This window comes from Eubalaena glacialis, chromosome 15 (assembly GCF_028564815.1).
Source record: "Eubalaena glacialis isolate mEubGla1 chromosome 15, mEubGla1.1.hap2.+ XY, whole genome shotgun sequence".
Lineage (NCBI taxonomy): Eukaryota > Metazoa > Chordata > Mammalia > Artiodactyla > Balaenidae > Eubalaena > Eubalaena glacialis.
The window spans coordinates 61024200-61240197 of NC_083730.1; the positions used below are offsets into that span (position 1 = coordinate 61024200).

General features: G+C 39.0%; 1 protein-coding gene across 5 annotated transcripts; it reads left to right on the top strand.

Annotated features, from left to right (window-relative positions):
- Nucleotides 1–51603: 51603 nt before the first annotated feature.
- Nucleotides 51604–204201, top strand: ARHGAP28 (Rho GTPase activating protein 28). Of its 5 annotated transcripts, XM_061169948.1 has the most exons (20): nucleotides 52018–52107; nucleotides 103592–103683; nucleotides 136949–137151; nucleotides 141449–141666; nucleotides 147074–147166; nucleotides 152246–152338; nucleotides 157995–158084; nucleotides 165995–166079; nucleotides 168120–168262; nucleotides 170849–171014; nucleotides 171147–171238; nucleotides 173551–173628; nucleotides 178792–178954; nucleotides 183409–183491; nucleotides 186027–186224; nucleotides 186551–186664; nucleotides 193586–193642; nucleotides 196058–196182; nucleotides 200433–200497; nucleotides 202587–204201. In XM_061169948.1, exons 3-20 carry the CDS (start codon nucleotides 136983–136985, stop codon nucleotides 202679–202681), a joined length of 2127 nt encoding a protein of 708 aa, XP_061025931.1. In that variant the 5' UTR covers nucleotides 52018–52107; nucleotides 103592–103683; nucleotides 136949–136982; the 3' UTR covers nucleotides 202682–204201. The 5 variants fall into 5 exon arrangements, with proteins under 5 accessions (XP_061025928.1, XP_061025930.1, XP_061025929.1 ...); XM_061169945.1 differs by lacking the exons at nucleotides 103592–103683; nucleotides 202587–204201 and adding an exon at nucleotides 202116–202292 and having other exon boundaries at nucleotides 51604–52107; XM_061169944.1 differs by lacking the exon at nucleotides 103592–103683 and having other exon boundaries at nucleotides 51605–52107.
- Nucleotides 204202–215998: the final 11797 nt, after the last annotated feature.

A 215998-nucleotide genomic window follows, 5' to 3' on the forward strand; every position in this document is an offset into this window, starting at 1 on the left:
CTGCTGAGCCTGCGCGTCTGGAGCCTGTGCTCCGCAGCAAGAGAGGCCGCGATGGTGAGAGGCCCGCGCACTGTGATGAAGGGTGGCCCCCGCTTGCCGCAGCTAGAGAAAGCCCTCGCAAAAAAAAAAAAAAAAAAAGAAGACAAAGGATAAAGCTAGGAACTGCATATTCCCCAAAACCAAACCACCACCACCAGCAGCCACAGCAAAAGGACAGTAGAACTGTATCAAAAAGAGGCACAACCGTGGGAGCTAATGGGCAAAGAAGAACTGACAAAACCCCACTCAAAAGCAGCCAAGTTGAGCAGACTCTGCCAGGCTCCCTCCGGTGTGTGCTTGCTTATGCTTATACTCACTTCTGTACCGCGTCCTATTTCCAACCCACACAGGGAAACACAAGCACAGGTAGAATGAGAGAGGAATCACAGCCATTGATTATAGAATGGAACAAGTGTTGTGAATTAACTTTGGAGGAGTAGAAAACAGACAACAAGGAAATTCCCACTTTATAGGAAATCCCTCCTATATGGGAATTCTCCCTAAATATTTACTAACCCTAGAGAACAAATGTAGAAGTACTTGCCAAGAATGAGACAACTTGAGATTTGATCATTTGTCTTCACTAAGGTATTTGATTCAGGAAGGCCTGAACTACATTTGGTGTCGGTTTCTGGCTTATGTTTAACCTTTGGGTGTGTAAGGCAAGGAATGTCTGTTAATCACGTTTAGCCCCATAAAATCTGGCAGCTTAAAATGTTGACACTATTTTGGAGCCATGAACTCCGAAACGGTAAAGATTTTATATAAATGTAAGCAAATATCACAATAACTATTTTTATTATTGTTGTTTAAATGAATATTCCACAACATAATGTTGTAGTAATGGTCTTGCGGGATACTTCTCTTAGCTTAATTCAGCAAAATTTTGATGTATCATAGTGTCAATTTAATGTAAATTCTTGAGATTGTTTGAAAACTTCTTGAATACTTAATAATTTAGAATTTGGGACTAAATAGTACCTCTTGGTATTACAGGCATTTCCAAAGCTCTTACAAATGGACCTTGAGTACCAACTTTCTGGTTCTAAGACAGCCCAGCGACTCATCCTGTTTTAACCAAGGTGCACATTTTTAACCTAGGAAGGCTCTGCCCTTCAGCAGAGTTTGCTGCTGTGAGGGAGAAGAGGCCCAGTTCCTTACAGGCCAACGCTGTCCAGGGTTGCAGATGTCACAGCCAGATCACCCTCAGTCTGCTGAAGAGGAAAATGTATGACTAAGGCACGTGGCAGATTGATGCAAATTGGTTTCAAGGAAATTTCGCCTGCTATTCCATTCCTCTGTTCACTTATCCATTCCTTTACCCCTGCTTTCATGAGTTGTCTATTGCTTTCCATGTGTCTGTCATCTGCTCAGAGCTGAAGACACAATTCTGAAGAGTATAAAGAAGAAAAAGGGAAAGAAAGAAAGAGGCAGAACAGAAGGAGAATAATAATAAGGATAAAAAGGCAGCAGACAAATAATTATTGAGCATTTATTACATGTCAAGTCCTGTGCTGAATACATTATCTACTATCTATAGATGCATTATCTCATTGAATCCTCTCAATTCTTGAAGCAAATACTGTTATTTTCCCATGTTTCAGATGAGAAAATAGTTTCATTCAGGGCAAGAAATGACCCCAGGTCCAATAGCTAGTAAGCAGTGACTTTGTTCTAGAACCCAAGACTCTGATTTAAGAGGCAACACCTTATTACGATAAAGAGCATGGTCTCTGCAAATAACTGCCAAGGTTCAAATTGTGGATCTGCCACTTACTGGCTGCGTGACCTTGGGATAGATAACCTCTCTCTGTCCCTGTCTCCTGTGGGGTGGTTATGAAGATTAGATGTGTTAGTCTATGTAAAGCACTCAGAATAACACTTGGCACATAGTATGCATGGCAAAGCCCGTGTGCATAACTATCACTTGCCTGTCCTCATGGAGCTTAGAGTCTAGCAAAGAATCAAGATCATAGTACAGACCTAAACAGCCTGCTAAGGGCTCAGACAAGAGAAGTGAAGGGCGCTAAGGGAACGTACTGGTAGTCTCGAATCCAGACCTGGAGTTTCAGGAAATGCTTCCTTGAGCAGGTGGCATCCAAGTGGAAAGACCTGAAGAAGGAGAAGGAGGAATGAACTAGCCCAGGGAGTTGGGACCTGTGTGTCAGGAAGGCTAATTTTTTCTGGGAAATGTAAGTGTTAAAAAAATTAATTCAGGGAATTATTGCAAGTCTTTACTAACATTTTCCTGACTATTGAAGCAGGAAATAGCACACTTGACAAAGAACAGTGTAAATAAAATTTACAAATAGATGCTAATTATTGGATCTGGAATTAGCTTTTGCATCAAGAACTTTAGAAGTACTTTTGATAACCTTTGATTGATATTCAGCACCATTAATATCTGTGTAACAGAATGCACAGAAAGGTCAACTTTCTCACTCTTTGCCTGTTGCCTACTAGTCTTTTTTTGTCCTTCCCTGTCTGTCCTCTCTGGTCCCCCACAGAATTCCCCAGTGACAATATTCATATCAGGTCTAAGTGCCTGCTACAAACCTCTGCGTCCTCTCAGTGTGCTCACGGCCCCAGTGGTCCCCCGCTGGGGAGAGAAGCCTCAATGATGGAAAGCAAGAGGGAAGCAGGTATGTCAGGGAACACATGACCGCCTAGCTTCTATCTAGCGTGCTCTGAGGATGTAAGACTTTCCCAGCACTCCCGCCTGCCTGCTCTGTATGAGGGAGGATGCTCTTTGTCTCATCAATATCTTACCTTCTATAAGAACGTCTCAGTATCCAAAATGTAGTACTTTCACTCCAAAACAAAATTAATAATATGATTTCAATCAAGGCTATTATGAGGTGCAGCCTAATCCTAGATACAAAAACCCAGGCACATGAAACCCAGGTTTCTTCACCTCTTAGCAAGAGAGGGCATTGCACTTAATCACTTAATCCAGGGTCATGCAATCCATACAAAAGCAAAGTGAGAAAGATTGCTTTCATTAGCACTTGCTATAAATTCCCAACTACTTTAAGAAGAAAAACGTAGCATCCCCTCCCCTGCAGCAGAAGAAAAGCAAGTGCTAAACATTTCCATTATAAAATCTCAACCCCACAAAATGAATTTTTAACTTAAATATTTTGTTTGGTAAAAAAAAATTTGTGTTTTTTAAAAAAATCTCTCAAGAAAAGACTATCCTTTGTGAATGCTGCCTAACTTTGTATAAGCGTTACTTTGCCCGCTCGAAGGTGCCCCTGTTTCATTTTCTGTGGCTAATGCAGTGAGGGCTGAGGTGTAGAGTCACATCCCCCTGTCTGTGGGGTTTTAAGGTGTGGTGCTGGTTATAATAGTCTTTATCTCTACTTTCTGTGATTGCAAAGAAAAAACCCTCGTTTGCCAAGTCCAGACAGGATCCCTGATTCTTTTTCTTGATCTTTCTATGCTTTTGCTCATTAGAAAACAAACTCATCCAAATCATCTTTCTTTTAGTGGAACCTAATAGCACACTTGCAAAATCACCATATAATTTTGTGAGCTATATTTAAAAGCTGATTACATCCTACTTGACCAATTTTTTCCCACAAGAAACCTAGAAATGTCTCACAGTATAAATACGAAAATGCTCCAGGCCAAAATATATCATTGTTTTAGCCATATTTTCACTTGCAAGGCACTGTGCACTGAAATTGTGTTCTTTATTTCCATCCTATTAACTCATATAAATACAAGCAATGAGAATAAAACCAGGATAACCGAGGAGGGTAGATAAATGGATGATCCTTCTCTCCTCTGAATACCTAGAATTGCTGCCCATACGCTTCACAAGTGACAACTCACAGCCAATCCACAAAAGCACTGAGAGCCGTAGGTGGCCCCAATACACAAAGCACAGCTGGAGGATGTGGATTTGGGGAGCAAATAATAAATGTCATTAAGACATCCATTACTGTACTTTGCCATCAGCACTGCTCCCCTTAGAAAGTACACTGATCCAACATGAATTGGCCCCAGACTTCAATTTTCTGATCATGCTTGCTTTATAGCTTTGCTGTTTCCTCTTGGGCTATCATAATGTCAACAGTCACTACTTCATATTACTTTCAGTTTGAATTTTAAAGGTCTTTCTGAATTTGAGGTTCTTAATCTCTTGTAGAGTTCTAAGTGAGGACCATTTCTATTTTAATGCTCAGGAGCATTTATTTTTTTCGCCTTTGACTCTCATTGGTGATTTGGATAGTTGAGGTTTTTGGATACATGATGGATCCGCTGTATGAGGCTACAGTGTTTGAAACGAAAACTCTGTGCCTAAGAGTAAGCAATTCTGAATGTGAAAATATGTTTACTATTAAGATAATCTGGTTGTACATATCTTAGTCATACCAAGGCTAAAATTAATTCTAATTCTTCTTTGACATGAGTTTGACCAAAATCAAATGTTCTTACTATGAAAACATATCCCATTATAGTTTTCTTTCCACTTGATGCCAAGTGATTATTAACTTATTTCTAAGATCTTTTACAGAGCTCATGTTACAAGAATATGGCTGTGGAAATACACAGCTTTTATTTCTCAACACATGAACCTGATTTTAGCTAAAAACAAAGCACATATTTCAAACAAATGAACAAAACATTGAAGCATGTGAACAAAAGAACACAAATTATCGTGGTTATTCCATCAGTTTGTGATTAGGGCAAAACATTTCTAGTATAAAACATGTGTTGAACACATGCGTGGCAGTCTTCCAAAATATTTTCATAGAAAAATCAAGAGGGCAAAAACTCAAAGTGCTTTTCACATTTTTAATACTCAGTTTCTGCTAAAGGCTACAACAGAGAAATAATATAGAAATATCAAGTAATAATTAGCTATTTCATTATCATTTGATTTTTACATGTAGGGTAAATTTGAAAACGCCCCAAATTAAAATCTGCTATAAAATATTCCTGGGAAAACTGGAGTATAGGAATATCTCCGAGATATTGTACATAGTCCACACTGAAGGTGATTCTTTCCCTAAACCTCTATGCCTCATTTTCTAGCCAGTTGCTACTTTTGAAACAGAATGAAGAACTAAATCAATTAGCCAGATAATTATTTTCCAAAATAAAAGTAATTTCACTTTTTTTCTGATTTTAATTATAATATATACTCCTGGCTTTTTATTTTGGTGAAATCCATGTCACGGAAAAATCAGGTAATTTTAACCTTGAGGAAGTTCAAAACACTCTGAAGAAAGTAAACATTACTCCTAATCACACCACTCAGAGTTAGGCCTTCTAAACATTTAGGGGACCATCTCTCTATACACATACATACATATACATGAGTATGCAATTTCAAATAAAGTGAATTATATGTATGTTTCATAATCTGCTTTTAAATCAAGGTGTCATATGGATCTTTCCCTTCTAGGAATGTAGATATACATAATCTGTCAAAGGGTTACATAGTATTCTAATATTTAGCCAGACCATAGTTTATTTAACCAATTCTGTATTAATGAATTTTTAGATTGCTTCCAGGATTTATTATTTTAAAAATGAAATGTTGTGGTGAACATCCTTGTACCCTTGTAAATCTGGCTACTTATCTTATGGGAAACACTCAGAAAATTCCTTGTATGGGCTGGAAACCCTTGGTTATACCTGAGCAGTGATTTTTCTTTTTTCATGGAAAGGGGAACTGACACTGATCATCGTCTATCACCTTAAGCAACTACTGCAAAGATCCATGTGGCCCTTTCCAGAGCAGAGAATACATATTTACAGTGAGAAACAGAGCATCTAATGTTTCAAGTTTCCCTCTGAAAAGCCCTTTTTTTGTGTACATGGATATAATTTTCCTTTTGTATGTGGTATTATATTGACCTTGGAGAGAAGAAAAAAGATGCATTTCATCTGACATGGTTCAGCTGAATAATGATGGCTTTGAGTGTGCTTGTCTCCTAAGAAAGACAGTCTTATATTTTAAGGAATTATGTTTGAAGAGTAATGCTGTGGTCAGATAGACTTCTACCTCTCAGGAAGAAAGGGTTTTCTTTTCTCTGGGTCTTGTCAATAAAAATAAATCAAATATTTAGATTGCTTGCTTTTACTTGCTTTAAAAATAAAGAGTGAACAAAAATGTGAAGAAAACATTTCTGAGACCATTGAGTGGTTTTAAATACTAGAATGAAGGCTTTATGCTAAAGGGGTAAGTAGACACAATTATGCTGATTTGTTTTAAGAAGCTCCAAAGGGAAAAGAAAGTGATTACTCTGAGACTGATGTAGAGAAGCCAAGAATCCTTTAGAGCTTCCAGAAAACTGGGACAAAATCAATAGGAAAAGGGGTCTTTGTTTATAAGGGAATTTGAAATTTGGAAGTAAAAGTCACTAAGTCTCTGGAGCTCCCCAAAGAATTGCTAGGTGGGTGAGTGGGTGAGATCTGGGGAGGCAAAGGAGAGGAGATGAGAGGGAAGGAGGTGTAATAAATATTGGGCAGTTTCAGTGAAAGAGGAAGCCACCAGTAATTCCTTTATGTGACTAGACTTTATCATGGGAGATACTCATGGTTGTTATATAAGAATTTTTCTAGTTTTTTTCCTTTCCTTCAGGTCAGCTAAGTTTTACCTTATGCCCAGTGGAGGTCCTTGACCTCCAACTTAGGGTAGCCCCCTGCTATGACATTAGAGACCTATACAGGACATGCTGACCTCATGTTGACCTCTACTTTTGAACTGATTATTGAAAGGTAAGATGAAGAGGAGTCTCTAAAAGTCACCCAGAACTTCCATTTCTGCAAACGGCCAGCTAGATTATTTCAATCAACCCTCCTGCTGGAAACAATGAAAATGAGGCTAGTAGTTTTGGCTTCTGGGGTTCTGACAATGTTGTCTTTCTTGATTGAGGTTTCCTTGATAGTAATTACATCTCTTGACCTGGGTGGTGATTACTTGTTTTTGCATTGTTCTGTATGTAATTTATATGTCACAGTAAAAAAAAAAATGTAATTACCTAATTTGGCCTTCAACCTTCAGGCAGGTAGGTTTTGCCCACTCAAGATATATTTTCACTCTCCATGAATAGAAGTATTATCTTTCTTTAGAATCCAAAAAACCCCTTGTCAAATCCCACCTCCTAGTGGCATTAGTCATCTTATATAACAAATTGAAAGCTGCAGGACCCAAACTGAAAATACTGAAAAGACTTCCCTGAAAACTTTTGTCTAGAGCATTAAAGTTTGTGAGGTGGCCAGTTAGAATCATTTATAATGGGAATAGTCTTCAATGTTTCTACTACAACAATTTTGTTTTAGCAAAGAATTCTTATTCCTCTCATTCAATTTCTTTAAATCCTGCATTAGGAAGTTCTGGTCTCTGAAATTCTCACAAATCAAAAAGTAATGATGTGGCTTTTAATAATTGCATCGAAAGTTTGATTCTCTGCATCTAGCCAAAAATATTTGGAGTAGGAACTCTTTTTTTTTTAACATCTTTATTGGAGTATAATCGCTTTACAATGGTGTGTTAGTTTCTGCTTTATAACAAAGTGAATCAGCTATACATATACATATATCCCCATATCTCCTCCCTATCCCACCCCTCTAGGTGGTCACAAAGCACCACCAAGCTGATCTCCCTGTGCTATGCGGCTGCTTCCCACTAGCTATCTATTTTACATTTGGTAGTGTATATACGTCCATGCCACTCTCTCACTTCGTCCCAGCTTACCCTTCCCCCTCCCCGTGTCCTCAAGTCCATTCTCTACGTCTGCGTCTTTATTCCTGTCCTGCCCCTAGGTTCTTCAGAACCGTTTTTTTTTTTTTTAATTCCATATATATGTGTTAGCATACGGTATTTGTTTTTCTCTTTCTGACTTACTTCACTCTGTATGACAGACTCTAGGTCCATCCACCTCACTGCAAATAACTCAATTTCGTTTCTTTTTATGGCTGAGTAATATTCCATTATATATATGTGCCACATCTTCTTTATCCACTCATCTATCGATGGACACTTAGGCTGCTTCCATGTCCTGGCTATTGTAAAAACGCTGCAATGAACATTGTGGTATATGACTCTTTTTGAATTATGGTTTTCTCAGGGTATATGCCCAATAGTGGGATCGCTGGGTCGTATGGTAGTTCTATTTTTAGTTTTTTAAGGAACTGGAGTAGGAACTCTTAAGCTCATTATGGACAATCATTGTCATCAGAATAATTTCATCAACCACAGCTAAACTTTATTGAACACTGACTATGTACAGACATTCTGCTAAGTATATACAAGCATTATTTCATTTAGCACACACACAAATCCTGTGAGACAGGGAGTGGAATTAGTCAGTTCCAATTTTTAGACTGGAAAACTGAGAACCATAAAATTTAAGTATCTTTCCCAATATAAGACAGCTACTAAGTAGTAAAGCTGAGATTCAAATTCAGGTCTGTCTGACCCCAAAGTCATAGCTCATAATCTTTGTTCTATGTCCTACGGAAGTCATAAGCAAATTGATGTAGAATCATTAGTGATTGTATTATATCCTTAATAAAGATTTTTTTTCCCCAAAAGATAAAATTGAAAGTAAGAAAAAAAATGATTAAAGTCTGATGGGCCATTTTCTCTTCTCTGTATTTCTTATACCCCTGCATTCTCTAAGTCCACATTTTTCTTGAATATTCCATAACTCCTACTGTTTTCCTTTTCATAATTATGATATTATCTGGTTAGTCAGTCTTTCCTAGGATATAAATGAATGTTTCATTTCCAAGTTAAATTGGAAATAACTACTTTGAAGAAATGAGAAATTTCTTTTGTTTAAGTATGGAAGTGGAGTAGATTACAGTAAAGTTATCTAACTCTTATTTTCCTAGGTGATATGATGCTATCATGTCAAATTTGATTCCATTGAGACTAAGTTATTCAGTTTCCGTCTAGTCTTAAATTCAGTGGTACATCAACCAGAATTTAGTTAACAATAATTTATGTAGAGAATATGTGATAGTGATTGGCATATAAAAATTAACCAATATTTAGAGGAGGTAAAGTCAACATTGGATAAACCGAAGTGTTGCACTATTTTATAGGTGTAACCTCAAAACAAAGCAACTGCCAAGAGGGTGAATGTGGCTGAGCCTGGAGGGAATGATCTTGGGCACCCCACCCTCAGGGACCTTATCATCCCCCTCTCAAGCTCAACACACAGGATAAACTATGCATGAATGAGAAGCAATTCCTTTCAGACTGTGATCAATGCTGTGTGTCGCATCATGCACACCAGTTTGCTGAAATACACAGAGAAAATTATTGGCTCAGACTGAGAGAGAACATTGCAGTGGGAAACGATAAGCCAAGATATACAAAAGGTCCAAACTTCTCTCTGGAAGTTCCTTGATATTCATCTCAAATTCATTTCATCCTCTGTGTATTGAAACATGTCATGTTTGAGAAAACCATTCAAATTGCACGCAAATAAAAGCTGAGAAAGAAAAACTGCCGTTTCCTTATTTGGAATAAAAATCCAAACAACTCTGAGAAGTGATTTAGAAATATCTGAGATTGGCTTTAAATTCTCTCTCTGTAGTAAGATAAAAGCTACATAAAAGTAACTTCACTAATGAAGGGGAAAAGATAATTTTTCAAAACCCTTGAAATAAAATACTCAGTAACCAATCTCTATGGAGTACTATATCTTATAAATGTATGTGTGTTTGGGTAATTTTCCTTTAATAAGCAGTTGCAAAAAATTATATAAAGTAAGCGCTTTCTAGTTTAGGCAAACTTCTCTCCCTGCAGAATCAGCACATTAAACTTTAGCATTAGACCACATTATCAATTATAATAATGGACATGATAGGTCTTGTGAAAAATGGCTTTTCTTTGAGGATAGTGACAGACACACCAAATCATTGCAGTTTCTCTCGGCACAGCTAAATTAAGAGACTGTTATTAATCACGTGGCATTTGTTGAAATGCTTTTTATGTCAGGTAGGTACAGCACTGGCCTATTATAGTTACTGTCACGCTTTTCATTTTTCTTTTTTTTGAATAAACCAGATGTTCTCAGAAGAAAACAGAATAGCATTTGATGTGAAAGGAATGAGTTTATCATGCTAGTTGTGATAAATGAACCACATAGAAAGATATACACATTGGTAGAGGTTGAAGCTTAAAATATCTCCAGAAGGAAGACCAAGAATTACAAATTATGAGCACCCAAAAGAAGGAACCTTATTCATGTTAATATCCTATAGAGGAATATTATTCAACCTTAAAAAGGAAGGAAATTCTAACACAGGCTACGACATGGATGAAACTCGAGAACATTATGCTGAGTGAAATAAACCAGTCATGAAAAGACAAATATTGTATGATTCCACTTATAAGAAGTACTTAGAGTAGTCAATTCATAAAGACAGAAAGTATTGGGTTGGCCAAAAATTTCATTTGCGCTTTTCCATAAGATCTTATGAAAACCTAAACGAACTTTTTGGCCAACCCGATAGAATGGTGGTTGCCAGGAACTGAGTTGAGAGGGGGGTGGGGAGTTGTTATTTAATGGGTATAGAGTCTCGATTTTGCAAGGTGAAAAAGTTCTAGAAATTGGTTGTACCGTAGTGTGAATGTACATAACACTATAACTGTATATATACATTTAGAAATGGTGAAGATGGTGAATTTTATGTTATGTGTATTTTACCACAATTGAAAATTTAAAATGTCTTATTGATACCAATTACAAACATTGTATTTTTCAGAGGAAATCATAAACTCTTCATTCAAGTATATTTGATTCTCAAAATAATGCTGCTAGGAATTTATTATCTGTGTTCTTCAGCTGGAGAAAACAAAAGAGAAGAAGGGTTAACTAACTTGTTTAAAGTTACAGAGCTAGTTAGTGTCAGAACTGGGACTGAATCCCAGGTCACCTGTTTCTAAATACAGAGCTCTGGTTGCATATTTATATACGTTCTATTCATATATGTGTATGTTATGCATAGCCATCAATTGTGACCACAGTGAACCATTCAGTTCAATTCAAAGAATATTTATTTATTTATTTTTTAATTTTATAAAAATTTTATTGAGATATAGTTGATTTACAACGTTGTGTTAATTTCTTCTGTACAGCAAAGTGACTCAGTTATACATATACATATTCTTTTTCATATTCTTTTCCATTATGGTTTATCACAAGATACTGAATCTTGTGCTATACAGTAGGACCTTGCTGTTTATCCATCCTATATATAATAGTTTGCCTCTGCTAATCCCAAATTCCCAATCCATCCCTCCCCTATCCTCCCCTTCCCCTTGGCAACCACAAGTCTGTTCTTCATGTCTGTGAGTCTGTTTCTGTTTCGTAGATATGTTGATTTGTGTTGTATATTAGATTCCACACATAAGAGATATCATATGGTATTTGTCTTTCTCCTTTTTTTCTTTTTTGCTGTGTTGGGTCTTCGTTGCGGTGAGTGGGGCTACTCTTTGTTGCAGTGCATGGGCTTCTCACTGCGGTGGCTTCTCCTGTTGCAGAGCATGGGCTCTAGGCACGCGGCCTTCAGTAGTTGTGGCGCGTGGGCTCAGTAGTTGTGGCTCGCGGGCTCTAGAGCACAGGCTCAGTAGTTGTGGCGCACGGGCTTAGCTGCTCCGCGGCATGTGGGATCTTCCCAGACCAGGGATCGAACCCGTGTCCCCTGCATTGGCAGGCAGATTCTCAACCACTGCGCCACCAGGGAAGCCCTGTCTTTCACCTTCTGACTTACTTCACTTAGTATGATAATCTCTAGGTCCATCCATGTTGCTGCAAATGGCATTATTTCGTTCTTTTTGATGGCTGAGTAACATTCCATTGTATATATGTACCACATCTTCTTTATCCACAAAGAAAATTTAATGATCTCATACTAAACTTTAGAATTATAGCCTCTTTCCTATATCTTAAATTTGTTTTCCCCCGAAAATGCTTGCAAATCATTATCTCTATATTCTTAACAAAATGTGTTAGGCAAGCAGTCAAAAATCTATTACCTTCACGTATTGGCTGAGGAAGCAGAGAGCGTCAACGAAGTGCTTAAAATCAAATGAGCTAAAGACCTGGGGAGCTGAGAAGAGTTTAGGGCTCCTGACTCAGTGCCAGTTTCTGTGCACTATGCCCTGGGAAATCTGTGTGGTTAAGATTGTGAAAATCATGTAAAGCCAGCATTCTTTCCCTCGTAGAGTCCAAATAACCTATGACAACTTGAACTGTGTTTGGGTCTGTGTTCAAGTGAATCTTCCAGAAGTCTCTCATGCTCACCTGCTGGTGATCGTGTCGCTTCTGCTTCATTACAACCACAGTCTGTGTTGCAACAGTGCCCCTTTCATGTCTGGCCCATCACAGGGCTGAGATGAGAGTATAGTTCAATACTTGTCGATGGGCTCAGCCTAGAACTTCACTCCTGCTGGACTTCTCCTGTCACTCCATGCCAAAGACCCTCTTGACCATGCATCTCCTTATTTAATTCTTTTTTTAAAATTGAAGTACAGTTGATTTACAATGTTGTGTTAATTTCTACTGTACAGCAAAATGATTCAGTTATACATATATATACATTCTTTTTTATATTCTTTTCCACTATGGTTTATCGTAGGATATTGAATATAGTTCCTTGTGCTATACAGTAGGACCTTGTTGTTTACTCATTCTATATATTCCTTAATTCTTTATTATACCATCATTATCATCCCATTAAATAGGTTTGAAATTCATTTGCCCAATTTGTAAAGTTGTGACTTGACAAAGCCAGGATTCAAACCCAGTACTCCCGAGCCCTGATACTTAACCATCGTGTTACTTGCCTTAAGTTTCTACCTGGGAGCCATGTGATTGTCACTTTTGTCAATCTCTACATAATAAGAATGCTTCTTTTTCTTCTGGTGCACACGCTTCTCACCTTCCTCCCTCTCAATTCAGTTCTCTCCTTCTGCATCAATCATTACTGGATAATGTTTAACCTAAGAAGCAGAACCCAGTGACAGTTCTCATTTTCTAAGAAAACTTGTGGACTTGGTACAATATTTCCCTTGTGTAAACTGGTATTTGATCTCAGGCTCCTCAAGGCTCACTGCCAGCCCCTGTGCTTTGCTGACTCTGCAAAGCAGCAAGTGGTAAATTGCTTGCTTCTTTGGCTTCTGTGCTTTAGAACACAGTCATCCATCCACATCCTACAATTTCTGTGTCCTTGTCAATGATGCATGATAATGTTTGTAATCTGGTAAGGTGAACGAGTCTCCCAGATGTCAAAATATATATTGTGACACAGCTTTCTACGTCCCTTATTACATTCTCAAATACAACAGCACAGAAAATGTTGAACAGAACTGAACATAATACACAGTCTGACTTCACTCAATTCTTGTTGGGCATTGAGTGTTGGTCAACTTTTCAGGCTTGCCAAGCTTCTGAAGAGTAGTTGCCAGGATGCAGTTCTTCTAATGGTTGCCAAATCCTTTTTAGCTCTAGGAATGCATTTCAGAGATTCTTATGCTATTTTCTTCACATCTCCCGTGCATTAAAACTATGTGTATTGTAATTTGCCTTGATCTTAAACACATACATAAAGCTTTTCATTAGCTGGCTCAGGGGTTTCTAACTAGGATTTGCATTTTCAGTGTGAAGGTCATTGTTTGAAATGGGTAATATTTTTCAATGTAAAATATCCAGCAATGATTAACACTACAAGTGACCACGAATATTTGCTACATGAAAATTTGAATTTCTACCAGGGCACCTGCTTCTAAATCTGTAGCTCTGTTACCTATCCAACGATAGATAGATAGATAGGTAGACAGATAGATGGATCTCACTCTGGGGAGCCAGAAATTGAATGTATTTTAAGGTATATACATCTATCAAATAGTCCTGTTTACACAAAAATCATTAGATTTAGCAATAGAAGGATCAGAACTATAATTTGTTAATTTGCTTATTGTTCTTCTGAATTTAGTCAGCACGGTTTGTTGAGGTTACCCTACTTTGGCATCACAAATTACGTAAAAAAATTATAATGGTTAGACAGTCTAGACTGGATATTGGAAAGCCAAGTTGCAAGAAGAAAGACTTCTTTTTTAATTGGAAGACCCAGATATACATAGAAAATATCTAGTAGACAGTGTCAAGAGTGGAGATAGAGAGGCTATTATAGCCTAGTGTTTGGAGTTTGTGAGACAGAGCACCTTTTGCTCTGAGAGTTAGTGAAGGTTTCCACTCCCTTTTAAACTCAAGTTCTCAGAACCTACTGCTCAGCCCGACCCTGACTAGCTCCTGTGAACTTAAAAGTCATTCCTTGGCCTGTGATCAAATCCTCTGGGTCATGACCTTCTGGATTCAAACCCCCTTCCCCCCACCAAGAAGGAGGGGGTTTCACCACTGTTGGTCTGGGGGGTGGAGAGGGGTGTAAATCTTGAGCTGGTCCTTTAACTCTCAACCATGTCCAGGTGGTCAGGACTTTCCCTTTCACACCACCACTGCCACTGGGGTGTCCAGTGTTCCACCCATGGTGGTCCAAGGATGGAGAAAAGTCTCTAAGTGCAGACAGGAATCTTTCCTGCTGGGCCACACACTGCTCTGTGACATCTCAGGACAGGAGAAGGTGGGTGCTCACTCAGATGTTGACAGACAGTGGGCACCAGAATGGCCTCTGAAAATTGTCAGGGTTTGCTGACAGAGGCTGAGCTAAGTACAGTTGTGCCTCGGTACACACATGGGGGGTTGGTTCCAGGACCCCCTCAGATACCAAAATCCCCAGATACTCAAGTCCCTTATGTTACACGGCATAGTATGTGCACATAACCTGCATAACCTATGCATGTGCTCCCTCCCATATATTTAAAATCATCTCTAGATTACTTATAATACTAATACAAAGTAAATGCTATGCAAATAGTTGTAAGTACTATGTAAGTAGTTACCGGTGCTCCACAAATTCAAATTTTGCTTTTTGGAACTTTCTGGAATTTTTTTCCCAAATATTTTAAATCAATGGTTGGTTGACTCCTCGAATGCAAAACCGGTCTATATGATCTTAATTTCGCTCCTCTGCATCGGTGCTCTCTCTGCACAGTCCTCCTTAGGTGGGGTAGGCTGGCTCTACTCTTTCAAATTATTTATATATACTCCTTAGAGTGTTTTTAATTCTTTTTTTTAATACTATATGATTCCATTTAATTAATTTATTTATATATATTTATTTTTGGCTGTGTTGGGTTTTCGTTTCTGTGCGAGGGCTTTCTCCAGTTGCCGTGAGCGGGGGCCACTCTTCATCGCGGTGCGCGGGCCTCTCACTGTCGCGGCCTCTCCCATTGCGGAGCACAGGCTCCAGACGCGCAGGCTCAGTAGTTGTGGCTCACGGGCTTAGTTGCTCCGCGGCATGTGGGATCTTCCCAGACCAGGGCTCGAACCCGTGTCCCCTGCATTGGCAGGCAGACTCTTAACCACTGCGCCACCAGGGAAGCCCTATTTTTAATTCTTAAAACACATTTCCACCCTCTATAAACAGAAGCAAAAAAAATATACTCCCAGTTCGTATCAACCAAAGCTTATCAATGCTAGGCAAAACCCAGCCTGCTGACCCCGCCTTCTTTCGAGGCTGCCCCGCCCCTGCCTGAAGACGCCCCACCCCCTGAAGGTGCCCCGCCCCTGCTCCCAGCCGCAAGAACGGGGGTGTGTTGGAGGGCGATCGCTTGGCCTCTACTGCGCAGACTCAAGAGTCTGAGGCCCTGAGAGGCAACGCTTCCAGTGCCTCGGGGCGTCGCGTACTCCTCACCACGTTGACCCAGACGACGACGAAGACGACGACGATGACGACAGACGAGGATCTGAAGGACTTTGCCCCGAGTTTCCCGGTCTAAGGAGAGGAAAGGGCCCCAGAGAACCATGAAACTGCCCAACCCGGCGGGGCCGAATATTCCATCAGGAGTCCAAGGCGGGCGAGGGCCGGGCCTCCGACGGAGAACGGCGGCTCCTGGGACTCCCGAGACCCGAGGCCGGGAGCGGCCCGTCCGAGGGGGCGGCCCGGCCGCGGAGGGGGACCCAGGCCCCGGCCACTCCGGCCCGGTCCCCGCGCCGGCCTCCGGCCGGTCCCCCCGTGTTTCTTCCTCCCGGTTATTTGCACCGTCCCTTCCGCGAGTAAATGACACCCACGGCCCCGTGACAGTGACCGGGAGGCGTGCGCGCGCTGGACCCGAGCTGGGCCGGGCCTGCGGACCCGAGAGGCCGACGGGGCTCGAGGCGGAGAGGCTTCCAGGTGAGACCCGGGGTCGGAGAGCCAAACCCGTGGCTTTGGGAGAGAGCATCCTGAAGTTCCAGCACAGATGAGGCTTTGCCGGCCAGAGGGAGGGGATGGGGAGCCTGCCGTCCTTTGTCCCTGTTTTCAGAACCATTCTGGTGGCCTTTTAGGACAGTGCTTCTCAAACTTTGGTCCAGGATTTCTTCACACAGCTAAAATTTACTGAGGACCCCGAAGACGTTCTGTTCATTTGGGTTTTTATCTGTTAATATTTACTGTCAGAAATTAAGACGGGGAAGTTTTTAAATTTCAATTTATTTAAAACTCACAGTAATGAACCCTTTACACGTTAACATGTTCGTGTAAAATAACTGTCTACAAAACAAAGAAAGAGTGGCATTGTCTTACATTTTTGCGAATCTCTTTAATGTATTGTGTCTCTTTCAACATTCAGTCTCTTGTGATATCACATGTCATCTAGTCTCTAAATAACATCTTGGTATTATTGTGAAAATAGTTTTGGCTTTGCAGCCTGCCTGGAAGCGTCTTGGGAACCCCGGGGTCCCCACTTTGAGAACCTCTGGATCACAGAATTGGGAGGTGCCATCTGACCTCTACAGTGAAACGGATCAGGGTGCTTGAATTTGGCTGCTGCCTGTAACACACACCTGGAGAGACAGGTCCTTTGACAAATCACCCTTTTGATAATATTGTTATAGGAAAACTAGTTGCATCCGGACTTGTGTGTCCTTGAGACGTATACTCCCTAAATTTTCATCCAGTGTGAGAATTTAGGTAAGATGGGAGGCTTTGGTTTCATAATGATTTGCTAAGGAAGGAGTCGTTTATCCCATACAAATCACTATTTTCCTATCTGTTCTTTTAATTTGGGGTATCATTATAGATTGTATGAAATGAAGTTCTCCAGGTTTCCCTCAATCTCCTTAACTGCTCTTTGTCAGTCTCCTTTGCCTGCTCCTTCTTTACCCAAATCTGCAACGAGGAGTGGAAAAGAGGGAATCCCACCCATGGTACTTTGAGTGGACTGAGTGAATTTTCAAAGTACAAACAGGCATCTTCCCAGCCTGACTGTGGTCAGCTTTCTGGTTGCAATGAGGAACATTGATAAGGCTTCTCAGAACAGGAGAACTTGCAGTGCTCTGAACGCTCTTTCTTTATGCTTTCTCCCTAGATTATTATTTCATCCAGTCCCATGGCTTTGACTGTTTCTAGCTTCAAAACACATTGCTTCTAATCTGAATTCCTGGCTCAACATTTAGCTGTACATATGATGTCACCACTTTAATGCCTTGAGGACAACTCAAATATAACACAGATGAAACTGAGCTTCCAATCTTCTCCCCCACAATATACACACTCAGGCCTGATCCTTCTTCAGTTTTCCCATCTTAGAAATTGGCACCGTAGTCTTCTAAGTTGCTTAGAATATAAATCTGAAAGTCGTTCTTGAGCTCTATTCATTTGGACTCCTTATGTCCCAATCTGTCACCTAGTCTTGTTCATTTAAATTCCAAGTTATATCTCTAATACATTCTAATACATTAGCTTTTTCACTGCTACTACCCTAATCCAAGTTTACCATCATTTTTCGCCTAGTCTACCCAACAGCATTCTTCATATCTGTTCTCCTTACATTCACATAAACCATTGCTCCCACTCCAGTCTGTCACCAAATAATCTTTTAAAATCAGAAATATAAATACATTACTCCCCTGCCTACAGTTTTTCCATGGCTTCTTAGTGTTCTTAAGGTAAAGCTCAAAGTTCTTAACAAGGACTCTGAGATACCATGTGATCTGCCTCTGTCCACTTCTCCAGCCTTTTCTCACACCCTTCTCTCCAGTACCCTTTATTCTCCACCTGTAGTGGGTATCATTTATTCAGTGGTTAACATTTATGACTAAGCATGTACCTTGTGCCAGATACTGTTCAGGGACCAAGGATACAGTGGTGAACAAGGGCAGGGGTCCTCTTCTCACAAAGAATATAGTCTACAGTAGGGAATTAGGCTACAATAACTTTCAGAGATAATTTCAGATGGTAAAAATGCTACAAAGAAAATGAAACATAATGTGATAGAAAGAAAGTGATGACTAGCTACTTAGAAGTGGTCAAGGAAGACCACTCTGTGAAGTTGAGTTCAAAATGACAAGAAGGAACCAGGTCAGCCATGTTAATATGTGGGAACATAACATTCCAGGTAGTGATGACCATAAAAATAAAAGCTCTGAGGCAGAAACAGGTTTGTTCATGAAATAGGCTAGTATGTCTGGTTCATTGTGAGGTAGTATATTAGTTTGCTATTACTGTGTAAAAATTACCACAAATTTAGTGGCTTAAAACAAAACAAATTTACATTCTTTACAGTCCTGGAAGTCAGAAGTGTGAAATGGGTCTCTTTGGGCTAAAATGAAGGTATCAGCAGGACTGTAGTCCTTTCTAGAGGCTGTAGGGGAGAATACATTTCTTTGCATTTTCCAGCCTCTAGAAGCTGCCCACACCCCTTGGCTCATGACCCTCCGCCTCCATCTTCAAAGCAACGTGGATTGAGTCTTTCCCACGTTGCATCATGTTGATGACCTTGCTGCTGTAGTTATATCTTATTCTCTGACTCTGAGTCTTCTGCCTCCCTATTCTACTTTTAAGAACCCTTCTGATTACATTGGACCTCCCAGATAATCAAGGATAATCCTCCCATTTCAAGGTCAGTTGATTAGCAACCTTAATTTCATCTGCAGTCGCAGTTCCCTTTAGCCATGTAAGGTAACATATTCACAGGTTCCAGGGATTAGGATGTGGATATCTTGGGGAGGGAGGCATTATTCTGCCTACCACAGTGTGGAAGAAAGATGAAAAGTGTGGAAGGAGATGAGGTTAAAGAGGTGGGCTTGGGCCAGATTATGAAAGGCTTGTAGGCTAGCTTAAGGAGCTTGGATTTTATTCCAAGTGAAAGGGAGAGCCCCTGGAGGATTTCAAGAAAGGCAGTGAAGTGATCTGAATTGCATTTTAAAAGGAACGTTCTGTTTGCCATGGTGGACTTGGATTTAAAGAGGGAAGGAGTGGCTGTAGGGAGACTAGTTAGGGAATACGTGAACTTGTCTGGGCTTGGTTAGTCAGATTAGGATGATGGTAATAAAGGTGGAGAGAAGTGAATGATTATAGGATGTATTTTGGAGATAGAGACTTGTTAATATATTTACATAGGGGTAGGGTAAGGGGAAGAGAAGAATGAGGGATGAACCCCTCATTTACTAAGCTGGAGAAGACTAGAAGATGAGCAGGTTGGAGGGGATGGGAATCTGCCTTTTTGTTTGAGAGGCCCATTTGGTATTCAAGTGGAGACATAAGGCAATTACATATGAATCTGAATCTCAGTAGAAAGGCCAGGTCTAGAGGTATGTATTTGAGATTGACAACATAGTGGGATTAAGGCCATGGGACTGGGTGACATGTCTTAAAGATGTAGATAGAGAAAAGGAAAGTGCTTAGGATCCAACCCTATGGCTCCAATATTGAAAAGTCAAGCAGAAGAAGAAAAGCCAGCAAAGACGACTGAGACGGTGAACCCAGAGATTGTTACCAGCTTTTTAAAGAGGGAGGGGGGATGATTAGCAATTTGAATGCTAGTGAGAGATTGAATGAGATGACAGAGAAGTGCCTGTTGGATTTACAATATGGTGGTCTTTGCTGACCTTAAGAATAGTGTGAGTGGAGTGGTGGAGATGGGAACCTGGCTGAAGAGTGTTAAAGAGAGAAACAGGTGAGAAAGTAGAGGTGGCCATTATAGACAATGCTTCCATATTCTGAGATGTGCTGTGCTCTATCCCAGTTCAAGTCCGTTGCACACTCTCTTTCTTCTGCTTGCTATCCCTTTGCTCTTTACTATACCCTCCTCCACCACACCATTTGTCCTTCTTAACTCATCTACATACTTTGAATCTCAGCTCATACATCACTTCCTCAGAAAGGGCTTTCCTGATTATTCCAGTCTATCTGCTTAAAAGAGGTCTTTCTGTCACAATTTTCTTTCATAGTACACTTCACATTTTATAATTACATAGTTATGGATACTCCCCCCCACACACACACACGCACACTAGACACATGACAAACAGTAAGCTCCACGAAGGTGGGAGGATTTCACTGTGGCTCATATTGTACCCCTAGTGTGTAGCCCAATGTATAGCACATAGTAGTTGCTCAACATTCAACTCATTTGTTGAATCAATGAATAAATTAAATTATCTTTTAATACCTTGGACAAATGATATGGTCTTGTGTTTATGTTTTCTGTAGTTCATTGTTTACATGTGCTGTTTGGCAGCCATTAATGAAATAATACATAGCTCTATCAGGAACACTCTGATTAACAGCTAATAAACATTTTGGCCTGAAACAGCTAATAAACATTTGGCCTGAACATCTTTTGCAACAGATTCTCGGTGAAGAGCTTCATAAGTCAATTCAGTTTGTTTGTTTTTTTTGGTTTTGTTTTTATTTATTTATTTGGCTGCATCAGGTCTTTTTTTTTTAAATAAATTTATTTATTTTATTTATTTATTTTTGGCTGCGTTGGGTCTTCGTTGCTGTGCGCGGGCTTTTCTCTAGTTGCGGCGAGCGGGGGCTACTCTTCGTTGCGGTGTGCGGGCTTCTCACTGCTGTGGCTTCCTTTGTTGCAGAGCACGGACTCTAGGCACGTGGGCTTCAGTAGTTGTGGCACACGGGCTCAGTAGTTGTGGCTTGCGGGCTCTAGAGCACAGGCTCAGTAGTTGTGGTGCACGGGCTTAGTTGCTCCACGGCATGTGGGATCTTCCCAGACCAGGGCTTGAACCCTTGTCCCCTGCATTGGCCCATGGATTCTTAACCACTGCGCCAACAGGGAAGCCCTCAATTCAGTTTTGACGTTGAGAAGCTGCATGCTGTTCCCAAAGGGTAGTGTTCCCAAAGGCTAACAAAAAGCTGTGCTGAGGGTTTGGATACATTCTTTGTGTTTCTTATTATTTATTACTGGGTCACAGTGGGAGACCCCTTAAACTCTCTCAATGTCTTTATCTGTAAAATGGAGGTCAGTGCCCTTATTTTGCCCACCAAACAGGGTTGTTGTAGTCAAATGAAATAGAATATGTGAAAACACTTTGAAAATTCTGAAGCACTATGAAAATCTAAAGTATTATTACCAGTATGACTCCTTTTCAATACAACTCCTATTACCAAAATGGAAAGATGAAAATACCCTCTCTTGCTTTCCTCCTTTTTAAATTGAGTATCCTCTTAACGGAACTTACAGTAAGAGTAGATGGTATTAAACCTTTTATCGCTTGTTCAGGAGCCAAGCTCTCTAATATTATTATTTGGATCCTGTTTTTACTGTAATGCATTATCTGTTCCTTTTGTTCGTTTACCTCTCATGGGAAGAAAACAAGTCATTTGTGACTTGAAATCTGTAGGCATAAAATGTGCCTTTCTTGTCTGTTCAGAAACAGAGAATCTAAAAACATGAAACTTGAGATGTTTCTTCAAGGTGCTGTGGGATTTGAGGTGAAGAATTTACAAAAGACCAATATTTCACCGAACAAAAATCTGTAAATATGAAAATGCCTTTGTGCTACAAGAAATCTTTCTAATTTATCTACACAGTATGCATAGTAAATAGAGTGATTTTCACAAACCATACAGAAGAATCCATTTAATTACGTTATAGCTGTCCATTTCTAAATGTGTATATATATTAATACCATACTTAGTGCAGTGACTGGTGTCTTTATAAAAAGGAGAAATTTGAAGAATGACACATACACAGAGAAAAATAAAACATGTGAAGATGAAGGTAGAGATCAGGGTAATGATTCTATAAGCCAAAGAATGACAAGTTGGCTACCAAACCACCAGAACCTAGGCAAGAGGCGTGAACAGATTCTCCCTCACAGCCCTCAGAGGGAACCAACACTGCTAAGAACCTTGACCTAGGACTTCTGGCCTCCAGAACCTTGAGACAATAAATTTCTATTGTTTAAGTCACTCAGTTTGTCATACTTCGTTTCAGCAGCCTTAGCAAAGTAATACACTTCCCCACTGGAAAATGAGTGAGAGCAGCCAGATAGAGTCTAGGAGGCAACAACATAGGCAGGAACACCAAGGACATTCTCCTGTCCTTTCTCTCATTGTCCACTACTGAAAACCTACTTACCCTTCCAGGCTAGTCTAAAAGCCATTTTCACCACAAAGACTTTCCCAGTCTTCGGGTCAGAAACAATTGCTTCCTCTTTTGTGCTCACAACAGAGAGAGGCAAGCATATTTCCCTAGTTCATCCTTTCCCTCCAAAATTCATTATGCTGATGAAGCTAGATTATCTCACTTAAGAATCACTCTTATATCCTAGATACATTTTCACCCCTGTCCGTTACCCATTCAATTCTAAGGATTTTGAGAACAAAGGAGGTCTTATTCATTGGGGTGTGTCACTTCCATCCCCTACCAGCTAATGAAGAATGCAGTGCTAGCCTGGCACATACAATGGATGCTCAGTAAATATTTGAGAACTCGAGCTGATTTTCCCATCACTATTTCTTCATCTTAACTGCACTGTGAGAGAACCTTTCAGAGAGGGAGGAACTAAACTTAGTTGGAGGACCAAAGGTAAATACCTAAAGGTAAGTACCTAAAATATGTTTTTTTTGTTGAGGTTTGTGGAAAGGGACCTTGTGGCCAAAAAGCTGCCAGGGGATATTAGGGAGTTCAAGGCACAGAGGCAAGCAAACTAATTTTGTTCAGTTGAGGTGGAGGTTGGGATTGGATTTATAGCCTGGAGAGCATTCAGGGCTGGAAGTCTGAAGGCTGGTCAGGGTGGGAATCCTGGCTATCACAGCGAGAAGGAAGGTAAGGTTATGGAGCCAAAACAGATTGGAGCTGGGGTTGTCTGAGTGTGGTGGTGGTTGAGAGGAAAATGATAGGGGAACCAAAGGGTGTCCAGCTACTGGTCGATGGGGGGAGGAACTGGGACCACAGCAGGCGTGAACCTGAGGACTGGGTACAAGTAGGCTTGATGACGACATTTTCCAAACCGAGAGTCAGAACATGTGATAAATATGAATGAATGTATCTGAACAATAGTGCAGAATATTTGAAACTGGAATGATTCAAGAAAATGTACCACATATGGTTGCTATCATAATAAAAATGATAATTAGAGTAAATCTGAGGTGTTGGTCTTTTCTTGCTCCTAGGTTTTGTCATCTTTTCCCCTTGTCTAGCCTGAATACTGAACTGAAGTACATTTTTATTATGTTTTTGTCTTAAGAGCAGGAGAATTGATTTTCTATTCTCTTTCTTAAAATGTTGATTAAATTGTTGGTTGTCTATAGCCCTCAATGGATTTTTTCCCTCCACTGCTTAAAATTTCCCCTCTTGCTCTAAGGTCTCCTCATAAGAAAATTTAAATTCCCTTTTTTCATTTCCCAAGATCAAGAGAATTTCTCCTTCGCTTTGGGATACCCTATATCTGTCTTAATAGCTTATGGAATTTTGTTCACCTCTTCCATTATTCTTATAACATCTACATGAATAGGACTTGCAAAGACATCTTTTCATTGGGTACTTCCATCCAGCACAAGAATACTCATATCACTAATGCCTTAAGTTTAAATTAACTTTAATATATTTTTATTTTTAGGCAGTGCTAGTTATCAAGGGTAGGGAGTGCAGTTGATAGAATGAGTATAGTTCAGCTACAAAGTACAAGATATTATCCCTGTCATTGGGCCATTTTCTCAAATTAATTGTAAAATAGGCTAACCACAGAAATAAATTATATAGCAATATAACTTTGTCTCTCACATTATGTCTTCAAGTGTGTAGACCATAGGTTACATTTTACAAAATTTCTGCTATGGCGTGTTCCCTGGCTTTCACGTGTCTCCCATGGGCATCTACTGGAAGTGGGCTTATGTTTCCATCTGTGTACCTCCAAAATTCTGTCCGCAAGCAGTGCTCCTGTAATCTTCCAGGAGCCAGCTTGTGTGCTATATTGTGAATAGGTAAGCTTCTAGCACATAAAATGAGATGAACTTAACTTATTGAAAGAAAAAAGCCAATAAACTTGCAACTTTTTTTTTTAGTTGATGAATCTTTGCCATTATAATATGTAGCAGATTGAGAAAATTTTCTTTTACCCCCTATATTTTTTCAGTAAATGAACAGTTAAGGGTCCATCCGTGAACCATTAGGAATTGTATATTTAGTTCAGTTTACTTATTCTTAACTTTCCCTTGACCCTTACTCTGAAGACTGTCTTCTTTTATGTGGATTTTAAGAACATGTTCAAAGATATTTTTTAAACTGACATAAGCTTAAGTTGATTGATATGTTTAAAATATGGCATTTAGCTATAGAGAGAAAGGGAGTTTGTATTGTGAGCTGTAGCATAGCTGAAGCATCAGAGGAGTTTAATAGAGAGGTGGCAGAGTATAATAGTTAAGCAGCCCCAACCTGGGTTCAAATCCCACCTCTGCTACATACTAGCTGTGTGACCTAGGATAAACTATTTACTATCTCTGTACCTCAGTTTCTTCTTTAATAAAACTGTGGTGTTTCATTATGTGGTAGCCTATAGTAGCTACTTTATAGGTTTATGATGTTAAATTAGTATTTATAAAATAATGAGAAGAGTGCCTAGCTTACAGTAGGTTAAAATAAGTGTTAAGTAAAATTCTTCTCATAATTTAACAATACAAGTATTTTTGGTGGCATTTCAGCTGTACATTTCTTTGGATAAGTATTAAATAACTACATTCATGTGAGTTCTTATGAAGAACTCTGAATCTTGTTTTGGGGTCTGGTCAGTGAGAGATTATGAAAATAACTAAGCCCATTTATTCTGAAGAGCTCTTTACATTCCCTAGATCAGGTCTCAGACAAGGGCCAAATGCTACTGACCCTTGTTGCTTGAGGTTTCTGAATATTACTCTGAATGAGGAGGAAACTCTGAATGAGAGGCAGTAGTAGGAGAACATTTCATTTCTGCTTTTGTGACTCAAAGTGAATTGAGGCATCAAGCAGTACTTCCCCTGAAGTCCTGTGATGTTGTTGGTATGTGTGGATATGTGGTAGGAAGGTGGATGTGAGAAAAACAACTATTTCTGGAAAATAGCTGATAGCACAATACAGTACTACAGTATTATAAGGAAAATCAATCAGCAAGTTAGAGAAGCATGGTAGGTTAAACAAAGGATTAATATTAGTTTTGATGTTAAATTGGTGGTTCTAATCTGGTATAATATTAGCAAAATCCCTCACTCTGCTGAATTTAATGGGGTAATAGGGCTGACTGGGAATGTGCAGCTCCAGAATCCATGATGATCAAGAAGGGTGAAGATTGCATCAGCTACCCACGACAGTAAGATAGACCTGATTCCATAGGTTGGGTTTCAAATGCCTATGTTAATTCACTTCAGTTTATTTCCCTTAGCAAAACTCAGTTTAATATACTCATTCTAGAACATATTCTTGTAACAGTGGAGCACCTCATAAGAACACAATAATACTTACTAGACCAGCTTTGATATTTTGCCTCACTTGTAACTGCAACCTGATCAGTGGTTTCTTTTCTACAATATTGTAAGAAAATAAGGCTTATTTTGGAAATAGCACGATTAATGACTGGCTTTTAAAAAAGTTCTGTGGTATCTTTCTAAGTTTTTGATGTTTCTATTTTCAAGTTAAAAATCTAATTTCATTCTACATGTCATCTTAGTTTCATAAACAATTGTGATCTGTCATTTAAATATTATTCTTCAAATACCTGAATCTGAAAGTATGATTTGCTACTTATGACACTATTTAAAGGATTCATTCTATAAATACTAGGTATAAGATGGCTTCCTAAAAGCATTTAAAAATCATTCTCAGTTATCTTCTTTGTATTTAACTGTTAGTCTACTATATTATGATAGCAAGTATCTTTTAGCTTTTTTTTTTATTATGGGAAGTCTCAAAGATGCACTAAATAGAATAGTATAATGAAGAATTTCATCTACCTTTCAACAACTATCAATCCATAACTAATTTTGCTTCCTCTACAACTTACCTATATCCCTTTCACCTCCATATTATTTTGATGCAAATCCCAGACACCATATAAATTGGTCTATAAATATTTCTTTATGTATCTCTAAAACAAACACTATTTCTTAAGTGTTATCACAATACCATACCCCTTCAAATCAACGATAATTCCTTATATTATCATTTCCCCACTATTTCCTTTTTTTAAAATTTCTTACTTATTAAAGAAATCAGGTTTGTCCTATAGAATTTCCCTTGGTCAGTGTATCATTGATTGCATCTCCATGGTGTCATTTAACATATTCTTCTATCCATTGCATTGATAGTTAGGTCTAGATTGATCAGGTATAGGTTAGTTTTTTTTTTTTTTTTTTTTTCTTTTTTTATAAATTTATTTATTTATTTATTTATTTTTGGCTGTGTTGGGTCTTCGTTTCTGTGCGAGGGCTTTCTCCAGTTGTGGCAAGCGGGGGCCACTCTTCATCGCGGTACACGGGCCTTTCACTGTCGCGGCCTCTCTTGTTGCGGGGCACAGGCTCCAGACACGCAGGCTCAGTAGTTGTGGCTCACGGGCCCAGCCGCTCCGCGGCATGTGGGATCTTCCCAGACCAGGGCTCGAACCCGTGTCCCCTGCATTGGCAGGCAGATTCTCAACCACTGTGCCACCAGGGAAGCCCTATAGGTTAGTTTTTAGGTACCTGTAGGTTTTTACAGGTACCCATAGGCACCTGTAGGTTTTTCATAAATGCCCTTTATAGGGTTGAGGGGTTTTCCCTCTGTTTCTATTTTACTGAGAATCTTTGTCATGAATGGGAGTTGAATATTGTCAAATACTTTATATGCGTCTACTGAGACGATCATATGATTTTTCTTTTTCACTTTTTAGTATACTGAGTTACACTGAATTATTTTTAAATGTTAAGCCAACTTTACATTCCTGGAATGAACTTCATGTAGTAGGGATGTGTTATCCTTTTTATAAATTGCTGCATTTAATTTGTTAAGGATTTTTATTTCTATGTTCATGAGGGAAATCAGTATATAATTGTCTTGTAATGTCTTTTTCTGGTTTTGCTTTTATGGGAAAGCAGACCTCATAAAAAAATACTGAGAAGTTTTTCCTCTTCTTTCATTTTATGGATAAGTTTGTTTGGAGTTAGCAGTATTTTTCCTTAAATGTTTGGTAGAACTTATTTATGAAAATATCTGGGTCTGAGGTTTTCTATGTAAAGGAGTTTTTAACTATGAATTTAATATCTTTAATTGATATATGGCTAATTAGGTTATGTATTGCTTCTTGAGTGAGCTTTCATAGTTTTTTATCTTACAAGGAATGTGTCCATTTTATTATAAATTATCAAGTTTATTTACATGAAATCATTCCTGATATTCTTTTATTATCATTTCCATACTTGTAGGATCTGTAATGGTATTCCATTCCCTCATTTGTTCCTTATATCGGTATCTATATTTGATCTTTTTTATTCTGATGAATCTGGCTACAAGGTCAACTTTGTTGACCTTTTCCAAAAGAACCAGCTTTTGTTTTCATTTATTTGTCACTATTTTTCCCCTGGTTTTTTTTTTTTTTTTTTTTTAAACGATACTTTTTTTTTTTTAATTAATTTATTTACTTATTTTTGGCTGTGTTGGGTCTTCGTTTCTGTGCGAGGGCTTTCTCTAGTTGCAGCAAGCGGGGGCCACTCTTCATCGCAGTGCATGGGCCTCTCACTATCGTGGCCTCTCTTGTTGCAGAGCACAGGCTCCAGACGTGCAGACTCAGTAGTTGGCTCACGGGCCTAGTTGCTCCGCGGCATGTGGGATCTTCCCAGACCAGGGCTTGAACCCGTGTCCCCTGCATTGGCAGGCGGATTCTCAACCACTGCGCCACCAGGGAAGCCCTTCCCCTGGTTTTTATTTTTATTTATTTCTACTCTTTATTATTTTCTGTCTTCTGCTTATTTTGTATTTAATTTTCTTTTTCTAATTTTATGAGGTGAAAGTTTAGATCATGGATTCAAGATTTCCTTTTTTTTTCATTATAAGCATTTAATGCTCTAAATTTTCCTATAATTACAACTTTATATGTATACCACAAATTTGATATGTTGTGTTTTTCATTTCATTCAGTTTAAAATGTTTTCCAGTAAATTTTAAGGCTTTTGATGTATTTAATATATTGGTTTATTGTATTTATATGTAAGGATATGTAAATATACACATACTAGTTTTCAGAAATTTATTATCAATTTATACTCCCACTAGTAGTATGTGAGGATGCTAGTTCCTCTAGTTTTGATAATACCAGTATTATAAATTTTGTAATATTACTTGCTAATTCAATAGATGGAAATGGTAAAAAAAAAAAAAAATGTTTTCCATTTTCCCTTGTGATTTCTTCTTAGCCCTTTGTGTTATTTAAAAGTGTTTAATTTATAAACATCTGGTGATTTGACAGATATCTTTCTGTTACTGAGTCAATTTAATTCTGTGTGGTCAGAGGACATGTTTTGTATGAGTTTAGTCCTTTCAAATACATTGTTACTTGTTTTATAGGTCAGCATATGTTTTGTGTTGGTGACTGTTCCATGTACACTTTCAGAAAAATGTGTTTCCTCCTGTTGTTGAGGGCAGTATTCTACAAATGTCAGGTTGGTTGGCAGTGTTATTAAAGTGTTTTCCCTCCTTATTGATTTCTGTATTCTTGTTCTATCAGTTACTGAGAGAAAAGTGTTTCATTCCCCAACTATAATTGTGGACTTGTCTATTTCTCCTTTTAGTTCTTTAAGTTTGGCTTTGTGTATTTTGAAACTCTATTATTGGGTGCATACACATTTAAAATTATGTGCTGTTGATGAATCCATCTTTATATCGTTTTGAACTATTCCTTTTTATTCCTAGGAAATATTCCTTGCCCTACAGCATACTCTGTCTGACAGCCACTCTAGTTTTCTTTTGATTTGTGCTTGAACATTATGCTTTTTCCGTCTTGTAAGCTTTAAACTATCTGTGTCTTTATATTTAAAATGTGGCAACATATGTTTGCCGATCTTATAGTATCTACCTTTTAATTGTCTGTTTAGGTCATTTACATTTAATGTAATTATCTGTATGGATAGGGTTAGGTCTACTATCATACTACTTAATCACTATTTGTCTCTTCTGCTCTGTGTTATTTTTTTTTCTCCTTTCTTGCCTTCCTTTGTATTAACTAAGTTTTCTTTTTCTTAATGATTTCAATTTGTTTCTGTTATTGATTTATTAACCATGCCTCTTCTACTTTTATTTTTTAGAGATTTTACTGAGGTTCACAATAAATCATTTTTAACTTATAGTCTATCTTCAAGCAGTATTATAACTACTGAAATAGAAGAATTATACTACTATTTCATCTTTCAATACGTTGTTATTATTTTTTTGCTTTAAAGAGTCAGTTATTTATTAAAGAGTTTAAAAATGAGAAAAATACATTTTATGACTTCCTGTATATTTTGGTACTCTTCATTTTGTTGTTGTTGATTTAATTTTTTTATCTGTTGTCATTTTTTTCTTCTGCCTGAGAAAATTTATTAACATTTCATGGTATAGGTCTATTAGAGATAAATATTTTAAACTTTTATTTTTCTGGAAAAGAACTTGTTATCCTTCCATTTTTATAGATATTTTGGTAAAGAAATCTAGGTTAACAAGTTTTCTTTTTTCTTTAAATACTGTAGAGATGTCTAACTATGGTCTCATTGCTTGAATAGTGTCTCATGAAAAGTATACCATTATTATTATACTTGTTCCTCGTTATGTAATGTGCCCTTTTTCTCTGGCTGATTTTGAGATTTTTCTCCTTATTACTGGTTTTCAGAAGCTTGATTATGATGGGTGTGGATGTGGCTTTCTTTGTGTTTCTTCTGCTTTTGAGTTTCCTTGAACATATTGGATCTATAGATTCATAGCTTTCAGTAAATGTGGAATATTTTTTTCTGTCCTCCAGGCCCCTTTTCTTGAACACCAATTGCACATAATATTACTCCCAAGATCACTGATGCTGTATTAATTTTCAGTATTTTTTCTGAGTTTCATTTTGGATGACTCCTATTATTAATCACTGATCTTTTCTTCTGCAGTGTCTAATCTGCTGTTATTCTCATTCAATGTATTTTTAATTTCAGCCTGTGTAATTTTCATCTTCAGAAGTTTTATTTGGGTCATTTTTATATCTTCAAATTTCTCTTCTTTATTGTCATGTTATCCACTATCTTCTTGAACATCGGGAGTATATTTATAATGGTTGTTTTAATGGATTCATCTACTGATTCCATTATCTCTGTCGTTTCTGGCTCTGTTTGCATTGATTTATTTTTATCCTGGTTATTTTTTGTATTTTGCTGCTGCTTTTTTGTGTTTCATAATTATTGATTATATGCCAGAAATTGTGTATTTTATGCTGTTGGTTGCTGGATTTTGTTATATTCCTTTCAAGATGTTTATATTTTGCTCTGATGTTTAGCTAATTTACTTAGAACCAATTAGTCCTCTTTCGTATTTACTTTTAAGGTTTTTTTTAGGGTAGGTATAAACAACCCTTAGTTTAGGACTAATTTTGTTCCTCTAATAAAGCAATACCCTCTGTAGATTCTACCTGATTCTCCACATATTGTAAGGTTTTCCAGTTTGGCTAGTGTAAACATGAACTTTTCCTGGTCCTTTGTGAACTGCTAGAGACATTTCCTTGTTCCTTTCCAGTAATTTTTTTTTTTTTTTTTTGCGGGGGGGCTTTGGGTAAATTCTTCTTATGTATTTGCACATCAGTACTCAGCCAAGGATAGGGGTGAACCCCTCTGAAAGTCTTTGGGCTGCTTCTCTATGAAGCTACTTCTCTGGTATTCTGGCTCACAAATTCTAGCTGCCTTTGCCTCTCTAAACTCCAATGTCTATTTCTTCAATTCATCAAAATCACCAGGCTATGTTTGGATTTCCTTTGCCTGAACTGTGACCTGGAAACTGCCTCCAGTGTTTGCCTTGTTTCCTTTCCCTTAGGGATAAAACCCCTGAGCTGCCAGTTCTCCAGTGTCTGAAAAGTGTCACTTCATATTGACATATTTGCTCAGTTTTCTAGGTATGAGATTAAATTTGGTCTCCCTTACTCTGTCTTCACTTAAAATGGCTATCTCCCTTTAAAAAAAAGTATACGCAAATGTATATATTCATACCCTGTCCACATTTCTTAAAGAATACTATACACACATGCCATATGTACTTTTCTCTACTTTGCTGTTTTCAGCAAAGTATATCATGGAAATCTCTCCATAGTAGTATATACAGGTATCTCTCCTTCCTTATTAAAACTGTGTAGTTCTCCATTGTGGTCTCAATCAGTCTGCTATTGATGAACATTTGGGTTGCTCCTGTCTTTTCTATTACAAACAGTGGCATAAAGAATAGACTTCTACATATGTCTTTCAGTACTTTTGCCAGTGTTTCTTTGGTTAGATCTTTATACATGAAACTGCTGAGTTAGAAAGTAAATGCCTATGTAGTTTTGCTGGGAATTGCCAAATTCTCCTCCATAAGGGTTGTACCATTTTCAGTTCCTACCAGCAATATCCAAATCCCTTTTCCCCAAGGTTTTATGAACATATTTCAGATTTTGTATTGTTGTCAATTTATTAGGTGAGAAATATATGACTATAGCTTAATTTGCATTTTCTATTATGAGTGAGGTTGAGCCTTTTTTATATAAGAATTATTTGTATTTTTTTTTAATTTGTTAATATCTTTAGCTCATTTTTCAATAGGGCATTGGATTATTTCTTCTCTATGTTTAGAAAAATTTTTTATATTCATAATACCCCTTTTCCTGTGATAGAAATTGCAAATATTTCTCTCTCAGTTTTTCATTTTGGTTTACTTATGGTACCTTTCCTATCTATAAAGTCTTTAATTTTAAGATTTTATGTAATCACGTTTACCAATGTTTTCTCTTATTCCTTCTAAATTTTGAGTTATAGTTATGAAATTTTTTACCACTACCAAATTATAAAGGAATTCACCCAATTTTTTAAGTACTTGTGTGATTTCATTTTTTACATTTGATCTCTGATCCTTTTAGAATTTATCTTACACTGTAAGGCAGGCACTGTGCTTTGGGCCAGCTGGGAAGTGGTGGGATGTCTTGGATTGGGGATTTGGGGGCAATTAAATGCAAAGTTTAATGAGAGACTCTCTCTGCATCAAAGTGCTATTACTAGAAGAAGAATCAAAACAACTCTTAAGAAGAATTGAATAAATGGATACTATGAATGTGTATGGTAAGATAATATGGTAAAGAAATCAGTTCTCTCCAAATGAATTTATTGATTTACTTGTGGACACAAGAGTATTCTTAAAAGATAAGTTCTGACAAATGCATTTACAGAATAAGATGATACAAAATAGTTTATTTCATGGAATAGTCAAGAAAAGAATTACAAGTGAAGTGACACCAGAGATGGGGTTTTTAAGGATAAGCAGGAACACAACAAAGTTAAGGTGAAGAAGGAAGGTATTCCTAGCAAACAGAACATTTGCATGACATGAAAGTACTTGCCATGTTCATGAAAAGGTGGAATAGTTCCCTTGACTTGTTCATCCACCACATATGTGTTGTGAGGAAAAAGGTATGAGAGGACTCAGTGATCTTGCCGGAACAAAGGTCAAGAAATGTTTTCTTAAAGGGCCAGATTGTAATATTTTAGGCTTGCAGAGACCATATGATCCGTGTCACAATTACTCAGTTCTCCTGTTGTAGCAAGAGAGCAGCCATAGACAATATGGAAACAAATGAGCATGGCTGTGTTCCAAAGAATTTTATCTACAAAAACAGGTGGTGATCTGGATTTGGCCCATGTGCCATGGTTTGCCTTTCCCTGAATTAAAAGATTGGGATTGGAGAGCAAATGGGGAGATGGGGTGTTAGAAACACGAAGAATTTAGGAAGTATAGGGAAAAATTCAAAGCAACACAGTCTCTTTATTTTAGCATCCTCAAAGAGCTAAGACTTCTAGTGTGGCAATCACCACTATGTAATTTTACAAAAATAGTTTGTAAATTTTAGATCAGAATCCTTTTGACCTTTTATATTGAAAAACATGAATTGTAAAAATCAGAAAAGAATGGTGATCTCATTTTGTCTTGCCCAAGTGGGAGCAGGAAAAGCTAAGTCTTCCAGAAACTTGGGTAATCTTAATCCAGTTACAAGTAAGCACCACCCTGTGCTGGAATTCTCTGAAAGTGGGGAATTTTGACATTGGAAATCAGCCTCTTAGTGTGGTAATTGGTCACCCTTGTCATTTTGATAGTTAAACTTACAGAAAGCTTAAAGGCTTCTCAAGCATTATATAAAAGTCTGATGAATTAGATCTGAGAGCAAGAGGGAAAACCTCTTGATGAATTGATTGGGATTCCTAAATTGGGTCTGAAGGTGGATTTGACAGATTCTAAATATTCTTCAGACTTGCAGATTCTATACAAATAAAGGCAGCTTCATAACAGAACTTATCAGAATGTTTTTGACCGACTGCTAAATAATAATAGAGAAGTTCAATTGTATGGATGCATCTTCATTTTGGTAACAGTACAAATAAATATTAATTATGTATTTCACATAATCCAACAGTCTGAGTACAAATATTTTTAAGTCACAAGGGTAATGACTATAAAAAATTCTTATAATCTTAAAAAAAGTGACTCTACATCTCCAAAGAAAAAAGTCTAAGAATTATTAAAGTGAAGATGGTAACTTTCATCATGGAGCCAATGATGTTTCCATAATTATTGGTTTACATAAGTGTTTAAGTCATTTATATAATTACTTTTTAATTTTTAGAATTCACTAGACAGAACGAAGATAGTTATTGAGCAGGATACTTATTGAGAATGTTAGCCTGAAGCAAATCACCTATCAACAAGATGAAAGTTTCATGCTAATACTAAATGAAATTCTCTAAGGTAGCTCCATACATTATGGTATATGCTTTTTGAAATATAGAGATAAATAACTTGGTCCTTCACATTATTTCTTTTTTCTTGTTTGTTTAATTTTTCAGTAAAGAAGCAGGCATGAAACATGTTTTCCCTTTTTTCCCAATTATTTCTCACTTTGCTTGCTGGGCTCTTTTTTCTTTTTCTCTCTTCACTACCCTCAACAAATAAGGTTGTTCTACGCAATAACATACGTTTAAGTTCCTCAGTAATTAGTGGTTTGTGACCTGGAAAGTGATCCTTGCTTAAACTATCTATTATTTTTGGAAGCTTGTGTTTCACCTCCTGGGCTTTTACCTAATGACTTAATGATGATTCGGGGGGAGGTATGCTTGGTAGAGGCGAGATTTGAGCAAAGGGATAGAAAGTGATTATGAATACTATGTCCCAGTCACTATATTAAACTCTTTTCATACATGATTTCATTTAAGGAGGTCACAGTCCTGAGGAAATGGGAGGAATTATCATTAAGATGTGTCTGATAAAACTGTATAGATTGCTTTCCCCTCTTGTTTTAACGCATTGGCCAGGACATCCAGTTATATGTTGAATCTGTGTTTTATATTTCATTCAAAAAATTAATGAGTTTATAAATATAATAAGTGATCATTTCATACCATTGCCCAGATCTTCCTCTCCCTTCTCCTCCAACTCCCCACACACCCACCACAACCCAATACCTAACAAAATGTACATACTTAAGAATTTCTTCATATCAATTCTAATATAGCATGTAAAAGGAGATGAGACAAGTAAGCAGTGTCCAGGCCACGGGGCAGAGGGTAGGGGGTGATGGTGGTGGTGGATGTGCCATCAGTGAACACGGTAATAAGGACCAAAAGAAGGACCTTGCTCAGGAGAGTGGCGTGATCTGACAATGTAGGAGGTGGGTTTTGGGGAGCCAAGTCTGGTGGTCAGGGAGAGTGGTGTGAAGACTACTGCAATGTCCATATAAGGAATAGTGAGGACTGCACTGGTAGAAGGAATGGTGACATTGGCATAGATTTGAGAAGATTCAACCATTATTATGTATGGGATAGAGGAAGAGGGAAGAATCAACAATACTCCTTAGATTTCTGGCTTGGATGACTAGGTGGATAATAATGCGCTGAACTAAGGCAGAGAACACTTCCTGGTTTATTAAACAAAGCAATATTTTCAGCTTTCAAGTTTAGACATGAAGATTAATCTTATATAGAACTGTCCAATATAAATCTAATACAAGCCACACTTGCGAGACATATATATAATTTTAAGTTTTCTAGAAGCCACATTAAGTAAAATGGAACAGGTGAAATTATTTTTAATAATACACTTTATTTAACCCAATATATTCAAAATATTGTAATTTAAACTTTTAACCAGTGTAAAAATTATTAATGATCATTTTACATTTTATTTTCATATGAAGTCTTCAAAATCCGGTGTGTGCTTTATACTTACAGCACTTCTCAAACACCCTAGTCACACATCAAATGCTTAGTGATCACATGTGGCTACTATATTGGACAGTGCAGCTGTAAAGCATCCTAATACACTTAGATAAAAGCATTCTTTTTCATAAAGAACCATATAGCTCTTGGAAATTGACTAGTTAACTAGTTAAGGTAAATCCTCAAGTATAGCTTGTAAAGAAACCATTTAGCTTAACAAGAGAACAGATATCAGGAGATGTGGCACCTGCTTTGGGTTCTAACACTAAAAGTTGTGTGATCATTGGTAAGTCAATTTTTCTGCACCAGAGTGAATCTAAGATCAGGCACTCTTTGTACAGTTTACTTTAGTATCTGTAAGTCAATGAATTGACTACTTTGTGTTGCAGCCACAATTGTAGTAATAGTAGTGGTAATGAAAATGGCAAACCTTCTACTGTGTGCCAGGCACTGTGTCAAGTGCTTTACACATATCAATTCATCTAATTATCACAACAACCCTATGCAGTAGATTCTGTTCTAATGTTTATTGCATAGATGGAGAAACTAAAGTACAGAGAGGCTATCTAAACAGAGAGCAGAGTTAGCAGTTTGCAAATTTGGGTTTAAAATGCATGTATTCTGATTCTCAGGTCCATGCCTTTAACCACTGCACATACCATTTTCTTAAAAAGTAATAAATAAATAAGCTGTTATTTTCTTTCAAACACCACAAACTTAAATCCTTTTCAGACTCATAAAAATAATTTCAAAGCCACACTAATACTTTTTGGAATACGTTTGAATAGCACAGATAGTGTGGTGTGTACATATTCATCCTTAAAAGCCACTTTTAATTGTAAAGAAAATAGAAAGGTAATTATTGCCTTCTCTTTCCTTGTAGTAGCCCTTAAGCCAAGCTCCTTGTGACACTGTAGAAAACAGCAAAGGGCCAAAAGGTAGAGATATGAAATTGGACATTTCTCAATAAAGAGAGATAACTGTCCTCTCTAAGAGTAAAAACAAAACTGACAAAAAAAAAAAATTGAACCAATCGCTCACTTTTTCTAGATGAAAGAGAGGCACATGTAGTGGTATGCTGATAAATGTTTGACAGCTGTCTCTCTGAAAAAGAATGTACTTATTCTATATATAAGCTTATTATAAATTTTATATATAGGATGTGTACCACACAAACTCCATACAGCCACTGATTCTCATAAAATACTTTTATTGGTTTTTTTTTTTTTTGCTGAACCCATGTATCTCTTGGTAACCTTTGGTAACAACTTATGAATGAGTGTAGTTTGGACATGAATGTTGACTGATACTTGCATTTATGTTAACCAACAAGACAACAGAGAAACAATCAAGACATAGGTTGGAACGTCACTCTTTTGTAGATTACATGAGTCATTTTGCTGAATCAGAAAATAGTTTTTGAATACTGGAAGAATATTTCTTCATTTATTTGTGTTATTTACAAAGGAATGGCTATGGATACTACATAATTTTAGGATTAATCTATATCATAAACACTTCCTCCTTCATTTTTTACATTCTAGGCAATCAAGAAACAATCAAGCCCTCATTTATAGTAGTTTGCTGATTCCCTTGGTGTAAATACCCTTCACCAAGGCCACTTTCACACAGCAGACATAATGTCACTGAAAGGAGAACTGGGAAGACATTCTCAGTAGCACACCATTATATTGTATTTCCACTATACAGGAACAGTACATGTAAATAGCCTCAAAGGCATGAAAAAAAGTAAACTGTAATAAAATAATTAGAAAGTATTTCTTACCTTTGTTTTAAATATGATTTATTTAACTGTAAGTTTATGTAATTCAATTTTAATAACAGCTGTGTCTAAAAACTGAAAGGAGACAGAATTCCTCACAGAATTCTTAAAATCTTAATAATCATCTTTTATGAGCCAGTACAAATCAGCTGCAGCACATCACTGACACAAGTATGGGGACTTCATATGCTGACTTAGAAAGGAGTGCATGGAGGAAATCACATCTCCCAGCTGAGATATGCAAGAGATTCAAAACCACCACGAGACTGTACAGCTTGGAAAGATCACAGAGGATAGGAGCTGTAAAAGCATAAGTAAGCATAGCCCATTTAGCATGCTCGTCAAAAAAATAAAAGTCGTTGCCACTCCTTACCAGAATCTTGACTTTAGTAACCAGTCAGGATCCATGCAGACGGGCATATTTAACTTAGATTTTTATGGAAACATCAAAAGCATTTGTTGAGAATGACTATACCCGTACTCTGTAATAAGACCTCTTACAATTTAGAACATGTAAAAGTAACTATAAAGGAAGCAGAATGTGTTTTTATACAAGTGTCTGTTTCTTCCTTGCTAAGAAATTGATGACAGTGCTTTATCTATTGTGATTAAATGGCCTTGCTGGCTCCAGCCACCTCTTCTGCTACATGCCCCCAGTTGTTGCCATAATTCAAAACCCGTTCTGTCCTAAGATGTCTGCTGCTTCCTTCAAAATCCTGGGTACAAAGTAAAGCCATTTTTTTACCTTTTTGCCCAAACCCTACCCTAAATTGTAAGATTTCTCTTGTCTGACCTAGGAGAACAGGCAAGGCTGCAGCTCTTTGAGCCTTTCCCAAGCCTCCTCCATGTGGGCAGTGTCTCTGTGCCTGGCATTTCACTGGGGAATAAGCATTCTTCTACATCGCATCTGGGTTTTCTCAGTGTCTGATTTTAAGGTGTTTTGGAGGAAAATCCCTTCTTGACTGGGGTCTGTTCTAAAAACAGATCCTCCATAGCTGGGACATCTCCTGGGCAACACCAGTAAACATACTGTATGAACTTTGCCCACCTCCCTAGCACATAAAATACAAAGTACCTGGAATATTGTCACTTCTGATATCACGTGGGGTTTATTGGGTCAAGAAAATTGCCACTATAAATCAGACCTTCCTTGGAGCTATCTAACTCATTTTTAAATTTTTTTTGGAGTGAGATTGGATAATGGTTTATGATGGTTTCAATATTTTTTAAAAAACTGATAGACTTCATTTCTGTTCCTTCTCAGCATTTGCATTTCTTGACTAGTTTATCATATTAATATTTCTTTCCATAGAGCATCTTCCTCAACCTAGTGATCACTTAGATTGTCCTTTACCGGGCTTTCATCCAATTGTTTTTCTCAATTGGCATCATATTTCTGCAGTAGAATGTTAGCTCTTCTGGCCCTATAGCCTTTTTCTATTCTCACTTTAGCCCCCCAGGCCCAATTTATAAGCATGAAATGTATTTATTCATAAAATGTCAACATCAATCATACACAAAATTATAGGGCAGAAAACTCCTGGGTTCAGTACCTCACCTTATAAAACACCCCTAGATTATAAGGTTCTTGAGGCAGGAATTTTATCTCATTCATCTTCATACAGTGGGTTTTACATTTCAAATACAGTCACGAGTCAGAGGTACAAAAAGTCTACCTTTACTCAACTTAGTTCTATTCTATCACTTCAAAGACATTCAGTATCTTCCGATTGAAAGAAGTCTTTATTAGGAAATTACTAAATTCAGAATTAAGCTCAGTCAATTCACGTCACAGCTTCCCATCACGGTTCTTCTCTGTGGTGACAGTACCCTGGTTCTCCTTCTCCTTCTGCTTGATCCTGAGATTGTGTCTGGGTACAGGAGGCTTTATGTAACATTGTAGGGGTTTTGTGCTGTCCTCTAGACTTTGATCATCTGCTTTACTCTTCGGTAAGGGGCTGGCATGGTTGTCCATATTGCCCCCACTGCTGGTGGAACTCCTTATTCACTCTGTCCACAAAAGCAGTGCTTGTCGGGAGCTCTGACATTTCCCCATGCTCCTTAGGACCCCACCTTAGATCTCGCTGGCCCTGCGGATCTCCTGTGGCCTGGCTAGACTTACTCTTTGTTCCCCAGATTGGGCTGTCAACCCTGAGGCCCTCTGCCATAAGGTCTTTTCATCTCAGCTATAATGATTCCTCTGAGAGCTTGCTTGTCAATACTCACTGGGGAACATGGGAGATTATTGATCTCCCCCATGCCCTCCATGATAGCTTCTGGGAGGCGTGGGTCGTTTCATGTTCTCTGCAGGACTGCCTCATCCCAGACTTTCAGGTGGGGATGGCACGTAATCTTCTCCATCCTCTAGTACTCAAGCCTATCTCTCATGCTACCCTGCATCCCAGAGATTTAACCCAGGAAAGGGCAGATTAGATAGTTCCTCTTGAGTATAATTCTCTTCTCTCTTTGACATCTCTCCCAAGCCCTAGAGTTTTCAAGTCCCCTCTGTGTGGAAGCAATGCTGCCCTTCTCTTGACATCACAGTCTGTAGCTTTAAAAATCTCCACATTCAGTCTCCCAAACTTTGGTTTTTGAGATTAATGGGGAGTTTTTAGAATTTAGGAAACTCAAGTGCCAAGCTCTAGTCATGGAAGCCTAGTTCTCTTGACTAATATATCTAGAACGTCCTTCAAGAGCCAGTCTTGAAAGTCAAAGTCAAAGTAAAGCGTTAGCCGTTTCTCTCTTCCAGCTCTAACAACCTCTGTCAGTTTCTACATCTGCAAATGTAAAATGCAACTACAGGACTGTTATTTCACTGTGACTTCTAAAAAATAGGAGAACTCAAAAGCATAGGAGAGCAGTGCCATTGGGCCTCAAAAGTAGAGAATAAGATGCTGTGTAACTTATACCCCTAGAGTTGTGTGATGCAGCCCTGTTAGAATAGCTTGAAGACAGGAGTGTAAGGCTAAATTAAACAATAGTTGTAGTAATAAAACTTGTGTTGAAGGGAGAGGACAATTCTGATCTCTGTGTGTCATCCACGCGCCTTGAGACCATGTCGCACTTTTGTCTATTCAGGATTCACCTGTGGAGAATCCACACTAAAGCAGTTGAAACCTCTGGCTGTATAGGAAGAACATCATATTAGGAAATACAAAAAAGAAAACATATGAACAAATCTCATAGTGTTATTTTACTATATTTGTATCCTCAGAACCCAGAATGGTGTCTGGCATATATCCTCTCAAGAAAGGTACATATTTATAAACTTATGTTTAATTTATATTTAGGGAGATAAATCGGGGTGATTTTTCCCTTCAAAACCCACAGCCAAGTGACTGTACCCAGAAATGAGCACAGTTCTCTTCTCCAGGGGGACCTGGAGGAGCAAACCAGCCAAGAAGAGGTAAGTGTCTAGTTTGTCCTTTGCAGAAAACAGATTCAAATAAGAACGGGGAAGCTGCAGGGAGGAAAACTCATAAAAGAAGCAGACTCTAAATGACTGCAGTTACCTGAAGGTAAATTGCTACTAATCAAATTACCTTTAGAATTATATTTCATTTGGATCAGATTTGTGATCTGTAGATAACAGCACTTCATCTACTTTAGGAAATATACCCCTTTCCACCATTAACACGTTGAAATGAATTCAGAACAAAGGGATTCTAAACCTTTGAAGCACTGTGGTTAAGTGTATAATAATTCTTTCTCAAGTATCTCATCATCTTCAGCCTCTTTTCAGTCACTTTGAGAGGATTTTTAAAAAATAGCCAGGCCTCAAGTGACCATTTATTCCTACATGTGATGGCAACAGGGACAGATACAATCAAGTCATCAGGTCCAAACTGATGGTCCATTCTTTCTCTGTGGAAATGAACAAAACTGTTACTTGCTTTTAGGGAACAGACTATCATGATTCTTAGAACCCAGCTTTTTTCCCAAATCCTCAAAGCTGTTTTGTAATAAACTCGTTTATTCCCACCCACCAAGCACCACTCAGAATGAAGGAAATGGAATGAAGCAGTGAATAATTACAAGCACTGCAATCACTACTATTTACTGAGAGCCCACTCTGATAAAATGTTGTATATTTACTCCTTATGTTGGAGGCTTAGAGATGGTGAATTCCTTGCCCAAGTTCACAATATTTGTTTGGGCAATTAAGAGGCAGCATGGTGTTGTTGCTAAATTTCTAGACCCTGGTGCCAGATTACCTGGGTTGAATCCCAACTGTATCTATTTCTAGGTCTGTGACCTTGGATGAGTTAACCTCTCTGGGCTCCCATTTCCCCTCTCAAAATGGAGAGGATGATAATAATAGTGCTACCACATGAGACTGTTGTAAGCATTGAGAGTCAAGTGCCTAACATAACACGTGGCATCTACTAAATGCCACGTGAATGATGGCTGTTGTTCTTATTCTGTGGTTGCAAGTTATAAGAACCCAACTCACACTAGCTTAAGCTGTAAAAGAAAAGGCAGTAGTATTTGCTTCAGACGTGCCTTAGGAAAGAGGTTCAAAATCACCCCAGCATCTCTGCTTCTCCTTGGCTCCAAGATATATCAGATAAGCTTTGTGGTAGTAAGATGGCTGTTTGCAACTGCAGGGCTGCACTATCCTTACAGAGAACGAAAAAATTCTTGTTATGAAGATCTGGCAGAGGTCCCAGGGGAGTGAGGAAGGAGGGCTAGGTATGCTCAATCCAAACCACAAGGCCTGAGGAGAGTTCCTTGTATGAAGGCACTTAGGGTGATTCCCCAAAGGAAGGGCTCAGGAAGAAATATGAATAAGTATTGTGTATGCATATCATCTCATGGCTGGCAGGTGACAGAGCAGAGATCAGAACTCTCCTCTCCCTTCAACACAAGTTTTATTACTACAACTATTATTTAATTTAGCCTGACCCGCCTGTCTTAAAGCCATTCTAACAGGGCTGCATCCCACAACTGCAGGGGTATAAGTTACACAGCATCCCATTCTCTACTTTTGTGGTCCATTGCACTGCTCTCCTAAGACTTTCAAGTCCTCCCACTCTTTTGAGAAAGGCACAGTAAGGTAGCAGCCCTGTAATTTCACCTTATATTTGCAGATGTAGAAAGCAAGGATTGAGTAGACAAGGGCTTCTTATTCATTAAGTAGTTATATAAGCCTACTTTGTACCAGATGCTATACTAAGTCTGCTAGCAGCCTTCTGAGAACCCAACCAGAAATGACTGATCTGGAATGCCAGTGCTATGAGTCAAGACTTCCTCTTCAGAGGCCATGCCAGTATTCTGGCCTAGTGATGCCAAGGCATTCAGGATTTCTGTGAATTTTTTGAACTGGATGATAATAATAACTAGGTACATCACTGAATAATGTTTCAACTGATAAACAAACATCAATTACTCGCTATCTGCCTATGCCTGCTCAGTTTCAAAGGATGGCTCTGTTACAATCATGACCCTTTCTGAAGAAATATTTATAGTCTTTGGAGTATATTGAAATGTCTTTGCTATAAGACTAGCAATGGTGGCTAGAGTTTATTGAATTCCCTTGGAAGCTCAAATAGGTACTGCTAACAGTAAAAGAAAAAATAAGTAGAGGGAATAAGTAGAAGGAAAAATAACAATGTCTTGGAAGCATAGCATAATAAAAGGAACATATGTTTATTGAACATTATGTATGCAGTGATCCTACAAGTTATCCTTTCTAAATCCTGGCCAACAACGCTGTATGTTAAATGCTATCTCATTTTACAGATGAGAAAAATCAGATACCAAAGAGATTAAATAAAGGCTTATAGTCTTATGGCACTAAATGGAAGAAATAGGGTGTACTGGCATGTCTGTCCTGCTTCAAACACTGTCTTCTTTCTACCATCCTTTAACCACCCATGATTAACTTACTTTAAAATTATACTTTCAATTATTCTTCTACGGATTCAGGTGACTCAGTTCAGGTCATGTAAATCTTAATGAATGATGTAATCTGGGACCTATTTGAGGACTGACTTATCAATATGGATTTGAACCTTGCTATTCTCATCACAAAATCACAGGTGCATTTGATCGTAAACTTCAGGAAATAAGACCCCCCCCCCCCGCAACCTTTGCCACATCTAGACAAAACTGCACAGTGGGCAGGTGTGTTCTTTCTTTATCTCACTCTGTGAAACCCCTTCCTTTCTCAGCTATTGGATATTTTTACCACCCATGACCCTTACAGAAGGCAAGGGGGTCCCCGAAGGCCATGTCACCAGACCATTACTTTTTTTTTTTTTTTTTTTAATTTTAGCAATTTCATGTATCTTTATTTATTTATTTTATTTATTTATGGCTGTGTTGGATCTTCGTTTCTGTGTGAGGGCTTTCTCTAGTTGCGGCAAGTGGGAGCCACTCCATCACGGTGCGCGGGCCTTTCATTATCGCGGCCTCTCTTGTTGCGGAGCACAGGCTCCAGACGCGCAGGCTCAGCAATTGTGGCTCACGGGCCCAGTTGCTCCGTGGCATGTGGGATCTTCCCAGACCAGGTCTCGAACCCGTGTCCCCTGCATTGGCAGGCAGACTCTCAACCACTGCACCACCAGGGAAGCCCCAGACCATTACTTTTAACACCCAGGGACTGCCAAGTGGAAGGTAAGCATGCACAGCCAATCTAATGCAATATTCTGGAAGTCTGTATCCTGAGAAGAATGAAGCAAGGATGGGAGAAAAGTTAAAATTGGTTAATTTTATAAGAAGCACCGAGGCAAGACTGTATTCTGGCAAGATTATGTTCTCATTGCTGCCCCAAGTCTTGTTTTCAGCTTGACCCTCACAATCCTGTGATATTCCCACGACCCTTCTAAAACATTCTTCCTTGTTTCAGAATCAGAAATGTTTTTGTGGTTTGCAACCAAAGAACTCTCATAATAAATCTTCCCTCCCTGTTGGTAGCCCTACATGCTACATCTCTCCCTAAGCATCTCACTGTTGTGTTCTTTCTTCACCAACTCAGTGGAAACCTAGTATCCTTATTCCATCACTTTCCAGGTCAGGTGGTCTGTACTGCCCAGGGTGACTGTGAATGAATCAGGTAGCTTATCTCTAAGATTGAGCTAGTAACATAGAGAGGGGGTTGATAGAGTCCTTTCCTCAGCTTCCCCTCTGAGGCACTTACATAATTTATTAAAGTTCTTCTCGACAGCTGTTTAAAATCCATCTGGACTTTGTCTTAGGATTCTATCTGGAGCTTAGCATCTGGACATTTATAACTGGCTTTCTTCTTTCCCAGGCTTCAGTGTATACTGTTCTCTAAAGGGGGCTGGGAAGCACAGGAGATGTAACTCAGAAGAGTTGAGTGAAGACCACACTGTGCAGAACCCAGGAAGGACCATCTACAAGCACAAGTAGACCCTGGTTCTGTGCTGTTAGGAACCTACAGTGGATTTCCCATTTGAACTCCTCACTCAGCATTCAGAGCCCCCCAGTGCCTGGCCTCTGTATTTAGCTTCATCTCTAGCATTCTCTCCTTTACACTTTATTCTCCAGCAAAGCTAAACTAAAGTTGCTTTCCTGTATGTGCCAAATTGTTTCTTTTCTTTGGGCCTTTTATTCAGTCTATTATCTCTCTCTGGAATTGCCCTTTTTCTCATCACCTGCAACTGCACTCAACCTACTCCTGAGCTGGCCGATTGTTATTTATCTTTTAAGACCTGTCGCTAGCATTACCTCCTCTGGGTTCTGTGACGACCTACTCTCCATCCCCCACCTCTACCCCTTGCAGGGACTGTGCTTTCAAACTCTTAATCATTTTTGTATTCTTAGTGCTTAGCATTATAGGTGCTAATGATGACTGTAGGTTCTTAGGGTGGATGGATGGATGGATGGATATAGCCTTTGTATAACTGCAAAGCATGGCACTGTAGAAAGTATTCCATAATGCAGATCTTTTTGGACAACAACTTCATGTCTGTTCCCTTCCCCCAGTCTTCCTGGCTCTATTAGTAGTGATTCATTTCCAATCAATAATGATTCAGTTTATTTGTAAAAGTCACCTAAGTCACTCAGTTACGTCACTTTAGTGGCTCAGTTATGTCCATCACATAAAAAACACAAGTCTTGACCTGGCTGACAGGCTTTCATGGTGACAGTCTGCTTAACCTGATTACCAAACTGATCATAGAACACAGAACAATTACTGAAGGAAAATAGGCCCTAAAATCTTTTTAAAGGTCTTTTAATCTTTATGCTAAGAAAACAATAGGAAAATCAGAGTAGTCTAAAAATTCTGTGTCCTCTTGAGAGCACTCAGAAAATAAATTTGTATAATTTAATTAGTGCCAATAAGTTTTAAAAAATATTTCAGGGTAGAAATTCAAGGTTTATCAGCTGACTCAATGATGAAGGATTTACTCATTACTTTCTAAATACTTTCAAAATAGTTGTTTCATTAAAGTATTTTCTCTTTACATAAATGAAAGTTTGCATTAATTCCCCCTAATTTTACCCAGTCTTTCTAGAGGATTTTGGGGAAGTGGTGAATGTATGTAAGATGGAGTTTGACAGAATTAACATGTTTCTCTAGGTAGGTAAGAACTGTGCCTTCATTTCCTGCAAGATAGGGCCAGTAACTATGAAACTTCAAACCCTCTTGCTGAGAGGATGGCAGGCAGCGGCTACAAAGACTCCTGCAGCTGCAGCTGTTTTCCTTTTCTGGTCCTAAACCATTATCCTAGCAGATAAGCAGCCAAAGCCACAAGAGACACTTTTCTTTTGTCCATGTTAAGCTTTTGCATAAATGCCCTGTTTTCTTGCCTTTCCTGGTGGGGTTGAATATGCTGGAATATCTACATACTACATAATACTTACTGCCGTGTCACTTACACTTGGGTCCCAGAGTTTGTGAGGCTTTCCCAGGTAAGCTTCATTATGTGAATTAAGTCTGACTCATCCCTCAGTATAGGTTCTGAAACACCTTTGGAATTCCGAAGATCAGGTTGTTTAGTCTTGAAGGTAGAACTCAAATGATGCTTCTGTAAAGGCTGAGGTAGAGGACAGGTGACAGGGGATAGTGAACAAGAGAGAAGGGAACCCATATCTGCTGAGCATCTATGATATGCTTAGCACCATGACTGGTGTTTTCAAGATGCTATTCAACTCTTGGAGGAGATCCCCCACTTTTCAAATTAAGAAATTAAAACAGGGAAAAATTAACACAGAGAGTAGGTAGCAAATTCAGAATTCAAACTCAAACTCAACTCTGTATGACCCTCTTCGGTCTACCACTCTGCCTCCTCTGTTTATTTGGAAAGTGCAGAGTCTTTGTGTACCTGTAGATCACATATGTCACTACCCTTTAATACCTTATATATGTGATTCCACTGACAAATTTACAAGGCAGAATGAAATACTGAATTAACCTTCAACACATTCTTAGAGCAGTTAGTGAACTACATATACATATATGTATGTGTATATATATATATATATATATAAAACATAAACTTTGAACTACTTATTACTGTGCATTGAAAATACATGTAATTCCTTCTTCATTTATTACATTTTCATTGTCATTATTATATGCTAGTGATATCTATCCTCCAATGTGCTAAACAGGTTTATGGAAAGTTGCCACAAAGAAGCATAAATCCTACCCGTCTCATATTATAAAGGAGGAATGGGCTTTGAATCTCAACAAACGTTTTATGAAAGAGAACTATAATACTTACGAGCCTGGATTCAGGGAGCCAGACTCCTTGGGTTTGAACCCTAGCTTTGGTATGTCCTAGCCTGGGTGACCTTGGGCAAGTTACTAAAGCCAGTTTCTTCAACTGTAAAATGAAGATGCTAACAATATTTATCTCAGTAGGCTGCTGTGAGTGTTTCATGATTGGTGTTCTGATGCCTAGGACAGAACCAGGCACATGGTAAGTACTCAGTAAATGTGGGCTGTTTTGTTTGTCTTACATGTGAGGAAACAGGTCTGCAGTTCAAGCTTGCGCGGGTCCCGGTGTTCTGTTGTGGCAGAGTTGGTGCTGACACCCAGGTCGCCCGTTCTCAGTCCACTGCTGGGCACTGCAGTGACCACCAGGGCGGTGCAGTGCAGCAAACAAGAATTTTCCCTCTACTGTTGCCCCTAGTCTAAGTAAACTGAAAATGCTATTTCTGTGCACTGAATGTCTACTGTCTACCATAAGGGCAATTTATCAGCCCAGTTCCCAGATGGAGACTCTTTCCCAGGGTCCCTGTTCACTGCCGAGTCAGCGGTCACAGTCTTGGGCTGTCACTCCCCAGCCCAGTGGTTCCCAGCAAGCCAAAAAATGTAAGCAGACTCTACCAGGTCCACAATCCCATATCTGTAATTCCGAAATCCAAAAAGCTCTCAAATCTGGAAGCTTTTTCTTAACTCATTTGACTGTAAAACTCGTTCAGACCTGAACTTATTTGGCGACACAGCACCTGAACTGACATGAGTTTTATTTATCGTGTGTACCTATCCCTCATAGCGTGAGTCCTCGCACAGTTGACTGCAGATGTGCTAATGCTTTTGCTCACAGGGTACTGCCCAGATCTCACAGGGATACCTATCAGCCAGGGTCTTGGCAGGAAGGGATGGGGTACTCAGCCCAGGTGAATGAGCAGAGTTTATTAAAAGGACTGTCTGTAAAGGTGTGGGTGGGGTGAAGGGACAACAGGGATGTTGCAGGAGGGCAGAAGGAGGGATTACACGGTGAAGCAGAAGCTGTTACCACCCCTAGGCGTGAAGGGCCAGATGGAGGTAGAGTTACGGGAATCCAGAGAGAGCAGCATGGGAGAAGGCTGCAGTTAGGAGCTCTGACCTTGGGTAGAAGGAACCAGCTGGCAGCAAAAGAGAGAAGAAGCCTGGGAAATAAATACCCAACCTGGTTTTTCCCTCTCCCTCTAGATCTTCTGCTGGAGCCTCTCTTTGATCGCACCCTATCTGAAGCCAGAGGCAAGAGAGCTCACAGATGCAGACCATAAAGTGAGCCACTGGCACCAAGCAGGGGCATGAGGGTGGCAAGTGGATCTGAAGGGCAAAAGGTGAATATCTTGTACAGTGTATTCTATAAGATCTAATACATGCTCTCTACCACATTTATGAAACTTGAAAACTCAAGAATGCTTAAAGAGTTGTCGTTTATTAAGTCAACAGCATATATCCACACTCAAAAAATATTAATACATGTGAAACTTTTTTTTAGTTTGCAGTGCCATAGAAAATTATTATAAATGAATCATTTATAATAATTCCTTGGCTACCCTGAAAATTGCAACCATCACACTCAAGAGGGCTATCTCATTCACTGATTCATTCATTGATTCATATCTTCACTCAACAAGATTCCTTACTGAGTGCCAACTCTGCAAAACATGGGCTCTGGGATGTAAAGATAAAAATGTGACACTAGCACTTCCAATAGCTTACAACTTAGGAAAAGACACTGATTTGTTGGAAAACAGTAATACAATCCTGGGTTAGCACAGTTTCATCTCAAACCTACCTTGCTGCTATGGGCTCCATTCTGAGATTTTGTGGCCACATCTGGGCTTGGTGGGAAACACCACTCTGCCCTGTTAGCCCCGCGTGATGAGTGCACAGGAGCCAGGCGTGTGCTCAGCACACACAGGGCTCTGGCTGACTGTGCTTTCACTGCAGGGCAGGGTGGGGTGGTCCCCACTGCAGGAGCGAGAGCAGTTTCCTCAGGAGGGCAGAAGGAGGGGTTCCTTTGAGTTTGGAACACCTGAGAAGACTTCGTGGGGGTAGGTAGGGGGTTTTGAGGATTTCCAGACAGGAAAGGACAGGGAAGACCAAAGGCAAAGTAAGAATGCAGGACAGGCTGGTGTAAGTGGGCCACGGGGACTTGGGAGTAAAAAAGTAGTAGGTGACCAAAACAGATTAATGAGAACCTATTCTAAGGAACTTGGACTTAATTTTGTAGCAAGTGGGTTACAACTGAGGGTTTTTGAAAAGGGGAGGTCCTATGTTTTAGGAAAATCACTTTCCCAGCACTTTGAATGTGGGGGAGGGTTGAAGAGGAAGGTGATTGAAGGTAACCTGTACCCAGGGAAGCTCACTGTCACCCAGAAAAGAGACGGTGACGTGAGAACAAGGACAGTAGTGGTGGGAATAGAATTGAAAGAATGAGAAAGAAATGACAGATGTGATCACTGTTTGGAGCGAGGAGCCAAAGTGACTCCAGGGTGTCTAAAATATGAATACTCAAGAGAAAGCGGAGAGCCCCTGCAGCTGGCATGAGGGAGAGCTCTGCAATGTTGGACATGAGTTATGGAAAAAATATTTTCAAGGAAGTATCCTGCAGGTATTTAAAATTGTGAGTCTGTAGTTCAGAAACAAACAAACAGAAAATGCCAAGGAGAAATTCCATGCCCAGAAAAGGTTCCACTACTATAATTCCTTACGGTGATTCCAAAATTCAAAAAGCTGTAAAATTACACATTTTTAAAAGTTTAGTGTCAAAACTTATTTGGTGACAAACCTGACCTTCATAAATGTAACTGTATTAACAGACTTTATTTATCCCACTTAGGGTCCATTTATTTGCTGAAGGAATAATATATATGAATACAGGGTTCTGTCCCAAATCACACTGGACAGGAGGTGTTCTATGTTAAATGGTGCATGCACCAAATTACCTTTTAAAAGTAAAAAATATTTATAAATTCTAAAACATATCCCATTCCAAGGTTTTAGAGAAGGCATTCTGGACGTGTATCAATACTTATACTATTTCTTTATTTCATATTTTAAGAAAGCATTCTCTTAGTTTCAATGTATTTGGCATTAAACACAGTCGGCAAACAGATGCCTCTTTGTAGCTGAAATTTTTGGAGAATGAAGCATTCTTTGTGCCCCATCCATACACTGATGCTTCCCAAGTTTGTTTATTCAGAAAAATGAGATAATAATACTACCTACCTTACAGAGTTGTTTAAAGAGCTAATGTATAGGATCCAACACACAACGAGTAGGTATTTTAGTAAATGTTATTCATTATTATCCCACCCTTTTAGTCAACAAAACATTTTCTAAAAAGCATTTTGGATGAATTTTTTTTTTTTTTTTTGCTTTCCCAATCTCTGAAAGTGCAGTGAAAACAAATGTCTCCTTTCTTGATGAATGTGAAGGAAGCAGCAGAGGGAATCAGCATTTCTTGAGAGCTAGCATGTACTTGATGCTTTTGACCCCACGAGAAGAATATTATTCTCCCCATTTCACAGGTACAGACACAGATTCTGAGATGTTAACAGCAGGATCCAGGTCACCCGTCAGTAAGGGGTGAACTCAGTTCTCCTTCGAGTCCCCTGCTCCCAGCGGAGCGTAAGAGGCAGAAGGTAGAATGCCTTGTCAGGGTGGGCCTCTGTGTAGCATTCTACGGCTTCTCTTTTTCATTGGCTAAAAGTCTGTTCTTTCCATCTGTGCTGTTAGTCTGATGGAGGTAAAGACGTACTTCAGACCCCAGATTTCTGACTATGCCCCCTTTTATCCGCCTCCCTGCCAGACCCCAGACCCTCCCTCAATAAAGCCCTCTGGGAATAACAGGCTCTCTTCCCAGAGCGATCAAGTCTAATTTTCAGGCCAGCTGAAAGCAGGATGTGAATCTGAGCGGGATGGGGAGGACGAAAAGGGATGTGGGAGTGAGGCAAGAGCCTGATGGTTGCGGCACCGAGGGTGAGGGAGGGAAGTGTTCTGCTCGTCGTAAGAGGGCATTACCTGCCCGCAAGGAAATCACGTTGACTGGAACTGGACTAAGTAAACAGCAACGTGACCCGGTTCTTCAGTTTCTGCTGTGGAGGCTTTCAATGAGACAGCGTCGCCTCTTCTTCCTTTCCTCGCCAGCCCGCGCACGTTGGAGCCGGCCCCCGTGCTTCTCAGCCGGGGCTCCGCAGGCGCCCTTTCTTTCTCTGACTTCGGGCTGCCCAGCAGGAAATGTTCCTAGCCACGGGACAAGCCTCCCGTTTGAAGGGGTGGGGCTGGGGGGTTGAGAAAAGGAACAGGAAAAGAAACAAAGCAAGCAAAACTTTACTAGAGCAGCCAGCCCGAGCCCCTAAGCATCGCGGCGGGTTTCCAGTTTCCTAGACACAGGGATCCCACACCCCACTTCCCCCGTCCCCGGCCGCCTGCACCCCGACGCCCCGCCTCGCCCTCCCCGCCCCACCCCAGGGGGGCTGGTGGGCGTGTATTTGAATCCTGGCTAATCGGCGGCCGGCGGGCGGGGCGGCCTGCCAGCGCCCCTGACAGCCCAGCGGCGGGAGGAGCCCCTCTGCCCTGGGAGCCGGACGGGCCGCGCCTCCCCGCCGGTGACCGGTCCGGTGCGCTGGCCCATGCTGGTCCCCGCCTTTGTTCTCGGGCCGGAGCGGAGACATGCGCGGCTGACGATGGAAGTAGAGGACTCGGGCGGCGTGGTGCTGACCGCCTACCACTCGTACGCGCGCCCCCAGCCGCCCAGCTCAGAGCCGCGCTGCGCGCCTCGGGCCGCCGCCAGCCACCCAGGCAGCAGGTACCCCACCGCGCCGAAGGGGCAGAGGTCTCCTGGGCTGGGGGTGGGGGTGGGGGTTCGTATGCAGCTGGGTTTTCCGCCGGAGCGTAGGACCACCATCGCTTGATTGTTGTTTCAAGTTTTGGTGGACTGGATGAGTGAGCCTCCCGTTCTTTGTATTTGTCCTTGATGGGAAGTCTCAGCAGGCAATGGCTAAAGACGATGGCTAGGAGAGGTTAGCAGCGGAGTTGCATTCTTGGTACAACTTGCTGATAATAGGCATATGCCTGATGTCTGCCAAATTCACCTATTGAACTATTGGAGAATTTAAAAAAATAATTTAAAATGAAACAGCAGCGGAAAATGAAAAAGAAAAGTAAAATATATTATCTTAAATCCTCAAACACTATCGAGAATTTATTTAGTAACTGCATTTCACAGGAGCTAAAGCGCAGCTGGAGAGTCTCCAAAAAGGAAATCTCAGTAGACTTTTAAAAACAATTTTATTTCTAGATTTAAAAAAACCTTCCAATTGTATAAATACATTGGTGTCACTATTATTGCTAATGTTGACTCTGTCTATAAATGCAATTATAATTTTCCTTTGGATCAAAAGAGGTTTGAAGGCTTCTCACTATGTGCATTTTAGATTTAATATCTATGTTAATTAATTAATGTTAATCAGTCTATCAGTGTTCATCTATTTGATGCAAGATCAAGGCCAATGAGACTTCTATTAACTAAACGAAAATGTTAGACCGTTAGGAAGTTTCCTTGTGTGGACAAAAATATTACACTAAGTGAGATGATTTGATATCTGACACATATTTAGGAGAAGTATTATTTGTTTAAATGTGACTATCTGCAATGGATCCATTGACGAATGGTTTTCTTTACGAGTGGGGAGATTTGAGTAGTGTGCCTTTTTGCATGTTTATTTTCAGTAATTTTTTTCTCATACTTTTATCTTTAGTTATGTGATAAAGATTACTTGTTTCCTAATTTAATTGACTTGCAAGGCTTTCAACAGATTGTGACTTTATTTCAAGAAATATCCTCTTGGCTAGCATCCATGCGAAGAGCAAACTGCATTGGCATGAGATCTGTGTTGGGCTTGGCTAACAAAGAAAATATTGTTTCTTCCAAAAAGAGCAGCATGAGTGAAATCTAATTTTTATATAAAGACAATGAGAAAATAACATTTTTCTTCCAGTTTTAAGAGCTGTGCACATTATTTTAAAGACTACTTGAAGGTACAGACTTGCGTTTGTCTTTAGAGTGTTTTCTTTTCTAAACATGATCCTTGACTATAATTACTCCTATTATGAGTAACTAAATAGATATATGTGATTTGGTGAGAAGTGGGGGCCAGGTTTGTGCATTTTTAGATGGTCCTGGTGTAGCTGTCCTGTCTATAGCTCCCTGCAGCTGTCTGGGAGCAAGAGCCAGATTGTGCCATTTGGGCAATCCGAAATTACATCCCTTTCCATAGCAAACTGGAGAAGTTCCATTAACTCAGCATGTGGTCTCGTGGAATAGTAATATACGAGAGCAAAAGAGTTGCCTATCATAGTTAGTGTTTTACCATACAGTTGCCAATTAGATTCATGTTGCTCCAAGTTTGCATTTTTGGTGACTGCCCTGTACCCTCTGTATGGGAGCCTTCGTGCTACTCACCCTCTGATGCAGGAGATAGACGACCCCCGCCCCCTACAACTAAATTGTGAGAGAAGAGCTTAATTCCTTGGTTCTCAGTAACAGCGATCAAAAAGAGGTTCCTGTATTTACAGGGAGCCAGAGGACACTATCAATCATGCGTCTGGTAACAGAAGTAATCAGGCCTGAGTTATTAACCTTTGACTCACTAACTACTGATCAATATTCCCTTTCAAGCCAAGGAGCAAGATTGTATTGTTCCACTTATGAAGAGAGCACTCTCTCTTTCAAGAATACCCTCTCCTTTAAATTGCTTACATATGTGTAATGTATTTGTGGAGTAGTGACCAGTATGGCACTAGGAAGCATGGGCTATTGTATCTGACTTTCTAAGTGTCATCTTTCTCTAGCTCTGGGTAGCATAGTTTCATTTCAAAGCAAGCCATCTCCTCATTTTCCAAGCCTATACTTCATCTAACTTTATGTGCTTTTGATTTTTTTTTTTTTTTTGGCCTATTTTTTCCACTAAAATATAGTCTCTCTCTCTCTCTTTACTATTCTCTTTTCTTCACTGTTGTATCCCAAGTGGCCAGAGTAGTGTCTGGCCACTGTAGTAGCTCAATAAATTAATGAATTCCTATCAAATGGCCAAGATAAAATGGAAGGATTTTTAACAGTATGTCAACCTATTTGTACCTACTATGTGCCAGAAACACAATAGGCATTAGTGATACAAAGAGAAATGAGATGAAGAGCCTGCCTTGAGAATGTAGCCCTTGACCTTTCAGACCAATAGGATTTTTAGAAAAAAGCTTGAAATAAGTGGCAACATTTCAAAATCAAGAGGCTTCAGATATAAATCTGGACGTCAGCTTCCCATTAAAAACAAACAGGGCTTCCCTGGTGGCGCAGTGGTTGAGAATCTGCCTGCCAATACAGGGGACATGGGTTCGAGCCCTGGTCTGGGAAGATCCCACATGGCGTGGAGCAACTGGGCCCGTGAGCCACAACTACTGAGCCTGCGCGTCTGGAGCCTGTGCTCCGCAATAAGAGAGACCACGATAGTGAGAGGCCCACGCACCGCGATGAAGAGTGGCCCCTGCTCGCCGCAACTAGAGAAAGCCCTCGCACAGAAACGAAGACCCAACACAGCCAAAAATAAACAAACAAACAAACAAACAAACCAAAAACACCCCCAAAGGATCCAGCAACTGAGGCTTCCATGGGCTCCATTACACACCTGTCCCTGTTACTCTTCAACACTGAAGCTGGGTGTCCATTGTAATTTCTTTTGGGGCCTGCCCATTTTATTTTATTAAAGTGAGTAGCCAGTATAAAGTGTACTTGCCAGTTACTCAGGCTTGGGGTCAGACTGCCAGACGCTGTTCATCACCTACACCATTTCCTACTATGTGACCTTGGGCAGCCTGCTTCAGCTGCTTAGACTAGCATCCGACACCAAGGAAGCGCCGGATAATTGTTAGCTGCATTATTACTGTTACCGCTTTTAATCACAGCTGTTGACGTAAAGAAGAGTAGAACATTTTTGGTACCTATCCCCCAAACTTACTCATGCAGGGAAGAGACTCCGGAGTACTAAGCATTTGTTGCGAGGAGGGAAAGCAATTCCTTATTTCACAAACATTCTATATTTACATTCTGTTGTAAGGATAAAAGAGAACGAAGGATTACAAATTCTCAGTTCTCTTGAAACAAATGGTTGGAATTATCTTTAGAATCATGTGATTTTTAGAGAAGCTAAGCTCCTAGACCCTTATTCAGAATCGAGAGTGAAAATGTTAACATATGTTCAAAATGATTTCACTTACAAAATGAAAGGTAGCTGAAGATGAAGCTAGGTATCTTGTTTTTCAGACATTTCCTAAGTTATATACAAATAACATATACAACATTTTTTAGTGAAGGTATAGTATAAAATGGCTATGAGTATTTCTGATGTTTATCTCAATATACCATAAACTTCCTGAAAGAGGACAAAAATAGAGGAGGAAAAGAGCCAACTGTTCCTGAAAAACAAATATAGAAGCTCCCCAAGGTTATCCTATGAATTCTAATTCTATAGCAATGTTAAAACTTTTGTCAAGGGCATATTGTTTCCTAATAGCATAACTGTTCATTATAATGGGAATGATTTGATTAAAATGGAATTAGTGATGAATAGAAAGTAAATATTTTGTTTGTGGAAAAGACTAGAGTTGGCAACTTCTCCCCTCCTTTAAAAAATGTTTGGAACCATGATCTCTATATTCTGCAGCCATCAGAGGTGGGACCAAGCCATACATGCCCTTGAACTCCAACCCTGTATGGCCTTCCCTCTCCAGTAAGTGGGTTTCTTTTTTTTAACCTTGGCAGTGTGCAGAGAAAGAGAGGTAACAACCCCCATTCCTCTGCACCAGAGCTCAATATTTCTACTGTGTAAGCAGGGGTCTTGCTGGGGCTGGGGGAGCCAGAAATGGCAATAAAAGTTTGTCGACCTGGGCTAAAAAAAAAAATCCAGGAATGTACCACATATTTAGAGGTACATTCCTGGATTGAAATTAATTAATTAGAAAGACATTTATTTCAAGGTGCCAACTCTTGTTCAGTTAAGCATTAATGTAGGTCTGTGTGAGCTTACAAACATATACACAGGTACACCAAATTCTGGGGCATAGTAGGTATACTTTTCTAGAGGATTCAGAAAGAGTAATGGAAATAGGATTCTTAGGAGAGAATGAGGTATTTATAGGTCATTCTTTATGTGAAAGCTGAAACCAGAGTTGGTGGCTCTGGTTTCTTTTTACAGTGGGGTCCCTGCTGATTGTAGGTGCCTCCATATGTAGAGCTGTTGGAAAACATCTGGCACATTTCCTTTGATCCTGTCATTTGGCTTAACATTTGGCCAGTTGCTCTGTCCATTTTTAACCTGCTCAGCTCTCCCTGATCATTAATCCTTAATGTATCCAAAAAAATTCAGGGAACGTAGAGTGTTGTAGAATCATTTTCATGTGGAGGAAGATGATAATTTTCCCTTAACTTTTTATTTTGATGTAATTTTAGACTTCCGAAAATTTGCAGAAGTGGTGCAGTAAGTTCCCATGTAACCTTCTCCAGCTTCCCTTATCTTCCCTAAGATTAATATCTTGCAGAACTGTGTTCTATTATCAAAACCAAAAAATGAACACTGCTACAGTACTATTAACTAAACTATAGACTTTATTCTGATTTCACCAGTTTTTCCATTAGAATTGGAATTTTTCTGTTGTAGAATTGAATCCGGGATCCCACATTGGATTTAGTCATGACTCCCAAACCTCCTACAATCCATGACAGTCTGCTGTCTTTTGTGACTTGGCACTTTTGGAGTACCAGTTGGTTGTTTTGCAGGAAGTCCCTCAATTTGGATGGGTCTTATGTCTTCTCATGACTGCGTTGAAGTTATGTGTTTTGGGTGAGAATTCCACAGAATGATGTCAGGCCTTTCTCAGTGCATCATTTGGGGGGTTCACGATGTCACTGTCTCGTTAATGTTGATGTTAGCTCTGATCACCTGGTTAAGGTGTTGTCTGCCAGGTTTCCCTATGTAATTAATAAATATCTTGGGAGAGATACATTTTGACTGTGCTAACATCCTGTTTCTCCCCAAACTTTCCTCCTCTGATTTTCATGTCCATCTACAGATATTGCCAGTAACATTTATTACAGTGATGTTCTAATAGTGATTTTCAGTTTTTCTCAGTCCTCCTACGTTTGACTTATTTTACATACTATAAAATCCACATTCAGTATTCTCTCTAATTTTATTATTTGTGGCTTTTTTGCCTTTAAAAAGTCAACCAAATGTAATCTAACCTACTGTTTTTTTTCACAGTTTTGCCACAAAATACAGTAAAATGGCTTAGTTTTATCTGGTCTGAGTTCATGAAACCTATAAATTCCCTAATTTTAAAAATCCATGATTTTTTGAAAGCAAAATTTTATTACAGGCTTAATAGAAAAAATAATCAGAAAGTTGCTAAATTAAATGCTGTGTTCAGAGAGGGTGGTTATTAGGTCCCACTTTGCCTGGCACTTGTTACTGAGGCTGTCCTTCTGTTTTCTTGGCACTATGCTTGCATCTGATGGGAAACATTTTCCCCTTACCAGTGTTCCAGAGATGTTACTTGAACATTTGCAAATGTATCATAACTAAAGCAAACATTCTAATTTGCATATAATCAAAATTTCTTCTCATTCCATCCTTAAACCAAACTATTTCACTTTTGAACCCATATCCATTCTCTGTTTTCTCAATCTGTGGTCTCTAGATATCGGTTCTAGCAAAGATTAGAAGTAGAATGTTATACAGAAAAGCAAATGAAGGGAGTAAAATGTTCCTCAGAAGAAAATTTTGGAAATAAAGTTTATCCACTTAAACAGTAGACTTCATTTTGTTTTTAAGCCTCTTTGGATGAATATATGAAGTCAAATCTATCTTTAGTGCAGAAAAGAACCTTTTCTAAATGACTATCATCATTAAGTCAGTAAGAATTACAGTACTGTAGTACAGGCACTGATTGAGATGTGGATGTCTTGCTTGCTTTAAAAGTAAATAGCCTGAGAGTGGCATGGACATATATACACTACCAAACGTAAAATAGCTAGCTAGTGGGAAGCAGCCGCATAGCACAGTGAGATCAGCTCGGTGCTTTGTGACCACCTAGGGGGGTGGGATAGGGAGGGTGGGAGGGAAGGAGGGAGACGCAAGAGGGAGGAGATAGGGGGATATATGTATATGTATAGCTGATTCACTTTGTTAGACAGCAGAAACTAACACACCACTGTAAAGCAATTATACTCCAATAAAGATGTTAAAAAAAAAAAGTAAATAGCCTATATTGGTGTATTGTTTTATTGATTATATAATTTAAATATTATTTATTATTGTTGTTGTTTTCCTTCTTTTCAGGCAGACCTTAAAGCCTTTAGCAGTACTTTTGTTCTTTCTAATATTGCTATTTTTAACATGCTTTGTAATTTACTTTTGATTAGATAATCAAGCTTGTTGGAACTGTGTGTGTAAAGAAAATGCTGCTCAAAGAACTAAAATGTATAATCTAACAAAAGATTTTGATAGCATTTATTTCAGTTTCTTTGAGAATTTTTTGGTTTGCTTGTTTGCTTTCAGTTTCTTGCTATGTTCTGGTTACTTGAGTTAGTGAGTTTTGTATAATGTGTTGTTCTTTATAATGGGGAATTTCATGTATCCATTTCTTTGTGATTATTAGAGGACATGCATCAAAATATTAATGTTGTGTCCAAAAGTGTCTAAAGTGGGAACTAAAGAAAGTAGTAGATTGTTTTACTATATATTATCTTCCTAAATATCTGTGGTTTATGACACATTCTTTGAGTATCAAATGTGTTACATCAGTCTTCAGTAAATGAATATTATAGGTAAAACTATCCATTTGACAGGCATTAAGTGCCAAGTAATTCCAAGTGTGGGAGGACGTATGCTAATATCAAGTTGAGAACCAGCTGTGGTGTCTCATGTTACTCTTAAAAACTAATTAAACCTATGCATTCCATTTCTGATCCCTTCGATGAATAGATGATGGCTGCACACAAACACACAATACCAAAGACAGGAAGGAGAAGGAGAGACTGGAAACCAAAGGCAGAATAGTATGTAGTAGTTTTAAATTGTGAAACACTTGAGATATATTTGTACTATTTTAATAATTCTAAGTTGTGGTGCTGATTATCTTTTACGTATAAGAGATAAATCTTTATTCCTATGTTAAATTTTGTGGTCAGCCACAAAATTTGCTTTTGTACATCTGCAATGTATAGGGACAAGACTTCCTTTGAAGTTTCCTGTTCAGTATTGATTTATGAAAATCAATTTAGAAAACACTGGACAGTGCCTTTGGCTTTATACAAAGGCCCATCAATGGATTTATATTTTTATAGAGCTGTAGAGAAACCTGACAGGTGTTTAGAAAACTAAAATGACATAACTGATAATATGATATTTGATCTCTTTCCTCCCCACTTTTCCCTACCTTCATTACCATACTGAAAAATTCACGTAGTAGCCAAAGTTAACAGGTCAGTGGTTGGGACTAAACCCATATTTAAGTGGCTGAGCTGTAAAGCGAAACACAGGAGGATAAATGTAGCTAAAGAAGTAAGGACTAGACCTCCTTTCTGAAGACTTCCTTCACAATAGTAGCCAGAAGGGTTTTTACCTACCATAACAATAATGATCCGTTGGTAATTCATCACGCACAGTCCTGTGGTGTCAATTCTTTAAAAAAAAAAAAAAAAAAAAAGGTGCCAGGTTTTATTGATAGCTTACGGAGCCTGACATGCACTATCTCATTTAATCCTCACCACAATCCAGTGACATGGGAGGAAACTGAGGCACAGAGAAATAGCCCAAGATCGCACAGCAAGATAATGACAGCCCTTCTAAAACTGGTGCTTTTAACCCGTTATTTAAATCTTGAAACATTATTTAGTATATTGTGGATTTAGTGTTTTTCTGCCGCAATTTGGTTATAGGTTTATTGAGAGCAGGGACAGTATTATCATATCCCTGCTTAGCAACCAGCAATACTAACTTTCACATAGTAGATATTATACTCAGTTTTGATTTAGTCTTTCCTTTTGCAGTCATGTCTATTCTGTGTTAATGGAATGAGCATGGAGCGAGTTAAATATGAATGGATATAAATAGTTTGAGAAATTTTGTTGCCACTTGAAGGAAGTAAAATAATAGGATTTTTTAAAATTTAAAAACTATATACTTGCCCATCTTGCAGTCTTATTTAGGTAACTATATTTTAAAATAGACAAAATGTGCTACAGAAGTCATTCAACTTGACCAGGAAAGTGAGATCCAAGCAATGAGTTATAGGAAATCTTCCTAGGGCTCTTTTTTAGGCAGAAGGAGGGGAGGGCAATTTTTAATCCTCTAACCCTTAGGTTCATGTTCTTAGAATTTTTCATGTTAGTTTTATTAATCGTTTTCTTTAACTACTAAGATAGATTTCTATGGTTAAAAACATATTTTTCACTTTGTTCCTTCCATGTGATTTATAACATAACAGTTCTTAATGCAGGTTGAGAAGCAATGCTCCATGAGAATTAATGGGGTTTTCCTCTCCTGTCTCCTAATATTCAATCAAGTTTTCACCTTATCTTGATTTTGAAGCCAACCAAGGGACAAGCAGGTCCTGAACCATGCCTTTGTGAAGACCAGTTCTGTTCAAAATGGTGCTCAGAAACTTAGGATAAGGTAAGATAGGTCGTGCAATCCAGTCCGGACCCCGAGCCATCCCTGCTCTCCCATCAGCCTGAGCACAGCCCCTATCCCTCAGTGACCTTGGAGCCATGGATAATGCTGAACCTAAATTGGGCTTCAAGGATTTCTGTTTAGAAAACAAACCCAGGGCCCATTGTAGTCTGGACTTGAGTCTTCTGGAGAGGTCAGAATCAGAGTGGCCTCCAGGCACTTGTGTTCATTTTCTGAGGTATTCATTTTGATAAGCTTTGTTTTTTAGAACACTGGAACTACAGAGGGTGGACGGTCATTTTAGTTATACCTAAACAGTGTGGTCTGGGCTTCTCTGCCAACTGCCATGTCTTTAGAAGTCTTCTCTAACTATTTTTAACTAGCCAACTTGTTCAGAGTGTATTACTAATAGGAACTAAACATCATGAAAGACCAGTAATGAGTGAGGACTAATCTCTGTGGTACAGCTGGGAAGCAAAGTATGGAAAAGTGTCTTGTCGAAAACCTCACAAGGAATAACCAACTTTTTGAGCCAGGCTCTGAATTTGTTCTGCTGACCCCTCGTCACCTGCTTGCATTACCACGGCGCCTACTCAGGCCCACAGCATGGACCAATGTGCTCTGGGAGCAGTCAGGCCACCAGCAAGGAAAACATGGAGGAGGGGAAAACTGGCTCGCAGATGGGAGAACATTAAAGGTCTAGGACTGGAGAAAAGGTGGTGACCGTTAATGAGAACGACATTTCCTTAGCTTCCTTTCAAACACTATTACAACTCCCCTTGCACGTTATCTCACCAAACGTAACTTGGAGAGTCTCGAAAACACTTGCTGCGACTTTTCATTGGCATCTTAAAGAAAAACATTTGCTGACCTCAATAGAGTAAGCAATTAAATGGGAAAAGAGCTGACTGTAAGTTTCCGTAGATTCTGTTTTGAAAAAACAGAGGATGCCTGGCCCCTGTGATTTTTAACATACCACAACTTAACTTCTCTCCTCCTCATTTACAAAGCTCAGTGATTACAAGGTCGACTTGGCAACTGTTTTTGTAAAATCAAAATTGTGCTTAGTTGCAGAAGGCTCCACTCCAGAGGACTCCCACCTCTTCAGTTGCTGGAAGCATGTAATTGGAAAAAGCAGGCCCTGCTCTGCTTGTTTAAAGCTGTGTCATCCTTTGTGGGGCAGTGAGTCAACACCAGCTAAAACAACATGAGTCATTGCTTAGAAGAAGCCCAAGTGAAGCTGATTTCAATTATACTTATCCTAAACAAACATGATACTTCTCTTATACAGACTCTTAAAAAAGTTCTTATTGTGGGAGTTAAAAAAATTAGCACCAATTCTCTTTAGTATTCATGGAAGTACTTTGCACTCAGAGGACTTTTTAATGGGTCTTAAGGAGGAACTCTCTTCAGTTAATCAAATTTTACACTGATTTATTCTCTCTTCTGTCTTTTCCACTCCCCAACCCCACTCTGCTCATACCCGATTCAGATCATTACTATTTTAATCTGGTTTCAGAGCTATTGGATTAAAATCCATAAAATCAAAATTGTGATCTTGTAACTGTTTGCTCCTTCTGTTCCAGGATCCCCCAGTGTCTTTTTTTCTCTGGAGTGTAACAGGTGGCTTTAAGGCGCACCGTGACTATTTGGAAGGCTAATGCCCTTGTCCAAGTAAAGATGATGAGAGCCTAGACTAGGGTCGTTCGAATATGGATGGAAGGGAGTAATGGAGTCTTTGGGAAGACAAGCAATGAAGTTGGTATGATTTGGTAATTAAATGCATACTGGGGACCAGGAAAAAAGTCTTGAGTTTTTGTTTTAGAGTGTTATTAACTGAAATTGAGGATTCTGGTGGATGAGCAGATTGTGGGTGGGAGAAGTTTAGCCTGTGAAATTTTGAGCTCAGTGTATATACCCAGCTGATAGCTGGCTATACAAGTTGGAAGCTTGGAGATCAAGGCGAAGACTTCTAAGCTATTTATTCATGGGAATCTTCAGCATTTGAGAGGTAGTGAAAACTGGGACTGGATGAGATCTGGCAGGAGAGAATAGAGAATAGAGTCTCTATAGAGACAGCAGGGGAGCACAGATGGAAACCCGAGGAGCAGTGCCAGTTAGGGAAAGGCAGAGCTTTGGGAGCCTCTGATGGAGACCAGAATGGGGCATTCTGGAAACCAAGGCATTAGGTTCAGAATGAGTGGACAACCATAGCAAGATAGCTAAGTGACCAATAAGGTCAAGACTGAAAATTGTCCACCGGATTTGTAGTGTGGATAACAATGAAGATCTTTGCGAGCGTGTGTTTAATGGAAGTGAGAGGTGGAAGCCTGTCTGCTGCAGGTTGAAGAGTGAGTGTGAGGTAAGGAAATAGAGGCATCAAGTGGAACCTGTTGTAGGAGCTTAGCTTATGGGAAGGTGAAGAGACCGAAGGGGGCAGCTTTTAAAACTTAGCAAAAAGAGCTGAAAATTGGCTAAACGTAAAGAAGGAAACCTAGCATTTCTAGAATGCAAGATTTAAACACATTTAGTCTCCTATTTATAATCCTTTGATAATATTTTTGCATTTAGGATGAATCTTTATCACTAGCCCCACAGTAGTGCTTAAGCACTTCTGGAACAGGAGCATTGTCTGTTTTCTTCATTGCTGAATCCTTCACTACCTTCCCCCCCCCCATTAAAGGGCCTGACACTCAGCAGTCTTAACAAATTGTTGCTGAGTAAACACAGTGGGGGCTGATTTGTGGAAATGTAGCCTCTCCTTGGGTTGAGAAGCATCACTTCCTTTGTGAGGTCTTCCCTGACTGCTTTCTCCTCAAGCCACGTTGGTCACTTCCACCTTTGTGCCTCCTCTACCTCTACTTTCTTCTAGTATTGCACTTACCCACTACTTACGGTAGTACTTACATAGCTGACCTCTCTAAAGACAAGGAGTTTGTTGATGCCCTGGACCATGTCTTATTCATCTCCGTGTCCCTGGCCTAATTCAGTGACAGGTACATATATGCTTTTTGAGTAAATTAACAATTAATTCATTAAATAATGGTGAAGATAATATTCCTTTTAAATGTATGATGATAGTTTCATAATTTGCTATTATTTTTGACCCTAGAAGTATTAGAAATCTTGGATTGGTGTTGTGTTGGAGAATATACTGTTCTGACCTTGCATACTACCTGCTTTCCCAGAATCTGCTAAATTAGCCTTTAGTCATAGGATAACATAAACTCTTGGTAATACGCTACGAAGTAAAGAATAATTAATAAAAATCAAAACTGGCAACAATTGTAAATGAACATGCCATGACACATAAAACTGAGAGCAGTATGGATAATTAATAGAAGGTAAATATACCCTCCATTGTTTTAAAGATTAAATTTTGCTCAAGGGTCATTTTACTCATTAAAAGAAGAAAAACTGGAACTCCTGATTTTTACAATAAAAGTGAAATTGAACAGCCATCTATTGAGCCTCTGTATGCCATACACTCTGTCAGGTTCTGGGGCTGCAAAAATGGTTTAATAGTCCTTCAGTGAAAATAGATGGACTGTTAACAGGCATTTCAGCTGCATCTGAAGTACAGCTCCTTGAGGATAGAAAGGAAGTCTCTCTCTCTCTCTGTCTCCCCAGCATTAGCCCACTGGCCCAGAGCAGACACTCAGTATTTGAATGGTTGAAAGAATGATTGAGGAAAAACTCATGAGGTGCTCTGGGAAAGCAGAGAAGGTGTAACTAACACTCGGGGCTCAAATGGATGTGGGTGAGAAAGGGGTCAAGGGAAGCATCTGGGAGGAGTCATAACTAGATTAAGCCTTAAAGAATGAGCATGAGTTAGTAGGAAGAATGAGAGTGGGAAGAGTTTTTGGCAGAAGAGCCAGTCTGAGGAAAAGGGACAGCGACTGTAGCCACAGTTGCTGGTGTCCTGAGGCCACGTAATATGAGACCACCCAGCGAGGGGAGAGACCACTTACTGTGCATTTTGGGTAAAACGATGAAGGTCAGACTGAACTCGGTTACATGCCCAGTTTCTTCATTAGAATAATGAAGGGCTTCCATTAGCTGACCTCTAGATCCCTTCTAACCCGTAAATTCTCTTTTTCTCAATTGTTAAGTTGGAAATGAAGGTAATTAGATAATTCTAGACTTTTAACCAAAACACGGGTTCAGACCTGTACTAATTTTGTAATAACACTTTTCCCCTTCTCATTTAACTCTGCCTATTTAAATGATCTCTTGGGTACTTATGCTGTCTGTGCAGTAAGCATGTATTGTTGCCTAATTTAGTACCTTTGATTACTCTTAAGTAGAGTTTGGTTCATTTCAAACAAGCTACCAAAGTCAGATTAATATATCAGTAAGGTATTTGTCTTTCAGCTTTTCTTTGAAAAATATAGCCTGTCCAATAAGCAGAACTGATTTTTATTTCTCAGATGATTGTAGACTGGTAGCCCAGTTAATAGGAATGCTAGATACTGTTGAAGAATGCCATGGCACTTCATTATTTTTTGTTCAGATTTAAAAGAGCATTTATTAATAACTTAATTTTTTGAAAGATACATTTTTATTAATATCATATGTGCTAGATTTAATACTTCTATTTGGCACAATATTAGAATAAATTTAATGCAAATTAAGTAAAGCAGAGACTTCCAAGAAACATGTGAGCGTGTTGTTGTATATCTTCTCTGTGTTTTTTAATAGTCCAACAACACATACACACAATTTAAGGAGACAAATCTGTTTCAACTATTTCCTCATTTTCTGCTTTTGAGTTTTTGTGAAAGAGTAGGTCCCCAAACTGAGATATCCGATGACATATTGCAAGAATGTGCCTGTGAGGGAAATGGGCGCAGAGGCCAAGAGCCACCTCCCCTTCCCCTCACCCTCTTAAGCATTCCTATGGGGGGAAATTTATATAATGACAGTGATCCTAAAGATCTTCAAGATTTCTGAAGACATATCCCCAAACAAAAAAAAGCCTTTATTTAGTGATAATAGTCACTTAATAAATTTTAAAGTTGAGATATACTTAATATAGAGTAAAATGCACAGTTAAGGATTCAGCTAGTTGATTTTTAACCCATGTAACTACCATCCAAAATAAGATATAGAACATTTCCATCACTCTGAAAATGTCCTTCATGCCCCTTTTACTTCCTGCCAGTTTCTGACTTCTATCACCATACCTTAGTATTGCCTATTCTTGGAAGTCGTATAAACAGAACATTACAGTATATATTGTTTTGTGTCTGCCTTCCTTTCCTCAGAGTAATGGCTTTTGAGATTCAAACACATCATTTCATCAGAGCCTGAAAGTGGGAAAAATGTATGTAGACCCTTTGGTGGTTTTATTTTATTGTCGTACCTGATTGTCATCCAGCTGTCCCATAGGCATCGGCTGTTACATAAAAGAGGGGCTAGGTGAGGGAGCAGGTTTAGATGAAAACCCATCACAATATCAAAATCTAGAGACTTATCTCTCCGTGGTGGACCCAGGCAAAATTGGGAAGTAAGCAAATTTATCTTTGGTGCCTGCTCAATTTGCTTTGGCTTGCCTGGGCCCTTCCATTTTCCTTTGCTGTCTCAGATAGGGATCATTTGATTACCACTAGGGGACTATCTGCTTAACACTTGAGGCATTTTGCCTTTCCAAAGCATATATACATTTTGTAACTTCTAATGGTGAAATTCCAGGTCTCATTCAAGGAAGAGAGGCAAGATCTTTCGGTAGGAAGTCACAATCCTCAATGCACATCTTGTAGAACTGAGATTGGCTATGTTTTCCTGCAAAAGACCAGTATTTTGGGCTTTGCTGGCCATACAGTCTCTGTTGTAACTCCACCATCATTAGCATGAAAGCAGCAGTTGATAAACCAATAGACATGACTGTACTATAACAAAACTTTATTTACAAAAATGGGCAGTGGGCTGGATGTGGCCCGTGGGCCCTAGAACTCAGTCCCGTAATGTAGACAGCTTCCTGGTCTGCCTACTCATGAAACTTGTAAGCCTATAATAGCAAGATACAGAGAATTTATTCTCAAGAATACATAAAGCTGAAAGGAACTGGGGGTTGTATTAGTAACAACCTCTCACCTTTCAGCGAGGACACTGAGTCTCAGAGTAGTGACTTTTCAAGGTCACAAGGAGTCAGTGGAAGAAGAGCCCAGACTATTCAGAACCCCCAGGTCTTTAGCTAGTGTTCTCTGCCCTGTTCAGTTTGTGATGGATATGAGTCACATTACCTCAAATATACTATCAGACTGACATTTGGGGAAGCTGTCTTAGCTCACATATTTTAAAGGAATGAAAGGTTGAGAGAGAGAGAGAAAAAAAAAATTAGGAATTCAGTGGTAGTATTCTGGAAACCAAACCAAGGGATGGCTAAGAAAGAATGAGGGTTATACATTTAGCAAACAGGTTAATTGATTTAAAAAACCAGTATATTGAACACTTTGTCCAAATAATTGTTCTAACATTGTAAGTGTGTGAAAAAAATAAAAATTAAACTGAGAAAATAGAGACCTCTAGATTCTCTGTCATTCAGTTCATTCATCCATTTATTCTTTCTTTTAATTTCTTTCTTAGCACGTATCTTCTGAGTATCTTCCCTGAGGGCACTGTGAAGGATCACAGCTAAACAGGATGGAGTTTCCGTGCTTGAGGGGCTGTTAAGGGATCCCAAGACCATTGGGAACCATGTCTTATTTAGCTTCATGCCTCTGGAGAGAACACGGGCTTTGCTTCCTAGAGGAGTGGTGTTTTAGTTGGGCACGTGGACATACTGGGTGATGTGGGTATCCTAGTGTATGGGTAGGGCTTGCGGCAAAGAGAGGGTATACAAGGGGGCTCAATTCAGCTTGGAAGTACTGAGAAATTGGTGAGGGAAGTAGTGGTAACGTCTATACAAATATTTGCAAGATTTTATTTGTGGGATGGGATTGGCTCAATGAGTGAATTGTCAAAGAGATATTGTCACAGCCAAACCAATGAAAATAAATTAATGAGAGTACCTCACCTTGGGAGGGTGTCTTCAACTCTTTGTACATTTCTTTCAAAATTAATGAGAATTCATTTTGAAAGAATCAGACTGAAGCATAAACGTAATTCTTTTAGAACTTTATTACCCACCCCCCTACTCTACTCCCCCAGTCAAATAACCAATACAAAGTAGCTTATATCTTGGGAGTAGGTGGCTTAATGATAATCACAAACATATGCTGGAATGCTAGTGGTTCAGCCAAAGTCCCATCTTCAGACTTCACATTTAGCATAGCTTTTATTCCCATTAACTTGGCTTGCAGTTGGGTGACACAGCTGGGTATTGTGGATGACAGAATTTTCCTAGTGTTGTGCCCCAGAGGGATACAGGGCAGATGGGGGAGAAGACTAACTCAACACTAATGAAACCCTGACCCCCACATGCATTTTGGTAATTCCATGAAGGCAGGAATGTTACTAATAACAGAGAAGATTTTGTAGGTCATCTCAAACTTGGTCAGCTGCAGTTAAGCCTGTGGCTGCTGGTGTTTGGAATGCACCCCTATTTGTTTTTGGAAAGTGGTGAAGGAGATTCAGTTACAGGTTTTCCATCTTCCTGGAATTACGCTACTCCTAGAATAGAATTCTCCACATACCCGAGTGTGATTGGACCTCAAATTTAGCAAGTATTCAATTAAACAAACCATTTACTGTATCAATACCTACTTTGGGGAACTATTTTACATCCAGAATATCTTTTTTTCTGGTGTTAGGGTGAATTTATTTAAAGTCAAATTACAAAGTGTATTGTCAGAATTATCTGATGAACTATTGAAGCAAGGTAACTTTTCACAGACAGCATGTGTAGCAAATACTATCTTTTAATTGTATTCATTGCTCAAAGATACACAAATGAAGGCAAAAAGTGATGTATTTTATGTTTCCTTGATATTTCTAGCTTGTGCGCCTGAGTTGTATTTTTACATACCGAAATAAGAAGAGTTACTTTTTATCATGTAGTTTTTAGCTTTTTCAAGTCATAGAATGCTTCAAGAATCTAATAAAAGCCTTAGACCTTTATGAAAAGTACACATATGTATGCTGTACAAGTTTGCATGCATTTTCAGGTGATTTGTGGACCGCAGGTTAAGAAGATATTGGTCAAATTATTTAAAATTTCCTCTCTTTTTTTTCTATCCAGGATATCTTTACATTTACATTTATCAGGACCATTTCATATACCTGGAGAGTATACTTATAGTATTCAGAGTGTTTCCCCAGGACTTGAGGTGAGCTTTGAACAACTGCTGGACAAATTCAATATAAAAACAGATAGAATGCCTGCTGTCCTGTGTGTCTCCCCACAGTCAGGACACTTCCGGGTGGCATTGCTGTGATGGCCAGCGTCTGGGCTTGGGCATTTCTGGCTGATATGAGAAAGCCAATGGGGCAGAAGCTGGGGGTGCCTTGCACTTATGAGATAATACCTGTATGAATGGGATGTTTCTGTTCTCAGAAGTGAAAAATGTTGGCAGTCAACATTTAACGAGATCAGGGCACAAGAAGGTACTGAGTTTTAGCCATTCTCGAAGAAGGTGTAGAGGAAACAGAAGCCTTTCAGTATTTCACACATGAGGGGTGGGAAATTGTATAATTGTTTTCTAATAGGAAGACAAGGTAAGTTAATCCCCCCCCCTTTTTTTTTATCCTCATACCCACAGTCCAAGTTCGGTGTCCTGAATGGGAGTTTGCTTGGTGTTTCTAGTGCTTTCCTTGGATCCCTGTGCAGGTGTGTGATCGGCACATGAGACCACCAGTCCCTAGTCTTGTGTGCCAAGACAGAGAGGAAAGTGTTTGCTTTTGTAAATGAAGCATTTCTGCGATTGGAGTTAAAGCTTCTAGTACATCTCTGACCAATATAATCATAACGCGAGGAAAAAAATGTTTGAGCTGAAAGTTAATCAGAGCAAACAACTGATCTGGTCTGTTTGCACATTATCTATTCAGTAGCCGTACCACACTGAAAATAGATTCAAGAAAGGTGAGCTGAAGTCATGAGTTGCAAATTTGTAGCATATCTTTATAGGAAAGTTAAAAAGGTAGCAGCCAAACAAATACTGCTCTTGCCTACAAACATTCCCTGGCAGCGTTGTCCAACAGATTTCTGGACTGAACAGATATTTCTCCTTATACAGGGTTTTGTATCCTGCCTTGATTACATATAGCCTGTTCATCAAGCAGTTTATAGCATATTTGAGGTCCCAAGAGCCCTTTCTGCACATCCTCCTTCCCTTGCTGGGAGAGCCTTCTCCCCAGTCTTCACCTGGTTAAGTCCTGTCATCCCTGGGGATTGGACCACAGCTTCTGTTGTCTAGAAAACCTGCCCTAATACCTTTTCCTCTTCTCTTCCAGTTTGTATCCAGTTTCTCTCCTTTGTGCTCCCAGTGAACCCTGGGCCTACTGCTGCCCTCAAGTTATTATTCTTGATGATAATGCTGATGTGACTTCTCTGTAGCTGCCCCCTGTACTCCACTGCTCGCAGCCCCGTAAGAGCTGGAGCCACGGTGTGTCCTTATGATCTCAGTGTCCAGCAACATGCCCCATAAATGTCTGTGAAATGGAGGGAAGGGGGCCATGTATGATTTTTTTTTTCCAAAACTAGAAAACAAACTAATCGACTCTGGTTAAAATTTACTGTAGAAGACAGTTTCTTACAATAAGAAAGAGAAAATGAAACACTGAAGAAACACAGGGAAATGCTAATCAGGGTCAGGTTCCACATGGTCAGTTGCTTATGCTTTCACTTTGTCAGATTTTCTCTCTTGTAAAGAAAAAAATCCCTGGCAGGTAACAGAAAAGGGAAATGCTTTTGTTTTTCAAACTGTAAAACTAGAGTGTCCATGACCTCATTTGAGACAGTCATTCTCAGAGATAATGTGTCTCCTGTTAAAATGCAGCATCTAATTTAGGACTCAGTAGCTAGGGATGATTCAGAGGATATTAGAGGATATAATTTTAAAGACTGGAAAATAATGGCCATGAGGAATATACATAGAAATTGAGATTGTTGGGACTGGGGCATAGAAAGGCAAAGTGAGCCGTGCCAGCTGGGTCAACAAGAAGCCTCAGACTGGTGGGCACACACATACTTTACTGGGGTGTCTGAAGTATCTACTGGTTCTCTACTGGGGTGTCACATCTGGAGGTGGCACTGCCAGGCCCAGTAAGAGCAGTGGCAGCAGCTTTGTAGATCAGAGAATACAACAGTGCTGTCTCTGTGATGGTGTAAACCATGGTATTTGCTACGTAATTTTCCTTTCTGATTTTAGTTTGATTTCCTTTCCTTGAAATTCTCTAGGGTTATGAAGTTAATTGGCAATTGCTAAGACAAGAAACCGATTTTTCTATTATAAGAAGTAGCAAAGTCCCTCTCATTTTGAAGACATGCCTACAAATCTTTTAAAAAAATTCCAGGTGTCTGGGAAGTCCAACTTCATAAAGTAGTGTTTAATTAGAAAGGAAGGAGAGCTACATTTGTAGAACAGACCAATTTGATTATACTTTAACTATTAAATAGGTTATTTTCAGGGTGGTCATTCTCATTACATGCATTTAATTGATGTTAAATTGTATTAAGAATTTAATTTTAGCTCCCTTTACGAATCCGCCAATGCCCATTCACCCTTGGTAGACTAATAAGATTTCTACTCAGACGTGCTTTTATTAATCCTCATTTCTACTCTGGGAGGAAAACATGAGTGGAACCAAATGGAATTCTTTCCCCTACTGAATTTAACGACCACAGTTTCTGGAACTGTTGCAAAAGAATGTGAACATTATCATAACTTATTGGGTCCTCAGACCCAAATTCAAACAATGAAGCAAAACAGACCTCCTTATCTATTCTGACTGTATCACTGGCATCACAAGTAAACCAAGGACTAGCGCTTAACTTTCAAATTTGAGCTTTTGTTTGATCCTGTCTCTAACTCCGTCTCTCACAGTCTTTTCTGTCTACATCCGAGACCATTTGTGTCTTCAGTTAACACAGACCTCGTGCGGCATAGCATAGGTTCCAGGCTCGACAAAGCCAGTTGCTGAATTCACTCCAGCCTCTGTACAACGAGAACCATGTCTAAACAGAAGGGACTCTGTGAGCTGGGCTCTGGATGCTTCTCATCTGGTGCAAGGTCAGTTCTTAGCTGGAATTGCCGTGTGGTAATTGCCGTGTGATACACAGGCTCTGCCTCCTCAGCTAAAGAGCACGGACAGGTGACAATGAGGTCACTTGTTCCTCTCCACACTTTATTATCATCTTGGTCACAATTCAGGAATGCAGAGAGTAGTCTCCTAAGAAATGCCTCAGTATCATCCCACCAAGGTATGCGTTTATTTTTCCCTCTTTATATGCTCATAATCATTCTATGTGATTTTGTCTTTGACTCACTGATTGAGGATGATTTTTTTCTATTGTTTCTATAAACACTATACATAGGAGTGTGATGAAGTAAAAATAGAGCCTCAAGCCTCTCAGTAAATCCGTAGCTTTTGTGTCTTACAGAAGTATCACTTAGTCAAGTGATTCTGAGTCTAGGCTATAATTTGGGAGGGCACAGTGAAATAAGAGCCTTGGGATACCTAGGTGCCAGTGTGAAATGGTACCTGAGGGCTGATTTTGTAGTGTTTTTTTTGTTTTTTGTTTTTTTTTTTTAAGGAAAGTGTCCTCGAAAGAGACTATTAAATAAGACTATTAAATATTTCTGCTTACTTTCAGTACAATATTGCAATTGTAAAAGGTTAAAGTAAAAAAAAATAATTTGACGTGAGAGCCACTGCTTGTGTCTAATTAAAAATGAATCTTCAAATTAGCCTTTCAAAAATTTTTTTAGACATTCCTATTCTCTCTAATGTAAAGGGACAGTAAGAACAAGTATCGTGTTTTCAGTGAGACCAAACTGAAATCAACTATATTTTTTTCTTCTCTGTCCCCTATCTGTATTTGTGATTCATGGGGATAATGCAATCATATGATTTACTCTATATCACACAGTAAAGTTCCAGCTCATTCAATAAGTGCAGTCCATAGTTGGAAGGAATGATATATAAAACCTCACACAGTATGAGGTTTAGTTAGAGACTGACCTTTAAAAATTATTCTTAGTAATATGGGTATTTTTAAGATAATTGAAAGGGTGACATTTGGAGAAATGGAATCGAATGCTTTGAGGTGTCTTCTTTTTGTTGTTGTTTTAAAGTTTGAATTCTGATGGTCTTCCCAGAGCTGTGGCTTCTGCGTGTGTCTGACTCTAGTTGGGTTTCATCTTGAAACATTTCACCCCAAGCATACTGATTTTTGTCTTAGTAAATATTGTCCCTGTCCATAAAAGACAAAGAGATTACCAAAATTCCTATAGGAGTGTAATTGTAAAGCTGACATGCAGAGACATGCTCGTTTTTCATGATTAAGATTTGGTCAAATTTTGGTCTATGTGTTGGCGAACATGTGCTCAAGTGTCACCTCATCGCTCTAAAATATGTGATACAATTGATTCTCTGTTTGCAATGACTCCAGCTTTGTTCAGGATATCTACTTATTGCAAATAAGACCACTTTCATGAAGGAACAAGGTAACAGGTAACTAGGAAGTAATGTCTATTTAAAACATTATTATAGAATGGAATGTATAATTTGCCTTTGGCCGTGTGACTCTGAAGCTGTAATTACTTTCCTTACATCTTTAATGAAATTCACTTCTATTAAATGTGATCTTCAAACCTTATAGCAGTTTCTCCCCAAAAGGTACCACACATCCAAAGCAACTTTTATAGAGAACCCTTTAATGATATGTCATTATCATAGTGAGATTAAACCTCTTTGGATAGCTGAGGCCATTTAGTGGAAATTAAAGATGAATACAGTTCTATGTTGGGTATCATAATCAAGATAAGTTTAAATACTAAGATCTGCAAAACATTGTCAAAACTTTTAAGTCACTAAGCAGGACATTGTAGGCTATTGTCTACCTCATACTGATTTACACTGGCATGGAGCACTTTCCAGACCTAGTGGTCAACTGTACCCTCGAACATCTGTAGCTATGTGGACCAACATAAGAGTAAAACAATGCAGTCCAGTGCTTCAGGGTACGTAAACTGATCTCCTATGGATGGAGGGCAGGAATTTCCTCCCTTCTCTCTGTAGGTCAGTTTCCCAAGGATCTTCATAAGCAATAAGGTGAATGAAGCCTAGGAGCTGGGAAGCTTTATTTGTCAGCTGAGTTTCCCAAGTAGACTGTACATCTGAGTGGATAATTTGATCCAAGGGTAGGGTGGTCAGGGGTTTTGTGTAAGGAGACCAAGAGTAAGTAATTTTTCAGAAGAATTATAAAGTGCTATGGAGAAAGCATAGGCCTGCTAAGGCAATTGCTGAGTTGGGGGCATTACTGGAAGTGTAATGTGAGAGAGTGAATAATGAACAGTGGCTTGTTTCCAAAAAGTGACAATGGAATCCTTAAGGACAGAAGTGTCACTAGAGTGGTTATTATAGAACAGAAAGTATTGGAGGAGGAGAGGGAGTAATTTGGCAAAAGGACTAGAGGGAAATGAAGTCTTTGAAGGTAGGAAGAGGCAGAAAAAAGGGAAATGGGGAAAAGCACCACTGAGCTCATGATGGTAAAAACAACTGATTTTAGGAGGAGGAAATGAAAGAATCAGAATTATTAAAACCAAATGCAGCACTTATCAGTTTTTATGCAGATGTTGAGTCTCAGAAGATGAATAAGAGATCATTTGAAATTCACATGGTGATGTACCAAATCCTGTAAAATGTTTAAGAAGATAAGATCAATAGAACTCTCCCTTTTATGAGCATATATGATTTTAAACTAACATTTATTGAGGTAACTTTATGTGGCTTTAGTTGCACAGAAAGTTTTTAAATTATATATGTCTTGAAGTAGGGAAGGAGGGTGTTTGTTTTGTATTGATTTTGCCTTTTAGAAGTTTTAGAGTTAATCAGTAATCCTAATTAATTTTACAGGTAGAAAAAACTGAGTGAAAGATTCTTGTTGAATAGAAAGCTTGGGGATGGGACCATGAAACAAGAAAAAATGTGCATAAAGATAATGGAATAAATGCTGACAGTGAACAGCCATTGGTTGTTGTTGGCATAGACTAATAGCTTCTGGAGTTGCTAAAAGGAATGACCTGAAAATAATACAGGAAAGAGATTGGATCTGAATTTTGTGCAATTTGACTTGTGCCAATTACACTGGTTGTGCATAAGTAAGATGACTATATACTTTCTTGTCTGAAATGGGACACTTTTAAAAGTGAAAGTAGGTGCTATACAATCATGCCTGGACAGCAGGTATAAACTGAGATTTTTCTAAACAGTCCAGCACATGTGGTCACCCTATGCCTGAGCCCAAATACTTTAAAATGTCTTCCACGTTTTCTAAAATGAATATCATTCCAGGACAACATTTAAGCAATTTTTCTGTATTATCAATAAGCACCAAAAAAATCAGTTTAAGTTAGTATGTGTCTCGACTATTAGGGTTCATATATTGGTCACAAAGGAACTGGGCCATTTTGATCATAAGTCAGTTTCACTTTCACCCTCTCCAGTATTGAAATAATCAACTCTGTTAGCTTTTTTTTTCCTTTTAGTGGGCTTGTTTTGTTTTATTTTATTTCATTTTATTTTATTTATTTTTGGCCCCGCCGCGTGGCTTGCGGGATCTTAGTTCCCTGACCAGGGGTCAAACCCGGGGCCCTGGCAGTGAGAGTGCAGAGTCCTAACCACTGGACCGCCAGGGAGGAACTCCCCTCTGTTAGCTTTAAAAGAAGCAAATCAATGTCAAAGAGCAAGATTTCTGGCTCTTCTACTGACTTGGGCAAGTTATTTAGCCCTTCAGCCCCTCATTTTCCTCACTGGGGATAATAACAGAATTAATCTCCTAGACTTATTGTGAGGATTAAAGACATCAATATAAGTAAAGACCTTAGAACAATGATTGCCACATAGTAAGATCTATGTAAGAATTAACTTGTTATTCTTAATCTTACTCTTATTCACATTCTTATATCCCCATGAAGCACCGTTCTTTTTTTGCACAGTCCTTTGAATCATCATTTCCTGCCCTCCTTCCCTTCCCCCTCTCCCTGTTCCACCTCTACCACCTTAATGTATTGAAAACCTAAACACAGGAGTACCTAGCATAAAATATCCTTTCTGACCCTTTGCAGAGAATATGGCCTGTTCAGTAGTCATCACATATGGGAAATAGCAGTATTTTGGGGAACATGAAGCTGATTAGTAGAATAAGCCACTCTTCTTTAACGTGGTGAAGTTTGGGAAACAGGAGAAAGCTCTGTTATGTACTTTGTGGAGAGAGAGAGGGGAGAATGGGGAGTGGAGCAGGATGGAAGGACAGGAAGAGAAACAAATGGAGCAAAACCTAAGAAGTAAAATGGGTCTAGAGAGATGGGTCAGAGTCAGAGATAAATGAGAAGACAAACCTGGCCAGCATTGCATATCAGGAGGAGTGTATCTGAATTAGGCGTTATAGAGACATACTGATGATTAATGCAAAGTTTGGATTGACAACTATCATGATGTTACTACCCTCGGGAAATAAAGTTCATACAGATTTGGTAAAGGAACAATTTAAGTAGTGTTTGATGTTCTACCTACCTATCCTATTGGATTAAGAATTAAGCCATGACAGGGCACATATAATTTTCCAAAATTGCGTGATCTCTCACTCTTTATGTCCTTCTCTCCATCATTCCAGTTAATGGGACCTGTGACATCAGAGATACAGGACCAGAGTGAATAGCCAATGTTTTTAGCAACTTTGGTAAATTCTTTAGAAACTGATGTCAAGGGAGTTTCCAGAGTTCAATAGAATAAAGCATTGAACACAGAGTTGTTCACCCCACACAAGCAGGACTGGTATCAGGCTTTCACACTGCACTGCCCCAGAAGAAAATTAATGAGCTCTGCTCCTTGGATTACCTGTCAGGAGGCTTTGAGGATGGTTTCCCCAGGGGTAGACCTCAGAAATTCCATGCCAGAGCTATATAATTTTGACTTCGAGGGCCATTTTCCAAGTGCTGTGAAGTCCATTCGTTGTGCTGTGTTAAATAGCTATTTCTCAAGTTTATTTAGGAAACAGAAGCTTGAGGAATGATTATTTTTACATGTCACTGTATGGGATTGTAGGTCTGCTATAAATATTATTTAGAAGATTCAAAATAAGAAGTTTCTGTGGCAAACATACTATAATTGTATCAGATGAGAAATGGGGATGGAGGAGGTGTTAAAATCCATAGAGCATATATAAGATGCTCTATAATAGAGCATGTATAAGATACTCTATTCTTCTTTGGTTTAGGGCATAGAATTTGCTTTAGAGTCTGTTGCTTGCTTATCCTTTAATATTGCTCCAGGAAGCAGGAAAGGATAGAAAGGGAAATGTAAATTATCCGATTTTCCTTCTGGATGGTTGGGCTAGTTAAAGATTTGTAGGTAGACAGACGTGAAAGTGAGGTGTTAATGGTATTTGTGGCTTTTTTGCTCTATATCTGTCCTTTTATCATCTTAGATAAATGAGAGTTGTGGTTTTTAATCAGAGAAGATCAAAGGCAAGACAGGAAACGATGATTTATTGTGAGCAAGAGTCAGGTAAGGGCATAGGACTGCTTTAGATTTGTTTTAAAATAATATGGATCTTGTTGCTTTATTAAATGGGTTTTTATTGAGACTTTTTAATACTCATTTAACGTGCAACATTGTAAATGTAAGTTTGAATAAAATGCTGGCTAAAATCAATGAAAATTTAATACTTAGCAAGCATGGAGTGGGCTTTTCCTTTTAAATGCTTACTGTTTTCTCCTAATCTTTATTTCACCACAGATACCTTATGTATAATTTGAAAGGAGGCAAATTCAGATATCCTGGCAGATGGGGATTTAGTTCTTACTCTAATCCTTTTAGACACAATTTCTAAAGTTTCAGAAAGTTTCATTAAAGAGTTGGTAGGCAAATTTGGAACAAATCAGATTTTTCAAAAAGAAAAGCTTAGAAATGAATAAGGAAATTCTAGTTCTCATTTAGAATATCTTATTGGTGATCAATAAAAGCCCCACTTTGGGTATACTCTTTTTTGTTTTATACCTTTGCAATGACGTATCTTCATTCCTGTGATTGTCTAATTTATGATTAAAATGTTACTAATTTTCACCCAGTTATCCCTGCATGGTTCGTTAGTTAAAATACATATACATGTATATTTAGAGCTTGTGCTCTGCACCTAACAAGTTTGAGTAATTTAAATAAGCCAGAGATGCTTATGGGACATCAGACTTAAATGAGTGAAGGAACTGAAATCTACAACTCATCCATGACAGGAAATGAATATGGAAATTATAAGAGCAGAAATGAAAAGTAAAAAGTAGCTAAAATTTGAATACTTTCACAGATTCTTACCTATCTGACCTTGAAAAAATTAAAGATATGACAGAGAAACTAGGCTTTCACACCCAGCTGCAGAGTTTCTCAGCTAAAAACAACCTGACTTGACAATTCACCTGGAAGTTGCTGCTTCCCACCGAGTTTAAAGGCAGAGTATCCTGCAGTCAAAATATTGGTCATAGGTGGTGGATTCTTTTCTCAAAAGGAGGTTCATTAAGATTGTAATCAGAACCTTGTTTGGCTCAACAAGAAGATTAGGCTAAATGTTGGCTCTTTTGTAGGAGAGGGACATCCAGATATAATCGGGAATTTTAGGGGTTTAAGAAAAACATGTGATCAAAAGATGTGCAGTAGGAGTTCAAAGAATTCACTATGCTAAAAAATGATGGGACTCTTCTCTGAAATGGACTTATATCCTAACTGTGCACGCCTATGTAGGTACAAACAAACAAACAAACCTGTTGTGGAGAACAGTTAAGTGAATAGATAAGTTTTTTCTCCGTTTACAAACATTGGGTAACTTTAAAAGTTTGATGGCAGTAAATTTGCAAATATGATTGTTTTCACCTTCCAAGTCAAATTTCTTTTTACAGTTTTTTTAATACTGTGATTGAAAGCAAAAGTAGTATAATTCATAAGAGTACTATCAAAGCCAAGATCCTCTTACCTTAAAAATAAGACTGTAGGGGTTCCCTGGTGGCACAGTGCTTGAGAATCTGCCTGCCAATGCAGGGGACATGGGTTCGAGCCCTGGTCCGGGAAGATCCCACATGCCGTGGAGCAACTAAGCCTGTGTGCCACAACTACTGAGCCTGCATTCTAGAGCCCGCGAGCCACAACTACTGAGCCCGTGTGCTGCAACTACTGCAGCCTGCGCGCCTAGAGCCCGTGCTCTGCAACAAGAGAAGCCACTGCAATGAGGAGCCCGCGCACCGCAACGAAGAGTAGCCTCCGCTCGCCGCAACTAGAGAAAGACTGCGTGCAGCAACGAAGACTCAACGCAGCCAAAAATAAAATAAATAAATTAAAAAATATAATAATAATAATAATAAGACTGTAATCCCTGCCCCACCAAGAAATTCCTAGGTCCAGGGAAGAAACAAACTCAGAATTCAGCAAGTACAATGTAGTATTATACAGTATAATGAGCAGAGAGTAAAATATTAAGTTAAATGTACAACTTCTATGAAATTGTTTTAGAAAAGAATTTTTAAAACTAATGAAAAAGTTAACTGTCATTTCTGTTGTTTTTAAAACACATTCAAAATACTATCTAAAGTCACTTTCAATTCCTTAGCAGTGTGAAAGATTCCTAACTAGAAAAAGGGATTACTTTGATAAAGCAACAACTGGAGTTGATTTCACATTTATTATCATCTAAATTTACTTTAAGCTATTACAATAGAACTTTCCCTTTAAAACCTCTCTTACCATTACTGTTACTTTACATCCTAATCTTTAATTCCTCTGAAGGGATTTGTTACAGTTAGTCTGGGTCTGTGACTCAATCTCTTCTAAAGGATGCAACACTGCAATGGGCCTTGTCCTTCTCTGGATTCATTTCACATTACTGATTTTACCTGGGAATATGAATGTTGTAGGTACTATGTATCCATCCATGCGAGAGTCCTTAGAAGATAAGAAAATGTGTTCATAAGATTATACTTATGTCTCCATCTGTAACAACCTCTTTTTTTTCCTAAAGTTAAATTGCAGACTTTAAAAATGCATGTGGACATACACAAAAGAGTGCATACACTGTACAATCGCCTTCATATACTGTACAGAAGTGGCCAGAACTAATCTGTGGCATCAGAGGTTAAGATAGTGGTGCCCCAGGGGTGGTGGTAGGGGTGGTATGGGTGTAGAAAGGATGTGGCACCATGGCCAAGTTACGTATCTCACTAAGGCCCAGCTTCCTTGTCTGTATTGTAGAAAGGTGCATGATAATCTGCATAATTTCTTGGCACACTCTGTGGTGTATAGTCAGGGTTTAGTAAGCATAGATATTATCAACAGCCAGTGGTGTAATGGCAGTCCCATAGGTTTCTCAAATTCAAAAGGTCCATTTCAACTTTGTCATCTTCCTTCACCATTATCTACCCATTTTCTGGTTATGTGGAAATTGTTCTCCTTTTCCTTCCTGCCCCATCAATCACAGAGTCCATTGATTAGCTCTCCGGAGTGTATCAGCTTCTTGTACCCCATGGCCTGACTTAAGGCATCAGCCTTTCTCACCTGTCTTATTTCAAACACCTTGCCTCAAACTCACTCTGCCTCCAAAAAACTTCTTATAATGCAGGCAGAGTGATTTTTCTCTCTCAAATGGAGTTCAATTGTGCCACATACACACCCTGCTTGAAATTCTACAATGGTTTCCCATTCCCTTAGGGTAAACTCCAACTGCTTTATATTTAAACTCTCTTAGAGGCCTTACATGGCCTGATTTGTCTCCACATTCTAGCTTCAACTCTTGGTATTCCTCTTTTGCAGTCTATACTACAGAAGGGTTTAATTTCATTCGGTTTCTCGTCAACGTGCTACACTATCCTGTTTCAATTCACACATTATTAGAAATAGTAAAAAAAAAGAAAAAAAAAGTGATTTCAGATAATTCTTTTGGCATGTTGCATATAACTTTTCTTAGGGGATCATCATCAAAAGTGACTTTCACACAGACTCTCTCCCTTTTGCTTCTCTTAGGACAGATGAAGATGCTTGCAAATTATCCCATTACCTTCAAATATTTTCCAAGTCACTTCAAAACAAAGTGACTTTCAAAAAGTTGATACAGCCATCATCCAAGTACACGTACTCTCTAACTCTAGTGTTCATTTTTTTTTTTATACTCAGTTGTGACTTTGTTTTATTGACTACATTTATCTTGAATCTATGTCCAGTAATTCAGTTCAACATTTATTGAATACTTACTTTGTGCCAGGTATTGTTCTAGGCTCCGGCATACACGGATAAATGTCTTGACTTCCGGTTTACAGTCTTGTAGGGAGACACATATGTAAATAAGTAATTTAGTATATAGGTGTTAACAGCACCCAAAAATAGGTATTTAAGTCTGAGTAGTGAGGGAAACTGGTTAAGATTTCTTGGAGGTAGTAACATCTGGGTAGGGTTTTGAAAGCTAAATGAGATTTGTAATTTTAAAAGAAGCTGAGGGACTTCCCTGGCGGTCCAGTGGTTAAGACTGCACTCCCAGTGCAGGGGACCTGGGTTCTATCCCTGCTGGGGGAGCTAGATCCCGCATGCCGCATCCTGTAGGTGGCAACGAAGATCCTGCATGCCACAACTAAGACCCTGCGCAGCCAAATAAATAAATAAATTTTATTTATTATTTTATTTATTATTTAGAAACAAAAAATTAAAACTGAGCATTAACTTTTAAATGCAGTGTTTATGGAGGATTCTCTATATATCATATTGAATGTAATAATTAATAAGTGCATGGACTGACCTGCTGTACTTAATGTGTACTGTAACACATGTGACAGAGGACATGCATGTTTAGGGCTAGTTGTATTTATAAGGAATCTGCAAAAAAGCATAGCTTATTAATATTATTTGTATCATCTTAATTTTTAAATATCCCGATTAATAAAATAATCTAAGAAAGAGAAGTGAGATTTTTAAAATTTCCTGAGGGAGTAGGAGTGGGTGACATCTCTGCTCAAAGCATTTTTGTGTCCTCATTGCTACACTGAATGTTGGTAAGACCTGGTTAAGGAAAGGAAAATTTTCTTCCCGTTTGGAATTTAGGATTAGAAAGCCAATCATTGGCTTTTGCTGATTTAAAAAAAAAAAAAAAAAAGACTTTTAAATTAGGTTAAATGAAGAGTCAACCCCTAAGTTTCAGGCAAAGAGAAAGCTAGAAAGACTAGGTATCTTTTCATTTCCCGTAAAACAGAGATAACTTCCTCTGCTTTCCATGAATATAGATGCAATACAGGAATTGAAATTCCAGTTTGACATACAAAATTAGTAAATTTCTAAAAAAGGGGCATTCGTGTTTTACTGGTATCTCATCCCCGTCATCACCCATATGTCGACCCTTTTATTTTTTTCCTAGCATGTATCACCATGTATTTCTATGCTCAGACTCATACAAAAATGAAATAGTGATCTTTAATAAATTAATGGCTTATACTTGTCCACCACTCAACAAATATTTATTGAACCTAGTGAGTTTCAGGCCCTCATCTCAGTACTGAGGATATAGAATTGTACAGAACAAAATAGATAATAATTTCTGCCCTCATGAAGCTTACATTCTAGGGGGTAGAAAATAAGTGAAATAAATAAATTGAATTTTTAGTTAGTATATAGTGTATTGTGATAAATGCTATGGGGAAATATACAGGAGGGCTTATATATATTAAGTCCTTTAATAATCACAGCATCACTATGATATAGGTACTGTCACCCGTGGCTGGAAAATTGAGGCACAGCAAGGTCAGGTAACTTGTCAATGGTTAGTCATCAGCGTAACTGGGCTTCAGACCCAGGAGTCTTATCCTAGAGCTCAACCTTTGACATGATACAGTCTAGCCCCCCAGAAGAAGTAGACCACCTATTACAAAGATGCCCCTCTGGGGTGGGCAGACACAGGGGTCAGTGTGTGGTGTGGGTGTGGTGCGAGCTTCAGAATCTGACGGATCAGAGGCGGACTTCTGACCTCCCCGCATATTTACTCAGGCACTTTACATAACCTCTTTTGTCCTCAGTTTTTCTAAACCTTAGAAATGGGAATAATACCTTATAGGTACATTGTCAAGATTTAATCAGATGAAGTGGAAACAACATAACACAGTTTTTGGCCCAACCTGGGGACTCAGTAAATGTTTAGTTTTTCCCCTTTCCCTTTCCACAAGTCATGTAAACATCACCCAGTGATTGCATTTTCCTTGCAGGTCTTCTGCGCAAAGAGGATACTTGAGCAAGTATGATTTTTCTTGTCTTGCAGAACGGGTTTCCAAGACAAGGTTCTGTAAATAAATGTCACATCCTTTTCTCATTCCAAGATGTGGAAGTTCGTTAAGTTTTGCTTTTAGGACTGGATTGATTTCTTTTTCCTCTGGGTCAGCTGTGCTGGTCTCCGCTCTACCTTGCTTACCTTTCAACATAACACCTTCTCACAGGCTGTTACTATGCTGTTTGCAAATGCACTTGTAGTCTTGGAGTGTGCTACTGGATTATTGAAAAGGTTCTTCATCCCAGCAAGGTGACATGCTGCTGGGAAGCTCACAGAACCAAATTAATGTTTCCTCACACTGTATTTTTCCTGATTCAGCTTATTAAAACCATAGAGACAAAAATTGTCATTCCCAGAAGTAAAAAACTTGTAAAAATGTTAATTCCTGCAATGTGAAAGCAGAGGTGGTAACTGGTGCACTGGGGAATTACTCTTCAGTTTTTACAGCATCAGAGCCTAGCTGTGCAGTCCTGGGCAAATTCCTTAACCTCTCTGTGCCCCATACAGCATCAGAAGCCAACCTGTGGAATCCCGGGCAAATTACTTAACCTTTCTGTGCCTTCATTTCTTGATCTGTAAAATGATGGGAGTAATAGTACAATCTCATTGGGTGGTATGGAGGATGAGATTGGTTAGTATATGTAAAGCACTTAAGATACTAACCAGAACCTAGTAAACGCCTAAAGTGTTTTATTATTATCATTATATTAAGCCTGGCATGACATCTTGATTGTACACGTCTCCCTATGAAAGTCTAGACTATTGTTTGGCTTCTTAATATGAGAAACATAAACACTTGAGAAAAATAAAAATTGTTTCATTTACTAATGATCACTAATGATTAGAATTAAAGACATAACTTCTTAGGTAAGGCACATAACTTGATTGACTTGTAAATGGAGAATTGTGTTATTTTGTTTTTTGTTATTTTTTCTTCCTTGTTGGATACATATATGATTAAATTTTACTCACCGGCTGCATCCTTTGCAGAAGAATTACCAAAAGGCTGTTGTTTACAACCCAAGCCCAAGAGCTGTTGAAAATGGGCAATAAAATCAAGTTTTAGTAGAAGTACAGCGTAAAAGCAACAGTCTTCCTGTGACTTAATGCCCTCACTATGCAGTTGAGTTAATAATCATTGGCACATAACTGCTAATAGTCAAAGCTGGCTGCTCACAGCTTATTGTAAAACAAGAACTATTTGCTATCCTGGATTCAAAGCACACTTCCTCCTGACAATCATCTTGCTTCTTTTGTTCCTAGGAATCATTTTGGGACCGTTTGTGTTGTCAAGGAAGCTATAGTTTCACTTCTAGACTTTTTAATTCCAAAAAAGAGATGGGTTGAGATCCAGACTCGTATTAAAACCTACTTGTAATTAAGGGTATTAGCTAATAATAATTTTGCCCTAATTATGCAAGTACTGTTGTAACCGAAAGTGGGGTCCAGCTGCTTGCCACTCAAAAGCCAGTAAAGAGGCAAGCTTGGTGGAAAGGAAAGTTTGCTTTAGTTTGGATGCCGGCAATGGGGGGGGGGAGGCGACTCCCCCTCCCTCCCCACTGTCAACCAGTGGGCAAGAGCTTTTATAGACAGAGGGAGGGGGCTACATGCAGAAACAGCACAGTCAGCTCTGACCGTCATCTTGAAATTGGTCATGGGTGGTCTGACCAGCGTGGTCTTGATTGTTTCAAGTACAGTTAGTCTTCAGTTCCAGGGTTGGTTTGTTCCCACTTCCTTGAGGCCAGTTCTCAGAATTGTGGCAGCTTATGTCACGGCTACAGTCTGGTCATCATGTAGTTAACTTCTTCCACATGGTGGAGGTTTCAGTATCTATAAGACAGCTCACAGGAGGTGACTCAGAATATATCTATCTATAGCCCTTGAGAAGGAACTGAAGGTCCTTGACTGTGCTTAATGACTAAACTATTATTATTTAGTCTTGTTGGACTGTTTTCCTTTGTTTCTGCATTTTCTCACTTCTCTGATTAAACCTATTTTTTGGCTGAAGTTTTTCCACAGACAAAAGGCAGGTGGAAGACATGGTGGGGGGGAAGGACCATAGCGTCCTGCTCCATTTCACTATTACTTTGGTTATATTCATTCACCCTTCATTTCCTTCCTGCTTTATCTGTTACTATGAGGTATCTTTCAGGTTTTTAATTTTTATTGGCATAAGGACTTTTGAAGCTAAAGTTATCACACTGGTGAGGCTGGTTTTCTTTTGTCCATGAATAAATTACTGCTACATGGAAAGTATAAAATCATCAGTCAATATTCAAAATAAATATAGGTAGGTTCCATTTCTTCTGCTGTCAGTTTTAGTAGTTTATATCTTTCAAGGAGGTTGTCCATTGCATGTAAGTTGTTTAATTTCTTGGAGTATAGTTGTTTATTTTATGCCATTATTATCCATTAGCTATCTTTAGGATTTTTAGGGACAATCCTCTTTGTCCTTCCTGATACTGGTAATTTTTCTCTTCTCTTTTCTTGATAAAATAGCTACAAATTTATCAATTTTATTCATCTTTTCCAAAACCTAGCTTTTAAATAATTTTTCTCTATTCACCTGTTTACTCTTTCTTTCATTGATTTTTGTTTGCTCTTACCTTAATTATTTCTTTCCTTTGATTTATTTCGGCCTTAATTTGTTCTTCTTTTACTAGTTTCCTAAGGTAGAAGCTTAGATCATTGATTATAGACCTCTATTCTATTTCAATAAGCATTTAATGCTATAAAATTCCCTCTAAGGATTGCTTCAGCAGTATCCTACAAATACTGATATGTTGTAGTTTTCTTATTATTCAGTTAAAAATATTTTCTACTTTCCCTTGGGATTTCTTCTTTGATCTGTGGGTTTTTTAAAAGTGTGTCCTTTAACTTTCAATATTTAGGGATTTTCTAGATATCTTTCTTTTCTGATTTCTAAATGAATTCCTTTGTGGTCAAAGAACATACTTTGTATGAGTTAAATCCTTTAAAATTTATCAAGATTTGTTTTATGACCTGGCATATGATTTATCTCGGTGATATTCCCTGTGAACTTAAACAGAATATATATTCTGCTCTTTTGGTTGGGAGTATTCTAAAAATATCCATTAAGTTAATTTGGTTGATGCTATTGTTTAAGTTTTCCATATTTTTCTTGATTTTCTGTCCACTTATTCTATGTATTGCTGAGAGAGGAGTGTTGAAATATTCAACTGTAACTGGGCTTTGTCTGTTTATCCTTTCAGTTCTAAGAGTTTTTACTTCAAATATTTTGAAGCCTTGTGTTTCAGTTCATGTGCATTTAGGATTGTTAGGGTCTCTTTATGAATTTAGCTTCTTATCATTAAGAAATATCCCTCCTTGTCCTTGGTCATACCCCTGGTTCTAAAGTTGTGGAAGCCATCGAGCTGTGCTCTTCAGACCTCCTTTCCCCAAAGTTGTACACTTAGCGCACAGCCTCAGCTGCCACAGTTTGGGGATCTGCCACATATCCCCACTGTGGTTACCTTCTCCCCATGGTGCTGCCAGCTCATGACTGACCCCAACTATTTCTGCCCAAAGCCAGCTCTTCCGATGGGCAGTCTCAGCTGGGGACTCCCCATCGGCCTGGCTAAGACTTTCACAGAGCCTGCAGTCTCAGGCTCCTCTGACCCAAACCTTCTTTCTCTTTCTCTCCTTTCACAGGTGTCAGATCCGCATTCATGTCTGAAGGCCTTACCCTGCTCAATCCTGTTCCCTCTAACCTTTATCTTTCACAAGTGTTTCCCCCAATAAATCTCTTGAACTTCTGATTCAGTCTTGACATCTTCTTTCCCAGGACCCAAACTGACACAGAAGTCTACTTTGTCTGAATTAACATGGCCATCCAAACTTTCTTTTAATTATTGTTTGCATGGCATATCTTAGTCCATCTTTTTGCTTTTACTCTGTGTCTTTATAATTTAGGTGTGTTTCTTTTACTCTGTGTCTTTATAATTAAAGTGTGTTTCTTGTAGACAGCATGTATGGCTGTGCTTAGTCTACTGTCTTGCGGTATGTTTTCTATTTTTTTAAATTAATTTTTATTGGATTATGGTTGTTTTACAATGTTGTGTTAGCCTCTATTGCACAACAAAATGGGTCAGCCATACACATACAGATAACCCCTCCCTTTTGGACTTCCCTCCCATTTAGTTTACCACCATGCATTAGGTAGAGTTCCCTGTGCTGTACAGTATGTTCCCATCAGTTGTCTCATCTGTTCTCCTTCCCTTTTCTCTCTTTTTTTCTTGCCTTTTTTGGGGTGACTTAAGTATTTTTTTTAGTATTCCATTTTATCTCCTCTCTTTCTTATAGTTCTTTGCTCATTATTTTTAGTCGTTCCTCTAGAGTTTACAATACACCACTCTATCTTATCATATCCCACCTTCAAATAATATTGTATTGCTTCATGTGTCATGTAAGAGCTTCATGACTTTATGCTTTCATTTTCTCCTTCCTTTCCTTTGTGATATTGTTGTCATACCTTATATTTATTACATATGTCAAAAACCTAACAATACATTATTTTGTTTTAAATGGTCAATTTCATTTTAAAGAAATAAAAAAATAAGGAAATAGTCTATTTTGTATGTACCCACATATTTACAAATTCCCACACTTTTAATTCTTTTGTGTAAGTCCAAGTTTCCATCTGGTGTTTTCTTTCTTCTTGAAAAACTTGCTCAAACATTTCTTGTAGTGCAAATCTGTTGGCCATGAATTCTCTGTGCTTTTGTTTGTGTAATGTAGTATTTATTTAGTCTTCATTTTTTGAAGGATATTTTCACTGGATATAGAATTCTAGGTTGACCTTTCTTTTTTTTTTCCCCGGTCAGGTCTTTAAAGATGTCATTCTACTGATTTTTTTTTTTTTTTTTTTTTTTTTTTTTTTTTTTAAGAATTTTTTTATTTTTTTTTTTTATTTTTTTATTTTTTTTTTTAATTTTTTTTAAACTTTGGGTTTATTTATTTATTTATTTTTATGGCTGTGTTGGGTCTTCGTTTCTGTGCGAGGGCTTTCTCTAGTTGCGGCAAGCGGGTGCCACTCTTCATCGCGGTGCGCGGGCCTCTCATTATCGCGGCCTCTCTTGTTGCGGAGCACAGGCTCCAGACGCGCAGGCTCAGTAATTGTGGCTCACGGGCCCAGTTGCTCCGCGGCATATGGGATGTTCCCAGACCAGGGCTCGAACCCGTGTCCCCTGCATTGGCAGGCAGATTCTCAACCACTGCGCCACCAGGGAAGCCCCATTCTACTGACTTTTGCTTGTGTGGTTTCTAATGAGAAGTTTGTAGTTATTCTTCTTATTGATCTTTTGTACATAATGTCTTTTTTTCCCACTCTGCTGCCTTTGATATTTTCTCTTTATCTCTGGTTTTCAGCAATTGCCTCATGATATGCTTGGTTCTGGTTTTCTTTGTATATCTTTGTTGAGGTTCATTCAGTTTCATGGATTTCTGGTCTATAGTTTTCATCAAATTTGGAAAAATTTTAGCCATCATTTGTTTTTATCATTTTTATTCCCACCTGCATCCCAGGACTGTGATAACACATGTGTTAGACCACTTTGTTGTCTCACAAGTCACTGAGGCTTTGTTCATTTTTTCAGGCTTTTTTTCCTCTTTCTATTTACATTTAGGTATTTTCTACATTGTTTTGTCTTTGAATTTACTGGTTTCTTCTGCAGTTCATTAATGTCCTGATAATCCCATCCGGTATATTGTTTATTTCAAATATTTCTTTCACTTCCGTAACATCTCATTGTCTTTTAATCTTCCTTTTATCTTCTCATATCTTTCTTTTAAATCCTTAAGTATATTGAGCATATTTATAATTGTACTTGTGTGCTAATTCCTCAGCTCTGTCATTTCCAAGTCTATGTCCCATTTTCCTTCTTCTTTGCATGTGCAGTAAATTTTTTACTGAATGCTAGATTTGGTGGGGGGTGGTGGTGTTTTGTTTTTAGTTTTTTGGTTTTGTTTTTGTATTATTTTGATTCAGTGCCCAGCTTTGTTGTCTTTCTCTTAAAAGGTTTGTTAGGGCAGGTCTGTAGTAACCTTTACTCTAGGCTTCATTTAACCATACTACTAAACAAATATTTTAAAGAATCTTCTGGGGTTGTGACCTAAAGCCCCAGGTGCTCACCAAAGACTTTCTATTCTGGCTGGTAAAAACTCAAGTGGCTCCCAGCCCTTTGCCAGATCTGGGGATCTTTTATCTTGTAGATCCTCATTTGTTTTTGCCCAGTGTTATGAAGTTGACCCGGCCCATGTGCAACTTAATATTCAGCAACAAACTCAAGGATACCCCGTGTGGATTTCTTGAGCTCTTTGTCAGTATAGATCCTTCCTGTCTGGTACTTTTTCTATAAAATTCTATCTGCCTTTGCCTCTGTGAACTCTGTTCTGTGTCCCCTTTACTCAGTGAGACCCAGGTTCTTGGGTTTCCTCTCGCTGCTCTGCAAGCTGGGTTAACCATCAGACTCACCTAAGTTGTTCCCCTTCTCTCAGGGATCACATCTTGGGCTTCCTTTTGTCTAGTATCTGTAAATAGTTTTCCCTGTATTTTATCCAGTTTCCAGTTGTTTAGGCACGAAGGCTGATCCAGTCCCAGTTAATGCATCATGGCCAGAAACAGAAGTTTCTGTTTTTATGAATATTCTAGATGTTTTCTCCTAGACATTAAGGTAGTCTTTGAAACTATCTCTGTTGTTGAGAGAGAAGCAATTCTGGGGGGAGAGAGAAGAGGCTCCAAGGCCATTTACTGTGCCCTGGATGGCACAGGCTGAGACTGCACACAGGACCATGGGTGGGCATTCCAGAAAAGAGGGGGGCATGGCATCTGGGAGATAAGAGGGCTGAGGCCCCTTTTCTTTCCAGGTACTTTTCCTCAGTCATCTTTCACACTGAAGGGATATAAGTCAAGGACAGCCTGTACATTCAACCTATTCCTGGAGCAGTTTCTCAGCTGCAGAATCCTCTGTCTTTTATTTTATTTATGGATGGAATTTTCTTTCTCCTTTGTCCAGGGCAATTTAAGTATTTCTTTTAATTTTTTTTCTTCTGCATCAGTGCTATTTATTGATGACTTCCAAAATCCAGTCATTCTGTTAAGGGCATTCATAAATTCATTTAATTTTCATCAAGACCCTAGGAGGCAGATACTAGTATGATCTCTATCTTATCCATGAGAAAAGCAGGGCTTAGAGGGATTAACAAGTTTCTCGAAGATCAAACAGCTTGGAAGTGGCAAATCCATTGAACTTGTGTCCTCACTTCATGCCCTGCACTCTTTTCTTTTTTTTTATTTTAATTTATTTATTTTTGGCTGCATTGGGTCTTCGTTGCTGCATATGTGCTTTCTGTAGTTGCGGTGAGTGGGGGCTGCTCTTCGTTGCGGTGCACGGGCTTCTCATTGCTGTGACTTCTCTTGTTGCGGAGCACAGCCTCTAGGCGCAGGCTTCAGTAGTTGTGGCTTGCAGCCTCAGTACTTGTGGCTCTCGAGCTCTAGAGGGCAAGCTCAGTAGTTGTGGTGCAAGTGCTTAGTTGCTCCGCGGCATGTGGGATCTTCCCGGACCAGGGCTTGAACCGGTGTCCCCTGCATTGGCAGATGGATTCTTAACCACTGCGCCACCAGGGAAGTCCCCGTGCCCTGCACTCTTGATCTGAGGTTTTCCTTTCTCTTTTACTACACACTACCTTGTACTAGATATTTCTGTACCTGTCTTACCAGTTCATGAATTGATTGAGGATAGGAACCCTGTGCTTACACATCGTATGTTCTTAAAGCGTTTAGCAGAGCGCTTGCCCACATCCAGTTGAGAGGGAGGAAAGGAGGAAAAGATATTATCTTCTTTGTTTCTCATTTTGGAAAAGAAATAGCCCTAACCTCTTAGAACTAGCTTGCCATCAAAATACATCCTTATCAATAAGATTAATCTTTCAATGTGACTTTGTTTTACTTATTTGAGTCAGCTGACAGGAAATCTGCTGTCCTATAAAACAACAGGTGGCAAAAAGGAAGTATTCATTATTGTTCTGTTGTCCGGTGTACGTACCTCGTAATGATAGACTTTGGGATAATGTGTTCTATGATATTTGCTCCTTTTACTCATGCCTATAAATTATTGTCCCTTACAAGATTGATTTTTATGTTTTCTGTAGCATTAGATAAATGTTTATTAAAATAAGATATGTGATCTCAAATAATGATAGAAATAATATAATAAGACCCTGTAATCAGTAATTTGAACTTATCTTTTTATTTGTTAACCAAATACACAGTGATATCTTGACTAAGTCTGTTAGTTACTAGGGCAATAAAACTACTTTATAGCAAATAGCTAGTGGGGTACGCCAGCAGCCCCAGGGGAGGATGTCAGAGCTTCTTGAAGAGCTCTTCTTAAAGAAGTTCTTTCTTTATTGGATGAAGAAGCAGCTTGACTACTGGATGGTGGTTTCCACAATTCAGCCCCTCCCCCAGTGTCAGCTGTACCTGTTCCCGGAGGCATTTAAGCGCATCTGATAACCCTCGTGGTTGAACTCACAAGCCCCAGGCAGACTGGTATTTGTCAGGCTGGAGGCTACCCGCACGGTGAGAAAGGCTTGCTGCTGGAAGCTATCAAAAATCGAACCTTCTTTAAAATCTTAAATTGCTCAATTAAAAATGCCTCTAGCACTGGGGGAGCTGTGTGAGAGGAGGAGGAGGAGGGATGTAGCGAACAATGTCGTCAGTGTCTGAAATTCTGAACTTAGAAAAACAGGATAGATACTTGTTAAAGGTAATAAATTCTGATTTTATTTGATCATCACTCTCTGTTCTTCAGAGATGCTTTTTCGTTGGCCAAAAGCTGTAGAACTTTCAGGTTCATTGTTTATGAGATGCTTCCTCATATTTTGGAACTAAAATGACTTCATTCAGAGCGAGCAACTTAAAATCTTTATTTGGCACTTTTAACGCTTGTGAAAAGATCTGTATATAGTGGGATAGCTCTTGTCCTATCTATAAAGCAGGAGCCGAGAGAGGGCAGAGAGGAAAGGAGAAGAGACGGGGAAGGAGGGTCCTATTTCTCAAGCAAAGCAAGAGAAATCCTTAGAAGAGGGAATTATGTTTCACATGGTCTTTTAAGATTCAGGATCTTTCCTCTCTTTGTAATTTTATAAAGTGAACAAATATCCACTATAGTCGCTTTCTTCTTTACACATAATAGATTAATGAGCAGCTGTCAGAGAATTGATTTTTAGTCTCTAGTGGCCTGAACTGGCCTGAACTGGATTCAGGCAATGATGTGAAGGCTCAAAACTAAATCTGTTTTTTCAGATCCCCGAGACTCTCCTGTCTCCCGGCATGTTGTTATGTTATATTAAACATTGGTAGTTGGATCATAAGAGCCACGAGGGACCACACATCTTTATCCTTCTTGGCTGGGTAATGCTCTTAAAAAAAATAAATGAACCCTTATCAATCCCATTGCCACCAAGCTAGGACTTAAAGGGCAACAGCGAAAAGAGAGTTTCCACTTTGAACAAAAACAGGCCTGAGGAAGGATTTTAGGTACAAAGTAAGGTAAACTTTTTCAGCGAATTAATTCATATTGGATATTGTACCTAATATCCATGAGGTAAGAAGTTTGTACATTAACCATCTTAATAATATATTTGAACAAGGTGATCTAACAAAACATACAGTCATATTTATCTCAAATGTTTTTCAGAGTTCCAACGTGTCTTAAAATTCTATCACATTGCATTTTCACTGGGATGTTTTTCTATTAAAAAAAAAGTGGTGGTACATTCACTAATAAGTATTTGTTACAGGCTTACTGTTTGTAGAGCATTGTGCTTGATTTTGCCTCAAATTATGCATTTATCTATTTATTTACTTAACAAATATTTATTGCATGTTAATAAATGTGAAGACTTATTCTTGGTACTGGGGATATTGTTAAATCAGCATTACCAATGAGGTTTTGGGCCCTCTGGCAACCTGCGTGCCAGTGGGGAAGTCAGCTAATACACAAACAAACAAATACATATATAGTATAATTTTGGAGAGAAGTGAGGAGATTTATTAGCTGTTTGTTTGCCAGCTACTAATGTCTCATATTATGTAACGGCCACAGGGAAATTGGATACTGTGATGTAATGACAGCGTGCTCTGACCTTTTAGGGCAAAGTATGGGGTCTCTTCTAGTCATCTTATGCAGTTCTCACAAATAGACATGTAAAGCACACGTTATTAGTCCCATTTATTTGGACAAAGAAACTGAGGCCCAGAGGGATTGAGTGCATTTCTTTATTTAAAGCTAGTAAATGGTAAAGGTTTTTTCGACTCAAACCCTTGCTTTCTGACCAAAAGTTGCATGGTTTTCCTCTGCATTATTAATTACTTGATACGTATTGGATTAATCAGCCACAAATTTTTCCTTTCTACATTTCAGGTGAAAAATCTTTCAGGAGTAGAAAAACTTTTACCAGATCACAACATATACAGCTTTTGCTTTTGACTTTAAAAGTACTTTTAATAAAGCCTCTTACCTACTTGGTGGAGAAAAGAAGGAAAGGGTAAAAGTGTTTCTAAAAATTGCCCTTGCACCCCGCATGGGTTTTCATAAACCTCAGCCTTCTCAGGGCTGATTACTCTTTGCAGTCTTCCTTAGGAAATGGATGAAAATTTGAGCTGGGACACAAACAGGAAGGCTCTGAGGCAGCCTTCGTCCTGCAGACACCACCTCTTTAAACAGCTGCCATGCGGTGGGAATTGTTCTCCACTCAGATGAGAAGCTCCCCTGCCCTTTGTTTCTCTGGCCCTGCAGGGCTGGAGGCAGCTGGCGAGGTCCTGCTCCGAGGTGGAGGCCGAGCTCTGCAGGTGTGAGGGTGCAAGTGGGCTGGAGGGTGGCATCCCCGCCTCTGGGCCATGAGGACACCGGGCCACAGAGAGGTCTTGTGCTTCTCCCTTAAGAATATCATCCATGAGACTTTCAACCTGCTGAAAGGTAAGTTTCCTAAATCAATAATTTGGGCCACAGACTTCTTTCTGCAGACTGGTTCTTTCTTTTACTTAAAAGAGGAAAGGAGAAAGCAAAGCGTTGCTATAGCTTTTTTTGTTTGTTTTAAATCCATTTTTAGGTGAATGCATGTGTGGGGCTCACAGTTTTATTAGTAGGTTATTGGTACATAATGTTAAGTGACAGTAAACTGTTACTTTTTAACCTTTCAAAAGTTTTGTTGTGGTGTGAATATAAGTTTCTAAAGCTCAAATATAGAAGGCAAGTAGATAAGCCTTGTTACTAATTTGGGAAGACTAGTTAAAATGGGATCTTAATAGATGCATAAAAAGGAATGGCTTGGAGATCTTTTGATTCCAGTTCCTGTTTTTGTGCAGGAGCCTTTCAACTATCTCATCTAATCTTTCCAGATGATTATCTAATTTTAGAAACATCCACTGAGGTAGACGCCATTACTCAAGCAAGCTCGTCCACTCTTTAATGGAATTAAAATATTTCTTTGGTGGGGCTACCAGCCTTTCCTCTTGTTTTCAGTGCTGGGACAAAGGGCACCAACCAGAAATGGCTGTGTTCCTTGCCCTGGTCCAAGAGAAGACATGTGGGTGAGGAAGGCTTTCTCAACATGTGCCTGCCCTCATTTGGCCCTGGGATTTGTGTGATCTGCCTCCGTCCATTTCTTCTGATCTTTTACTGGCCTCTGCCTGCTCCTCTCTTATGCACCTTCTTCGAGACATTGGTGCCTGAGTTATAGAGTGTACACTCGAAGCCAAAAATTCCTCTGATTAATCGCAAGCAGAGGGTCTACTTCAGGAAACACAAGTGCATGCTCTTCCGAGAAAGACTTCCATAATATCTGTTCACCTTGTTTCATGTTTAATTGTTAGAGCACTGTTATCCATACAGCCACTTTGTTAAGGGTCCTTGCTGGTCTTTTTATTCCTTTTCTTGTCCTTTGTGTTGTCTTTTAGAGGGAAGTGCAAGTATCAGGAAGGATGGTTTTGTTGCTTATTTGAAATTCATTTCCTTTAAATTGGATTAGAATCATTTGCTTTACTGTGTTCTGGTTTTTTTTTTTAGTTAAGTAGCATCATTTTTATATTTTGCAAGTGTGTTTACAGTTTCTTTGTTGTTTTTAAATTGTTTTACTAGTGTATTTTGTAATCAAAGGTAAAGTCTACTTTGGCCTCAATGAGCCTTCTTTTTAGATTAGAGTGTGGTAAGAAAGCCTACCCAAATGCAATATTATTTTTTTGGGTATAGTGTGGGGAAATTTTTTTTTTTTTTTTTTTAGTTTTATCACAGATTTCAGGGGGTGGTAAGCAAAACCAAGGTTCATGATAGGGGATAAATGTCTGGCATGATGTCTAGGATTGTGGCAATAGCTTGATGTACTCGTTTGTTTGTGAAAATAATTTCACACTTAACTGCTAAATAAGAAGCCTTTAACTTTAAATCTTGCAAGTAATAAGGAATTTGCATATTTAGAAATTGTTTTCAGTTTCACATTCTACAGTTTCATTGTGATAGCCCCTGTAGTTCTGCATATAATCACAAACCCCCTGCCCTGCCCCCTCTGTACATGTCCCATCTTTTACAAGTTTTGTAAGGCCCTTGTTAAACTCTAAGCCCAGGGATTAATCTAAGAGCAGCTGTGCTAATCAAAGGCAAATTTAACAAGATATGACTCTGAAGGACTTTATTTTTATGATCCTAAAGTTAAAAAAAAAAAACCAGATGGAAAACAGAACAACAACACTTAGCTTACCCAAACAAGCAGAATCTCTGCAGATAAGGAATTCTGAAGACAGTGGGCATAATAATGCAAGGCTCTAATAGCCAAGGTTTTGGCAGAAATTTTATGAAAAATAACAAAATAGCTTATAAGATGAGCTAAAAGGAAATCAGTGCCCCTCTGCAATAAGTAGAATGATAAAGTGAAATAACAGATTTACTGGAAGGCCTCCTACTGACCCCAGTTGAGTGCAGGACTGTGTTTCAAAGCCTGTTTAAAACCCCAGAGATGGTGTTTTGAATCAGTCTTGCTGACGTAAACACAGACCCTGCCTGGAAATTTTCCAAAAGCAGAGATTGAAGGCAGCTTAGTCAAGATGTGCAGTATTGTTACATGAAAGACAGGGGGGAAGCAATTTACTGCCGTCTTGGGAGACAGAGTGCAAAAGCCTTTCAGCTCTCTCTGAAGGCGTCTGCGACCTGGCAGTAAGACCACTGACAGAGAGAAGATTGCACCAACAATTGCCCCCGAGTGCTTGTCTAAACAGAAGGAAGGAGGCTTTGAGAAAAAGGGAATTGTTTCATAGTGATAGAGAAGCCTGTGGATTATTTAAGGGGAAAAAACTATTGAGAGGAGTATTTGGACAATGTGAGCGCTGATGAGATGGACATTCATTGCTAGGCAACTTGAGTGATGAATAAATGATAGGCTTACAGAGCTCAGGTCCCAAACAAACTCAGGGTTTGTAAGTGAGCAGAGTAAACAGGTCTTGTCTCTGTTAGCTATGAAGGTCTGTGTTACTCACTTTCTGTTTGTTAGATGTAGTTAAGCAAATGAACATGAAGACTTAACCTTTTTCTTTCTCTTATGAAAATACGTAGTAAAATTGGGGCCAGATATGTAAAGGATATCTCCTGCTAAAAATGCAGATCTCTGTTTTAGACTTTGCAAGAATCCAGCTTGGTACTTCACAAAAATCACTAGTTGGGACGTGAAACGTCCATTATTTTGCTTCAAAAGACAGAAGGCACAGTATTTTGGTTATTTGTGTACTGAAGTGGTATTTGACTATCTGAAACTTCTGGAATAAGTAGGTGATAATATAGATGTTTTCACCCTGTTTTTCTTCCTGTTCCATGAGTTGCAGTGCTAATTCCAAACAGTGCTTCCATAAACTTCAAAGGAGTCCTGGAGATAAGGAGACAGGAACCACATGTCAGTGCCGCCTGCTGAGGCAGTTTGGGGAGCCTGGTGGTTGACCAGGCACCTTCAGCGCTGGTGTCGGGCATCCACAGGAGCAGTTCGAATAGTCCAGACAGAGTGCTTTGTATTATAGCAATATAATTATCATGGAGGCCAGCAGAGCCTACATGTACTTCAAAAGATTCTTTTTATTTAATAGCATAGTATACATCAATGGTCTTTCATTCTTTTGACAACCTCAAATTATTCAGTAGGTATGAATGTTTAGTGTAGTTCAGTTAAAATGTTACAGGATGTATCACTTGATCCGTCTCTGGTTTCTGCTGCTGCTGCTTCTGCTTCCGTTCTTCCTCCTCCTCCTCCTTCTGACAAAACAAAAACCCTAAGGCACAGTCTCCTTTTGAATCAGGCAAGTCTGTGGAGATCCCTTACCAATAAGAAGTTACAGTCCCTTCCGAAACTGCTTTCCAATCTGTGAAATAGAAGAAATCAGACATCAGCATGAGACAAACCCATCTCGAACGTTTTCAAGAAGTAGTGTAATTCCCAAAGCATCGGAAGCGCCTGAACTATCAAAACATCTACCGCTACAAATCCGTAGGTTTCGGTGATCATGGTAGGAGTGGAATTAGAGTGTGTGCAGGCATTTTACAAATACCGTTCCATTCATCTTCACGAAGACTCCATGCAGAGGTGGTTATCCCCAGTTTACAGATACGGAAACTGAGGCACGAGGAGGCCAGGCGTCTTCCCCAAGTTTGTACAGCTGGTACGTGGCAGGGTGGGAGTGTGAACCAAACGTTGTTTGCCTGAGAGGCCTGGGCACTCCCTCCCACACAGTGCTGAGTGAGCGGCACAGTTTGTTACCTGTCTGTGTTTTTCAGTCTGGAGGTCGTAGAAGAACTCTGAGGTTTTGCTGGAAGTAGCTGCAGGACTTTGAACAACGCAGGCAGGCCGCTTCTCCTCGTTGCCGGGGCTCCCAGGTTCTCTACTCTGACCATTTTTACGTCCTTTCTGACTGACTCTCTTGAAGGAAGAGATAGTATCTATCCCTCTTCCCCAGTAATATGTAAATTTTGTTGCTTGTATGTGTGCGAGCGTGTTGTGTGTGTGTGTGTGTGTGTGTGTGTTTAGGGGGCGCTGTTGTGAGAGAAGACGGGAAAGGAATCACATTACTTCTTACGAATTGCAAACATTTAAGAAGGAATGTATTACAAAGAATTACTGTATGTTCTCAAGCCCTAAGAGGACTCACTGAGCATTTTCAGTAGTAATCTGTTTACAATTCTGTTTACTGAAGATTTGGCTTTTTGGTGGTTACTTGAGCCCTTTGGATTTGTAAAGGGATTCATTTGTCAAAGTCCAGCTCAAATTCCTCACCCCACTTCTCCTTAAAGCACTGTTGTCTCACCGCTCCCCTCACATGGACATTTCCAAATTTCTAAAGACTAGGCTATCAATATCTTTCCTTTAATATTTCTATACTCCCAAACTCAGCAAGGCAGGTGTTCTTTTTAAAAGTATTATCTTGTCTCTTTGGCTACCCTGTAGGCCTCAATTGGATACTGATTGCTTCTTTTACCTCAGGAACATTCCTCCTCCCCCATCGCTCATATGGAGCTGGCCTTTGGTATTAGTTGATGCATTGGTTATATCATCCTCCCATTGGTTCTGTTTTTGTATCATGCGTCTACACAGATTGTTCTCCCCAGACAGTTCCTGGAATGTCTGAAGACAGTGATCATGCGTCCTTGGAGCCTTCTGAATTTCTCCAGTGCTTCCAGCATTTCCACATGTGATGCAGCTTCTTGACAGTCTCTCTTCATCCATCCTGCTCTGAATTCATTCCTGGCCATCAACATCCTTCTCCAATGTGGTGCCCAGAGTAGAATTCCAGTTCTGCTGCATTTAGGATAATCATCTCGCCTTTTTGTATGATAATACTTCTATACCTCCATGCCACTTAAGATCCAATTACGTAGTTTTCTTGGCATCCATGTAATGCTGTTGGCTTGTACTGACCTTGCATTTGGCCAGAATCTCTGTCTTTTTCACATGAACTGTACTCGTGCCAGGAAGCAATCACCCTAAACATGTGCAGCTGAAGTTTCAGAGCTTCATTCTCATTCCTGTTAAGTTTCATCTCGTTAGCATCAGTCCATCACTCCTCCCAATGGAGAATTTCTTGATTTTTGGATTCTTATCCAAAATAGCCTATTAGAGAAGTAAGGAAAATGATCTTCTGAGAAAAAAAATTTCTAAGCTTTTAAAGAATTCTAATAAATCTTCCCAAAGAATGTCTCTACTCATGTTGCCTTGTTGAGGAAAACTTGAGAGGATTTTCATAGCCTAGTGGTTAAAGCCCCAAAGCGTCTTTCTGTGGTATCTGAAGGGTCTTTCCAGCTATGCTTTCTGTTGCACCATTAGCCAAACTGGCCTCCTTGTCCATCCCACCCTGTTCCCTGCACCTCCCTGGCTGCGTGACTTTGTTCACTCAGGGCCTAGAATGGACGTCTCCACCATCTCTGCCAGTCAGAATCCTGCACATCCTCTCCTTGAGGTCTTTCCTGAACTTTAATAGGAAGTAATTTCTCCTTCCTTTGAGTTCCCAAAACGTTGTCTAAAACTCATAGCTCTTATTGAATTGCACTTTCTGTAAGCGTATGGCATGGTGGTGGAGAGCAGAGGCTCTGGGAATGGACGGTCTGTGTGCTGTCCAGGCTGAACGCGTTAGTAATGGTATAATCACAGGCACGTGAATTTTTCTCCCTAAACCTTGGTTGTCACATCTGTAAAATGAAGGCAGTAGTACCTACCTTATAGGGCTATCATGAGGACTGAAAACGTTAGTACAGTTTAAAGCACTTAGAATGGTGTCTGGCCACAGTAACTGCTAATAATTGTTACCTATCTGTATAGATACTCAGTGAATGCGAATTTTACTGAAGAAGCTCAGAATAACTTATGGACATGATTTTTAAAAAATTTTCAAAACATGGATGTCAGAGGAAATAGTTATGAATTTATGGAGACAGAATATTGTCAAGGAACAACATTTTCCCAAAGAGTCATTGTGAGATGGTCTCCAACTAGAGGCAGACTCAGATTTTTTCCCACTTGCAGTCAAATATTAGCCAACATTTTTATAAGCACCGTGCATGTTTACTGGTATCAAGTAGTGCAGGTAACCTGGGGAAATATGGCTTCCATGTTATGAACTGTTTATCAACATAGTAATTAAAATACTTAATTACTTAAAGCCTAATTGTAATGTGTGTGCCGTGGGCTCATGCCAATTTGCATTTTGCTTTATATAGTGTGACAAAAGACACTGTAAAACATTCTTTTCCTTTATTCCCTTGGAAAAAAAAATCACGGTCGAGCAACCTCAGAAACTCATGCATTTATTGATAACTTTTGGTATCGTGGGGAGCAGCAATCTTTAACCGGATAACTCACTCTGACCTCGGTATTTATTGAAGGACTACCAAGAATCTTGTTTTGGGCTAGGTAGTGTTGAGATGCTAAGAATTATAAGATGAACTTTCTGTGCTCAGGTTTATTTGGAGATACAACACATAGTAAATAAAATAATAATATACAGCATATTCTATGGAAATTCTATACTCAGTGAATTACTAAGTCAGTGGTGTAGAAAAGTATTCTAAGAGTCTCAACAGGATGGTTCTTAATTGCTGCAAATCTGTTTCAATTTTTTCCCCAAACTATCACTTCAAGACTCTTTATAGACTAAAGAATACAAGCCTTGAGTACATCATCAACCAACTAACAATAATATATTTTTCAAAGTGTTTCTTCTTTGAAAATTTGTTGTGCGTTCAGTAGTAGATGTGGATGAGGAGGAGGATTGTAACAGCACATTTTCTTAATTAATTCTGATGATAACCATATGATGTTATCCCATTTTTTGAGGTGAGGGAAAATTGGGTCTCAGAATGGATGCATAGGTTATTACATGAGTAAGAGGTAAATCTGTGATTCAGTTCACATCAGTCCAAATGAAAAACCCTCTTTCTTAACCACTGTATTATCTTTTTTTTTTCAAACTTTTTTTAAATTATTTATTTATTTATTTATTTATTTTTGGCTGTGTTGGGTCTTCGTTTCTGTGCAAGGGCTTTCTCTAGTTGCGGCAAGCGGGGGCCACTCTTCATCGCGGTGCGCGGGCCTCTCACTATCGCGGCCTCTCCCGTTGCGGAGCACAGGCTCCAGACGTGCAGGCTCAGTAATTGTGGCTCACAGGCCCAGCTGCTCTGCGGCATGTGGGATCTTCCCAGACCAGGGCTCGAACCCGTGTCCCCTGCATTGGCAGGCGGATTCTTAACCACTGCACCACCAGGGAAGCCCACCACTGTATTATCTTGTCTCCATTGATGCCTGCCTATTCAAGGGAACCCATGATTAGATCATTATGGCCAAACTTTAGTGTATTTGATTGGAGTCGGGGACAGAGATGAGTTTGAAACGTGAGCTAAGGCAGGTTGTAAAGAAACTTTTATGAAAGCTAATGATTTTGGAACATCCTGCCAACAATTGGGGAAGCCTCGTCAACTGATTTTTAACAAGAGAATGGCATTATGTAATTTTTGTTTTAGCAGCTTAACTCTTGCAAGTGTATGTAAAGGGTATTAAAATGGGAGGAGACAAGATATTGGGAGACAAGTTAGGTGGTGCAGTAGCCTAGATATATAAGTTTGTACACTGGATATGCATCAAAATCAAAAAAGGTGGGTTGAGAGATGTGTCTGAAGTAGACCCGCCTGGATTTGTGGACCTGTCCAATATGGAGGGCAAAGAAGGGGAATAAAAAATGGCAGGGTGTGTAACGATGCCATTCCTGAGGTTGGGAAAAGGAGTGATTACAGTTGGGAGGAGGCTGAGTTTGGGACGTGAGTTTCAGGTGAAGGAGAACGTACTAAAGACAGTTTGACATCCTGAAAGGTCAGAGCTCAAGAGCCATCAGGCCAAAGATGAGTGAATCCTCAGCCTGTAAGTATAGCCATGGCAATGGATAAGGTCACAGGGAGGGGCTGGGGATGCTGCAAGTAGTGAGATACTGAAAAAGGATGAAGGACACAACCCAGGAAAGACAGCAATATTGAAGGTATGACCATCCTCAGCAGTGTGCCAATCTGATGGCTGCACTAAGGACTCGGATTAGATGTAGGTATTTCCCAAGCCTCGATCAACATGATTACAAGCATCCTTCCTTAGACAGTGGCTAAGCCATTGGCCGTTGATTCATACTAGTATCGCTCTCAGATAATTGACTCTAAACCTGGGAAATAGTTTGCTCTCTGTAAATTGACTAAGGATTGGTATAGTCTGGAGATATGTATAACTCACTCATAAATTGGTTGTTAGATGTCCCAGCTTTTCTTTAGGACTTTTAAAAATAAAGTTTGCATGTTCTAGTTTTAAAATAAATTAGTACAGTGATGGAATCCACATGAAATGATTGACGATCCCTTAATGAGTTCCAGGTTTCTTGTGAAATGTCCTGGAAACTGTACTAGCAGCTTCCAGGTCCTAAAAATGTGAGAATGCTTGATTCTAATGTGGTGTGCTCCTCCAGTAACGAGCGAAACTTCTCTAAAAATTGGTCATATCATCCACTCATAGACAGATATTTAGCAATGACCACTGCGCAAGAAGTAACAACACTGCAAGTAGCCTGTGGGAAAATACCCAAGGCACAGAGCAAAGCGTTCTGGCTGTGAGGTCCTACTGCTTGTGTCCGAATCTTAGACCCTCCCCTTACCAGCTAAGAGTCCTCAGGCCCGCAGCAAGCTCTCCTTAAACCTTTGTGAAGCAATTATAATAGTACCTGTAATATTTTTCATAGAATTGTTGAGGATGTTTGACAGGTATTTTACCCACTTTGGGCAGGAGAGTGCTGTATATAATTAGTGAGTATTAATGCACACCGACTAGAGTCAATTTCTATCTTTTATTCTGTTTTAGTACGTTTGTGACTGTTGTACTATCTGGGAACGTTTTATCTGACTTTCCTGAATGTAATCCATCTTCTAGCTAGATGGGACTGTGAGTGACAGATTCTCTGCTATAAGGGGACATGGGACTGTCGCAGCAGTTCATTCTGATGGGTTTGGAAGACTATACTTTTTCAGGGTATCCCTCCCTTCCTCTTACAGAATGACCCCTTCACAGCCGTAAGCAGAGCGCTGGCCTAGCTCTGCAGCATAAGCAGGGCTCAGAACACCTGAGGCGATCCGCTGAAGCTCTGGTATGTTTGTTTCCTTTCTTCTCCAGTCCAGGCCTCAAAGAATGCTTGCCTGAGTGTTACAGTAGACGTTTTCCTTTAATGTCCATGACAGAGAATCATGCAGATATAAGGGTCCAGCCTTTTAGTAGGCCATTATAAAAATCAAATTTAGCTTGGATCCAGGTATTATTGAAGGGTGCACTGTGTACTGCATATAAAAACGATCGTACATCGTGTTATCTGGGAAATTCCCCCAAACCGCAGTATTCAGATAGACATCGAAGCTCTGCAAAGTAAGCAGAAGTGTTCTCCTTGGGCTGCTGATCAGGGTTGCGGAATTCGCATGATGGAAAATGAATAACAGTGCTGGCAAACTAGACATTTTCAGGAATCGAAGACATTTATCACATTTCCTTGGATAGAACAAGATTGCAAGAATCTGTACCATTGCACTGAGTTGGTTTTCACAAACTGAATATCAATACTGTGTTTATATTCTGAGCTCTCCATGCTGTTCTTATCAGAATTCCACAAAGTTTCAGCATATGACTCCCAGGGTACACGTATGCCATGATCCCCAAACAGCTATTTTATGACTGAGGTCTGCCCTGGTTCCAGGGCAAAGGTCACATTCAGTTGCTCGCCAGTCCTTGTGGAGAGGAGAAATGTTTTCCTGCTCTCGTATAGCACTGTAACCATCACCCTCCTTATCAGGAAAGATGTTTAGTTAATGATGAAAATCCATTTGTCAAGACTCGAGCAGGCTTCTGACGTTTCTTTATTGCTTCACAATTATTCTGGCCAATGTGTGTCTTTCTAACAACACTCTGGCAGAAATGCAACCATCCCACTACAAAAGTAAATAGAAGAGAACCCAAAATGTCACTGTCAGGGAACTCCAGAGCACCTAGCTTACGTAAAAGAGATCCTTAGGAACTGGGATAGTTTGGGAAACTGCAGGGGGAGTACGAGGCTGCAGTAAGACGTTGGGAAGGAGAGGCAAGCAGAAGAGTCGGACCCTGCCTGTGATCAGGGGAGCTGGCAGCCACGAGACGTGTGTTAGCGGGACTTGGCTGTGCATGTCACCTCTCAGGCAGGACCAGGTACCTGGAGAGGCAGGTGCTTCCAGGCAGGGCTGCCACTTATAGAGCATGGACTGGACCTATGAGACCATCCCAGCTCTAAATCAGAGTTCAGGTGAGATTAAGGTGAAGGCCAGATGGCCAACAAGAATCTGCTTCTCCACTGTTGGCACAAGTGAGACCATGGGGCGGCTTTTTCTGGATAGAATTTGACCTTGACTGAATATTCACATATAACATTTAAGCAGTGAGGCTGAGAAAAATCAGTCACTTGTGATGCACATGAATTTCACAGTCACAGATAATAATTTTCTTTATTTTGGCAACAAAATTTGTATTCTAACTCTAATCCCCTATTTTTGACAGATAGCAGGAAAAATTAATCTAGTCACAGCCACAGCCAGTCAGCCACATCCAATTTTGGAGCAAGTTGCTTCCAGTTAAGATTCAGGAATATTCAGGATCTTTCCCCTCCATCCTCCTCGTTCCCCTCCCTACTGGTGCTATAAGGAGTGCCTCTATAGAGGCCGTCAGGGACTTGGGTTCTGGACTCAGCCTCCCCTCCCCTGACTTCTTGGAGCCCAGAGCTGACCCCCTGACCCCAGTGGAGTTGGGGGCAGTGCTCCTGGGATGCAGACGTGGATCCGTGGGCACAGGCGTGGCTCCCACCTGGTTACCTGCTAGGCAGCCCCTGCTATCAGGACTCTTACCTCAAGCCAGGAGTGTCTGTTAGACATAGAATCAATCAATCTCCTCTTTCTGTCTGTCAGCTAAAATCAGCACCCATAGGCAAGGCAGGGAACTCCTGACCCCATCTGCCTTAGCCCCCCCAGGATCCTCTGTCCCGATTCTTCTTGCCCTTGTCCTAAGGGATGTCTCTGCCGCTGCCTCCCTTAATGGTTAAAGAAGGGAAGCAGGAAGCAGGTGTCCTCCCAGAGCCTCCCCAAATTTGGAGAGAAAACTGTGATGACCCCAACTCCCACCTGATAACATCGGGGCTTTATTCTGGGGATGGGACACTGAATGCACAGCCTCTAATTGCTTATAATGCTCTTTTTCCTCTCTAAATTTTCCCTTCTTCCCAGTTTGGAGGGGGGTGGTTTAAAAAATAAAAAAAACAAAACAAAACAAAACAAAAAAACAACAACAAACAAAAAACTTCTCCTGCCAGTTCATATCTCTTTTCAAAATTATTTTTGTCTCTCATTTGAACTAGAGCCAAGAACTTGGAATCTTTGTTTACTGGCTTTTCTTTTCTTTTTCCTCCTGACAGTTCCCCCTGGGGCAAGTGGTGAACTAGCTCCCCACCCCAAATCTATTGGAATATGGGTTTAGGGAAGGGGGCGGAGGTGGTGAAGAGGGAACACATCAGTCAACAGTATATCATATCATCGGGCTTTCCTGGTGGCGCAGTGGTTAAGAATCCGCCTGCCAATGCAGGGGACACAGGTTTGAGCCCTGGTCCGGGAGGATCCCACATGCTGCGGAGCAACTAAGTCCGTGCGCCACAACTACTGAGCCTGTGCTCTAGAGCCTGCAAGCCACAACTACTGAAGCCTGCGCACCTAGAGCCCGCGCTCCGCAACTAGAGAAGCCACTGCAGTGAGAAGCCCGTGCACCTCAACAAAGAGTAGCCCCTGCTCGCTGCAACTGGAGAAAGCCTGCGCACAGCGATGAAGACCCAACGCAGCCAAAAATAATAAATAAATTAAAAATTAAAAAAAAAGTATATCATATCATCCTGGCAAAAGGCAACCAAATCTCACTCATCAGTCAAGGTCCAGACTGCGTTCTCACTTCGCTGGGAGTCCAGCCATTTCTGGCTGCCCTGCAGACCTGGGAAGGACTGCTCTGCTTAGCACTGACCAGGAGCATGGCACATCCCTCAGGGGTGAAGAGGTGACACTATCTTTTATTGTGAAAGATGCTGGTCTTTAGCATGTTGAAAATCTACATATGAGGATGTTGCTCTTCCCATTTTTTTAGTGTTTTCCGAAGAGCCTTGATTAGAGCTCTAATGAGGAACCGTGTGTGTGTCTCTCTGTGTGTGAGAATACATGTATATATACATACACATATAATTTTAATCATATGTCTCTAACAGGCTTCCGGTTGGAGTTTTTTAGGAGCTAGCATTTATGATGCTTACTCTTTCTAACTTTCCTTGGGTGTGCTTTCTTCTCCAAATCTTGGAATTCAACCAATGATATTGCATCTAAATTTTAAAAAGGAGTTGGAAATTTTTAGGCAAAGTGCCTCTGAGAGCAAAGCGAAGGCTCTCCGCTTGCCTGCCCCCAGCGCCAACCTGCTGGTCCTGTTTCTCTAAGAGATCCTGGGGCCACTCTATTCTTCACTTCCTGGGCTGGTCTTTTAATGGCTTCCCAGCACTTCCTTTCTGCCCTTGCCTCAGGCAGTCAGCTTGTTTTTCTTTTATCTCTAAAGCTGCCCCTACTTAACAAGCCCCTTGAGAGTCTTCTCCTCCTAAAGATTGCCTAATGAATCAACACAGTCTGGTGCAGTCTTTTTTCCTGTAGCTCCCTTAGACAAGTCCAGACTCTTTGTGTTTTAAGAGTATTTACTTTTAACCACAGGAAATAGTAAATTGCTAAATTGGTTGAAGTTCCTATGCTGGCTAGCTCCCTGTGCTGTCCAATCCACTCTCTTTTCTGTGCTCCGGGTTGCTCTAGGGGGCTCATCAACAAGGCCTCCTTGTCCCCTAGGTCCCAATTGCATCTGGCCAGTGGGAGGCATGGGAGGGGGTCGGAACCTGTGAAGGGAGGGAGACGTATATTTATTCTCCCTCTCCCTGCCTAAGAAGTGCCTTTGCTCCTCTATCCAAGATACCCAAGAACACAGCTCTTTTCATGACCCTGTCCTACAGTTCCTGTTCCAGCTTCAGAGTTCTTTGGTTCTGGTAACCTCTCCCTCCCTTTGCACCTTCTGGTCTGGGGCTAGTGCTGGCTCATCCTCTCAGTTGCAAGTCTTAAGGTCCTTAATTTTCTCTTGCTGGTGTCCCCTAATGCTACTCACATCTTAGTTAAGGCTCCTCAATTAAGCTGTTTGCGTTTGCTCTCTACTTCTTCCCAGGACCCCAACTGAACCCATGAGTTACAGACACTTAGAGCGCAGGTCCTGAGGCTGCCTTGTTACTTGAGGTGTGTCTAAACTGAACCAGCAGCATTTGGAACCCTTGGGAGCCTTGTTAGAAAATCAGACTCTAGGGTTCTGACTCAGACTTCCTGAGTCAGAAGCTTCATTTTAACAAGATTCCTAGGTGACTTATATGCACCTTAGGGATTGGGAAGCCTTGCTGTAAAGGTAAGCTTCCTTCTCAGGAAGTAAGTGGCCAGGAGCCCTGTTGGGTTGAAGCTTGCTACTCTGAATGTCATCTCCTTCGTTTCCTGGGACGGCCTACAACTCCTCTGGCTCCTCCTGCCCTGCTTCCGACCTCCCCACTACCCCCCATCCTAGAGCAAAGCTCACATCCCTCTTACCCTCTTCTTATTTGCTTATGTAATGGCTATTGGACACATTCTCAACTCCAGGTACCGTCTAGGTGTTAGGAATACAAAGAAGAATAAGGTGACAGACACATCCTTGCTCTGAACTGGATTTAATGAAAGAATGAAGACTTGTTCATAGTGTGAAGACAACAAGAGTACACGCTATAACAGAGGCAGGAACAAAATGAGGTGGAAACAAAGGCCACAGTATCAAAATTCAAGTTACTTTACTTGATGAATGTGCGGAAGTCCCTCTGTAAAATCCTATGAAAAGCCTTCTGTTTTCTAATTTTAGTCACATTTGAAAGTCTTGAGTAAAGATACCTGATTGTAATCCCCTGTCCTCAAACTTCATCCTAATGTCACACTTGACAAATAGCAGCATCTCTCCCAGGACCAGCCAGCAATCTGCGGAGTCAGAGTTGTTTGTATCGAGGCAGCTGCTGAGCAGCAAATGCCGATGAGCACCCAGAGCTCTAAAGACATTAAGGAGCTGATTTTTTTCTGAAAGGAAATTCATGGAGGAAAAACCAACTGATTACTTCATAAGCTGTCTTTGGAATTAATTACAGTGCTTGTTAAAGAATCTAAGTCTCCCTTTCATAAGGTTCTCATAGGAGTCCCTAATTAGGCCCCCATCTTCTGTCACCTGTAAGCAACTCTCCCATTCAAGACTCTGCATAATTCATGTACACAAAATAACACAGATTCCAAATTATCCAAGCAAGATGGGGGGGACAATTTTTATACCATTATGAATTTTTTAAAAAGAAATATTGGCTTAGGGCTATGAATATTGATTTAACCGTTCATTCATTTGTTCATTCAAGAGAACCAGGTGCGTCACTCAAAACATACACATTACCTGCCGTTTTGCTACCTCTTCCTGGCGCTAGAAGTGAGTGATAGAGGAAAGATATCTTCTCCGTTCCGGATTCTTGAGCCTCAACTCCCCCTCCTCTGGCCCCAGACCAGCAGGTACTGCTCCCTTCTCTCTGCTTCCCCGGCTTGTAAGCAGCTGGAACTTGGATTAACTTCTGTCAGTACTTACAGGAGTTGATGCCGTGACTGTGACTCTGTTATTCTCACACACCTCCCACCCCCGTATGTCATAGTCCTTATGTATCAGAACGAGCCAACCAGCAGGTTCTAAGAATTCTCCCAAAGTGGGCGGAGTTGAGAAACTGGGAAAGGAGCATTATTGTGTCTGATGTGGAAACGAGCTTCTGTGTCTGTACGAGCACTAAATAGACTGCGCTGGGACCCTGCAGGCTTTGCTTAGCTTTCCAGCTGCTCACACCACCCAGTAGTGGGTTGTGAAGCCAGTTTGGTAGGTCACTATCAGCATGTGAAAGAATGGAATAGAAAATACATCAGAGCATGTCACACATAATGAGACTTTCATGAAATTTGTTTTTGTTGCATATATGATTTATGTGTGTGTTGGGTGGAGATATAAATTATATTTCTTGATATGAGTGGAAGTTAAAAAATTTTTGAAAAACACTCCACTAAGAGATAGTGTTTGAAATAAGGAGAAGTTTTAAGAGGGGGGCAGAATTGAGAATAAGGTGCTTGTCTTTAAATGGAGAGAAAAGTCAGTTAAACAAAAGAGCGTTTTGAGATCAAGTGAACAAGATAATGATTTCTAGCATTGTTAAATTATGCCAGTTAAACTGCATTATGAAGTCACTATTGGTCACATACTTACGCATTACAAATTTCCTGTTTTGTTTTTTTTTTTTTAATCATTTCATTTTCTTTCCCCCTCCTTTCTTCAGTTTTTAGTAAATAAATTTTGAAAAACTATCCTGTCATAGATTCTTAAAGAAAAATTTCAGGGAATTTTTCTAACCATGCCAGAGTCTAATAAGGGGTAAGTATACCCAAGTCAGGATGAATTGGTGACAACGAGGGTAAAGATATGAGAACCCAAAGGAGGAAAGCAGCCCTCAGGAAGGAGAGTTGGAATCAGCTTACCTCTCCAGTCTCCTTTCCTAACTCCGGGTCCCAACTGCTGTCCCACTGCGACCCTCCCTCCACAAGCTGGCAGAGCTTCCGTGTCCATACGAGCTCAGTTTCTTACCATAAAATTTTTTATTCCCCAGTTTTTCTTCCTTTGGCCTAAAAATATCAAAATATGGTATCGGAGTATGGTATTACAATATGATCATTTATGCAGATTTGAATTTTATATTGAAAATGTATTTTGAGAATAGAAAAAAAATCAACTAAAGTAAAAATCGGCGCCCCTTGAGTGAAGAAGGTTACTTAAACTACATTGTTGTTATTTACCTTTCTTTGATACTGAGTATATCATTTGCTGTCACTTTTTAGGAACAAAGTTAACAATGAAAATAATCATGAAGTATTAATTTCCTTCTCGGGAGATGATCTGCAGTTGGGGAAAACTGTTTTTATGTAGATGAGTGATTCTCAACAGTGGGAGCTTTTAAAAAATACTGACATCTGGGCCCCGGCCCTTAGATTCTGATTCAGTTGATCTGGAATGTGGCCCAGGCTTTAAGATTTTAAAAGTTGGGATGTGCAGACAAAGTGATGGTACCTTGAGTATTAATCTGGTGTCTCGGCTTCCCGTAGGTGTTCCCATGGCGGCTTTATTTTACTACTCAAAAACACAGTTTTAACCAAAGTGTTAAAGACTTCTCTGTTATAAATACATAGGCACAAGGTATTGTTTTAATGTAAAAGCTTAATTCATCTTTTCTAACAATTTCCACCAGTTATCAATTACTGATTAATCCAGCTGCCATTTCCTCCTAACTAACTTGACTTAACTTAGTGTTCTTCTTTCGGCACATTCTGTTTACTTCTGACTTTTGTCTTGTCAGAAACTCGGCTTCAGCTCCTCCAAGCCATCTGGGTATGTGAGGCGCTTGAAGATTTTCTTCCTGCAGCTTTTGGCTGCATACATTAATTTGGTCATTCATCAAATGCTTTTGGAGTGCAGACCTTGTATCAGGGCTCAGAATACAAAGGTGACTAAGACACAGTATTTTCCCAGGAAGAGGAACTCCTGTGGCCATTTCTCTCTCATACCAAGAGATAAGTGCTAACAGAGAGTATCCACAACAATATTTGGGAGGAGAGTGTGAGAGGCTCTATCTCTGTCAGCAAAAGCTTCAGGCTGTAATGGCATTTGAATAGAGTCTTAAAGGACAAATGTGTTATTTGACCTGGCAGCAAAAGAGAAAAAGGACATTTTTGTCAAAGAAAACATACTTGCAAAAAAATGCCACAGTCCATGGCTTGTTCAAGCAAAGGTGGAAGGTCTGTTTGTTGGTGAGGAATTGCAGGGGATGAGGCTGAAAAAAGAGACTTGGGAGACAGGTTCTCCCATCTTTTATGACATGTGTATGTGTTTGCGCCTCGACCTTTGCACAGGTAGGGAGCCAGCAGAAAGGGAACTCCAGGGGCAAATCTACATTTTGAAAATATTCATCTCAAAGCAGTGTGGAAGATGGACAGAAGGGAAGAGATACAGGAAGCAAGGAAAGTGTATGCGAAGGCTGTGATAAGTGATGGAACTATGGTCCAGGCACTATCGACAAGACTTGAAAAGGACTTAAAATAATTACTTATAGGAAAAACATGCATGGTGGAAAATCACGAAGATAGCAGAAGAAAATATTAAGGGGAAAATACAGATCATCTATAATCCTTTCACCAGGGATAAACCACCATTAGTGATTCATTCCACTCATTTTTCCCTGCATAATTTATATGGTTGAGATAATTTTAGATCCTGATTTTTCATAGAATACTATGAAAAACATTTCTTATTATAATAAAGACATTCCATTAGCATAATTTTAATGGCTACAAAATCACTTTTGTATGGATGCGTAATAAAAATACCAAACCATTCCTTTAGCTGGTTGTTTCCAAATTTTCATAAATAACCTTATATTTAACATCTTTGTGCATAAAGCTGTATAAAATTATAGTTTTACAGGCTATATAACTTAAGTAAAAATGAGTTAAACCACACGTAACATTAAGACTGTAATGCTACTTATTGTATTTCAGAAAAAGTGCAAAAACTTGTGCTCCAGATTTTAGAAATATTCAAGATATAAAATAGTTTGTTTGGATTTGGTGAGCAATTACTTTCGGGAAGTCTAAAAGTGATGTATTATTCTAAAATGATTCCAGTTTTCTAATTTGGCAGACTTGGTAAATTATATCATCCTTAACCAAGAAAAACAGGAATATAGGAGGAGCAGACTTTGCACGGCAGATAATGCGTTCTGTTTTGGACTTGCTGCATTTGAGATACTGCACTGGTAGAAAATACAAGTGGTACACAGTGGGCAAGTGAAAATGTGGTGTGAAATTCAGCAAAAGAAGTGGGAAACTCAGGGTCTAGCCATTTGGCAAGTAAGTGTTAGTCAAAGCAAGCAAGAGAGATAAATCAGTAAAAATAGAGGGATGGGAATGAAACTCCGAACACTGCAGCTTTTAAGAGTTGGGTATAATAGGAGTCAGTAAAGTAGACTAAGGAAGGGGGGTTCAGGAAAACCAGGAGATAGCATTGTCCCAGAAGCCGGGAATGAGAGATTTTCCAGAAAAGAAAGAATGGCTACGGCCCTGACTTTCAACCATATCAGATACATTGTTCCATTTGTCAATCCCAAGATGAAATTTACAGATAATATACTCTCCTTGTGCACATAATTTTAAAAATCAACATAATGCCCCAACTGTAATATATAAAAAAATGGAAAGTATATTTTATATAATAAGTGTTTCAATATGTAAACGTTGGGACACAGCTCAGGCAGACGACACTGTGAAGGAGTCAAATGGTCGCTCTGACGTGCAGAATCAGTGTGGACGGAGACCCTGCATGTGGAGACTGGGCCGAAAGAGCTTGTCCTGTGTTACTGCACAGGACCTGAGTTTCCAGAAGGGTGGATATTCGAACAAAACAAAGGACAGTTTTCCCTCAACTTACACAGTAATTGTGTTCCTGGAAAATTCCGTACATAAAAAATACTTTGTCTTAAGTCTAAAACTGAATCGGGCTCTAGGTTGCAATGATTACAAACAAGCCTTTCACCTGTGGTCAGTGTCCAGCAGGGTATTTGAAAGTCACGTGTGACACAGGACGATTCTTTCTCCGTGCAGGACTGTTCACTGCATCGTAGGACTCCTAGCATTCCTGGCCCTGCCGATTAAATACCAGAAGGCCCCTAGTTGTTTCGACAATCTAAAAGCTCTCCCACAGCATTCCAGAGCACTCCCTATGGAGTGACGCAGTCCAAGAGAGAAGCATGGGTTCACAGTGTCAAATGCCCCTCCTTAGTCTTTAGATTTCTTTAGTTTTTAGAGTTCTGGCTAAGCAAGAAATGGAGGGGAAGTAACATGATGGTGCAGTAATTTTGACCTCTGTAGAATTCTGTGGTTCTCCCTCCGTAAACCAATTAGAGTTTTTCCATTGTTTCTACATAAATTTTTTCAATCCCTTCCTTCCTCTCTCAGCTATAGGTTCTTAGGTTAATTCATTAGATATACAAATATTGCAGTTCCCCTTAGCAATGGCTCTGATCAAGCAGTTTCCAGCCCACTTACAAACTAAATTTGTTCCTTAAATCTGCTTCCAGACCAATGCTTATAATTACCTGGTTCAAATTTGTATTGTAAACACTAAGCAGAACTTAATGAGGATCCTGAAAGAAACACCTCAGTTATTCTGGGTGATTTGTGTGGCCTTTATACTGATCATTTGGGTGTAAAAGCTTTCCTCATTTCTTCCCAAAAGACTATTCTACTTTGTCCTGTGACCTTGGGCAAGTCACTTAACATCTGCAGGTTCCATTTCTTCGTAATTAGAATACCTATGAGACATGATAAATGTGAAACTCTAAAATGCTATAAAGTATAAGGTCCATAATTGGTATGGACCATGGCTGACTATAGAAGACCTTGGCATGTGAGAGTAGGTAAGGTCTTCTTATGCTTAAAATAAGGACAAATGAAGAAACTTGCTCCTTCAATATTTCTTTGCAGTATTATTTTAAATATTCAGACCATGGATGCTCCTCTTACATATACCTCTATTTCACTTCATGTTCAGTTTTTCCTCTTCTTTCTATCTTTTCATGCCCAAAGGGGACTGGCAAATTTGGGGTGGGTAGAAACAGTATGGAAGAAAAGAATTAAATTTAGGGCTCTGGTGGTTATGTTCTGAGTGGCAGAGAATAAAGAATTACAGTCTATTTTTAGGGAACTGTTTAAACGTCTTTCCCTACTCTCCTTCCTTGTCCCACCTCAACTGCACATGAAGCCACGCTGTGAATTGTAAAACACTGCATGTGTTTCTGGGCAGTGACATTGAAAAGATGGTAAGTTACCCTCTGTTTGCTTTCCTCAGGAGAGGTTGTAAACTGGCTTCCAGTTTGTTCAGGGAGATCCACGAAGGTTACGAGTAATCAAGAAGGGCATCAGAAAATACAATTCACAATACGAATACAAAATTTGACACCCAAACGCATTCATCAATATGAGATTATCCTGGATTACTTGCCCAAGGCTCTATTAGATCATTCCTACAATGGGTATAAAGGGGAGAGAGGGGTTATACATTGTAAATTCTGTACAATGATGAAATTAATTATATTCTTTATTCATTTTCAGTTAAGAAAAGTAAAAATATTAAATAACAAACACTGATCAGCTGTTTTCTTACTTCAACAATATTTCTCTTTAAGAGAATGTGTATGCTGTGCAATCCTAGGCTTAAGGTGCTGCAAAATAGATACACAGAAAACTGATCGTGTTTCTGATAGCTGCCGGGTTGGTTCTGTATTTTCTATGGTATATCTCACTGCACATGATGAATACTCCTCTCCCAAGCCCTTGGAAGCTCCCCACAAACTAACTCTCATAATAGACTAGCAAGTTTTGTCAGGAGCCATCTTTTTTCCTTCATAACGTGGTAAGTAAACTGCAGTGGTTTTTGCTTGATGTTTTTGCCTGACTTCAAACACTAGAAAAACTGTCACTTTTAAAAACTGGCTCATTGGCCTTCGGCATGTAATAGGAAAATGAGGCCATGGTCCTGTGAATTGCAGAAGGGTCTTGGAACCAACCATTCCTTCCAGGAGGAGCTTGATCCTCCACTGGTCAGTGACATCGTGTTGCTGTTCTGTCTGTCAGAGGTCATACCTTCGCGCCGATAGATTTTGTTCTGGAGTCATTGTCTTCCTTAACTTGTGATATTAAACATTCACGGTTTTCAGTTTTCTCGTACATTCTTTAGAGTCACGTTAAGGGCCTAAAGTCTTTATTTCCAGATCTTGCTCTTTGTTCATTCAACAGAATAATTCAAGCCTCTGAATTCTCATATCACGTGACCGATTGAATTTTTCAGTTATGGTTTTTCCTAGATGTACCAAGGAAGATTAAACAGGTTTAAACAGGCTTTCTGGAGAAATCAACTGAAGCATTGAAATTATATTTTCTCAGATTGCCATTAGAGTATTTTTCTGCACATTTGGATTATTAAAAACTAACTTTCTAAATCCAAGAGTGGAATTTAGAGCACTTTTCTCTCTAGATAAGTGGACCTTTATACAAAAATTCCGACTCAGAGTATGAAAAGAGCACAGGCAAGGTTTAGTTGAGCCTCCCATTCTTCCTGAGGTCCAGGGAGGAGAGTCATGGGTTAAGAGTTTGTCAGTGTGCCCGGAGGACACAGCCTGTGCTCTTGGGGAAGAAGTGGGGCGGGTGTGCTAAGCGCCAGGGCTCCTCAGGAAACCGTCTGCTCTCTTAATCTGGAGGCGGGGACGGATGTCTCTAGACCTGTCCGAGGTGGCACACAGCAGCAGCCTGCACCAGCAAAAGCACATTTTCTTTTGCTCTGGGCCAGGGGTCAGCACACTTCCTGTAAAGAGTCAGATGTAAATATTTTCAGCGTTGTGGTCCATAGCACTTCTATGGCAACTGTTCAACTCTGCCACTGCAGCACGAATGCAGCCAAGGGCTACTTCAACAGTGGGAGAGGCTAGATGTCAGTAAAGCCATTTTTGTCCATGTGTGGTTTACTGAACCTCCTTCTCATGGGGTGACCGGGGTGTAGTCCGACCTTTAAGGTGAGAGGAGACATTTAGGGGTCTGGTTCCCATCCACATGAAGGGTGACCAGACATTTAGAGGTTGGGCCTCCCAAAGCACTTGTGGTATCCAGGCCACTGCTTGGAGCATCCCAAGGAAATTTTTAAACCATAGCCAAGTAACATTTATACCCTTACATTTTCATGTGTAACACTGGAGTCTAGATTCAAACTAAAACGTGTGGCACAAGGCAGACTGTCATATCTAAGGCCTGCAGGCTTTTCCTGTGTTTGGGGACAGTCTGGTAAATGGATGGATAGAAGTGCTTAACAAAATGTACGGAACATGTGAGGGTGAGATTCCAAGTATTTATTAACTCTCAAGCCCAGGTACCAAGAGCAACGTGCCCTAGTGGTAGCCAGCAAGGATCTACTGGCAAGAACTAACTGGAAGGAAGTTCTTAATAAATAGAAACAGTCTGAACACGTGCATGTGCACACACCCGTGCACATATCTACGTACACATAGAGACACACACACATACTTTATCCATTACAGCTCTTCATCGCCCTTCCCTCTATACCTGACGGAGAAAAACAGGATTTTGCTAAGCTTGAACCCTGCCTTCCTGCCTCCTTGGCAGCCTTGCTCAGTCCCCTCGGGCCCCTCCCTTACAGATCAATCTCTCCTTTTTTTTCTTTGTTTCTTTTTTTTCTTTAATTGAAGTATAGTTGGTTTACAATGTGTTAGTTTCTGGTGTACAGCAAAGTGCTTCAGTTATATATGTATATACATATTCTTTTCCATTATGGTTTATTACAGGATATTGAATATAGTTCCCTGTGCTATACAGTAGGACCTTGTTATTTATCTATTTTATATTTAGTAGTTTGTATCTGCTAATCTCAAACTCCCCCTCTTCACACCCTTTCCCCTTCAGTAACCGTAAGTTTGTTTTCCATGTCAGTGAGTCTGTTTTGTAAGTTCATTTGTGTCATATTTTAGATTCCACATATAGGTGATATCATATGGTATTTGTCTTTCTCTATCTGACTTACTTCACTTAGTATGATAGTTTCTAGATCCATCCATGTTGCTGAAAATGACATTATTTCATTCTTTCTTTACGGCTAAATCTCTCCTTTTCTAAAAGCTTCCTGTTCTTGCCTTTAAAGATGCTCAGATCATCTTCATTCTAAATCAATAACCACTTATTTGAATACAACATTTTCTATCTGACACGTTAGTCATTTTATTCAGAAAAGTTAGGTGGTCACACAGGCTAAGAAATTCAGTAGCAACTAATTCACTGCCCTCTTTTTAATCTCTCTGTCTCTTTTTCCCCTCTGAATTCTATGAAATTCAGCTTTGTTGTCATTTTTCAAAAACACCTAATTATAACATCCTATAGGTCTTATAAATGAGACTGGCAAAGTAACCTATTTAACGAAGTCCCATCAGACCTTTGGTGAATTAAAGGAGCAAAATCCCAGGTTAGTCTAAAACTGCCAATTTGCACTTCTCCTTTTCATGTATATATATATATATATATATATATATATATATATATATATATATATATATATACACACACACACACACGCACACTTCTGTGATTTTATGTTTCATTCAAAATTAATTTAAAAGTTAAATTTAACAAATAACAAATGGAAAATGAGAAACAAACATTAGCCAGGGTGGCTGGTTGGTACAGAGCTCTGGAAACTGATGATGGCAATAAAATAAGGTTTATCTAGGCAGGCTTCAGAGCTTACCAGAAGGGGGACAAGTTTGTATGTCTATGTCTGATAAATATTTATTGAAAGTAAATAGACTCTGGGGGTCTACTTGGTCCCTGCCTGTTTGTTTGTTACTGTTCAGGCATTATGTGAGGCTGGCTTTCTGTGGTTAGCTGTATCCACTTTCAAAATCTGTCCTGCTCTGTGGCAGATGGCCTTTATTTTTTCTTTGGCATCAGTGTGCCCCACCTGAAGCAAGACTTTAGAAATGGAAAAACCTAGATCACTTTGATGCTTTTTGGAGTTTGTTCTCTGTCACTGTGAGACTGGAAAAGAAAAGATGGCTGTCAACTCACAGATCCCTGCTCTCCTGAGGCTCTCATAGCTGAGGCATCTGCCTTTCTTCAGAATGTCATCTGAGGCCAGAAGCATCCTGGCAGTTGTCTCTGGGACAATACCTGCAACTCAAGGGCACTGGATTTCCATGAAAGTTTGTGTGGTATTTCTTCCCCTCCCTCTCCCTAGTCTTCTGTTTCCTCTTTGCTTCCATAATAGCATAGCTTTGTTATCTTTTAGGAGCTGGCACTGCCTGGAACCGATTCCTACAACTTGGAGGTCTGTGAGAGAAAGGAAATTAGAGAATAGTGATTAACTTCAGATAATGGTTTTTAAAAACAAGTTGATTTTTTTTTTTTTTTAATGCAACCTTGAGTTTAAAGGAAAAGCCTTAAATTTGGAAGGAGGAAGAAGATAGGTACTTATTTTCCTTAATGAAATTCAAACTTTTCTAGAACACATAAAAAATTATAAAATTATTAAACTTACAAAGTAATTTTCTGAACGTGTTTCTTCAATAAAACATTCACTTACAAAAGGATTTCCATATATACCTACAATTCATCTACCTTTATGCTCTTAACACTTGCATCAATGAAGCAGGCATCATGCCAGGACCTGTGATAGACTGAGAGATGTCAAAATAAATCTGATATAATTTCTAATTTCAAGTTTAAAATCTAACAGTTGAGGTGAGTCCTATCTTCAAGTCAGTGTAATACAAGAATGTAAGTGGCATATGCTGGCAGATAATTTTCCTCTGGTAAGATCAGGGATAATATCAGAGACAGTGGTACTTCAATTCTTAGTCTGTAAAACATCTCATTTTTCTCTCAATGATGTGTACAATTTTCTTCTTTGGTAAAGTGTTCAAATCTTCTTTTTGTGACCTATCTTTGAAATCTTCACCTAACCCAAAGTCACATGGATTTTCTCTTTATGTTTTCTTCTAGAAACAAAGGTTTCTAAAGGTTTTAAAAGGTTTTAGGTTTTACATTTTAGCTCTATGACCCATTTTAAGTTAATTTTTGTATATAGAATAGAGGTAAAGATGGAAGTTGTTTCTGTTTTTGTTTTTGTTTTGATTATGGTTCTTTATTTGTTCCAGCACAACTTATTGAAAAGATTATTCTTTCCCCACTGAATCCCTTTGCACCTTTGTTGAAAATCAATTGATAACATGTTTGTGGGTATATTTTTGGACTCTGTTCTGTTTCATTGACCTGTGTATCTATTTGATGGCACTACTCTATTGCTTCCTACCATGGCTTTATAAGTCTTGAATTTAGGTAACATAAGTATTCTGATTTCCTTTTCCCACAGTTGTTTTGGCTGTTCTAGGTTTTCTATATTTCCATATGAACTTTAGAAAGCTTGTCAATTTCTACAGAGAAATCCGACTGGAATTTTGATTGAGATTGCATTAACTCTATAGATCAATTTCGGGAGAATTGACATCTTAAAGTATTGAATCTTCAAATCCATTTACAAGTCACATCTCTCCCTTTATTTAGGGCTTTAATTTCTCTCAGCAATGTTTGTAGTTTTCAGTGTACAGGCCTTGCCCATCTTTTCTCAGATTTATTCTCCTAAGTAGTTCACATTTTTAATGCAATTATAAAAGATATTGTTTTAAAATATTGATTTCTAATTGCTCACTGTTAGTACATAGAAATACAACTGCTTTTTGTGTATTGATACTGATTTTTACCTTGTGACCTTGCTAAACTTATTTGTTAGTTTTAGTAGCTTTTTTTTCTGTATTCTATAGGATTTTCTACATAGATAATTATGATATCTAATTTAAATATAGTCTGCTTCTTTCTTCACTGGTTGAATCTCCAGTACAATCTTGAATAAAAGTGGTGAGAGCAGTCGTCCAGATCTTCTTCTTGATCTCAGAGGGAAAGCATTCAGTCTTTCACCATTAAATATGCTATTAGCTGTTTTTCCTAGCTGCCCTTTACTTCTATTCCTAATTTCCTAAGAGTTTGTTTTTTTTTTAACAAGAATGTATGCTGGATTTTGTCAAATACTTTTTCTGCATTTATTACATGATCATATTACTCTGTTAATATGATAAATTAGATGAATTAAATGGATTAACAGTTTTTAAATGGTCATGATGTATTATTGTCCTTTTTATATATTCTCGGATTTGATTTGATAAAATTTTGTTAAGAACGTTTGCAACTATGTACATGGGTGGGGGGGTGCATTGGTCTGTTTTGTTTTCTTGTAGTATGTGTCTTGTTTCAGTATTTGGGTAATGCCAGCCTCATAGGATGATTTAGTAAAGGTTCCTCCTCTTTAATTTTCTGAAAGAGTTTGTGTAGAATTGGTATTATTTCCTTTTTTTAATATTTGGTGGAATTCTTTGGTGAAGCCATATGAACCTGGAGTTTTCTTTGTGGGGAGGTGTTTAACTACAAATTCAATTTATTTAATACAGATAGGACCACTCAGGTTATCTATTTCTTCTTTTTTTTTTTTTTTTTTAAATTACTGCATTTTATTTATTTATTTATTTTATTTACGGCTGTGTTGGATCTTCGTGTCTGTGCGAGGGCTTTCTCTAGTTGTAGCAAGTGGGGGCCACTCTTCATCGTGGTGCGCGGGCCTCTCACTGTCGCGGCCTCTCCCTTTGCGGAGCATAGGCTCCAGGCGCGCAGGCTCAGTAATTGTGGCTCACGGGCCTAGTTGCTCTGCGGCATGTGGGATCTTCCCAGACCAGGGCTCGAACCCGTGTCCCCTGCATTGGCAGGCAGATTCTCAACCACTGCGCCACCAGGGAAGCCCTATCGATTTCTTGAATGAGATTTGGTAGGTTGTATCTTATGAGAAATTTGTCCTTTACATCTAAGTTGTGGAGCTTATTGGCATAAAGTTGTTTCTAATATTCCTATAGTATCCTTTTAATATCTGTAAAATGTGTAGTGATGTTACTCTTTCATTCCTGATATTGCTAATTTTGACTTCTCTTTTTTCCCTAATCTGTCTAGATAGAGGTTTATTAATTTTATTGATCTTTCAAAGAACAAACATTTGGTTTCATTGTTTTGCTCTATTATTTTTATGTTTCCTATTTAATTGCTTTTTTCTGTTTTCTGCTTATTAGGGTTTAATTTGCTCATTTGCTAGTTCTTAAGGTGGAAGCTGAAGTCATTGGTTGGGTAGCTTTTTTCTTTTCTATATATGTGTAGTGCTATAAATTGCCCTCCAACCATTGCTTTTGCTGTATTCTAAAACTTTTGTGATGCTGTATTTTTAAAGTTTTCATACTTTCTAATTTCATCTTGCCTTCTGTTTTGACCCATTGTTTATTTAGAAGTGTGTTATTTGGTTTCAAAAATTTCCAGGATTTTCCACATATATTTTTGCTATGGACTTCTAATTTATTTCCATTGTAGTCAAAGAACATGTTTATATGACTTGAATTCTTTTAAATTTATTGACATTTGTTTTATGGACCAAATAATGTCTATATTGGTAAATGTTCTGTGTATACTTGAAAAGAATTATGGTTTTCTCTGGATATATGCCTGGGAGTGGGATTGCTGGATCACATGGTAGCTCTATTTTCAGTTTTTTAAGGAACCTCCATACTGTTCTCCATAGTGGCTGTACCAATTTACATTCCCACCAACAGTGCAGGAGGGTTACCTTTTCTCCACACCCTCCTCAGCATTTATTGTTTGTAGATTTTGTGATGATGACCATTCTGACCGGTGTGAGGTGATACCTCATTGTAGTTTTGATTTATATTTCTCTAATAATTAGTGATGTTGAGCATCTTTTCATGTGCTTTTTAGCCATCTGTATGTCTTCTTTGGAGAAATGTCATTTACATCTTCCCCCATTGTTTTGATTGGGTTGTTTGTTTTTTTGATATTGAGCTGCATGAGCTGTTTGTATATTTTTGAGTCGTATTTCTTCTTGATTGACTTTTCTGTTATTAGAAAATGATTCCATTAACTTCTAGTGGTATTTTTTGCTCTGTAATCAAATTTTCTGATGTTAATATAGCCACTCAGCTCTCATTTGATTTTTTTTTTCAGCATGGTGTTTTTTCTATCCGTTTGCTTTTAACCTATTTGTGTCTTTGCATATAAAGTGGACTCCTTGGCAACACTGGGTTTTTTTTGTGTGTGTGTGTGTGTCTTGCTTATTAATCTAATCTGAAAATCTGCATTTAATTGGGAGGTTTAAGCCATTTACACTTTAATGTGATATGATTGGGTGTAAATCTACTATTTTTATATATTTTTTGTGTTTTTATTTTTTAATCCTTTTTTTCCTTTTTGGGGGGCTTTTGGATAAATCAAGTATTTTTTACTTAGTTCTTTGTGTATTTTGGCAATTGCTTTAACTACATATTTTAATCTTTAACTTATAATCTACCTTCAATTAATGTACATTACCATTTGATTATATATTATATATTAATATTATTAACATGAAATGTTATATTATTTTTGTTTCAAACAATCAATTAACCTTTAAGGAGATTTAAGTAATACATTAAAAAGTTTTGTGTTTATCCCTATAGGTACCATTTCTTATGCTCCTTATTCCTTTGTATAGCTCCATATTTCCATCTGATATTATTTTCCTTCTGCTTGAGGGATTTTCATTAACATTTCTTGCAGGAAAGTTCTACTGCTAATGAATCTTTCAACTTTATTATGTCTGAAATAAAAACTTAGTTTCACTTTAATTTTTGAAGATATTTTCACTGAGTATGTAATTCTAGATTGATAGTTTTTTCTTCAAGTGTTTTAAAGCTACTGCTCTGCTGTCTTTTGGATTGTATTGTTTTTAACATGAAATTTGCTGATATCCTTTTCGTTGTTCCTCTTTACACTGATTTTTTTCAGTGTCTAATCTGTCATTTATTCCACCCAGTGAATGTTTTATTTCACATATTATATTATTTATGTATAGAAATTTCATCTTTTATATTTTCTACTTCTTTCTGCATTATGTTCATCTTTTATTTTAGGTCCTTAAGTATTTTGAGTATTTTTATTATAGCTGTTTTAACATTTTTTTCTGCTAATTATATTATTTCTGTCTTCCTACTGACTGATTTTCTTCTGGTTATGAGTCACTTTTTCTTCCTTCTTCATATATCTTAATTTTCCTTAGATACTTGAACTTGTTAATTTTAGGTTGCATATTGGTATATTTTGTTGTATTTCTTTAAAGAGTGTACAGTTTTATTTTGGCAGATAGTTATTTGTTGATTTTGCAGGGGGGTGGTGAGTGCATTCTAGAGTAGCCTCTAGCTAGGGCAAACATTACTATTACGACAAGAGACTTCTAAGGTTTCTACTGTATGTCCTGTGGATTCTATCATATCCCTACTCTGCCTGGTGTGATGTTTGAAACTTTGTCATGGTTGAAAGCAGAAGTTCACTTGATAAATTTTTAGCATACACACCAATGTACATACACATATTCCTGGCTTTGTTTGAACTCTGGAAATTTTTGGGGTTATAGCTCCCTGGTTCTTTCCTCAGGAGTTAATTTTTACCAGTTCTTGCAAAGGTTTAACTTATGCAGCCCGGATAGGTGTTTAACCAAAGAGTCACGGCAACCTCTATGCCAATTCCTGGAGCAGTTTCACTTTGTAGATCCTGCCATTCTGGATTTGCTGTCAGGGGTCAGATACTGAGCTACTAAAGCCATTCATCTCCAGTGCGGGGAGATCTTCAGAGCCCCACCACATGAAGTGTCAGCCAGTGTGAAACTAGTTATTTGATTCTCTTTTGGTGAAACTTACAGCTCTTGTCTTTCCAAAGTTCACTTTTAACATGGGCATTCAGGTTACCAGTCTGTGCTTTTCTTTGTCATGCTGTGAGAAGGACTTTGAGGATGCTAGTCCCAACAGTTGTTTTTATGGCATTTAGAGAGTGTGAAGTGCTCTGACTGCTGGCTCTTTGATTTGCTCAAGGAATTTATCTGGCGATGAAGAGTGTTTTGAGTAAATTGGAGAGGGTGAGGTAGAGTACTAATTTAAAATGCCTTCAATCGGATGATGGTGATGATGATGATGATGATGATGATGATTACCAATAGCAACAGTAACAAAAATGTGAATTTAGAATGTATTTTAGTTTAACCTGGCTATGACACCTGGGAATTGTCTCTGTGTGCCACAAGGAAAGCTGAGTAAAATGGGAGTCTTAGCTTCTACTACCTTGAATGGTTTTAAAATAGAATGAATTATTGACACTATTTCAATAAATTTTAATATATTCTAATATACCAAGCAATGGATAAATTAAAAATGTGATTTATGTTTAATAGTGCTAATATATTACTTTTATATTGGCTATATAGCAGTTGTTTTTTTAATGTGTGTTATCTGTCTATATTTTATATACAACTTAGATAATTGGTGTCTTTGGTCTGCTATACTTGCCGATTTTATTAGTTCACTTTCAGATTTTCAGAGAACTTTGTTTTTTTAAAAATCTTTATTTTGTGGGACACTTTTGCATATAGCGCTCTTTGTTCTTTAATGAAAACTGACTGGGGACATAATTTCCAACATATTTAATGATAAAAATATTATCCACTTGATTATTTTATCATGTGCTCTTTAAGAAATACATTAAGGGGACAAAGAGGATAATCTCTAATGTGAAAATGTGAAGCTTTATTTATTTATTTATTTTGGTGAGTGGGTGAAGAATAAAGCATAAATGAATTAGGAGACTGGTGGTCAGGGGGGAAAGAGCATGGAATAAGGCATCAGGAGGCCAAGTTTGCAGTTCTAGTTCTCAGTAATTAGCTGTGTGATTTTGGGTGAGTTGCTTGACCTCTCTGAGCTTCATTTTTCTTATCTTTAAAACGTGTTGTTTTATTTGGCATTTCTCAGATTCCCTCTTAGCTCTCCAATTCTAGGATCCTCTGTTTCATTGGAAATCCTAGTTGTGGCTCTCCAATTCAAAGCTGTTTGTAGGGAAGTTAGGAAACAGCTGTCTTAAAGTTAGACAGTGAAAACAAATGGAATACAAAATGGTTATTGCTCAAATGGACGCTGTGGAATTAAAGCCATCATGGAGTGAGTCTGAGTGTGGAAAAGTATATTGCGAAAGAAGAGAAATCAATTTGGATAATTATTCATCCAAATGACCAACTCCTGTCAGAATATGATAAATTGGATTTATATTCTACTTTGGATTCTATACCAAATAGTTTAAAGCTGAGCTGATTCCAGTGCCCCGTGAAGAAGAAGGTCAGTCCCACTTGAGGGAAAGCCTTGTCGGGATGGACCACAGAGCTCTTTAAGGCCCATCCACATGAGAATGACCATGTGGGACTGCCTGATACTCCCAGAGATCCCATTTGTGCTTCTGTCCTGCTATTACTGAATTTTTGGAGCTGGAGAGAGGCAACAGACAAAGGAAATTGAAAAACAGTACAAGGATGCAGTAGAAGAACATTTTCACATTGCGTGGCTGAGGATTAATGGCTGGGTAATAATGACAATAAATACAGACCAGAGATGTGAAGGAAACAGAGGTTGAGTGGTTGCATTCCAGCAAATCATCACAGCACCAGAGAGGCACACAGGGAGCTGGAAAACAAAGGCAGACCCTCAGTAGACACCAGAATGGGGGACTCATCTGTTTAATTACTTTGAAAGTCAGACATAGCAATACCAGCCACGGCAGGCTCCTCAAAACTACATAATAAAAATACATACTGCTATTTGGTACTGAAAAATAAAGGGAATATGTAGCTTACATTTGATATTAAAAGACATCCTTTAAAAATTACTTATCCAGGTTACGTGGAGAAGAGTAATCTCAGAAGCACAAAACATATAGATCACCAAGACTCTTATAGTGACACGTGTCGCTGAATGGATAAAGGATAGAATTCTATTAAAGAGCAAGGGAAAGCTGCTTTTTGCTCATATTCTGTTTTATAGATTCTTTCCTGGGCATCTCCTAATTTAATAAAAAATATGAGCCTCTGAGCAATAATTAGGTGTCACCAAACTAGTCTTCCACTCATAATTTTAACTTATCCTTAAGGATAATGTGATAAGAGTCACTTGTGGGATTGACTGAGTTTCACCAAAATCAATATATACATCAAGCTCATAAACTGCATACTAGTTTTAAAACAGAACATAAAGCATTCACACTCGGTGATTTCCTTTGCCTGCATAGCAGACATTTCATCCTGTCTCTTGTTTAGATGATTATTATTTGAGCAGATAGGACCATTTCCCATCTGTGATTGTTATTCTTTGCTCAAAGCAGCCAGTAGCTTTTCATAGAAGTATCTTTCCTTTCTTTCCTTCTTTCTAAACCCATGGGTATTTTTGCAAATTTGATTCTTTTTTGCATTTTCCTAAGTTTGCCTTTACTTTGAAATTCCAAAGTACTTTTCTTGGGAAAAAAAAAAAAGACTTTATCTTTTTAGAGAAGTTTTGGGTTCACAGCAAAATTGAGGGGAAGGACCAGAGATTTCCCATATGCCCCCAGCCCCACACGTGCACCACCTCTTCCATTAACAACACCGCTCTACCAGAGTGGTACATTTGTTACAATTGATAAACCTATATTGACACATCATAATCACCCAAAGTCCATAGTTTACATTCTGGGGGTTTGGACAAATGTGTAGTATCATACAGAAAAGTTTCACTGCCCTAAAAATCCTCTATGTTCCATGTGTTCATCCTTCCTTTCCCCCTCCCACTTCCCCTGCTGCCCCCAAGCCCTGGTAACCACTGATCTTTTTACTGTCTTCATAGTTTTGCCCTTTCCAGAATGTCATATAGCTGGAATCATACAGTATGTATGTAGTCTTTACAGATTATCTTCTTTCACTTAGTAATATGCATTTAAGATTCTCCCACATCTTTACATGGCTTGATAGCTCATTTCTTTTAGCACTGAATAATATTCCATTATCTGGATATACCACTGTTTATCCATTCGCTTACTAAAGGACATCTTGGTGGCTTCCACGTTTTGTCAGTTATGAACATAGAACTCCTATGAATATCCATGTGCAGCTTTTTGTGTGAACATAAGTTTTCAACTCCTTTGGGTAAATACTGAGGAGAGAGCGATTGCTGGATTTACAGTAAGAGTGTGCTGAGTTTTAAGAAACCACCAAACTGTCTTCCAAAGTGGCTGTACCATTTCGCATTCCTACCCACAAGGAATGAGAATTCTTCTTGCTCCACATCCTCACCAGGGTTTTGTATTGTCAGTGTCAAAGCACTGGTAATTATCAAAATTTAAAAAAAAGAAAGGTGATCTTTTTCTCATACAATTAAAAAATTGAGAGATAATTTATATAACATAAAATTCACCCTTCTAAAGTGTATACAGTTCAGTGGTTTTTAGTATATTCACAAGGTTGTGATACCATCACCAGTAATTCCAGAACATGTTCAGCATTCCAAAAAGAAACCCCACACCCATTAGCAATCACTCTCTACTCCTCCCTCCCCTCAGCCAAAGTAGGGGAAATTTAAGAACCATTATATTTTGGTTTTGTCATGTGTATGTTTGTATGTATCCGTATAAGTGATGTGGTAACTGTACAAGCACTGATTTTAGTTAGTGGCTTTTCTTGGTAGAGCAGTAGACAGAACATAACAGGTTACTTTCCTTCAAAGTCAAGCATGTGGAGTTGCTTTCCTTTCACAGTAGAAGTACAGAAAAGCCTGCTGTCCTCCTCCCACCTCCAGGAAAAGGGTCTGTCATTCTCTCTTACAGAAGAGCTTGTGGCCCCATTTGAGCCCCCTCCTTTGTAAATACTGGAGTTCAGTGTATAATAGTTGGAAGTTATTATTTCCTCATTCTCACTTTTCCCATTTCTAGCCCAGTGCCTGTGCTCAGAGGTGATACACGGCTGCATGAGGATTTAATTGCTGCTGTGAACCTCAATTGGTTAAAAAGAATTCTAGCTTTCAAAACCATTTCAAATATTCCCTGCCGAGTGACTGAGGTTTGTTTGCTGTTTTAAGCCTCCCCTTAATCTACAAACACATTTTTCTGTATCTTTTTCTGCCAACAGAGAGGTTCAGGCAGACCTGTTTACCTTTTGAAGGAAAAGCTTCATCAGCTTTCTCCTCATTCCCCTAGGAGGGCTGAGGAAGGCCAGGAACAGAAGAGAAAACTGGGCTGGCAGGATGCGAAGGAGAGGATGCCAGAATGATAGTGAAAGACCGAGTCAGGGAGCCTGAGAAAGAGCGGGAAACTGCTCTGTGTTCTTGCGTCTGTTAATCTGAAACCATAGCTTCTTTTTTTATCACCATTGCCTTTCAAGTGCTTTTTCCAAGACATCCAACTTGAGCTTGTTTATAAACCTGTTAGAATCCAAAGATATGGAGAAGCCAGAGCCTGAAAACAAGGGATTTGTCCTCTTTCTTTCTCATGCTGAGTGGCCTCCCCAGGAAGCTAAGAGGGCAGACAGCAGCATTACTGGGACTGTACCCAGCGTCTGTCCCAGAGAGCGAGAGGTTTCTCTTGCGAGAACCCTGCTGCACAGGCCCACTGCCGTCAGGGTCCAAGATGATTTCTCTAGATGGTCATGCTGTGCCGCCACCGGCCTCATTCAGTGATAATGACAGTGGGGAATGCAGTCTTATTCTTTCAGAAAGAGAAGGGGAAATCTTTGATTTTGATATATTCTTCCTAAAATGTTTGGAATATGTTTGATTTGAGAGCAATGTGAATATATTCCCTGCATATTCAGGCAGGGAGATCTTTAGCAGGAATGAAGTTTAACTCCATAGTGTACTGATCAAGACCAGACCAAGACTGGGGTTGGGCTAATAATTTGGTCACCCTTAAAATGGAAAATCATTACATTAGATTCCACCTTCCTTTAGGAGGCAGGTTACTGACTGTCTAATCTTACTTGAATAGTCTCCTTAGTGGGGTGGAGATGGTGTCTCATCTTACCCCACCCCAAATGACTTATTAAAGTATTTCTTCTAGGTATATCACTTAGGAATCATTTGGACTGCAAGTAGCAATAACAACAACAACAGAGATTAGAGTAGTTTTTAAAAATAGGAGTTTATTTTTCTCACATTTCTGGAAGTCCAGAGTATAGGCAGCATCTGATGTTATTTCTGAGACTCAATAATATCAAGGCTGATAACTACAATTTTCATGGCTTTTTTCTCATGGTTGCAAGATGGCTGCTGAGGCACCAGTCATCTTGTCTACATTCCAGTAAGGGAGAGGTAGGAAGAGAAAAGGATAGCACCTATATGAGGAAAATAAAAGATTACACTGAAACCATGGAGAGGGATTTTTCTTATGTGACTTGGCCAGAATTGTGTCAGATGGTCGCTTCTGGCCTAAGGGAGTTGGAGAAACAAGGCTTGGGAGTGGGGTTGGATCAGAGACGAGTTCTGATAAATGCAGTTTTATTTATCTCATTATATTCCTAGTAAATTTTAGTGCTGCTGTGATATTTTACCACCCGTTTTAGCCTGACCCTAAACCTAGCCATAGGCATGCCAACAAATTAGTTAAATTATAGTAATAACACATGGGATTACTATGTGCCATGCATTTTACATATATTTACTCAGTTAATCCTCATAATAACCCAGGGCATGTATGTGATTAATATTCCCATTTTACAGATTAGGATATGGAGGCCCAAGGGTTCAATTCCTTGCTCAAGGTTGTAGATCTAGGAAGTGGCAGAGCCCACATTCAAATCTGGACCAGCTGTCTTCAGAGTTTTTCTCTAAATCACGATACTATATTCCTTCCCTGGTATAAAAATATGTAGCGCTATACACAGATACACAAATACCTGAGGAGACGTTTGAAATTAAGAAGGATTACTGTAGGGAAAGCATTTGGAAAGAATTGAAAAGGTGTGAATTCATATCCTGGCTTCACTGTCCCTAGTCATTCATTCAGCAAATATTTCTGAGTTCCTGCTATTGGCCAGATACTGTGTAAATAAGACAGACACAGTTCCTCTATATTCTAGTGGGAAAAATAGTTCCCAAAAATGAAGTAGGTGAATAGATAAAATATATGTTGTTGATGAGTGAGAAGAAGGAAATGCAGAAAGCTGAGATGGTGGGTAATTGGAGGAATGCTATGTTAGGGTGGCCGGGAAAAGATCCCCTGAGGAGGCGACATTTACATTAGGAGCTGAATGATGAGAAGCATCTTGCCATGGAAATAGACAGAATGTTCCAAGCAGAAAAAAAACGGTAAGAGAAAATTTCCTAAGGGAAGGAAGAGCTTGACTTTTTAGAGAAACTGAGAAAAGATTAGCAGGCCTGGTGCTAATGCTAGGGGAGAATGATATAAGGTGAGACTGGGTAAGATGTTTGAGGACAGAACATGCTGGGCTATGATGTCATAGAAAAGAATATGCATTTTATTGTAATTGTGGTGGGAAGTTAATGTGTCTTCACTTTACTCTCTGTAACTGTTTCCCTCACTGTATACTGAGATGTATAATACTTGCTTTGACTACTTCAGGAGGTTAAGGTAAGGATCAAATGATGGAATATGTATGATAGTAAATTGTTTCATGTGAAATTCTTTATAAAATAAGAAATAATAAAGGCCACAGAGTATTTCTTAGCAAGAAGTATGTCTTTTTGAAATATTCTGTGGAATATACTCAGAACAATTGAACTTGTGGTTAGAGCAAGCAGTTCATTAGTAGATGCAGCATTTAAAAAATATCTGATGTGTTTACAGTGTTCTGTGGGAGTTCCATTTCCAGTTAGAACACAGACTAGGTTGCGGCCGATTATCTTTCTCACTGTTGCAACTAGAGAAGAGACGATGCATGTAAAATCATATGTTTTAAAGCTGTTTATAATGGAGAGCTGTGGACACAAAGTCTAAAGGAACTCAGTTCCAGGGAGGGAAGAGCTCTTCCTAGGTGGGCAGAGCCCAGCAGTCACTGCAGTGTGTGTCTCTCCCTGAGTCTGTGCACTGCTGGGCAGAAGATCACACCTCCCTTGGCAGAAGGACTCTATGGGGAGAGGAGACACCCATGGGGCTGACTGCACTGGCGCAAAAGGTTGGATTCTGTCGAAGCCCCAAATGCAGAGCTAGTTCTCCACATCTGACAACTCTCCCCCTTGGGATTTTGCTGAGAGCCCAACAACACAGGAGGCTCGTGGCTAGGCTCTAAAGTAGAGAGCAATTCCTGTAGTCCTGTGGTGTTTATTCCAAAGCCCTGTTGAGGGAGGGACCTGTAATACACACAGGACAGATCAACCCCCTCAAAGCATTTGGAGTCAGAGGTAACCTAAAACTGGTTAAAGTTGCAGCTCAGCTCCTTAAATGGGTTGAAGTGATCTGTACCTCATTTCAATTACCAGACAGAAAGCTTACCCTTCTTGGGGAAATTACTATTTACTCCAGTTTTCTAGAGTTCTTTTAAAAACAAAGTCAACAAAAAATTGTGAGATTTGTAAAAGAAAAGGAAAATATGGTCCATAAACAATTGACTGTTTTTTTTAATCAATATTAGCAGATGCACTGACAGCACAGATGTTGGCATTAAGAGACAAGAACTTTTAAATAACAATAATAAGTATGTTAAAAAGAAGACAGATAAAAGGGATAAAAGATGAATAATGTCAACAGAGAGATAGAATCTTTAAAAAGAACTAATAGGACATTCTTGATATGAAAAAACATGGTATCAGAATTGAAGCATTCATTGGATGGTCTTAACTAGCACTGGGCACATAGAAGAAAAGAAAAGTGAACCTGAAGACAGGGTAGTAGAAATTCCCTAAACTGAAGTACAAGGGGTGAGGGTTGGAGGGGAAACAAACATATCATGAAGGACATTTGGGACAATATCAAATGGTTGTGTTATTGGAGTTCCAGAAGAGGAGGAGAGAGAGAGTTGGACAGAAGAAATACTTGAAGAGAAAATGGATGACTACCCTAAAGTTGATGAAATACATCTACCCACCGATTCAAGAAGTTCAGTAAACCTTAAGTAGAATAAATACAAATAAAACAATCTAGGCATTTTATAATTAAGCTTCTAAAAACAAAAGATAAAGGGAAAAAAATCTATTAAAAGCAGTTAGAGAGGAAGAACATTATATTTAGAAGAATGTGAGTAAGAGTTATAATTGACTTTTCATCAGAATCAAGAATACAGAAGACAATGGAATGCCGTCTTTAAAAGGATTATAAAAACAACAATAAATCTGCCAGCCTAGAGTCCTATGCCCAGGAAATATATTCATCAAAGATGAAGGTGAATTAAAGACATATTCAGAAAGAAATATGAGGGGATTTGTTGCCAGCAGATCCATAGTACAAGAAATGCTAAAGAAAAAGAGAGGAAATACCAAAGGGGGTTCTCAAAACCGATTAGAATGATCTGTTATGGATACATGGACATGCAGGAAGGGTGAAGAGCACCAGAAAGGATAAACATAAAAGACTACTTATTTAATTTTTAAAAAGATTATTGACTTTTTAAAAGAAACAAAAATAATAACCATTGTGGGGTGTAAACATGTGAAGAAGCAACATGTATGACAATAGTAATATAATAAGGGGTGGAGGGAGAATTAAACTCTTATACGTTATTTGCATTGTTCTGAAGTTGTAGCATCTCCAGTAATCATTAAAATATAATATAAGGTATTTCTAAAAACATTATGGAGGGGAAAATGGAATAGTAAAATCTTTTTTTTCAATTTTTTTATTAATGCCACTTTGAATTTATGGTAATTATCATCCACTTAAATCTAATTTTAAACCTAATGGTGTTTTGGGACTTCCCTGGAGGTCCAGTGGTTAAGACTCCGTGCCTCCACTGCAGGGGACACGGGTTCAATCCCTGGTCTCGGGAACTAAGATCCTGCATGCCGCACAGCGTGGCTAAAAAAACCCCACAAACCTAATGGTGTTTTCCCAACAAAAGTTGCTATATAATGCTGTGTAACAGTTGCATTCTGTTTTTCATGTAGTGTTTTCCTGGTATTGTTTTGGAATAAAAAATGACAAACAGCTGATGAAGCTGAAGCTCTGTTTATCCTAATATGGTGAGGTTTGAAGCTGTGGGGCTCATCAAAGTGGTGGATGAGCCCAAGCATCACAATTACGTAATACTTTAAGACTGGAAGGTCATGGTCCCTACTCTACCCTGGGGTGAAGGGGGAAATATTTGGATCCCTAACTAAAAAAATGAGAACTCTTCCAAATGTGCTTATCCCAAAAATGCTGTTTGACTTATTTGCCAAAAAAAATAGTTGACCATTGCAATTAAAGGATTCTTTGGGTGGATTGTCTCAGATGAAACCAGTGTGTTACGCAGATGTTCATGACCTGTATTTCACCTCTGGCCCTCCTGCTCCCAGCAGAAGTTTATGAAGATCTCTTCTCTGAGATTCTACCAGTATTCCCTTTGCATGAGTAAGAAACCGTGCTGTAACTAAAATAATCATTATTAGCCCTAAATATATATGCTCCTCATCTTCTAAGATTCACTTAATATTTCCCAAATGTCTCACTTTTTCAAACATTTTCAGTGCTTAGGTATATCTGCATGTTTTCTTAATTTCTAAGATAAATGGTGCTGTTCCATGCAGCCATTGAGGTGTTATCTCTGTATTGGCATGGAAAAGAGACCTGTGACATGTTTTTGAGTGGGGAAAGCAAAGCAGCTTATAGAACAATATGATATGATACAGATGGGAAGAAACCTTCAACTTCTGCTTTATAAATTGTGTATTACTTAAACTTTTATGCTTATAATATACCGCCTTATAATTTTTAAAAACTTAGTCCATGTCGTCTGTTAAGACTGTTAATTTTTTACAAGTCATATTCATTTTAAAAGAATAAACCTAAAAAAAAAAACTGGAACTAGAGAAAGTTTTGGGCATCTATATACTTTTTACTGAATATGGTACACGGAGGGCAGTAGGCTGTGTGAGCAGTGGTAATTGATTACAGTTTCACAGAGGTAGATGTTTATATACTATAATTCTATGAATTCGTTAGTGGTTTTCAAAAGGGAAAAGGTTGAAGAGCCTAAAAAATAATAAAGGGAGCAGTAATTGCCTTCATAACCTGTGTTGATTTCCTATGTATTTCAACTACTAGAATGTGTCTGTCTCGTCAAACTGTAAAGAATTCAGTGAAGAACTCTTATCACCCAATTATCAAAGCGACATAAAATTATTTTTATCACACAGCAAAGAATAAAAAAAATAAAAGTGGATATCTAATATTTTCCTGAAATGCTCTGAGTTTTAAAAGTAAGTTGGCTAACTCACTGCAAAACTAGAACTACTTACAGTCTGGTACAGTCTCAGGATCAATGATCAAATTCTAGAAATTTATACTAAAGGTGATTGAGAAATCTAGGATTCCTAGAGGTATAGACCATATGAGCACATGGAATTTTTTTCTTATTCCCCTTTCTTTTTGTACTCTCATGCATATCAGTGTGCTTTACATATGCTCTAGGACACGGCTAAGTTTGCTAGTAATCCACTGCTGCTCTGAATGTCAAAATTGAATTGTCCTAAGCGAGTCAGAATGCCATGGTTGGACATTACTATGTCATTGCTCTTTCCATCTGGATCTTGTTTTGGATAAAACAGCTCTGACCACACATTGGTTAAGTAGTCTCAACTTTTTGGTTCAATTCCACCTGGACCCAAGAAGAAGAAAGCAAGCGTGGAGGAGTTGCATACACACTCCAACTGGCAAATTAAAAAGAAAAAAAAAATCCTGTAAAAATAAGAACAGAAGATCATACTGCATAGAGTAATTCAGTCATTCTTCCTGGTTGAAGACTGAAGTGTTGTATGTAATCAAACATTCTGTTCCTAAGAAGTGTAATATTTGTCAATCATATATCATAGAGTCAAACATTTAAAATTTTTTCCAGCTTTATTGAGATAGAATTGACATGTAACATTGGGTAAATTTAAGGAGTACGACCTGAAGATTTGATATATGTATATATTGCTAAATGATTACCACAGTAAGGTTAGTTAACGCATCCACCACCGCACATAAAATATTTTATTTTTATGTAAATCACCAAACACTCTCAGAATTCCAGCATTTTGGCATCTGTCTCCCCTACTGTGTCTCTCGTTTTTTAGACTAACATCTGTTGGATGTTTTTATGTCCTAAATGCTTTACGTGTGCTAACTCACTTAGTCCTCGCAGCAATCCCACGAGGAAAGTACCCCATGGAGCTGCTCTGTGCCTTGTTCAGCTGTTGTCTGCTAGGTTAGCAGTGGTCCTGCTGGGTGGTGATACCTGGAGCTTCGCTGCCCCCCTAAGCATTTGGACCTTACCCTTGGTGGTGATCCAGTTCTCCCTGAACTGAGTCAGTGCCCCACTTCCCCATCCTAATCCAGAGTTTTTCCGTTTAATGTCATGGATTATTTCCTCTCATTGGCTCATTTTCTCAACAGCCAACTTTTAAAAAATGTATCTTTAAATTTAAAAATATTTGTTTTTAAATTCTGGTACAATGTGCGACATAAAATTGACCATATTAACCCCTTTAAGCCTACAGCTCGGTGGTATGAAGGACATTCACACTGTTGTGCAACTTTCTCCACCATCCAGCTCCAGAACTTGTTCATCTTGTAAAACTGAAACTCTCTACCTGTTAAACAATAACTCACCATGCCTCCTTCCCCACAGACCCTTACAACCACCATTCTACTTTCTGTCTCTAGGCGTTTGACTACTTTAGGTCCCTCATATAAGTGGAAACATACAGCATTTGTTTTTCTGTGACTGGCTTGTTTCACTTAGCATGATGTCCTCAAGGTTCATCCATGTTGTAGCATGTGTCAGAATTTCCTTTCTTTTTAAGGCTCAATAATATTTCGTTGTATGAATAGACCACATTTTGCTTATCCATTGGTCTGTCTGGACATTTAAGTTGCTTCTGCCTTGTGGCTATTGTGAATCACTGTTATGAACATGGATGTACATGTATCTCTTCAAGACTCTGCTTTCAGTTCTTTTGTATGTATAGTCAGTGGAATTGCTGGATATCACAGTAGTTCCGTTAGATTTTTTGAGGGACTGCCATGCTGTTTTCCACAGAGGCTGTACCATTTTACATTTCCACCAACAATGAACAAGGGTTCCAGTTTCTCTACATCCTCGCCAATGCTTATATATTTTGTTTGTTTAATGGTAGCCACCACACTGGATGTGAGCAGCCAGCTTTTTTCACTCTTCTCTGACATCACCTTAGATACTTTACAGGGGCTAACTTTTACTATATATGTTTTGACTAATATGAACAACTTCCCACTTTATGAGTGTGTGAAAGTTATAAAAAGTATTTTTGTGGTAATTCCCGCATGGCCACAAAGTCATTATGAATTATAGAGAATGAAAAGGACGGAGCCACTGCTGACTGGAGGTTATTCCCTCAAACCCCTCTCTATCACACTAACTCCATCTCTCCATTGATATCACACCTAAATTTAATTTTGTGATTTGTAACATGAGACACTGATTTTCGTTAACAGATACTATTCTTTCCTCAGAAAATCCATTTCTCGCTGCCGAAGAATTAGCAGGATGCTCTCCAATGAATCCTTACAATCCCCGGCATTCAGCCGCTCCAACTCTCAAGCCTCCATAGACAGCGCCTCCATGGAGGATTTCTGGCGGGAAATAGAAAGTATCAAAGAGAACAGCCTGGGAGTTCAGGAAGAGCAGACGCCAGCTGAGGCCAAGCCCCTGGATGGTGAGGTGCTAGATTGGTCTTCCCCTGTGCTGTCTTTCTTTGTATGCTCTCTTGTTCTGTTGGCAGGTAGAAATCATTCCACTAGTAGTTTAACAAGTGAATCAGTAGAATTTGGCAAATCAGCTGCCTGCTCCCGCTGATTTATATCTGCTGGTCTGGCTCAGGGTGGCTTCTGTGTAAGGTGACATGACCTGAAGGAGGGCTGTCAACACAATCCAAATTGATCCCTTACATATCACCACTTAGGGATGCTGTACCTGTCTGTTGACTTGATTCATAATCATCTAGCAGACTGAGTATTCTCGTTTTGATGGCTTTTATATTTGTATACTTGACCATTAATTACCAAAAGAGACAGACAGAAAAAAAATTTACCAACATAATTCTGGATTAAAAATATTTAACTATGAAACATGTACTAGTATTAATGTATTTAGAGAACGGATAATCTAGTACTTCACCAAATAAAAGCTGTGTCAGATATGTCAATTATACTAGTTTCCAGTGAAATTAAACAAGAAGGTTGAGGACCCAAAAAGTATAATTGTCCGTAATTGTCAAAAAGTACAAAATTACTCACCTGAGATTAAAAGCATAGGTTATCTTCTCCAGGTACTACCTATCGACAAGTAAATGCATAAGAAAGACTGAAGGTAGTTTAGTAAGTACCTAAGAATGTTTTCATTAGCCAGTGATTAACCTCAAGACAACTATCAAGATAAACTGAAACTTTAAAAAACTTTTTTGTTCTTTATTCCCTTTCTACAAGCCTATCCTTCTTAGATCTGAAAAACAATAGTTCAGATGTACCACAATTAGTATATTTCACTTAGCATTAGAAGTAAAAATTCCCACCACAGATTTAATGAAAATCCATTCAAGGGAACTATCCCGCATCAGAGAAGGGTATTTTTATTCCTTTTCCTTACGTACTTACATTTTGCCTTTTCAGATCCAGAAAGACACATAAAGGAAAATACCTCTTATTCTCCACTTCTTTTTTCTTACTAGCTAGCTAGCTAGCTATATTAAAAATCATGGGTTCGTACTGATAACCTCCAATTCCAATCCAACACCACAAAGTTGGTTGTTGTCTTCCATTTTTCTGTATTTATAACCCCCTTCTCCAATAATGAGAAACCTGGTTCTTACTTTCCTCAATGTATTTTTTCATTTGCTCAAGCCTAGAGTATACAGAAAACATTCTCAGGCTTGCTAACATAAACTTCTACAAAAAGCATACCTACTAACTGGAGTTTAAAATTTATTTGACTGATATTATTTTCCTTGAAGCATATGCCTAGATCTTAAGTGTGCAATTCAGTGACATTTGACAAATACTAACCCTGTAACCTCACACAAATCGACATAACATTTCAATCAACTCAAAATTTCTTCATGGTTTTTCCCAATCTCATCATCCCCGTGACTTGCTGTCCCTAGCCAGAGACAACCAAGGTTCTGATGTTTTTGCAGCATACAGTTTTGGGTTTGGCTTCTTTCACTGAACATAATATTTTTGAGATTCATTTGGTGTATTACTATTTCATTGCTTTTTATTATGGGATAGTTTGTATTAGTTTCCGAGCGCTGCTGTAACAAAGTACCACAGAACTAGGTGGCTTAAAACAACAGAAATCTGTTCTCTTGTGGTTCTGGAGACTAGAAGTCCAAAATCAAGGGGTCAGCAGGGCCCTCCTCTCTCTGAAGATGGTAGGGAAGAATCTGTTCCATGTCTTTCTCTTAGCTTCTGGTGTTGCCAGCAATCCTAGCTGTTCCATGTGTTGTAGACAACACATGCCATTCTCTGCCTCTGTAGTCACGTAGCCTACTCCCTGTGTTGTTGTCTGTGTCTCACCTCCTCTTCTTATAAGGACACTAGCTATATCGGATCAAGGGCCCTCTTTACTCCAGTATGACCTCACCTCAACTTAAATCCTAATTATACCTGCCAAGACCCTGTTTCCAAATAAGGTTACATTCACCTGTATTGGTGGTTAGAACGTCAGTGTATCTTTTTGGGGACCCAGTTCAACCCATGACAGCAGTATTCTGTTGTATGAATATGCCATAATTTGTCTATACATTTAACTGTTAATGGTTGTTTGCAGTTTTGGCCGTTATGAATAAGGCTGCTGTGAACAATGCCATAATTTGTGTATACATTTAACTGTTATTGGTTGTTTGCAGTTTTGGCCATTATGAATAAGGCTGCTGTGAACAATCTTGTAGAAGTCTTTCGGTGGAGATGTATTTTTATTTCTCTTGGATATATGTATTTTTCATAGAATATGTGTAATTACATAAGAAACTGCCAGCATTTTTCCAGAGTAGTTGTACCACTTTACACTCCTCCCAGCAGTATCTGACAGACAAGTCTAGCTGCCCCACATCCTTGCAACATTTGATGTTTTAAGACTTATTAACATGAATGATTCTGGGGATGTGTGGAGGTATCTCATTGTGGTTGTAATTATATTTCACTGATGACTAATGATGTCAAATGCTTTTTCCTCTGCTTATTGTCCATTCATATATCTTGCTTTGTGAAATCTTCTGACTATTTCTTTTAACTGGGTGTCTCTCTCTTGTTCTCTCACCTCTCTCATTTTTTAATTGTTTGCAACTGATATGCAGTACAATTGATTTTTGTACTTGACCTTATATTTCATTACCTTTCTAAATTCACTTACCAGTAGTTGTCTACTACTAGATTTCTTAGAATTTTCTACATAAACAAAGAGATCATTTGTGAATAGAGACAGTTTTACTTTTTCCTTTGTGACTTCACTCCATCCCACAAATTTTGATATTTCATATTTTCATTATTATTCAGTTTAAAATGTTTTCTCATTTTCTTGTAAAGCATGTGGGAAGGCTTTTGTTCATGTAACAGTGATAGAATAACATAAGCAGAGTCCAACACCTCTGGACTGATGATTTGATAGTGTACTTGCAAACCAGTCAATTCTGCTCTTTAAAAGAAACCTTATTCAGGTAATGCCTGTTTAGCATAGTTCCCAGAATGTTATAGTGTGTACAGTGGATTTTCTGTTACATGATGTTGTTATTCTGAATTCTTTAGTATTTCCGCACATCTTATTTATAATAGCGATTGATCCTCATCATGATGAATTTTAAGTTTTTTAGCTGCCTTCTGAGAAAAGGAAAGATTACCTAATGTTCAAAATAAGAAGAAAAGTAAGAGAACGAATATCTATTGAACACATACTCTGTTCTAGAGTTTTGCCATCTGTCACAAATTCATTAATAAAATAATCCTCATAGCCACCTAATACTTTGGTTATTATTACCTCCATTTTGCCAAGAGGACACGAGATCTAGAGATACTTAAAACTCTCCAAAGTCATTCAGTTAGTAAATGGTGGTTGGGATTTGAACCTGAATTTGTGTGATTAAAAAATTCTTTTGTGTGCCATTAAACCACTTTTTTTCTGTCATGGTTTTAGTTTAGATATTCATATTTTATCATTTTTTGAAATTGGCTGTTCAGATATGGCTTATATTTAACTCTCTGGTAAGGAAAATTACCTTCCCAAATCTGCCAAATAACCTTACTCTACTAGAAGTTACTTTAAAAATTTGACTTATTTAAAAAAATACAATACAGACCTTTTATTCATTCCTATAGGCCGTTCTCACAATTACTATGGGAAAAAGAATGGTCTTTTAAATTTTTTTGAGGTTTAGTTTACATACAATATTATATTAGTTTCAGGTATAAACATAATGATTAGATATTTGAATACATTGTGAAACAATCACCAAAATAAGTGTAGTTAATATCCATCATCACACATAGTTACAAAATGTTTTTTCTTGTGGTAAGAACTTTGAAGATCCTACTCTCTTAAAAATTTTCAAATATGCAACAGAGCATTATCAACTATAGTTACCATGCTGTACATGACATCCCCATGACTTATTTATTTTATTTTATAACTGGAAGTTTGTACCTTTTGACCACCTTTACCCATTTCGCCCACCCTCCACCCCTGGCCTCTGGTAAGCACCAATCCATTCCCTATATTATGAGCTCGGACTTTTTGCTTTGTTTTGTTTTTAAACTCCACATATAATGAGATCATATGGTGTTTGGTGTTTTTCTTTCTCTGTCTGACTTATTTCATTTGGCATAATGTCCTCAAGGTCCAGGATGGTCTTAATATATTGTCTAGTGATTATTTCGTACTCGCTGATGTGTACAGACTTACAGATATACATGGCTTCCAATCTCAGAATATTCTAACCTTCTCTTGGTAACTTCATCTTACAGAAGGAGAACTTGAAGCAGAGTGGTTGCAAGATGTAGGTTTATCAACCCTGATCTCGGGTGATGAAGAGGAGGATGGCAAAGCCTTGCTCTCTACTTTGACTCGAACCCAAGCAGCTGCAGTGAAGAAGAGATATAATACTTACACTCAAACCATGAGAAAAAAGAACAAGCAATCTGTCAGGGACGTCAGAGACATCTTTGGAGTCAGCGAATCTCCTGTAAGTAGTGAACAGGGCTCAAAAGGTTTGGTTTGATTGAGGGGAGGGAAGGGGAATGTGGAAAAATTATCAGAAAAGGTCAATCATCCCCTAGCTTTAAGAGAAAACTAAAGCAGACAGCAAACTGCAAAATTTTGCAAATTTGAAACGTAAGTGATTATTTCTTATTCCCTATACAGCAGTCTCCCTGCACACAAAATTTATTCCCTTCTTTTGAAGTTGATCACTTCTTTGGTAATGGAGCAAGTCTTTGTGGATGGGATACACGGAGCCTTTATTTAAACCTCAGCACTGAATGGAAACTCTGTGGACAGGCAAAGGAGTCCCAGAGAAGTGGGCCCAAGTATTATGAGCAAGTCTGTGTAGTTTGTTTTAATTGGGGGTGGGGATGGGAGAGTGGTTAGGGTACCCTTTATGTTCAAAGAAATTAAAATGGTGAAAAGTGAAAGATACAGCATTAATCAAATGGGCCAGAGAATGATTCAAAAAACCATAAGGGAAGCATCACATGTTTTCTGAGAAATGGCTGGTTGAAATTCCAGCTTACCCTTGGCTATTCCACGGCCACAGTTTTACTTCTGAGGCTGAGTCATGTCCTCCTATTTCTGTGGTGGTTTTACTGGTAGCTCTGCTTTACAGTTCACTCATTCATCCATTTATTGCATCATTGCAGTGTTGCATTGAAATAATTGCATCATTGATGCAACAGATAATTACTGGATACATTCTCTGTGCAGTTCTTATATCAGGTTCTATGCAGATAGGATTCTTGGAACTTTGGGGTAATTCATATATAGGAAAAGGGGAACTTGATATTCTGCTGCAGTCACAGGTAAAGTTGCCTGGGGCAAGTTGGTTAATCCCTTTGATTTAGGTTTCTCATTTGTTTAATTGTAATATCAATAATGACATAAATTAAAACTTCAAGGATATTGGGTAGCTGGCATAACTGAAGACAGTCTCTAATTTGAGTTAGTTTAGGTTGTCTGTAAGTCAAATCTTCTCTTAGATACATTAATCACAGTGGGGTGTTGCCAGGGCAGCTCACATATACAAAGTTAAGCTTTGTATTTGTGTTTACAATGTCCTAGAAGAGCACTGTCCTTTAGAACTTTCTACAGCGATGGAAATGATCTATTTCTGTGCTGTCCAATATGGTAGCCCCCATCACATGTGGCATTAACACTTGAAACGTAGCTAGTGTAAGTAAGGAACTAAAATTTTAATTGTAATTGATTTGAATCTAAAATGTCACATGTGGCTTGTAGCCAGTATAATGAACACAGTTCTAGAATCCTCTGCTGTATATAATGATATACTCAAGGTAAGCCATTTTGAGTTCTACGCTGTTTGAACTTTCAGCCTAGTTGAAACCTGGGTCTTCTTGGAAGGTGAGATTGTCTCAAGCTGTAACTGAGTAAAGGTGATGTCCACAGCTTGAGGCTAGGGCTCCAGCCACATGAGTCCTGGACAAGATGCCTATCAAAGAAAAGGTTTACCCTGCAGTTTTAAATTCCCTGGGTCATTTTCCAGTTGTCTCCCAGATCATCTTGAGAGAATCCTAAGAACTTGGCCTTTCCCCATTTCTGTTTCCAACTACTTCAGACTAAGATTTTTCCTCTTCCCTAGCAAACTGCAAAATATGGGCCTATAGCTTCTCCTGAATCCTCCAGTTACTCAAGAAAATGCATAACTAGCCTCTCTAGGTTTCCCAAAACTTTGCACTATAGTCACATAGATACAGTGCTCCTCCCATTTCTTTCACTTGGACCCCGAAGGGAATCGTAAGGTGGGCACTTAGCATTAGGGCTTAAGTATAAAATGAAATGAAGAGTCTTACTTTTCCGTAACATGTAAGTGCAATAAACTGTTTGGTGTTTAACTCCAGCAAAGGCAGAGAGAGAGCCACATTCTTGGTGGGCAAGGGGAGTAGCCCTGGGGGCTCTTCCTCCTGTCTGCCTTCCTCTTGTCCCACATACCCCCCAGTCTTGCTGCTGAAGCCCCAGTTCTAGAGAGAATGGGGAATGAGGCAGGGGGAGTGGTCGCAGGTAAAAGAATGACTATATATTCCAGGGAGTAGAAGTCTTGTGCTGTCCTGAGAAGTGGGGCATCTGGAAGTCAGGGAAAGCCTGGCATTGTATTATGCTGCTTAAAAATTCACATTGTTCTTTGTCAAAAATGTAAAAAGCCCTATAAAGCCAGCCTTTAAAAAATATGGTATACTTACAATATGTAAATCCTAATAAACATTTCCACAAGATTTATTTTCCTAAAAAATTCAGCATCTGCTTCTGCAGGTAAATAGACTTGGAGGTTCTTAGAAATATACCTAAACTTTTAAGTTTCCTATTTGAATTTGACATCATGAATACCAGTTCCTCCCTCCTCCTCCTCCTTCTCTTCCCCTCTCTCCCTTCCTTATTCTCTCCTATTCTTTATTTCTGCCTTTGTCATCGTTTACCTACATTAACAGAACAATTACATAAAGTTTTCATTACATTTTCTTAATGAAGTTTTAACATTACAAGTTGCATAAGGTAATTATGCATTAATCTTAGAATTATGAATCTGACCCACTATACTCACCAAATGAAGATATAAATAATTTAAAAAATAGATACGTAGATTATCCTAGTTCTTTTCTTAATTTTTTGCAGATAGAATCCCAGGCTCAAAATCATTTCTGTTCAGAATTTTGAAAATATTTGTCCGTTATCTTCTCTCATGCACTATTGCTGTGGGGAAGCACAATATCTACATCAACTTCATTCCTTTATATACAAATGTGGAAGCTTTGTGAATTTCCTTTTTTATTGTCGGAACCTTGAAATTTTAGCAGTTTTACTTCCTTAAAAAATTCATCCTGGTCACTAACAAGTGAGCTCTTTCATTCTTCAGCTTGTTCATTCTGCATATTTTCTTCTAACGTTTAAAACAAGTATTTATTCCCTTCATTTTCTCACTGTCTCCTTCTGGATATTAGATGATTGTTGTTAGATGATTGTTGTTAGATGATTGTTTCATTGTTTGGATTGAATCTCAATATCTCTTAAATGTCCTGTTATATTTTCCAAGCTTTGTTTGTGTGTCTGTTTGCTCTACATTCTTGGCTGTCCCTTCAACTTCATCTTTTATATCATTAATTTGGCCTTGGTTGTATTAACACTTTTACCTTTCATTAATTTTTAAAACTTTAATAGTCCTCTTATGAACTTACTGAAGCACCTCCTTTCCCCTGATTTTTCCTTTATTTTGTGGTCTGTTCTGGTTTCTCAGCCGCAGTAGCCTCTCAGCACTCTGAAGGCACTAAATTAAACCTTAAATTCCAAGGTTCTCTTTTTTTCCTTGAATTATCTCTTTCCTTCAGGGTCATCTGTTTATTTTTGGCATCATTACGTTGCTATTGTTCAATTGACTTTAATCTTTGGATATTGATTTATATTCATTGATGGAGAACTAGATTGACTGATTGATTAGTATAGATAGTGGTCATATATTTCTTATGCAGTTATGTAGACCCGTTTTCTCCCAAAAACTCTCCCCCAGAACAGGAGTCTGGGCCTGTGTGAGTGGTGAAGTGTGTCAATGTCAACTGTCACACTTCACTTTAAGAAACAAATATGGTATCAATGCCAAAGTAACGAGAGTCCTGCAGAATCATAATTTGTTTCCTTTTCAGGCAAACCCAACTTTCCTTTTTATACTCCTGTCTATATCCTTTTAGAAGGCCCCAATAAAGTGCAATTCAACATTCTTTCCACCCGGGACCACCGCACCCATACTAGGACAGCCACTACCACTCCCAAGGCAGGTGGTCACTCTGTCACCAAGGGGACACTTGGGTTTTATCCTGGAATTGCATTTAGCTGCTGCCTGCTGTTCTTCTAAACAGCTGTTGCCTTCTGAATTGGGCGATGCCTTCCTGCTGTTTTTATTTTCATTCTGGATATATGCTTTTTCTGGATCAGCATTTACCTTCCACACCTTTTTCTCTTATACCTTTTTTCAGGCCGAAGTTTTTCTCTACCCTTATCAAACCGTTCTTGCTTGCTGTTTATCTTCCAGGAGCATCCAACAATTTCTGTTCTGCTAATGGAAATGTTTAGTGGTTTCTAGATCTACTCTTTGAGAAAGGTATCTCTTTGACATTTTTAGTGATTTGCAGGGAGAGGAGAATGTGGTATGTGCATTGTGATATCTTGATCCAATTTTCCTATGTTGATTTTTCAGTAGTATTTGTTCCTTTCAAAAAATGTGGTTTTTTCCTTATTATAAAAGTTATACATCGTCTTTAATGGAAATTTAGAAAATATGGACAAGCGAGGTAAAAAATGAGTATTTCTATGGGCCCAAATAAAATTTTATGATTTAATTAAATATCCAATGAATATAATTTTCAGTGAAATTCTAACCATAAAAGAATAGAATATTTAACCCTTGTTTTGGTAGAGCTCTTATACACTTAATCACAGATATTAAATCACCTTTTGGATACATAATACAAGGTCTACAATCCATTTCATCATGAGCAGAAGTTCAGTGCTCCAACAGATTTTTTCGAATATTCAGAAGATGTGAATCAATTACCTTCAGTAACACATTTAATTGAGCAAAATAGTCAATCTAATATATTTCCAATTTCATAATTGATAAACAGTTAAAGGTGGGACTAACTCATAATTAACTATAAATATAGGCATACAGTCCTTAAAAAAAAATGTTATATCACACATATACATTTGACTGCATGGCACAGGAAACCCAAGAAATCATGAGTTATACAAATATGAATTTGTTTTTTCTCTCTTTCAGAGGAAACTGATCTTTGCTTTAGCGTAGATCCAGCTTCCTTCCATCTTTCTATTTTGTCTTTCACATGTGGCCTTCATTCTTTTGCTTGCCAAGGGGGCTGGGCCACTCCTGCCACCATGCCCATGTTCCTGGCAGTTCCTGGAACTTGTACCAACTGACTCTATCTCTCTGACTTCAGTTTCCCAGAAATCTTACTTGGTAGAATTCCAGCTACCTCTCATTGCCTAGAAGTGTTATACAATCATCCTTAGCTGCAAGGGAGCCTGGGAAATTGATATTTTTTCATTGTACACAAAAGTTCCTGAAAAAAAAAATCAGGATCCTGTTAAGGAAGACAGGTGACTGGGTTTGGGGCAGGCGGTTGACAGTATCTTCCACACGTACCAGTGTCTGTCACCGGGCCTGGTGTGTGGTGAGCTCCCAGGACTGGCTGCTAAGTGGCCAAATGCAGTGATCAGTGCATAGGCAGTCATATCTGTGGGTGTCTCAACAAGTTTGTATGAATGTGCCCATCGTATGCGTAACACGTGATTAAATGCAGTTACCTTTGGGAGAACATGCCTGAATAAAAATGCACTTTCATTTTTCTCAATAGCCAGATGATTTTTGTTGTATCCCAGCTCCTCTTTTGGATGTGAACCCAGATGAAGAAGGGATGCCGGCAGTTCCCTGCAGAAATGGTCAACTGGTAAGACAGAGCAAGGGGGTCCAGAGAAGTCGTTACTTCAAGGCAGCCTGGAAAGTTTAAAAAAAAAAAAAAGCCTACTTACCTTGTAACAATGAAGAAAAAAGGGGACTCAGACTCAGGAATGAATAATTAAATAGTTAAATCCGCAAATACTATGGGGCCTACTTGTACCTACAATAACAAAAACAATCACAGCTGCAGCTGCAGCCACAGCCAGAAGTCAGTACATGTGGGAGGTCATCAGCTAAACTATTGTTCTCTTTGCTGAGTGCATAGTGGAAAATTTTATGCTACCTTCTATAAATCTTTCAAAATTAATTTAATTGTCACCGTACGAAATATTTTGACATTTAAGTTACTTTCTAAATGTAAATATATTGTGGGATGCAGCACTATAGCATCTTGAACGTGTAACAATAAGTGGAAAAAGTGCACAGTCTTGCACAGGAGGTAAACACGTTTTATTTAGAGCCCACCTCACCCAGTTTAGTACAAAGTTTCAAACAGTGATGATCTGAGTTCCAAACTGTCAGTGAAGCTATTTCAGTGAAAGAGATGAATCTCATGCTGTGATCTGTACCTCCTGGCATGAGGCCTGGGTCCTCTTACTGAAGTGGTGACCCTTCACCCTGAGAAGGACATGGGTTCCTGACATCTTCCTCCACCTGGACTCATGGCAGCAGAAAATTTACAGTAAGAGACCTTCCTCTATCATGCTTCTGTGTGTTTCCTTCTCTTTAGCTCTTTATTTCTTTCCCAGCAGAGGAAGAGGGATTCTTTGTTGTTCTAAGAGTAACCCCTGTACCATTCTTGATCTGATGAAGATGATGATGATGATGTTTAGATTCTCTACAGTTTACTTTCATCTTGCATATATTTTATGTGGGGCACTCTGTCCACATCTTCCAATTGTCTCGACACAGGCTAGCCCCTGGTCCCTTCCAAAATTCTGCTCAAGGGTTTGGATGTGGCCAATTTGTGTTCTGGCTGCTCTTCTGTTGCCTGAGGGTAGGTCAAGGTCTGGAGGTGGAGGGTGGTCAGCTGGGGATGTGAGCAATCCTGTTTTCAGATTTTTGTCTCTCATTTTTTTCTAATTTCATTGCATTTCTCATAAGAGTGTGAACTCTGTCTAGTCAGAGGTCTTTACATTTTCTGTTGAGTTGGAAGATTTTTCCCTCGGTTCGGGGAGTCTTCTATACCATCCTTCCGGCCAGGACACTCGGTCCAGACATTTGTTCCTCTCTGCCCGCCCGCTCCCCTTCACAGCAGCCACTACCTCTTCCCTCAGCTAGAGGAGGGGCAAGTCAGATAGACACGGGGTGTTTTCAAAGAATGATTTCTATGAGCTTTTCACCCCACCTGCCTCTATCTACTGTTTTGATTGTCTCCTCTTCACCCTGGGGTTATAGGGATGGCTCAGCACATGACCCCTGACGCTGGAAAGGTGAGACAACAGCAATTTATTACATGTTCTCACAGCCCAGGAAGGGAGGACACCGCACACCATACAGAGCCACATGTGGGATGCACTTGGGAACAGAGTGAACAACCAGGCTTTGTAGTATAAAGAGGGGGAGTGCCCCCCTGGTTCTCACAGAGGATGGATTGGCTTGTTTGAATAATTCCATGGGTGGACAGAGAACTGAAACCCACTACTCAGGGATAAGCAAGAACTGTGTCTGGCCCCCTGGGTAAGGACTGTTGTCTTACTAGGGGACCTTATCTGAGGGAGCAAAGTGGGAGGGGAACTTGGGCTTAGACCACTTATGGCCCTCCCGCTTTTACTGGATGTCAAGGCAACGTGTAAGAGTGAGTCTTATTTTAGATCTTGTTGCCTCATTGACACTCCACATCCAGCCACGGACTCTCATGATGAGTCTATGCTTATTTTGTTTCTTTTCTCTTTTATCACTATCCCTTTTATTTCAATTCTTTGACGGTCTTGTCATCTTTTAAAGGTTAAAGGCAAGTGTGGTGACGAACACATGAAGAAATCTCCCACTGAGGTGGACAAGAACGATTAAGTTTTATTCCTGCCACACCCCTGAACTACTCACCAGTTTATAGAATGAGAAAGCAGTACTGCTCTGTATCCCTGGAGGAGGATGAGAGCTAGCCCGCCAGAATGACCACAGAGAATAGTAGAAATACTAATTTCCATAATCACATATATTACAAACTATTACATCTTCTTAGCAGATTGCATCTTCTATCCTTTGAGCAAATCCAGCAAGAAATATCTCTGGCTACTAAATTTTAATAACTAGAAAGCTTAAATCCTAAACTGGTTAGTATCAGTGTGCTAGGCTGTTGATCATTTCCTTTCAGAAATTTGTAAATATTAATCTATTTGCGTTTCATATAGTGTTAATGTTGAGAAGTCTGATGCCTCTCTAAATCATTCCTTTATTTGCATCCTGCTCTCATTTTTATACTTCTGGAAGCTTTTAGGTTTATCTTTGTTGTTAGAGACCTGAACTGCCATCAGGATATGAAATCTTTTTTTTTTTTTTTTATCATGATCCAGCACTCAGCTTTTTGTTTCTGAAACATGTTTCCTTTCAGTTCTGAACATTCTTTTCCCATTATTTCTTTTACTTCATTATCTCCATTTTCTCTCTTCTTCTTTTCATTTCTTACATTAAACTCACACAGCTCTTAAATTGTCTCTTATATTTCCCATGTCTTTTTTTCCCATTTGTTCTGTATGCTAGCAGATTTTGTCTGCATCATTTTGTGGAAACCTAATTCTAATTTTTGTCATGAGTGATTATAATTGGGTCCCTGTTGATTTTTAAATTCAGCGATCATACTGTTAATTCATAAGAATTCCTCCTTTTTTCACTGATTTACCCTTTATTGTTATAGTTAGTCCTGATTTATGATTGCAATAGTCTCTCAGATCTTTCTGAAATTATTAAATCATTATAAGCCTTTTTCTCTTCCCTCAATTATCTCTTTCTCCTAGAATGTATATCACTATACTTTTTTTTCAAAATGTTGATTTTCTCCACAGCTGACTCTTTTTATAATGTTGATTTTTCTCCAGTGGCTGATGATCCTTAGTGATGGTCTGGATTGACTAGTTAATGACTTTTAGGATATGTCATTGCTGTATGATTTCTCTGCCATTATATAGATATTTTCCCAAAGGGCTCTTTGTTGAATAAGAGGGCTGACTTTGGGTCCTGTGTAAGCAGTAAGGTATGTGAGCAGTCTGTGAATGGACGTTATTTTAACAGCACACATGGGTGAGTCCGTGCATGTGTGCATGCGTAGACACACGTACATGCACACGTACACACACAGATACATGCATGCACATACCTTCAATGCCAAAGGGAGAGTGGCAGATGACATCATTCCGAGAAAAAACTCATGTTCTTTTATGCTCCCATCCATGTCTTTCATGAAGGTCCAGAGTGACCTGATATTGAGGTCTGCTTTGGTCCCAACCCTGGGCATCTTCCCAAGGCAGGTAGTTCACTTCATTCAGAGTGCTTTCCTTGGGTCCATACGTGGCTGCTGTCTGCTGTTCAGTGTAAAGGGAACTGTTCGGAGTTCTGTCGGGCCCTTCCATTAAGGAAACACTTTACAGTAAATTATCCTAGCCGTTGCCCTGGGGCCCCTTCTTGTCCTGTGTGGTTTCCACTCTAAGCTTGGTTGTCTGTTTGCTTTTTTGTGGATTTGCCCTTTCTTTGTCTTATGCTATTCTTAGGCTGAGAATTTCTCTACAATTATGAAATAAATTACTTACTTTTTATTTTCCAGGAATTTCTAACAATTTTTAATCTGTTATTAGAACACTTTGTTGGTTTTCAGTGCCCTTGGAACTATACTTTAAAAATACGCCCTTTCTCTAATTCTGAGTGATTGGGAGTGGTACACTCTCTGACCTCCATCCTGACCTAAGTTTTCTTGTACTGCCTTTTTAGCATTGTTTCCCCTTCCAAAGAGATGTGTGTTCTTCATAGCAATATAATACATACACACTGGGGGAAAGTTAGAAAGTATGGAAAAGCTAGATGAAAAATGTTTCTAAGGTCTCATGTAAAAGTTTATTTCATTAATATCCAGTATGCTTAATTTTGCAAAAAGTTGCTTTAATCATGGAGTAGAATATTTGCATCTTATTTTGGGAAATGCCATTATATCACAAATGCTGCTAAAAATCTTAGAGCGTATGCACAAGGCCTACAGTGCAGCACATCACAATTAGAATAGTCTCAAATCCATTTGCTGCATAGTGAAAATCAGAGCTTTTCCAATACTCAGTGATGGGAATGAAATATTTGGTTCAGTCATATGTGTTTGTGAGATAATCAGTCTAATGTTTTTCCAGTTTCATAATGAAAAAAAACCCCTGAATACTCTTGCTTTTGATTTGTAAATCACTCCAAAATACAGTCATAAAGTCTGATTTTTAAGTAGCATAGTTTAATCAGTAAGCTTCCTGACTTAGATAATTAGAGGTTTATTTTCCTTACAAAATAAGAAGTCTGCGGCTGGTTTGACTAATATCCCTCTCATGGACCTACCAAATTTTTATCTTTCCATTCTGTTCCACTCAGCATACAGGCTAGTATTTAATGCTTACAGGATGTCTGGCATCACAGGTACCAGGCCCATGTTCTGGGAGAAGCATCAGCCAGCTGATGCCATGCACTTCAACAAGAAAACATTAGCCTACCTGGATGCTCTACCAAGTAGGGTTTCACTGGAATCTCTTTGGATGGAACCATCACATGATCACACTTAGTCCTTTTAGATAGACACACAGCATCTTGGAGCAAGATCATGATATTCATATGTTAAAGAAGAAAAGAAAAATGGGTTTTGGCAGGCAGGTAGCAGTGTCTGCTTTTGAGACTCATTTCTATTGCAGTGCATGACATTTATGAGGCTCAGTATCCTTTTGGAGGAATTGGTGAATGCTACCAATTGCACTGTAGTCATTAACTCCGTGTATGTCCACATGGCTGTGCATTTAAACAGATTCTAGTGTAATGTACAATTGAATAAACAATCACGTTGGGAAAGATATGCCTGGATAAAAATGACTTTCATTTCTTTCATTAGCCAGGCGATACCTGTGACAACCATCCTAGTCAGTTGGACGGCACCCAGGAGGAAAAAGAGCTGCCGGGAGTTATCAAAACAAGTGGTTCCTTGGTAAGTGTTAGCAGGAGAATTGGGGGTAGGGATGAAAAAAGAAGCCGTTCCTTCAAGACAATCATGCAAAACTTCAAAACAATGCAACATAATTCAGGTGGCTGGACAACTACAGCTGTCAACATGCCTATCTACCTTTATTCGATTTGTAGGAAGCCATTCAGCAGTAAATGAACCCGAGTTTAATAGTTAAAGCCACAAACAACTACATGCTCTATTAAAACAGATACAAACCCAGAAGACCAACGATGGTAGGCATTTCTTTATGACAGATTTAGTTCCTTTCCATTTTTCTTTTATTTTGAAAAATTCTCATAAGAGTGTTGGTTCCATTGAGTCACAGCTCCACCAGCTATGGACGTCAGGTCACAGGACAGCAGTAGGTGTCCTCAGGTTGTCCACTGTTTCCCTGGTGCAGGGCGAACGCCAGGCATCTGAGTTCTGACCACACTCTTCACCCTAGGTGTCTAGTGCCCCTCCCCTTCCCCATCCCCCTGCTTTTCCCCAGAGCCACTTCCTCTCTCCACTTACCCAGAGGAGGACAAAGTCAGGCAAACATTGGGAGAAAGATCCAGCTTCTGTCAGTTTACAAACGGGAAAGATTGCTTTATTTATGGTTTAGCCAGAGCCTGTTCTCACGTCTGTTTTTACTTGCACTTCTATCCTAAGCTATCTTTTCTCTCCCTTGGTGGAGCTTATGTACTCTACTTTTCCTTTAATTTTTCCATTCTCATATTCCCTCCCCTCACTTCCTCCCAGGTAGAAAAAAGCAAAATGGTGAATCCAATAGGTTCCCTCCTCCCTACTGAGATGGTGTTGGGGAGAGACTGAGTTTCAAGGGCTCTGCTCATATTGACCCCAGATGTGGTTACTCACACCTTCAGTTGTTTTCCCTCATGATTTGGAGGTGATAGTAGTTGTCTATTTCAAAAGTGTCTCCATTTGATTAGGAGGAAGGCAGATTTTGGAAAAGAATTTACATTATTCCTGGAATATTTCTCTCTGACCACCACTCGTGTGAATGTTGCTGGGATTCTTTTTTCTTTATTTCATTATGTTTTGTTGACTCTACTAGGTTTTAGGAGAGAAAGGCTTGGTCATTGACTTAACTCTCCCATTTTATTCCAGAATATAATCCCTATTGTTTACAGAAATAATACATAACTTTTTTTTAAAATTTATTTATTTAATTTATTTATTTTTGGCTTTGTTGGGTCTTTGTTACTGCGCGCAGGCTTTCTCTAGTTGTGACGAGTGGGAGCTACTCTTCATTGCGGTACGCAGGTTTCTCATTTCGGTGGCTTCTCTTGTTGCAGAGCACAGGCTCTAGGCACGCAGGCTTCAGTAGTTGTGGCTCATGGGCTCAGTAGTTGTGGCTCGCAGGCTCAGTAGTTGTGGCTCGTGGGCTCTAGAGCGCAGGCTTAGTAGTTGTGGTGCACGGGCTTAGTTGCTCCCCGGCATGTGGGATCTTCCCAGACCAGGGCTCGAACCCGTGTCCTCTGCATTGGCAGGTGGATTCCTAACCACTGCGCCACCAGGGAAGCCCCAACTCTTTCTTTTTATATTAAAATTATCCCCAATTTGTTCTCTGCTGGTATTTCCAAGCTTTAGTTCCCTCGCCTTTTTTTTAAAAAATAATATTTATTTATTTATTTATTTGGCTGTGCCGGGTCTTACTTGTGGCATGTGGGATCTTCGTTGTGGCATGCAGGATCTTTTAGTTGCAGCATGCGAACTCTTAGTTGCGGCATGCATGTGGGATCTAGTTCCCTGAACAGGGATTGAACCCGGTCCCCCTGCATTGGGAGTGCAGAGTCTTAGCCACTGGGCCACCAGGGAAGTCCTAGTTCCTTCGACTTAATCACACAAATCCTCTACTTCTGAAAACAAATCAACATTCTGTTTCAAGAACATACTTGGAGCTTTCCAGTGATAAAATTTTGTTTGGTCTTTTCTCATCTTTTAAAATGGGCAAAAGATTTGAATAGACACCTCTCCAAGAAAGAGATTTGGATGGCGAATCATCTCATGAAAAGTGCTCAGTATCATCAGTGATGATGGAAATGCACATAAAGCCACGATGAGATATCTCTACATACCCTGTAGAATGGCTGAAATTAAAAAAGCTGACCGTATGGACTGGTGCTAAGGATGCAGAGCAACTGGAACTCTCATACATTGCTGGTAGGAATGTAAAATGGTCCATCCACTTTGGAAAATAATTTGGTAGTTTCTTAAAATATTAAGCACATACCTTCCATATAGACCCAGCCATTCTACTCATAGATAATATATATTCATACGGAGACTTATCCACAAATGTTTATAGCTTAATAGCCCCAAACTGGAAAGAACCCAGTTTTACCTGCAGCTAAATATATGAACAAATTGTGATATATCCATACAGTAGAATATTTCTCAGCAATAAAAAGCAATGAACATTTGATATACACAGCATGGATGGATCTTAAAATAATTATGCCATGTGAAAGAAGCCAGACAAAAAAGATTCAATTTATATGAAATTACAGAAAATGTAAACTAACCTATAGTGAGGGAAAGAAGATCAGTGATTGCCTAGGGGTTGGTGAGGAGGAGAGGGAAGGAGGGATGACAAAGGGGCATGAGGACATTTGGAGAGTGCTGGTTTTGTTCATTGTCTTGACTGTGGTGATGGTTTCATAGGTCTATATATTTGTCAGAACTCATCAAATTGTATACTTTATAATCTATCTCAAGAAACCTTTACAAAAGAGTCCATATAGTATTTTATGATTTCTTTAATATCGAACACATTTATTTTGCAATAAGCTACTTACAATAAAGGAATTGTCTATTATAATATAGATGATTGTCTATTGTTTATATATTATACATGGTTGAATCTTGACTCTAAATCACAAATGCCACTAAATCTGGGCATTTACAAAAGATTTACAGAAGATTTACAACCTGTACAGAAGGCTTACAACCCAGTCTACAGTCCTTACAAACTACTCTACAAATCACTTGTATAGATAAAAGAAACATTTTCCTATGTGTAGTCAACATAAATGAATTAGTCATTAGAGGTGTTAGTTAATTCAAAGGCAAAGTAGTCCATCTAGTTTATTTCCAATGTCTTAAGTGAAAATCAAATAGCTACATTTGCTATTGATTTATAATTCGCTGCAAAATACAATCATACCTTCTGTTAAAAATGATCAATTGCATCTATGTTTGCTTTGTAGTATAGAAAATCTAAGGAACCTTGGTTTAAACAAGTAGGAGTTTGTTTTAATCACAAAGTGAGCAACTAATGGTGGATAAACCAAGGCTAGTACAACTGCAGTGCAATGCAGTGCCAACCTTAGCACGAAACTTCTAACTTTCTCCTTTCACGCCACCACCATAGCATGTGGATTTAATCCTTGAACTTACAAGATGGTTAGCAAATTCTGGATCCCGTTAGGAACATGTGCCAACTGACTGTTCGTTGTTAACAGAAAACCTTAGCTCTCCTGGAGAACCCGCACAGTGGCATTTCCCATATTGCTCATTGACCTACTCTTGCACTCTTACATGACAATCTGGGTTTCTTTTCTCTTCTTACTTTGGTTGTCTGAATCTTATTCCTTTATAAATAAGCTTTTTGTGTTTGCCCTCTCTGCAACTTTTTTGAATTTTGAATTTATAGCTGGAATTCTGAACTTTCACAAGAATCAGCCCCTTATTTCATTCATCTTGCATAGAGGGGGCAGGTGGGTTAGTGCAGTAAACACTCCCCAAATGCAAAACTGATGAAGGGAATGAAGAATTCTTCATCCAGGCAAAGCCGATTTCATTTTCCGCCGCCCCTCCATTTCTTTTGTTGTGGTCTGCCAAGTTCCTTCTCTTTTAGACCCCCTCCTCCTTCAGTATCCATGGGGGATTGGTTCCAGGACCCCCCAGGATACCAAAATCCATGTGTGCTCAAGTCCCTTATATAAAATGGTGTGGTATGTGCATATAACCTACACACACCCTCCTGAATACTTTAAATCATCTCTAGATTACTTATAATACCTAACACAATGTAAATGCTATATAAATAGTTACTGGCATATGCAAAATTCAAGTTTTGTTTTTTTGGAAATTTCTGGAATTTTTTTTCAAATATTATCCATCCTGGTTGGATGAATCTGCAAACGTAGAACCCCTGGAGACAGAGGGTCAACTGTACTCAAACTAGGAGCCCACCCACCCCAAGGCAGTTAGTTCATTTTGTTTAGACAGAATTGGGGGGGGGGGGCGGTTCTAGGGTTATAGTTAGGGGCTGTATGCATATTTAAAGAGGGATGGTCTACTTGACCTCTATCAATATTTTGTAAACAGCTCTTAACTATTTGCCTGTGGCCCTTTCCTACTCTTTGTACATTCTGTTATTATTCTCTTCTCTCTCTAAAAATTTTCTTTTATGCTGTTTTCAAGTAGAGGTTTTTATTTTACCAAATCAATTCTATTAGCTTTTCTTCTAGAAATTTCTATCAGCTACGGAATTCTTTGCTGGTTTCCATTGCTGTTAACAATCTGTTTCTTTAAAATATATATCTACATATTTTCTGCCATTTTTAGTGATTTGGGGTGAGGGGAGTTAGGTGATTGTCAGCTTGCCATCTTGACTTAAATTTCTTGTGCTAGATCTTGTGTTCTATTTGTTCCTTTAAAGAAAAAAGAGTCCTATGTTTATTTTATAAAGTAACACATACTGTCTATAGAAAATTTAGAAAATATGGTCAAGAAAGATGAATTACAGTTTTTTAAAAAACAAAATATCGTATGTTTTTATAAGTATCAAATATATTCGATTTTGCCATAAGGTTCCTTCAGTAAAGAAAAGAATATTCATTTCTTAAATTTCAGTAATGCCATTGTACACTAAAGCAAAAATCTACTTCAAGCTTTATAAATGAAAAAACAATCTGGTACTATTGCTATTGAATTCTAATCACTGTGAAAGATAGTCCTAGGGTCTGTTTAAAAAAAATAAGATTAGACAAGTTAAGTTTGTGTTTGGCTGCATGTAATAGAAAAGTCAGAGTTGCTTTGCTCCACGTGGAGATGCTTAAGAGGGGGTGGTCCAAGTGTGACAGGGCAGCCACGTGATGCCCCTTAGCACAGACCCAGCCATCTCTGCCATCCATCATCCTCATTGGAGCAAGATGCCTGGCAACTCCAGGCTGTCACCTAGAGTGTTGTTATGAGCATGTAGCAGCTGACCCTACTCTTTTTGGTCAGGAAAGCCTTAACTTTTTTGGAGGCACTCTTCGTAATATTACACTTACACCTCATTGACCATACTTGTCACATGATCACTTTTAGCTGCAAAGAAGCCTGGAAATCAAGTTCTCTGGTTTAACACCTCACTCCCTGGAACAAAACCAAGATATTGTTAAGGAAAATGGAATTTGTGGCAGACAAGAGCAGTGTCTGCCACAGGGCCAGGGTCTGTCAGAGGGCCAGGCATTTAGGTGGTTTGCAGTGATGAGCCCTGAAGGGCTGGTGCAATTGCCCATGCCCTGGCAGTCATAACTCTGTGCATTGCCACACATATCTAAATACATACGCATAGTGGAATACACAAACATGTTAGAAAGTATTTGCCTGAATAAGATGGTGCTTTCATTTCTCCATTTAGCCAGATGATGCTTCTTTCAACATTACTACCCTGTCAGATGGGTCCCAAGATGAAGAAGGGAGTTTTGCAGTTCCCAGGAGTGGCTCCATGGTAAGTCATCACATGCCCAGATGATTGCATGTTGGGGCAAAATTGCAAATTCAAGGCAAGAAGAAGCAATTTCTTTCAAACAGATGAGAAAAGCTTGAACTAACACTGTGAGGAAACCACAGCTGCCAATAGACCCATCAACCTTATAACAATTAGGAAGAAAGAGACTCAAAACTGAGGAATGAATAGATCAGTTTGAAAGAGGACTCCATAAATTAATACTGATGCAGTGTTCTTTAGGAGCATCAAACATGGAGCGATTTGTTAACTTTTGTCCCCTTGTCTGAGTTCATACAGATGATCTGTCCTGACTCTGCCATCTTAACTCAGAAGTCCTTTTACCTGCAGGATAAATTAAAATTTCCTCCTCCTGATATTGAAGGCTCTCCACTGTTGCCTGTGTGTCCAGCGTTGGATCTCAGGACTCATCCAAACAAACCCACCACTTACGACAGATTAACTCACGTGGCCTTGAGTAGTAGAACTTCTACTTTTCTTTGTCTCAAACTCTCGTCATTCCTCCCCCCACCCCACCTCCACTGGGAACCCCACTTGGTGTTTCTGTGCAGGAGCCCTGGCAGGGTGGGGCATAATGGACCAGAAGAAGTGAGAGACCCTGTTAGATAAAGTAGTGGTTCTCCAATGGCAAGTTGATGGAAGGCAAAAGAGCACGACAAGATGGGCAGATGGAGGGGGCACATTCAGCGTCCTCCTGGGCAGTACTTTCTCATCTGTTGTCGAGGTTGATACACCAGGTAGTTCATATGCACAACGCACTCCCAGGGCACCCCCATTGTTCAGGGAGATAATGCTATTAGCCCCATGTGAATGAGTTTTTCTGTTGTGTTTTTAGATTTTTGGTTATGAGGTTGTTTTGTTTTGTTTCATAGTGGTCATTTAAGAAGCATAAAATAATGTGAGTGATTTTTGTCAGTAGCACTCACTACAGGTTATAGCACTGATAGGCTAAGGCTTACCCACAGTTTCTGACCTACTGGCTTTAAATTCAGCTGTTACTTTCCCATTTAAGACCACGCATTGGAATGCAAATAAGTGAGAATATCTCTATTTTAGAGATAATCTCCAGTTCACCCCACTTAGTGATGAAAACAAAGTAAGTCATTTACAAACTGGTAACTCCTAGAAATGAGGAGTTTCCTACAGTAGACCTTACATGGTTGTGCTGTCCCCCCCGTGACCGGGGATTCCTGTTCTAAGTAAGGCCTTGCCCAGGATCCTTCATTTTCAGTCTCAGCTGGAGGTACCCATGTGCCCAAGACTCAGGCCTAAGTCTTAGCCTCACCTCTACCTGTCTTCTCTGACACCTGTTGATTTTATCTTGTACATAGTTCTAGAATACGTCTACTCTCCTCTTTTCTTACAACTACTTCCTTAGTACAGAAACTCATCATCTTTCTGTGTTACTGAAGCAGCCGCCTAAGTGATCTCCCGGACTTTAGCTTATACCCTCCATCTCATCCTCGCCGTGGCTGCAAGTCATGGGTCTAAAATGCAAGTCTTGCTCCATGCCTGCAGCGGTTCTCCCCACTTTCTAGTTAGTGTTAGTGTTAGTTAGTTAGAAAGCTCCTGTCTCTGACCCCTCGTCTGTCCCCTAGCTGACTTCACCTGTTCTATAAGCCAACAAGAAAGTACTGTGTGTAGTTCTGTGCACACACCAAGCAAAACTTGAAGCATGGTGTTTGCACGGTTGAGTTGCTAAAGAAGAGGAGGTTGGGTAGGCCTGTTTTCTAGGCTTTTCCATGGCAGCTTTGTGACCACAATGCTTGTGACGTTTTTCTATTTCTTCATTCTTTGCTGATTTGTTGATTCATTGATTTATTCATTCACCAAATCTTTATTGAACACATGTTGTCTACAGATAGGATCCTTGAAAGTTTGACAGTGTAAGAGACAGAAAATGATCTTGCATGGCAGTTATAGATAGAGCTTCCTGGGGTAAGTTAGTCACTCAGATTTCGTTTTTGTTTTCATTTTGTTTTTCTGAAAACTGATTGAATGTCAATAATGATATAAGTAAAAGTTTCAGCAGTAATGACACTCAAAAAAATTTCATTGGTACCTGTCTCTAGTGTGACTTACTTTGGATTGTTTGTTACTCATAATATCTTTACTTTGAAATGTTAAACAAATTGTTTAGTTGCTAAAGTAGCCCACAGATGCCAACTTAACTCTTTCTGCACCTGTACTGAAAATCATTCTAGAACTTCTTACCATGACGTAAACACATTTTTGACTTCCCTGCTTCTTGATTATAAGGAGCCATGGGCACCCCGGTTTGGTTCCCCAGTTTCTTCTACATGGTGGGATTTCCAGTGATTCAGTGCAGTGGAGGCAAGGGCTTCAGGGGTCCTGGCCATGATGCCTATAAAGGTAAATCTCACCGGCCTGTCAGGGAAAATCTCACTGACTATTTACTGTCATCTCCAAGACTCCAGAGGCTCTTGACAACTTTCACTATTGGCATTTATGTTGTGGAATGGGATAAAGTAGGTAACCTAACTTTATCTTTTCCAAGGGGATAGCCTTGGCTTGAGCAACATCTTGTTTTTTCATTCTTTCATCTTTTTTACTTGTTTGATTTGCACCTTTATGATAAGTGAATTCTCTATGTATACAGGGTCTATCCTAATTACTATGACTCTATGTTTTGTTTATTTACATTTGTTACAAGTTCGCCATCATTGTTTAGAATCAAAATTTTCTTTCCTCTTCTCAGAAATTTTTTTCTTTCAGATGCATTTATATTGAGGCTATCACTACCCATTAAATAAAAATCTTGTTAGTACTCCACTAAGAATTTCATTGAATTTAAAGATTGTCGGAGAGAATTCACATCTTAAAATATTGAATCTTCCCACTGAGAAAAAATTGTGTCTTTCCATTCATTTGTATCTTCTATCCTTCAATAAAATTTCATAATTTCCTCTCATATTTTTTCCTACACATTTTTTCATTTGTTAGTTACTAGGAACTTAATAGCTTTCATTGGTATTTTAAATGGTAAGGGTTTTTCATGGTATCTTCCTGTCTGTTTTTGTGGATATACAAGGAAAGTATTTTTGTTACTCACAAAAGTCTCTCTTATAGTTTCCTTTCTGAAAATTCTTTTTTATTTCTTAGAATTTTTCATTTGATTTTATAATTTGTGCAGACATCGTCTGACATACTGAAAGTTTTATTTTCCCAATCTTTAAAATACAGTTAGCCCTCTTTATTTTTAGGTTCTGCATTCTAGGATTCAACCAACTGCAGGTTGAAAATATTCAGGAAAAAAAAAAATCCCAGAAAGTTCCAAAAAGCAAAACTTGAATTTGCTGTGCACCAACAACTATTTACATAGCATTTACATTGTATTAGGTGTTATAAGTAATCTTGAAATGATTTAAAGTATACGGAAGGATATGCATAGGTTATATGCAAACGCCACAATGTTTTGTATAAGGGACTTGAGCATTCGAGGATTTTGGTATCCTTGGGGGCCTGGAACAAATCCCCCATGAATACCAAGGGACGATTGTAGTTATTCATCTTATTTACTTTTCTTATCTTATTGAACCAACCTCAAGCACTTATAACATTGAATAATAATTATGGAGATCTTTTGATACATTTTTGATTTTCTCATGAATTCTTCTAAGTTTCACTATTAAGAAGAATATTTGTTCTGGGTTTCTGAGCCTTGTAGTTACTTTTATCAGGAGTAGAGATTGAGTTATATCAAATGATTGTATCATCTATTAAAATGAATGTATTTTTTTTCTTCTTTAAAAGGCAATTACTTTAGGAAATTACATTGATAGGTTTTTCTAATGTTGAAGTATAACTTCATTGCTTAGTTAAACCCTACTTGTGTTATATTATTCTTTTCTTATGCTACTGAATATGATTTGCTACCATTTTAGCATTTTTAACCACTATTCTAGTAAGTGGGGTTAGCCTATAATATATAATTTCTTTTTGTTATTACCAGAGTTATGCTAATCTTGGTACAAACATGTTGAGAACTTTGAATCTTTTTCAGTATTTTGGAGCTATTTATTAAACTTTGGTGTAAACATATAATCTGTAAAAACTATTATATACAGTTTTATGCCAAGGCTTGGCATCATTGTAGACCTAATGCTTTGACTAATTTTTCAATGGATATGGTTTAGGGATTATATTCCTTTCAATCCCAACTTATATGAATTTGGTAATGTGTATTTGTTCTAGCAAAACATCCAGTTCATTTAAAATTTCAATATATGTTGGTGTGTGTGTGTGTAAACACATATGTACACAAATATATATATATATATATATATATACATACACACATTTATTTAGGTGCATAATTTAAAAATTTTCTGTGAAGGTAGCTATTACTCCTTTTTTCTTCCTAAAATTTATGTCTATCAGAATGTAAATACTTACCTGTGTTGGCAATATTTTTTTTAAAAGTCACTACCTTTAATTAATTAAGCCTATTTTTTCTATTGTATTAATTTATTTAATCCTTATTAATTTTTTTCATTCATTCTTGGGTCTACTTGGATAATTTTTCCTAGTCTCTTGGATTATAAACATTTTTCTTTTTTTTGTTTTTTGAAATATATACTCATTTTAATGTCAGACACAAAAATTTCAGAATATCCCTTTTTAGAAGAATTTGCTTGGAACTTATTCATTACATCAGCAACTTTTTTTTTTTCCTGAATTTTATTTTATTTATTTTTTTATACAGCAGGTTCTTATTAGTCATCAATTTTATACACATCAGTGTATACATGTCAATCCCAGTCACCCAATTCATCACACTACCATCCCCAGCCCCCTGCCGCTTTCCCCCCTTGGTGTCCATTTATTTTTAAACTTTATTACTTGTGTTTAAGGTTAAGAAGTAATCTGAATAATACTTCGGCTATTCACATGGATTTTTGGAATTTATTACTCTCATTGTCTTTAATATTTAGTTTATAATTTCAGATATCATAGATGTCATCGGAATGCCTTTAAGTTCACATTTGGATAGATTTTGTAATTTTTATTATATTTTTTATTTCAAAATTGGTTACGTATTTGTCAGTGAATGTGGCTTATTTACGTTCAGCTCTGGGGAATTTGGCACAGTGGATGCAAGAGGTGGATTTATCAGTTCTGATCTCAGATGCAGAAGAGGAATATGGGGAGCCTTATTGTCTGTAATGACTGAAGCACAGGCAGATGAAGTATATAGAGTTATAACACATAGATTGCAACCATGAGAAAAAAACCAAGCAGCCAGTCAGGAAGGTCAGAAACATCTTTTGAGTCGGTGAGTTTCTCCTGTAAGTAATGAACATGGAAAATATTTGGTATGATGTTTCTTTAATGTGAAGGAAATATCAGATAGTCAAAGTCTAGTTTTAAGAGAACTCAAGCTGATAGTGCTAACCTTCTAAATGTTGGAATTTAAAATAATAATCCTTCAACCCTTACTCTCCAATCCCAGTACAGTAGGATTTGGGCAGCAGAGCAAGTGTTGTTAGCTGGGAAGCTTTGCCTCTCCTAAAGCAGCTGAGGCCCCAGTGGGAAATCTAGTGGTTGGGCATGTAGGGAAATGGTAGGATCCATTATGGACAAGCTAAGGAAGTTTGTTTTAAATGGGAGTGGGATTTATGTTTGAAATACATTAAAATCACTAGTAAAAATATTTTAAAGATTCTAATATTAATATGTTTAATGAGTAAATAGATGTTTAAAAATTATGAATACCAAGCACTGAGCCTTTTCATTCAACCTGTTTCAAAACTCAGGGTCCCTTTATTGGCAGAGAGATCTTCCTTTTCATTTTCACCAAGTCATCCCCCTGCTTTAACACATGAATGTTCTTTTGTTTGTTCTGTTGTGTTTTAACCCTCATGAGTCGAAGTCTGAGAACCTCTACCTGGCTTTCAAAACCTTCTTGACTAACATATTTCTCATATTTTTCTAATACCTTGTCTCAACTCCTGGCAAATCAGCCTCTCCGTGATCCTCTCATGAAGCCAAAATGCTTCAGGTTTCCATACCTGAAATTTATAATTCCATGTCTGGCCTGAATGCTTTGCCCACCTCCCTACCTTTGTAAGTCCTCTTCATCATTCCTTGAGTTCCAGTGCAAGGTCAGCCACCTCTTCAGTGAAACCTTTTGGGTGGCACCTCTTTCCTCTCCTTTACTCTCCAGTAAACACTAGTAGTGTAGAAATTAGCTCTTAAGAGTGGATTGTCTTTTAATAATGTTCCATAAATGTTACTCTCTTCTCCTCATTATAAATAGCTAAAGAGCAAGGGCCACGATTTAAATTTCTGCTTCCCCCAGGAAAGTCCCAGAATAATTTATATTACAAAAAGCGGGACCTCATTCAATACTATAGGCTGGCTGGAGGCCAGTTAAACCAGACAGCAGATGGCACTTCTCCACTTTACAGATTACGAAATTGACATTTAGTCCATTCAAGGATCCCAAGCCATCAGCTTCAAGCCTTACATGAGTGTTTCTTAATTTTCAGGAGTGTTTTCTTCTATAGATGAGTTATTACAAAGTTTAATAAAACATTTCTTTCTAGAAAAACGTAAGGAAACCACTGAAAAGTGTTCCACATCTTTTTAAGGATTTTAGCGCATAGGTAATCTTTATTCTGTAGTGTTAGTTTTTAGAGCCACCAATTACATAATTGAGCATCTGTGTTTTAATAGTTGGCAATATATTCACATTCTGTTTACACAATAAGATATGTCATCTCCTTTGGAATAAAATAGGAAAAAGAGAACGCAAAGCTCAGCATTCGAGATTCCCTTGTGCAATTTGTATTACATGATAAAGGATCTTTCATGAAGCAGGTGTTCAGTTCATATTGCTAAATAAATATGAGCATAAAAGAAACGACATCAGGCTCTGGGGAAAAAAGAACAGACTTACGTGTGAAGAGCATAAAAAAGATTCTTGATGGAATAGCAGATTTTCACCCTCACACATACTCACAGCTGATAACTTCCATGTTAAAATTTATATTGGTAGAAATGGTAGAATTTGTGCGTAAGTTTTTACTAGTACCCATCCAACCTGAGTTAGAGCTCTACAAAGCTCTACAGAGCTCTACAAAGTTAATTACTCAACTTCTGATAACATTGCAGGGGAGTGCAGTGCTTTGGCAGTATTGCAGTGAAGAAAGTAGGAAATTAATTAAGAGAGGACACTGAACTAGAAAACGTACTTAAATTTTTGGTAGTTATTATCACTCTGTATTTCCTAGCGAAGAAGTTAATGTATGAGTATATTAATAGTAGCTAACCCTCATGCAGTACTCACTATGTGCCAGATATTGTTCCATGTGATTTATAGTCATTTAAAATTCATAATAGCTTGTTGAAATATGTTGTGTTATCATCTTCATTTTACAGATCAGGAGATTAAGCAATAGAGAGTCCTGTAACTTGCTTGAAGTCACACGAAGTGGAAGAACCAGGATTAGAATCCAAGCAATCTGGCTCCAGCATCCCTGTTATTAACCATCTAGCTATGTCATGACTTAGAGTTTACGACCAAAATGTGTGACCAGCTGCATCAAGAATAACAAATATAATAATCGTCAAACTATGTGACATCAAGCATTGTAATTTTTACGTTAGGAACTGTATGACAACAAACATTTAAGAAGATGTGGTTATTTTGAACTTGACTTAGTTCTCTTTTGAGAAAACTGTGTGAGCTGTACAGGTCTGAACTGAGTGAGAAAACAAAGGAAATCAGATGCAAGCCCTTCATGGAATCAAGAATTGCTTTTTGTGAAAAGAATTCAAATATACTGCAGAACATAAATCAGGTTGAAACATAGGGTAGACTGTATTTATGATAAGCTGTTTTGTGTTCGTCTTCCCTTGTTTCACAGTCTATCCTGGAGACTATTCCAGATGTGCCAGCTCATTCCAATGGCTCAGCAGACCCTGGACAGTCGGTGCAGAACGCAGTGAGTGGTGAGTGACACAAACTCCTACTGAGCTCAAGCTGTGTCTTTTTGCTTTTGTGCTGGCACTCAATTCAGTGAGCAGTGAATTTCTGAAAGCAAAATGTAAGTGTGTTTTCTCCCCTTTTTGATTCTGTCACCCGGGCCTCTCCTCCCATCACCTCCAAACAGCCCATCTGTCACACCAGACGAAACTAATTGAGCCAGATTGGAAGCAGAACCTTTTCCACCTTTACTCCCACTGCATCATTTAGAAACTACTCATTTAGGCAGTGTCTTTGATTTGGGGCCTCTCTCACAGGTAATCTGGATCTGCTTAACAGCATCAAGCAGACCAGGAAGTAGATCACTTCCAAGAACCTCTAATTATGCTCAAGTAAATGCAGCAGCAGAGCAGCTTGTGATATACAGAGTAACAGGGTTAGCTTTTAAATGGGCCTCTTCCACTTGAGCATTGGATACTCTGCATGAGCTCAGTATGGAATCTCAAATCCTCCTTGTTAGAAATAGGCCCCTTTAGGCCACACTTTTGTGATTCCTCAAAATTTTCCCTAAATAATGCACCGTCTTCTCAGATACAGCAGAACCCCATACTTGCAACATTAGCTTCAAAACTCAAATAAGTTGGGGTGATGAAAATGTTCTAAAATTGATCGATGGTTGTACAACTCTGCAAATATCCTAAAAACCATTGACTATACACTTCAAATAAGTGAATTCTAGGCATGTGGATTACATTTTAATAAAGCTGTTTCCAAAAAAAAAGAAAAATCGAAGAGAATGGATTTGCTGTAAATTATTCCGCATCATTCTATTTGCTGCCATATTGTTATTCAGTTCAGCTCATACCACTGAAAGATAAAAGTCTACCTGGAATAGTCTGGTGATTTGGAGTATCGGCCTGTATAATCAACACTGTCCAAAGAATCTGTCCATAGGTCCTTAAGAAGTTAGCGTTTTATTTAACAATTAATCTTACTCTGATTTGCATGCAATCCTCTGTATGATGAGTGAAAATCTTAACTGTGGCCTCATTATTTTCTAAGTTCTTACTGTATCCATTTATTGTGTTTTAATTCAGTATAACTGTTTAGAATTTTAAATTTGTTGATTTACAGATTTCTCCGTTAAACTTTTAATTGAGATTAACTAGGTCTTCTATCATTTCTATCTTTTGTTCCTTTTGTTCTATTTGGTTTTCATTTAGTCACTGTCTATAGAAGAGGGTAAAAGAGATGAGCTCTTTTTTTTGTAATTAAATAATTCTTTTCATGACATATGAACAGTTTTGCCAGGCAATGAAACAAGATCGCAAGCCAAACTCTTAGTCAAAAATCAGATTTAGGTTTACTCAAATGATTTCACTTGTTTTTGGTAAGGAATCTATTGTCTTAATTTCAGACTTGAGAGAAACATGGATATGGAACAGTACTTGTCACTTATTTAGCTTTGTAATGTGCATCATACGAGGTCAGGTAACGATACAAAATCACAAGAATTAGGATTAATTCACCTGAACGAATCTAGTAGTGAAGGGCAAACTGAATTTGAACAAATCTTAAGAGGCACAGTTCCACAGTTTGGGAAAAAACCCAAGAGGAATGAAAGTAGGCAGGAATTTTCTGTGGGGCCTCCACCCTTTCTCCCTCTGCTTTAAGCTTTTGCTTCCCGAATAGCAGCAACGTTGGGTCTGGATGGACTTAATTTTAATATCATGAGAATATATAGAAATACTTCATTTTGGACTTTCTAATAATCTAATAATCTTCAATGCTTTTCATGAGACATAAACATCTAAAATTAAAAACATCAGATTAAATAGAAAGTTTGTTTGGATAGCGATTATAGAAGTTTGTTCATGTGGAAATCTGATGACACTACATTAATTGCTTAACTGAAATCATTCTGGGTGAGTCTAATGCTTTTCCTGGGATGTAAACATTCTAACGTGCTTACGGATTAACTTGTAAATATTTTGTGCTTATTTTACAGTAAATGGTATTGATTGATTAAATGGCATATTAAATATTCCACATCCTCTGTTCTTTAGATGATGAATATCTGGAAAAGGACATTCCGCTACAAGCTGAAGAGCTGTCCTTTGAAGTATCTTATTCAGAAATGGTTACAGAGGCTCCAAAAAGAAATAAATTTAAGAAGTCAGATTTTAAGAAAGAAGACTATGTTTTACCTGTAAGTAAAAACCTTTCATGATTATTCCACTAGCTTCCTGTGACTTCTCTGTGGGACAAACTAGGATTTTTTAAAAAATTTCTTTGTGTGTGCACAAGGGCATGGGGAGAGGCCAGGCATCAGTGTTGCGTCACACCAGGGACATTATTTGTTGTGCAGTACACAGCCTGCCTGGCTGTACCTGGCAGCCCTGGGTTGAGGAAGAGTTGCAAGGGTATATGCTTGAGTACTGCTTTATAGATGAAATAGGATTTCCACTTGGCTTGTGTGCTTTCATGCACTTTATATCCTTACTTTACTTATAGGTTGATGCCGATTCTAACTGTGACTGTATACCTACTTGTGCATTAGAAGCCACACGTCATGATGGGGCACTGCAGAAAGTCACAGTCATTAACAATAAGAAGTGAGAGCTTATAGGGCAGACACTAAAAATTCATCAAAAATAAATTCAAGAATTTGCAATATTATTATGGGATGGGAAAGTAGAGCTACATACTTCATTAGCCTGAAAACCTCATTATATATATCCAGGATAATTATATTCTGAAAGCCCAATACAGGAAATATGCCACGCTGATCTATTTGCTACTCAGTAAATGCATTTGTGAAGAGTTCAAGATGTGGAGTCGTGAATATTCTGTGCTGATCAGGGCTGGAGGCATGATGAGCAGGGCTCAGGCAGTTTCAGGGCTAGAGGAATGAGTCATCTAGAATCAGGCAGAGGCTTTGCCCCAGGTGGCCTGGACCATTCCTGTGTTGGAGGGAAAGAGGACAGGGCAAGAATTGTAAGATCCGGGCTTCCCTGGTGGCGCAGTGGTTGAGAATCTGCCTGCCAATGCAGGGGACACGGGTTCGAGCCCTGGTCTGGGAAGATCCCACATGCCGCGGAGCAACTAGGCCCGTGAGCCACAACTACTGAGCCTGCGCGTCTGGAGCTTGTGCTCCGCAACAAGAGAGGCTGCGATAGTGAGAGGCCCGCCCACCGTGATGAAGAGTGGCCCCCGCTTGCCGCAACTAGAGAAAGCCCTTGCACAGAAACGAAGACCCAACACAGCCAAAAATAAATAAATAAATAAATAAATAATAAAAAAAAATAAAGGAATAAGATCCACCAGGTGCCTTCTATGGGCCAGACACTGCAGTAGGTATTCTAGTTCTCATCATCCTAGTGATTGCTCCCATTTTACAGTTGAGGAAACTGAGGCCCAAACAAGCTAAGTAGCATATCCAAATCTTCACAGCTAATAGGAGGCAGAAACAGGATTTAAACCTACATGTATGCATCTTCAAAACCCCTCCTGGACCCTATGCAGCCTCTATGTCGGAGGGCACAGTGGCATTCTGGGACAAAAGAGAGAACCCAGCTCTGGGACTCTGGTTGCAGGGGGAGTCCCTCTGAATCTTTGGAGAGAATTGGCCGAGAGAGGATGCTGACCCCCAGTCTCCTCATCATGTCTGTCTCCTCCTGAGTTTGGGCTCACCTGGGGTGCAGGGCAGCCTCCCATGAAGAGCTCTGCATAGGGTGTAGCACGTAGTGTCAATAATTGCTCAGTAATGATTGCAGTTCTTGTTGTGTTGCTATTGTTATGTGTTATTGTCATGTGGGGTCTTGGTCTCAGAAAGAAGATAAAATAACCAAGTGTTTAATAGCACAAGGTATGCCTCAGCCCACACACTATGTTTTGTTGTTTAGCTTTTAAATACTTGGAATTTCAAAGAACAGCTGTTGAATGAATGAGTAAATGAATGAATGAATGAATTGGTAGGTGCTTTAAAAATCCCAAGGAAGCTCTAGTTTAGGGAACTCCTATGGAGAATGTATACTTACAACTTGGTAATTTAAATAACTATTGTATATTTCTACTTTAGCCATTTTCTTTCAATACCAGGTTTTCTGAGAGCAAAGTATTTGTTATATATTTTATATATATACTTAAATATAGAATTTATATTTTACTTATTATGTAATTATATATTAACTTATATAATACTTATATTTTATTATTATTACTTATATGTAATATTTCTGTTATTTATTACAAGAACAATCTTGTTTTTTAAAGGTCTTACTTCTTACAGTCTTCACAATATTTCTGGACTGTTGAAGGGTTTTTTATTGTTCTTTTACTGTATTTTGTTTCCTAGTGTGGAAATGGAGAATATAACAATATAATTGGCTTCAAAATGATAGTAGAATTATTTGGCACTTTCTATGCATTTTTCTTTTTTAAGAATATTTTGAATTACCTAAATTTGATTTTTAAGGTAGAATAACTATTGTCTCAGCAAGCAGGTGCAATCAATTTCAGTTGAGAAATTACCTAGTCTTTACATCACAGTTGTGATGATGACGTTACGGTATACTCAGATCACTGTTTTGTTTCAATTTAGTGTAGTAGTGATCTGCAGATGTTCTAAAAATCATATTCATAATCTTTCTATGATGCAGCATGCGCCTCAGAGATTTTTTTTATGAATAGCATGTCTTGCTGTACAGATTTAGGATGTCCGGGTGGCATTTGAATGAAGGTATAATAATTTTCCTTTGCCATAAAAAATACATATCCTCAATATGTATTTTAGAAATTCATTGTTCAGAAAACCAGATTTGGCCTAACTGAAGCAGGAGATCTGTCTGCTGAAGACATGAAGAAAATCCGCCATCTCTCTCTGATTGAATTGACGGCCTTTTTTGATGCCTTTCGTATTCAACTGAAAAGAAACAAAACGGAGAAAGTAAAAGGACGAGGTATTAAGACTTATTCTGAAAACAAAACAAAACAAAACAAAAAGACTTATTCTGGCTTTAACACTTTGATACATGGGAATAAGATGGTGCTTTTCTGATTCTTTTTTCTTTCTCGGCTATTTTACAATGAAGACAGTGGGATTTTTGGAGTTCCTCTTACAGTCCTGCTGGAAAATGACCGAAGGAAAGATGCTGGAGTGAAAGTTCCCCTTGTGTTACAAAAAGTGAGTTCAATGTAAATAAAGGGGGAGTTAATAGAGCCCTGTGCTTGCAATGTGCTATTTGTAAACCCACTGATGAATTTTCCTTTAGATTTAAAGACACTAAAGCCCTATTAGGACTTGGGCCTTGGTGATTTCCAGGTTTCCTCCATACATCCACATGACATCCACAAACACTTGGGCATGTCTGCCTTGCTGAGAACTTCTGGAGCCTGTTTCATTGTCTGATCATAAAGCATCAGGTGGTGAGCGGAGATGCTCTGTCACATGGCTTCCTTCAGTTATATTTCTTTGAATATTTAAAAAATGTTATTTGTGTGTATGTATGTGTTTGTGTGTGTGTGTGTATTTGATTATTCTGTCCTGTATAAGAGATGACTGTTAATTATTAGCAGTCCATTTACTAATCATACAAGTATTTGCTGAGATATATCACAGGTTGGGTGTGTTTAAATGTGTATGTATAATTGTTTAAATGAATTTTCCAGACAAAGCTAAATAAAGTCTAAAAATCAGCTTATTCTGGTGGTGTTTGAGGTATGACTGAGAAGATACGATCCATTTAGACAAAGAAGAATTTTGGTTTGGGAGGTTTTGAAACTGATATTACCTGAACTTTCGTATGTGGTTGTCTCTGTGACCATCACTGGTTAATGGCTCATTTGCTTTTGTGTCACGTTTTTTTATAGCCAACAATTTACACAGGTTTAATTATGCATTTATTCAACAGTGACATCCGGTGGCACAAGTCAAATTCCAATCCCTAAACACAAATCTTGTTGAATTTTCAATTCAGTTTTTAAATGATATGTGAAAATACTGAGTGAGGAAACATACTTACTTTATTCACAATAACAATTCTATGTCTCTTTACTATCTTCCTTAATTTTGCTACCAATACCTCAAATTGAGCTGCTTCTCAAATCAGGTGATTGATTGGCTGCCAATAGGAGCAGGGAGGATGGCAACCAGGGGGCCAGAGGATGCTGGCGACACCCAGTGTGTGCGTCTGTAGGGCACCTCCCCTGCACCCGGCCCTCTGTATCGTGTCAGCTCTGGACAGCACCGAGCAGCCCCAGGAGGTCGGTGTTATCATCTCCCTTCTACTGGTGAGGCAACGGAGGCATCGTAGGGTGAGATAACTTGCCCAAGAAAACACAAGAGGTAGATGCAAAAAGGAGCACAGTATGTATATCCAAGGCCAAGTCCATGGTGACTCTAAGATTTCCTTTCGTTCCTTGAATTAGAACCAGAATAATACCCTTTGTCCTTTAGTGAAAGGACAGAGTCTGAAGAAAATGCATAAAAATCTAAGACTGAGAAGATTCAACACAAGAATTTATATTGTTAAGTAGGTGCAAAAACCTAGCACATGGAAGGTGTACAATAAATGCTAGTTAAAACTAAATCTGGGTTTATCTCGTATTAGCATCTCAATAGGTGCTAGCTCTAGTTACTGCTCCTCATTTAAGACAGCTTGAGGCATTGCTCTTCTACTCCTGTGGGAGAGTCTTTTCTTATGAACATGTTTCTTCCTCCTAAATATCTACTTCTCTTCATACCTACAGGAACTACCTTAGCTCCAGGCACCATCATTTCTTGAAGGGAAAATAGCAGAGACTCTGGATCCTGCTCTTGCTGTGTGAACGGGGGCAGATCCTTTCTCCTTTCCATGCCTCAGTCTCCTCAGCAGTAGAATGGGGATTCCATTAGTACCCGCCTCATAGGATTATCGTGAGGGTTAAGTAAGTTAATGTACATAAAGTGCTGAGAATGTTATCTGACACACAGTAAGTGCACAATCAATGTTAGTGTTTATTATTATTTAATAATAAACCATCGTCATTACCATGAGAGCTCATGAGACCTATAAGCCTTTACAGTATGTAATCCCTTGGTCAGATTTTGAGAATCCCTATAGTTTCTTAGCCAGAATAGTGCAACTAATGATACTAAATTTAGGATCTTTTCTTATTGGTCAATCTGCAGAAAGAGACACAGTAATCAGATCTTAAAATAGTTAAGTGGCAGTGTAGTTTCTTGGTTAAGAGCACAAGCTTGAGAGAGTTGGTGCCGTTACTTTTGAGGTTGACCCTGGGGAAAGTAGAAAACACCTCTAAGTCTCCATTTCCTCATTTGCAAATTGGAGGCTAATGTTGACCTCCTGGGAGAGTGTGAACATTTAACTAGGCATTCAAGTACCAGGCATGTATATATGCTTGATAATGTATCGATTGTTTTCATCATCATTATTACTTCAAATGTTTGTAATCATATGGAGGTATTTATTTTTGTAATGTATCATTGCTTTCCAGTTCTTTCAGAAAGTTGAAGAATCGGGTCTGGAATCTGAAGGGATTTTTCGACTTTCAGGATGTACTGCCAAAGTCAAGGTACCAAACATTTTCTCTCTTCCTCATTAGAGATCTCAGCTAGCTAGACCCAAGTTCACACAAGCATCAGGTGTGTCTAGTTGTTTGTTGTTGTTGTTTTTTTGATACTATCACTTGGCCCTATAGAACTTTCCTCAATGCCTATGTTCCATGATCCTGAGTTGTGTATTCCTTTAAACTAAAACAACAACAATAAAAAGCCAACAACAATGAAAGAACACATCAATTCACTATCAAAAACTGCTGCTTGTCTTTAATTTGGTAAAGCTGAAATGTCCCATCATTGTTTTTTGTGTTAAACACTTTAGCTTTTTTGTGTTCCTCTCAGTCATGGAATTCACTAAGCCAGTATTGGATGATCCCTGATTTCCATTGTCAATTGCTTCAAACTTAGAAACATTCTTTGGCTTTCCTTTTAATGGAAGTCCTTATAAGAATTTGTAGGAATGGCTGTAACCACTAGAACACTCACTCAGCAGTTCTAAAACCCAATTCCATTTAAGGTAATGTTAGTTTCTACATGTAAAACCACCCGTGCAATGTGAATTCCTTTACTTTCCTACTTTTGTATGGTGGGAAACTCTTCAAGTACAGCAAAGAAAAGAATTGTTAGAAAAGAGAAGCTTTTCTCATAAATTTCCAGTAAGATATCCCACTTTGTGTGCTGGTGTGCATCCGCAATGAAGAGTCCCTCCCTGCCCTGTACACTCCCTGGTGGGTGGACATGGAAACATGAGCAGTTCTCAATAATGAATCCTTGAGAAAAAAAAATCTCGGGGAGAGGGAAAAGTGAACTTGGTTGTGTTTGAACTAGTAAAAGGAATTGTGTAGGGGCAGGAAAGCATCTCTTCACTAATTCATTTGGGCACATGTTTTGGGAAATTCTATTTGTATCAGAAGTCTCAGAGTTTTTATATAGACGTATGATGAGCTATTTTTCAAAGGGGAAACTGAGAATAAATAGGCTGTGTCTATTGGAAGCTCCAGAAAGCAGGTGTTGGGACAGAGTTAGGAGTAGAAGACGGTTATTGGGGGACCGTCCTTCTCAAGGATCAAGGGGGAGGAGGTGGGCTTGGGCGGGCTGAGCCTCAGACCGGGTGCAGGTGGGACTCTCTCCCTGTGCCCTGTCGGCCCCGCACTGCACTGTCACTGCTGGGGCTGCCTGCAGGGAAGGGCCTGAGGCCAGACAGAAGGTGCCAGCAGCTGGGGAGTCAGCGACCTGCATTTTTTGCCAATGAACAGCCAGTTCTTTTTTGAAGGGAGACCTGAGCAGTACTCTGCACTTTGCCAGTGACAAAGGGATCAGCACATCTGGGGGAGCTGTGACTTCCCTGGGAGCAGAAATTCCTAAATACTGGCACAAGTTCATTTGGAAGGCAGGAAAATTCCTAATGGCTCCTTAAGGTTTGTACTTTCTAAATGGGATCTACTTTTTGTTTCAGGTTCTCACAGGTATGGTTTTTATATACACTTCTAAATAAATGTATCCTAAATCTGAGGACAAAAGCTGTTACTAGTTTTGGTTAAGTCTTTATGGTTATGTCTGTAGAGTCAGAGAACCAAAATGAAGTCAGGAAAATGAATTTCCTAAACAGAATTAGACTCCATCCCTCTAAACCTCCCTCTATAATAGGGAAGTTGTATTCGCACATATTCTTACTGACTCTTACTGTGTGTGTGTGTGTGTAGGGGGAACATAATGGATATGACTTAAAATTCTATTTTTGAAAATAATCAAAAGGAGACAACATTACACGACATTTCTTGTGTGTATGAATTTTAACATCATAGCACAAGTTGCTTTTCTTTAGCTAATCTTTGACTGAAAAATACTTATCAAAGGCCAATAATTCCTTTAACGTGTTCTAATAGGCACATGCATTCCTGAACCACATTTAGGTGAAAGTCCCTTTTGGCCCTTAATAGGTTTTATTTAGTTTTAGCCTATTTATTCCATCTCTTATTAGTCCGAAAAATGTAATCCAGATGTTTTCGTGGTTTGAGCTCCAAGAAAGCCAATGTGAAAGAACTCCGGGCCAGTGAACAGAAACAGGGGGATATTGCAGTTAGAAAGGCATTGTAACTTGATATAGTAAAGGGGCCTTTATTTCTCTTCTTTGTTCAAACTTTAAACTTTAAAAAAATTTTTCATCTGTTAGACTGTTTTTTCTACGAATGTGCTTGGGGAAAGAAAGTTAAAAAAAAAACCATTGTAATTACCCTCAAATTGTGCCAAGTGGATGACACTAACACTAAGGTATCATTATGAAGCAGCCAGCCTGGGTTGTGCTTTCAAGTTAGACTCACAGGGGAGCAGCCCTGGGGGACGCTGCTGGTTTTAGCCACATGGGGCACGTAACTGCCCAGCCCATTCCTGGATGTGAGGCCTCAGATCATTTGGAACCAATTTAATGCTTTGGTGTTTCCAGTGATTTTCTTGTCCAAAAATGACAGAAATTTGAGCCAAACACCGGGGAATATATTTGATGGAAGAAGGCAGACTGGTTTGACATGCACGGTTTTCTTTTTTGACTCGTTTCAATTATTCGGAGGCTGCTCCAGATGTTTTATAGTGATGTTACCTGGTCTGCTGGTTTCCCTTCCTGAACTGGTTTTTGAAGCTGAAAGCAGGTTATTTGCATTTTTATAAAATTACCTCAGAATTGGAAGCAGGTTAGATATTTGCTCAGAGGAGATTGAAGGACGTGGCTCCTGACCCTTGCCTGGTGTTCTCATTAACGGTGGACAGAAAGCATGACTTTTTTTTAACATGTACACGTCTCTGGCAAGGAAAACTCAGCCCCTGGTTCATATGGCTTCATGTTTAGGACCACCATGGACATGTCAGCTCTGCTTCTACTTCCACTGTGCTCTGGTCCAAACTTCTCCGTTTGTTTCACGCTGGCCACCTAGACAAGACGAGGTGCTGTTATTACCTGAATATCCACACCACATACACATGGGTTTCCCGTAGTAATAACACTAGAGGTTGTAGCAGACCCAGACGAGGGGAGGGTAAGTGCAGCCAGCATTTCCTGAGCGCTCTCTGTATGCAGGCCCTGCCCCCTGAGCTCTACATTGTGGTATCCAATTTAATCTCTGTGAGGTCGTTTTAATATCCATCTTTTCAGAAAAAATATTATTGCTCTTTACTTTATTTTATTTATTTATTTTTAAAAATTTTGGCTGCACCACATGACATGTGGGATCTTAGTTCCCCGACCAGGGATCGAACCCGCGCCCCCTGCATTGGAAGGCGGAGTCTTTCTTTTTTTTTTTTTAATTTTTATTTTATTTTATTTTATTTATTTATTTTTGGCTGTGTTGGGTCTTCGTTTCTGTGCGAGGGCTTTCTCTAATTGCGGCAAGTGGGGGCCACTCTTCATCGCGGTGCGCGGGCCTCTCACTATCGCGGCCTCTCTTGTTGCGGAGCACAGGCTCCAGATGCGCAGGCTCAGTAATTGTGGCTCACGGGCCTAGTTGCTCCGCGGCATGTGGGATCTTCCCAGACCAGGGCTCGAACCCGTGTCCCCTGCATTGGCAGGCAGATTCTCAACCACTGCGCCACCAGGGAAGCCCTGGAAGGTGGAGTCTTAACCACTGGATCACTGGGGAAATCCCTAATATCCCTCTTATGGAGCGAGAAACCTCACAGGCCTACAACTAGGCAGTTGTGGAATTGGGATAAACACCTAAAGAATGTGGTTATAGAGCCTGCCCTTGACCCTGGTGCCACGTTGCCTCTTAGGTGGCAGGGAAGTAGTGACAGGTTAGAATCACCTTAGTGTTTCAGGTAGCTTCCTGTGGCACAGGTCTGTGGGCAGTGGATTTGAATTATTCTGCTCTTGCCAGTGCGTTCTTCCCACTTGAAAAACAGTTTCCCCTTTGCTTTATGGCAGTGGTACCAGGCAGTGGACGGAAAACATTTCCTCCTCCCCCTCTATTTCCTGTTAACAACACCTCCATCTGCCCATTACTCCAGCTAACAATCTGAGAGTCATCCTGGACTTTTATTTCTCCCTCTGAGTCTCATGTTCAATCCATTACTGATTCTTGAGAATTTTCCCTCCTAGGCGTTTCTTAAGTGCCACCTCTTCTTTCTATCCTACAACTGCTTATCCAGGTTAGTCCTCGATTATCCATCACCAGAAATGGTGCCCTAGCCCGATAACTGCTTTCTGCATCTCTAGCCTGCCCCCCAGCCAGTGCTCGAGTTCCTCACTCCCCCAAATCACTTTTCTGCCTGCCTGTCAGAAAAGATAAATCTCACCTTGTTGTTCTCTAGCTTCTCTTACATGTTCAAGGCTGGAAGACTTAGGCGTCTCATGAGAATAAAGCAAAGGCCTTAAGGATTTTCAGAGTTCCCCCTTTTTTTTTTTTTTAAGAATCCTTTTTGAAGCAGTTATTGTCAGTTGGGAAACTGACTATAGCTGCCTGGTATTACTGGTAAACTGTAATTCAAGGGAGCAGTAGAATGGGGGGCACTGGTCATCAAATGAATGAATAATGTAAAATGTATAACCCAAGTAAAACTTAAGGACGATTAGTGATTTTTTTAAAAAGTATTTACACAGTGTTCCCAACCTTACGAAAGATTGGGCAAACATGCAGACATGTGGAAGACATGTGTACGTCTTGGCATAAAACTTTGCTGTAACTGCTCCAGGAAGATATCATTGGTGTGCATGTTGCAGTGAGGTCAGAGTTCCTTTGTTGGGATATTTCTCATTCTGTATGGGAACTAGCCAAGAGGCATACATTCTTGATCTAATCTAGAAACAGAAGACGGGGTGGCAGAAGGAAGGGATCATTGAAAAAAAGGGGGAAGTGGAGGCTTTGTCAAAATCTAGCAGTGCATTTATGATGCGGGCATAGGCAATATTCTGCCAAAACCATATAAATGAAACTATGATCTGAGTAAAGAACTTTTGTATTTGTGTAGATGGCAAATTATTTTAAGATTAACATTATTCTAAAAGGATTTTAGAAAACTTTAAAAAAATATATTCAGAAATAGCTATTTCAGTTCTTTAATCATGTTGAAAAAAGATAAGCTTAGTAGATATTGGCTTTTCAATCTAATTACAAAGATAGTTTATGTAATGACAGTTTTTAAAGGGGGAGGATTAGGTGGTAAAACTCACTGTTTTCCTTGATTTTCAGCAATACCGTGAAGAACTGGATGCCAAGTTTAATGCTGATAAGTTTAAATGGGAGAAAATGTGCCACAGAGAAGCTGCAGTAATGTTGAAAGCATTTTTCAGAGAACTACCCACCTCTCTCTTCCCTGTGGAATATATACCTGCTTTCATCACTCTAATGGAAAGTAGGTGGAAGAAGTTAAGTGTGAATGGACTAAGATACAAGGTCAATAAAGTGGCACAGAGCAGAAGAAAGATGCGTAATCATATGTGATCATAAATGTATAGATTTGCTATTTCCTGGTACTGCTTGATGATATATTGAGTTTGATGGTAAACTGTCATCTCTTTGCATGTTTATATTTTTGAGTCTGGTTGATATGATTTAGAGGGTTTTATAATCATTAAAAGGCAGAGAGGATTACGGAAAGACCTGGCTCTTGAGATTTGAATTCCTGCTCAACCATCTGTTAACTATGCAGTCAACCTTTCTGAGCTTCACTGCTGCGCCTGTAAATTACAGATAATAATTACTTGTCAGGGTTGTTGTGGGTATTGAATGAAGACATCTAGGATAGTGCCTGGTGTATAATAGTCCTTCAAAAAATATAAGATCTCTCCCTTCTTTAAATCCGAGGTCCTGGGTCTGGTGATGTAGCATACAGTAAGAAGGTGTTTTGTCTCTGAAAATTACAGTATCACATAGTGTTTCTGAAACTTAAAAAGTCACATAGATGAGGCCTTAACTGAGGTACTTGGATAAAAAGTATAGAAACTGGACAGTGTGTTGTATTTGGCAGTCAGAAAGTAATTTCATCCTAAAGGTTGAATATTGAAGAAGGTGTGACGAGAGAAATTTAGAAAAGTAGGATGGGGCTACATAGTGTGGGCTTTGACTACCAACCTGAGGAATTCAGGAGTCACAAGTCTAAATATGTATAAGCATGCTCAGTAAATGGTGATTCTATATGGACAGAAAGGGACTGTGGCCAGATTGAGAGGACATATCCCATATAAAGAGGTTGGCCACTGCTCAGCTCTGGATAATGGTTACCATGCAAGAGTGAAAGCCAAAATCCAGGCTTTAATGACAAAACTCTTCATTTGAAAATGTCAGCCACAAATTCAAATTTTAAAACACTACATGAGCATAGGAAGTATTACCCGTATCTGCCAGTTTACAACCTTCTGCAGGTTGACCAGAAGTATAAAATCCTTAAAATCACAATCATAGAAAATAATAGTCACATTCTAAATTGTATGACAAAATTTGTCCTAAAAATTAGTTGGTTCTAAATCTTTAAAAATTTTAACTAAAGCAGATTCATAAAATAATCCGCTGTGTCTTCAGAGAAAAGAATATAAGACAAGGCAGTCCTTTTCTAAGCTTTAATTGACATGCTGTGACCAGTATCTCTTTTCTTTGTATGATGTAGTAGTTTTGTTTTATAAAAGAAAGAGAGAACTAGTTCTCTTCATTCTTTTTTATTTCAGATATTGTATATTTTCAGTTCTAGAATCTCCAGTTGCTACTTTAAAACTATTTTCTATTTATCTGCTGACATTCCCTATCTTTTCATTCATTGTAAGCATATTTACCTTCATATCATTGAGCATAGTTATGATAGCTGCTTCATAACTAGTTCCAACATCTGGGTCATCTGAGGGTTGGTCTCTGTTGGCTGTCTCTTCCCTTGAAAATGGGTCACTGTTTATGTCAAGTAAGTTTAAACTGTATCCAGAACCTTGTGAATATTTTTTTGGAAACTCTGTGTTCTGTAATATTTCTCCAAGGAGTGGGGTTTTTTTGGTTAGTTTTGTTTTTTGTTTGTATTTAAGCAGGCAATTTTCTATTTAATACTTACCTGTGCTACTCCACATATGCATGGTTTATGGGGTGAGCCAACATTTGGGTGGATTTTACACCAGAATTAGGGCCTTCTATCTCTTGACCTTTCCTTTCTGGGATTCCCCATAACTTCCCAGTGGCTGTGGTCATCCTGAACCCTGTCCTCTCTTTGTTCAGGCCAGAAAGATTGGGGTTTTCTTTTGGAATTTCAGCCACCTCATGCCATTGCTGTCTGTGGCCTGACCTCAAACTAAAAGCCAGAAAATTGGACACTCTCCCTGTGCCATTCCCTAATGCCAAGTGTCCAATGCTCTCCTAAATCTGCCTGCTTTTGTTCATTCTCCACTGCCTGAGGTAGTTGTTTTTTGTACTTTGTCCAAAGTGTACAGTTGTCTTAAGGAGGGTTGATTGGGTAAGAGCTTACTCAGCCATACCAGAAACAGAACTCCCTCCCTCTATTTCTAAGTCAGAGAAACACAGGATCTTCTGTACAGTTTGCTGTCCTGGAAGACGGGCTGCAGAAGTCTTAACTTCACTTTGATCTGCAGTTTATATACCGAACAATTCATCAAAACAAATGGTGCCACAGAAGATTTTTTTGTTTTAGTTTTTCTTTTTTTGATCTTGTGGAATTATGCAAGGAGGAGTCAATCACCATGTAAGACCTGTTTGGAGAATCATATTTAAGAAGGAAATCATATTTAGTTTTTCTTACTATCATTATTCAGATGTTGAAGCCAGTACACTTCAATGAAGGGAGAGAATCTGGAAAATATCCTGAAAAGTTTCACAGGACGATCCACATTTCTTTGTATGACTTTGAAAGTGAAAAATACTATATTGTCGTGATTGATTTGATAACCAGCCAACCCCACAGGAAGCCCAAAGTTCTGGGCTGCTGCCATCGGGGAGAATGGTCTTTTTGCCACCTGGAGTAAGCTCTAGTTGTAATGAGATTTTCTGAAGGGAAGAACTGTGGACATCTGTGTGTTTAAGCTGCCCCTGTATTTACTCTAAAACGGAGGTCGGAGAATGTAGTCTTTTCCACTAGTGTAATTACTTTCTCTTTTCTCTTTTCAAACTTGGTCCAAAAATTGCCCATAAAATTAAAAGACTAATAGTTCATCAATCAAACCTTAGATACTTTCATGAAAACTTTAATAACTTTCTGGGAAAATAATGACCTCAGGGATGAAAAAAATGACTCTTAACTAGGGTGCGATAAATGAATTAACTACAAAACTATTAACCACAAAACAGTGTAGGGCCGGGTTTCCTAAGCAAAATGAAAATGGATTATTTGCCAGTTTAGATTTTTAATCTTAAAGGGAACTTCATAATTTATCTGGAATTAATGGAAATAGAGAGCCTGCATCTGCATCTATTGTTTCCCCCCAGAGGTTTTTTTGGGTTGCATTGGAAAATTATAGACAGCCCTTAGCCTGCAATTGATGCACTAAAATAATGTCTTATCTGCCCCCAAATGCTTTGCACTGAGATATGCTCCTGTTAGTGCCTGTTATTCAGGCAAACTCACATCAGTGTGCATTAGCCATTTCCAAAAACAACCTGGACCTGTGTCATTTTGTTTACAAATTTGACATAAATTTTAAAAAATCCACATGGGGATTGTGCTGAGACAGTATGAGCCTATAAATACTCCTCCCAACTGTTCCTTCATTACGTGGTTACACACAATAATCATTTACTCCTAACTCGGATGCACACGACCTCCTGTGACCTAGTAGTTTGTCACGAGAGTGTTTCCACTACTGTAAAGCTAAGTAACTCTATAGGCAGCTGACTGCCTTTATCCACTGAGTCGTAAATGGATAGATTTTCCTTCAACTTGAGAGCTCCCTGGGGATTACAGAACGTCATGCTTCCCTGCAGGACCTCCCTACCAAGAGACCATTTTGGGGAGAATACAGAGAGACCAGGCAAAGCCTGGATGCTCTGGAATACCCTACGTTTTCAACACAGCTGGCTGTGAATTATCCAGTTGTGGATAGGTTTTCTAAAATCCTTTCCCTAAAATGGGAAAAGAGCCAATATTGAGAACACACAGTAGTAGAATGCCAACCCTCTGGTGCCATCTTCTGGATCTTCAGAGATCCAACTGTGGTTACCTTCCCTTCATGTCCATTTAAGAGCTAAAATAAATGTTACTGATCATAATAACAAGGGCAAACACCTATGGAGGTAACTATGTACAGGTACTGATGTAAACCCTCTATACATTAACTCATTTAACCTTCATAATGGCCCAGTGAGGTAGGTATGATGACGATTCCCATTTTACAGATGATAAAATAGAAGCAACAGGGGTTAAATAGCCTGCCCAAGGTCACTCAGTGACTAAATAGTACGTGCAGAATTTGAATCTGGTTCTAGAATCTCTGCTCCTAATGATTATGCTTGGCTGCCTCATCGTATGGAAATAAAATTTATTTTCTCTTGAATTGAGCTTCAAGCCAACTGTTTATAGCATAAAAGTAAAGCAAGATCTATGAAAGTACTTTGAAAAGAGAAATGTTATACGGATCCAGAATAATTTTGAGGATCTCATTGGCCACCTGCCCCTACAGTGGCATCCTAGGATGCTAAAAAGGAGTTGATAGACTGAGGCTCCTGTCCAAGTGAACAGACTTACATTGTCGGTCACAAAACCTGAGTCTTTACCACTGAAAGCTGTCAGGGCCCTCCTATGCCACCAGATGTTAGCAAGAAATGCTGTCAGAATGCATCAGCGTTGTTCAAAATGTGTGGTTATTTCTGTTTTCTTGTTAGGAGGGCCTCACATCAAAGTACAGTTTCAAGCCTTACACCTCATGATCATGGCACTGCCTGAGGCGAACAGGGACACAGCCCAGGTATGTTGTATCGACCTCATGGTCTGTCATTGACTCTTATTGGTCAGAGGAAATGGCTCAGGTGGAAAAATGAAAACTGAGAGGACAGCTTACCAACCAGCTGAGCCTGCAGCAAACCCGCTGCCTTTCCTCATTCCCACCACTGTTCTCCTGAGGAAGCCAGGAAAGAATGTGAATCCTGGAATCTTCTTTGAACATTTGTTTCGTTCATTCAATCTGGTAAGAGACGTTGAGCATCTACAGTGTGCCAGGTACTGGGCGAGGGTTAGGAGTAGGAGGAAGAAACAAAGATGGAAGACTTAAATGGAATAATGTCAGAAGTGAATGAAACCCCTGCTTTAAATGAAATTTCTAGGATGTTCATGTCTTACCATAATTCAATTTAAAGAATTATAGAATCCCAGAGTTTTACAGATCACCTGATAGGACCTTGCCATTTTCCAGATTAAGAAAATTAAGCTCAGAAAAGTGATTTCTCCATGAACATAAAATAGAACATTTGATAGAATTGTATTCCATAGTGCTCCATCCCAAATATCCCTCCTTTTATTTCAAATTCATTTCTCTGTTTTATGTTTGTAAAAATCAAAGTTTCTGTTGCTGTTTTGATAATGATTCTGTATACAACAGGAAATCTGTTATAAGTACCACAGGTGCTTGGAATCTTTAAAATGAAATTGAGGTGAGGATGAGTTGGAAAGAGTTATAATTTTGAGGCCAGTAAACATGATGCTGAAAACAAAGATGAGTCTTCGTGCTACCTCTTGTCAGACATTTCAATTTGGTGAGGACCTTTCCTCCTACCAAGTGAAACCATCTATGTCAATTATATTATATCCTCCACCCAAGAATGGGGATTGGCAAAGGCATAAGAATGTCTGTTTTAATACAATTTGGTAATTTTTCAAAAGCTGGAAATTTACTAGCTTTGTTTTTTTTTGTTTGGCTTTGTCTGAACAATGCTTTTTTTTTTTTTATCCAAAGAAATGAATCTAGTATCAGATATCTGAGTCAAAATGTCATTTCCCCTTTCATATAACTGAGAATGTAGCAGTTACCAAAGAATTCAGTACATTTCTAATAGAAGATCCTCTCTGTCTCGCTCTCTCTCTCCCTCCCTCTTCCATTCTGAATTGTGACTGGAATGAAGATTGAAGCTAGTGTGTTGTAGAGATCAAGATGTCTGGCTCAAGAATTAGGCTTCCTTGGATCAAATCCTGGCTCTGCCACTTAATTAAGTGACGCTGGGCAAAGCTACTTAATCCCTCCCCATCTTAGTTTCCTCATCTGTAAAACAATAATAGTACCTACCTCACAGGGTTTGGAATGATGATAAAATGAGTAGAAGTATATAAAGTACTAAGAATAATGCCTGGCTCACAGTAAACCCTCAAATAAATGTTAGCTGTTATCACTAGTATGTGCTGTCCATTTTCTCGTTACACATACTATAGCAGAATTCAAACTTGGAAAACCAAAGAGCATCTCCTTTTAGGATTTCAGCCCTCTTGGTGAATTTCAGAAAGTTCTGATAGGCATTTATACTTTGGTGGCTCAGCCAAACTTTTATTAAGCTTTCTCAATTTTTTTTTTCAATGCTGAGCACAGGTGCATGTAATCATTTTCCTTTGGTCTGCTGAAGATTCCAAAATTGAAAAGCAGTACAAAAATGACACCCAAAAAGTGAAAGTTTTCAGCTTTTCGATTGAGATATTTTTGAACTGAGGCATGAGATACTCATTTTGTTGTTTTTATTCTTTAATTTTTTTTCTTTTTATTCACTTTATTTTTAAATTTTTTATTGTGGTATCATTGACATATAACATATTAATTTCAAGTAAGCAACATAATGTTTTGATATTTGTATACACTGCAACATGATCACCATAGGAAATCTTGTTACCCTCCATCACCATTGCAAAAATTTTTTTTCTTGAGAGAACTTTCAAGATTTACTCTCTTTGTAACTTTCAAATATGCAATACCGTATTATTGACTATAGTCACCATGCTGTATGTTATATCCCCATGACATTTATTTCATAACTTATTTATTTTAAAACTCATTTTTTTCAATGGACTTTCCTTTCCCAAGGAAGCAGAAAATAGTTTTTAACAGTAATGCCTTAAATTAAGAGTGAATTACTTTTCTTCCTTCACGACAAAACTGCATTTCATGTTTATTTGAGCTGTAGTGTTTTCTCTCCCTTGTTTACTGTTTAATTTTAATATTTGTCAAGCTTGTTTAAGATAAAAGAAAATAAGAAAATGCAAACTATTATTTATAGAGATCCCAACATAACAAATTCCATAAAAATGGAGCTACTTTTATGAAGCAGAGAAATGAAAAGACTCTTCACATTTCTCATTAGCACTTTTAAGCAGTTAGAGGGGAAACAGGACACACTCAACCATTCTGTAACTCCGACAATTTTCCAGAGGCCCAGTGAACGGGTATAGAAATGAGTGATAGTAATCAGTGACGCCTTTTCATAATTTACAACGACTAGAGTGACACCGTGCTGTTTCCTATCAGGCCCTCATGACATTCTTCAATAAAGTCATTGCCAACGAATCAAAAAACCGAATGAGTATATGGAACATTTCTACTATAATGGCACCAAATCTTTTCTTCAGTAGAAGCAAACATTCTGACTGTGAAGAATTACTCTTAGCAAATACCGCTGCCCACATCATCCGCTTGATGCTAAAGTACCAGGAGATGTTGTGGAAGGTGAGTGACAATGTGACGACTAGGATGTTCTTCTCGTGTCTGCTAGCGCCCAGGAGATGTAAAGACTCGTGAGCAAGCAGTGCCCTCAGGCACAGGGAGAGGTGGGAGACAGTAATCCCAGGTTGCTGGTGGCATCTTTATCATTCCTTAAGGCTGCTCCCAAACACATTTTCCTTTAAACAGGAATCCTCATAGATTTTCCTAATCTTTACGAGGACAGAAGCACAGTTCCTGGTTCCTGGATACTGAGTGGCCAGAAGACAGACTCTACCAGGGAGGTTTAACTCAAGTGTTTTCCTTCTAGTCAAGCTCTGTTTCTTCTCCAGGTTCCATCTTTCTTAATCGCTCAAGTCAGAAGAATGAATGAAGCCACCATGTTGTTAAAGAAACAGCTCCCAAGTGTCAAAAAACTGCTAAGGAGGAAGACCATAGAACGAGGGGTAATAACTAAATAAATGCACAATATCATGACCACCCGGACTCTTATTTCTCACAGTGATGCACAAAGTAGCTTGTAATTTAGAACCAAAATTGTTATATTCTCATAAAATGTCAGTCTTGTAACTATAAACATTGTGGAAATTGTGTTCATGACAGAGTACTGTGGTCTTTCCACTTTGTTGAATTATGTGCTTTGCAGTTGAAGTTTTTGAATTATCTCTGTCATGAAGATTACTTAAGGACAAAATGGTTCTTACATGCTGAAAGTCAACATTTCAGTCCCTGTGAACTGGATTTAAGGGCAATCCAGTAGTCAGTATATCTAATAAGTAGAGATAGAGATTTCTGTAGTGATCGGATCCTAAAAGAATATCTAATCCTCAAATCATTTCGTGTAAATTCATTACATTTCAAAGAATTTTTGCCTTAGCGCAGTTGTTTGTGTGGAGATGGATAATGGAAACAGGCTTTAGAATTATCTTTATCGCTTTAATTTGAGGATGATCGTGAGGCATAGCATTTGGCCTTGAGGAGGATGCAGAGGTACAGGAAACTCACTTTGTCCTTAAAGGAACGTATATCTAGTAGAGAAATATCTGGTAGAGAAATGTACACAAGAGCCATGAATATGCATTCAGTGTCAGACGTGTCGTGCAGACAGTGTGCCAGGAATCACGCAGAGGAGAAAGAAATGTGCTCCAACGTGGAAAGTGTGGAGACTTCACGGAGGAAGTGGCATTTGAGCTGCATCTTCAAGGATGGGTAGTAGCATTTGGAAGGGAGAAAGGAGGGGAAAGTTCATTCAGGGAAAGGAATAGTAAATCCCAAGGCAGTAAGGTAGGAGTATTGCTAATTGATTTATCACAAACAGGCTGAATGGCTGTGTTCCCTCATTGATTATAGGCAAAGTGACTTCAGATCAACTAGAACCAGCACATTAAATTTGGGGAAAAAATTTTTGTTTTAAGAAAAAATTCACATAATATAAAATTTACCATTTTAACTATTTCAAAATGTATAAATTTTAGTATATACTTTTAGTATATTCACAAAGTTGTGCAACCATCACCACTATCTAATTCCAGACTATCTTTACCACCCCCAAAAGAAACCCCATACCAATTAAGCATTCATTCCCCATTACCCCCTCCCCACAATCCCTGACACATTCTTATCTACTTTCTAGCTCTATGAATTTACCTATCTGGACATTTCATATAAATGGAAGCATGTAGTATGTGGCCTGTTGTGTCTGACATCTTTCACTTAGTGTAATGTTTTCAAGGTTCATCCATGTTGTAGCATGTATCAGTATTTCACTTCTTTTTTTTCATTTGTTTTGTATTTCTCTTGGGCATATGTTGGGTCATATGGAACTCTATGTTGACTTTCTAGTATTTTGTTGAGAATTTTTGCATCAACTTTTATAAGGGATACTGGTCTGTAGTTTTTCATTTCTTGCTATGTCTTTGTCTGGCTTTGGTATCACGGTAATACTGGCCTTATAGAATGAGTTGGGAAGTGCTCCTTCCTCTTAAATTTTTTGGAAGAGTTTAAGAAAGATTAGTGTTACTTCTTCTTTAAATGTGTGGTAAAATTCACCAGTGAAACCATCTGGTCCTGGACTTTTCTCTGTAGGAATTTTTTTTTTTTTTGGTTTACTGACTTAAGTTCTTTACTTGTTATAGCTCTATTCAGATTTTCTATTTCTTCTTGAGTTAGTATTGACAGTTTGTGTGTTTCTAGGATGTTATCTATTTTATCTAGATTATCTAATTTGTTGAAATACAAATTGTTCATAGTATTCTCTTATAATCCTTTTTATTTGTATAACGTTTGTAGTAATGTCCCCAGTTATACTCTTGATTAATAATTTGAATCCTCTCTCTTTTCTTGGTCAATCTAACCAAGGGTTTGTCCATTTCATTGGTCTTTTTGAAGAGCCAACTTTTGTTTCATTATTTTCTCTATTTTTTTGTTATTCTCTAGTCCTTATTAAATCTCAGATCTTTATTGTTTCCTTCCTTATGCTTGTTTTGAGTTTAGCTGGCTTTTTTAGTTTCTTAAGGCAGAAGGTTAGGCTATTAATTTGAGATCTTTCTTTTTAACGTAGGCATTTACATCTATAAATTTTCCTCTGCGCACTACTTCTCCTACATCCAGTAAGTTTTGGTGTGTTGTGTTTCATTTTTGTTCATTTCAAGGTATTTTCTAATTTCCCTTAGGCCCATTGGTTATTTAGGTATATGTTGTTTGATTTCCATATTTGTAAATTTTCTAAATTTCCTTTTGTTACTGATTTCTAATTTTATTCCATTGTGGTTATGTAACATACTTTGTATTATTTTGATATTTTAAACTTCACTGAGACTTGTTTTGTGGTCTAACATACTGTCTACCCTGGGCAGTGTTTTATGTGTACTTCAGAATGGATTCTGCTGTCATTGTCCTATATATGTCTGTTAGATCTAGTTGGTTGATAGTGTTGTCTAAGTCTTCTATTTTCTTTCTGGTCTTTTACCTACTTTTTCTATCCATTATTGAAAGTGAAGTATTGAAGTCTCCAACTATTGTAGAACTTTCTATTTTTCCCTTAAATTATTTCATTTTTGGCTATATGTCTTACATGTTTTAATCCTCAGTTTCTCCATTACTGCCTTCATTTGTGTAAAATAGATACTTTCTTGTGTACCACTTTAATTCTTTGCTGTTGTTTTTTACTATATATTTTTGAATCATCTTTTTAGTGGTTGCCCTGGGGATTATAAGTAACATCTTAATTTATAACAATCTAGTTCATATTAATATACCTTAAGTATATAAAAACTTTCTACCTATATTCTTCTGTCCCCCCACATTATGCTGTTATTGCTGCATATTACGGCTTTATAAATTGTGTGCCCATTGACATAAATTTATAGTTGTCATGCACTTGTCTTTTACGTTAGATAAGGGAAAAGTGAAGTTATAAACAAAAAATACATTATATTGCCTTTTATATTCTCCTAAGTAATTTCCTTTACTGATATTCTTTATTTCTTCATGTGGTGAAGAAATGCTATCTAGTGTCCTTCCATTTCAGTTTGAAGGACTCTCTTTAGCATATCTCTTAAGGTAAGTCTGCTAACAATGAACTCTCTCAGCTTTTGCTTATCAAGGGAGTGTCTAAATGTTATAGTTTGCATCTACCAACCCCAAACTCCCAGTCTTCATTTTTTAAGGACTGTTTTGCCAGGTAGAATTTTGCTTGTCAGTATTTTTTTTCTTTCACAATTTTAATATGTCATCCCACTGTCTTCTGGCTTCCATGGTTTCTGCTGGGAGATCAGCTATTATTATTGAGGAGCTCTTGTACTTGAATTGATTTTTCTCTTAATGCTTTCAAGATTCTCTCTTTATGTCTGTCTTTTGACAGTGTGATCATGATGTTTCTTGGTGTGGATCTCTTTGATTTTATCCTATTTGGAGTTTGTCGAGCTATTTGGATATGTAGATCATTGTCTTTCGGCAAATTTGGGGAGTTTTCAGCCATTGTTCCGTCAAACGTTCTTTCTGTTACTTTCTCTCCACTCCTTCTGGAACTCTAACTGTGTGTACGTTGGTGTGCTGGTGTTGTTCCACAGTTCGTCTAGGTTCTGCTCATTTTTCTTCATTTTTTTTTTTTTCTTCCTGTTTCAAGACTGGATAACCTCAAATGACCTATCTTCAGATTTGCTGATTTTTTCCTTCTGCTTTTTGTTTTTTTTTTGGACCACGTCATGCAGCTTGGGGGATCTTAGTTCCCGACCAGGGATTGAACCCAGGCCCTCAACAGTGAAAGCATGGAGTCCTAACCACTGGACCACCAGGGAATTCCCTCTTCTGCTTTCTTAAATCTGCTGTTGAACCTCTGTAGCAGACTTTTCATTTCAATTGGACTTTTTTTAGCTCCATAATTTCTTTCTGGTTTCTTTTTATGATGTATTCTCTTTATTTGATATTCTCTATTTGGTGAGATATCATTCTCATGGTTTTCTTTAGTTCTTTAGACACGGTTTCCATTAGTTCTTTTAAAGTATTTAAAATAGCTTCTTCAAGTAAGTCCAATGTCTAGGCTTCCTTAAGGAGTTTCTTTTGAAACTATTGACACTAATTTTTTTTTCCTGTGTATGGGCCATATTTTCTTTTTTTTTTTTAATTTATTTATTTAATTTATTTATTTTTGGCTGCGTTGGGTCCTCGTTGCTGCACGAGGGCTTTCTCTAGTTGTGGTGAGCGGGGGCTACTCCTTGTTGCACTGTGCGGGCTTCTCATTGTGGTGGCTTCTCTTGTTGCGGAGCACGGGCTCTAGGCTTCAGTAGTTGTGGCACGCAGGCTCAGTAGTTGTGGCGCATGGGCTTAGTTGCTCTGCAACATGTGGCATCGTCCTGGACCAGGGCTCAAACCTGTGTCCCCTGCATTGGTGGGCTGATTCTTAACCACTGCACCACCAGGGGGTCCGGGCCATATTTTCTTGCCATTTTTTTTTGCCTGTCTCATAATTTTTATTGAAGAATGGACATTTTGAATGTTAAAATGTGGCGGCTTTGGATTCTCCCCTCTCCCCATGGTTGCTGCTTGTTATAGCTCTTATTTATTTGTTCACGACTTTTCTGCTGAACTAATTTTGTTATGTCTATATTCTTTGTTTAGTGTGGCTACTGAAGTCTCTGTTCCATTAGCCTAGTGGTTAGCTGATGTTTGCACAGAGATTTTCTTAAATATTTGAAACCAAAAAAATCTCCCAGTCTTTGCAGACGAGCTCTGTGTGTTCGTGTGCTTGACACACCTTCAGTATTCAGCCAGGCAGTTTACAACTTGGCCTGAGCCTTCAGTTCCTGTTTGGACAGAGCTTAAAGGTCAGCCAGAGGTGAGAGCTTAAGTTCTTTTCAGGTCTTTCCTGAATATGTGTACAGCCCTGGGCATGCCCATAGCCTTCTAGATTCTCAGGAATATGTTGGAGCTTTTCAAAGACCTTATTCCCCAAAGCATCTCATTCTCTAGGCTTGCCTCCCAAGATTTTTAGTTTTTTTTTTCACCCAACTCTTACCCACTGCATCAGGCAGCAGTGATTAAAACATTTGCCTATAAATGTTTTCAACATTACACCACTTTAGTACTGGTCAAGTTCCAAGTTAGGCAAGATAAAGGCAAGCCAGTCTTCCAGGGAACAAATAATTAGAATTGTTTGTGAATGAGGTCCATTCTGTTCCCTTCAGTATCTGTACCAGGAATTTAGGCTGTTATTTTTAAGGCTGTCACTGAACTGTGGAGCTGAGAAGGGAAAGTGTAAGTTAAAATGCCACAAAGTTCACTCTTCTTATCAAGATTCAGCTGTTTTTCTTACTTAAGCACTCCCCAGGTTGCAACTTTTGGGTTAGTTTCCAGAGTTCTGAAGAAGTTGACAATGTCAGTTTTTGGCAGTTTGTTCATTACTTTTATGGAGGTACAGACTTTTGGAGTCCTTACTCTGCCATTTTCATTCTGGAAAATTTCAATGGCCTAAGTATGATATGTGTGGAGCTGAAGCTGGGGTCAGGTCAGGCTTTGTGAGCCAGGGCAAATTAAAGTCTTTCTCGGAGCCTCAATTTTCTGTCATGCAGAGTGAAGTAAGTCAGAAAGAGAAAAACAAATATCGTATATTTACGCATATATGTGGAATATGAAAAAATTGGCATAGACGATCTTATTTACAAAGCAGAAATAGAGACACAGATGCAGAGAACAAACGTATGGATACCAAGGGGGATGGGGGGGTGGGATGAATTGGGAGATTGGGATTGACATATATACACTATTGATACTATGTATAAAATAGATAACTAATGAGAACCTACTGTATAGCTCAGGGAACTCAGTGCTCTGTGGTGACCTAAATGGGGAAGAAATCCAAAAAAAAGGGGATATGGGTATACATATAGCTGATTCACTTTGCTGTACAGTAGAAACTAGCACAACATTGTAAAGTAACTATACTCCAACAAAATTTTTAAAAAACATTTTCAATTTGGGGAAAAAAGTAATGATATCTATTTCACAAAGTTGTCATTAGCATCAACTCACATAATGTGGGTGTAAAGCACTGGGTCAACTGTATAATGCTATATGAATGTCAGTTGCTTTAATGTTTTAATTATAAATAGAACTAAGTAAAATGTTAAAAGGCTATAAGTACCATGGAAGCAAGCACTTAAAGATGAAGAAATAGTCTTTCTTCAGTTCTGTTGTACTATACCATGTTTTTACTTCTTGACTTTGATTGGAATAGACAATTCATTGACAGTTTACAAAATTCAAAATATTGGAAGGGGAAAAACTATAGAATAAAAGTTGACCATCTCTGACTTCCCCTCCTGAAGACAAGTAATGTCACCAATGACAGCATGTGTGTGCACAGGAACACACAGGTACATATATGTCCAGAGAGGCACTATGACATACAAGCAAATATGAATATATGGTCTTCCCCCTTTTTTTTTTTACATGAATGATAACATACTTGAAACACTGTCCTGCATCTTCTTTAATGACTTATGAAATCATGGTGATTATTCCACATCAGTCCACAAGCCTTCTTTGCTTCTTTTGCATGATATTCCATAAACACACTGAAACTTAGTATTTCCGTATCATCGAACAGCTAGACTGTGTCCAATATTTTGCTATTAAAGTTTATGCATCAGTGAATAAACATGTTCATATGTCATTTCTCACAAATGAAGTCTATTTGAAGGATAAAGTTATAGATGTGGAATTGTTGGGTCAGAGTGCATATGCATTTTATAATTTGATAAATATTGCCAAAATGTTATCCATAAAGATTGTACCAGTTTACACTTCCAACAGCAGCATATGCTTGTTTTCTCAACGTTAATCCTAAAGACTAAATGTTTTTTATTTAGGTTACAAGCCCCAAGACTTCAAAGGTACTACAAAAATCACCCTCTACAAGAAGAATGGTAAGAAAGCAAATCATTTCCTTTCCTCCCTAATTATTAACCCCTTACATAGTATTCTTTGGCTATATCCACCTTATCTGTGTATAATTTTGCTCATGATACACCTTCAAACTTGACATTTTCAGTGTAGCACATGAAGGAATGTATAAGGACTCAACTAATTGATGACTCAGAATTTGTGGTTAGACATTCTGTTCACAAGAGTGAATACTCTAGAAAGTTAGAGGGAAAATGTGATCATTATAACTGGCTCAATGATATCAGGAGTGTGGAATTTATCTGAAGAGGCTTCTGTGGAGCTGGCAGGGGAGGGACGTGAGATGCCCACAGGAGTGTTTTGGGAGGGTGCTCTTGACTGCAGTGAACCAGGGGCTCCCTGCCCCCTCCCAGCTCTAAACCACTCACTGCCATTCCCTGGCATGCTCTCCTGCTTCTCGCAGGTAATAGTAGAAAAGTACCGTTAGAACTGACCCTTAAAAAGTAGTTTCCTAGTGCTGCAGTAACAATACCAGGGTGGATTGAAACAATAGAAATTTACTCTCTCACCGTTCTGGAGGCTAAAACTCCGAAATCAAGGTGTTGATTCAGTTGGTTCCTTCTGAAGGTCGTGAAAGGAGGATGTGTTTCTGACATCATTCTTAGCTTTGGGTGACGCCAGAAGTCCTTGGCCTTCCTTAGCCTACAGATGATGCATCACTCCAATCTCTGCCTCCATCTTTATATGGCATTCACCCTGTGTGTGTGTGTGTGTGTGTGTGTGTGTCTTCTCCTGTTATATGGACACCAATCACATTGGATTAAGGGCCCACCGTGCTCCAATTTGACCTCGTCTTAGCTAATTACATTTGCAATGACCCTATTTCCAAAAAAGGTCATCTTCTGAGGCCCTGGGCTTAGGACTTCAACATATTTGGTGGGGAGCGGGAGGGAGGACACAATTCAATCCATAACACATTTCTTCTAGGGGATATACTGAGTCAATTCACATAAAACTACACCAACAGTATCGTCCCTTGAGAACATACAGATTTAAAACAATTACCTGAAGAGTAGCCAGATCCTCAAATAGAAATTTATTTCTGCTTATCTCTAAATAGAGAATTAATTTTTAAAACATTCAAGATTTTGAAACAAAAGGAATTTTCCATTCAATTCTAACAAAAGAGACTTTATTGTTAATTAGACAGCACCATTCTTTGAATATTTCATTTAGATGAGAGCTCTGAGGTCCCCAAGCCAATCAGAGCACCTGAAAGCAGGGACACTCTTCCCCAACAGCTGTCCACACTCCATTCTTCACAGTGTTAATAGGACACTTTGAGGGATCAAGTTTGGTGCCCATCTGGAATTCAATTTGGAGTGACCATTCATTGCTACTGACTAAAGAAAAAGGATATTTGAAAAGCCACATTTTTCAATTAGATCCTTAAATTTTTCAGAAGGTTGATCTTCTTAAAATAAATTGAAATACAGAGTCCTACTTCAAGTAGGCTTATTTAGGACATTGTTCAAGAAAATGCACTGATAAAAACATTAGATTTTTGTCACAACCCAGTTTTTTTTTTTTAACATCTTTATTGGAGTATAATTGCTTTACAATGGTGTGTTAGTTTCTGCTGTATAACAAAATGAATCAGCTGTATGCATACGTATATCCCCATACCCCCTCCCTCTTGCGTCCCCCTCCCACCCTCCCTATCGCACCCCTCTCGGTGGTCACAAAGCACCGAGCTGATCTCCCTGTGGTATGCAGCTGCTTCCCACTAGCTATCTATTTTACATTTAGTAGTGTGTATATGTCAGTGCTACTCTCTCACTTCATCCCAGCTTACCCTTCCCTATCCCCATCCCCGTATCAAGTCCATTCTCTACGTCTGCGTCTTTATTCCTGTCCTGCCCCTAGGTTCATCAGAACCATTTTTTTTTTTTAGATTCCATATATATGTGTTAGCATATGGTATTTGTTTTTCTCTTTCTGACTTACTTCACCCTGTATGACAGACCTAGGTCCATCTACCTCACTACAAATAACTCAATTTTGTTTCTTTTTATGGCTGAATAATATTCCATTGTATATATGTGCCACATCTTCTTTATCCATTCATCTGTCAATGGACACTTAGGTTGCTTCCATGTCCTGGCTATTGTAAATAGTGCTGCAGTGAACACAACCCAGTTTTCTTCCCTCATGATTTTAAGGCATTATAGTGAGACCTAAGCCTGTAACAAAAGTAAAATCCCAGATTAAGTTTAGTCATTAGTAAATCTCCTGTTAGGAAGAAAGCAGTGTTTCATTCTGGTTAAGTCCTGGTCATGTTTACATGTTTCCCTAATTTGGAATGCCACTGATTTTCATGTCTCTTAAGTGTAATCATTGAGTTTAACAGAAGGTACCGCATGTTTCCTCCTTGGCAGTCTGACGTGCCGGAGGGAGTCATAAGGATCCACGCGCCCCTTCTTTCCAAGGTGTCCATGGCCATTCAACTCAACAGTCAAACCAAAGCCAAAGACATATTGGCGAAATTTCAATATGAGAACAGGTGAGTAGAAGTGAATATGAGTCTCTGTACAGGAAGATGAACTTTTATCTGATGAGAAACTCCAGGCATTTGAAAATTTGCCCTTTTTGAAAACTTAGAACCTGTTACTTTAAGGACTTCACCAGTAAATGAAGAATCAAAAGTAGAGAAAGAAGTTAAGTAGACCATAGAATTATCAGTAACAAAAGGTTTTTTTCAAGGAATTTCTACAATTGGGATTCTTAAATAGGTATCTTCTGTCCCGGTGTCTTCATTTACTCAATCGGTTTTACTTTTTATTTGAATGAAAAAATTAGCAAGTTAGTTTTGTAGATATCTTGATAGATTTCTAGGAATATCATTATTCCAGGCTCCACTGGGCTTTAACATGACTATATCAAGTAGAGTTTATGTAGCTGAGTGAACATCATAGCTGTTGGTTTCCCTAGAACCTACTACCAATAAACCTTAGGATCAGAGTGATGGTGACAAAATATTTTTTGCATATCTGCCTTAAGTCACCTTAAAGAGCATAAATCATGATAATTTTTGTCCAGGCATACTTATTCAGGGATAAACATTTGCCCTGAGGTTTTTTTAAAAGATGAGAAGCACTAGTTTAAATCTAACCATGATAAAGCAGGTACAGTTTGATGGTCTCTAGTACCACTGATGGATATCCTTTAAAAGCAGCTTTCCAACCATATTGAAAAGGAGTAGCCATGTTGAGCAAAAAAAGGTTACATATTGCAAGACTCCATTTATATAACATTTTTGAAATGACAAAATTTTAGAAATGCAGGGTAGGTGAGTGATTGCCAGAGGTTGAGGAGAGTGATCATAGAAACTGGTATTACCTCGATACCAAAACCAGGCTAAAATAATACAAAACAAACACTACAGACTAATATCTGTCATGAACTTAGATACAAAAGCCCTCAACAAATCTAATCCAAAGTATATTAAAAGAATTATACCTAGAACAAGTGGGATTTAGTTCAGGTATGCAAGATTAGTTTAACATTCAAAAATCAATTACTGTTATCCATCATATCAATTGGAGAAAAATCATATGATCATGTAAAATAGTACAGAAAAAGCATTTGACAAAATCCATCACCAATTCACGGTAAAAACTCAGCAAATTTAGGAAAAGAGGAGATCTTCTGCAACTGGATAATGATCATCTCCAAAAACCTACAACTAACATCATACCTAATGATGAAAGGTGGAATGCTTTCCCTCCAAGATCAAGAACTCCAGTCTTATTCAACATACTAGTGGAAGATTGAGCCTGTACAGGAAGGAGAAAAAAGAGAAGGCATACAGATTGTAAAGGGAGAAATAAAATTAATGGTATCTGCATATGACATGATTATCTACATAAAATTTTTTTAAATCTTTTAAAAAAAGAAGACCTCCTAAAACTAATAAGTGAGTTCAACAAGGTCACAGGATATAAGATCAACACATAAAAATCATTGACATTGGAACATGTAGAAATCAAATTTAAAATCAAAAGTAAAAACATTGCCATGTACCTAAATACTTAGGTATAAATGTTAAGTAAACATTTATAGGAACTGTATGCTGAAAATTACAGAATGCTGATGAAAGAAATCAAAGACCTAAATAAATGGAGAGACATAGCCTTTTCATGGATTGGAGGACTTAGCATAGTAAAGATGTTGATTTTTCCCAAATTGATCTATAGGTTTAATACAATCCCTATCAGAATCCCAGCAAGATATCTTGTAAACATGTGCAAGCTTATTCTAAAAATTTATATGAAAAAACACAGGCCCTAGAATAGCTACAACCATCTTGAAAAAGAATAAAGTAGGAGGAAACACTTTACCAGATATTAAGGCCAACTATATAGCTACAAGACAATACACTATATATATATATATATATTTACATCTACAGTAATCAAGACAGGGTGGTACTGATGGAGGGATGGACACTTAGGTCATTGGAACAGAATAGAGAACCCAGAAATAGACTCACACAAATATGCCCAACCAATTTTTAAAAAAATTTTATTGTAAACTACACATAACAAAATTACCATTTTAAGTAAACAGCTTGGTGATATTAAGTACATTCACATTGTTGTGCAGCCATCCCCACCACCCACCTCCAGAAAGTTTATCATCCTGTACTCAGACTCTGTATCCACTAAACAGTAACTCCTCATTCCTCTCTCCCCCCAGCCACTGGTAACCACTGTTCTACTTTCTGTCTGTGTGAATTTGACTATTCTAGCAACTGATTTTTGACAAAAGTACAAAATCAATTCAATGGAAGAAGGATAGCCTTTTCAACAAATGGTGCTGTAGCAGTTCGAAGTCCATAGGCCAAAAAAAACAGAACCTCAGTTTAAACTTGACATTTTATTAAAAAATTAACCAAAATGGATCACAGATTTAAATGTTAAAGTAAAACTATAAAACTTTTAGAAAATAACATAGGAGAAAACCTTTGTGATAGAGGACTAGTGAAGAATTTCTTAAACTTGACATTGTATGACTCATACAAAACAAAAATTGGTAAATTGGACTTCATCAAGATTGAAAACTTATACACTGAAAGACCCTGTTTAAAAGATGAAAAGACTTGGAGAAAATATTTATAAAGTACATATCCAACGAAGGACTAGTATCTAGAATGTATAAAGAACACTCAAAACTCAACAGTGCAGAAACAAACAATCCAATTTGAAAATGGGCAAAAGACATGAACAGAAGAGGATATACAGATGACAGATATGCACATGGAAAGATGTTCAGTATTTTTAACCATTAGGGAAATACAAAACCACAATGACGTATTAGACACCTATGAAAATGGCTAAAAAGTAATAATAATGACAACACCAAGTACTGGTGAAGATACAAAAAAACTGAATTACTCATACATTGGTGGTGGGAATGTAAAATGGTCTAGTCATTCTGTAGAACAGTTTGACAGTTTCTTATAAAATTGAATATGCAACTGTCGTGTGACTTGGCATTCACACTCCTGGGCATTTATCCCAAAGAAATGAAGATTATATTTACACAGAAACCTGTACACAAATTCTTATAGCAGCTTTATTTATAGTATTCGAAAACTGGAAAAAAAAAACCCATGTTCTTCAACAGGTAAATGACTAAACAGGCCGTGGTCCATCCATATCACAGTGTGCTACGTGGCAGTAAAAATGCAGCAGCCTGGGTGAATCTCCAGGGATCTATGCTGACTGAAAAAAAAAAAGCCAATACAAAAATGTTCCATACCATGTGTTTCCATTTCTATAACGTTTCTATAAATGGCAAGTTTATAGAAATGTAGAATCCAGGGATAAGGGGTGGAGGATGAGGACAGGGAGAGGGAGGTGGGTGTGGCTATAAAGGGGAACAAGAGGAGTCTTGTGGGGAAGGAAATGTTCTGTACCTTGACTGAATCCATGTGGCACTTCTGGTTGTGACGTCACACTAGGGTATTGGAAGATTTTACTACTGGGGAAACTAGGTAAAGAGTGCACAAGGATGTGTCTGTATATTTTCTTATAACCACATGCAAATCTACAACTATCTCAAATAAAATGTTTAATTAAACAAAGAGTGTGCACATCCTTCTCCCTCACAGCAGAGAGCCGAAGATCATCTTTTTGAGTAACCAAGCTGACAGTTCAAGTGGGCAGGAGCTCAGCAATGGTCTTTCCAGACTCTTCTGCTCCGGCAGCCTAGTCTGGGGTGGAAGATTAAAATTGGGCAATTATTTTCTCTGACTTGCTTTCATTATAGGGCAGAGACATGCAACAAAGTCAACGTTAGTTTACAAAGCACTGGGCAAGCTTAGAAATGTGACGTGGGCTGAGGAAAGAATCTCATTCAATTTTTGGCAAATACAGAAATGAAACCTGATGGCTTTTGAACTGAGAGTAATGTGGCCCATGACAAGGCAGTATTAAACATCCAGCTGCTCCTTGGCCAGCCTTGATGTGTCAGTAAGGTGTCCTCTCTTAAGAGGAGCTGACCGTGGTGGATGGAAGGGCTGGGGTGGCTGTGAAGCCTGGCGGTGTCCAGCTTCCTTTCTGCCTCAGATGCTTGTCTGTGTCAAACAAGAAAAAAAGATTTTATCATCACTTCAGTCATAATAATGATTTGTGCGGTGTATTTCACCCAAGGCAGAATGAATTGTTTGTTGCCATGGTTATTTAATCCACAGGTTTACCCCAAATCACAGAGGAGGGTTAGAATTATACTGCTTTCTTCTTTTCTCAGTCATGGTTCATCGGAAGGCGTTAAGATTCAGAACCAAAGGTTGTATGAAATTGGAGGTAATATAGGTAAGCATTCTTTAATGTTTTTACTCCTATATTCTCTGATTACTCTAAAAGAAATAGGATGCTATTATTGTAAAAGTGTACTTTACAGATTTCTTTAGATAGAAAATCAAAATCACTGTGTCAGATTTTTTAAATCTCACATAAGAACAGTATGACTTTCCTAAAATATTTTCAAAATTTAAATGTAAATATTTTAGTCGATGTGGAGTAGATTTTTGAGTCTTTTAAATGTGACTCTGAAAGTTGGAGAGTCTGGAGATTCATGCAAATGAAAGGAGAAATTGTGGCACTTTCAGCATCTCGACATCCTTTGTGTTGAACTTCCCTGCTCAACTCTCAGTCCAGATTCATTCCTCCTATTCCCCTGAAGGGGGACAGAAAGGAATAAAAAGAAAATTCCGTCCACGTGCCTCTGTGTCCTTACCTTCCTCTCGCCCCGCCTCACCGTTGGGATGAAATACCCGTGCTCCTCTTTAGGGCGGCACCTCCCTCCTGTGGACGAGGGCTTGGTCAATCTGCCATCCTCTCCTCTGTCATCAGCTTTTCCCTCCCAACCACACCATTTCTCTCTGCATAAACAGTTTTGTAATTTTTCTCATCTCCACAAAACTCTCTCTTGACCCCCTTCAAGTCTACTCCCATTTCTCTTCTCCACTTACAGCAAAAACTCCTTGGATCATTTGTGTATATACTCCAGTTTCTTCCTCTCCTTCTCTCTTGAAGCCACTCCAGTCCAGCTTTACCCCTCAACACTTCACCAGAATTGCTCTTTCGTCGAGGTCGCCGGAGGACTCTTCTGTTGTGAAATCCAGTGCTTCATTCTGTCTTCACAACTGCCTGGGTTGATCTTTCCTTTCTTTAAGAAAACACTCTCTTCACCTGGTTTCAAGGACCCCCTAAGCTCCTGGCTTTCTCCCCACTTCACAGGCTGCTCCTTCTGAGTCTCTTTGGCCTGTTACTTCTCATCCTCTCGACCTCGGAGCGCTGGAACTTCTCTCTACACTTAACCTACTGTGGTGAGCTTAGTCCACCTCCTTGCTCTGAAGGCACCTGGACGCTCCCACCTCTCAACATCATAGGCAGACCCCCCTGGACATCAGCTTTCATATCCAGTCCCCAGCACATCCTGCCCTGGGCCTTCACATCTGCTCTGACTTTTGCCCTGGATGCTTTCCATTAGATGGTTCCCTCCTCACTCCCTTACCTCTGTCAGGTATTCACCATTGTATCAGCTTCTCAGTGAGACCTTCCGGGATTGGACCCTCTTTCTGCGCCTTCCCCGATTTCTTGTTCTCTCATGTTCTTATCACCATCAGACTTACTTTCTGTCATACTTGCTTATTTGCTAGTTGCCTTTTACCACTTTTAGAATGTAAGCACCCCGAGGGCAAGTATTTTTGACTGTCTGATGCATTGCTGTAGCCTCAGCCCGTACAATAGTGCCTGGCATGTAATAACCCAAGAAATATTTGAGAAATGAATGAATGAAATCAGGCAAGCAATTAAATATTGGTAGTTTTGTTTGAGACTTTAGTATACATTTCGAACACACTGTACAGAAGAATTTTCAAATGTATTTGCCCCCATGGAATGATCTTTTTGTTGTTATCAATTCCAGATCTCCTGCCCACAGGAAGAATGAAATGACCTTCCCTAAAATGAACTTGATATTAATGTCTAGTCCTGGTCAAGTTTCTATCTATAAAACCATCAGAGGACATGTATTATCATCTAAATGATCATTAGTGCTCATTACCATATAAATGAATTGATACCTGAAACAGGTTCTTGTCATATTTTTCTAATTGATGTAGTGAGTCTAGGGAACAACTTGCTTGTGGTTAGTGTGTCTATTTGCTCCCCAGTGTCATGTGGGATTTATTTGAAGTACTTCACAGTCAGAAAGAAGCAAAGAAAAGAGGGGAGGAAGGCTGGCTTTGCTAGGAAACTTTAAAATGTATTTATTTTTGGCTGAGGGAACTATACTGGCCTTATTTGAGCCTTGCAAACACACATACATGCACACATGCACACACACGCACGGAAGTGTGCACTTTTGAAAACATACTCTGATTTTTCTTTCTTTTAGGACAGCACTGCTTGGATCCAGAGGCTTATATATTGGATGTATATCATGTAAATCCCCAGGCAGAATGGGTGATTAAACCCCAACCAAGTGTTTGAAATACCCCCCAAGATGGCAGCTATCGTGTATTACATGCCAAGAAGTCCTACATTTGGTAGGGAAAAAACAAGACTGCTTTTGACATGTTAGTTCCTAGAACCCTCTTGGTGTTTCTCAGCCCAACTGGTGTCTCCCACTGGTGTCAGCACGAATTGTGGAAGAGGAGCTGGTTGACCATTTGAGCTGAAGCTTTCTCATGATGGTTCTTTGATAAGAGTGAAGGAAAGAGGATGTGATCCTTCCAGAAGAAAGGCCAATATAGAATATGGAACTCTAATCATTTCTAACACTTTGGCTTCACAGCAGAAATGAACTTGGTCCTCTACCTGGGGATAAGAAGCACTTCTTGATGTAGCAAATGCTACCAAACACAAGAGGTGGAAAAGACTTTTTTTTTATACTTATGTTATATATATATAGACCTTTTTGAACAAGGATGCCAGAAATAACAAAAATTTCTGCTCTGAAAAATAATTTAGATCTACTTTCCAAAGAGAATCAGTTTCCAGAGTCACACAAACAATGTTTATGCTCTGACTTGCTCCTGAATTGGAGGAGGAGAACCTTCTATTTAAAAACCACTGTATTGTTATGTATGCTGTACTGTATTGTGGCTGTCTGCATTCTGGTGCAGATGAACATTTCCCTATCATGGGCTATTGAAAACTGATATTTTTAAAGCTTGTTCTCTTATGAGCACAGGTCCCCATAGTTAAGGTTAGGTTGACAAAGGCTGTTCTTGTGCTTCCATAACCTTCGGTGTAGTCAGCGGTCACAGGGCCCCTATTTCCTCATCATGATTATGGTGCTCAGTGAATAGCTTTCCATGTGCCAGGCACAGATTTCCTTTCCTCATCAAACATATCATTTTTTATATTTCACAGCTGTAGAGAATCACTTCTGCAGCCCCAGTTTTAAACTGCAGAACTGCCTTTGTCCAACTTCTCTTTCTTCAAGAGTGCTGAAAAATACTGTTATATCCAGATTTTATATGCTGTAAAAACAGGTTTTGTTTCTGTTCATCAGTCATAGACTTGGCCAAGCACTGTGGATTAGCATCAGGCTTTAAAATCAGATGAATGTTTGGTGAGCTGAAAACTGCCTCGCTATGAAGATCCCGCGGAGCCATTTTCCAGAGCTGCAGTTGGTGAGAAAGCACAATTCATGATTCTAATTGAGAGCAAATCTGAAATTTGCTGGGGGTTCCGGCAGCCCTGCCTTTCATTTGGAGACTGCAGTATAGTCGTTCTAGGGTTGGTTAGAAATGGGGACAGAGGTCTCATTTATCCCATGTGTGTGCTTTGGATTAGAATCTACTAATTAGATTGAGATTTTGATGAATTTACACCAGTTTTAATGAGATTTAACACCCAAATGACTCTCTTTTGCAAATCAAACAATAGACAAAGTTGCTCACCAATGCAGAATACATTTAATCTACTTACCAAGTCTCAAAACAAAATGTGATAATAATTTAAGCCTATATTATAGAAGAAATCTTTTACATGCTCATTATGCCTTGATATCTATAAAAACATAATTTATATTCAACATGTAGATAATTGCATTTCTGGCCATTAGAATTTTGTTATATTTTTATAGAAAACTCAAATATCCATTCATTTTATTTGGTTATTTGAGAATTTTTTATTTCCTTTGCCTGAAAACCCATTAGAAGATAAACATGTGTTCTGTTGGTTTATATTTATTCCTACATTTCATCAGTTTTCAATGTATGGCTAATTGACGGCATGTGAGTTTACATAATGAACTTCGAGGGTCTGAGAAAATGCCGTTATCATTTTTGCAATTCAAACAACAGGAGTAAACATTTTACTTCATGTAGTTGCTAAGGTCCAAGACATAAGATGGCTGTAATTTATGCCCACATACATGGAAGAAATTCTTCAAATTAGCTGCCTTACACTTCTGTGTATGTATTAAAACAATGACTTAGTTGCAAAGGTCCAAGACATAAGATGGCTGTAATTTATGCCCACATACATGGAAGATATTCTTCAAATTAGCTGCCTTACACTTCTGTGTATGTATTAAAACAATGACTGATTTTTCTCACTGAATTTCCTATCATTTAGAATATATTCTGTTGTGTTTAGAAAATTCACAGATCTATCCATTTAATTTTTTATTTGGGAATTTTTATTTCTTTTGACTGAAAACACATTAGGACAGATGCATAAGTTCTAAAGGTTTTAAGATTTACTTCATTAGTCATTAGTTTTAAATAAATGGCTAACAGATGACAGATTAAAAAAAATTGTTTCTGAATTTCTTATCCACTTTTGTGTGGTTTTAGATGTCAAAGGCTTAGCCCAGTCAATAACTTTAAATTAATCACTTCAGTGCATCCAAGGATATGTGACAACTTTCAAATAACTATATGATATGGAAGCCCATGTCAATACCAATATCATTGGATATAACCTGAATTCTTAGTCATCAAGTTAACAAACTGATTAGAGAAGAATTTCCAGTAGACACACAAACTAATTTTTGTGTGGTTAAAGAAGTTCTTTTTACTAATTTTTACTTTTCTTTTTTTTACTAATCTTATTCTTAATGAATAATTTTATTCTTAATGAATAAACAAACCCCTACAATTAAAACTCAAAATTGCTGGTCACCTAAGTGTTGAAAAAACTGTCTTTGCCTTATGAAGAGTTGTTTTTTAAAATAGTTACAGTAATCTGTAAAAGTGAATAGTGTAAAAGCAAACATGAATAGTATGTCTGCAAACAAAAGAAGAGTCAGATACTAGGCTTCTAAATTCTTTTCTTGATAGCTTCCCACCTCATCTCTTCCCAAGCGCTCTTGGTGTACAGTTAGGAAAATTATACCTACAAAAACATTAGAGAAAGTTAACGTTTTAGGAACAATTATTCAGAAAAAAACCCCTAGAAAAGGCTCATTCTTTCCTCCATTCTACAAAAGAAGATCCCTTTGCTAAACAGCTCACTTGGGGATATGCTTCTTGGAGTCATTGAACAATGAGTTTAGTGAGTTCAAGGAGTGACCTTTGAACAAACTGGAATATTAATCTCTTTACAATGTATATACAGTATAAACTACCTCACTTGTCTTTCTTGGGAGAAAAAAATAACGGACGTTAACAATTTTTGTTACAAACTGTTCCTGAATCTTATTATTTAAGTCACTTCAGTTAGCTTTCAGTGTACATTTAATAATATACATTTAATGATGTAAAATATTGTTAGCAAAAGCTTTAAAACCAAATAATCTGTAACTATGATGTGTGGTGTAGACGCTGAGAGAATCCGTGTCCCTTAGTCATTGTCTTGTGTGTTTAACTGTGCTGAGTCACAGGTTTTCAAATGTAGGAATTCACTTCATCTTCTTTCATGCATTTTCAACCGCTTTCCCCACATTGCACTTGACTGAAAGTAGTGTGAGATTAAACTTCTTTCTATCAAGCATATTTCAACTGTTTTTCGTAAATGTATCACATGTCTGAAAGGAATATATATTACGGGATTGAATAGTTTCTGTTTTCTGACAGGCACTTTCAACTGGTTTTTTTTTTCATAAATATGTCACTTAATAAAAAAAAATATGGCATGGATTAAAATGTTTCTTTCAAACATTTTCAACAGTTGTACACACACACACACACACCTTAATTTAAAAATAACATCTTTTCTTTCAGGCATTTTCCAACTTTTCTAAAACTATGTGCTTTGATTGAAAAATCATACTGTCACTAGGTTGCCAATTTTTTATGTTGTCTCCCATCTCAAAAGTTAATGTTCTTTCATCCCATAAGTTTCATTGTAAAGTATAATATGTATGTTGCATTTTATCCATAAAAATAAAGAGGAAAAAACTAAAAACATTATCATGAGAATTCTTATATTCAACTAGTCTGAGGTTACCATGGTGCTGGTGAAAGAAAAGGAGCTTTAAATTCAAAAGGTTTGTGTCTGAGCCCAGTCTCTGTCACCTACTAGCCAGATGGTGGTCTTGTGCAAAAATCACGAGGCACTAGGGTAATGGTGGATGTTTGTGCAAAAACTATTTACTAAACTTGTTTGAGTTGGTGCTTTTTAATCTGTGCTTTAAAAAAAAAAAAAAAAAAGAATTTTTTCAATAGATACAGAAAAGATATTTGGCAAATTCAGTACTCATTCATGATTTTTTTTACACTCAACATTTTACTGTATACCTAAGCAAGGAAAAGAAATAATAAAAGGCATAAAGATTAGAAAAGAAGAAATAAAATAGTCTCCATTTGCAAATAATATGATTATTTATATACAAAAGCCTAAGGTACCTTCAACTATTAGAACTAATAAGATAATTTAGCAAGGTCATGGAATACGAGATGATTATATAAAAATCAGTAGTATTTTTTATGCTAGCAGCAAGCCATTGGAAAATAAATTTTTAAAACTTCCATTTAGAATAGCATCAAAAAACAAAAAAATACTTGTGAGTGCATTTAACAAAATATATGCAAAACATGTATACTGAAAACTACTACTATACTAAAAACAAAATATTTGTGGTAGAAATGAAAGTAGCTGAGCAAATATATAGATACAGTATGTTTCTAGATGGGAAGAGGTGGGTGGAAGAGAATTGGCAAGATGTCAGTTCTCCACAAATATATCTGTAGATTCAGTGCGATCCCAGTTCATAACACTGTTACAGGGAAGAACCAAATCTGACTACATGTTGGATCTGTTTCTTTTACTTTAACCTTTGCTTTCCGCTGCTTTTGTTCACTAAAAGGATACTGTCTATACATAATGGCTCGCCTCGGGGAACCCTGCCCCTCTGCCTGAATGTAAGTGCCTTTGTTCAGGGAAACATCCAGACCCTGTCCACCTGTGGATGGCTACAAGAAAGAAGAAATTAACACATCCCTTCCTCGAGGCTGGCCATTCCAGGGGACATTTGCAAAACTTATGGACTTTTTACTTTACTTCCTCATCTCCTCCCCCTGTCTGTGCTATGAAAGAAACTGGCATCCAAACCCTGACAAGATGGTTTTCGGAGACACTAGTCTGCCATCTTTTGGCCTGCTGACTTTCTGAATAAAGTCGTATTCCTTGCCTCAACACCTTGTCTCTGATTCATTGGCCTGTCGTGCGGCGAGCAAAGATAGCTTGGACTTGGTAACAACACCAGTTGGCTTTTCAGGTAGAAATCGACAGATTTATATGGAAATGCAAAGGATCTAGACCATCCAAAGTAATCTTAGAAAAAAAAAAAACAGAGTTGGAGGACTTAGAATGAGTGATTTTTAAGACAATATCATGCAGGATAAAGATCAATGTGTACATCAGTGAAACAAGATAGAAAGCACAGTAATAGTTGCCCATATATATGGTCCCTTGATTTTCAACACAGGTGCCAAAGCAACCCAATGCGGAAAGAACATTGTCAACAGATGGTCCTAGAATAACTGGATATCCATGTGGAAAAAATGGAAGTTGACCCCCTCACATGATATACAGAAATTCATCCAAAATCGATCATTTTTGATTTTAAAACCTAATGCCATGAGGCTTTTCGAAGAAAACAAAGGAGAATAGCTTTGTGACTTGGGAGTAGACAAAGATTTCTTCAGAACAGAAAACAACCCTTATAAAAGAAAAAATTGATAAATCAGACTTCAATAAAATTTAAAACTCAAAGAGACCATTAGGAAATCAAATAAGCAAACCATGGGTTGGGGAAAAAATATAATTGTAAAGCATATATTTGACAAAGGGCTGATATTCAGGATATATAAAGGATTCACTAACAAAAAGACAGGCAACCTAATTGTTTTTTAATGGCAGAAGATTTGAACAGACGCTTCACGAAAAAAGATACACAAATGGCCAATAAGCGCGTGTAAAAATGCTCAGCATCGTGTACCACTAGGGAAATGCAAATTAAAACCACATTTCCTGTTCCATGGTTGATGAAACCGTCATTCCCAGGCCCCCAGTTAGTGGCTTCGAGGGCATGTCTGGGTTCTCTCTCCCCATGGCTCTTTTTTAAAAAAATTTTATTTATTTGGTTGCACCGGGTCTTAGTTGCAGCAGGTGGGCTCCTTAGTTGTGGCATGCATGTGGGATCTAGTTCCCTGACCAGGGATTGAAGCTGGGCCCCCTGCATTGGGAGTGCGGAGTCTTACCCACTGCGTCACCAGGGAAGTCCCTCTCCCCCTGGCTCTTGACTATGGAGTGCGTGCTCTCCTCTGCTGGCCGTCCTGGAAGGTTTTCACCCTGCTTGAGCCCAGTTGCAACCTCTTCCACTACATCAATTTGGAATCCTGTTGGCTGTAACAAGTGATGTAGTACATTAGCTCAATTCCAAAGATCTCTGCAAAACGGGGTTTGACAGCAAAGCACATGAGCAGATGGAAAAGACTCAGGAGTTCCCAGGGATGCTGGGGGCTTCCACAGACCTGCTTCTCGTATCATCCCAGCAGTAAATGACACCTTTCCTGACAGGCCAGACAGAAGCTGGGAGCAGGTGGAGGGCAGTCGCCAAAGGTTCATCTGAGTTTTATCAACTAACAATCACATGCGGACTCCTACAGAGTGTCATCTTGTTTATGAACTTCTATGCTCTAACACTTCATTCTCAGCTGTTGCCCTGCATTTGTGTAACATTTTTATTACTGCACATCAGTGCAGCCCTTAGCTCCATGTCTTTAGATGACAGATTGGGAACAGGCTTTTCTACCATGTGGCCCTCACTATGTCACACTGCAATGGGACAGCAAAAAGTTAGCCATAGAAGGAAATAATTGATAAATTGGATCCACAAAATTTTAAGAAACTGAAAAGTCAAGTCACAGATTGGGAGAAAATTTGTGTGTGTGTGTGTGACATGCACGTGTTAACACCCAGGATACGTAAAGCACTCTAACAAGTCAATAACAAAAAAGAAAGACAACTCATGTTTTTAAACGGCCAAATAAAGACCTGAACTAATATTCCACCAAAGTATAGTAATGGTCGATACACATGACAAGGTACTCAACATCATCAGCCCTCAGGGAAATGCTAATTACAATGTAATAGCACTACATAAACACAAGAATACCCTGATTAATAATAGCCAAAATTAAAAAAGAGTTACAATACCAAGTGTTGGCAAAGGTATGGAGCAACTGGCGATCTCATTGCTGGTGGGCATGTAAGATGGGAGAACCACTTTGCAAAACTGGCAGAGTAGTATGAGCTTAATCATACACCTCCCTTATGTGGTGATAGACATCAGAAATTGGTTGCCTCTTGCAGTGGGATCGGCTGGAAATGGGCATGAGGCAGTTTTGTTGGGTTTTCCATGATCAGGCCCCGCCCACTTTGTAGGCTTTCCCGTTACTCTGAACCCGGAACCCTCTGTTTCAGTAGGCAGCTTAGATCAGCTATGTCCACACACCACCCACCCCACCCTGAACCTTTCCGTCACCACAGTGAAAACACTTTGCAAACTGGGCTGTCATTCTACAAGTGCTACTATTACAGATCCTGCAAAGCCTAGTTACAGCTACTTTCTTAAAGTCTTCCCATGCCCTATCCTCCAGATCAAAGCAGCCACTTTTGTATTCCGGAGCTTTGACACAAAGTGAAGTTGCACCAGGCCCTCCAGTGGTATTTCTCCAGACCCATTCAAGAGATTGAGAAGCAATAAAAGCGCCTAAGAAAACTGGAATTGAATACAACTTCCCTCATCCTCTGCCCCTTTCATTTTGAAATCTGGGTGATTGCCACCCACTAGCATCCTTTCTTCCTCTAGGACTCATTTCCCCTCCAGGAGCTTGTGAGAAAACAGCCAACCTGCTTTGTAACGTCAGGATAAAATGAGAGTATCAACCAAAGTTAATACTGCAGGGAAATTGGAAGAAAAACTGGAAAATGAACATAGATTTAGTGAAAAATATATAACACACTGGAGAATAAAAAAGGGAGTCTGGGGTGCAATTGTAATTGGTCATATTTTTTCTATAATCGAGGAATTCAGCTAACCAGCCTTTTTAATCCTTTTTTTTTTTTTAATTTATTTATTTTTATTTTTGGCTGTGTTGGGTCTTCGTTTCTGTGCGAGGGCTTTCTCTAGTTGTGGCAAGTGGGGGCCACTCTTCATCGCAGTGCGCGGGCCTCTCACTGTCGCGGCCTCTTGTTGCGGAGCACAGGCTCCAGATGCGCAGGCTCAGTAGTTGTGGCTCACGGGCCTAGCCGCTCTGCGGCATGTGGGATCTTCCCAGACCAGGGCTCGAACCCGCGTCTCCTGCATCGGCAGGCAGATTCTCAACCACTGCGCCACCAGGGAAGCCCCTAACCAGCATTTTATTGAGGATTTTCACATCTAGGTCCAAAAGTAAAGTTGATCTATAATTGTCTTACAATTCCCTTACCTTGTTTTGGAGCAAGGGTTAGACCAGACTTGTTGAATGGGTAGAGTAGCTTTCCTGTTTTTGTCCTCGGCTTTGCAATAGTGTGTGAGGTGTTTCAAGGAGGACTGGGAGGGAGGGGTTGCAAAGGGGCAGGAGGAAACTTTGGGGGTGAAGGGTATGGTCATTATCCTGAATGTGGTGATGGTCGCAGGGATGGATACATACGCTCAACGTCATCAAACTGTACACTTTCAAGTATGTGCTGTCAAGTTTATTGTATGTCAGTTATACCTCAATAAAGCTGTAAAAGAAACCAACTGCACACACGTAGGCCTGGGCTCTGCGCTTGGGCTCCCAAACATGGTGCCCTGGATTCCCCTGTGACTGGACCCTGGAAAACGGCCAGGCTTCGCCCACTGCCATTGCCTGGAAAACAGCACCAGGCAGGACACCAGGGACAACATTTAGATCGTGAGACTGTCCAGAAGGACAATCAAGAATATCTCCTGTGCAAAACGATGATTTCCATTGGAACAATTTCTGGAAAGAGACCGAATCTTCACGTGCTCCTTCCCAGGAGTCGGGAGAGTCCGCGGTTCCTCCCGCCAATGACCTCAAAGTTGGTTTGAAGGGGAGCATGAAGCCTCCATGTTTCTTCAGCAGGTTTGACTGCCCTTGTTGGGCTTCCAGGGACCATGTCACAGCCAACACTGGACAGCAGTGACAACAGAAATGACTTACAGAGGCTTCTGGATTCCTTGGACACACAGCCTGTTGGGACATGCGGGGGAAAACCAAGACGTTTTACTTCAGCCTTCCCCGGGGTTCCAGATGGATGTGTCACTGGGCCAGTGTTCCTCTCAGGAGCACTAAGGATCTGAAGTCACAAACCCCACGTTCTTTAAGAAGGAATTACCAAAGCAGCCTTCACTAATTTACAGCGGGAATGAAGCAACAGACAGGAGGAACCCTTATCTGATCTGCCTGCAACGGTGGAGGCGTTAAAGGGGATAAACTGTGTTACATTTAATGCCTAGAGAGGGGCTGTTTGTCATTGCTATAATTCTTGAGATATTTCCTAGTCGGGTAATATCACTTGACAGATGTCTTACAACCATCAGGAAATAATGGCAAAAACACAGTCTCCTTTCAAAGTGACTTAGTGGTCAACGTGGTGTCCAGAGAAAACGGCCCCCAACCGCCAGGATAGCAGTCAGGAGAGCAGGGGAGCTTGGGCCGCCTGGACAGACCTCAGGCCCCAAGAAGGCTAATTTCTCAAAAATGTTTCCCTGACAAAAATCAGCATTCATACACTTAAAAAGGCCTAAAAGTAGGAATAAAGGGAGTTTTCCCAGTTTGTGTTCTCCTACATCTCGACATGGGTAGAGTTGCTAGACAGAGCCCTGGCCTTGCCCTCGGGAGAGGAAGACATCGCTGAGCCCAGCACGGCAGGGACCTCTGCAGCCCGTGTCTCTGAAACCAACGGGGAAGGTCCAGGGCTCACCCGGGCAGAGCAGGGCCTGCCGCTGCCCACACACCTCGTGTGGATCGTGCCCTCCAAATTGGACAGTTCATGGATTCCTCCACGGAGGGGACGCGGCTGCTGCTTCCTCGGGGTGGGGAAGGAACCCTGCCCACCTTCCTTCAGTGAGTCACACCTCCTCAAGATGAAATGACCAAAGTCAATCAGCCAAAGAAGACATATCAGGAAACCAAAGTGCCAAATGACATTCCCAGAAGCCTCCATCCTAGGCTAGCCCTCTCTCCCCTAATGCCCACCGAAATAGAGCTCTACCCGCCAGATGCATTAATATCGTTTCGTGAGGAAATGACACGCCTGCCTGCAAAAGAACAAAGGCTTTCCGGGAAAACCCATGGATTCAGCAAACTAACTCTCCGAACCACGCCTGGAGAAATCCCATCAACTCTTCCCTTTACTACAGGAATCTTTCCAGCCTGTGTCAGCTACATCAAGCTCATCAGCAGTTCTGAATAAACTGTCACTGACGGCGACCAAGGACAGTTACCTGAGGTCAAATCCACACACAGAACTGAAGTCCCCGGTCACCACCTGAACCTGACCTCACAGCAAGGGGACAAGCTGCCACCAGGCCCTGCATGGTGGTCTGTGCATGAAGTGAGGGAACTTGTGAAGGAGGCCGCTCCTCAGACTGTGGCACTCCTGGAAGAGCTCTGCAGTGGACATGGAACTGTCGAAGGTTCCTGAGGGGCTGATGTGATGGTGCAATTCATGAGACTGAGGCTAAGGTAGCATGAACGCTGGTCCCCACATAAAGAGACATGACAGTCGACAAACTGTGAGTCCACCCAGACTGTGTGTACTTCTCAGGCACACGGATGCCTTCTTAATGTTCAAGTGTGTGTGCTGCCCCAAGCTGTCTTCCTTTAGCAGAAGACCCCCCCCTAAAAATTGTAAGACTGACGTTTAAAACCTACTTCTCTAAAAGCTTCTCAAGGTATTAGTATACACAAATTTGAGTTCTATATATCTTAATTTTTTAAAATTGTACAGTTTACAGATATACTTTGTTCAGGAAAATGGAAAAGTTTTCTTGATTTTGGTAAATACATTTAGAACAGCTAAATCCCAAAGAGTAAAATATCAGGGATGGACATTTTCCATAAATAAGTCCACAAAAAAGTTTCCTTAGAAGAAAACTTGAAGATGGAGCTACATCATGCTTTCTCAACCTGACACTGTTGGTGTTTGGGCCCAGATCATTCTTGGCTGTGCAGGCTGTTCTGGGCATGGTAGGGTGTTAGCAGCACCCCTGGCCTCTCCCCACTAGATGCCAGGAGCCCCTCCCCTTCCTCCTCAGTTGTGACAAAAATATTTCCAGACCAATGTCCCCTAGGGGACAAAACTGCCACTGGTTGAGAACCACTCAATTAGATGTACCTTCTCTTTTGTGAACATTCTATCTGTGTGGTGCTATAATGCTCCATTCATGTACTATTTGTTTCCAGAAAGGGAATAGCCATATACAGTACTTCCCTTGCTGTTATTAGTTTATATCCTTTTTTTTTAAAAAAAGAAAAAGCTTGTAAGCTTTGGGAAAAAAAAAAAAAGAAAAAGCTTGTAAGCTTTGGGAAAAAAAAAAAAAGAAAAAGAAACTTAGGTTTGCCTGAGTTCAGAGCCTCTGCCATGAGACTGGAAAATCTAAAGGCAGGTCATTGTACCCTAGTTTCTGGAAAGGCTGTAGGGGAGAAACATTTGCAAAGTATTTTTCACAAGACGCTTTGTGAGCAGCTGTAACAATGAAAGCCCCAGATGCTATCAGATGAAGGGCTGGTCTTACAGATCAATCCTGTGAAACTCAAAAGGAGAGATGCAATTTCTATTTCAGAAAAAAAAAAAAAAGGTAATTTCAGTGTCTGGAGATCTCATGGGTTTAATGACTGACTTTCAGGGCACTCATAGGAACTTCAAGTACCAAACATGGGCTGCGGTCACACATGTCTGCCTTGGGTGTCCCACTCTCCTCCTCTGTGGACAGATGTGTGTTCCTGACATGCATTTGACATGTAACTTGAGATTCTGCTTCCACGTCTGCCAAGTTGGGGTCTGGGCTGGGAGCAGGGGAAGGACACTGCCTCTGAACTGTCAGCCTCATGAAAAGGCATTGCATTATCAGCTTTGTAACAGTGAGGAGACCTCTCCACTCCATCAGCGAATGACTGGCAGTTGGTGATAGGTGTTTCTACTGTTTCTCAACTGCTCTGACACTGGGGTGAGGCGGGGGGACCCCATCCAGATTCAGCACCCACCTTGCCATTTACAATCTCTAATCCCATGGCATCCACTTTGGCGCTGTTGATGCCCAGGAGGACACCATTCTCTGAGGAGGTACGAAACTCCAGTGTAATGTTCACATCTGATTGCACTTTACAGCCTTCTTTGACTGAAAAACACAAGGAAGGAACAGTAGCATGTTCTTTTCTTAAGGAAAGAGGAAATACAGGCTTGGAGAATTAAATGATCAATTTAGAACCTTAAGCAGAGAGACGTCTCATTGCCAAAGCCATGCTCTTTTCACTGTCAAGCTCTGCCTGCCTGGCAAATGGTTGCCCAGTGCTAGGAATGGGGATGCCCATTGTTCTGGTGGCTGCATCCTTACTTTCAGTCAAGTCTAAACTGGCCTCCCTGTAGCTTCCATCCGTTGGGCCTGGCCTTGCTGTCTGAAGCAAGAGAATAAAAAAGGTAGATGACACCTCGAGTTCAGAAGAGACCCTGCCTGCCCCCAAATCCACATTAATCGGGAGAGCCTCCCGAGGAGGAGCGGCGGCAGCCCCGGGGCCCCACTATTTTCAACTTGCCCTCAACTGAAGATCACAAACGGCTTCCTTTTGCTGCCCGCAATCTGTCCCCGCATTCCTGAGTCTCAGAGAATCTCCTGTTAGAAGGTGACCATCACAGGCCTCCAGCAACTGTCCCAGGTGAGCTTGGCCCGTTCGTTCCAGGGCTGCTTCACTAACGGCACACGCTCGCCTCCCCTCCTGAGTGGCACAGAGCCCCAAGTCCACTCCGGATAAACAGAGTAATTTTACTCCGCTCTCTAATTTACGAAAAGAGAGATCATGAAATCACGATGTCCAGCCTCGCTGCAAATACCCTCTGGCTCTTGAGCAATCCCTGAATCACTGAGCATCGCTAGGTGACAACGCACCGTTCCCAGCTTCTCTCCCCACCTCTCAGGCCTCGCAGGGTCCTTGCTTCTCGGAGCAGATGCTCTTTGCAGCCTGGGGTGGCCGTGGGTTTCTGCTCTCTGCAGAGCTGGACAGCCTGGGTATGACTGACCCCGCCCCCGGGGCTGAGACCACACCACCCAACCGTCAACGGCCACCAACCGTCCTACCAAAGTCACAAAAGCCCGGGCAGTCACCTCTGGGCCCCCACGCAACTTCCCTACTCCGCCCC

Excerpts from the sequence above, each read along its gene's own strand:
- ARHGAP28 (XM_061169944.1), top strand. The coding sequence starts at position 51,932 with ATGCTGGTCCCCGCCTTTGTTCTCGGGCCGGAGCGGAGACATGCGCGG. Across the intron at positions 158,085-165,994 it reads TTCCCAGGAGTGGCTCCATG|TCTATCCTGGAGACTATTCC; the intron begins GTAAGTCATCAC and ends CTTGTTTCACAG. Across the intron at positions 171,015-171,146 it reads GGAGAAAGTAAAAGGACGAG|ACAGTGGGATTTTTGGAGTT; the intron begins GTATTAAGACTT and ends TTTACAATGAAG.